The sequence below is a fragment of the Carcharhinus amblyrhynchos genome, chromosome 27 (genome assembly GCF_965287045.1).
Source record: "Carcharhinus amblyrhynchos chromosome 27, sCarAmb.v2.hapA, whole genome shotgun sequence".
Classification (NCBI taxonomy): Eukaryota; Metazoa; Chordata; class Chondrichthyes; order Carcharhiniformes; family Carcharhinidae; genus Carcharhinus; species Carcharhinus amblyrhynchos.
Genome location: NC_137350.1, coordinates 10,374,331 through 10,618,608, shown reverse-complemented (window position 1 = coordinate 10,618,608; position 244,278 = coordinate 10,374,331). Strand labels below are relative to the sequence as shown.

Sequence of the window (244,278 nt, the reverse complement as noted above, 5' to 3'; positions counted from 1 at the left end):
ATTTTGCAATTTTGATGGGAAATATTGTTCATGCCCTGTTGTAGTGATCCAAGTGATCCTTTACATGAAAAGTGAATTGCGAAATTTGGTCACATGAAGCTAAAGTCATCAAATGACTAACACATGAGCAGTCCCACCTGTTCTAATAATACATCACATGAAGTTGAATCCTAATTATTTCCATCCACATCTTTCACCTGACTTCCTTCTCAAGACAATTGCTTGACTTATTTTAAATTGCAGTTTGGAAAGAATGGTTGCAATCATAATATTTTAACTGTCCAGTCGCAATCTACTGGATTTAATTTATTAACTATTTACAACCGTGCTCCATTGACAAAGCAGAGATTCCAAATTTGCCCATAAGAACATAAGAACATAAGAAATAGGAGCAGGAGTAGGCCATCCAGCCCCTCGAGCCTGCCCCGCCATTCAAAAAGATCATGGCTGATCTGTCGTGGCTCAGTTCCACATTCCCGCCCTCTCCCCATAACCCTTAATCCCCTTGCCTATCAAAAACCTATCAACCCGCGTCTTAAAAATATTGAGCAAGGCAGCCTCCACCACTTCAACGGGCAGAGAATTCCAGAGATTCACCACCCTTTGAGTGAAGAAGTTCCTCCTCAACTCCGTTCTAAACCGCCCCCCCCCTTTATCCTGAGGCTGTGCCCTGTAGTCCTACTGTCCTTTCTGAGCGGGAAGAGCCTCTCCACCTCTATCCTATCCATCCCATTCAACATCTTATACGTCTCAATGAGATCTCCCCTCATTCTTCTAAACTCTAACGAGTACAAGCCTAGTTTATTCAACCTCTCCTCATAGTTCAACCCCCTCAACTCCGGTATCAGCCTAGTAAACCTCCTCTGCACTCCCTCCAAGGCCAAAATATCCTTGCGTAAGTGCGGCGACGAAAACTGCACACAGTACTCCAGCTGTGGCCTCACCAGTGCCCTATACAGCTGCAGCAAGACCTCCCTACTTTTATATTCAATCCCCCTCGCTATGAAGGCCAGCATCCCATTCGCCTTCCTGACCACCTGCTGCACCTGCAGGCTGGGTTTTTGCGACTCATGCACAAGGACCCCGAGGTCCCTCTGCACCGTCGCACGCTGCAGTTTTTTGCCACGTAAGTAATAGTCCTTCCTACCATTATTCCTACCAAAGTGGACCACCTCACGCTTGCCAACATTAAATTCCATTTGCCAGTTCCTAGCCCATTCGCCCAGCCTATCTAGATCCTTCTGCAGACTCTCTGCACCCTCTGCACAATTTGCCGTTCCCCCAATCTTGGTGTCATCAGCAAATTTTGACACCATACACTCGGTTCCCTCCTCCAGATCATCTATATAAATGGTGAATAGCTGAGGCCCCAGCGCCGACCCCTGGGGCACTCCACTCGTCACAACCGCCAATCCGAATAGCACCCATTGACTCCCACTCTCTGCCTCCTATTTGACAGCCGATCCTCTATCCACGCTAACACCCTACCCCCAACTCCATGCCCCCTGACCTTCTGCAATAACCTCTTGTGAGGTACCTTGTCAAATGCCTTCTGAAAATCAAGAAAGACCACATCCACTGGCTGTCTTCTATCCACCGCCCTAGACACGCCCTCATAGAACTCCAATAAATTCGTCAGACACGACTTCCCCTTAACGAAACCGTGCTGCGTCTGCTCTACCAAACAATTCTCCTCAAGATGCCTCGCTATTTTCTCCTTGATCACGGATTCTAGCATTTTTCCTACAACAGACGTTAAACTAACCGGCCTATAATTCCCTGCCTTTTGCCTGCCACCCTTCTTAAACAACGGCATAACATTAGCCGTTTTCCAATCTTCTGGCACTTCCCCGGAATCCAGCGACGTTTGGAAAATAATCACCAAGGCATCCACTATCGCCTCCGCCATTTCTTTTAGAACCCTTGGATACATTCCATCGGTCCAGGGGACTTGTCCACAGTCAGTCCCTCCAGTCTGTCAAGCACCGCCTCTCTAGTAACAATAATTTCATTCAGGCCCAGGATGAATATTCATATGTCTGGACTGTCACATTTTTATAACTGTCCTTTTCATTGCAACCTGTGGTTTGTTGCTTATGTTTTTTCACTTCCACTTGTGAAAATGTGTCAGAGTTCATTCTTGTGCCATGCTACAATTATTGTCTTGCTTTAATTTCCCTGTTCCAAGTCCTGTGGTTTGACATATTTATGTGCTTCTGCTCGATAACATGATCTGCAAGTATGGAATCAGCTGTCCTACATGAACCAATACCCCATTTGAATTCCTATGGGATGGGCCACATGTATTTGCTACCCTAAGGTGAACATTCAGCCTGGCACCAACCCCCAGCCCACCCATAATTAACTTTCAAAAATGAATAAATTGGTCCCACTCATACAGAACTGCCAAGAATAGTCAACGTCATGACTGGATGTAATCTGGGGCCTGCCCTCGGTCCCGCTCCACTGCTAATCTTCTGAGTCCCACTGCTCTGTATCTGCAGCACCACCTTCACCTGGGGGCACTGGGATTTGTGCACACCACTCCTGTACGTCTCACAAGGCTCAGACCACATCATGAGACCATCGCCCAGCAACTTGCCTTTCAGAACGCTTGAACTTAAAAGCACTCATTCAAGGTGCTCAGAATAAACTCATATCAATATCATTTCAAAGTTTCAGAATTCAAACTTTTTGCCATGACTGCCACAATCTACACTTTCCACTGCCTCGGAAAAGTAGCCAGCATAATCAAGGACCTCACGGACATACTCTCTTCTACTTTCGTCGATCGAGAAAATGTTTCAGAACATGTACCAACCGACTCAAGAACAGCTTCTTCCCAGCTTCATCAGACTTTTGAACCTTATATTAAACTGAACTTTCTCTACACCCTAGCTTTAAGTGTAACACTACATTCTGCACCCTGTCACTTCCTTCTCCCTGTGCACTTTATGAATGGAATGTTTCGCCTGTATAGTGCCCAAGAAACAATACTTTTCATTGTATCCCAATACATGTGAAAATAAAAAATCAAATCAAACCCCAGATTCTGCTTATCCAGATTTTTCTGTTTTTTAATCCTTGATACAGAGGTCATCCTGTTTGCTTCCTGCTTGACATCCAGCACCCTAGCTCCTCAGCTCATCCCTTGTCTGTTTCAGCCCAATTCAACTGTAATAACTTAATTGAGGCCCCCGATGTGGACCTCTTAGAATGTGAGCTTGTTGATTAAGGCAGTAGTGGCTTGTCCAATCAGGGAGACCTGCATGTGTATTTAACGTGGAGTATCAGGCTTACTGGCACTTTGGGTTTATACTCTGTAAGAAATACCTGTTGCTTACTCTGTAAATCAATCTAAATTTGGTAAAGGAACACTGGCCTCAGAGGAGTTGTTTCATCAACAATATTGTTCTACTCAAACTACAGTTGCACAAACTCTGCAACCAATTCATCACCTTTACTGTCTGTTTCTTGCTCTGAACCATCACCATCTTAGTCCTTATCCCAGTTCCATTACTTCATCTACACCTTTTTCATCTCACATTCAATTTATCCCAAATTATACCATTGGCCTTCCAGTTTGCATCAATAACATTGAGTACTCTGCTGCTACATCCCATTTTGCATTAAGTCTCACTCAGCACTTGCTTACCTCTGTAGGACCCCATTCCTCATTTGAAAATCCTCACTTTGTTTTTGGAGTCCTCCAAGACTCTCTTTACTGTGTTTCTACCCACAACCTTGCTTTGCCAACTCAGTCTCCTTCCTGCTTCCCTCGCTCCTTCTGTCCCTGGATTGTTGATGCAGCATTTAATTGTGCATAATCTGGAATTCCTCTTCTACACCTACACCTGTTTTGCATTTTGCACTCATGCTCAGTTTTGCCACCCAATTAGAAAACACTTCGGTACATTTTGCAATGTTGACGTTGTGTAAGAAATGCAACTTGTTAGAACAAAATAGCACCGTGTTCTTTTTCTGAAGTTCCTTATGGTACTGCAGGACATTGCAGACTCAGCCTTGGAGTGCTGGAAGGATGTGTGATCATCTCGCTATATTTAATTGCCTACTTCAGTCACATTACTGTGGGGAAATGCTGAAGGTTAAAGAGAGACAGAAGGATATGAGTTCACAGCTCGGCAAGCGTGTTTGAAACTTGAGTACCAAATGTAGGCTGCAATCCCAGAGTTGTCTTTCAGATGAGAAGTTAAACCAAGGTGGGTGGAAAATTCCATATGCCACTGTATCAAAGTGGAATGGAAGCTTTTTCTTGGAGTCCTTGCCTGGCACCACTAAAAATGAAACAAATTATTTACCCAGCGTCACAGTGGCATTTGTGATGTCTTGCTGTACATATACTGGCTGCCTTGTTTCCCACATCACAACATACTTCCAATGTAAGTCATTGGTTGCAAAATGCTTTGGGATATCCTGAGATTGTGAAAGGTACTGTGTCAATCCAAGTTCTTTCTTTATGATCTAACAATATCAATGGTCTAAATGAATGGCACATTGTGCAATACTAAAATGTATTTTTTATTAATTCTTGGGATATGGGCATCACTGACAAGGGCAACATTTATTGCCCATTCCAAAATACCCTTGAGAAGATGATGATGAGAATTTGTCTTCTTGAACTGTGGCAGTCTGTGTTCATGATGCTTTTTCTGAACCAGTTGAAACCAACTGTGTGGCAAGCTGCAGAAAAGTCAACTAATATTGCTACAGATTTGTAGCTCTTAGGGGTTTTGGTAGTGTAGTGGTAGTGTCACTGCACTGTTAATACAGAGACCGGGGCTATACTCTGGGCACACAGATTCAAATCCCACCACAGGAGTTGGTGGAATTTGAATTAATAAATCTGGAATCAAAAGCTAGTCTCTGTAATGGTGACATGAAAATCTCATTGATTGTTATAAAAACCCATTTGATTCACTAATGCCCTCTGGGGGAGGAAATCTACCATCCTTGCCCATGTGACTTCATAACCATGAGATGGTCCAGCAAGCCACTTAGTTAAAGGGCAATTAGGGATGGAAAACAAATGTTGATCTTGCCAGAGATGCCCATATGCTGAGCGGGGTGGCACAGTGGTAGGGATGGCATGGTGGCGCAGTGGTTAGCACTGCTGCCTCACAGTGTCAGGGACCTGGGTTCAATTCCGGCCTCAGGTCACTGTCTGTGTGGAGTTTGCACATTCTTTCCATGTCTGCGTGGGTTTCCTCTGGGCATTCCGGTTTCTTCCCACAGTCCAAAGATGTGTGGATTAGGTTGACTGGCCATATTAAATAGCCCCCTTAGTGCTAGTGGATTGGCAGGGTAAATGTGTGCGGTTATGGGATTAGGGCCTGAGTGGGGTTGTAGCTGGTGTGGAATCGACGGGCTGAATGGCCTCCTTCTGCATGAAAGAGATTCTATAATTCTATGGAAAAAGGAAAGAAAATGTCATATGTAGGCCAGACCAGGTAACAAGGACAGATTTCTTACACTCTAGGACATTAGTGGTGCCTTTTTATAGCAATCCAGTAGTGTAATGATCTTTATTAAATATGATCTAAATACTGCAGACCCAGTTCCTAGTCTGATGTTACTTTTGCTCCCTTTGAAATTTAAAAACCCTTGGCAATATTTTGCAACTCGATGGATAAATAAAATTTGGCGTGGTGATAGGTTGGCTGCATATTCATTACAAACATGTTTTGCATTGCTGGCATAGTTCAATTTCACCCCTTGACTCCTACTCGCTGGGCAGGAATCATGTTGTACTTGTTTTCTGGGTTTGTCCATGGCTCACAGTAAAAACCTGAGAACAATTCAATCATACACGTACCAACATCCTGGGGGTTCCCATTGACTACAAACTAAACTGGACCAGCCATATAGAGACTGTGGCTACAACAGCAGATCCGAAGCTGGAGATTCTGCAGAGAGTAACACGCTTCCTGACTCACCAAAGCTTGTCCAAAATCTATCTACAAGGCACAAGCCAAGATATGTGCAGCTTAAGAAGCTCAACACCATCCTTGAAAAAGGGTGGGGATTCCACTGTCTGGAAGGAAAAGTGAAAATAAAACACTGGGGAAGATTTTTGGATGAGGAAGGCTTTTTGACTGATTTGATCTCGTTCCTCAGATTAAGTGATTCATATTGTTGCTGTTTGTGGAATGGTACTGGCATGCTCACCTACATATTTCTCAAAGCAATTCATTATGTGACAAACTTCAAGCCATTTCAGTTAAATGAGGAAATGCTATATAATTGTTTTAGTTCTCTTTCTTGATCATTCTTTGCCGTACTCTCAGGCTATTTACTTTGTATGCTTTGGCATGGAGTTACATTTTAAGGTTTATTTGTTAGCCACAAGTAAGGCTTGCATTAACACTGCAATGAAGTTACAGTGAAATTCCCCTAGTTGCCATAGTCTGGTGCGTGTTTGGGTCAATGCACCTAACCAGCATGTCTTTCAGAATGTGGGAGGAAACCGGAGCACTTGGAGGAAACCCACGTTAACATGGGGAGAGTGTGCAGACTCCACACAGACAGTGATCCAAGCCAGGAACTGAGCCCGGATCCCTGGCCCTATGGTGCTAATCACTGTGCTACCATGCCATTTGCTATCATTGAGCCTGATAACTCTTACCTCCTTCTGAATATGGTGATGTCAATGCACCCTTTTCTGCCTTGTCTCTCATTTTATTATCAGCTGCAAATATGGATTTTCTCCTTTAATGTCATTAACCTCAACCAAGTCATGAGTTGGAACAGCTTGTTGAAGTTGTCCAAGACATTAGTAAGGCCACATTTGGAATACCCTGTACAGTTCTGGTCACCCTATTATAGAAAGGATATTATTAAACTAGAAAGGGTGCAGAAAAGATTTACTAAGATGCTACCGGGACTTGATGGTTTGAGTTTTAAGGAGAGGCTGGACAGACTGGGACTTTTTCCCTGGCGTATAGGAGGCTTAGGGGTGATCTTATAGAGGTCTATAAAATAATGAGGGGCATAGATAATGTAGATAGTCAACATCTTTTCCCAAAGGTAGGAGAGTCTAAAACTAGAAGGCATAGGTTTAAACTGAGAGGGGGGAGATACAAAAAGGTCCAGAGGAGCAAATTTTTCAGAGGATGTTAAGTGTCTGAAACAAGCTGCCAGAGGCAATAGAGGCAGGTACAATTGTTTCTTTTAAAAAGCCCTTCGACAGTTACATGGGTAAGATGGATATAGAGGGATATGGACAAAATGCAAGCAATTGGGACTAGCCTTGTGATAAAAACTGAGCAGCATGGACAAGTTAGGCCGAAGGGCTTGTTTCCATGCTGTAAACCTTTATGACTGACTCTAAAGACCAATCCTGATGCACTCCAGTTGATGGCTATTCTACCAAACCATTGATCTACCCAGTAACATGTTTCACCTTTAGTTCATGGCTCTGTGGCTTTGACTGTTTGTGAAACAATGTCAAAAGCTTCCTGAAAATTCAGGTATTAAATATTTGCACTTCATGTTGCAATGTCAGCAATATCCTCAAAAGACTTTCTGGATTTGGTTACAATTGCACATTGTTGCCATTGATGACATTAGCAAAGCCTTGAATGCCAAGTCCAGGTTTCTCAATCAACATTTGTTTATTCATTCTTGGATGAATGGGAAAGCACATCGGTAGAATGAACGAATAGTTTGTTACCTTTTCCACTGACTTTGGATGCTAAATTTACAATTGCATTCAATGCACTTGCGCGTCCACTGTAATTACCAAGGGGAACGGTTGTGGCTGAGACAGTTGTTTTATTTTTAAAGGAAATGTGAATAAATATTTAAAGCAGAGAAGATGCAGTGCTTTTCAGAGAACAGAGTGATTGAATTAATCTTAAAATGCACTGGTCAAGTGTTGGCACAACATTATGGGTTCAATGACCTTGCTCTAAAGGGAATGCGAAGAAAGTTTCACTGGACTGGTATCTTGGGATGGAAGGATTGCCAAGGAGACCTGGGGGGGGACAGAATTTTCTCTTCCCACCCACCTAGGGAATCACAGCAGGCGAGGGACAGACCATGAAAAGGTCCATTCACCTTGGGTGAGATTTTCCATTTTTGAGGTGAGCGCAGCTGGAAAATCAAAGAACAAAGAACAACACAACACGGGAAACAGGCCCTTCGGCCCAACGAGCCCGCGTTGCCATTTTAACAATGTGCTTTTCCTCTTCCACCCTTGACCCTTGTCTATGCTTATGGCACCCCCATTGGAAACCAGATAGAGGGGAGAATAATTTAGGGACAATTTGTTACACCAATCAGCCTAAGAGCACATTTTTGGGGTGTGGGAGGAAACTGGAGCACCTGTAGAAAACCCACGCAATCACAAGGAGAATGCACAAACTCCCACAGATACTGGCCCAAATCCATGTATCTGCACAGCAAACAGTGATAGTCACTGAGCTGTCGTGGTGCCCATCTGCTGATCCAGTTTAAGCGTACACTAACAATGCCAAGTACTAGGCTACTCTCAAAACATCCAAGAGCAGCCCACGCAAGACCCACCGTGTGTATGCCCTTTGTTAGACAACAAGGTGGACCGATGCACCTGCCCACTGAATTGGTTAGGATTGTATTTGCTGGAGTTAGGAAAATGAGGGGGGAATCTGATAGAAACCTATAAAGTTCTATCGGGACTAGACAGGGTAGATAGAAGAAGGGTGTTCCCGATGGTGGGGGTGTTTGAGGTCACAGAGTAGATCTTTTAGGACAGAGATGGGGAGAAATGTCTTCACCCAGAGAGAGGTCAGCCCCTGGAATTCACTACCACAGAAAGAAGTTGAAACCAAAACATTGTACACTTTTAAGAAGGAGTTAGAGATAGCACTTGAACTGGAGGAGATCTAACGATGTGGGGGGGAAGACGGGATCAGGCTATTTAGTCGAATGATCAGCCAAGACCATAATGAATGGTGGTGCAGGCTCGAAGGGTGGAATGGTTTCTTCCTCATCTTATTTTCTATGTTCTATGACCTCTTACCTAATAATTTCTTTCCTCGAGTAAAAGCCTACTTGTCCATCATCCTTCTCACTCAACATACTGTTAAATCAACTGCTTGTTAACTTGTGACAGGAATCACTGAGAATTATATTTCACTAATTCTCAGAATTATTTTCCAATGAAAAGACACCACCCAAAATGCTAATCATTCTTTTCACTTTTCACCTGCACAAGAATGTGTAAAGCTATTTTTAAAAATGACAGGCCAGAACTATTGGCCATTCAGCCCGCCTGAACAGTAACGCTAATAGATCGTGTCTGTCAGCACTTTTTGGGAGCCAATTAGAGCAAGCCTGATAGTTCTGCATCTGTTGATAGGCTCAACAAATATAAATAAGCCTATCATCAGCCAATCATAGAATCATAGAATCCCTACCACACAGAAGAAGGCCATTCAGCCCATCAAGTCTGCACTGAGCACAATCCCACTCTGGCTCTATCCCCATAACTCTGTGTATTTACAGTGGCTAGTCCCCATGACCCAAAGGGGCAATTTAGCACGGCCAATCCATCTAATCCGCACATCTTTGGACTGTGGGAGGAAAGCGGAGCACCCGGAGGAAATCCACGCAGACACAGGGAGAATGTGCAAACTCCATACAGACAGAGATCAGGCTCTGATTGGTGGAGTCCCCTTAGAGCGGGAAAACACTGATCCAAAGTTGTTGAGGTGACTGGGAGGTAAAGAGGCAGCAGTCAAGGCAAAGATCTTCTCCTATGTTGTTGCAAAATAGGCAGCAGGTTTCTCGATCTCGATCCAGAGCTGAAGAGGGCAGGCCAAAGTCAGGCAACCTGAGATAGCAATGAGGCGAGCCAGTCATCGCCTAGATGAGCTGTGAGGTGCCAGTCATCGAGGGGAGCAGCAGAGTGACTTAGCCCCCAGCCAGTGCTGAGATAGACTGGGCAGGCTGTGTCCAGGCAGCCAACACTGAGGTGCATTCATCGAGGGGAGCAGGAGCAATTCAGCTCCCAGGGCTGAGGAGGGCTGGGCAGGCTATATCTAGGCAGCCAGCAGCGAGGCAAAGTCATTGAGTGAAGTGAGAGGTGCTGCTCATTGACGGGAGCAATGGGAAGACTCAACACCCAGGCGAGGGCAGGTAAGGCCATAGCAAGCAGCCAGCAGCGAGGGGAGGTCATCAAGGTGAGGTGCGAGCATTGGTCATTGAAGGGAGCACCAGTTAAACTCTTCTGGAGGGTCAATTCATTCCTTTGAATAGGCGAAGGCAGCACTGGTACGATGATTTTGTTTTATTGAACAAAACTTAAAATTAACATTACAGAAGCAGAAAGAAAGAGAAAAGTTGGAGGGGCTGGCTTTTTCACTGCACTGATCTTGAACACACTGAACTCAAAAACAAAGCTGAACTGAAAACACAGAGCTGAAACTACAATGTAAGTCATTCATTGCTGTCTCCAACTTGGAGAATCAGGCCTGGTCAATGTTGTTTATGAATAATGTGGTTTGCTTATGGAAAGCTTGTTTTGCTTGTTTGCCCGCTGAAGTGGTGGAGGCTGCCTCGCTAAATATTTTTAAGACGCGGGTTGATGGGTTTTTGATAAGTCATGATGTATCAAATAAATAGGTTGGACTAAAACCTGGTGTTGTCAGACTTTTTACTGTTTTTGATAAGTGACAGGATTAAGGGTTATGGGGAGAGGGCGTGAATGTGGAACTGAGCCACGACAGATCAGCCATGATCTTATTGAATGGCGGGGCAGGCTCGAAGAGCTAGATGGCCTACTCCTGCTCCTATTTCTTATGTTCTTATACTTTACAGGAATGTGATCAATTTCTAGATAACCCAGCATGCCTTCTGAGTTTTAAAATGTAGTCAAGTTAAAGCTAAATCAGCAAACCCCTGCAGTCTAACATTTAAATGGAATTGCATAGGCAGAAGTATCTGAAAATGAAGCCTTTGCACAGACTGAAGAAAACAGAGCTATGCATACATAGGATTCTGCACCTTCTGAGGTGTAAAAATGCCTCTTGAATCCAATTTTACTATCTACTTCAACAGATACCCATGGTAAATTATTCCACATCATTAATATCCTTTGGGTAAACAATTTAGAAATCTTGCAAGGCTGGAGTCTCCACCCAGTTCAAGGCACCATGCCTGAATGATCTCCAGCTCTTTCTCAGCCGTATATAGGTAGGCTGCACAATTAATAGATGAAGCCTGGAATATACAGCTCACTGTAGTATTGTTGTTTGTTACAAAAATATGTCTGAGGGACAGCAGAGTCCAACGTCTCTGTGCTGGTCATTGTGGGGAGGAGCGTAACATCATGGGGTAAAGGGCCGTGACTTAAGTGGGGTGGGGGGGGGGCAGAAATGAAGGTGAGCACAGGGCCCCATAGAGTGTAAGTCTGCCACTCATCAAACTTTTTTATAATTTCAAAAATATACTTTATTCATATATAATTTGAAAAAAAATTACAGAAGTATTTCCAATCATTACAACAGCAAAAATAGTCATACTTAAATTTTCATTCACATCAAAATTTACAGTGTTCAGTCCAAAATGTTTCATATATTACAATACAATGCCAAATTCTTTATCAAACTATGTACATTCATCAAATTGCACTGTGTGGTGCTTTTATAGAGATACACACAGTTACGCAGTCCCAGGGCTTTTCCCAATTACTTGGCCTACATTGGCTGAAAGGCCTTTTCCCATCATGCCTTTGCGACGGCCACCCCAAGCTTGAGGGCGTCCCTCCGTACATAGTCCTGGACTTTGGAATGTGCCAGTTTGCAACATTCAGTGGGGGGACAATTCGTCACACTGGAAGAGATCAACAGGTTTCTCCTTTTCCGTCAGGGCCTCGAGGACATTACGCACTGACCACTGCCCCATCGCCATGTGGTCAAAGGTGTGTCTCTGAATAAACTTCTCCACGAGGGACAGGTGATGCGGCGCCGCTGATAAAACTGTGAAATGTTGGAAGTTTGCAGGACAATCTCGTTGGGATTTGCTCATTTTTTTAACAGAACGTGCTGAGGGCTGAACAGTCGCTGTTAGTAGGCAACTGGCGCCCTCATTTGGCTGAAAAGGATATCTCCACTTTGGTTGTCAGGATTGATTGGCAGATGAAGATCTCTCTCCAGCCGCACAATTCAAACAATTGTCTCTCAAACGCACTTCTTCAAATTGGCTGCTGAGCACTGGCTGAGGTTGCATCAGTGAAGAGCCAATCACATCTCACACTGTGTAGCTTACGTGAGGTCTCCTAGCTAAAAGCAAGTTGTCGTCAAGCATACACCAGCACTGTCTCCTTTCACTCTGAGAAGTTCTCACCACAGCAGTGATTACAGTTCCATTTATGTCTGAGAGAAGTGTTTACCAGATTTAGTACTCACCAAATACAACTAAAACAGACTTCAACTCAGTGCATTAGTTCAGTTTAATTGCAATTGAAGTAAATGTAGTTCTTTGGTGAGGTGAAATTTTATGACAGATTCATGTGATTCATAATAATGAAACACCAGCCAATAGGTCACATGAGTGGGTTTCATAAGTTTCCACAATGACTTTTAATCATTGTGCAGGCTACCTGCCTTTTGATGCAAAGGGCATGTGACATGCAACATACCAAATCTTCCAAGTTAAGTGGTATTTTTGTAAGTGGGTGACACTGATATAGAAGGTTTTCCCACATACTGAGCCATACAGAGTAGGGGCTGCCAGATCTTGTTGCTTGCTCTAAGTTGTGGGGGTTAGCTGATCTCAGTAGCTGGTGTCTACCATATCTAGCTATCAACTGGCAGTGGGCTGAGGCTCAGATATGAAATTCCTTCCACTCTAATTGATGCCAACTGTCACCCTATCATGAATGATCACTGATCATGAATGGTGGTGAGCAGTATTTTATAGAATCATTGAATCCTACAGTGCAGAAGGAGGCCATTTGGCCCACCGAGTTTGCACCAACCACAACCCAGCCCCTATCCCCACAATCCCATGCATTTACCACAGCTAGTCCCCCTGACTCCATATGTGTTCTCTCAATGGTCAATAAAAATGCCAGGCCAGTTGGTGGCACCCAAGTCCCATAAACATATTTTTTTAAATTGTAGAATTGCAACCCAACAAGCAGTTAATGCCCTTCCGAGCAAAGTGAGAGGGTATAAAATTAGCAAATAAAATAAAAGTGCAGCAACTAATTTCATTGCAGTTGCATTTAAGCAATGTTGAACAGTGTCAAATCATACAGTATTGTCCATATCATTCACTGCTAAAGCAAAGCAGAGTACTGCACATTACAGACTTGGCAATTTGTACAGTTGCTGGTTTATGATGCTTAGTTATCAGGTTACAAGGCCAATTTTCTTATTCATTTGGTTGTGATGCCACCAGGAATGGATCTCTCAGGGCAGGAGTCTGTGGGCAATGGTCTGACTGGCACAGCCACAGTCACAATTTGAGCTGTTCTCTATATTCCACTTGTGGAGCAAATGGGCACCTTCAAGTGGTTGAGGGTTGTCCAGATTTTCTGCGGTCATTTGAAACTTGGGACCTCACCACTCTGTTAGCAGGTGGATGGTGGAGTTTGCAACCCCAGGCAGTAGCTACATGGAGTTTCACCCTTATCTTGAGCTTGGCTGTCGTGTTCTGGATGACCTGCCGCCAGGTCAATGTAGGGTCAGGAGTGATGCCGAGGTATTTGTGCTTTGGGTCATGGGTGAATGGTTGGCCACAGAACTGGAAGAAGTCCCTCTCTGGCCTTCAAGTTCACATGGAAAGCTGAAATGGCAGGCTTGGCAACATAGAAACATAGAAAAACTACAGCACAAACAGGCCCTTTGGCCCACAAGTTGCGTCGAACCTGTCCCTGCCTACTAGGCATACCTATAACCCTCTATCTTACTAAGTTCCATGTACTTACCCAAAAGTCTCTTAAAAGACCCTATTGAATTCGCCTCCACCACCACCGACGGCAGCCGATTCCACTCACACACCACCCTCTGAGTGAAAAACTTACCCCTGACATCTCCTCTGTACCTACCCCCCAGCACCCTAAACTTGTGTCCTCTTGCAGCAACCATTTCAGTCCTGGGGAAAAAGCTTCCGAGAATCCACTCGATCAATACCTCTCATCATCTTATACACCTCTATCAGGACGTTTGGTCAAAGTCTGCAGTTTCTGAAGACGGCTTCCAGAGAACGTAGGTCTTTAGTGAATCTTTTCTCAACATCCTGGAGTTCTTTCGTCTGGAAGGCCAGACCCTATTCATCAGCATCTGTGAAAACCCGTGACTTTATGGGAGGGTATATATGTCACTGGTGTATATGTTGAAGAAAGCCAGTGTGAGGATTGATTCCTATGGGAGTGCAGTGTGGGTTATACTTGGAGGCTGATCTTGGAGTTTGATTAGTTGTCAGGTTTTCACACAGCAGCTGACTTTGGGGAGTTTTAGCAGCATGCCTCGTGGCGTGCCGCAGGGATCGGTGCTGGGGCCTCAACTATTTACCATATATATAGATGATCTAGAGGAGGGGGCTGAGTGTAGGGTAACAAAGTTTGCTGACGACACAAAGATGAGTGGAAAAGCAAATTGCATGGAAGGCGCGGAAAATCTGCAGAGAGATTTGGATAGGCTGAGTGAGTGGGCGATGGAGTATAACGTTGGCAAGTGTGAGGTTATCCGCTTTGGAAGAAATAATAGTAGGATGGAATATTATTTAAATGGTGAAAAGTTGCAGCATGCTACGGTGCAGAGGGACCTGGGGGTCCTTGTGCACGAATCGCAAAAACTCAGTCTGCAGGTGCAGCAGGTGATCAAGAAGGCGAATGGGATGTTGGCCTTTATAGTGAGGGGGATAGAATATAAAAGCAAGGAGGTCTTGCTGTAACTGTACAGGGTATTGTTGAGGCCGCAGCTGGAGTACTGTGTGCAGTTTTGGTCTCTTTATTTGTGAAAGGATATATTGGCCTTGGAGGGAGTACAGAGAAGGTTCACCAGACTGATACCGGAGATGAGGGGTTAGCTTATGAGGAGAGATTGAGTAGATTGGGCCTGTACTCATTGGAGTTTAGAAGGCTGAGGAGGGATCTTATAGAGACTTACAAGATAATGAAGGGGCTAGATAGGGTAGAGGTAGTAGAGAGATTCTTTCCACTTAGAAAGGAAACCAGAACTAGAGGGCACAGCCTCAAAATAAGGGGGGGGGGGGAGCAGTTTAGAACAGAGTTGAGGAAGAACTTTTTTCTCTCAGAGGGTGGTGAATCTCTGGAATTCTCTGCCCATTGAAGTAGTGGAGGCTACCTCGTTGAATATGTTTAAGTCACGGGTAGATAGATGTCTGATAGATAAGGGAATTAAGGGTTTTGGGGAGCAGGTGGGAAAGTGGAACTGATCCACTTCAGATCAGCCATGATCTTATTGAATGGCAGAGCAGGCTCAAAGGGCTAGATGGCCTACTCCTGCTCCTACTTCTTATGCTCTTATGCCTGTGTTCCATACTGTGACACCGCCCCAGGATAAGTAAACAAGGGTGGTTCCTCCCTTCAGGCTTTCTGGAAATTATCCTCGTGTGAGGTCAGTGTCAGAGGCTGCTCAGAACAGATGCGGCCTGTGTGAAAACCTGCCTGTTGCGGGGGTGAGGGAAGGGCTGGGGGTGTTCATTACTGCTTCCACAGGGGGTCTCAGTCCGGTTAGCAGATGTTCCAGGACCTTGATCTCCATCTCAGAATCTGCACCTTCGCTATGCAGAGGGGCTAAAGCGGAGGCAGCTTCAAGCTGAGGGCTGGCATTGGCAGTAGTTACCTCCATAACCAATGGCCCAGGTGGCTCGGACATGGACTCCCTGGCCCTGAGATGGTCTACGTTCTTCTTCAGGGTTTTGCCCTGAACTTTGACCTTGTAAGTGCGTGGAGTGTGGTGCCTAGAGGATTTTCACAGTAACTCCATTGCAGTGATAATGTAAGCCTACTTGTGACACTAAGTAAAGTTGAAACTGTGTGCGTTTGCATATTCTCCCCGTATCTGCGTGGGTTTCCTCCCGGTACTTTGGTTTCTTCCCACAATCTAAAGATGTGCAGGTTAGGTGGATTAGCGAGGCTAAGTTGTCTTTTAGTGACCCAAGGTGTCTCAAGGTGACTCGGTTAGGGGGATTAATGAGGTAAATATGTGCGGTTATGGGGATAGGATCTGGATAAGATGATCTATCAGAGAGTCAGTAAAGACTCAATGGGCCGAATGGCCTCCTTCTGCACTTGTGGGGATCTATAATTCTAGTCTTGCATCTGCTTCCTTGAATTTACTTTCTTTGTCCGTTAAGAAATTCTCAACAGGCTCACCTAGTTCCTGCCTCAAGCTTGGAAACTCATTTTGATGCATCTGATGGTTTGACCTTGGCTGGAGATGTGCGCTGGTTTTTTTCTAAAATATTTTCTGTATTTTTATTGTCATTGCCACTCGGCTCCCAGCTATTGAACAAATGTAACTATTTCTTTCCTGCCCACACAAGGATGTAGCTGACCCTTTCCTCCTCACTAGTGCCTTTTAGAAAGTCACTGAATGCCAGTGTGAGCTTCTCAAGTTCCTCGATGATGTTATCAACCTTTTAAAGGATACAAAAGTGTCCAGAGGGGGAACTTTTTCACGCAGAGGGGTGGTGATGTCTGGAACGAGCTGCCAGAGGTAGTAGTAGAGACGGGTACAATTTTATCTTTTAAAAAGCATTTAAATAGTTACATGGATACCATGGGTATAGAGGGATAGGGGCCAAATGCGGGCAATTGGGATTAGCTTAGAGGTTTTAAAAAAGGGCAGCATGGGTGACTTGGGCTGAAGGGCTTGTTTCCATGCTGTAAATCTCTATGACTCTAATTTATCACAAGCTGTAGCTATGCATTCATTGCTGTGGAGCTGGCCTTTTCATTTTTACATGACTCACTCACTGCCTCTCCCTCATTCGGGGTCCATTTGGAATGAATTTTTTTTTCAATCTGATTCAATCTAGTTACTCACAGACATCGGCTGTCACCGAGTTACGCCTTTTAGTTCCCAGAAATTCGAAATAACTGCACCTTAAGCTCAAAGTGCTGCAGCTTCATCATTTGGGGCAGCACAGTGGTTAGCACTGCTGCCTCACAGCGCTAGGGACCTGGGTTCAATTCCAGCCTCGGGTGACTGTCTGTTTGCGGAGTTTGCACATTCTTCCCAAGGTTTCCTTGTGCTCAATAGGGGGTTTGGCCACGGTGAATTGTACAGGATTACGAGGATAGGGCAAAGGAGAGAGGGCCTGGCTAAGAGAGTTGGTGTGAACTGGATGGGCCAAATGGCCTCCGTCTGCACTGTAGGGATTCTGTGAGTGTATTTCTTACAGCTCTACATGCAGCTGACAAACGGAAACATGATTGTTTAGCACCTGACTACAATACAGTAGTAAATGTGGCACTCTGGATATCCATCGACAGAACAATTAGTTCCTAGCTATTCATAAATAATTTCACCCTAGACAACTGTACAGACAAGAGGCCCTGGAGCTTGTTTGTTTAAGGTGGTGTTCAGTGTGTTCCTACTTCAAGCTGCAGCTTGTTGATAAGGGCTGTACATTGAATGAGGTGGGAATTGTGCTTTTGCAGTGAGCTCCTGGTGAATGTGGAAACTAATTCTGGTCAGAGATGAAAACAGTGTTAAAACTACAGAACTAATCATTTTATAATCATAAAACTTGCACTGAAATGACAGTCTAGTAATATCACGATAATTTGAAAAATTACAAAATGAAAGCATTAATCTGCACAGAATTAAATGTCAGTTTCTTTTCTGTCCGCCTCAGTATTTGTTTAAACTCTTCTTTTTCACCCACTTTCTCTCCCCTCCCACTCCCACCCAGTCTAAAAGCATCAGCCCCTTCCTTGGACTGACTTTAAATGCAATCCATAAAATCCCAACAGTGCAGAAGGAGGCCATTCGGCCCATCGCATCTGCACTGACTCTCTGAAAGGGTATCTTTCCCAGTCTCACTGCTCCCCCCCACAACTCTATCCCCGTAACCCCAAACAGCTACCATGGCTAATCCACCTAACTTGCACGCCTTTGGACACTAAGCTTCCGATTCTCCCAAAAACGTTCTAATTTCTGAATTGGCAGGAAAAATGGTGTAATTCACAATTGTTTTTTCAATGGGAGTCCAGACTAGAATCTCCCACACTCTGTGCAATGCAGAGGTCACAACTGTGAATATCATTAAAAGCTTGGGGCGGGCGGGGCCTATTCACACCAGATGTGCAGTGGCCCTGAACTGCCGGACTGCAGTTTGCTAGCCAGCACTCGGGGCACCCCCACAGTCCAATTGCTGGCCAATCACGGTCCGCACAAGTATTCCCGGGCCAGCTCCGACCCCCATCCCCCGCCCGTCCCGGAACACGGTAATCTCCAGCCCCCCCCCACCCACCCAGCAGTGACAACCCCCCCGGAAGACCCCTCCCTACTGCCCCCTCCCTCCCCCCTCCCCCCGGGAGGCAGGCCCACCCCTGGCAAACACCCCCCCATCCACCTTGTCCCGATGGCTGGCCTCCCTCCAGCTCTGAGCAACCCTATCTGCAAAGTGGCAGCAGGACCCCAACCTCCACCATTCACCCCATAGGCCCTGCCCACAATAGGCCCTGCCCCATTGGCAATGCCTTCCTGGCCCCACCCCTAGGCCCTGGTCTCTTGGCACTGCCCATTGCCTGGTGGGCATTTCCAAGGTGCCCCCCCGGGCATGGGTACTTTGCCCCTTGGGCATTGCCAGGGGGCAGAGGCTGGCACTACCAGAGTGCCCATGTCCAGGGGGCACGAAACCCCCTCTGCCTGCCCCTCTGGGGAGCCCCGATTGCTGCCTTCACTCAAGCAGGATCTCCCACTAGTTCCCAGAAAGTGGGGAGCTACTCTGAATCCCGCCAGAGTGAAAAATTCCTGGCAGGGTGAGAGGTGCTATTGGACCTGATAATGACTTTTAAAATAGATTTTAAAAAGATTTAAATCACTTACCTGGTCATTCCGCTGGTTTCCAGCATGGTCCCGACTGCGCCTGTTCTTTGGCTATGGGAGACACGCATGTGTCAGGACCACATGTGTGAATCCCGTGAAATGGCCAACACGTGCATCTCCCCATGCGACACGCAAAAAATGTTCACGTCGGGATGGGAGAATCAGACCTTAAGTGACAACTTAGCATGGCCTATCCACTAAGCTGCATATCTTTGGACTGTGGGAGGAAACAAGAGAACCCAAAGGAAACCCACACAGATACAGCGTCAATGTGCAAACTCCACACAGTCACCCAAGGTCAGAATCGAACCTGGGTCCCTGGTGCTGTGAGGCGGCAATGCTAACCATTGTGCCAACATACATGTGAGATGAAATCCTCTCCTAGGTAGGAGACATATAGGGGACTAGGTGAAGACACGTGGCTGCTGTATTGCCGCACAATTGCTCTTATTAATAAATCCTTTTGTGTTTCTAATGAAGTCTGTGAAAATGCATCATTACATCTAGCAATGAGGATAAAATTATTGTGACACTGCCTTTGGCCCAACACCTGTGAGTATTCTGTTTTAATTGAAGTCTGAGAAAAAGTGCTTACCTGGATGCCTCTCTTTGGGCAAATAGGCCCATTTGAGATGCTGAGATCTTGCCAGGCCCTGAGAAATGTAGAATCAGAAACGCTGGACAGTTCCAAGTTATGTGGAGCGTGGCAGGAGCCCGGGGTCGGAACCCACAAGAAAAGTAACCGAAATGCAGAAGCGTTCTTCCACTTACATTGTAGATGAGGAGGCGAGACGTTCCAGGTGGCTCAACGCATTTGCAAAGTTAAGAGATAGAAGCAGTGCAAACCTGAATTGGCCAATACAGTCAAAAATATGGAGAGAAAAAAAAACAGGAGAACATAAGAACATAAGAAATAGGAGCAGGAGTAGGCCATCTAGCCCTTTGAGCCTGCCCTGCCATTCAATAACACCATGGCTGATCTGAAGTGGATCAGTTCCACTTTCCCACTTTTTTCTCATAACCCTTAATTCCCTTGTCTATCAAAAACCTATCTACCTGTGACTTAAATATATTCAACAAGGTAGCCTCCACCTCTTCAATGGGCAGAGAATTCCAGAGATTCACCACCCTTTGAGTGAAGAAGTTCCTCCTCAACTCCGTTCTAAACTGCAGCCCCCCCCAACCCCCGCCACCCCCCACCCCCGCTGCCTTATTTTGAGGCTGTGCCCTCTAGTTCTAGTTTCCTTTCTAAATGGAAAGAATCTCTCTACCTCTACCCTATCTAGCCCCTTCAATATCTTGTAAGTCTCTATAAGATCCCCCCTCAGCCTTCTAAACTCCAACGAGTACAGGCCCAGTCTATTTCATCTCTCCTCATAAGCTAACCCTCTCATCTCCGGTATCAGCCTGGTGAACCTTCTCTGCACTCCCTCCAAGGCCAATATATCCTTTCGCAAATAAGGGGACCAAAACAGCACACAGTACTCCAGTTGCGGCCTCACCGGTGCCTTGTACAGTTGCATAGCCCTGTGAACGCAGAGCGGTGGCTTTAAGTTAAAAAAATATAGAATTTAAGTTAAAAGAAAATGAGTAGCTGCAAAGGTATTTTTCATAAAAGAGAATACGGAAAGTAGTGCTTTAAGTAAAAGCAATGCCCCGAGCGAGCTGCAGTGAGGTCTCCTGAAGCACAGGAAAATCAAGAAGCTGAAACTGCGACACTCCTTATGTTGGAACAGAGCCTGCAGGGGGTTCTGCCGCAGCAATCGCTGCACTAATGGTCTTCAAGTTCTGAAGATTTTAAAATAACTTAGCAAGTTTTAAAATATAACCATGGCCCCACATGAACCTCACCGGGTGTCCAAGTGAAGTTGACAAAAAAAGGCACATCAAAGACAAACAAACGCAGGAAAAAAACCGAACTCTCCAAATGGAGAAAAAAAAATCCAGAGATCACTGAAAGAGTTTTCCTTTAGTAAAAGGAGAAGTTTTAACAGTTAAAAAGAGAGGATTGCCAACACTCCAAAAGAGCAGGAAAAATACAGAGAGAAAGCTGGCAGCTAAGTAAAGACAGTGACAGTCTTAAAGGGCAATGCATTTAATGTGGCAATGCATTTAAAGTGACAACCACAAGAAGGAACAGATGACTGTGGAGAGGAAAATTGGAAAATACACCAGATAGGGGGCAACTCTCAAAAAAGGTCCATAAGCAATGAAGGCCTGAAGGAAGAGGCAGCAGGAGACTTCAAAGGTGGGAACAAAGACCTCCAACAGGAAGCAACAAAGATTTCAAGGAAGAGATGATGAAAGACCTCAAAGGCAACAAAGCTACAAAAAGGAGGAAATAGAAGGCCCTAGATAGTGGGCAAAAAGATCTCAGAAGGGCAATGAAAGACCCCACATGGCAAGTAATGAAAAACCCCAGAAGGATAACAATGAAAGACCCAGAAAGAGGGCAAAAGGAAACTTTAGAGAGGAGGCAATAGAAGACCATGGAAGGTGGAAAAAGAAGATCCCAGAAGGGGGCCAGTGAAAAACCCCATTTGGATGGCAATGAAAGACCCCACATGGAGGCCACGAAAGACCGCACATTGAGGGCAATGAAAACCCCATTTGGACGGCAATGAAAGACCCCACATGGAGGGAAATTAAAGACCCACTTAGAGGGTAATGAAAAACCCCAAAAGGAATGCAATGAAAGGTCAACAACAGAATTGCAGAATGGAAACAAGTTAATATTTCATCAGAGTCAGATCTGACCAACAGTGAAACCAGAAGAGTTCGATTGAAGTTAAGACAAGTAGAAATGAAGATTCCATTTGTGAAATGTATATGTTTAAAAGAACATGATGGATTCCCCTCAGAAGAAATGCAGAAATTAATGACTTCAAAAGAAACTAGGAACTATTGAACATAAATAGGAGTCAGCAAAAAGATTTAAAGCACTGGTGAAGATACTAAAACTAAAAAGATGAAATGACAGACAGCAAACTGTTTGAAAAGTTGCAAACGTTTACAAAATGAAGTTAAGAAGAGGGAGAATGAGACATTGGATAATAAGCTGAACCCTGTGAAAAAGCAACGAGAAAATAAGACGAGTCCAGTGAATAATTGGATGGGAGAATAAGAGCTTGGAGAAGGAGGATTAGCAATGAGATAGTAACTGAAGAGGTAAAAATATTGAAATTGACAGCAGAATCAGCAATTCAGAGAAAGAAACTGTGAGAACAAGATTGCTGAAGTGGTCATGCAAATGTAAAAGCACAAGGAGCAATATGATGTAAAAGCACGAGAAACAATATGATAAAATGGTCGATGAATAAAATGCTGAACTGAAATACTGGAAAGAGAAGAAACGTAATCACATGCTAAGTACCAGAAGTAGAGTGACAATAAGAGAAAGCAATATTAAGTACATTATACAACATGGTGTCATAGTGTGAAAGTTCAGGAGTGGATCAAGTTGGATCCCTAGAATTATTGTTTGGAAGGTGGGAAAAAGAAAACCCCAGAAGGAGGGTAATGAGAGACCCCACGTAGAGGGCAATGAAAGACTTGGACTCCTGTTGCACCAAGTGGACATGGAGGGACAGATCACTCACAAACATATGGATCACTTGAGGAGTTGAGAGAAGCTCCAGCAGTCAGTGTTGCCATCAAGAAATGTTTTGAACCCGTAAACACCAAACAACCTGATTGACTTGCTATAGACAAAACTGATGTCTCCATGGAAGCAAGTAGTGATGGTTTGCCTGTGTTAGAGGAGATACCCATTATTGCAATTCCTGGTAATGTTGATCTTCTGAAAGCATCTCAGGCTACAAAATTACATTGCTCTACAAGAAAGAGAAAAACCCCTCAAAGACACAATTTATAATTGTCTGATACATATAATATCTAGTTAAGATTTAGAACTTAGTTATTGAAGATTGTATGAAGGAATTAAAGGGGAAAGGATGTGGTGATTTGAGGTAATTGTCCTTTTAAGGATAACACAGTAGTCTAAAGGGTCACCTGGCTTCGGCAACCAACTAGGATACAGAATTGGTAGTCACCCGGGGGTTGGAATCCTGTCCCACTTGGGAGTCATGTAGGGGACTAGGTCAACCATGTGGCTGCTGTATTGCTGTACAGTTCTTCTTACTGATAAATCCTTTTGTGCTTTGAATAAAAGTGCATAATTACAGGCTTTTACTTCTCACAGCATTCCTAGCCTCTTCTATGGTGCTTGCTGTTGTCAGACTATGACTTGTCTTTCTCTCTGTTTCTGGACTACTGCTACACAATCCCTTGCTCCTACAATCAGAGACCCTTTTGACAATCTGTGATCTTTTTCTAGAGCCGTGATCACTTCTCAGCCCACTTTCAGAACTCACACTGGCCCCACTGGTGTATATGTTACTCTGGTGCCAACTTTGGGTAGTTGTCCTTTGGGATGTACAGCTTTATTTACCCTTACCACTTGATCAATGTTCAGTCAGCAGTTTATCTGCTGTTATATGTTCCCTGTAATTGTCCAACATATGTATCTGTGAAGTACATGATGCCTCTTCACTTTCTACTACCTGTTCAGATTCTGTAAATATATAATCAGTGACAGTTAGCCTCAAGGAATATGCTCTAATAGTTTGATCACTGTGTTGTAAAATTACTGTTTTTCTATCTTACCTTACCTGGGCCTCTCTACTTTTTCTGCCGATCTCCATTTTAATATATCATGTCCTGTGGATTAAAACCTATTTCTGATGGCCTTATGCAGTGCAATAAGGCTTGCTGAATTTTCTCTGAAACTTTTGTCCTGATAACTGCCCTTCTCCCTGCATGCGGGGCATTTAAGTGCTCAGGAAGAAAAAGAACTAATCGTCGTTCCTTTCATATTACTAAAGGTATTTTTGGATTTCTCCTGTAAACTACTTAATAGGGACTGTAACTACCATCCCCTCCCACCACCACCCCACCCCCCCCCCCCCCCACCCCACCCCCCTCCCCATCCAACCATTTGAAAGGAATTGCTTTTATGGACTCCCCGTATCAGGGCAGATGTCAGTAGAACTTCTATATTCCTTAAGCTTAATTCAGTCTTTACTGTTTAGCAAATCCAGGTTATACTTTAGCCAATCTAACCCATGTACTGTGGATGTGCAGCCACTGGCTAACACAGCACAATTTAATGAATCCACAGCTAGAACACCCATTACTGAGTACAGTTTCTGGTGATCAGTGCGGTTCATTCTGCCAGATCAGCCATCATCATCGCTCCTTCTGAATCTTCCATGTCATGTGTCATTTCAAAAACCATGTTATTTCATTTTGGATAATTCATCACACAATGACCTTACTGACTCACATCCGAAACATCTGTTGCGTAGTCTATGGTAATTCTTGGGGTTCAATCTCCTGTTATTGTTACCCAATTTCCATCATTTGTGGAGCTACCACAAGGATCTCTATCCTCCATCCTTTCGTTTGTGGATCTTACTTCATATTGATGCAAGTGTTGTACATCTGAATGGCCTTGAAATGCTGCCAGCATTGAATCCTCCATCTGTTGTGCCATTGCTGAAGGTCCCACTAGTATCATGAAAGTGGCTGGAAATGATTTTCTCCAGAATTCTTTTTAATCTTCCAGACATCTGTTCCAAAAACATACTGCCTTCCGAGAATCTATCTTCAATCAAGACCAGAAGTCTACCCGTATTCAATACTTTAACAGTCAAACAATTTGAAAGCAAACATTGAATTAGGGATCTCCAAATAGAATTTCCGCAAACTTATATATCAACCAGTTAAATTCTATTTATGGAATAGATGTCCATCTTCCAAATTTATCAAAGTCCTCATATGCATTTAACATATCAACTTCCTGAAATATTCTGTCTATAAATTTTATGAGACTATCTAAACCTTTCTCGCGTTCAAATGATGAGCCTTTAAATACTTTTCACTTTGTCTCTCCCCTTTACCTTCACTCCATTTTTAAATTTAATTTTGTTTCATCTCATTCAACCATTTTATCATCCCTCTTTCTCACTTGTATTTTTCCACTTACCATTCCAACTCTCCTTCTTGCCCGCCAACCCCTCCCCCCCCCCCCCCCCCCACCCCGCTTCAGGGCAACTGCCACATTGCTCAGGCAGTCCTTTAACTATCTGTACCTCTGTTCTGCCATTCACGCATTCTGATCCCTTAATGGATATTTTTAGCACCTCCTCTGCCTTCTGTATCCTCATTTACATTCCCTTTGTCCCATTGAACTCCACCTTCATTGTATAAATCTCAGCTGATTCTCTTTGTTCTCAGCTCTGATGAAGGGTCATCTGGACTCGAAATGTTGGCTCTATTCTCTCCCCACAGACGCTGCCAGACCAGCTGAAATTTTCCACCATTTTCTGTTTTTGTTTCAGATTCCAGCATAAGCAATATTTTGCTTTTAGCTTGCGCTTTATCTTGCCTCTATTGGGAAGCAGACATGCCAAGGCCACCTGTGTCCATACATCTACTTCCATCTTCCATTGGGCATAAGGTACATCTTCACCCAACAATAGTGGAAAATCAAACCGTGAATCTTTACATACTTGGGCAGGGGTTTTCTATCCACCGGTGCCCCAAGACCAGAAATTCCCACCCGTAATCAATGATCATTAAATGGACCACCGAATTTTCTGTCCCACTCGCAACGATTCCCTCAGTGGGAAGAATGAGAAACTTCCAGCCTTGGTTTCAGCCATTCTTCTCCTGAATGATTCCAATTACAACCTCCTGTATGAAAAAGTATCCTACTTTCCAATCTTCACATTAGAACCGAAGGTTCCTGGCCACCAGTGTTAACAGAATCCAGTTGGTAAGGTCAAAACCAAGACATACAGCTTTTTCTTACTCAGAGTCTAATGAGTTTGATCAGTCTCAACGCTCCTCATACATACCCAATGTCCCATCTGTCCCTATTTGTATGCACTTAAATATTTAATTCAAAAATGCCCTTCGCTCCCATGCATATTTATCATACTATTAACACAACGGACCACATCTGTTTTTCTTTTCATATCTCTCTTTCCCTCCTTCCTATACTTTTGCTCTTTCAGAGAAAAAAGTACTGTAGAAAAATGGAGATAAGTTAGCAGATCAATGTTGATCTTATCGAATAGCAGAGGGACTCGAGGGGCTGCTTTTGCTCCTATTTCTTATGTTCTCATGTTCCATTTCTCACTTTGATGGCTGAATGAGGGTGTATAGCTATGGCTGTTCCTCTTGTCTTCTGTAAATGAAAGCTGATAGAAAGCAACAGGGTGCATTCGAGGCAGCACTGTTCTAACATTCAATTTTCACTTTTTGATTGCCAAACCTCTAACACTTGAGGAAATCTATCACCAAGCTTCAAACTGGGTGGCACTGTGGCACAATGGTTAGGACTGCTGCCTCACAGAATCTGGAACCTGGGTTCGATTCCAGCCTCGGGTGATCGTCTGTGTAGAGTTTGCACATTCTCCCCATGTCTACATGGGTTTCTTCCAGATGCTCCAGATGCAAGGATGTACAAGTTAGGTGCACTGGCCATGCTAAATTGCCCCTTAGTGTCCCAAGATGTGTAGGTTAGGAGGATTAGAGGATAACTATGTGGTGTTACGGGAATGGGCCTGGGTGGGATGCTCTGTCAGACAGCCAATGCAGACTCGATGAGCCAAATGGCCTCCTTTTGCATTGTAGCAATTATATGATTCTATAAAATTCTCTAAAACAAGTTATTGCACCATTTATTCTAGCAGAGTTTCTATTCAACCTTTTCACCATTGGGATATGTCCCACTTACCTAAGCCCAAATAAATTAAGCATAGGTTAACAATAACCAAAGCAAAGGTTCCTGCAACAAAGTAGGCAGGAAATGCCAAAATATAATATATGAAAATAGTAGTTTGTGGTGCATTGTAACACTTCCCAGAGTCTCACCATCTAAGGATATCCTGCTCACTAGGACACTGCCCTTCAGCAATGTCTCGAGACAGGAGAATGAATTCCAGCATCCAGCGACAAATCTGCCCCTCGGGTCCAGCCAGTGACCTTATCTGGCTGTTCAATCGGGCTGGCTGGAGCACTGACAAGATTCCATCAGCACTCAATTCAACATTTTGCCACCATGCACAAACATCTTGGAATCTAATGCACCATGAGATTAGCTTGGGGGATTTGATGGCCTAGTGGTATTATCGCAAGATTATTAGCTCAGAAGCTCAGCTGATATTCTGGGGACCCAGGTTCAAAGTCTGCCACGTCAGATGGAATTTGAATTCAATGAAAAAAATCTGGAATTAAGAATCTACTGGTGACCATTGTTGATTGTCTGAAAAACCCATCTGGTTCACCAATATCCTTTAGGGAAGGAAATCTGCCATCTTTACCTGGTCTGGCCTACCTATGACTCCAGAGCCACAGCAATGTGGTTGACTCTCAGCTGGCCTCCGAAGACAATTAGGAATGGGCAATAAATGCTGGCCAGACAGCGATGCCCATGTCCCAGAAAAGAATATTTAAAAATTGCCTAGAAACAACGAGCTATAACAAACATAGAAACTAGAAGCAGGTGTAGGCCATTTGGCCCTTTGGGGCTGTTCCGCCATTCATTTTGATCATGGCTCATCACTGAATTCAATATTCTGATCCCCCCACCCCCAGCTTCCTCCCATATCCCTTAATTCCTTTAGCCAATACCTAATTTCTTCTTGAAATTGTCAGATGTTTGATTCTGAGCTGGACAGTTGGATTTTTATCCAGTAATTTATAAAATTTAAACCTGACAATGATACTCAAAATATGGAAGTAATTGTTTCTGTTCCTTGGACATTGGTTGTTAAAAGTTTCACTTCATTTTGATGCTGGACTGAGAGATACTAAACATGACCCTAGCCTGTTGTTAGAACTCTATCCCTGTTTTTTAAATGTTCTGGTGCTTAAATACAGCACCAGCCAGGGCCACTGTCTGTGTGGAGTCTGCACATTCTCCCCATGTCTGCATGGGCTTCCTCCGGGTGCTCCGGTTCTTTCCCACAGTCCGAAAGACATGCTGGTTAGGTGTATTAGCCATGCTAAATTCTCCCTCAGTGTACCTGAATAAATGCCGGACTGTGGTGACTAAGGGATTTTCTCAGTAACTTAATTGCAGTGTTAATGTAAGTCTACTTGTAACACTGGTAAATAAACTTTAAACTTACTATGACTGGAAACTTGCCCCTCGGGGCTGCTCTGCCATTCGTGGGAATATTTGCCGCCGGGGATGATCATTCAGCCTGGAATGGCCCTGCCTTCTATTCTAGGAGATGTCAGAGGATGAGACATCGCACAAAAAGCCAGTTGCAATATGTGAGAGGGTTTTCAGAGGACACAAGTCTTGGGAACGTGGGGAGCAAATTAATGTGGTGATTCACTGCCTCCACATTGGGAACTCAGACTCGCTGCTGTGCAGACGCAACAGAGCAATGAGTGAGCTGCGAGATGAAAATTTGTTGTTTAGTTTCCAGTCATAGTAAGTTTAAAGTTTATTTACTATAGTGTTACAAATAGATTTACGTTAACATTGCAACTAAGTTACTGCGAAAATTCCTTAGTCACCAGAGTCTGGCACTTGTTCGGGTACACTGAGGGAGAATTTAGCATGGCCAATACACCTAACCAGCATGTCTTTTGGACTGTGGGAGAGAACCGGAGGACCCGGAGGATACCCACTCAGAGAAAACCCATGTGGATGCAGGGAGAACATGCAAACTCCACACAAACAGTGACCCAAGCCAGGAATCGAATCCGGGTCTCTGGCACTGTGAGGCAGCGATGCTAACCACTGTGCTATCCTGCTGCCCGATTAATGGAAATAATGTGGGGGCATTTGCCATAATTCTTGGAAGCAAATCACTGACCTGGTCAGAAATGAATTAATTCAAATCCTTTGTTTGCCCCCATTACATTCAGACCAACACTTGCTGCTTGTGCCTCTCCCTCAATGAAATCCCACCAGTGAAATGCTAAAATCCCAATCAGAATCCTCCTGGCATCTGATTTGGGTCAAGAAGGTTTGGATCTGATTGGACAGCGCTGTGTCGGTTTTAATGCCACCTTGTGGCAATGCCTCATGACAATGGGAATTTGGAGGTTCTTTCCTCTTGTTTATTGGTAATAAATTATGGTTTCAGTTCCCATTTTTTTGAAAGCTGGCAGTATCTTGCTGCTGTCCCACCAACCCCCTCCCCCCAACTACCTGAAGCCCTTTCCCCTCCAAGTCTTGCTGCCGCAGGTGAGTGTTTAGTTTCTTCCAGGAACGTCTACTCTGAAGATGCACTGCTCTTCTCTCTGACAGAATTTCCGTTTGCCTCTTTTGCCCTGTCCCCCTTTATTGCTTCCATTTCCCCCTTGCTGTTTGACAATGTGTTTACTAAAACTCACTTTCACAGTCACACTGCCTTCCTCAGCGGCTGTCTCCATGTTTGCTCCCAGGAGTGCCTAGTTTGCCTAGTGATAGCATCAACCTGGAACCAGCTTACCTTCACTGTCTCAACTGTCCACTGACAGGATAATGAGAATGGCGGGTGGGATTAATTGTCCATTTCAGATATCAACGTGGAATCATAGAATCATCGAATTCCTACAGTGCAGAAAATAGCCATTCAGCCCATTGAATATACATTGACATCAATCTCATGCAGGTTCTATCCCCTGTTCATCACTTGACACGAAGGGGCAATTTTGCATGGCCAATCAACCTAACCTGCACATCATCGTGGCACAGTGGTTAGCTCTGCTACCTCACAACACCTCGGTTTGATTCCTGGCTTGAGTCACTGTCTGCATGCAATCTGCACATTCTCCCCATGTCTGCGTGGGTTTCCTCTGGGCGCTCCAGTTTCCTCTCACAGTCCAATAGACCTGCTGGTTAGGTGCATTGACGATGATAAATTCTCCCTCAGTGTATCTGAACAGGCGCCGGAGTGTGGCGACTAGGGAACTTCATTGCAAAGCTAATGTAAGCCTACCTGCGACACTAATAAATACACGATAAACTTTTGGACTGTGGCAGGAAACTGGAGCACTTGGAGGAAACCCATCCAGACACAGGAAGAATGTGCAAACTCCCTGAAGTGAGGACTCAAGGCTGGATTTGAAATTGGGCCCCTGGGTCCCTGGTGCTTTGAGGCAGCAGTACTAACCATTGTGCCACTGTACTGCCCAGTAGGAGGGTCATTATTTCTAAGGGAGATTTAAATAAAGAGATTGCCCTACATTCTAGCGCTGGTCCTCTGTTCGGCTGTCTTTGAACCTGAATTGGGCAACAGTTAAATCCAGGCCAATGCTTTGAGTATCTGGCTGCAAAATGGAGAGTGGTCAACATTCACATCCTCCAGTGAACAGCACACAGCCAGCTGGTCTTATCCAGCTGAATCTCCAGTCTCCAGGAAGAGTTGTTAATGAAAAGACTAATTATAACTTCAACATCCATCGCAGTGAGTGCCTGTAATTTGCACCCACTCCTATATCCTGGTTTCCCTGCGGTGAATCAGTTAGAGGGAGCAGGATCTGCATTATTCCTTGAAACAATCCTCCCCATAAAACAATTATTAATTCATCTCATAACTAGTAATTAAATTTAATTAATACCAATCAACATCTAACCTTTACTTGAAAGCTCAAATATCTGTAACTATAAATTAACTTGGAATTTACTATATTGACTATTACTTTACTTCTAACTTGTTATTTACTTAACTTATAGAGTCATAGTGATAAAGATATACTGGACAGAAACAGGCTCTTCGGCCCAACTCGTCCATGCTGGCCAGGTTTCCTAAACTGAACTAGTCCCATTTGCCTGCGTTTGGCCCCTATCCCTCTAAACCTTTCCCTATCCATGTACCTGTCCAAGTGTCTTCTAAATGTTGTCATTGTACCCACCTCTACCACCTCCTCTGGCAGCTCATTCCATATACACACCCCCACTGTGTGAAAAAGTTACCCCTCAGGTCCCTCTTAAATTTTTCACCTCTCACCTTAAACCTATACTCTTTAGTTTTGAACATCCCATACCTGGGAAAATAACTCTGGCTATCCACCTTATCTATACCCAACATGTTTTTATAGACACCCATGAGGTTGACACAGTGGCACAGTGGTTAGCACTGCTGCCTCACAGTCCCTGGGACCCGGGTTCGATTCCTGGCCCAGGGCACTTTCTGTGTGGAGTCAGTATGTTCTCCCCGTGGGTTTCCTCGAGGTGCTCTGGTTTCCTCTGAAAGATGTGCTGGGTGGGCTAAATTCTCTCTCAGTTTACCTGAACAGGTGCCGGAGTGTGGTGACTAGGGGATTTTCACAATAACTTCATTGCCGTGTTAATGTAAGCCTACTTGCCTAGAAGAATGAGGGAGATTTGATAGAGGTGTGTAAAATTATGATGGGTATAGATAAAGTGAATGCAAGCAGGCTTTTTCCACTGAGGCTAGAGGAGAAAAAAACTAGAGGGCATGGGTTAAGGGTATAGGGGGAAAAGTTTAAAGGGAATATTGGGGGGGGTCTTCACACAGAGAGTGGTGGGAGTGTTGAATGAGCTGCCAGATGAAGTGGTAAATGTGGGGTCATTTTTAACATTTAAGAAAATCTTGGACAGGAACATGGATGAAAGGGGTGTGGAGGGATATGGTCCAGGAACAGGTCAGTGGGACTAAGCAGAAAAATGGTTCGGCACAGCCAAGAAGGGCCAAAAGGCCTGTTTGTGCTGTAATGTTCTATGGTTCTATGGTCACCTCTCATCCTCTACGTTCCAGAGAAAAATGTCCTCGCCTCTCTTTATAATTCAAATCTTCCCGTCCCGGTGACATCCTTTTAAATCTTTTCTGCATCCTTTCCAGTTTAAAAACATCCTTCCTACAGCAAACATGTAATCAATTACAGTTAATTATGCTTATTGTAAACATGACTGTTTTATATTATTGAAATACTTTTATAATAAAAACAAAACTGATTTTTTTCACTGCTAATCTTAAAATTAATTTTCCAGTTTGCAGAATTGCAGATAGACTCCCCCCTGCCACCCCCCCGCTGTCAGAATGAGACTGAAACTCAGCGACTGAGGAAGTTTGAGATTCAATTTCAACAGGAAGCCAGAGACGAACAGCAAAGGAGAGAGAGAGCGAGAGAGCGGCTGAGAACAAGTTCTGACCCGCAGACAGAAAGCGAGGCGAGAGAGAGAGAGGGAGAGGCAGGTACGTGGGTCGGCTGGGACATGCCATTAAAGACCATCGCCCAGTCAAGACACCACACAGACCTGACACCCCACCCCGCTGGGAGGTTCTATCAACATTCAAGGGCACTCCGACCAGAAACATTCCCCAGGGAGAAGAATATGCAGGAATTCCAGCCACGTTCAGATGAACCTGTTTGGTGGACTGAAGCGTTTGAGCGCAGCCCTCTCTGAAAGGTGTAGATTCATCCCCAAAGCAGCAGCTTCAGGTAAAAAACACGTTTGTTTTCTTTGGATCGAAGGTTAATTACTTACAATTCGCCGGACCTTTTTTACACAAGATTGTTTTGTATTTAAGACTCACTGGAGAAGCAATCGTTTTAGTTTTTTTTAAAAAAAGTTTGAAAATAATGAATGCATTATGTTTGTAATCTCGGGGTGACGTTCACTGTTTAGACCGCGGATTCAAATACAAAAGGTTTGAAAGTGCTTGAGGAAGCGTTTCCGCACTGCACTGTGATGGATTGATATATAAATTTACTGTAAATAGGGCAGTGTTGGAAGTTAGGTTCCAGGAGTGTAGTTGAATTCAAAACAAGCCGATAGCGCTGCTTAATCAGGTCACCCAGAAATGGCTAGTGTAGGTTAAAGATGGTTACAAATGAGCATTATATTTCAATACTTTAGCTTACTGCATAATTTATATACCAAAAAATAGCATTTTTAAAACAAAAGAAATACAACGATTTTTGTGCATTTTTTTATCTTTCCAATCCATGCATGAATTGCTCTGGGGTAATTTTACTGCAATATCTTGTTACCAATTCACGGTACGAGTATCGACAATAATCAAATCTTCGGTGCGAACGCCTTAACACGTCATGAACATGCATTGTACTGAAGGTTGCCGTCTCCACACTGACTGACAGTTCATGTTTGCATAAAGTGTAAAACTAAAAGCAATACGATCCAATTTAAGGGTTCAAGTGCTGATTGAAGAATCAACATCACGTTTGGGCGTGACATCTATCCTCAGCGCCAGTCACACAGGTTGCAAGTCTATTCAGAGGTTTGGAGCAGTTAAGAACGCCATCCATCCAAGTAGGCACATTTTCCTATCGGCAGGAGAGATTGTCACTCCACTCCCATCACATTTCTTCAGCCGGTTTAATGTCACTCAGTAGTGCCATCTGATCCAGGAATTAAATTTCTTTAAACCGTATTTCTACCGAATAGTGTAGCCTGTATAGACAGAATAGTTACATCTCCAGATTTTAAAAATTAACTTTAGTTGCTAATTTGGCACAGTACTGCTGCCTCACAGCTCCAAGGACTGGGTTTGATTCCCGACAGTGCAAAGTCTGCATGTTCTCCCCGTATCTGCGTGGGTCGCCTCTGGGTGCTCAGGTTTCCTTCCACAGTCTGAAAGACGTGCTGGTTAGGTGCATTGGCCATACTAAATTGTCCCTCAGTGTCCCCGAACAAGCATCAGAATGTGGGGACTAGGGGATTTTCACAGTAACTTCATCGCAGTTACAGTGACTGTAACACTACATTCTGCACTCTCTCCTTTCCTTCTCTATGAATGGTATGCTTTATCTGCATAGTACGCAAGAAACAATACTTTTCACTGTACATTAATACATGTGACAATAATAAATCAATTCAAATCAGTGTTAATGTAAGCCTACTTATAACACTAATAAATAAACTTGAATTTGAATATACTGTGAAGGGGAAGTTAAATGTAGCAGTGATGAGATCTGAAAAGGTGATGATTCTAATACAACCTGATATCTGCTCAAAATCTGATGAAATTTACTTTTTGTCTCTATTCAAATAGCTGCATTGTCTAGTATGAAATGTGCAGTCTTTATATTGTTTATTTAAAGTTTATTTATCAGTCATAAGTAGGCTTACATTCACACTGCACTGAAATTACTGTGAAAATCCCCTAGTCGCCACACTCTGGTGCCTGTTCAGGTACACTGAGGGAGAATTTAGTATGACCAATGCACCTAACCAGCACGCCTGTGGACTGTGGGAGGAAGTCAGAGCACCCAGAGGGAACCCATGCAGACACAGGGAGAATGTGCAAACTCCACACTGACAGCGACCCAAGCCGGGAATCGAACCCGGATCCCTGGCGCTGTTAAAGAAGCAGTACTAACCACTGTGCTGCCCTGCTAGTATATCTTAAGCAATGTTAGAGTGGTGACTGCCTCATAATATTATATCAACCCTTCAAGTCTATGTTTTGTGAGGCAATGCTTTTTTTAACCCATTATGTAAAAAGGGAAGTAACTATTGCCAGATTAGAGTGAGTCACAACACTTGATAAATAAAAACACCATTCAGTCTAGCACTAAATCTTATAGAAGATATTCAATTTCCGGACTATGTAACTGATAGCAGGAGTGAAGTTCAGGGTGGCTTTAGGAAGTGGGGTGGAGAGGAAACCAATCAGATACTTCCTGCTGGAATTATGTATGGAGGAGGATTGGATTTGGCTGTGATGGCCTCTGTGATCCAATAGACAATCACCTCTTTGGGCTCACAGATGAATAATTAGCATTTGGGTGAGGTACAGGAATGTTGTTGCAATCAAAGCCCATGAATCAACATTGACTGAAGAGGAAAAGAGAACACTGGAAACAAACACTTTAAATTCAAATGTATTGCAGCAATGCTGTTGAAATCCAGTTATCATTGATGCAAATTAAAAAGCCTGATTGCTAAGATAGAACATAGAAAAACTACAGCACAAACAGGCCCTTCAGCCCACAAGTTGCGCCGGTCATATCTCTACCTACTAGGCTTACCTACAACCCTCAATCCTTTTAAGTCCCATGTACTCATCCAGAAGTCTCTTAAAAGACCCTATTGAATTTGCCTCCACCACCACCGACAGCAGCCGATTCCACTCACCCACCACCCTCTGAGTGAAAAACTTACTCCTGACATCTCCGACACCAATATACCTAACAGAACAGGGTTATGGAAGTGAGAATACACCTTCCACGAAAAAGCTTGCCATCTTGAAACACTTCCTAGATTTTGTCATTTAAACCAACTTGTAGCTTGACCAAAAGCCCTTTGTTCTATTCAATGTGGCACAGGTGACACAGTGGTTAGCACTGCTGCCTCACAGTGCCAGGGACCCGGGTTCGATTGCTGGTCTCGGATGACTGTTAGCACTTCCTGTGTCTGTGTGGGTTTCGTCCGGGTACTCCGGTTTCCTCCCACAATCCAAAGTGTAAGTTAGGTGGATTGGCCATGCTAAATTACCCCTTTGTGTCCCAATATGTTTAGGGGGAATTAGAGGGGTAAATGAGTGGGGTTGCGGGGGGTGCGCTGGGTAAAATGGTCTATTGGAGAGTTGGTGCAGACTTGATGGGCCAGATGGCCTCTTTCTGGACTGCAGGGACTCTATGATCTACTCAATGCTTCCACAGAATATCTGCAATCTATGTAATAGCTTGACGGTCAATTCTAGATACGTATTTCCAATCTCAACGTTTCACAATCATTAGTCAGTCCTTGGTTTGTTGTGCTTTGTGGATGATATTTTCTGTGGTTCCTGCAATTTAAGCAAATTATGCATCATTGGATATTTGACCTTCTTGATCTTGTTTGTGATTGTAAAATATTTGACTTTTTGCATATAATATTTCTTCTGTGGTTTGATCCCCATTAGCAAGATGTAAAAGCGTGTTCTAATTGTGATAGATACTGTGGTTTAAAAAGGATCATAGCTCTATCACATTTGTTTGTGGATTATTCTTGCATGGTGGCACAGTGGTTGGCAGTGTTGCCTCTCAGCGCCAGGGACCCGGGTTCAATTTTGGCTTCGGGTCACTGTCTATATGGAGATTGCACATTTTCCCCATGTCTGCATAGGTTTCCACCAGGTGCTCCAGTTTCCTCCCGGAGTCCAAAAGATATGCAGATTAGGTTGATTGGCCATGCTAAATTGTCCCTTAGTGTGAGAGGGATTAGGAAGGTAAATCCTATATTAGGATGGCACAGTGTTATCATTGTTGCTTCACAGCGCCAGGGACCCAGGCTTGGTTCCAGCCTTAGTCACTGTCTTTATGGAGTTTGCACTTTTTCCCCGTGTCTGTGTAGGTTTCCTCAGGGTGCTCCAGGCACTCCCACAGTCCAAAGATGTGCGGGTTCAGTTGATTGACCATGCTAAATTGCCTCGAGTGTCAGGAGGATTAGGAGATTAAATGTGTGGAAATAGGGCCTGGGTGGTTGGTACAGACTCAATGGGCCAAATGGTCTTCTCCTGCACAGTAGGGATTCTTTGATAATTTTATGTTAAAAATGTATAGAGCCTCTTAGACTGCATTAAGCCACCTGCATCAAAATAGAATAGAAAATCAATATGAGATTTTATGTGAAAATTAAATATTAAAGATGTTTTGGTACTCTTCAAAATCATATTGCAAGAAGCAATGACTTAAGACACACTTTTCCTGCTTCTCATAATATTTCTCTTGAAATTGTGAATGCTACTGAAAATCTAATCAGTAAAATCAGCTGATAACCCCAAAGCAGCTTATTAAATGGCAGTCATTAACTACAAGTGCTTCAGTAATATTCCCAGCAGTATCCCAGTCAGACTGGTATCCATGGAGATGCTTTAAAGTTACTTTTCCCTGATGACGTACATAGGAACAGGCCCTGAGCCCAGCCCTGTTATTCATTTAGCCTGGGGATATCAAACTCAAATGATCCAAAGGGCCAAATTTCTTCTTATGAAAGTAGTGATGGGCCAGCCCAGCACTTTTTTTTAAATTCATTCGTGGGATGTAAGTGTCGCTGGCAGGGCACTGCATTTATTGCACGTACCCAACTGCCCTTCATTGCAGAGGGCATTTGAAAATCAACCACATTGCTGTGGATCTGGATGTTGCATGTAGGCCAGACCAGGTAAGGATGGCAGATTTCCTTCCCTAAAGAACTTTACTGAGCCAGATGGGTTTTCATGGTTTCATGGACAACGGTTTCATGGTCATCATTAGAGTTTTAATTCCAGATTTATTCTGTGGAGGGATTCGAAACTGGGTCCCCAGAGCATTTCCCTTTGTCTCTAGATTACTAGTCCAGTGATAGTACTACCAAGTCACTGCCTCCCCGATTGTTTTACAAGGCAGGTATCATTAAAAATGTATGTGCCGAGATCCAGACATTCCAGTTATAAGGACTGAAATCTTCCAGCTATTCTTGCCAGTGAGATAATCCAGTCCTGCTGATGATGACCCTGTACCTGCAGCGGATATTGAGAATAACGGGAAAACCCATTGAGAGTACTGAGACCAGAAGATCTCACTAGCCAATGACAGGATGCCTCCTCTGTCCCAAGGCAAACCACAGAGGGGTTGGCGGGAGTGAGGGGATTTAGAAAATTCCACCCAAAAACTTGAGTGCACGCTCTACAATAGCAAATAAAATTAATGGAAAGATTAATAAAAGAGAATAGATAATACATTTTCTCTTCGTAGGCATGGTTAAGTACATTTTTATAATACAAGTAATTCTGCAGCTATCTGCATATGCACAATGCACTTATTGAATAAAGTAATTTATTAGTCACAAGTAAGGCTTACATTAACACTGCAAAAAAATTATTGTGTATTCCCCACAGTCCAGTACCTGTCTGAGTCAATGCATCTAACCAGCACATCTTTCAGGATGTAAGAGGAAACCAGAGCACTCGGAGGAAACCCACGCAGACATGGGGAGAATATGCAGAGTCCACACAGACAGTGGCCCAAGCCAGGAATTGAACCCAGGTCTCTGGCGCTGTGAAACAGCAGTGCTAACCACTGTGCCACCGTGCCACCCGCTATTGCCAGTTGTCTGAATTGCACATGTGAGAGAAGGGTAGCAATTTCAAAGCTTCTTGTGCGCCTGTGCACAAATCCAAAAGAAGTTCCATCCTCTGCCTTTAGCAGGTTTGACAAATTTACTTTGGGGCTGCCACTAACTGCTTGGAACTCCTTGCCAATTTCAAAATCACTTTTGTCTTCTGTTCTATCAGGTCTGGATCAACTCATAACAGTGAGTGGGAAAACCTGTAACAAAGGAAAAATGTTAGCCCTTTGAGACAAATATCCCATCATTTTAAGAAGAGCGAGCTGCTGTGATCTCGAAAGTGCAGTTGAATTATTTTTGGACATAATTTGTTTGGGTATCATTTCTGGTTTTCTGTTCTCTTTGGACCCTTCTATATATACTCAGGATGTGAACCTGAAACCTCCCTAATTTGAAGATACAGTGATGGGGATTTTGTATCGAAGCATTGGTGAATGTGTATAAGATCAGTATTAAAAAAAATTGAAATTGCTGGCGATACACAGCGCATCTGGCCGCATTTGAGGAGAGAGAAATAAAAGCTAATGTCTCAGATCAGAGTTCTGATTATAGATCACTAACTTGAAACATTATCTTTAATTCCACTTTTCACAGATTCAACCTGCACTGCAATAGGTTTTTGCAGCTTCTTCTGCTTTTATTTCCAATTTTGAGCATTTAGCAAATAGTTTTTATTTGGCAAATGTGAGGTCAGTGTCTCGGGCAGGGCTTAGGATCATAGAATCCCGACAGAAGGAGGTCATTCAGTCCATCGAACCTGCACTGACAACAATCCCTCCCAGGCCCTATCCCCCCCAACCCCATGTATTTACCCTGCTAGTCCCCCTGACACTAAGGGGCAATTTAGCATGGCCAATCAACTAACCTGCACATCTTTGGATATGTTTAGAATACTCCATTGATGTTAACTTTCATCTTTTCTCTATGTCCCTGAGGTGTTGCTAAGACATGTTTCATGGACATTCGTAACCATATCGTACTTGGTCCAAGTAAAGATTCTTTAAGTGTGTTGGCAGACTGTTCAACCATGTGGGTCACCACAGCTGGGCGTAGTGTAGTCCTCACTTAAAATTCACATATTTGTGCTCTCCAGCAGGATCACTGGATAACAGTCAGAAGTGGTAAGTTATTCTCCTTGCTAGCAGTGCTGAGGCCAGTTCCAGCATCTGTTTATCCCAGAGCAGCCACCTCAGCAGTGACAGGAGATCAAAGCTGAGACGTGGCGTGATTTGTCCCTCAGTGAATGCCCTCACTCCTTCCAATCTCTCTGACCCCTACAACCTTGCCAGAATGTTACTTACCTCCATCACTGGCCCCTTATGCATCCTTCATTTTGTTGACAGCCATGCCTTTAGCTATTTAGGTCCAAATGCTGAAATTCCTTCGCAAAACTACTCCACCTCTCTTGTCTTCTTTTCTGTTAAAAAGAATATGGAACATAGGATCAGGAATAGGCCATTTGGCCCCTCGAGCCTCCTCCGCTATTCAGTAGGAACATGGCTGATCACTTACTAAATTGCCATTGCCCCAAGCTATCCCCATAGTCCTTAATGTCATTGGTATCTAGCTAGGAATCTATTGATCTTTTTCTTGAACATTCTGAGCCTCTGGGATAGAGAATTCCAAAGATTTGCTAAGTTCTGAGTGGAGATATTCAGCCTCATTTCTGTTCTAAATGATCCTTATTCAGAGATTGTGGGCAAAATTCTCCCCAAAAATGGCAAGTCTCATGAAGGTGAGAATAATGGAGTGATCCGTGCCAGTCCCTTGGGTGCACGCTGCACCCCAATCCTCCCACACTCAGTCACTTTTTGTTGGTGATTTGGGAGTTTTGTACCAGTACTAGGATGGGTTCAGCCTAAACATGCCAGGCTTCAGGATGCTCAGGCACTGATCCGCAAGGGTGGCCTGATCTCACAGTGCACAGGGAGACCCTCTCTCTAACCCCGTGGATATCAGCTCTTCCCCACCCTTCTATCAGCAGCATGACCCCTCCCCCACCACCCCCCCCTTCTGATACAGGTCGCCGGCAATGGGATCTTCCTGATGGGTCCTCCAATATCAGCCCATAGTCGTCATAGTCTCCATATAGGCCCCACTCCCTGGGCACTGCTTCTAGCATACTGGTGTTGCCCAACTGGCAGCACTGGACTGTCCTCTGGCCATTGCCAGGCAGTGACAGTGTCTCAGGTGAGCCCGCAAGATGGACACTGTGTGATGGCACCACCCGGCCATGCCCCCCAACACTCACAGGCTTTAGTGGCCTTCTAGCCCCCCTGGTATGACCATCTTGACAGGTCTTTGCTAGTGGAGACAAGTAGTGATTCTTGCTGTTATCGCGCCATGCTCGAAGGCTGGCAAATTCTGTGTACTGGGCTTCAAATGGGCTCTACATATTTAAATACTAGTTTAAATATGCCAATTGGCGTATTTCTGGATATGAGCTGGTTTGTACCATTAGGAAGGGGCCAGGATACTCGCAAACTATTTGGCGCCAGGCGCAAAACAATTTTTAGGTCCACACACTATTCTCTGGGACTGGCGTGGCACAGTGGCACAGTGGTTAGCACTGTTGCCTCACAGCGTCAGGGACCCAGGTTCAACTCCAGCCTCAGGTCTCTGTCTGTGTGGAGTTTGCATCCAGGTTCAACTCCAGCCTCAGGTCTCTGTCTGTGTGGAGTTTACACATTCTCCCCGTGTCTGCGTGGGTTTCCTCCGGGTGCTCCAGTTTCCTCCCACACTGCAAAAGGTATGCAGGTTAGGTTAATTGGCCATGCTAAATTGACTCTGGTGTCAGGGGGATTGGCAGGGTAAATAGGTGGCATGACAGGAATAGGCCCTGTGTGGGATTGGACTCGATGAGCCGAATGACCTCCTTCTACACTGTAGGGATTCAATTCTTTGATTTTCACAGTAATTTCATTACAGTGTTAATGTACGCCTACTTGTGACACTAATAAATAAACTTGTAAACTTAAACTTAATGGCATGGTGTGGTTGGAGAATTGACTATGTCCCTGGTTTTGCCTACCAAACCGCCACCCCCCCCCCACACACCCCTCCACCCCCACAATTGGCATTCATCCTGTTGAGTCCCTGAAGAATGTTGCAAGTTTTGAAAGTTTCTATGACTTACCTCTTTGGCCAAGCTTCTGGGTATCTGTCTGAAATCTCCATGTGTGGCTCAGTGTAACATTTCCATTTGGTAACCCGAAACGCCTTGGAATGTTTCACGGGAAAACAATATTTCTCTGCAAGTTGTTGTTGTTGAGTCATGCACACATCTAATGAATCACTCGGAGTGGTGGGGGGGGGAGGTGGATCTCGATTTGTTATATCATTCATTGGTGTTAGGCTGAGTGACGGAGCTGGGATGGGAAGGGAAGGAGAACACGAAGGAGCCAAGGGCGTTCACAGCCGATGAGATGTGCTGTCAGTTGATGTGGCTGGAACACGGGCCAGCAACAAGTGGAGCAATGAAGCAATTGAAACAAGTATCTAAATATTTGGGACTGACATGGATCAGCTTTGGTTGCTGTTTAACTTCTATGAGTTGAACTGTTGTTGCCAATGATTCAGTTTGAAAGGTGATGAGGTAATGCAGAACTGTGCTGTATTCAAACAAGGCTCCAACGATAACCAGCTTGGACTGCATGTCGTGCAGTGTAGAATCGTAGAGGTGTATGGCATGAAAGTAGGCCCTTTGGCCCAACTTGTTCATACCGCCCAATTTTATGACTAAGCTCATCCATTCACAGGGCAAAGCATCAAGGTAAAGCGATGGTTACTTCCATAGCCTGGGGCAAATATTTTAGCCCAATTAATGGTGTTTTCTTTTTCAGTCTGTGCAACTTGTCTGTTCATGAATGATTAATCAACGGGCTATCACAGGAAAGGAATTCCTGTGGGGCTGCTTGCAATCATATATATTTTTACAATGCAGGGTAAATTCGGGTCAGTCTCAATCGCTGAGCCAAGGCAGGCGGGTGGAGTTTAGATCCAGGTGAACCATAACCTCACTGAATAGGAGGACAGGCTTGATGGGCTGAATGGCTGGCTCTTTTGGTGGGAGTTTCCGCTTCCGCCTTCTGCAGCACCGGAAATTCCCACCCGAAGTCAGAGGGCCTTTTGCTCATCCGTCAGATTTTCTGTCCTACCTGTAACGATCCCCGCAATAGGTAGGATTGGAAAATTTAGGCCGGAAATTCTCATCTTCCTTTTTAAAGGGCGCTTGTGCTAAACCCATTACAACACAGGGCAATGACGATGAAACAAAACACAACCCCAGCCCAATGAAAATGTCTTCATTATTTTGCGGAGAGGAATTTCACCACAGCAGATTGAATACAAGCAGAATGTAGCAACATTTTGTTTCTGATGAGATTAGGCAACGGTTTCCACCTTTTACTAATTTTAGTGTTAAAAACTAGATTTGCGTATCGAGGTATCGAGTGAGTTTTGGTAGCTTTAATATGTTCTTAATGGATCGTGGGATGGCACAGTGGCACAGTGCCTCAGAGTGCCAGGGACCCGGGTTCAATTCCAGCCTCGGATCACTGTCTATGTGGAGTTTGCACATTCTCCCCATGTCTGCATGGGTTTCTTCATGGTGCTCTGGTTTCTCCCACACTCCAAAGATGTGCAGGTTTAGGTGGATTGGCCAGGCTAAATTGCCCCTTAGTGTCCAAAGACATGTAGAGGGATTAGTGGGGTAAATATGTGAGGTTACTGGGAATAGGTCTAGGTGGGATTTTCCCTTAGTGTCAGGGGGATTACTTGGAGTTACAGGGACAGGGCTTGGATGGGATTGTTGATGGTGCAGACTCGATGGGTTAAATGGCCTCCTTCTATACTGTAGGGATTCTATGATCATGGTGGAGAGGTGAACACTTATTTCTGTTTCTTCGGTCAGTTTTCACTGTTCTTTGCCTCTCCTGAAGGTGTTGATTTCTACCCAGTCCATAGTTTCACAGGCACCAGGCATTTTCTGTTTTTTTGGCCTGCTGATTGATCTTTGGGGGGGATTTTCCCATTGGGAAACATAGCGGGTGGGGGGTTTGCAGTGGGGGAGGTAATGAGGGCGGGCCACGTAAAGCTCCATTGACCTCGGGTGGGATTTTCCGGTTTTGGGGTGAGAGTGGCCGGAAAACCCCGCCCATTGTGTCTGAACCCGAACCATGAGTGTTGGCAGGTAACTCAACCATGGGGAGGTTCACCATTATACCTAATCCCATCTGTTAGTTCAGAATGGGTACTGTGGGGCCAGAATTCTGGGCCCAAAACACTATGGAGGCTTCAAATACTTCATTCACCATTATTATCATTTTCCTTCAAGTTTTTCTTTTCCCTAATGAAGTTGTAATTGCCCCAATATACTGTTCTCCAATTCCCACTCCTTTGTTCACTTGGTGACAGAATGAGCCTCTATCCTGGCTGCCCCACCAGCTTTGGACACTCTGTTCACCCACAAGAGGCCATTGATGCAAGTCTCACAACTGGACCATCTTTTCGTGCATGTTTTGCTGGATCAATGTCAGCTTTTTTACTCATCTTTTCCTGAGACTAAAGGGCAATTTAGCATGGCCAATTTAGCATGGGAGTGTAGGAGGAAACAGGAGGAAACCCATGCAGACATGGGGTGAACGTCACACAGACAGTGACCCACTGGAATCGAAGCTGGGTCCCTGGCGCTGTGAGGCAGCAGTACTAACCCACTGTGCCACCGTGCCACTGAGATTGAACCTGGGTCCCTGGCGCTGCTATTTTATTTCCCTTTGGGAGCCACCATTTATTTTTCAGGATAGAGTTGACAGCGGGAAACAGTGCCTGTACTCTCCTGATTGGAAGCATTTTTTTCAAACTGGGGGATTTTCCAGATTAGGCAGCAATTCTAAATGCTAACATCTAAGTTTGAACATTGTGTATAAACTTTGAGGGCATCTCAGTGTCCAAAGTTGCCCACTTCCACTATTGAACGGTTGTCTGCGCCGGCACCAAATAAGCTCAGAGATCCTGTCCCACTTTGTCACTTCCACTTTTCAAAGTTCCTCCTCTTGGCCTCCTCAGTCTGACACCGTCAAACTCATCCGTAAATAATTCTGTCACTTGTGTTGCATTGTGTGGAAATTTGAGCTCACCTCAATGCTCCTCTGGCTCCCCGCTCTCGATGTGTTTGTGTCAAAACCCTCATTGCCATTTACAGATTTGCTCACAGGCATTTTCCATCTCACATCTGCAGTCTTCTCAATATCTCAGGTGGTGCACTCAACTCTTCGAGGTCAGAGTGATGTACTCCCCATTCTCTTCGCTGTATTTCAATGCCAACACCTCTGTTATCATGGCCTTTTGGGATTCTCTCCCTAAATTTCTCTAGCGTGCAGCATCATCCTGTACCTTCAAAACCCGCAAAGCCTACACCTTTACTCCATGAATGAATAGTTGCATGGATGACACTTTGCAACCAATATGCTTCTTTCAAAGTCTAATCACTGCTGTGTAGCAGCTAATTTGCACACAGCAAGATCCCACAAAGACATTAATGGCCGGATCATCATTTTTAAGACTGGGTTTGAAGATAAATGTTGGCCAGGATTTGGCTTTTTTTAAAAATAGCAAATGTGGGGTTTTACACATCTGCCAGAGAGCAGATAAGCTCCCAGTTTAATGCCTCATGCGAAAACCATGCACTTGGTTACCTCCTTGAAACCTTCTTCTGATCTTGCGCTGCTTCTTATTTAACCATAGGTGATCTGTTTACATTTAAGATATAAATGTAATGCAGTACTATTATAAGGAAGTGTAAGTTTCACATTCCTAGCACCAACAATGTTAGTCTAAAGAAACCAGTCCCATTGTGCAGAAGATTAAATATATCTTAATTTCTTCCTTTTTTTAAAGAAGTGAAATCATGCTTGTTTCCTTCATCTGCTACTTCATCTGAAGCTAGAGAGGGTTAGCGATGTAGTTTTTTTTAACTATTTCTTGGTGTATATCCAACATTTTAATAGTTTGAAACAGCCTTGATTACTCCACACAAACTTTCAGTGCTCTTGTTAAGTCAACTGCCCATCCAACCCTTGGGGCAGCCTGGTGGTACAGTGGCACAGCGGTTAGCACTGATGCCTCACAATGCTAGGGACCTGGGTTTGATTCCCAGGTGGGGGTCACTGTCTACACAGAGTCTGCACATTTCCCCATGTCTGCGTGGGTTTCCTGCAGGTGCTCCGGTTTCCTCCCACAGTCCAAAAGATGTGCTGGTTAGGTGCATTGGCCATGCTAAATTCTCCCTCAGTGTGCCCGAACAGGTGCCAGAATGTGGCGACTGGAGGATTTTCACAGTAACTTTATTAATGTAAGAATATTTGTAACATTGATAGATAAACTTAAATTTGGGATGATGGCAATGGATATGGAACAAAACAGATCTCTCCACCTGCACTGTGTCAATATGATGGATTTGGAGTGGGAATGCTGTGTTCTGTTGCGTCAGGTTTTGTGGTTTGGAAATCTTTAGATGCTTTTCTGTTCTTCACGAATTGAGTATTTCCCTGTTGCATACAAATTGCAGCTATTTTAGTCTTTATTAATACCAGTCTGCTGCCCAAGGCAGGATGTCATCAGCTGATGACATGAGACAGATTTGGAGAGGCAGTTTGTACTCTCTTATAACCTGATGTCATGGTCTAGTGTGATTGTTGGGGCTTACATCCTTACAGTGAAATTTATCATGCCCCGAATGCGCCGTTAGATTAGTGACATGTACTAAGATGGAGAAAGGAAGAAGTAGCTCTCTTCCAGGTAGGCTGTCTAACAAAAAATGGAAATAATTAGAATATCAATTATAATCTTAGAAATTATTTGTTGCACTTTTTCAGGAATCCTATGGAAGTAGCTTTGGAAATGTGAGTAAAAACTGCAAAATGCAAAACCAAACAGAAGATACGAATTGTGGTTGACAGCATAGTTGTGTAAATGCTGGAGCTCCACAATTACCTTTGAGGATGGCACAGTGGCACAGTTAGCACAGCTGTCTAACAGCACCAGGGACCTGCGTTCAGGTATGGCCTTGGATGACTGTGCGGAGTTTACACTTACTCCCTGCATCTGCTTGGGTTTCTTGCGGGTGCTCTGTTTCCCTCTCCCAGTCCAAAGATGAGTAGGTTAGATGGATTAGCTAAGGTAAATGTATGGGGCTACGGGGACAGGGTGGAGGAAGGGACCTAAGTAAGATGCTTTGTCAGAGAATGAGTGCAGTCTTGATGGGCCAAACGACCTCCTTCTACACTGTAGGGATTCTATGAAGAGAGTTACTCTCCTCCGTTGTTTGTCTTGAAAAGTGTACATGTGTAGACATTGGGATGGGAATAGGGATGCTTGTGCAATTGTTATGCTGGAACATCCTAGTCAAGATCTTGCTAGAGACACAACTAACCCTATCCCAGGACTTGAACTCAAAAACCAAGGCAGGTGCTCCAGTGCTGAGGGAGTCCTACCTTTAAGATGTGATGTTAAACCAAAGCCCTATCTGACTGCTAGTTGTAAAGGATCTCATGGCATGATTTGGAAGAGGAGCAGAGGAGTTTTTCCCAGTGATCTGGTCAATATTTATTCCTCAATCAACAGCACAAAAGCAGATGATCTGGTTGTTATCATTTCTGGGAGCTTGCTGTGCATAAATTGGCAGATGTATTTCCAAATTACAGTAACAGCTACAGTTGAAAAGTATTGCAGCGGCTATAAGGCACATTGAGACATTCAGTTGTTGTGAGAGACACTATATATATCAAAGGTTTCTTTCACTATTAAGAAGATAAAGAGGCCTTTCAATCCATTAGGTAAAGGGATTAAGCACTTGAGGGGATTTATATGTTTTGAATGGGCTTTCATGAATGAGTTTTTTTTTCAGTATAGTAAGTGCTATGACGAGGTCCTGTGGCACAGTGATAGTGACCCTGCCTCCATGCCAGGAGCTCCTGGTTCAAGTCACTCTGAGACCTAATGACCCAAGAAAGGTACAAAGGGAGGCTTGCCTCAGTTCTCCGGGATTTTGTCCCAGCTGTTTTAAGTTTTAGGCAGGGACCATCGAGTCTGCAGTGTTTCTATCTGATTGAAAACTGGGCCTATCAATGAGGCTCTCCCTAGGAGGGGACCTGTTGTTGAGATCAAACACAGTCCTCTGGGGTCCCTGGGTTCTGTTAGACCTCCTCAGTAGATCAAAGGTTAAATTCCCATCTTTATGTCAGAGAACTGTATGGGACTTCTTTCTCTGGAGCATTGGAGACTTGGGATGATCTTATAGAAGTCTATAAAATAATGAGGGGCATAGATAAATCAGTATCTTCTCCCAAAGGTAGGGGAGTCTAAAACTAGAGGGCATAGGTTTAAGGAGGAGGGGAGGGACACAAAAGGACACAGAGGGTGGTGAGTGTCCAGAACAAGCTGCCAGAGATAGTAGTCAAGGCGAGTACAATTTGGTCCTTTTAAAAAGCCTTTAGACAGTTCCATGGGTAAGATTGGTATAGAGGGATATGGAACAAATGCAGGCAATTGGGACTTGCTTAGTAGTTAAAAAAGGGGCGAACAAGTTGGGCTGAAGGGCCTGTTTCCATGCTGTAAACCTCTGTGATTCTATGATGCGAACTAGCTCCTGAATGCTCAAAAATGGCAAACATCTGTAATCTGTGCATTGGGTAACCACAGGTTAATTTGTTTTGAGTACAATAATGGTAGGTGGTTCATTGGACTAATCTGGAGACAGAGTAATGCTCTGGGGATAAAGGCAAATTACTGCAGCTGCTGGAATCTGAAACATCCTGGGTGAGATCTTCCAGCCACACTTGTCCCAAGGCCAGGAAATCCCACCCGGGGTCAACGCAACTTTGCATGGTCCGTGTCCCGCCCGCGACAATTCCCGTGGTGGGCGGGACAGGAAAATTCTGGAGCCTGACACAAAACATTGGCTCTATTCTCTCTCCAGAAATGCTGTCAGATCTACTGAAATTTTACAGCATTTTCTGTTTTTGTAATGCTCTGGTGGGGACCTGGATTCGAATCCCACCGCAGCAAATGGTGAAATTTGAATTCAGTAGAAGTCTCGAATTAATGATGATCATGAAACCATTGCCGGTTGTCATAGAAACCCATCTTCCTTCGGGGAAGGAAATCTGCCTTCCTTACAGAGTGGATAGTCAGAAGCTTTTTCCAAGGGTGGAAGAGTCAATTACTCAGGGGCGTAGGTTTAAGGTACGAGGGACAAGTTTTAAAAGAGATTTACGAGGCAGATTTTTTACACAGAGAGTGGTGGGTGTCTGGAACTCATTGCCGGGGGAGGTAGTGGAAACAGATACGGTAGTGACTTTTAAGGGGCATCTTGACAAGTACATGAATGAGATGGGAATAGAGGGATATGGTCCCCGGAAGGGTAGGGGGTTTTAGTTAAATTGGCCGAAGGGCCTGTTCCTGTGCTGTAATTTTCTTTGTTCTTTTACTCGAGTTAGCCTACACGCGACTCCAGACACACAGCAATGTGGTTGTCACTTACAATGTCCTCAAATGGCCTAGCAAGTGGTTCAGTTCAAGGGCAATTAGGAATGGGCTAAAAATAGTACCCCAACTAGCAATGCCCACGCCCACTGACATTAAAAAAAAGTTATATTTTGGTTGATAATTTGTAAGATTACTTCATGTAAAAATAGTGAGTTGAATGCTTGTTTCACGCTAGCTGCCAATGCTTTTATGATGAAGCAACAGAGGAAGATTGTTGGGTAGTTTCTGGTCAGAAGTAGGTGTTATGTTTCCTGATTCTGGATTGTGAAAATAAATAATTGAAGAGTGGGAGGAAGCTACGTTTATCTCATTTCTGAACACAGTGTGTTTGCTTTTGAGGGGTGACGTAACTCATAAAAATTTATCATTGTTTTTTTGAGGACCCAACTGACAGTGTCGTTTGCAAGTCAAATCTCGTAATCTCACAGATTAACATATCTGTGTTCATACTCCAGCAATTGCCACTTCAGAGTTTTAGAATCCATACAGTTGCTAGTTAGGGAGGTGTGGTAGCACAGTGGTTAGCACTGCTGTCTCACAGAGCCAGGGGCCTGGGTTCCCGGCTTGGGTCACTGTCTGTGTGGAGTCTGCACATTCTCCTTGACTCTCCATGGGTTTCCTCTGGTTTCCTCCCACAGTCTGAAAAATGTGCTGGTTAGGTGGATTGGTTGTGCTAAATTTTCTCTCAGTGTACATGAACAGGCGCCAGAGTGTGAAGACTTGGGGATTTTCACAGTACCTTCATCGCAGTGTTAATGTAAGCCTACTTAAGACACTAATACATAAACTTGATTTTACCTCTGAAATTTAAACTCTCTCTGCTGCTTAATTAAAAGTACAGTTTCCTTCAGAAAGAGCAAATGAAAGAAAGAACTTGAATTTATATGGGGTCTGTATCCTCGGGATGTCCCGATGTGCTTTACAGACAAGTAAGTCATATTAAAGTGGTTTCATAATTATATCTAAATGGCGAGAGATTGCAGGGTTCTGAAATTAAGAGGGATCTGGGCACCAGAGTGCATGAATCACAAAAGACTCATGTGGAGGTACAGCAAATAATTATGAAAACTAATAGAATGTTATTTGATTATTGTGAGGGGAATTGTAAAAATGCTCATTCACCAATTTAGGAAAACACAACTCCTTTATTTACAGGTTCAAACCATACAGAGGCTTACAACCTTGTGGCTGCAATCAGCTCCTGCGATGTCTCTGAGCACAGAAGCCAGTGCTTATCAGGGTGATTCTCCCCCCACCCTGCTCCCCGAATGGTTCCTTGGTCATTTGACACTTATTTTGAAGATTGATCCTTAAAGGGACAATCACTGCAGGAATCAATTACAACAATAGGAAAGGTGAGCTTCACTTTTACAGGAAAATGGTGAAACCACATCAGGAGTACTGTGTGCGGCATTGGTCTCCTTATTTAAGGAAAGATGTAAATGCGATAGAAGCAGTCCAGAGAAGGATTGCTGGACTAATATCAACAATGGGTGGCTATCGTATGAGGAAAGTGTGGAGAGGTTAGGCTTGTATCTGTTGGAGTTTAAAGGAGTAAGAGGTGATTTGACTGAAACGTGTAAGATCCTTAGAGATCTTGACAGTGTGAATGTGGAGAGGATGTTTTGCCTCTTGAGGGTGAATCCAGAACTCGGGATTACAATTTGAAATAAGCGGTGGCTCGTTGAAGACATGTTTGAGGAGGATTTTTTTCTCACAAAGGGTGGCGAGTCTCTGGAACGCTCCTCCTCAAAAGTCTGTCGAGCAGGATCGCTGAAGGCTGAGTGAGATAGATTCCTGATTAACTAGGCATGAAAGATTATTGGGAATAAGCGAGAATGTGGTCACAATCAGGCCAGCCACGGTCTCACTGAATGGTAGAGCAGGCTCAAAGGGTTGATTGGCCCAATTCTGTTCCTAACTTGTATGTTTGTCTGAAATACCAACAGCCAAAATGTGCCCAGCAAGATCCCACAGCTAGCAATAATTTTTGTTCATGGTTTTAGCAAGATTGCTAATTAAAACACAATAAGTAAAGAATATTTCCAACAGTTGGGTGGAATGGATTGTTAGCTTGGCTCAGTTGCTAGCATTGTAACCTCTGTACAGCACAATCCTGCGCAAGTATCACACTGTTGCTGGAACTGCCTTCAACTGAGACATTAAACTGAGTCAACTTGCTTTATGGTTCAGCTGAATGTTAAAAATCTCATGGTATCAGTCAAACAAGATTGAGCTGTTCTCACAGTGACTGTGAACAGTTTTGGTCCCCATATCTGAGGAAAGATGAACTGACATTGGAGGCAATCCACAGAAGGTTCACTAGGTTGATCTCAGGTACGGAGGGATCTTCTTATGAGGGGAGGTAGAGGAGGGTTGGGCCTGCACTCAGTGGAATTTAGAAGAATGAGAGGTGACATTATTGAGAGATATAGGATGTTTTCTCTTATTTCATTCATGGGATGTGGGCATTGCTGGCTGGGCCAGTATTTGTTGCCCATCCCTAATTGCCCTTGACCTGAGTGGTTGGCTAGGCCGTTTCAGAGGGCAGTTGACAATCAAACACATTGCTGTGGCTCTGGAGTCACAAGTAGGCCACACCAGGTAAGGACAGCAGATTTCCTTCCCTAAAGGATATTAGCGAACCAGATGCGTTTTTCTGACAATTGACAATGGTTTCATGGTCATCATTCTCAGGGTCTTGACAGGGTAGATGCTGAGAGGTTGTTTCCCCTTGTGAGAGAGTCCAGGACCAGAGGGTAGAATCTCAGAGTAAGGGGGTCGTGCATGTAAGACACAGATGAGGAGGAATTTCTTCTCTCAGGCGATAGTGAATATGTGGAATTCTTTACTGCAGACAGTCGTAAAGGCTGGGTCATTAAGAATGTTCAAGGCTGAGGTAGACAGATTGTTAATCGGTAAGGAAATCAAGACTTATGACAATAAGGCAGGAAAGTAGAGTTGAGGAGTATCATATAACATCAGTCATGATCTCCTTGAATGGCAGAGTAGACTTGATGGGCCGAATGGCCTATTCTGTTCCCATGTCTAATGGTCTCATGGTCTTATGGATCTAACCCACTTTCTTAATTGCTCATTTACCCCATTGCTGTCTATGGGGTCTGGTTGTTACTCTTACCAGTGTAATAACCACTTCAGAGTGAACTATCAATTATTAAACTTGTCAGTGTTTCTTTAATGTGGCTGTTTGCTAAGCAAGTGCAAATCCTTTACTTGGTGATGGTGGTGATGGGGACGGAGCAGTGCATGAGAACAACAAGACTGTTATACGTGACTAGATTTCCGTGATTCCAACAGGTAGCCATTCCAAGTCAACTCCCCTGTTTCACTGTGGTTACCTCTGGGTCGCCGACACAGTCAATCAGACATTTGGGGACAACTGACCTGCCTAGAGGGGAGGTGATGGCCTAGTGGTATTATCGCTAGACTAATAATCCAGAAACTCTGGGTACCTGGGTTCGAACCCCGCCACGGCAGGTGGTAGAATTTGAATTCAATAAAAAATATTTGGAATTAAGAATCTACTGATGACCGTGAAACCATTGTTGATTGTTGGAAAAATCCATCTGGTTCATTAATGTCCTTTAGGGAAGGAAATCTGCCATCCTTATCTGGTCTGGCTTGACTTGAGAGCACAGCAATGTAGTAGCTTCTCAACTGTTCTTGAAGAGCAACTAGGGATGGGCAGTAAATGCTGGTTAGCCGGCGACACCAGTGTCCCACAAATGAATAAAAGGAGTAAATCAGATTGTTCATAGACCTCCACACTTGAGAATTTAAGTGGCATTGATCCCATCCTTACCCATTGTTAATTGATACAGAAATCCATATGACCAGGATACATGGATACATTGCCAATATTCCAGACTTCCCAGAGTTGAATCCTTACATTTATACACCAGAAAGCATAGCTGTATGTGAGTATTAGAATGCTGGACAGCACCTTAATATAAACTCTCCAATGAGTTAATGAAGATCCTTGTGGTTCAAATGCAAACAGTGCTGCTGAACTAAAGTGCAATTTTGCTTCTGTGGTTGGTTTTGGACTGTTTACTCCCATAACACTGATGGTGAGTGGCCACATTGGAATGAATAAATCTGCCTGAAACCTTTAGAGCAGTACACAAGAGTGGGATAATTAGCCTACTCCACATAGAAATTAGGAGCTGGAGTAGGCCATTCAGCCCTTTGAGCTTAAATACATTCAGTGTGTCGATGTCCACAGCCTTCTATGGTAGAGAATTCCACAGGTTCACCACCCTTTGAGTGAAGACACCTCTCCGCATCTCAGTCGAAATGGAATGGCTTGGCGTGGCCACCATCATGTGGCTCATTCCTACTGCAGCCAATGCTTCCAGCTTTGGGACTGTGGACTCCACAAGGACAAATTTTATACAACTGCGCTGCCAACATGTGTTACCGCAAAACCACTGAGGTAAGCAATAAATATCAGTAGAGAACAGATTCCCCTGTTACTGTAGGCATTAAGATTATGAGGCCTTGTGTTAAAGAAAGACTTACATTTATATGGTGCTCTTCACAACCACTGTACGTCTCCAAGCACTTGACAGCCAAGTAAATACTAGAAGTGTAGTTAGTATTGTGATGTAGGAAATGTTGCAGCAAATTTGCACACAGCAAGATCCCACAAACAGTAATGTGTTAAACGGCCAGATAATCTGTTTTTTGGCAACGATGATTGAGGGATAAATGTTGGGCAGGACACCAGGGGTAACTCCCTTGTCCTTCATTGAAATAGTGCCATGGGATTGTTTATATCTAACAGGCAGTTGGGGCCTTAATGGCACTTATAAGATCTCTCAGTACTGCGCTGGAGCATCAACCTTGGTTTTTGTGCTCAAGTTCTGCTCTTCCATGAAATAGTGGCGTATTTCCCTGGGTGGGCAGTTGGGGCCTTGGATAAACATCTTGGGCAGGATTTTCCACCCAGCCCATCACAAAAGGTGGCCTGCCATTGGCCAGCAGTGGGATCTTCTGGTTGCACGATTGTCCCTAAGAATGCACCCCTTGCTCCTAGGGAAATTAGAAGATCCCACCAGCGTGAATGACCAGAAAATGCCTGGCCTTGTCTGAAAGACTGCACCGGCAATAGCGGAATGTTCCCTCAGTGCTACACTAAAGTGCGTTTGTGCTCAAGTGGTCCTTGAATGTAAAGGTTAGACTGAGTGACATCAAACTCAGGTCTCCACAGCAGTAGCTGAATTTCTGGATTAATAATCTAGCAATAATAGGCCATCACCTCCCCGTTCATTGATTTTTCTCAATCATGGAATCTTGCAATTCAGGAGAATCCATTTAGCCACTAAGAGACATCTGAGCCATTGCTGACACCTTCACATTTCACTGTAAATAGAGCCAAGATTGTTAGGTGCAATGGCACATTTTAAAATCGATCTTCTCTTCTACAATGGTGACTGACTGCAAGAGAATAAAGGACAACACCCATATGCGTTTTGGATGACTTCCCAAAGCGATCAGTGAATTGCTTTCTGAAAGGTAGTCACTGTTGTCAAGTAGAAAGGTTGTTGAGAGTTTATTTTGCACAAATATTGCCCGCGTCGATTTGCATACTGAAATACGGCTTTATACGATTGCTAATCACGTGGAAATAAGGGTGCATGTCTACCCAGAGCAAGCAGAGGAAGACCTGCTGCACAGATGAACAATAAAAGTAGGTCAGGCATGTATCATTATAACAAAACTTTAGCAACATAAGGCCTCCTGCAACCTTCAGCAAACCACATTTCGCTGCACCACCCTCTGTCACAGACCACATCATTCTTGAGGGTTTTGAGTCCTGAGAGTTGAAAAACAATGCACTGCAACAACTCCATCCTGACAGTGCTCGTCCCTTGTCAGAATATTGCAGAGAAACTGAATTCGCCCAACATGATTGCACCTGTAATGGACTAAATAGCTACTTCTCCTAGGAGACAAGACCCTGATTATTACTTTACAGGAGCGCACTTCTTTTTTTTTAACAGAGATCGATGATGCAACTTCACATTCCTTCCCTTGGAGAAGAGTGTTTTGCAATGGAAGGATTTGCAGGCTGATTAATAGCCTGATTAATAGCCACGGCATGACCATCTTTACACAAGCCCATTGAGTGGGTAGTCCAAATAGTGGGAAGGATCTTTAATAAGATGGGCTTGGGGACAGGCACTCACACCCATATATAAATATGCCTCGTTAGTAAATGCCAAATCCGTATTCAGAACAGGACTTATTGGCAGTATCTGGGTATGAATTCTACCAATGTGGTTGCACCTTTTGATCCAATTAAGAAAAGCATGATACTAAAACACTTTAAGCATTCACCTACAAGCCAAACTGGGTTTCAAACCTTACTCAAGTCTTTATTATTAGGTCAAAATACTGGAACTCTCCAACAGCACAGTGGATCTACGGACACCAAATGGGCTGCTGTGATTCAAGAGGGTGGCTTGCCACCACCTTCTTAAGGGCAATTAAGTGTTGACAATAAACATTGGTGTTGCCCAACTCACCACATCCATATCACAAAAAAAAATTAAACGTCATAGCTGATAAAGTTCAGGTCAGACTACAGCTTATATTTTTTTAATGTAATTCTTGAGCCAAGCAGCGGATATTTATTGGTTCTGAGGAACAACTGTTTTATACATAGCATTGTTTCATTCAGTTTTAGACCTGTGATTGGGTTTCCCCATCTTCTGATTCAATCAAGAGTTTATCCACTTAACAGGTCGAGTCAAAAGGAACTGTGAAGTTTTACAGTGGCCGATAAGGTCAGAATTGGAATGTGACATTCCAATTTTAATTTGACTCCAGTTTTAATTTGTGATAAAGGGCCTGGGGGAGTTAGTAATCAAACAGACACCTACAACATCCCGTGTTCTGCCTTCCCGAGGCATTTTACCTGATGTGACCACACCCGAGGGAAACAAGTTGGAGAGTTCACTGGTTACCAAGGAGTTATGGTCTGGATTATACTGCCTCGACAGATGATAGAAGCAGATTGTAATGATAACTTTCAAACAGGAATGATATGTATGTACCCGTGTTACACATGTACACAGATGTACATATTGGAAAGGACTGTGAAGAAAGAGTCAGGAAGTAGGGCTAATCAGATAGCTCTGAGAAAGAGCCTGAACAGGCACAGTGGTTAACCACGTTGCCCTGAGTTTCAAGATTCCATGATTGAGAAAAATCGATGAATGGGGAGGCGATGGCCTATTATCTCTAGATTATTAATCCAGAGACTCAGCTAATACTCTGGAGACCTGGGTTCGAATCCCACTACAGCAGGTAGTAGAATTTGAATTCAATAAAAAATATCTGGAATTAAGAATCTGTTGATGACCATGAAAACATTGTCAATTGTCAGAAAAATCCATCTGGTTTATTAATGTCCTTTAGGGAAGGAAATCTGCCATCCTTACCTAGTCTGGCCTACATGTGACTCCAGAGCAATGTGGTTGACTCTCAACTGCCCTTCAAGAGAACTAGGGATGGGCAATAAATGTTGGGAAGCCAGTGATGCCCATGTCCCACGAATGAATAAAAGAAGAAAAAGAGTAGATCAGATTTTATGGGCGGCACAGTGGCACAGTGGATAGCACTGCTGCCTCACAGCGCCAGGGACCCGGGTTCAATTCCTGGCTTCGGTCACTGTCCATGTGGAGTTTGCACATTCTCCCCGTGTCTCCGTGGGTTTCCTCCAGGTGCTCTGGCTTCCTCCCACACTCCAAAGATGTGCAGGTTAGGTGCATTGGCCGAGCTAAACTTCCCCTTAGTGTCAGGGGGATTAGCAGGGTAATTCTATGGGGTTACAGGGGATAGGGCCTGAGTGGGTGTCGGGAGAGGCTAAATGGCCTCCTGCAGGGATTCTAGGTTCTTTGAACATTTCTTCGGCCACATCTAAATGCTGTGAATCAAGCTTCCACTAAATTATGTGAGGCTTCTGGACTGAGTTAGGCTCAACTATAGAGATGTTTGCTGGGAAAATATGTTTAGGGATAAGTCATACTGGATTATCGCACTGCATTGAGAAGGTATATAGCAGCGTTGGGCAATCTGCAGCCCGGAGGTCATGTGTAGCCAATCTGAGTTCTGAGTGTGGCCCACTAGCCATTTTGTCGACCTTTGCTCTTGCGTAGTGTTGTTACATTCTGCGGATTTCCATCCATGTGGTTCCTTTTCCTACCGATAAGTGTGAAGTGATACGGACGTAAAGCAAGGGCAAGTGTAGTGAAGTGCATGCTGATTGCTCACAACACCGACTGTGCACTCCCTCCGCATCCAAGGCATAAATATTCCTTTTGCTTTTATCATTTAAAGTTGATAACAGTTCTATTGAGATAGAGCAATTAAGCATTTTCTGTAACACGTTATGAAATGTGTAGTAAATGTGTTTAGTCTTATCCATGGGGGTCACAATTAGTGAAGAACCCTCAGTGAAATGAAGGAAGGGTGGGAGGGGGGCACTCATGCCCCCCGCTCACCAGCTTGGGTTACTCCATCACTGGAAGCTAAGAGAGGTGGCTGGGAGGGAAGGGGACAAATGGGAAGAAGCATCTTCAAGAGTTACTTCAGTGCAGCCTTCATCATCCAGACCCTATGATTTACACTTGCTCCCATCTGTGGCAAAGATACCCATTGTAGAATTGGACTCACTCAGCAACGTGGCAAAATAACCAACCCATTTTGTTGCTTAAACGGTGCTCTTTTGATACAGACAGTTACAGAAACAGAAACAACGCAAGCTGTCGGTATCACTGACACCAGATTTCATATTACTTTTTAGAATTCAGTGACCTGGAACTTAAGCCACCCTCAGGATTATACAGTTTCCTGAGAAAATGGGGCAAGAGAGGAGGCAAGCTGTGGGTCAATGCTTTGTTCCACCTTCTTTCAACAAGGATTAGCACAATGCAAGCACAAGCCAGTTAATAAAACTGAAGGGGAAATCTCTCTTGTTAGTAAAAGTATGCATGGAAAGTTCTTTAATATTCAACATAAGTTAAAGAATTTGAATTATTATCCACGGCTTTTTGAACAAGAGATAATTTTAAATGTAGCAGTAGCTCACAAAACCACACAGTGAAGATGAATGCTGCAGTAGATTTTGCACCTGGTGTGGTCAGTATTTCTGCTCGAGGTGTTTATTGAACTGACATGCATCAGCGAGCCCATGTTCAGTGTAACCTGTGCTATGGTTTTTCCAGTGATGTAAGTGGTAATAATTTACACCATTCTGTGCAGTACGGAGACTGTAATGTGAATCTCGCCAGCAGTGGGGCGGGGAGCATAGGGACCCAGCTCGCCGGAAAGCCAGCTGCAGACTATTCGGGACACCAGTGTACCCAGTATACTGGGAGATGTGTTACCCTCCCCCCCTCCCCCCACCATGGACATCATCCTCTCCCTCCATCGATTGCTGCCACCCCCACAAAGCCTACCCACCTCCCCCCACCCCGCTCTCCCCCAACTGATTGCTGTCCCGTTGTGTGCCTCATTGTTCTAGCTTGCTTTGGCTTGCCTTGCCTGGAGATAGAGGGAGCTGGAGAGTCATGTGCGGTTAACTGTGGTGGCCCTTTAGCTGGCCTTTCCTTCCTTTTGAGGGGATCTCAACAAAATGCAGACCTTCACTCTTTCAGAGCTTTTTAATCCATGTTGCAAGGGGTGCAGAGCACAGCCTATCAATGATTTTCTGTTTGATGCAATGTCTTTTTGTCAGAGCTCCAACAACTCTTTCTTCAGTTTCAAATGAACGGGAAATAGCTGTTGTGCTTGGCCGGGTTTCATTTAAATTAGTGGTATGTTAGTTATTCCTAGATATTCACCACTGTCAGATTTGTTCAGTTATAGAATTTCACTTTTACACTGAAGAATAGATTTGTAATGTGTTATAAAAGCAAATTACTGTGGCTGCTGGAATCGGAAACCAAAAGAGAAAATGCTGGAAAATCTCAGCAGGTCTGGCAGCATCTGTTAAGGAGAGAGAAGAGCTGACGTTTCGAGGCTGTTTTTGACAAAGGGTCGTCTGGACTTGAAATGTCAGCTCTTTTCTCTCCTTACAGATCTGCTGAGATTTTCCAGCATTTCTCTTTTGTAATGTGTGATGATGGTCACGGGGCCCTACTCGAGTACGAGCTCCTTGATTAGGTGGGTAGAGACTCATCCAATGGGAAGGAGCGGCGAGGGGATTAAATCCAGCTGGCTTTACTCAGGCCAGTAGTCGATAGCCTCAGGGTTGATCTGTACCCTGTAGCTGCTGAGTGGCACTTTGAGCGCATTGTAAATAAAATGTGATGGTGGCACAAGATTGGTAAGATTACATAATGGTTACAAAAAAATTGTGAATGTAGTGATAATCTGTGGTTGGCAAAGTGAGATTAATTTGTTCAGTTATGAACTGTAAGCATATAGCCACTTATTGGATGAAACCTCATAACCGGAAAAACATATTAACATATTTAAATGAAGCTTCCCTCGCCGCTATTTTGTAGCAGGCACCTAGTAGCAGAAAAAGGTACTTAGTACAAAGCTGACTATGAAGTTATTAAATTGTCATAAAAATCAAACGAGTTCATTAATGTCCTTTCAGTGAATGATATCAGCCAGTCTTATCCAGTTAATCTGTATGTGACTTCAGGCCAACAACATTATGGTTGATTTTTAACTGCCTTCTAGTAACCCAATCAATCGTACCAAATGATTTCTAAAAGATATAATGAGAATAAAACTGGACAGACTGTCCAACATCAATTTAGGCATCAGATTTCAACCTGGCAAAGCCTTTTTCAGGAATACCTGGAGATTTCATAGAATCATAGAACAGTGCAGAAAGAGGCTCTTCAGCCCATCGAGTCTGCACTGAACACAATCCCACCCAGGCCCTACCCCCTATCATACCCAATAATCCCTCTAACCTATGCATCCCTGGACACTAAGGGGCAATTTCTTAGCATGGCTAATCAACCTAACCCGCACATCTTTGGACTGTGGGAGGAAACCGGAGTACCCGGAGGAAATTCACGCAGACACAAGGAGAATGTGCAAACTCCACACAGACAGTGATCCAAGCCAGGAATCGAACCCAGGACCCTGGTGCTGTGAAGCAGCAGTGCTAACCACTGTGCTACCATGCCAAATTTGTGCCAAACTTGGATAGATGATCCAGATCATATGCCAGAATTATGCCACCTCCCCTCCGCACCCCCCCCAACCCCCAAAGGGTCATAAAATCCCACCCGAGGCCAATGGAGAATGCTGTTCTGTGAGTCTCGCTCGACCCGGTATTTGGGCGGGTGAGGTGGTAAAATTCCAGCCAAAATCTCTGAACCATACCTTACAGTCAATGCCCAAGACTTATCCATCACCATCTCTCGATACGTCCTGCCCTAGTGGCAAAACAGACCCTCCAGAGGTGGTGGCACAGTGGTGACAGTTAGAAGAGAAAGGTCTTAGAAGTGCTCAACCCTGACTTCAGACCGCACAAAAGGCCAGATTTTCAGAGCGTTATGGGACTTGGATCCAGAAATCCCAACCCAATTTTGATAGGTCCCATTTTTTGCAGATAAGTGAAATGACTCACAAAGACAGGAAATTTGAACTCAGCAAGGCCTTTTGAACTCAGCGCTGAGTTCATACAAACCCTGTTTTTGTTGTACTGAGGAACTTAACCTACAGTGTGGGAGGGGATTTTTAGAATAGATATAAATGCTCGTAAATGGTAAATACAGCTGTAGAACTGTCAAGCAGTGAAGTTATTTAAATTCGCAGCCCTTTAAAATTAATACAACATCCTGTCTATTTTAGTGAGAGTTGAAAAATATCTGTTCTAGTAGTTATAATAGCTGGTTGGTGACATTAGCCGAAGGGCTATCATTATATCACTATTAATCTTGATTGCTTTCCGCAACCTACAATTATTATAACAGGGGCTCCTAAATTTCATAGCTCAAAGAGGCTATTAAAGGATTAACAACCATCTAGCAGTGGGGTCATGAACGCAAGTATGTTTGTCTTTATAAGAGATTTAAGTACCTGAGGGCTTATAGTTTTGAATGGGCTTTGCTGAATATGTGTGTCCTTTTAATATAGTAAAGGCTATAATAGATAGGGCCTTTGTTTTATTTTTTCTTGGCATGGCTCCTGAAGTCATGGTGGATTATGGCTCAGTTGGGATGGAGAGTGTAGGGGATTGGTGGGTGGTTCGTTATGTGTTGGCATAGGTGCGGGCTTTGTGTCTTATGAGTTGGCATTCAGTTGACCTGTCAACATGAATGTGGGCGGAGAGATGATGGGGTCTGAAGGATGAGGGCTGGAGGGCTCAAATTCCAGGAATGAACTGTGGCAAAGTACCATAGAACGGAGCTGGGTCTTTTAAATGGCCACCTTGGCGCTTGGCAGCTCCTGTAGTTGTCCCTGATCTGTGTCCCAGGATGGCAGGCTGACTTCATCCTCCATTCCCTGAACTCGGTGCAAAAATTGGGTCAGGTGAGGCACATTTTCTGGAGATGGGTGCGGTGAGTCAGTAAATTTCTCGACTCATACTGCCCACTTTATGGTAAAACTCTGGCTCAAAGCCTATTGGCGTCAGGTCAAACATAGGCAAGAAAACCTTCTGCTGATTACCAATTACAGTCCTCCTTCAGCCAATGAATCCATACATACTCTATCCATACTCCACACTGAACACCATTGGGTGGCATGGTGGTGCAGTGGTTAGCACTGCTGCCTCACAGTGCCAGTGACCCGGTTTCAATTTCTGGCCTGGGTCACAGTCTGTGCAGAGTCTGCACGTTCTCCCGTGTCTGTGCGGATTTCCTCCGGGTGCTCCAGTTTCTTCCCATAGTCTGAACACATACTGGTTAGGTGCATTGGTCCTGCTAAATTCTCCCTCCATGTAACCGAACAGGCAACCAGGAGATTTTCACAGTAACTTCTTTGCGGTGTTAATCTAAGCCTGCTTGTGACACTAATAAATAAACTTTAAACTTATACTTAAATTTGGAAGAAGAACAAAGGATAGTAAGACCTCAGAATGTACTCAGATTGTGAGCTTGAGTGTCCATCACCATGACCGGTTTGACAGCAGTGTTACTGGTCTAGCAGGTCGAGTTCTGAAGGATGTATCTGGCAGAATAGGCTTGTAGCTGGGGGGCAGATTGGAGAGGATGAGGTATTTCCATTGCATCAACACGACGGAAGTATCTACTTGACCTCAACCTCTCTAATCTGCCACAGATGCTTCTGCCCATGAAAGAATTGGTGGCATCAAGTATGCCACAGTCTCTGTGGAGACAAAGACCCACCTCCATCTTGTTGTGTAGCACAACCAATGAGCTAGATTTAGAACAGATCTGGCCGCTCAAATTGGGCATATATAAGGTGCTGTGGGCCAATATCAGAATTGGGTTTCATTACAATGTGTAATGTTGTGACCCAGCATATTCCTCATTCTGACATTACCATCAAGTCAGGGGATGGTTCAGTGAGATCTATAAAAAAGTCTGCCACAAGCAGTACCAGCTGTTGAGGTGCCAACTTGGTGAAGATATAATCGATCGTTGCAGACACAATAAGCAGTGGAAACAACATGTTTGTTAAGCAACCCACAGACAGCAGATCAAATCAAAGCTCTAATCACATTCGTTCGTGAGTAGTGGGTTCAAGGGCTTAATCAGGAGCCCAATATTGCTATATTCTTTCACCTACCAAGACACACCCAACTATTTCTGAAGATCCCCACAAACCTATATGGGGAATAGACTGGTAACCTGCCTTCTCAGCCTCTAGGATCAACAGACATGAGATAGCAGAGAATAGAATAGAACTTTCTTCTTTGGTGATCATTTGCTAATGAGTATGATTGTCCACCTATAACATGGGGGGTGGCACGGTGGCATAGTGATTCACACTGCTGCCTCACAGTGCCAGGTGCCTAGGTTCAATTCCCGGCTTGGATTGCTGTGTGTGTGGAGTTTGCACGTTCTCCCCATGTCAGCGTTGGTTTCCTCTGGGTGCTCCAGTGTCCTCCCACAGTCCAAAGATGTGCTGGTTGGGTGGATTGGCCATGCTAAATTGCTGCTTAGTGTCAGGGGGACTAGCTAGGGTAAGTGCATGGGGTTATGGGGATAGGGCCTGGGTGGGATTGTAGTCAGTGCAGACTTGATGGGCTGAATGGCCTCCTTCTGCACTGTAGGATTCTAGTCTGTGGATTCTAAGAAACTCCATGTTACTGGTCATAAGTTCTATGGGTCCTCGTGTAGCTTATGAGCCCAATCCAATAACTGTATCTTTGACCACACACTTCGCAGGTGTCCTGGGTGGTGGGTTCGATCCTTGGACTCTAATTCATTGGGATTCCTTTCTCAGGCTCCTTTTCCAGGCCTCCTCTTGCTGTTGGGTGTCCTCAAAGTATTTGGTCCCGTCAATCAGGAGGTTCCTTCAAGTAGGTCTCTCCTGAACAAGGGTGTTCCAGGCGTTGATGTCTATGGTACATGTTTTGAGGTAAGATTTCAGGGTGTCTTTGAAGCCTTTATTCTAAGTGGAAATTTGCCTTTGGCTTCACCATCAGTACAACATAGATCATAGAATCCCTACAGTGTATTCGACCCATTGAACCTGCACCGACAACAATCCCACCCAGTCCCTGTAATCCCAGCTATTTACTTTGCTAGTCTTCCTGGCACTAAGGGGCAATTTAGCATGGCCAACCAACCTAACCTGCACGTCCATTCACTTAATTGATTAATATTGCTATAATTTTTATACTTCCACTGCACAGTTTGCAATACCCCAGAGAATGAATGTTTAAGGTTGTGAATGGGAGTGCTGATCCAACAGATGGCTTTGTTTGGCCATATAATCAAGTTTGCACTGACTCTCCGGCAGAGTATCTGACCCAAAATGTATTGAGATGTGGAGCTGTGCCATCCGCTGTATGAGTACCTCCTGGAACCATGTGACTTCAGGCTGGCACAGAAGCCGGGACAGTAATGGCCAATCAGGGCTGAAACGTTTCTTTGTTGTGGGTTGACCTATTCATTGCATGTTGCTGTGGAATAACACTGAAGACAAACTTTTCCTGTAGCTATCAGCACCCACCAAAGAGGAGTTTGAGTGCTGGGCTGCATGTCTGTTGTCTGCACTCTTGTTCCTGCATCCACATTGTCCTGTGCTGTCACACTCTACATAATGCATCTTCATTCCCGACTTATTCAGCCTTGATGAAGTTCGGTGGAGTTGCCAAGTCCTTTAGTGCTTTCAAAAAGCTTTCTGAAGTACTGCTGTGTGCTTATTACAAACTGCTCCTCTTTAATCAACCCATCCTATCAAACATGTCTTACGCAAATAGACCTTTTTTTAACTTCATTCATGGGGCATGGGCACTGCTGGTAAAGTGGGCATGTATTGTCCATCCCAAAGTGCTCTTGAAAAGGTCATAGAATCCCAAAAGTGCAGAAGGAGACCATTTGGCCCATCGAGTCTGTGACAGAGTATCTTACGAAAACTCTCTCCCCTGCCCTATCCCTGTAACTGCACACACTTAACTTGGCTAATTCATCTAACCTATATAGCTTGGGACACGAGGGAGCAATTTAGCATGACCAATCCACCAAATCTTTGCACTCTCGGAGGACACCAGAGCATCTGAAGGGAACCCATGCAGATATGGGGAGAATGTACAAATTCCACACAGTCACCCAAGGCTGGAATTGAACCCAGATCCCTGATGCTGTGAGACAGCAGTGCTAATCACTGTTTTTTCACATTGGAGGTGGGAATTGTGGTTGGGGGGTTGGGTGGATGGGGGCTGGGGGAGCGCTACGGGGAGAGGTTGAGAACTAACACCACCATTACGATCCCACCTTAGTTGCTGGGCTGCCAGGCAGTGCAATGTTGTGATCCTAGGGCCTTAGTTGGGTCCACCACTTATCCTGGCGGAGCTCAGGCAGGAATCAGAGGCAGACCCATTCAGAAAAAATAGGTTAAAAAGACCAGGCCTCCATTCTACTCCTATGTGAGAGCAGGGGAATTCTGCATAGAGAGACTTTGAATTGAAACTTGTGTTTAAATATCCTGTTATTGGGCCTTCCAGACTGTCCCAAATCACTGCACAACCCACTGTCAATTTAAATATTATTTTGATTTTCGAAATGTGTCTTGATAGCGAGTGGCCCACTTTCTTCACTGTTTGATAAGTCCCTTTTCTTCGAATACCGTCTCACGTCCCCAATCTGCCAGTATGACCTCCATCCTGAGCAGCAACTGAACTCAACCGCAATTATACATCAGTCGAATTCTCAGCTGTCCTGTGCTTCTGTTAGAGCCAACCTTTATAACAACACAGCATTAGGGCAGCATTGTCACTGCGTCCATATATTTTTAATAAAATATTACAATGATTATTGGTGCACATTTAAAATAGAATCCTATAATTGAATCATAGGATGATAGAACATTACAGTGCAGAAGGAGGCCATTCAGCCCATCGAGTCTGCACTAGGTCCAATCCCTGTAACCCCACATATCTAACCTGCTAATCTAATCCCCTGACACCAGGGTCAATTTTGTACGGCCAATCATCCTAACCTGCACACCTTTGGACTGTGGGAGGAAACCGAGCACCCTATGGAAATGCACGCAGACATGGGGAAAAAGTGCAAACTCCACACAGACAGTGACCCGAGGCCAGAATTTAACCCGAGTCCCTGGCGCTGTGAGGCAGCAGTACTAACCACTGTGCCACCGTGCTGCCTGCAATAGAATTCCTACAGAGCAGAAGGAGGCCATTTGGCCCATTGAGTCTACACCAATTCTCCAATAGAGTATCTTACTCAGGCCCTATAACCCCATGTGTTCACCCTGCGAATCCCCCTAGCCTACACATCTTTGGACACTAATTTAAAAAGACCACTGCCTCTAACTGTACATCTTTGTGACTGTGGGAGGAAAAAGGAGCACCCAGAGGAAACCCACACAGATATGGAGAGAATGTGCAGACTCCACACAGACAGTCACCCGAGACTGGAATGGAACCTGGGCACCTGGCGCTGTGAGGCAACAGTGCTAACCACTGTGCCACTGTTCTGCCTGAGTTTTCATTCAGATCCATTCTGTGGAGAATTTGGACACATTAACACCATTTTGCCAGAAGCATTGCTGGTGTTTCATGGCAATCGTATTTACCATGATATCAGCCTATTCTGGACCCAATTTTCCCTTACAGTTTGGTATCATGATGATTTTGCAATTGAAGACAGATGTTAAATTAATTTGCAGCTTTCTCAAATCCTCTTTTGTAAATGGGGCAAGTAGTTTTCTGCTCCTGTTTAATATTAGAAGAAGCATTCAAGTGATTAAATGTGCCCTGTAACTACAACTGGGTTAAGTCCTTTAAACTTTTAAGACCATTTTCACTTAACATTTCACACTGTGTCTCCCTTCATCCGGTGCTTCCTGGGGGCTCCTGAAGTCTGGCCACTTCAATCAGATTTACTTGGGGCAGGTTCTCAATGAGATGACAATGATGTTAAGTGAGTCATTAACAGACATGGGTCTGCTTTCTGCCTGCGCTCTTTCCCATGTTGCACTGGCCACCCTATTAATGAAAGGATATTATTAAACTAGAAAGAACAGAGAAAAGATTTATTAGAATGATACTGGGGACTTGATGGTTTGATTTATAAGGAGAGGCTGGATAGACTGAGACATTTTTCCCTGGAGGGTAGGAGGCTGAGGGGTGATCTTATCGAGGTCTATAAAATAATGAGGGACTTGGATCAGCTAGATAGTCAACATCTTTTCCCAAAGATAGGGGTGTCTAAAACTAGGGGGTGTGGGTTTAAGTTGAGAGAGGGGAGAGATACAAAGGGTCTAGAGGGGCAATTTTTTCTCACAGATGGTGGTGAGTGTCTGGAACGAGATGCCAGCGGCATTTGTCTTTTAAAAAGCACTTAGACAGATACATGGGTAAGATAGGTATGGAGAGATATGGGCCAAATGCGGGCAATTGGGACTAGCTCAGTGGTTAAAAAAAATGGCATGGACAAGTTGGGCTGAAGGGCCTGTTTCCATGCTGTAAATCTCTATGGCATTAAATGATGCTGTGCTTAAACGGAGGCGTGATTTCCAGCAGTCCTATTCAGCAGTAACTTTTTTCTCTGCCATCCCAATTCTGGACTGCAAAACCCATCCCCACGACACCAGAATTTCAGCCCGAATCTCTGGAGGGGAGGCAGTAGCATAGTGGGATTCCACTGGACTAGTAATCTCGAGACCCACGGTTCACTAATGCCGTTTAGGGAAGAAAATCTGCCCTCCTTACCTGGCCTGGCCTACATGTAACTCCAGTGTCACAGCAGCCTGGTTGACTTTTAAAAGTTCTCACTGATGGGCAATAAATACTGGCCCAGCCAGCAACACCCACGTTGCATGAACAAATACATTTTTAAAAATTACTAGTCCAGTAACATAACCACCATCCCAGAAAAAGAATCAATCTTGGCCATTCTGAGTTATAATTATGCAAAATAGGTTATAAGATATAATTGAGCAGCAGCAATCCAGACTGATTGTAAATTAGTATTAAACCAAAAGAAAAGCGATTTACATTTATTTATAAAAATCAATCCCGTTCTAGTTTGCTGCTGAAAAGTAATGGGGCCAGAGGATGCTGCTCAGAATGTCTTTTAGCATTTCACTTATTTTGTTCGTATGTTATTCCTGTGCTTAGCTGAGTCTTTGGATATCTTCAACACAAAACTCACTGTGACCCCCTTATTGAGTGTAACTCCTACGTAAATGGAATGAACGACTACACGTCTTTTTAAAACAAAGACGTGTAGACCTGATGCAAGGACACGGCAATATCACAAAAAAATCTCAGAACCCTCAACAACAGAGAAACTGAAAGTAGAAGCTGAACTTAGCAAGAGGAGGTGGGTGGGGTGAAAGAATATAAATAAACTATGTCACCATTTTGACACTGATGGATAACTTGGTGGCATTCATTCAGTTCTACTGGGTCAGGATAATATCAATGGTCCAGATAGCAACGGAGCCTTCTCATGGGGTTACATTGTTGCTCTGTGTGAAGAGCTAGGTCAAATGGAAGAAAATCTGCACTAGTTTATGGTATTATGCTTAATTCATTCATGCTATCCTTCTTGATGGGGAGTTTGGTGCATGGATGGGATGTCTGAATCATGTAAGCTTCCAGAGAAGGGCTGTAGCTTGAACTATTTCTCTTAATTGCTTCTCAGTAAATTATCTAAATGATTAATTTGTATCTTGATCCGCCACGTCCGTGTGATAATCATGTGACTACTGTGCTCCAAGTTGACATGCACTCATACAGCACAGAAGGAGGCTACTTCATTCTCTTTGAGGAGTACATTAATTAGTCTGTCCCGAACTGTGCTCCATTTCAGAGGGCTTTTTTTAAAAATTCGTATGTGGGACACGGGCGTCACTGTCTAGCCAGCATTTATTGCCCATCCCTAGTTGTCCTTGACAAGGTGGTAGTGAGCTGCCTTCTTGAATCGCTGCAGTCCATGTTCTGTGGGTTAATCCACAATGTAGATAGGGAGAGAACTCTAGGATTTTGACGCAGTGACTGCGAGGGAACGGCGATATATTTCCAAGTCAGGATGGTGAGTGGCTTGGTGGGGAACTTGCAGGTGGTGGTGTTTCCATGTATCTGCTGCCCTTGTCCTTGTAGATGGAAGTGGTCGTGCGTTTGGAAGGTGCTGTCTAAGGATCTTTGGCGAATTGCTGCAGTGCATCTTGTAGGTAGCACACATTGCTACTACTGAGCGTTGGTGGTGGAGGGAGTGGATGTTTGTAGATGTGGTGCCAATCAAGTGGGGCTGCTTTGTCCTGGATAGTGTCAAGCTTCTTGAGTGTTGTTGCAATTGCACTCTTCCAAGCAAGAGGGGTGTATTCCATCACACTCCTGGTTTGTGTCTTGTAGATAATGGATAGGCTTTGGGGAGTCAGGAGGTGAGTTACTCACTGCAATATTCCCAGCCATTGACCTGCGCTTGTAGTCACTATGTTTATGTGGCGGGTCCAGTTGTGTTTCTGGTCAATGACAACCCAAGGATGTTGGCAGTGGGGGACTCAGTGTTGGTAACACCAATGTCAAGGAATGGTGGTAGAGAATCTCTTATTCGTGATGGTCATTGCCTTGCATTTGTATGGTACGAATATTATTTGAGAGATAACCGCACTGCCGTCGTTCTGGAGTCTCATATAGGCCAGATCAGGTAATCGTCATAGAAATCATAGAAACCCTACTGCGCAGAAAGAGTCCATTTGGCCCATTGTGTCTGTACCAGCCACAATCCCACCCAGGCCCAAACCACATATCCCTACATATTTAACCACTAATCCCTCTAACCTATGCATCTCAGGACAGTAAGGGTCAATTTTTTAGCACAGCCAATCAACCTAACCTGCGTATCTTTGGACTCTGGGAGGAAACAGGAGCACCCGGAGGAAACCCACGCAGACATGAGGAGAATGCACAAACTCCAAGCCGGGAATCGAACCCAGGTTCCTGGAGCTGTGAAGCAGCAATGCTAACCACTGTGCTACTGTGCTGCCCTTAGGTAAGGACAGACAGATTTCCTTCCCTAATGGACATTTGTGAACCTGATGAGTTCTTACGACAATCAGCGCTGGTTTCATGGTCATCTTTAGACTTTCAATTTCAGATTTTTACTGAATTCAAATTTCATCATTTGTTGTGGTGGGATTTGAACCCAGGTCCCAGATCTTGCTCTGGGCCTCTGGCTTACTAGTCCAGTGACAACATTACATGACTGTTGCCACCCCATAGTTGCCACCCTGAAATGTTTTTCCTATTGTTGTGAAACCATGCTTTATATCAAAATAAGGTTTTTGGATTTATTGGCTGGAAACGCCCAATTATTTTTTAAAAAGTCTAATGCCATATTCCACTGTTTTGGAATAATAGTCAAAGTTGGCTGCACATTTGCATCATTGTACCTTCTACATTCCTTAGCCAGCAAAGAACAAAGAACAAAGAAAAATACAGCGGAGGAACGGGCCCTTTGAGCCTCTAAGCCTGCACCGATCATGATGCCTGCTTCAACTAAAACTGTATGCATTTACAGAGCCTGTATCCTTCCATTCCCATCCTATTCATGTATTTGTCTAATTGCCCCTTAAATGCCACCATCGTACCTTCTCCCACCATCTCCCTGGGCAGCGTGTCCTAGACATTCACCATCCTCTGTGTAAAAAGTTTGCGTCGCACATCTCCTTGAAGCTTTTCCCCGCGCACCTTAAACCTAAGTTCCCTAGTACTTGACTTTTCTACCCTGTCCATGCCACTCATAATCTTGTAAACCTCTGTCAGGTCACCCCTCAATCTCCATCTTGGAACAATTGAGACAAGGAGAAGGCAATCTCCTCTCTTAGTGCCCAGCCAATCACTTGGATACTCAACTACGTGGAGACCAAACATTAGACATAATCAATTGGACACTGGGACCCTGATTGAATGAGGAACTTCCAGTCATAAAATAATCAAATTGCAATTGGAATACACTGGGCATGACCTTATTTGGATCATTGGGCAGTTGGTGAAGGAAGGTCACATGACAAGCCAAACCTTTGACTATTACTGCAGGATTAGACTAGCAACTGAGACACTGAAGGAATAGGACTTTGAGTGGGTCCTTTCTCTCTTGCAAGTTTTTGAACCTTCTCTGCTGATTTTGACGATCAAAAAGCCACAGACGGAAACTTTGAAAAGATCTCAACCCAGAGCTGGTGTCTCCAGAAGAGCAGATAAATCATCTGTTGACAACTTTGAACTATTTTGATGCCAAAAGTGGCATCAAAGCAGGACTACCAAATTCAGCCTGAAGTCCGCCAAGTCATTGGCCTTCAAGAGCTGTATATCCCTTTAATTTGGATGGAATCTAAATAATTTAATTTATCTTCCCCACTCTGTAATCCATTTGTGTTTGTATGTACATGAAAGTCAGATCATTTTTAAAAATTAGTTTATTAGTAGACTGGGTTAATTACAATGGACAGGCAGCAGGGTGGCTGCCTCAAAGCAATAGGGACCTAGGTTTGATTCCCGGCTAGGTCACTGCCTGTGCGGAATCTGCACATTCTCCCCATGTCTGTGTGTGTTTCCTCTGGGTGCTGTGGTGTCCTCCGGTTGCTGGTTAGATGCATTGGCCATACTAGATTCTCCCTCAGTGTACCTGAACAGGTGACTAGGGGATTTTCACAGTAACTTCATTGCAGTGTTAATGCAAGCCTATTTATGACACGAATAAATACATTTTAAAACTTATCTCATGATAAAAAAAAAATTCATGACTGATCCTGTTTTTTATGGTCACAGCATCTGAATGGTTAAACACTCACAGAATTGGCAAGTATATCCTTTTGACACAAATGTCCTGTTGCAGTCCAGTGAGCAGATGGAAAAGAGGAAAGCATTTATCCCTCCTTACCTGATTATAATTCAGAGTAAGGACTGATCCTTACCCAACATGTTATGTCTCCAAGTTGTGTTTTGAAAGTTACTGTTGCATCTGATTTCACCACTCTTTCAGGAAGTGCATTTCTGATGAGAACAGTTGTGTAAAAAAAAAGCATCTTCCGATCTCACCTAGAATCATAGAATTTTACAGCACAAAAACAGGCCATTCAACCCATCATATCCCTACTGGCCAACTTCTAATTCCATTTTCCAGCTTTTATCAATTCCCTTTTAAAGGCGTTCTTAAACCTGGAAAAATGCACCAAAATCGGGTTAATAAATTGATAGGAATGAAATAGGCAGCAGAGTATGGCAGACAATTAAAAGCAAATTTGCAAACATTACCTCATTAAAGTTGAGTAGTTTTGTGCAATTGTTACAAATATGTATATATGTCTGGCAAAGTGTGAGTGGTGGTGATACATCTTTAATTGTCATTTGTGTAGGAATTCCATTTATGCGTGTGGTGAGCTAATTTACAGAGATTTCTGAAAGGTGACAGTTTGTTCCTAAACTGGCAATTGCTGGCATGACAAAATGGGTGGGATTCTCCGACTACACTGGTGTCAAAACCGGAGAATCCCTCCTGCGTTCAATGGACCTTTGCACGGTCTGACCCCCCACCTCCCCCCACCCACTACAATCCCTGTGGCGGGCGGGACGGGGGAATTCCGGCTAACGTACAAATTGCAAGCTGTTTTCCACCCATTCATTTTAGTTGTAACGAGTGGAAGCTTGCAAACTACATGCTCACCCTTTACCAATCTGTACATTCTGTCAGCACAAATCCCAGTTCAGTGCACTGGACCACAGAATCTTGCTATATGGTTAACTATATGGTTTAAAGATGAAATTACAAGCAAGAGCCTCGCCTAATGTAAGAGTAATTATACTGAGGGATATAATCATACGCAAGTTCAATGCATTCATATAAATGGAGAAATGTATTAATACCGCCAGTAAAGACTTGGATTTATATAGTGTCTTTTATGGCCTCAGGACACTCCAAAGTGCTTTTTTCGGTACATTTCACAATGTAGGGCTTTGTGATTTTACCGGCCGTTCACAACCAACCAAATCTCCAGTCACTGTAGTGGGATGGGAAAATCTCACACAGACCTCACTCCTTATGGCCCCTCAACTCCCAGCCTTCACCCCCTCCCAACACACTCGCATGCGCCATCTACACCACTCGTAGCCCCTACCAATCCCCTATTGTCCCCCAAACCCAATACCAAGGCATTTCCCTTGAAACAACTCTTATGGCCCCTCTGTCCCCATGCCAATATGCCCCCCACAGCTAACTCCAATGCCCCTCAATCCTCCTAAGTATAGCACTTTCATGCCTATTTGCCTATTATGCACGGTTTAGAACTGATTAACCCTATAATGACAATTCTGCCTCCTCTTCCTTGTAGCATGCCCTGAGAGGATGTTGGTGACCATGGACCTGCCTCTGGCAATATGACTGACCAGGAAATTTTCCTATTCTTATCCTGATGAATGGCAGATGGATTTTAATTTAGATAAATGCAAGGTGATGCATTTTGGTAGATCGAACTAGGGCAGGACTTACTCAATTAATGGTAGGACATTGGGGAGAGTTACAGAACAAAGAGATCTAGGGGTACAGGTTCATAGCTCCTTGAAAGTGGAGTCACAGATGGACAGAGTGGTGAAGAAGGCATTCTGCATTCTGGGTTTCATTAGTCAGAACATTGAATACAGGAGTTGGGACGTCTTGTTGAAGTTGTACAAGACATTGGGAAGACCACACTTGGAATACCATATACAGTTCTGTCGCCCTATTATAGAAAGGATATTATTAAACTAGAAAGAATGCAGAAAAGATTTACTAGGATGCTACCGGGGCTTGATGGTTTGAGTTGTAAGAAGAGGTTGGATAGACTGGGTCTTTTTTCTCTGGAGCGTTGAAGGCTGAGGAGTGATCTTATAGAGGTCTATAAAATAATGAAGGACAGAGATCAGCTAGATAGTCAACATCTTTTCCCAAAGGGGGAGTCTAAAACTAGGGGGCATAGTTTTAAGGTGAGAGGGGAGATACAAAAGGGTCCAGAGGGGCAATTTTTTCACACAGAGGGTGGTGAGTGTCTGGAACAAGCTACCAGAGATAGTAGTAGAGGCGGATATAGTTTTGTCTTCTAAAAAGTGTTTGGGCAGTTACATGGATAAGAAGGGTACAGAGGGATGTGGTCCAAATGCGGGCAATTAGGACTAGCTTAGGGGTTTAAATAAAAGGGCAGCATGGACAAGTTGGGCCAAAGTGCCTGTTTCCATGCTGTTAACCTCTATGACTCTATGACTCAAAGGTATTGGAAGGATTTACAGGTTGATAATCAACCTGTTTGTCCAAATTATGAACACACATTCCATGACTATCAAGTCCTGAAGTGGGATTTGAACCTAAAACTTCTGGCTAATAGTGGGGGTGATAATCACTGCACCACAGGACGTCCCATATATTGACAGTAAGATGTATAAAAAGGTTTTAAAGAAGATATTCATTGATAACTTTTCACTTTCTTAAAGAAAACTCATTTTGCTACAGTCTAATCAAAGTGTCAATCATCCAGACACATTGCTAGCTGAAACTGCAAGCACTTGAAACCACTTTGTCCTGTGGAAAAAACGTTGTGAGATTGACAGCACATATCAGACAGCCAGAGGTCACAGAGTCATAAAGCAATGCAGAAAAGACCCTTCGGCCCATTGAGTCTTCACCGACAATACCTACTACTAAACATGTGCTAATCCCATTTTCATGCATTCGTATCCTTGAATGTTATAATTTCTCAATTGTTCATTCAATTATTTTTAATGGTTGTAAGGTTTCTGGCTTCCACTCCCTTCCCAGGTTGTGCGTTCCAGATTCCCACCACCCTCTGAGTGAAAATGTTCTTCTCAAATCCCTTCTGAATCTTCTGCCACTCACCTTAGTTTTATGCCCCTTCATAATTGACCCCATAACCAAGGAGAAGAGCTGTGCTTTACTCACTCTGTCCATACTTTTCATAATCTTATACACCTCAATCATGTCCCCCTCAGCCTTCTCTGCTATAAAGAAAACAACCCAAGCCTAGCTTGTCTTTCCTTAAAGTTCCACTGCAGGCAACATCCTGATGAACCTCCTCTGTTTCCCCTCTAATGCTATCATATCCTTCCTACAGTGAAGTGACCAGAATGCCACATAGTACTCCAGGCCTAATCAGTGCTCTGTACAACTCCAACATTACCTCCTTGCTCTTGAACTCTGTGCTACAACTGATGAAAGCACGTGTCCCATATGCCTTCTTAACTATCCTATTCATGTACTCTGCCAACTTCAGGGATCTACGAATAATTACGCCAAGATCCCTCTGTTTCTCTGAGCTTCCCAGTGTTCTGCCATTCATTAAATACTCCTTTGTCTTGTTTTTTCCTTCCAAAGTGTATCACCTCACACTTAACAGGGTTAAATACCATCTGCCATTGCTCTGCCCATCTGACCAACCCATGTAGCCCTACAATTAACCTCTTCACTATTAACCACCCTACCAATCTTGTTGTCATATGTAAACTTGCTTAACATTCTCCCCACATTGCCTTCTATATCACTTAAGTATATAGCAAACAGTAAGGGCTCCAGTTCTGATCCTTGTGGCACACTATTGGAGACTGGCCTCCACAATATAGAGGCGCCAGCATTGGACTGGGGTAAACACAGTGAGAAGTCTCACAACACCAGGTTTAAGTCCAACTAGTTTATTTGATAGTAATCCCACAGGCTTTCAGAAACGGTGTTCCTTCATCAAATGTGTGGAAGGTTCTGATCAGAGAATGGCCCCCAGCCATTCAACCAGCCTTCTACCACAACCCTTTGTGTCCTATTACTAAACCAGTTTATAAATCTTCTTGCCAAGTTTCCCTGAATTCAATCAGTCTCCCATGTGAGACCTTGTCAAAAGCTTTGCTAAAATCCATATAAACTACATCTACTGCACTTTCCTCATCCACTCACTTGACCGCTTTTACGAAAAGTTCTAACCAATTAGTAAGTAATGACCTCCCTCTGACAAAGCCATGCCGACTATCCCTAATTAACCCATGCCTTTCCAAAAGGATATTAATTCTCTCCATCAGAATTTTCTCCAATAGTTTCCTTACCACTGACATGAGACTCACTGGTCTATAATTTCCTGGTCTATCTCTATCACCCTTCTTGAAAAATGGAACCATGTTAACCTCCTCCAGCCCTTGGGCATGTCCCCCGTGGAAAGAGAGGAATTAAAATTTTGTGACGGGGCCCCTGCAATTTCTTGCTTCACCTCAACAATCTAGTCTAGTCTCATCAATTGTCTAGTGGATTCCTGTGCTCTCAGCCAAGACTCATTATGTATGCTTGGCTGAAATCCCAGAAGTCTATTAGCGTGCTAAAACACTTGAGTCCTGGGGGAAACGTTGCTTGATTGAATCAAATTAAGTAGATGGTAATTTCAGAGCAAACAAATGTAAATTAATGAATTTAAATCAAATATTAGAAAAACTGTTACTGAAAGATTAAACATTATTTGGAAGAGAGGTGTGCGAATGCACAGGCTTCAGTGGTGGGGGTAATAAAGGAATGAGGTTCAGTGGGACGATTAAGATGAAAAAGCAATAGACTTCAATGTGATAATTAGGATATTAGGAAAAAGCTTCAGTGGGAGAAGTAAGCTCTTTATAAGTGATGGGTTTCAATGAGAGAATGAGATAGCTAGAGGGATGGATTTGGTGGGAAATTGAGATGTTTGGTATGATCTTTCATAGAATCATGGAATCCTACAGTATAGAAGAAGGCCATTTGGCCCATCAAAGCTGCACTGACCACAATCCCATCCAGGCCCTATCCCCGCAACCCCACGCATTTACCCTAGCTAGTCCTGCTGACACCCAGGGCAATTTATCATGGCCAATCTACCTAACCCGCACATTTTTGGACATTGTGAGGAAACCGGCGCACCTGGAGGAAACGCAAGCAGACACGGGGAGAATGTGCGAACTCCACACAGCCAATGACCCAAGCCGGGAATTGAACCTGGTGCCATGAGGCAGCAGTGCTAACCACTGTGCCACCATGCTGTCCTTTATTGGGAGATTTGCAGTTCTGGAAGATTGAGCTTCTTGACCTTTCTTTATATGCAAAATGTGCAGCTGATACAACATTAACTTTTGGACATTAGCAGTAATGTTAGGTATTGATACTGCTCAAAGATTTTCACAGCGATATTTCCTGTTTGTGGGTTGAACTACCTGCCAGCATACACTAACTTGTCAGTCTAATGTAATCAGACTGATGGCAGAGATAAAGTGTGCATCAGAATCTGAGACATTCATATTGTTGTACGTACATTGACTTAAGTCTATGTTACTTCCCATCTCTGTTTTTCTCATATGTTGTTACTGTTACGGATACATTACAATTGCTATTAAGCAGCGCTGATGTGAGCTGCATTTTGAATATTCACCACATTTTCTATCCAATATTCTGCTGAAGGGGCAGATTTGATCAGGGGAGACTATATTTGAGCCCATATATTTTTCCACCTTTAGGGTGTTACTTGTTGCTTCTTTGGTGCTCAATGAATCCAGTAAAGATTCTAAAGTGAATTTCAGGAACTTTTAATTGATTTGATTTGATTTATTATTGTCACATGTATTAGTATACAATGAAAAGTATTGCCTCTTGCAGACTATACAGACAAAGCATACCGTTCATAGAGAAGGAAATGAGAGAGTACAGAATGTAGTGTTACAGTCGTAGCTAGGATGTAGAGAAATACACTCATATTGGTGTAAGTGTGTTGACTTAAGCCTATGTTACTCCCCACCTCTGTTTTTCTCATGTTGTTACTATTATGGATACATTACAATTGCTTAATGCAAGGTAGGTCCATTCGAAAGTCTGATGGCAGCAGGGAAGAAGCTGCTGTTGAGTTGGTTGGCATGTGATCTCAGACTTTTGTATCTTTTTCCTGATGGAAGAAGGTGGAAGAGGGTATGTCCAGAGTCCTTAATTATGCTGGCTGCTTTGTCAAGGCAGCGGGAAGTGTAGACAGAGTCAATGGATGAGAGGCTGGTTTGTGTGATGGCGTACTCATAGTCCAAAATCATATTAACTGGGATAACGAATAGAATAGAGTCCCTATAGTACCGAAGGAGGCTGTTCGGCCCATCGAGCCTGCACCGACAACAATCCCAGCCAGGTCCTATCCCTGTAACCCCATGTATTAACCCTGTTATTTCCCCTGACACAAAGGGGCAACTTATCACAGCCAATCAACCTAACCTGCACATCTTTGGAGTATGGTAGGAAACCGGAGCATCCGGAGGAAACCCATGCAGACATGGGGAGTATGTGCAAACTCCACATGGACAGTCACTCGAGACCAGAATTGAATCCAGGTCCCTGACGCAGTGAGGCAGCAGTGCTAACCACTGTGCTACCGAGCTGCACATAATGCAAGTTGGGAATCCCAATATCCCACTACTCATTTCCTAAAAATTCCTTCATTCAATGGGCACAATCAAAATTTCCCAAGGTGTGTTCTAAATAGTAGAGATGCCATTTCTGAAGCAACACTTAGCTTTAAGTTAATGATAGTATAAATCAAACTTGATACTGTTATGTTTTGGGACTGTCTTTAATTTAGGATAAAATGAAAGGGATCATGCAGCCTGTTCTGAAATCTGCCTAATAATGTGGCTATTAAAGATAAAAGGGGTGCCTGAGTTATTTTGTTGGCAAGAAGGTGTAAAGTGTTCACACTTGGAGACAATGGCAGCAGCAGCTGTATTTACAGTGCTTTAGTGACAGGAATTAGGTCAAATTAGAACAAATTAGGTCAGAAACTCCAAGGTATATTCTGAAGCTAGCCTAGACCCCAACTTTATTTCATAGAATCATTGAAACCCTTCAGTACAGAAAGAGGCTATTCAGCCCATCGTGTCTGCACCAACCACAATCCCACCCAGGCCCTATCCTCATATCCCTACATATTTTGCCCACTATTCCCTCTAACCTGTTTGATTCGGCAAGCATAAGGTGTTTTGCTCCAGGTGTGATTCTATTGACCGACTAGGTAGCTTTTGTTAAAACAAACTGTCTTTAAGAACACAGTTAGAATGTAACAAAGTTAATTAACATAATATACCAATTGAAATACTTAACTGTGACAAAGTAGAATTCTTAACCGCCATCTGTCTCTATAGTTCCAATTTAAGCAATATGCCCATACACTCAGCTTCAGAACCAATTCGCACCAAAAAGAGATATGCTCATGTGGATGCTAGATTTCCAGCCTTTTAACCCCCCTGGACAGATACAGAAAGACACCTGCCTTTGGACTCCCATACAGCAATTTCCAGAGAAAGATCTACCTTCAAGCAGTAGAACTTTGGAGAAAAAGACTGTTTTCTGACAGATCCCTGTCTCCCAATCCAGAGAGAGAAAGAGACAGACAGAGAGCTCTTCCTTCTCTCCACAACCCCCTAACAGCAACTAAGCTGGGGGCCTAGCCCTGCCCAATCACATGACTTTTCTACTCAAAATCAGAATCAAGCCCCACTCTGAAAAAACCCAGGGGAAGTACTAAAATAACCACCTTGCATTAGTCTAGATTCAACAAACGTTTCAGCAATTAAGATCAATTATGATGCAGCAGTGACAACATGGGCTGCCAGGTACAGATAAAGTGAAACCAAAAATCAAACAAACTGCTAAAACAAATCTTGCACAAGAAACATGACCCAAATACATTTGGTAAAGGCAAAGTATCGTTACATTAGGCTGTGAGTCTCCAAAGTCTCAGGAAGCTGTTAAAAATATCAGGTTGTAAGATTTGGGCTTTAAACTGGCCATTTATTTTAGATATATGAGAGGTTTGGTGTTTTAAGAATACATAATCATCATTTCTACCCACATACAAGGCCCATGTGATTCACATTGCCAGGGAGATGGACTTAGGGAGGGAAAGGATTTCTATGACATTCCTGGAAGAGCACAGACGCTGAAGGTCTGCCAGGATCTGGGAGAGAGGAGGCAGCTAGAGGTTGAAACGTTCAGGAATGCATGTGGAGGCTCATGTTCAGATTGAAAACGTTAATAATGTGAGGTTCTAAATTGAGGTTGGAAGATTTGCCTAGCTTGTGATAGAGGAAGAACCACCAGGAAAAACTCTCCTCATGAAAGATGGCTCTAAGATTAAAAAGTTATATTGGTAATGAAAAAGAATGGAAATATAACCTTGGGGACCTTCACTATAGATTGGGTGTAGGGAAATTGAACGATTACTTAGATATCCCCATGAAGTGAGTTTTTCAGTTGTATTAAAAGTAAATGGGGTAAGATTTGCTCTATAGTTCTAGTTATTTGTACATGGACAACAACTGGATCCTCCCCCTCCCACTCCAAATTTTATTTATCTTTGTAGCCGACAAAAATAGTGTTTAGTCAATATTGCTGTTAATCCATTTTTTTGCAGTAAAAGTCTAAGACATGAAATCTCACCATGTTATATTTCTAGCTGTCAACTGGAGCTTTGAATTTCTGTGAGGTTCATAAGAAATTGGAGATATTGTATGTGTAGAAACTGGAACAAACCACTGAACAAATACAATCCATAATTCAGATACTACATTGATCATCTCTACATTTTAATTGTGCCCAGCCCGCTTCTGATTACTCAATGTTGTTATCCATTAAACAAATTGAATTAGCTGCTAATTTCAATCAAGTGACTCTGAATCAAGAGAAAGCTATGTTTTGATTCTGTACCCTTCAGAGTCCCTGTCTTAGCTCCTCTAGAATTTAACACATCTTACTCCTCACACTTTAAATAAAAAAATCTAAAATAGAAAACAATTAAAATCAGTTCCAATTCTCTGATTTTTCTTTTGAAGTTGGCGACTGCTGGAGGCCATTTCTTTATAAGGGAGAATGACCTAATTGAATTCCTCCCTTGTGATCGCTTGTAAAGACTGTTTTTAAAATTTAAAATTAATCTGAAAAGCTTTTTAGACTCTAAAGCAGAAATGACAACATTTATGAATGAGCCTGCTCCCGCACAGACCGCACAATTGCGTGCCTTGCTGCATGACTGAAACTTATAGTTATGAGGTGGGCATCGTGGACACCACATAACAATTGTCAGGCAAGAGTGTTCCCTTCCAGTCGAGGAACACTTCAGCTGTCTAGAACATCCAGCCTTCGAGATACACAACAATGCAGAATCGCTGAGCAGAAGCTGAAAGCCAAATTCCACACACATGAGGACAGCCTCAACCGGGATCTTGCATTAATGTCACACCACGTGTAACCCCCATCATACCGCCTGGATTTGCAAAATCCTACGAGCTGTCCTGGCTTGAGACAATTCACACCTCTTTAACCTGTGATTATCTCTCCTGCCACGCACACTGTTTGTACCTGTAAAGACTTGTATTCCAACCATACTTCACGTTCCAATCTGTAATTATCTTGCAATTCTGTCTTTGTCTATATATGCCATGTTTATGAACTAACCTCCTGATCAAGGAACAGTGCTCCGAATGCCTGTGATTCCAAATAAACCTGTTGAATTTTATCCTGGTGTTGTGAGACATCTTACTTGTGGTAGTGATAGGGGATAGCGTGGTAAGGGCAATAGATACTATTCTCTGCAAACACGACTGGGAACTCCATAGGTTTTGTTGCCTGCTCAGTGCCAGGGTTAAAGACATCTCCTCAGGGCTGGATATGAACTTGGAGTGGGAGGGGTAGGATCCAGTTGTTACTGTCCGTGTAGAAATGAACACAGTAGTTCGAACTAGAACCTGATGTTGTGCTCAGAGAGTTTAAGGAGTTACGACCCAGTTTAAAACACAGAACATCAAAGGTAACGATCTCTGGATTGTTACCTGAGTCAAGTGCCAATTGGCATTGGCTCAAGGCTCAGTGGAATAACTTCCTGTTTTCTGAAGACTTGTGCCAATGTCCCATTAATTGAAACCACTTCTTCTGCAATAAATAGGTAAATTTAATAGCTGCAGAATATAGCAGGATTGCTTCGGTCTAATTTTGAACGCTTCTGTTTTTTTCAATTTCTCTAAAGACAAGTATCTTTGAGTTTTCCACTCGTGTTAATTTTGTTTAGAAACAATTGATTGGAGGAACGGGCTTGGTTTATTCATCCCAATGGCTGCATTTGTGCCATGATATTGTGAGATGACGCAGGCTTTGAAAGCGGAGTCTTGGGAATTCAAAGATTTTTCCAAACTGCCTCTCAAATTGTTCGAGTTAAATCTCCGCATCGCCGGCTGAAAATTGTGGACTCGATGAGTTTATCAGGCCAGAACTTATTAGCCCAACATCAGAACAAAGCCATGCCTTTGCCAGAATAAGTTACAAGTGCAAAACAGACGGAGACATCCTGTCCCTGGTAAAGGGCGGAGCATTTTGTAATTTTTGGAAGAGGAACTTGAAAACAAAGCTTGCAAGTGGAGAGTTTGTCCTCACGCTGTGGCAGCTACTTTTTTCCATGTTCTGTCAGTGCTATGGGTGGTATAATAACTCCAGGAGTCAGCTATAAAAGAATTCTGCATAACTGCACAAAAAAGTGAAGCCAAACCACAAGCCTGTGGTGAACACAAACAGGTCCCAAATGGGACAATACATCAATGGACCCACTCAGGGGCCTGCTTTTTTAAGGGCTCAGTATATGAGCTCTACCTGTTTAGATAATCGCCAGTCATGAGGGACCTGTATTCTACCAGTCCTACAGGGAGTGATACTCCATGCAACTGCCCAATAAGTGGCACAGTGGTTAGCATGGCTGCTTCACAGTGCCAGGGACCTGGGCTCGATTCCTGGCTTGGATCACTATCTGTGGGGAGTTTACACATTCTTCCCGTGCCTGCATAGATTTCCTCCAGGTGCTCCAGTTTCCTCCCACAGTCCGAAAGACGTGCTGGTTAGGTGCATGCTAAATTTTTCCATCAGACACTGGACTAAGGGATTTTTCACAATAACTTCACTGCAGCGTTAATGCAAGCCTACTTGTGACACTAATAAATAAACTTTAAACTAAACTTAAAGTCCTGGGGGTTATCACAGGTAATATTATCTGGCTTTCCTTTCACCCGTTCAGTTTTGAACCCAAGATTTCATAATTCCTGAGAGCTGGCACCATGAAAACACAAAATGTAAACCTGTGTTCCTCAAGTTCTTCAGCACACCCAAAAAAAGGTGAAAGGCCATCCTCTCTGACTCTTGATGTAACTGAATCCTCTTCCTGGCAATTAATAATCTATAAGAGCAAAATACTACGGATGATGGAAATCTGAAATAAACAATCAAAAGCGCTGGAGATACTCAGCAGGTCTGGCAGCATCCGTGAGAGAGAGATACAAAGTTAGTCCTCAAGTTGAGTATGACTCTCCATCACAACGACAGCTTTCAACTTTTGCTCACAATAACAGCTTTTAAACAGGAAAACCTTGTAGAATGTGAGAGACATAAGCATTTTTTTTTGCAGAAGTGAATGCTAACCGTTGTGAAACTGAAACATCAGCACAGACTCCAGAACGTTGTTCCTTTTTTTCTGAAAAGTAAACTTGAGAAAGCTAGGTGGAAGGCCAAATCTCACAAAGCAGGATATATCATTAAGGTGAAAATGAGCGGTAATTAAAATGATAAATTTAGGGTTTTAATGTCTGCATATTGTACACTGCAGAAGGATGGGGAGGCTTTGGAAAGGATACAGAAAAAAATTTACCAGCATGCTGCCTGGTATGGAGGGCATTAGCTATGAGGAGAGGTTGGAGAAACTTGGTTTGTTCTCACTGGAACCATGGAGGTTGAGGGGTGACCTGATAGAAGTCTACAAGATTATGAGGGGCATGGACAGAGTGGATAGTCAGAAGTTTTTTCCCAGGGTGGAAGAGTCAGTTACTAGGGGGCATAGATTTAAGGTGCGAGGGGCAATGTCTAAAGGAGATGTAGGAGGCAAGTTTTTTATGCAGGGGGTGGTGAGTGACTGGAACTCGCTGCCAGGAGAGGTAGTGGGAGCAGATACGATAGTGACTTTTAAGGGGCGTCTTAACAAATCCATGAATAGAATGGGAATAGAGGGATATGGTCCCCAGAAGGGTAAGGGATTTTAGTTCAGTTGTGCAGCATGTTTGATGTGGGCTTGGAGGGCCGAAGGGCCTGTTCCTGTGCTGTAATTTTCTTTGCTCTTTAAGAAAGGGAGATCTGAACAGAGTCAACTCTATAGAGTTGGCAAAGACAAAGATGAGGGCTTTAATTTTTTAAAGTTTATTCATTAGTCTCACACGCAGTCTTACATCAACGCTACAGTGAAGTTACTGTGAAAATCCCCTAGTTGCCACACTGGCTGTTTCGGTACACTGAGAGAGAATTTCGCACTGCCAATGCACCTAACCAGCACGCCTTTCAGACTGTGGGGGAAACTGGGGCACCCGGAGGAAAACCACACAGACATGGGGAGAATGTGCAGACTTGGCAAGTGACCCAAGCCTGGAATCTAACCCAGGTCCCATGCACTGCCAGGCAGCAGTGCTAGCCATCGTCCCACCCTGCTGCCTACTAGCAGAGGGGCTGAGCTGGGGGGGAAAATAGCTTAAGTTATGGAAGAGGAGTCTTGATGGAAAAAATATGGGTCAGCTCAGTGTAGATAAGGACAATCTGGTCCAACCAAGAAAGGCTGAGGATGGGAATGGAACCAACAGCGATACTAAGGGCGGGATTTTCTGGCCTCACTCGTCCTGAAACCATAAAATCCCACCCGAGCTCAACAGACGTTCCTGTGGTTAATTGCAGCCAATCAACTCAGAGAGCATGAAAATAAATGTTAGATTCTAAAGAAATCAAGGGATATGGGGATATGATCTGTAGAATCATAGAATCCCTACAGTACAGAAGGAGGCCATTCAGCCCATCAAGCCAGCACTGACAACAATCCCATCCTGTCCTCATAGCCCCATGTATTTACCATGCTAAGCTTTTGACATTAAGGAGCAATTTAGCCTGGCCAGCCAACCTAACCCGTACCTCTAGTTAAATAGAGTAGACTCGAGGGACCAAATGCCCTACTCCTGCCCCTATGTCCTTCCTATTACCAGTGTGGAGTCTCATTCCTTCAGTTGAGTTGTTGGAGACTTATAAAACATGCAGTTCAAATTTGTGCTTATCTTTTCCTTTTCTTTATTCTCTCTCCTCTGTCTTATTCCAATCTTCCTTTCCATTTTTTCTTTCTTTCCTCTCCAGATTTAATATTGAATTCACCCCCTCTTTGCATTCCAGAATTGACATTGGATTCACCCTCTCTAACTTACACTTATGGCTCAGTCTTTGCACTGTATATTTCTTAATCCTACAATCTGATTGGTTATTGAGATGCACGGTAACATTGTTTATTCTGGTCCTCGATACCCTGTATCTCTCAGTGTGCCTTTATCAGCTCACACACACCATTCTAGATTTGTAAAACCCTAAACACACAGGACCAAGTCAACCAGCAGATGCTGTTAGACGGCCTTTTATCGTAAATTGTAGCCCACTATGGATCTAGGTGGCAGTAGTCACAGGTATTTGACATGATATTACTCCTTTTCTAATTAAAGTCTTATATTCCAGTAGGAGGGAGTCTTGAATCCTGACAATATTGCAACGTCCTCAGATATTAGTTTTCCTGAAGTTTTTTGTGATGACTTCAGATGAGGCTGGTCTGCTGGAGCATGAATTTCCTGACTGAATTCTCCCATGCTCCTGATCTACAGACACCTGGTTCCAGGAGGATGGATGCAGGGAAGGAGAAGGACCTCCTCGTGAACCTGTTCCTGGGCCTAGCAACGTGTTCCATCTACAGGTCCAGGCAGCGGGCGATCAAGCGGGTCACCCAAACTGACTGCCCCTCTATGCGGCTTTATTTGTGGCTAGCTGTCCCTGGAAAGGGAGCATGCGGGTGTCCAAAGGCACCGTTGATGCCTTCCGTGCCCATTGGGCACCGCAGGAACGGGGCGTATTATCGACCCCCTTAATCACATTTTAATTTGATGTTTTAAGTTTCCTTTCTGCTTTGTCTTTTGGTTCCTCTCCTTTTAGGGAGCTGTCTCTTTTAATTGTCCCTGAGTTAATTTGATTTTGTTTATTTGGTTGGACATCAAAAGATGTCCCTGATTGGACCATCAATTAGGATGCAATCAGGGAGCCTCGTGTTTCCTATTTAAAGCAGGTGTGTCAGTCTCCCTGCCTCCAGTCACAGGGAGCTTAACTGAGAGCACTGGGTTATAAAGTATGTTGTGTAAATAAAGGAATGTTGGTGATGGGACCTTTAGCTCTGTGAAATTATTACATCATATTTACATGCTGTCATGAAATACAAAATATAATTCTGACAGAAGGAAATTTAGTGGAATTATTGTTTTATCAGAGAGCTGCCCTTGTATATGTAACTGGAACAGTGGCTGTAGTTGGGTCATATTTCTCATGCTGCTCACTTGACTTAGAGCACATTGAGTCCTCTTCTTCCCAGCTAAGTGGCATGTGCTCACTCGATCTGGCTCTGAGTCATGCTGATTCACGGGTCCATCTGCCAAATTGTTAACTGGTGCTACTGGGACCAGCTATAGAGGAGATTGTAAACCACAAATAAAAAGACGAACAAAAATCAGGCAATTTCTTGATGGCAATTGCTATTCAGTGACCCTTACTAGAAAGAGACTGTGTGCGATGAGGGTGTGTTTTTATTTATTTGTTCGTGGGATGTGGGTGTTGCTGGCTAGGCCATCATTTATTGCCCATCCCTAATTGCCTTTGGGAAGATGGTGGTGAGCTACCTTTTGCAAAGCATATGTTAGGTACACCCACAGTGCTGTTAGCGAGAGTTCTAAGATTTTGACCCAAGACAGTGATATAGTTCCAAGTTAGGATGGTGTTATTTGGAGGGGAACTTGTGGGTTGTGGTGTTCCCATGCATCTGCTATCCATGTCCATCTATGTGGTAGAGGTTTGGGAGTTACTGTTGAAGAAGCCTTTGTGAGTTGTTGCAGCGCATCTTTTGATGATACACGCTGATGCTGTTGTGTGCCGGTGATGGAGGAAACGATTGTTTAGGGTGGTGGATGGAGTGCCGATGTGTGGATGTGCGCACTTGTACCTGTGTGCATTGAGGCCATTTTGAGGATAGGATTGAGTTTGGCTATTATGCTGTCCGTGGTTGAATAACTTGTTGGCATCATTCACCCAGACATGAAGGAAGGCTGCACGGGTATGTTACTGGTGATGAACAGCCATGGGACTATAATCAACATCAAGATTTGTTGAAAAAAGGCTGTTGTGTTTATGGCATGAGATACTTACTGATATTCCTTTCTTTTGCAGAAATGAGATGATGTTCCTGAAATGAATCTCGCTGAAAGCGCCGATACTGGGTTGGAGATGTCTGCAGTCAAAGGAAATGAGTTGGTTCAAGTTGAATTTGACTATGAGTACACAAGGGATGGGAAAGTCATCTCTATTAAGCAAAATGAGCAATATGTTCTGGTCTCGAGAACCAATGATAACTGGTGGTACGTGAAAAGCTTTGACCAATCCAAACCATTCTATGTGCCAGCACAATATGTGAGACAATTGTCTTCAGACGGGGCTGTGTCTCCTGCGGTGCAGTCCCTGAATGGATCTGACTCTTCCGAAAACCAAAATAAAGGAAATGTGACCAACACAGCAAGGGTATCGAAAAAGCAATTTGAGAAAAATCACAATGAACGACAAGAGCAGGATCTCCCAAGTTCAGATCTGATCCAGGAGATTAAGAACCAGGCAAACGCAAGTCCTACTGAAGACAAAGACCCTTCTTTAAATCTCCTTGGTGATAATAGCCCTCCCAAAGTGCATGGTTCAGTAAATACTTTGCAGAATTTCAATGTGGCACCACATTTGCTGCCATGTTACAGTGAAGTGCACAGAACTCTTGTAAAGAATAAAGAATCCGACAATCAAAAGTCCACCTCAGCCAAAGACTCCTCCATCAGGGTTCGCTCCAAGCAGCTGGCCAACCCTACCCAAAGATTTAGTCTAGCAGGAAAGCTCAGTACAATCCAACTACCTTCACAAAGCCTCAATCCCAACCCAAAGCACAATGTGGGAAAGGACGTCATCCCATTGGAAGAGTTCATTCAGCCCCGAAGTGCCAGCTTCAGCCATGTGATCAACTCCAAAAAACATTCTCCTCCAGGGATTGGTACTGTGATATCAGAATGTTCAAAAACCGTGGAGAGAAAGGACTCTTCAAGCTCCAAGTCTTCGCCACAAAAACCAGACTGTGATTCTGAAAATGTTTACGAATCAATACCGGACTTTCCGAAGCCAAAGTCGAAAAAACAGAAAGGAAAGGCCTATGGTTCACCAAAGGTTAGTACGTTTGTAGCTTCAGGACCGATATGTGTGTGTGGATTTATTTACTTGTGGGACCTTGCCTGTCAGTTTGTGGAGGAGATTAGTCTTTCATTCATAACCCTTTCCCTTCGCAATATTTTTTCTTTCCAGTCCTTTTTTTTCAGTTTTGTCTGCCTTTCGTTTCCCTGATAAGTTTTAATTTTATTTGTCAGTTTGTTCCCTGTTTCTGTGCTCTGATCCCCAGTCTTGTCTCTCCTGGCAATCAATGCCACAGAGATTTGCTTTGACTTTGAGCTTCAGACGATATTAGTTGGTTACTTTGCATTTGTTGAAAATTCCCAATCGGACTGTCTTACTTGAGTACGTTGTAGAATTTGAAGACCTTTATTTTATCACCGCACACAGACTGCTCAATGCGTGGAATTAATTCAAGATGCAGCAAAGGTTCACCTGTGAGAAAAGAGATGCTGCATTGAGTGTGGCTTTAGGATCTCGCTAAAAAAGATGATTTAAGATGGGGCGAATCACCTTCTCGTTCGTTGTTGTCTCGGAGTCTAAGTCATAGAGCAATATAGAAACAGAAACAGGCCCTTCAGCCCAACCGGTCAATGCCAACCATGTTGCCCTCCCAGCGTTCGGCCCATATTCCTCTAATCCCTTCCCATCCTTATACTTACCCAATTGCTCCTTAAATATTGCCATTGTACTTATCTCAGCCACTTCCTCTGGCAGCTCATTCCATTTACACACCACTCTGTGTGAAGAAGTTGCCCCTTGGGTACCTTTTTTAAAGCTTTCCCCTCTCACCTTAAATATATGCCCTCTGGTTTTAAATTTGCCTGCCCTGGGAAAAAGACTATGTACTTTCATCCTATCTATGCTCCTCAGAATTTTTTACACCTCAATAGGATTACCGCTCATTCTCTTATGCTCCAAGGATTAAAGCCCTAGCCTGGCCAGTCTTTCCCTATAACTCAGGCCCGCTTGTCCTGACGACACCCTCGTAAATCTCCTTTGCACTCTTGCCAGTTTATCAATGTCTTTCCTAGGACAGGGTGACCAAAACTGAACATAATACTCAAATCTTGTGATTTTGGAAAACAAAATCCAGTTTAAAATTGAACCATTGACAAAGGGTTAATAATTGTGGATACTTAACATACATTTTTAGAACTACTTCAAGGTGACTCATCTATTTAGGACTTGCGTGGGACACATCTGGGGCACAATGTGAGACGCATATACTTATCTGCCTCTTTGGAATGGATACCAAACATCTGTCGTCTTGATTGAGATAGATAGACATATTCCTGTCAAACTGAGACTGGTACACAGGTAGCTGTTCACGTACAGCTACCTATCAGGGACAGGTGAGAAAAGTGTTGATTGTTTCTGTCTGCAAGATGTGTTATCTTCAGTAAAGCCGATAAGAACCAGGTGAGGCCACAATGCAAAACCACTTCAAGCAGCTGTGGAATTGCCTCGAGACAGCTTTCTGTCAGAAGTTTCCATGGTTGCACAGGGTTCACAAGGGAAAGGGTTGTATAAGCTTATTGAAGTAGCAGGTTCAGTAGGCAAAATGACCCTTTCTCTTTCTATGGGGCGGTATTTTCTGGTCGTGCCTAGTAATCCAGAGAGCCAGGGTAATCTCTGGGAATCCAAGTTCAAATCCCACCATGGCAGATAGTGAATTTGCAATTTAATAAAAATCTGGAAAAAAAAAGTCTAATGAATCATAGAATCCTTAGAGCAGAAGGAGGCCATCTGACCTGCATTAACAACAATCCCACCCAGGCCCTCTGCCCACAACCCCCCACTCTCTAATCCCCCTGACGTTAAAGGGGAATTTAATATGTCAATCCACCTAATCCACACATCTTTGGATTGTGGGAGGAAAGCAAAGCACCCAGAGGAAACCTACGCTGACACAGGGAGAACGTGCAAACAGACAGCTACCCAAGCTGGGAATTGAACCTGGGTCCATGGCACCATGAAGCAGCAATGCTAACCACTGTGCCACCATGCTGCCCAAAAAACCTAATGATGACCATGAAACCATTGTCAATTGTTGCAAAAACCCATCTGGCTCAGTAATGCCCTTTAGGGAAGGAAATTGTCCTTACCTGGCTACATGTGGCTCCAGATCCATTGCAATGTGATTGGAGCTAAAATATCCTCAGGGATGGCAATCAATGCTGACTTCCCCAGCGATGCCCACAACCCTTGAACCAATCTTTATTAAAAAAAGATCCTGTCCTGCCCGCAATGATTCCCACGATGGACGGCACTGGAAAATTTACCCCATGTATCTTTTAAAATCTGCTTTTGTGTTCATCCAGTGACAGGGGGACAACAGCACAACAAAAGTCAGGGAAGCTGTTTTTGACTGAATCAGTGGCAACACATCTCCTGTAGAGTGTAGACTCTAATTCTCATCTTCAAGAAGATTGGTCCTGCAGAGGATGTAGTGCAGATTAATCCGAATGACAGTTGGGGGCTGTGGGGGAGGTTAATTATGAAGACAGGGTTGCTTCATGTTCAAAGGGTTGAGAGATGATTTGGTTGATGGCATGGATTAAAAAAAGGAATTCTTTCCTCTGTGGGTAGGATTGCCAACTCTCCAGGATTGGTCTGGAATCTGCAGGAATTGAAGATCTATCTCTAGCTCGCTGCTCTGTGCCATCCTGGACAAAAATCATTGAGCCATTGAAAAAATGCTAGGTTTACAAAACAATGTCTTTGAACATTTTTCCCTACCACAGGGCGGCACGGTAGCACAGTGGTTAGCACTGCTGCTTCACAGTTCCAGGGACCTGGGTTCGATTCCTGGCTCAGGTCACTGTCTGTGTGGAGTTTGCACATTCTCCTCGTGTCTGCGTGGGTTTCCTCCGGGTGCTCTGGTTTCCTCCCACAGTCCAAAGGTGTGCAGGTTAGGTTGATTGGCCATGCTAAAATTGCCTCTTAGTGTCCCTAGATGGTTAGGTTAGAGGGATTAGCAGGTAATAATGTGTAGGGATATGGGGGTAAGGCCTGTGTATTGTGGTCATTGCAGACTTGATGGGCCGAAGGGCCTCTTTCTGCATTGTAGGGTTCTGTGATTCACCTAAAAATATTTAAAATAAGGGAAAGAACGATGTTTGGCTAACAGTCAAGCATCATCCAATTAGGTAATGGGTTGTTTTGCTTTCCAATTTGTTCAAGAAGTCACAAGGATAGATGTGTTGGCCAACTAATGGCTGGCATGTGAAGCTGAGTCATGTAAGGAATCATCCAGGAGTACATTGAATTACAGCTCGCAACCCACTGAGTGGAACTTGGCACTCTTCTCTAATGAATCATAGAATTCCTAGTGCAGAAGGAGGCCATTTGGCCATTGAGCCTGCACTGACAACAATCCCACCCCAGGCCCCCTCACTGCAACCCCACACATGCATCCCTCTAATCCTTCTGACATTAAGGGGGGATTTAACATGGCCAATCCACCTAACCTACACATCTTTGGATTGAGGGAGGAAAGCGGAGCATCCAGAGGAAATCTACGCTGACACAGGGAGAACGTGCAAACTCCGCACAGACAGCCACCCAAGCCGAGAATCGAACCTGGGTCCATGGTGCTGTGAAGCAGCAGTGCTAACCACTGTGCCACCGTGCTGCCCAAAAATCTAATGATGACCATCAAACCATTGTCGCAAAAACCCATCTGGCTCACTAATGTCCTTTAGGAAAGGAAATTGTCCTTACCTGGCCTGGTCTACATGCGGCTCCAGATCCACAGCAATGTGGCTGAAGCTAAAATACCCTCAGGGATGGCAGTGGTTTCATGATCATCATTAGAGGTGAGAAAACTGGCATGTAGCTCTCCAGTTGCACAGCCGAGTTTTCTCTTCAAATTCTTCAGCATAGAAGATCTGGAGATGTGTTTTTTGCTGTCACGCTGGCAGGGTGGGGCCTAAGGGCACCCCGAATACTCCCCACCCCCATAGATATGGGGACCTCCCCTCCTCCACGAGCTCTGGGGCAACTCCCCACCCACACGAATAAGGGGAACCACTTCCCATGGAGAAGAGAAACACCCCTCGCCCCCACAACAACTGGGCAATCCTACCCCCAAACATAAGGGGATCCCTCACAATGGACCTCCCCAGAGGGCCTGCCCCAGACGCTGTCTTCAGGCACTGCCAAGGTGGCATTGTCAGTATGGGGTCAGTACCAGGCCATGTCTCTCTCCTCCAGGGGCTGTGCTCTGATGGGTTTCCTTTGAAAAACCCGAACTTGTCAATCTGTTGTAAACCTCGCTGACGCGACGTCACACTGACGAGAGGGGTGTTATTTATTGGGAGGTGCCGGGAGGAGAACATACAGTGGGGAAACCTTTAAGTGTATCGTAATTTATTGAAATTAATTTAAGTCAGGTTCCCAGAGGAATCTCATCGCCCCACTGGCAAGGGGCTGCATGAATCTCAATGAGATCCCGTGTTCTCGCAAGACTTTCCGCCGTGTTGCCATTTTCACTGGCATTGCATAGCAGTAGAAAAGTGTCCGCTCTGTGTGAGGGGACTGAGTAGACACTGTTCAAATCTGTGGATGCTGGGGGTCAATTGGAGCTTTTGAAACCACCATTGATAGATTTCTGTTAGCTGGAGGTGGCAAGGAACATGAAATTTGATGGGTAAAAGGTAGGGAGGTGCAATTAAGATGGAGTGGTTTCACTCACTTCCTAATGATGTCACTTACTCCAGCCCCAGAACTCTGAAAACTTTGGATGGGATTCTCCAGACCCCCCGCACTCTGATTTCCGGTGGTGGAGGCGACTCACCATTGGCCCTCCGATGGGATCTTCAGGTCCTGCTGATGCCTACAGCGTTTTGCATGGCTGTCCCGTCCTGCCACCTGCTGCAGCAGGGGCCGCCTTCGGTGGGCCTGGAAGATCCCGCCAGCGGGGAAGAGCCAGGAAATCTCGCCCTCCATATTTCTGTAACTCTAACCCCTTGTGCAACCCACTTCCATCAGTCCATGATGGGCAGCTGGGATTTCCAGTGTCTTGGTTGTAAGCCCTGGAGTTGTCATGAAACCTCACCACCTTTCTCATCTCAATTCAGACATTGCTTAGAACCTAATTCTTTGACCAAGTTTTTTTGGTCATCTATCCTAATGTCTCCTTCTTTAGCTCTGTCCCAGTTTCAATCTATTTATGATTCTGTGAAGTTTGATACAAATTCTTTACTACTGAGAGGTGTCATCAAGAATTCACTTCACAGGTCGGTGTCAGGGAACAGTCTTATTCACTCCATACTCTAATCTATGACTGCCCCCTTTAGACAGTTCTTGGGCAGATCACCCCACACCCAGGCTCATCTGCCTCATTCCCTTAAAGGGGCTATGCCCTCACATTTGGAACCATGAAGGTGCTTTATAAGCACAAGATTTTGTTGTGATCATATTGGCATCTACATGCACACTCCATGTAGCCCTGGGTACCTTTTGAATGTTAATTAATACAGAGCTCCTAGGGCTATTGGTTAGAGACACACAGTAGCCAAGCAATCATGGTCAGTCTGTGTGTGAGTGCTGTATGCTCTAAACTGCCTGGAAACATGCCTGGGGGTCTGGAATTAAACACGAAGGGCTGGATTTTCACAGAATCTGGAGACTCCATAGCTCTAAAAATGGCAATTGAGATTGGATTCTGGGATTCCTGATGCCCCCAATTTTTAGCAGCACCGTGTAGGGCTTCAGGCTAGTGTGGGTTATGAACCTGCACCCTGATTTGGCTCACTCCACTGTGGGAGTCTTCAAGCCCTTGGCAATTATCATGGAGCTTTTTGGGAGCCAAGGTCTATGGCCTCTGAGGTGACGTGAACTGCATGAGGGAACTATTTGAAAGATGTGTTCAATGCTTTTTTTCCTCATACCTTCATGCTAACCTGTGCCCTTCTACCCACTTCCCATGGCTGCTCATAACCCCCATGCCAAACTATGACTCTCAATTATCCCCCCCTCCCCCTGCCACCATGGCTGTTCCTACCCACCATGCTAAGTTATGCACTTCTGCCCAGCCACCCCATTGGCCTCACATAACCTCCAGGCCAACCTATGGCACTTCCATGCCCATTCACCCATTCATGCTTAATTCATAAAAATTCCCTTTATTAAAACCCAATAAAACTGTCAATTACCTAAGTTATTTAAAATATCAATTGCAGAAACTTCAACCACTTGGAAGCTCTTTTTCCTGTGTAAATAAATTTCTATGGTTAGAAATCATAGAAACCCTACGGTACAGAAAGAGGCCATGTGGCCCATCGAGTCTGCACTGACCACAATCCCACCCAGGTCCTACCCCCATATCCATACACATTTATCCACAATCCCAGGACACCAAGGGGCAATTTTAGCATGGCCAATCAACCTAACCCGCACATCTTTAGACTGTTGGAGGAATCCGAAGCACCCGGAGGAAACCCATGCAGACAAGAGGAGAATGTGCAAACTCCACATAGACAGTGACCCAAGCCAGGAATTGAACCCAGGTCCCTGGTGCTGTGAAGCAGCAGTCCAAACCACTGTGCTACCGTGTCGTTTGGTTCATAAAGAAGAACTGTTAATTGAGCAGTGTTCTCCAAGGGTATAGCTGTTTCAACAGAGTAATGGAGGACTGGGCTTTCAGCCAAGAATGCATAACATGGCTTGGACTGAATCTACATTGGGTGATTGGGTATGGATGTACCATAGATTGGCGTGGAGGTTATGTGAGGCCATGGGAGTGGGTGGAGGGCCATAACTTGATATGGAAGGTATGACAGGGTCATGGGGGTAGGTGTGAGGAACATAACTTGACATGGAAGAAGCGAAGGGTCATGGAGATAGGCGCAAGGGGCATAACTTCCCTTGGAGGATATGGGGGCCAGTACATGGGTGGGAAGCATGGGTGGGAAGCATGGGGTGGCATGGATGGGCATGGGGAGTGTGAGTGGGGAATGAGGGCTCAGGGCTAGAGGGCTATTTTTGTTTTATAGATTTTATTGTAACTATGATCAAGCTGCAAGGTGGGTTTTTTAAACAGCCTACCTCAGCACCCGGCAATCCTTGTGGCAGCCCCTGAGCTCTTACCAAGAGGAGTAGGCGTAATTCCAACATGCACTTGTGCCTCCGAAATGAAAAGGCCATCTTTCCAGGCACTTTCTCCCAAGATGGACAGGTGGAGCAAGGAAATCTCCCAACTCCCGCTACCCACCTTGAAGATGAAAATCCAGCCGAGGGATTTAAATGTGCATTTAGGCAATTCTTTCCAAAAAATCGAGCAGAAATATGAAAGTTTTTTCATATAAGGGATGACACGGTTAGCACTGCTGCCTCACAGCACCAGGGACCCAGGTTTCATTCCCGGCCTGGGGTGACCATCTGTGTGGAGTTTACTAGTATTCCATGTGTCTGCGTGGGTTTCCTCTGAGTGCTCCAGTTTCCTCCCACAGTCTGAAGATGTAACAGTTTGATGGATTGGCCATGCTAAAATGCCTTAGTGTTCCAAGATGTGTAGGTAAGAGGGATTGGTGGGGTAAATACATGGGGTTACGGGGATAGGGTCTGGTGGAATTCTTGTGGGTGTGGCCTGGATGGGTCAAATGGCCTCCTCCTACACTGTAAGGATTCTATGACAATTCTTATGTTTTTGCACCTGCCTTATTTTAAGTTACACCAGAACAGGTGGTATTTATTGATGGAAAGTAATGAATTGTTGGCGTACCGTCTCCAGACTTAACTGCACAAGTTTTTCCATTTCCACATCACCTGCCCAATATTTTAAATAAACATAGGAATACTTTAATGGAAGAAACAATAAAAACTGGGAAAAAAAACTGAACTGGTCCAAACTGGTCTTGTATACCTTCAAATGGAACACTGGTGAAAGCTGGGAATAAGAATATTGGCCTGAATTGTTTTTTTCCCTACTGGGCTATTTAACCTTCAGCCTTGGCTCACTGGTAGTACACTTACCTTAGAGCACAGTGTTTGCAGGTTCAAGTCCCAAGCTTGAACATAAAATCTAAACTGATGCTTTAGTGGGGCACTGAAGAAATCTTGTATTGTTGGAGGTCCTGCCTTTTGATAGGAGGTGGTACAATGGTTAGCACTGCTGCATCACAGTACAAGGGACCCAGGTTCAATTCCCAGCTTGGGTCACTGCCTGTGCAGAGTTTGCACATTCTCCCTGTGTCTGCGTGGATTTCCTCCCACAGTCCAAAGATGTGCGGTTTAGGTGGATTGGCCAGGCTAAATTGCCCCCTAGTGTAGCAGTGTAAATATATTAGATTACAGGGATAAAGCCTGGGTGAGATTGTTGTCGCTGCAGGCTCAGTGATTCTATAAGTTTAACTCCAGAATGTTAAGCACATAATCCAGGCTGACATTTGAGTGCAGACTGGGGGATGCTGCCCTGTCAATGCCTGTCTTTCAGATGAGATGTTAACTCGAGGGCTTGTCTCACCTCATAGGGAAATGTTAAAAAAAAGTCTTTCGTCAAGAAATAGCAGGCCAGATCACCTCAGTGCCCCATTGTTCAACTGCTGTCACTTTGTATTTTTTTTAACAAGTTTTCAGGTAATATGGTAGATATTCTTATAAATTCAGTGTTAATAGTCCATCATCTTAGTGAACCTGTGTCCCTATAATCTGGAGTGAACTCTTACAATGAGGATGTTATAAAGTTTGTTTTGTAACATGCACTGGCTACTGTCATCAGACAGGTAGCACGGTGGCGCCATGGTTAGCGCTCCTGCGCACAGTGCCAGGACCCAGGTTCAGTTTGGTTCCCAACCTGGGTCGTTGTCTGTGTGGAGTTTGCACGTTCTCTCCGTGTCTGCGTGGGTTTCCTCCGGGTGCTCCGGTTTCCTCCTACAGTCCAAAGGTGTGCTGGTTAGGGTGCATTGGCCATGCTAAATTCTCCCTCAGTGTTACCTGAACAGGCGCCAGAGTGGGATGACTGGGGGATTTTCACAGTAACTTCATTGTAGTGTTAATGTAGGCCTACTTATGAAACTAATAAATAAACTTTAAATTGAGTCCCCGACTGCTCACTTAAGTGGACATAAAGTCCTATGTCACTAATTCGAAGAAGAGCAAGAGAGCTCTCCCTGCTGTCCAAGCTAGTATTCATCCATCATCCAGCGTCACCAACTGTCACAGGATTGTATTTCCAATAATGCAACTACACTTTGTTGACTGTAAGAGGCGCCATCTCAATGCCATTCAAAAGAAGGACATCATTCTCAAAAGGACCTGGAAGTGCAGTTTGAGTTGCTCCACTAGGGGATGCCATTGTGTGAGGTAGAGATCCTCCTGAGGCAGTGAGGCCTCTCCTGGTGAGTGAGGCCTTCCCTGTGGCTGCTGTTTAAACAGCAAGTGGGCCTTGGCCTGTGGTTTCCACTGAAAATTAGATTATACTCACAATGCCAAAACTCAAGAATAAGTCTCAAAATCTTCACAGACTAAAAGATAGAGCTTGACTAAAGCATCACAACCCTTGACCTTTGAGGTTGGGAGTCTTGCAGACACCTGTTTTCCATAGGTATTTTAAGCACTTATGTAAGGTCTTCCCTTCTGGTGTTTTTTCCATTTGTAAAGATATCTTTGCAAGGTCATTTCAGAGATGGGCCAAGCAATGGCAAATAGATTTTAATATAAACAAGTGCGAGGTTATCCATTTCGGATTTTGAAAAAAGGACAGGTCAGGGTATTTTTTTTAGAAGTTAAATTCGGTGGATGTCCAATGAGACTTGAGGGTTTCAGCTGCATAACTGCTTAAAATGCCATGAATAGGTGCATAAAATAGTCAAGATGGCCAAAGGAATGCATCCTATACACCAGAAAGGGGCTGGAGTATACGCTGGTAGAGGTTATGGTGTAGTTCATAGATCATAGAATCTTACAATGAAGAGGGAGGCTATTTGGCCCATTAAGTCTGTACCGACCACCATTCCACCCAGGACCTCTCCTCATAACCCCATGTATTTACCCTAGCTAATTCCCCCTGACACTAAGGGGCAATTTAGCATTGTCAATGCACTTAACTCGTACATCTTTGGACTGTGGGAGGAAACCGCAGTGCCTGGAGGAAACCCACATGGGGCAAATGTGCAGACTCCACACAGACAATGGCCCAAGCCAGGAATTGAACCCAGCAGTGCCATCATGCCGGCCAGTTGTAGCAAACCTTATTTCGACCCCACTTAGAATACTGTGAGCTGGTATGGGCAGCACACCTTCGGAGAGCTGTTTTGGCCTTGGAGGGAGTTGATCACAGGTTTACAAGAATGCTACCTAAACTTCAGGGGTTAAGTTACGAGGAGAGAGAGGCCATTATTCTCTCGAATTCAGAAGGTTGAGGGGTGATTGCATAGAAATCTACAAAATATTTACAGGGAAGGACAAGATGGATGAGAATAAACTCCTTGCACTAGTTAGAGGCTCGAGAACCAGGGCCCTTAACCTTAAAATTAGGGTAGGATAATGGGCCTGGATAAGATGCTCTGTCAGTGAAGATTCGATGGGCCGAATGGCCACCTCCTGCATTGTAGAGATTCTACGGTTCACACTCCAGGAGGGTTTTACTGCCAATGGGATGCTAACATGTTGAACAGAGCTCTAATTTCACTGGGAAGAGTCAACAGGACTACAGGTGTGCAGTGAAAGGATTGTCAGATGTGTCTGATTAATGAGTGCACATTCTTTTTGTGTTTCTGGATTTCGCTCATCCATTATCAGGTTGTCTCCAAAGTAAACACCAAGGAAAAACAGCCTTGTTTGGTTTTCAAAGTGCCACATACATCCTTGTACTGAAAGCTTATTCACTGAGTCAGAGATCCATGCCCTCGGAGAATCGTGCCCTGGAAAATTCCCAAAACGGGCTGTCAGTCAGGAATTTCAGACTTCTGTGAATGATCAAAGTAAGGAATTTGGCAGAAAGCAACTCTTCCATTGCATTAAAAAAAGACTTTGTAAACCAATGATTGGGTGGAATGGTGCCACACCTCAGAAACTGGGAAAGGCAAGTTCATTGCCTGAGTTCCTAGAATCATTGAACAGGGTTTTTGAGAATTCATTTAGAGGATGTAGGTGTAGCCAGCACTTATTTTACATTTTACACGACAACGCAGAATCGCGGAGCAGAAACTGATAGCCAAGTTCCGCACACATGAGGACAGCCTCAACCGGGATCTTGGGTTCATGTCACACTATCTGTAACCCCTACGACTTGTATGGGCTTGCAAAATCTCACCATCTGTCTTGTCTGGAGACAATACACGTCCGTTTAACCTGTGCTTAACCCTCTCTCCACTCACATTGTTTGTACCTTTTAAGACTTGATTACCTGTAAAGACTCGCATTCCAACCATTATTTTGTAAATTGAGTTTGTGTCTGTATATGCCCTGCTTGTGAACAGAACTCCTCACTCACATGATGAAGGAGCGAGACTCTGAAAGCTTGTGCTGCCAAATTAAAGTCCTGCTGGACTTTAATCTGGCGCTATGAGACTTCTTACAGCATTTATTGACCATCCCTAACTGCCTGACGGCAGCTGAGAGTCAATCAAATTGCTGTGTCTCTGGAGTCACACGTAGGCCAGACCAGGTAAGGATGGCAGATTTCCTTCCCTCAAGGACATGAGTGAACCGATGGGTTATTGGGCTTATGCTGGCACTGACAGTTCTCCAGATAGAGCTATGCTATTAGTCTCAATAGTCCATCACTCAGGTTGAATTCACCCTCAAATCTGAAGGATATTATGAAAATGTTAGCTGATCTTGCACTGCAGCAGCTGGGATGCTACAGCTAACCTCCCTTGGGGAGTAATGACACTTTCTTGCTTCTTACTGAGTAATGCTAAAAATGACCACTGGGTTGATTAGGCTGAGGGTGAGATGGCATTGCTTTGGCCATCACCAATAATCTCCCATAGTTGAATAGACTGTCACAGTCTCATCTTGCACACGAACAACAGCTGGTTGGGTGAGACATGGGACGCACTGCCTCTGGAACCACGTATGGGGCATCAGGACAGAAAAAAATTAGCTCCTAATTTTCATGTTCAGATTTTTCAAATTGGATGGTCGTGACCTGTAGATGGTTCATGAGATGTTGGAAAAGGGTCGCCAGGTAAAATCTCGCTGCCCGACAAACTGATCCAATTTGAAAAGAAAAAAATGGGGGATGTTCTATGACCCTGTTTAAAAAAAATCACAGGATTTTCTGTGATCCTGTTTTTCTTAAAAAAAAATGGGATTTTCACTGTGCAGAGTCTGCACATTCTCCCCATGTCTGCGTGGGTTTCTCTCACACTCCAAAGATGTGTGGGTTGGCCGCGCTAAATTGCCCTTTAGTGTCAGGGGGACTAGTTAAGGTAAATACATGGGGTTATGGGGATAGGGCCTGGGTGGGATTGTAGTCGATGCAGACTCAATGGGCTGAATGGCCTCCTCCTGATATGTAGGATTCTGTGATTCTTCTGTTTAAAAATAAAATGCAGGATGTTGTGTGATCCTGTTTTTAAAAAAAAAGTTGGATTTTCTGTGATCCTCTTCCAAACAAATGTGGGATATTCTATTTATAGTGCTCATTTTGTAGAAAGTGCTATGACAATGAGAACCTCTCAGAGGATGACAGCCAACCTAAGGACTTTTGACGTGGAGGAAAAGCTTAGTATCACCTGATACAATTCAAGTTGCATGCATTTTATGAAAGGAAACGATGATAAGAATTTGGAGAGAGGTGTACTTTTAAATGTACAGTAAATCCCATTTAAATTGCAACTGTGGCAGCAATACCAAAGCTTGGCTGGTCAGGGAATCTGCCCGAGTATCCAATTTTTCACTGTGAAGGCAAGTTATAACTTCAGAATTTGACGAGTATCGTCATTACCTCACAATCCAACTCATTATTTCCCTTGTGCGCATAAAAATAATTTGCTGTTGAAACAATTTCAAAATGAGATGCGGTCTGAAAAGCGTTGAGATGTTTTGATTAAATTATAGCTGTATGCAAGGAAGAATAATTGACACATTAACCACAGGCTTCAATGGATACGGCAACATGTAGCTACTGATGTGACATATTCCTTCTACCAGGGAGCTTCACTGATGGACTGAAAATATATAGGGATGATTGGCAACTGCCCAACTAAGTTTCCACCGAAAAGCAGCACCTTGAGGCGGTGAGCTCTGCATTCCAAAGATGCATCTTAAACGGGGAATCTGTCACAAATAAACAGCACTGAACTTTCTGTGGATGGCAGGTGCATAGTAAATGAGCACACTGTCTGACTTCAGACGCTTATTTTGACTGTATACGTCGACGAGAGAAATTTGCAAAATACTGACGGCAGCTTCCTTTGGATCGGAATATAGTTCGGATAAATTGGAAAATGAATCTGGAACAGACCCCCCCCCCCCCGATGTTTAATATACTATATAATGCTAGTATGAGGTGGACAGATCGTATTTCGTTGCACGTCCTATGTGATGTGTGTCTCGAGCGACCCTCATTTGGTAAAAGTGGGTCATTGGAAATTAAGTTTGTGAAACATTGATATAATGGATACTAGCTAAATCGCTATGGATGTGGCATAGAAGGTATGGGGATAGTTTGGGGGGCATGGAAATAGCATGGTAGTTGGTGGGGAATGAGAACTAAAGGGCCGACTAGCTTTTTGTACAAATGGCCTGAGTCTCAGAGGAACAAGACTCTCTTCTAATCCGGCTGTTCAGCACTCACCCACCCCTGTAGCCACCTTCAGTAAATGCCTGGCCCTGTGTTCTCTGGTTCTTGTCCCTCCAGCCAGGGTAAACAACTTTGCAGCATTTACCCTGTCAAGCCCTTGAAAAATGTTATGCGTGGCACAGTGGTTAACACTGCTGCTTCACAGTGCCAAAGACCCGTGTTCAATTTCGACCTTGGGTCACAGTCTGCGTGGAGTTTGCACGTTCTCTCCATGTTTGCGTAGGTTTCCTCTGGGTGCTCTGGTTTCCTCCCATACTCCAAAGATGTACAGGTTAGGTTGATTGGCCATACCTTAGTCAGAGATATTAGCAGGGTAAATACATGGGGTTACGTGGATAGGGCCTGGGTGGGTCAGTGCAGATTCAATGGGCCAAGTGACTTTGTTCTGCACTGTAGAGATTCAATGATTCAAGAGATTCCCCCTCATTCTCCTAAATTCCAGAGAATATTGGGCCATTTTCCTCAACATCTTCTCCCAGCAGAATCCTCTTAGTCCAGGAATAAATCAAATGAACCTTTACTGCATTGCCAGATGAATCCTGTTTGGTGTTGTGATGATTGTCAGTGTCCCTAAGAGCAGTCACAGGGTTAAACTCTGCTGGTGTTGCGTTACAGTACATGGACTGGCCAAGCACATTTTGAGACCAACGAGAGTTCCTTGTGAGATTTCACTCGCCCTATTTCTCGTGAAATGTTTACGTCATGTTTTATCATGAAGGAGCAGTCAAGGTGTCGTTAATATCCCCGTAGGAACGGGGTGAGGCAGCGGGCTAGAGATTGGTCTCGGACCAAGGACTGTCATTCAGTCTCCAGTTCCACTTGACATGAAGCCTCAGTTCCCAGTTGCCATGCTGGTTGCAGCGAATTGAAGCCATTGCTTAGCGGTCTCACAGAATGAGCTTGTGGGTAATGTGGCTATCACACTTGTGTATTGGAAATGTTAGAACTCAGATGTACTGCTGGACCAAAGTGGAGGCTTTATTCTGCACCTCACTGTGGCAGACCTCAACTGCCCTGAGATGATTGACACACCCAGAGAATTTGGGCTGAGATACTGTGTAACTAAGTAAAGGATGGTGGAAGCAACTCTCACATTGATGGAAAGGCAAAAATTGTGTGGCTGGGGAGTTAGAGCAAGGGAGAATGCCCAATTGTATACAGTTCTTTGAGCAAGAAGGTCAAAGCAAGATTGGCTGAATAGCCCAATTCTCTAATTCCATTCATCCTTTTTAAGCACAATGGGCTGAATCTTACGATATTTTAGCAAAATGGGTGGCACGGTAGCACGGTGGTTAGCACTGCTGCTTCACAGCTCCAGGAACCTGGGTTCGATTCCCGGCTCGGGCCACTGTCTGTATGGAGTTTGCACATTCCCCTCGTGTCTGCATGGGTTTCCTCCGGGTGCTCCGGTTTCCTCCCACAGTCCAAAGATGTGTGGGTTAGGTTGATTGGCCATGCTAAAATTGCCCCTTAGTGTCTTGGGATGTGTAGGTTATAGGGATTAGCGGGTAAATGTATAGGGATATGGGGGTAGGGCCTGGGTGGGATTGTGGTTGGTGTAGACTCGATGGGCCGAAGGGCCTGTTTCTGCACTGTAGGGTTCTATGTTCTATGTCAGATCTGGTGAGAAAACTGACGTGGAACTGTCCAGCTCCACTGGCCAATTTTCTCTCCGGGATCTTGTCTCTATAACTGCAAAAAAAAATAAAGTGGGCAGGGTTTGCGCCATCACTGTGGTAAAGTGGGGATTCAGAGCTGGGAACTGGTTCTACTGAAGTTGGTGCCAACCTGTGCCAGGGTGCACTGCCATGGCACTGCTTGGTTGTGTCCCTCCCCGCCCCCCAGGGGCTATACTGACCTTTGTGCCACAGAGGGAACTTCCTGTCAGGTTCATGACTGGGTGAATCTGTTGTCAACCTTGCCCACGTGTATGGGAATCTCATAAGGCGGTGGGGGGGGGGCCTGGTAAGGGGGTGTTTAGTTACATTTAAAGCTTCTGAAATGTGTTATGGCCATCAACCCTAATTACATCGCTGGCGAGGCGGGACAAAAATCGGACATTGCAATCTCACCGGTGATTCTTGCAATTTCTGGGTTCCGCCAGATCTTGGGTCCCCACCAGCTATCTCACAGATGGCTCAAGGTCCCAGCAGATATTTCAGCTCCAGCTACAACAGTGACCTGGGGAGGCAATGACATAGTGGTGTTGTTTCTTGAGGCATGCTTTGGAAACATTCCTGGCATTCACCCTGTGAATGGTGCAAAGTATTTTTTATTGACTTCTTCAAGAGCCACAGTAAAGCAATTATATCGATGTGTTTTGATCTGGGCTGTGTGCGCACGTGTTTCTCTTATTACTGTGTCTGAAACACAGGAATGTAACTGACCAATTCAAACAATTTAGATTGTGTGTTGCCTGAGCAACCAGCAGTAAGCTTGTTGTGTTGCGGTGCTTTTTACTTCAGGGGTATAGTATCTGAAGAAGTTGTTACTTGGGGCAACACCTGGTTTACACAACAACAGGAGCCAGCGACTCAGATAATCAGCCCAATCAGTTCAGTTGCATTGTGGCTATCTGCATCTCAGTTCCATTTATTTACAAGTGTACACACCCTACTCTGAACAAACACCAGCGTACAGCAATAATATTAAAGCAACATTGCAAAACCCAAAAGCAGAACCTTTATGACTTGATTCAAAGAATTCTCACACAGGGTGACAGTGGTTAGCGCTGCTGCCTCACAGTGCCAGGGACCTGGGTTCGGTTTCCTCCCACAGTCTGTAAAATGTGCTGGTTAAGTGCGTTGGTCGTACTAAAGTCTCCCCCAGTGTACCCGAACAGGCGCCGGAGTATGGCAACTCGGGGATTTTCACAGTGACTTCGTTGCAGTGTTAATGTAAAATACTGGTGGCACTAATGGAAAAAAAAATACAAAAAAAACTTTGAGGGAGATTAATTTAAACAGCCCTGATTTTTCCTCTCACCACCCATCTGTAAACAGGAAGGTGTTCCGATTTTGATTTCCCTCTTTACAAATGGTGGCATATTTCCCAACCTCTCAGTTGTGGATCCAGTTTCTATTAACAACTCCACAGCAAGTTTGAGATTGGATAAATTGGTTGAATCACACTCACTCAAACCTGAGGGGAGGGTGGTTTTGCAATGCAGTCTCTATTTTCACTTACACAATAAAAAGAGGGCAATTGAGAAAGAAAGGAAAATAATAACACAAGATTAAGAATTATTGTTTCACATGAGTCCGGAGTCTAGAATCCATGTCTAGTAGCGTAATCTTTCACAGAGTTGGCAGGTTGAAGACTGATGCTGGATAATTCATAAGATGACTTTCACAGTGCAATGAGCATGTAGAGAGAACCAGTCTTGTAGGCACTGGTACAGAATTTCGAGCGTGGAAGGGAAACAGGCATTTAAATCTGGAATGAGCTTTGGTTGGGAGCTGTTGCTTTCTCAATGGAAAATGGCAGTCTGCTTTGTAGCTCCACAAAGCAATTTTACCAATTCCACAAGCTTGATCTGGGAAGGATGGGGGAGGGGCTGGTCATGTAACTTCACCCTCTCCACTTTGGATTGGACAAAGAATGTATATCTCTTAGCCTGGATTTTTCAGCTGGTTAATGTCTCCACCAATAGTAATGTCAAAAGAAGTTTCAGGCTCCCTTGTCTTGTCAGGCTGGCTGTCCAGGCCTGGCCTTTGAACAGTAAGTAGTCTCTCAACGCAGGTTAAAGTCCAACAAGTTTATTTGGTGGCACGAGAGCTTTCGGAGCGCCGTTCCTTCATTAGGTGAGTGAAGAGTCCTATTCACAAACAGGACAAATATAAACACAAACTCAGTTACAAGATAATGGTTGGAATGCGAGTCTGAACAGGTAATCAAGTATTTACAGACAATGAGAGTGGAGGGAGGGTTAAGCACAAGTTAAAGAGGTTTGGATTGTCTCCAGCCAGGACAGTTAGTCAGATTTTGCAAGCCCAGGCAAGTCATTAGGGTTACAGATAGTGTGGCATGAACCCAAAATCCTGGTTGAGGCCGTCCTTGTGCGTGCAGAACTTGGCCATCAGTTTCAGCTCATTGATTCTGTATGGTCGTGTGTCATGAAGGCCGCCTTGGAGAATGCTTACCTGAAGATCAGAGGCCAAATGGCCATGACTGCTGACGTGTTGCCCGACAGGAAGGGAACACGCCTGTCCAATGGTTGTTGAGCAGACTTTAACCTGGTGTTGTGAGACTGTTTACTGCGTCTACCCCCCAGTCCAACACTGGCAGGTCCACATCATAGTCTTTAAAATGTAAATGGACTTTGTATAATTCCCTTGGGTTTGATCTGTGTAGTTACAGGGATCATTAGCATCTCTACAGAAATAATGAGATCTTGGCAGTCAAATTATGCACAGCAAGATCCCAGAAACTGCAATGGGATGTTGAACATATAATCTGGTCTTGTGCTGTTTGTTAAGGGATGAGTATTGACCGGAATATCAGAGAGAGCTTCCCCATTCTTCTTCAAAATAGTTCCATAGGATTTTTTACATCTATCTGTGAGAGCAAACAAAAATAAAACCAGAAAGTGCTGGAAATACTCAGCATCTGTGGAGAAGTAAATAGAAGAGTTAGCCGGAATTTTACCGGGCGCGTTTGCCTGAGGCTCGTAAGATTGCACCTGATGCCAATGCCATTCTGTGAGCCTCGTCAACCCCAAAATCGGTGTGCCAGTTAAATCAGGGCCTTAATATTTCGAGTTGAAAATAGCTTTCCTTCAGAATTGAGCAGGGCTTCAGTTTAACATCTTGTGCCATCACCAACAGTGTGGCTTCCCGTCCACTGGAGTGTCAGCCTAGATTTCTATGCTCAGGTCTCTGGTGAGGGACTGATGAAGCCATAATCCGTTACCGTGGCCAATCAAACTAACCTGCACATCTTTGGAGTGTGGGAAGAAACCAGAGCACCCAGAGGAAACCCACGCAGACACAGGGAGAATGTGCAGGCTCTACACAGTGACAGTGACCAGAGGCCGAATTGAACCTGGGTCTCTGGTCCTGTGAGGCAGCAGTATTAACCACTGTGCTGCCGGTTGCAGATCTTCTGGCAGCTAGTCAGGCCTATCCTTGACTGGCAGATTTTACCACATTGAGTTCAGATGAAGATATATTCACTGCTGGGGGGAAGTTGAATCCAAACTTCTCATTTTCTCTTGCATGCTGGCTCTTCGGTGAGTCTCAAAGACGTCCCAGTGTGGCATTTCCAGGCATTACGAGCTAGTTTGTGCAATCTCTAACTTAACCCTTGAAGTCCAGGTATTATTCCAGTAAATCAATGCTGCACTCATACCAAGGCCTTATATCCTTGCTAATTGGTGGTGGGTCAATTGTTACTTTTAAAATTGAGGATGAAAATAATTTGCAACTAACAAAAATTGAAGGAATAGGGAGTAAAGGCAATTTAAATGGAGTTAGGTGTGGTGCCCAGAACTGTTCACTGTATATCCAAGTGTTCTAAGGGCTTTGTGTAACTCTAGAATGACCCACTTGCATTCTATTCCTTTAGATATAAAGGTCAGCATTCCATTGGCCTTTCTGCTTACATTCTGTATCTGTTCATGGCATTTGACGACCTGTATATCTGTATATAACTACATGTTGTTATGTAGGCAGTTTTGTTGTTTCTCTTCCCTTACTCAGTGGCACACTAAGGCGCTTTTATCCATTTCCATAGCTAGTAATTCCAGCAACAGATCACTAGTCTGTCACCAGAGGCTTATCGATTGAGCATTTTGCATCAAAAAATGGCTGACCAGGAATCTTTTCCACTCTTTTCTCTTGCCTCTGTGAACTTTGCTGCGCACGTATCCATGGACAGTATCAGCCCTCCGCAACCCTTCCCACATAGTCACTTTCCAATCGTGAACTGGGACAGAGAGTGTTAGGAGGCTGTTTCACCTTGAGGTCACCACAGTTGGGGAATGACAGAAGGGCTACCACTGGCTGATATACCTCTCTCCAGCCAAGGAATGCCTGATGCCATCTACAGTGGGGTAGCACAGTGGTTAGCACTGCTGCCTCGCAGCACCAGGGACCCGGGTTCAATTCTGGCCTCAGATCACTGTCTGTGTGGAGTTTGCACATTCTCCCTGTGTCTGTGTGGGTTTCCTCCAGGTGCTCCAGTTTCCTCCCACAGTCCAAAGATGAGCGGGTTAGGTTGTTTGGCCATGCTAAATTGATCCTAGTGTCAGGGGGACTAACAGGATAAAAATGTGGGATTATGGAAATACAGCCTGGGTGGGATTGTGGTCGGTGAACATTCGATGGGCTGAATGGCCCCCTTCTACACTGTAGAATTCTATGATACAGTGCCTTAACTACTGCCGTTCCAATTCTCTTTCCACACCTAGTGGTGCACCAAGACAAATCTTTGTTTCCGTAACTAGTTATTCCTGGAACAAGTCGCTAGTGACTGGTCCGTCACCTAAATTACTGCCAAGGCTCAGTTTAATTAAAGGCAAAATACTGCGGATGCTGGAATCTGAAATAAAATCAGAAAATGCTGGAAAATCTCAGCAGGACTGATATAGCATCTGTTTGAAATGTTGGCTCTATTCTGTCTCCACAGATGCTGTAAAAAGTCTGACAACACCAGGTTTTAGTTGTCGATATGCGCAATCTTCTTGGAGATCCTCTCCACTTGGATCCGGCAGTTTGCGGTGTCGATAGTAGTCATGATGTGGGTATGCCGGTGTTGGACTGGCGTAAACACAGTAAAAAGTTATCGACACTGCAAACTGCCGGATCCAAGTGGAGAGGATCTCCAAGAAGATTGCGCGTATCGACAACTAAAACCTGGTGTTGTCAGACTTTTTACTGTGTTTACGCCAGTCCAACGCCGGCATACCCACATCATGTCCACAGATGCTGTCAGACCTGCTGAGATTTTCCAGCATTTTGAGTTTAATTAGCTGCACATGGATCAAGGACTGAGCCTGAGGCCTACTGGTATTATGGACTCCTGTCACACTGGCCTCTTCCTTTACACTTTTCCCTGCAGGGGAGATGGTAGGCAATTGTATGAAGTCTGACTCAAGGTCTTCATAGCTTCCCAATGCAGAAGGAGGCCATTTGGCCCATCGGACCTGCATTGACCACAACCCCACCCAGACCCTTTTCCAATAACCCACTGCATTTACCCTAGCTGGTCACTAAGGGGTAATTTAGCATGGCCAATCCATCTAACCCGCACATCATGTGTGTACAATTAGGTAATGTGGAGTATAAGGAACTTAAATCTGTCAGAAACAAGTATATTTATGTTTCTTAGCAACCAATGACACACATAATGAGTAAAGGATATCTGGGATGTATGGGATAGGAAAATAATTCTTAGATGAGTGAATACCTCCAAGCGAAACAGGCTTGGGTGGTGCCTGGCAATACACGATCACTATGTGTGCACTGCATTCCTGAACTGCTTATGGTGCCAGCGAGGCTTGGAAACATCTAGCTGTATCTGTGCTGTCAGTTCAGGGTGTGTACTGTCACACCCCAGAGCACAACCTCCCTCCCGAGCAGCCTGCAGTATTTCGCCAGAGGTCATGGTCAAAGCCAGCATCTCCAGCCTGACACAACTTTACGGAAGAGGCACGGGATGTGTCACCACAGGGTGCAGCTGAGAAAGTGTTACGTCTGCTGCAGTCCACGGGCGGAGTTTAACAGCCCCTCCTACTGTCAGGATTTTATCAATGGACTTTTGAACGGTTAGCTGCATTCTCCCACCCCCTCCCTGCCACAGCAGGGCTGCCCTATGGGTCAAGTCCAGGTTCGGTAATGTACCATTGAAATAAGCATTTTAAACGTCCTAAATTTAGGGTCCTTGAATATTGACATACGAAGTATTAGATAATGAATATTTAACATGTCCCTGTCTAGCCTCATTTTTGCCTTTGTTTTAAAATAGGTTAGTACATCAATGAGAGAATGTAAGCATTTTAAGTTGCAGTACCTAGCATTTGAACACTAATGCTCACAGTCTAATTTTAACATACCAGCAAAATGCGAAATAAAGGAGTTAAAATAGAATACATACTGAAAAACAGAACGATGCATTAAAGAGTCAAAACCCGAGTGAAGGGCCAAAGGTGCTGGCCTGGGTCTCATGGGACAAAACGCCTCATTTGTATAAAATGGGCAATGATTAGGCTGACAACCAATAATGTGGCAATGCAGTGAGCAGGAGAGGGATTGTACCCCGGGGGCAAGTGAGGGGGATTGTGTCTCGGGTGGGGGGGGGGGGGGGAGGAAGTGAGGGGATTGTGTCCCGGGTTGGGGGGGGGGGGGAGGTAGGAAGTGAGGGGATTGTGTCCCGGGGTGGGGGGTGGGGTTACAGAGAGGGGGATTGAGCCCCGATGTTGGGGGGGGGGGGAGTTGCAGAGAGGGGGATTGTGCCCCGAGGTTGGGGGTGGGGGGGGGGTTGCAGAGAGGGGGATTGTGCCCTGAGGTTGGGGGGGGGGGAGTTGCAGAGAGGGGCATTGTGCCCCGGGGTTGGGGGTGGGGGGGGGAGTTGCAGAGAGGGGGATTGTGCCCCGAGGTTGGTGGGGGGGGAGGGGGGGGGTTGCACAGAGGGGGATTGTGCCCCGAGGTTGGGGGTGGGGGGGGGTTGCAGAGAGGGGGATTGTGCCCCGAGGTTGGTGGGGGGGGAGGGGGGGGGTTGCAGAGAGGGGGATTGTGCCCCGAGGTTGGTGGGGGGGGGGGGTTGCAGAGAGGGGGATTGTGCCCCGGGGTTGGGGGGGGGGGGGTTGCAGAGAGGGGGATTGTGCCCCGGGGTTGGGAGTGAGGGGGATTGTGCCTGGAGAAATATTCCCGGGAAGTGAGGGATAAAAATTATTTACCTTTTTGTTGTTGAGGACGAAGGGACTGCAATGTCCATCATATTGAGAAATATCTGTGAAACACTAGCTTGGGATAGTTGATCGTATTTTAGATCTACCCTCCTGCTGCTTGATCACATTTGCATTAAATCGCATGAGGACAAACTTGTTGCCAAATGAACTGATCGATTAGGAGGGAAATCTTGCAGGTTGTTTATTGCTCCTTACTCCTTCCTCCATGAAGAAATCAAAATGAATTACATGGTCACATTTAACCATCTTTGACGCTGATTCTCATTTCCTTACCATTAAACTAATCCATTAAAAGCAACAAGTGCACCACTTAATGAATCCCATTCATTTCAGTCACATTGCATTTTTAAAACAGTTACATGAGCTGCATTCATTCATACAAATCACACGCGTGTCAAAGAATGTAGACAGCGTGGTGAGTAACCCCAGCAGGGGGGTTAACAATAGAGGAAGATCACTGTAGCTCATAACCTGGTTATTGTTGTTATTTGTGAACATGAGTGTAATCAATGGGAAATGAAGGGCAATATTTATCCTCACTAATTGACTCCAAAAACCAAGGGGAATTAGTTTTGTAGACCAGTTTGCCTTGATACCCAACGCACACATACAAATGTCAAACCCACAGACTGCAGATAAATACCAACTCTATGATAAAGTAAACTGCCCTCAGATGTATGGTCCTTTTCTATTGTCCCATCTATCTGATCTCTACTATGTAAAAACCGCAGCTACTTTTATGCTGAATGTAAAGTGTTAGTAACAGAGGGGACAACAGCAAATGCCGCCTTTTTCAATGAGTTCATAGAACCCTACAGTGCAGAAAGAGGCCCTTCGGCCCATTGAGTCTGCACTGACCACAATCCCACCCAGGCCCTACCCCCATATCCCTACATGTTATACCCACTAAGCCCTCTAACCTACATATCCCTGGACACTAAGGCACAATTTCTTAGCATGGCCATTCAACCTAACCCGCACATCTTTGGACTGTGGGAGGAAACTGGAGTACCCAGAGGAAACCCAAGCAGACACAAGGAGAATGTGCAAACTCCACACAGACAGTGGCCCAAGCCGGGAATCGAACCCAGGACCCTGGGTTTGAGTTATACATGTGTTCATTGTGTCTGCTCCATGGTCTAAGGCGTGGAACCAATGTCCCTGAATATGAGCAAATGCCATCTCTGCTTTCCTAGTGAAGAGTGACCTGTCCAAAATAGGCTTCCAATCTGTTGTGAGGGGTGGCAGTGGTTACACTGCTTCCTCACAGCGCCAGGGACCTGGGTTCAATTCCGGCCTTGGATGACTGTCTGGTCGGAGTTTGCACATTCCCCCTGCATCTGCATGGGTTTCCTTCGGGTGCTCCAGCTTCTTCCCACTGTCCAAAGATGTGCAGGTTAGGTGGATTGGCCATGGTGAGTGTGTGAGGTTACAGGGATAGGATGGGGGAGGTGGATATGGATAAGATGCTCTGTTTGGAGAGTCAGTGCAGTCTTAATGAGCTGAATGGCCTCCTTCTGCACTGCAGGGATTCTATGGTTCTAGGGTGATGGAAAAAATGAGCAGCATTCCTTGATACTTGAGAATAAGAACTTATTAACCAGTGAGAGCACACTTCAGATGTTCTCTGGGGCTCGGACCACAGAAACAAGGTGCTGATCGCTACATTTAAGAACATAGGTCCCACGGAATATGGAAAGACAAAGCAACTCAAGTTTACGCCTTTCGTTATCCGTGCCAGATCATCCACCATTGTCTCCGCCCAACCTGTTTAATCACTCCAGAGAAAGTTCTCTGTTGCTTCTTAATCCCTGAAGATACTTTTCAAAATATTCATCCATCCTCAAGTACTTTGCATCGTCTGCCAGTCTCCATTCACAAAAATCCAAGGTTTTTCAATCCCAGCACTAAAGAGTCAATTGTATCTGACAGAAAATACAATCATTTTAATCCTATATTTAACCGTCACAAGTTTAGACCTTTATCCTGAGAGAAAGTGAGTTGACTTGAGTTATCCTGGGCTTTATAGGCATGGAATACATAGACAAGGAATCACTAGTGAACAATTATTAAACACTTGCTTGGCCTCAACTGGAGCATAGTGTCCAATTCTGGGCACCATATGTAAGGAAGGATATGAAGCTTCAGCGCAGAAACAATTTACAGGAATGGTTCCCAGGGTAAGGCACTTGAGGACAGATTGGAGATGTGAATGATTCTCCTTGGAATTCGAGAGGAAATTTGGTGTTTGAATTTCATAAAGGGTCAAGACAGAGTGGATAGAGAAGAACCATTCCATCTGGCAGAGAATCATTGGACACGGAATTCAGAGGATTGGCAAAAGAACCAAAGGCAGCAGGAGGAATAACTTATTTCACAATGAATGGCTAGGGACTGAATGATACTGCCTAAGAGTGTGATAGAGACAGATCCCATCCTGATTTTCAAAAGCACCTTTTGAAATAAATGGAATTGCAGAGCCAAATGGCTGGGGTCTGGGACTGGCTGTTGAAGTGGGCTGGTGCACACTTGACAGGGTGAATGGCATCCTTCTGTCCTGTAACCAGTTAATGATTGTATGAAATCAGATTCCCATTCACCAGAAACTGAACTGAACTAGCCACATAAATACTGTATGGCTATAAGAGCTGGTCAAAGGCTTGGAATCATGTGGTGAATAACTCACCTTCTCGCTCTCCAAAGCCTGTCCACCATCTACAAGGCACAGGTCAGGAGTGTGATGGAATACTCCCCGCTTGTCTTAATGAGTGCAGCTCCAACGAGAAGCTTGACACCATCCAGGTCAAAACAGGCCCATTCAATCAACACCCCTTCCACTAACGTAAGCATTGACTGCCTCTCCCACTGAGACACTGTGGCAGCAGTGTGCACCATATACAAGACGCACTGCAACAATTCACCAAACCTCCTTCAACAGCACATTGTAAATCCATGACTTGAACCAGCTAGGTGGTGGCTGATGGGCACTCCATTCTGTTGCAACTCCCCCGTGGAACTGATTGGAGTGCCCTATCAGTTCTCTAATTGCCACTGAACCCCCCCCCCCGACTTTGGACTGACAAAATCCTCCTTTTTACACCGTTAAATTTCTGCTGCTGATGGGTAATGATCACTTTTGTGAGTCAGAGATAATTTGAGATGCGTAATGAGAAAATGAACATTGTGTCACAACAAATGTGCCTGTCAGTAACTCAATGGAAAGTTCACAGGAAACAGCTTTACTTGGATGCTTCCTAGTTCTGCTTAATGTCTGGATCTCTGGAGAGCAGCAGGATATCCTCCTCTGTTAGTGAACCTTTTTAAAAAGAAAATGCACTGGGTTAATAAGATTTTCAGTCGGGCTTTCTAACCACCACTTGAAGTAGAAGTTAATAAAATGAAAGGTAACTTCTCATTTCATTACTTTTCCAGAACTTGCATGCATAAAAGAAAATAATGTACAAAATATATTGTGCTTTATTGGTAATGATTTGAAATAGGCTTACAGTGGAGGTTGCTCTCTCTTCATTTCAATGAAAGTGATAATCTAGAGAATTGCTATTCTTCTTATTTAAGGTTTATCTACTCAGGTGGTTGAACTGATAAAGCTGAGGTGGTGGCATAGTGGTATTGTCACTGGGCTAGTAATCCAGAGATCAGGATGACCCTCTGGGGAACCAGGTTCAAATACCACCATCGCAGATGGTAGAATTTGTATTCAATAAAAAATATGGAATTCAAAGTCTTACGGGCGACTACAGAACCATTGTTGATGATCTTGTTGGCTAATGCCCTTTAGGGAAGGAAATCTGCTGCCCTTATCTGGTCTGGCCTACCTCTGACTCTGGACCCACAGCAGTGTGGGTTGGCTCTTAACTACCCTCTGAAATGGTTCATACTCTTTGAAAGTGGAGTCTCAGATGGACAGGATGGTGAATAAGGTATTCAGCATGCTTGGTTTCATTGGTCAGAACATGAGTTGGCATGTCTTGTTGAAGTTGTACAAGACATTAAGGCCACATTTGGAATACTGTGTACATTCTGATCACCCGATTAGAGAGAGGATATTACTAAATTAGAAAGAGTGCAGAAAAGATTAACTGGGATGCTACCGGGACTTGATGGTTTGAATTATAAGGAGAGGCTGGATAGACTAGGCCTTTTTTCCCTTGGAGCATTGGAGGCTTGGGGTTGATCTTGGAGGTCTATAAAATACTGAGGGGCATAGATAAGGTAGATAGTCAACATCTTTTCCCAAAGGTAGGAAAGTCTAAAATTAGAGGGCATAGGCTTAAGGTGAGAGGGGAGAGATTCAAAAGGGTCCAGAGGGGAAATTCTTTCACATACTGAAAGAATTGCCTTATGAGAATAGGTTGAGGGAGCTAGGTCTTTTCTCCTTGGAGAGACGAAGGATGAGAGGCGACCTGACAAAGGTTTATAAGATAGGGTGGATTCTCAGAGGCTATTTCTCAGGGCTGAAATGGTCGCTACAAGAGGACACAGGTTTAAGGTGCTGGAGATAGGTACAGAGGAGATGTCAGGGGTAAGTTTTTCACTCAGAGGGTGGTGAATGAGTGGAATCGGCTGCTGTTGGTGGTAGTGGAGGTGAATTTGTTGGGGTCTTTTAAGGGACTTCTGGATGAGTACGTGGGATTCAATAGGATTGAGGGTTATAGATAGGCCTGGTTGGTAGGGATATGATCGGCGCAACTTGTGGGCCGAAGGGCCTGTTGTGCTGTTGTGTTCTATGTTCTATGTTCACTGGGTGATGAGTGTCTGGAATGAGCTGCCAGAGGCAGTAGTAGAAGCGGGTATGATTTTGTCTTTTAAAAAGCATTTAGACAGTTACATGGGTATGATGGGTATCGAAGGATATGGGCCAATGTGGGCAATTGGGACTAGCTTAGTGATTAAAAACTAGGTGTCATGGACAGCTTGGGTAGAAGGACCTGTTTCCAGGCTATAAATCTCTGACTCTCAGCGTAATTTCATGGGCAACAAATGCTGACCTTTCAAACAATGCTAACATCCCATGAAAGAATGAAAAAGGCAAATTTTACACACAGTCACATTGTGTTATCACCAGCCTAGCAGTTGAGTGTTATCTTTACTAGTTTCATATTAACTTCTTAATCCAACACAGATCACCCAGCAAATTCATCTCCAAATAATCAAAAAGGAGAGCAGCCTACACAGCTTACCACTGTTATCATTCTGCCCTCACCTGAACACAAGCTGATTTCAGATAGGAGATTATGAGGGTAATCTCACTGAGCTATTTGAGATGATGAAAGAATTTGATGGATATAATTTCTGAAGGTGTAGAGGGTCCAGAACAAGGGGGTAGCATAATCTTTCAAAATAAAGCCAGGCTGTTTAGTGTGGTATCAGAAAGCACTGTTTTACACAAAGGATATTGGAAATTGAGAGTTTTTTTTTCCCCAACGATGGTTTGAGTCTAGGTTTAAACAGAGATTGGTAGATTTTCATTTGGCAGGGGTATTAATTATTATGGAATCAAGGCAGATAGGTGTTCAGATGTAAATGAGCCATGATCTGATGTGCTGGTTTGGTGCATTGGCCGTGCTAAATTCTCCTTCAGTGTACCCGAACACGAGCCGGAGTGTAGCAACTAGGAGATTTTCACAGTAACTTCATTGCAGTGTTAATATGAGCCTATTTGTGACACTAATAACTAAACTTTGTCAATGAAATTGGTATGAGTCAAACCCATAACACAAAATTCTAGTTATATCAAAGTTATCAATCATTCCCAAGCTCAAGATAGCAAATCCCACAGAACTGATTGGATTTGATTTGATTTATTATTGTCACATGTATTGGGACACACTGAAAAATATTGTTTCTTGCGCACTATATAGACAAAACATACTGTTCATAGAGTACACAGCGGAGAAGGAAAGGAGAGGATGCAGGATATAGTGTTACTGTCATAGCCACAGTAGTTACTTCAGATTAACTGAACGTTTCCAAACTTTGGCATGTGATCATGCTGATCAATCAGAATGGACTTTGAATGCACAACAGCGCAAAATCTACTTCTACCTTAGAGTCTTGGGCAAGCCATCCTTTGAACATAAGAACATAAGAGCATAAGAACATAAGAAATAGGAGCAGGAGTAGGCCAACTAGCCCTTCGAGCCTGCCCCGCCATTCAATAAGATCATGGCTGATCTGTCGTGGCTCAGTTCCACATTCCCGCCCTCTCCCCATAACCCTTAATCCCCTCGCTTATCAAAAACCCATCAACCCGCGTCTTTGGTATCCATGTCCCTTGTGAAAGGACCAGGCAAAACCTTTGGCAGCCATGGAGACATACGTGAAGGTGGGCAATGTCATACAATTCATGACAGAACTGACAGGTTATGTCATTGTAACTGCAGGAAGTTCACCGACCGGGGACCCTGAGAAGGCTGGAGACCCTGATAAATGCCAGCTTACCTGTTTCCCTAGACAATACCACAGAAACATTCTGGCATTTTGCATTGCAGCATGAAATCATGTTCATCTAGAGATCTGGGGAGGAAGGGGGGGATCAGGATATTGAATTTGATGATCAGCCATAATCAAAATGAATGGTGGAGCAGGCTCGAAGGGCCGAATGGCCTACTCCTGCTTCTAGTTTCTATGTTTGTCTACCCTGATGGCTTGGCGGACTGTGTCACGCATGTCTAAAACGGCACACTAATCAAAAGATAATTGCAGCATTCTTTTCCGAGGTAACTCTCAATGCAGAGTTGTGTCCTTTTTGCAAGGTCAGGTCATTGTAAGGTGTGGACAAATTGCATAAAAGACTTTTTCACACATTTACTGCTGCACTATGTTTTCATGTGGCATTTGTATCTTGTTTTTAACACAGGCGTATCAGGTTACACAGCGATGCAGTCATGTGGAAATGGGGCCTCCTCAGCTATCATGAAGCTTTGCTCGCCACACATTTGTGGTGCGGGTCCCCTGGGAATCAACTCATTGAGATTTTACTATACACCACACAGTATAAAAGGACATTAATGATCAAACAGCAAAAAATATCATCGCCCACCACTTTTATTTCTTCACTTCAAAGGAACATTGTTGTGTTTAGGGTAAATGGTTAACACTGATGTTAGCGAAAATGAAATTTAATGTTGGCAAGTGTGAGGTGGTCCACTTTGGTAGGAAGAATGGTAGGAAGGACTATTACTTACGTGGCGAAAAACTGCAGCAGGCGACGGTGCAGAGGGACCTCGGGGTCCTTGTGCATGAGTCGCAAAAACCCAGCTTGCAGGTGCAGCAGGTGGTCAGGAAGGCGAATGGGATGCTGGCCTTCATAGCGAGGGGGATTGAATATAAAAGTAGGGAGGTCTTGCTGCAGCTGTATAGGGCATTGGTGAGGCCGCAGCTGGAGTACTGTGTGCAGTTTTGGGCGCCGCACCTGCGCAAGGATATTTTGGCCCTGGAGGGAGTGCAGAGGAGGTTTACTAGGCTGATACCGGAGTTGAGGGGATTGAGCTATGAGGAGAGGCTGAATAAACTAGGCTTGTACTCGCTAGAGTTTAGAAGAATGAGGGGAGATCTCATTGAGACGTATAAGATGATGAATGGGATGGATAGGATAGAGGTGGAGAGACTCTTCCCGCTCAAAAAAGACAGTAGGACTAGGGGGCACAGCCTCAAGATAAAGGGGAGGCGGTTTAGAACGGAGTTGAGGAGGAACTTCTTCACTCAAAGGGTGGTGAATCTCTGGAATTCTCTGCCCGTTGAAGTGGTGGAGGCTGCCTCGCTAAATATTTTTAAGAAGCGGGTTGATGGGTTCTTGATAAGAGAGGGGATTAAGGGTTATGGGGAGAGGGCGGGAAAGTGGAACTGAGCCACAACAGATCAGCCATGATCTTATTGAATGGCGGGGCAGGCTCGAAGGGCTAGATGGCCTACTCCTGCTCCTATTTCTTATGTTCTTATGTTCTTATGATGCTGAATTATACATTCCTCAAATTTATTTTATCATTCATGGGATGTGAGTGCTGCTGGGGAAGGCCAGCAAGTACAGGGTGGCACGGTGGCAGCCTGCTGTCTCACAGTGCCAGGGACCCAGGTTTGATTCCCGGCTCGGGTGACTGTATGTATGCAGGCTGCACATGCTCCCCATGTCTGCATGCGTTTCCTCCGGGTGCTCTGGTTTCCTCCCACAGTCTGAAAGACATGCTGGTCAGGTGCATTGGCCATGCTAAGTTCTCCCTCAGTGCACCCAGGCAGGCACCGGAGTGTGACGACTAGGACTTTTCACAGTAACTTCATTGTAGTGTTAATGTAAGACCACTTGTGACACTAATAAAATAAATATAGTGCCAATCCCTAATTACTCTTCAGAAGGCTGTCTGCCTTCTTTAATACAACTGTGTGGCTTGCTGGAGGCAATTCAACTACTTTGACATGGGTCAGGAGTTTGACAGACTGTCTTAAGCATGGTAGATTTCCCTCCTTAAAATGATTGACGTGTTTCTAATCTGGTCATCTCAAGATTAGCATGACTGATATTAGCTTTTGATTCCAGATTTATTTAATTACTTGAATTGGATCAATTAAAGTCTCCAGACGCCATAGGGGAATTCTAACACACATCATTAGTCAGAGAGTTGGACTTTTTGGACCTTCACGGACAATGGTGGTAGTGGCTTAACATTGGCCACCAATGGGATCTTCCAGTCGCAAATGATGTCTAGAGCAATTTGCGTTGCTCGTCTGTTTTGCCACTGGCCATCTCACTGTGGGGGATGGGGGTGTCTCCTTTGGTGGGTCTGGAAAATCCCGCTGGCAGGAAGGGCTGGAAAGTACCCACCCCCCCCAGATTAGAGGAGGGTACTCTGCATGGGATCGAGGGCTGGGAAGGCGATCAGGGAGTGGGTGGGTGCAGTGATCATCAGGGAAGGTGATGTTGAGGGGACGTTGATGTTCGGAGAGGGGGAATGGTTAGGTGTGGATATTGTCTGAGGCTGTGCTGCGGAGGGAGGTTGATCAGGGAGGAAGGGTGGGCGGGTGCGATGATTGGCTGGGGAGGTGTTATGGGGGGAGGTTGATGATTGGGGATGAGATGGGTGGGATGATGTCTGGTGGCTGGGAGGAGCAACACATCTCTTGGTATACTGTGTACACACTGTACACAGGGCACTGGGAGATCAGGGCACCTGTGCAATGGTGAACCTAGAGCTCAGCAACCAGCTTCCCGCCCAGAATAAGCTCTGCCCACTCCTCCTGCTGGCGAGAATCACATCTGAGCTTTTTTTTTTCTAAGTCAATTGCACCAGGGATCTCTCTCAAAAATTTGGTGTGATTCTCTTCTGTTTTCACGCTTGTTCGACGCTTAGAATGTTTTTGGTAAGATCATGCCTTTAGTGTCACACAGAAATAGTTCATTCATTTTATGTTGCCAGCTGAGTCTATTGTTAACATGCAACCCTGGCAGCAGTTTGTACACTGTTCAAAGGCAGCTGCTTGCATGGGTATAGGACGGAGGAAATCTGAATTTCCTGCCTGCTTAAAGACTTTGGATGCTGGATTAATTCAGACTTTCAAGACCAAGAATGATAGATTTTTTAATGAGGTAAAATTATCAAGGGATATGTTGCACAGGTGGATAATTGGGATTTGCCTGCCTTGACTGAGCTGGCTGCAGGGTCTGAGTGACTTACTGACGCTATCAGACATGCAGAGGGCTTGTGGATGAAGTTCCTGCACACCCGTATCAATCACCATGTTTGAACTTGTGCTTGTTCTCACCTGTACCATCGCTGGAAAGGGAAGAGCCCTGGTACACCTTTACAGGATGGCACCTGCTCACTTGCTTGGTCTCCCAGGTATCGCATCTTGATATGATAGTTGAGCAGTGTAATGTTCTATTGAACTGTTGTACTTTAATCAAAAAAGTTGGCACTCAGAAATCCTACAGAACAGAGGGAGGCCATTTAGCCCACCGAGGGTTCACCAACTACCCAACAAAGCACCTGACCCAGGTCCATTCCCCATAAACCAACACATTTACCCCATTGATCCCCTTAACCTACACATCTTGGGACACTAATTTGGCATGGCCAGTCCACTTAACCTCCACACCTGGGAAGTGGGAGGAAACCAGAGCGCCTGAAGGAAACCCATGTGGACATGGAGAGAACATATAAACTCCAAACAGTCACCAAGGCTGGATTTGAATCTGGGCCTCTGGCACTGTGAGGCAGTAATGCTGACCACTGTGCCACCGTGTCACCCAACTGAAAAGACAATGGCGAGGGTCTTGTAATGGTCTTGCCAAGATTGATTGCCTTTGTGCAAGTTGCTTGCACAGCTATCAGTCATAACCAGTTAACTAGTAGGCTATAATCTTCTCATAGGCAAGCAGGGCTGAGTGGCATCCCTGAAAGTATTGAAGCTGTTAACAGGCAGCTAACTTCGGGGCGGTACGATGGCACAATGGTTAGCACTGCTGCCTCACAGTGCAAGGGAGCTGGGTTCGATTCCCGGCAAGGGTCACTGCCTGTGTGGAGTTTGCATGTTCTCCGGGTGTCTGCGTGGGTTTCCTCCGGATTCTCCGGTTTCCTCCCACAGTCCAAAGATGTGCAGGTTAGGTTTATTGGCGATGCTAAATTGACCCTTAGTGTCACGGGATTAGAAGGGTAAATATGTGGGGTTACAGGAATGGGGTCTGAGTGGGATTGTGATCGGTGCAGACTCGATGGACCAAATGGCCTCCTTCTACACTGTAGGGATTCTATGATTCATTCAGTTCTGCATGTGAATGGACTGGACTACAATGTCTACCCATTGAGTGAAAGATCTTGACTGATACTTGGGATGGGTGTCGTTTTCTTACAATGAAAGGATGGACAAGCTGGACCTGTTTCCACTGGAGTTTAGGAGATCGAGAGATGGTATTGTTGAAACATATAAGATCCTGAGGAGATTTGACAGGGTGGATGCTGAAAGGATGTCTCCCCTTGTGGGAGAGACTGGAACTAGGGGACGCAGTTTAAAAATAAGGGGTAAGTCTCCCTTTAAGACAGAGATGAGAAGAATTCTTTTCTCTCAAGAGGGCTGTGAATCTTTGAATCTATCTTCCCCAGGGTCAATGAATATTTTTGAGGTAGAGAGATTCTTGACTAACAAGGGGGTCAAATGTTATTTGGGATGGGTGGAATGTGGAGTCGAGGCCACAATCAGGATCAGCCTTGAGAGGGGCAGGCAAAACTTGAGGGGCTGAGTGGCCTACTCCTGTTTCGAAATGCATGTTCATATGAAGTGCCTGATTCTGAAGTATGGCAGTGTCTCAATCCTTTATCGGATATTATTTCTTGTCCATACCTTGTCTCTTTCTGGCTGGCATTTTCTCTGCTAAAAATGGATCCAGTCACTCAACCAAGACAGATCAGTTGGCTGCAGTGTCCCAGATGTCAACGTTCTCACATGATGTTGATGGCCTATTTCTCATTTTAGAATGCAGACACTGAAACAGTCCCAAATCCACTCATCTTCCTCATATTGTATTAGATATGACAGATAAGACATTCAGCATTTTCCTCTAAGTTATGTTTTGAGTTTATAGCATGCTGTGTGGTGGCTTTACAGGGAAATATCAACGTGGCACACTTCCTCAGTTGCTTGAACCTGTTGTTCCAGAAGATTGTACAGACGGCCCTTGTCATCGTGCAGTTACTTTCCCCTCAGCTGGAACAGAAACTAATTGTGGAGCTTCTTTGAACGAATCAGCAATTTATTGCCTGCTTTTAATCTTTTCATTGTCTGTTTTGCACTCCAAATCACCAAAAAAAATCACTTGGTATTAATTTCAGTTGCTCTGTGTGGGATCTTCCTGTCCACCAACTGGCTGTCACCAAATAACAATGCCTACGCTTCATAAACAATTTACAAATCCATTGGTTCCTGGTGCCCAGGCAAAGAACATCACTGAGATGGATAGAACAGTGATTAGTGTTGCTGCCTCACAGTGCCAGGGATCCGGGTTCAATTCCGGCCTTGGGTGACTTTCTGTGTGGAGTTTGCATGTTCTCCTCATGTCTGCGTGGGTTTCCTCCCACACTCCCAAGATGATTGGGTTAGATGGATTGGCCATGCTAAATTGACCTTTATGTCAGGGTGACTAGCAGTGTAAATACATGGGGTTATGGGGATAGGGCCTGGGTGGGATTGTTGTCGGTATAGGCTTGATGGGCCGAAGGGCTTCCTTCTGCATTGTCAGGATTCTGTGAATCTATGAATGTTCTATGTGATGAAGGGAGTGAGCCAGAAGTTTGGTATATATATTTCGAGGTCCTAAGGTCCGATTTTCAGGAACTCGGGAGGGAGTTTGAAATGTAGGATGTGGAGTGTAATAATCCCTGGAGTACTCATAGTGCTACATACTAGCTGGAGCAGAAAGGGACAGTCGGTGAATGGCTTGAAGTATGGTGCAAGAGAGAAGTTTGGTTTACTAACACCCTCCAGGGGACCCCAAATTCACAACAATATGATTGACTCTTAACTGAAGTGGCTTTGTAATCCATTCAGTTCAAGGACAATTAGCGATGCTCAACAAATGCTGGCCTTGTCAGTGATGGCCACATCCTATGAAAGAATAAAAAATAACTCAAATAGATTTTACCAGCATGGAAATAATAAGTATGTTGAAGGAGCAAAATAGGTCCTGATGAGGATAAAGAGAGTGGTTAATGCTTAATGGGGCAAGGCAACACTGGAATTTTTTTTGTACAGTGAGTGGTAATGACCTGAAACTCACTGGCCCTGAGTGTGGTGCAATGGAAATAATCAATGATTTTGAAAGGCACTGGGGTGGACACCTGTAAACGTGCAGGCTTCGGAAGACAAGGCAGGGGACTGGGAGCGAGTGAACAGCTCTGAGGGGCCAAGCGACCTCCATCAGTGCAGTAAATTCATCACTATAACTCTGTAAAGTGCTTTGGAACATTCTAAAGACATGGGGTGGGATTTTCAGGATGATGAGCCAATGGCACTTGCCATCCTAAGAACGTAGATGCCAACTCCTCTTGAATGCCATTTTACCCTCACTTGAGCGATGATTGGCAGTGTGCGGGACTTCTATCCGCCCTTGGAAGGAAGCCCCACCCACAACAGCTGTCAGCCAATCTGACTGGCCGACAACTCATCAATCTGGCCAGGCATGGTGGTCAGAAGCCATAACAATCTGCCTGGGACTAAGTCCCGGGACCTTGAAATGTTAAATCCGGGGATCCTCAGGACTTAGTAAGGGATTCCCTGGGGGGAGTGGGAGGGGCTGATGGGAGTGGGTTTCCCTCGTGTGAGGGGTGTTGTCCAGGTGCTTGTTGGGTGGGGGTGTGCTGGGGGTATTGTCCCTATGCTTGTGTAGGGTCTGACAGAGCAGGCAGCACCAGCTTCACAGAGATCGGAGTGCCACCTTTTAAAGGGCATCCTGATCTGTGTTGGAAAGAAACATCCCTCCCCATGCTTCCCCATGGACAACGGGGAGCTCCAACTAGCATTGGGCAATGCCCCCTCACCACACAAGCAGGGGGCAACACCCCCCCCACCCCACACACATAAGCCCCAGGGTCTACTCCTCCACCCAATCCCCAATCCCACAACCCCACAAACACCGGGCAACAACCCCCACACACATGAGGAGAACCCCATCAATGGGTCTCCCCAGAAGGCATATCCTAATAGAGCCCTCTGGCACTGCTGGGGCTTTGCCAGGGATAGTGCCAGGGCAATAGCCAGGGATATCCCTCTCCTCACCAGCCTCCCCCCCACAAGAGTATACTTATTTTTGAATCCCTGCACATTCCCTGCAACAGATTTCCGTTTCACAATGGCTGTTGTGAAACCACATTAGCAAGGAGGGAGTTTCCTACCTGGGGAGATCATATGACAGGGAAGCCCTCTAAAAAAACATCTAAATTGATTTAAACATATTCACTGCATCACAGATGAGTGGGGAACCTCAGAATGAGATCTCGCCAGTACATTCTTGGTCCCACCGCCTCGCAGAATTTTCTGTTGATGTCGCCATTTTCGACTACGATGAACGTTGCCTGAAATTCTTTGACCAAGTTTTTGGGCATCAGCCCAAATATCTTCCTTTGTGGCTTGGTGTCGCACTGCGAGTTATCATGCTCTTATGAGGTGCCTCGGGTTGTCTCATTTTGTTGTTTTAAGATCTTCCTTAACATCGACCTTTTTAGTCAAGCATTTGGTCACCCTCTCAGGCAGATTATTCCCTCATGCGGAATCCTCCTGTTCTGCCCACCACGGGAATCATAGCGAGCGGGACACAGATCATGCAAAGGTCCGCTGATCTCGGACAGGATTTTCCAGTTTTGGGGCCAGCGTGGTCAGAAAATCCCACCCCTCATGTCTCCATGAGGCAGGTTGAGGCATTTTAATATGTTGAAGATACTACCTCAACACAAGTTGCTCTTTTCTTTACTGACTGCAACATGGTGGCACAATGATGAACACTGCTGCCTCACAGCACCAGGGGACCCAGGTTCAATTCTGGCCCCGGGTCACTGTCTCTGTGGAGTTTGCACATTCTCCCCACATCTACGTGGCTTTCCTCCAAAGATGTGCGGGTTAGGTTGATTGGCCATGCTAAATTGACACTTAGTGTCAGGGGAATTAGTAAGATAAATATGTAGGATTAGGGGGATAGGGTGTAGGCGGGATTGTGGTCAGTGCAGACTCAATGAGCCAAAGGGCCTCTTTCTGCACTGTAGAGATTTTATGATTCATTCTATGACTGACAAACTAACCTCACTTTGCACTCCAGAGATATCAACATTGCACTTCTTAGACACAATCTGGCAGCTGCTCTGTTGAATTGTTAGAGTTGAACAGTGGCCAAATCTGCAGGCCGCTAGTGCAGACACAGTGTAGGTATTTATGTGTTTACAGGTTAATTAATACCTGTCTGTTGCTATTCCTGTGACAAACACAACCCAACTCTGCTATTTGCAGCAGACAAACAAGTATTGCAGGTCCCAGCCATAGATGTATTCAATTTAGATTTCACCGTGGTACAGGCTTGCTACTGTGTGACTGAGCCCAGAAATAGCTCAGTTAGCTGGACAGGAAAACAGAAATTGCACAATGCACACACATGCTCAGGGCTGATAAATGGCTTGAAGATCCATAGCTGTTCTTTGGGAACTTCTGAGGGCGTATGAAGCGCATTATTGTGGGTATATCCAAATCTAAAACTGTATGTTAACTTGTCAAGGGAGAATACTGTCACAAACAGCCCTCCTATCAGCTTTATAAGAAAAGCCTGCTTAACGCACTGCAAAATCTCACAGCAAAGGGAGGTTACTGGCTCAGTGTCTGGTGGCGGGTGAGTTGGTTCAAGTAGCTGTCTGCCCCCACGGTGTATGTTCTTGTGGTCAAACTTGAAAGAGGAGAATTCACCAGTTTCCAGTGTGTGCACATATTTACTGTTTGGTGTATTCAGAGCCCCTTTATGAACACATTCCCCAACAGAGATTTGATATTCATTCACTAGCTGACAAAATCTGGGGCAGCATTTTAAGATGGAAGTGTGGTGGAGGCAGGTTGAATCGAGGCATTCAAGAGGGCATTGGATGATTACTTGAATCGAAACAATGTGCAGGGGTATGGGGAAAAGACAGGGCAGTAGCACTAAATCATGATGCTCATTTGCAGAGTTAGTGCAGACGTGATGGGCCAAATGGCCTTCCTTGCACTGTAACAATTCTGTGATTCTGAACATTTAATCTTGTCAACCTTATCGTTAGGGTGTCCATCCTGCATTATTTTAATGTACTTAAAACTTGGGATTATCTTAAGCTTCAACATTTACAGTATCATATCTAATCAAGGTCACCTTTTAATTTAAGCAAAATACTGTGGATGCTGGAATTTAAAGTTTATTTACTGGTAGGCTTACATTAATACCGCAATGAAGTTACTGTGGAAATCCCTGAGTTGCCACACTCCGATGCCTGTTCGGGGACACTGCGGGAGAATTTAGCACGGCCAATGCACCTAATCAGCACAAATTTCTGACTGTGGGAGGAAACCAGAGCACCCAGAGGACACAGGTGGATGTCCAGATTCCACACACGTAGCAACTCAAGCTGGGAATTGATCCTGGGTGGCTGGCGCTCTGAGGTAGCAGTGCTAACCACTGTGCCACCCCATTTGAAACAAGAACAGAGAAGCTGGAAAAACTCAGCAGGTCTGGCAGCATCTTGTGTTTTGAGTCCTTAGACTGTCAGAATTGAAAGGAGGAGGATGTGCTTGAGCCCATTCTGTCAAGGGAGAACATAAGAACATAGGAACATAAGAAATAGGAGCAGGAGTAGGCCATCCAGCCCTTCGAGCCTGCCCCGCCATTCAATAAGATCATGGCTGATCTGTCGCTGCTCAGTTCCACTTTCCCGCCCTCTCCCCATAACCCTTAATCCCCTCTCCTATCAAAAACCCATCAACCCGCGTCTTAAAAATACTTAGCGAGGCAGCCTCCACCACTTCAACGGGCAGAGAATTCCAGAGATTCACCACCCTTTGAGTGAAGAAGTTCCTTCTCAACTCCGTTCTAAACCGCCCCCCTTTTATCTTGAGGCTGTGCCCCCTAGTCCTATTGTCTTTTTTGAGCGGGAAGAGTCTTTCCACCTCTATCCTATCCATCCCATTCATCATCTTATACGTCTCAATGAGATCTCCTCTCATTCTTCTAAACTCTAACGAGTACAAGCCCAGTTTATTCAGCCTCTCCTCATAGCTCAACCCCCTCAACTCCGGTATCAGCCTAGTAAACCTCCTCTGCACTCCCTCCAAGGCCAAAATATCTTTGCGCAGGTGCGGCGCCCAAAAATGCACACAGTACTCCAGTTGCGGCCTCACCAATGCCCTATACAGCTGCAGCAAGACCTCCCTACTTCTATATTCAATCCCCTTCACTATGAAGGCCAGCATCCCATTCGCCTTTCTGACCACCTGCTGCACCTGCAAGCTGGGTTTTTGCGACTCATGCACAAGGACCCCGAGGTCCCTCTGCACCGTCGCCTGCTGCAGTTTTTCGCCTCGTAAGTAATAGTCCTTCCTACCATTTTTCCTACCAAAGTGGACCACCTCACACTTGCCAACATTAAATTCCATTTGCCATTTCCTGAAATTGAAAATTTAAATTAAAATTGTGCAAATTGAAGGGAGACAAAGCATTAACTCTGTTTCTCTCTTAATGGATCCTGGCGGACTTGCTGAGATTTTCCAGCATTCTTTCCTTGTTTCGCCTTTTAATTTCTCTTTTTTATTATCGTGTATGATAAAGGTTGTTCACATATCTGAACTACAATTATGAATGTTCAGATGATTCTTTTCTTCCTGATCAAACAACACCAGTGCTTTAGACCATAAGAACTAGGAACAGGAGTAGGCCATTCGGCCCCTCGAGCCTCCTTCACCATTCATGGTCATGGCTGATCCGCCATTCTTCACTTTCCTGCCCTTTCTTCGTTACCCTTGATTCATTTCTGATCAAGAATCTATTTATCTCAGCCATAAATATACACAAGGACTCTGTCGCCATAGCTCCCTGTGGCAATGAGTTCCAAGGACTCACAACTCTCTATAAGAAGAAATTCCTCCTCATGTCAGTCTTAAATTGACGCTCCTTTCTTCTGAGACTATGCCCTCTTGGCCTAGACTCTCCCATAAGCGGAGACTTCTCAGTATTTTCCCTGTCAAGACCCTTAAGAATCCTATATGTTTTGATGAGATCACCTCTCATTCTTCTGAATTCCAATGCTCATTAGATGATCCCTTCATAGAGTCCATATTATCCCTACAATGTAGAAGGAGGCCATTCGGCCCATCAAGTCTGCACCGACCACAATCTCACCCAGACCCTATTCCTGTAACCCCACATTATTACCCTGCTAATCCCCCTGACACTAGGGTCAATTTTAGCACAGCCAATCAACCTAACCCGCACATCTTTGGACTGTGGGAGGAAACACACAGAGACAAGGGGAGAATGTGTAAACTCTACACAGACAGTCACCCAGAATTGAATCTGAGTCCCTGGCACTGTGAGGCAGCAGTGCTGATCACTGTTCCATCATGCTGCCCTAAAATCATAGAATCCCTACAGTACAGAAGGAAGCCATTCAGCCCATCGAATCTACACTGACAAGGGCCGAACAGCCTGCTCCTGTTCCTATTTCTTATTGCCTGAAGCACTGGTGTTATGTGATCAGAAAAAAAATCAACCAAACATCATAATTGTATTTCAAAGATGATAACAAACTTTATCACACACTTGTCCCATATTCTTAAGTGTCATTTGATTTGATTTATTATTGTCACATGTATTAACATGCAGTGAAAAATATTGATCCTTGCACGCTCTACATACAAAGCATACTATTCATAGAGAAGGAAACGAGTGAGTGCAAAATGTAGTGCTCCAGTCGTAGCTAGGTTGTAGAGGAAGATCAGTTTAATATAAGGTAAGTCCATTCAAAAGTCTGACAGCAGTAAGGAAGAAGCTGTTCTTGAGTCAGTTGGTATGCGACCTCAGACTTTTGAATCTTTTTCCCGACGGAAGGGGTGGAAGAGAGAATGTCCGGGGTGTTTGGGGTCCTTAATTATGCTGGCTGCTTTGCCGAGGCAGTGGGGAGTATAGACAAAGTCAATGGATGGGAGGCTGGTTTGCGTGATGGACTGGGCTACGTTCGTGAGCTTTTGTAGTTCCTCGTGGTCTTGGGCAGAGCAAGAGTTATACCAAGTTGTGATACAACCAGAAAGAATGCATTCTATGGTGCATCTGTAAAAGTTGGTGAGAATCGTAGCTGGCATGCCAAATTTTTTTTAGTCTTTTGACAAAGTGGAGGTGTTGATGAGTTTTCTTAACTATAGTGTTGGCATGGGGGGGACCAGGACAGGTTGTTAGTGAACTAGAAACCTAAAAACTTGAAGCTCTTGACCCTTTCTACTTCATCCCGTTGATGTAGACAGGGGCATGTACTCTTTTATGCTTCCTGAAGTCAGTGACAATCTCCTTCGTTTTGTTGACATTGAGGGAGAGATTATTGTCGCCGCACCAATTCCCCAGATTCTCTATCTCATTCCAGTACTCTGTCTCATCGTAATTTAAGGTCTGACCCCATACGATGGTGTCATCAGCAAACTTGAAAATCATGTTGGAGAGGAATTTGGCCACACAGTCATAGGTGTATAAGGACTATAGTAGGGAGCTGAGGACACAGCCTCGTGGGGCACTGGTGTTGAGGATAATCGTGGAGGAGGTGTTGTTGCCTATCCTTACTGATTGTGGTCTGTGGGTTAGGAAGTTCAGAATCCAGTCACAGAGGTAGGAGCCGCGGCCTAGGCCACAGAGTTTAGAGATGAGTTTTGTGGGAATAATGGTGTTGAAGGGTGAGCTGTAGTGAGTAATAGGAGTCTGATGTAAGTGTCCTTGTTATCTAGGTGTTCCAGGGTTGAGTGCAGGGCCAGGGAGGTGGCGTCTACTGTGGACCTGTTGTGGCAGTAGGCAAACTGTAGTGGATCCAGGGGGCGTCCGGGAGGCTGGAATTGATTTGTGCCATGACTATATAACGATGGATGTCAGAGCCACTAGCTGATAGTCATTAAGGCATGCTGCTTGGCTTTTCTTAGGTACCAGGATGATGTCGTCATCTTGAAGCAGATAGGGACCTCAGATTGGTGTAAAGAGAGGTTGAAGATTGTCAGTGACCACCAGCTGATCCGCACAGGATCTGAATGCTGATCCGGGTACCCCATCTGGGCCAATCACTTTCCATGGGTTGACCTTTGAGAAAGCTGCTCTGTCATGTTATAATATTTCAAGTGCTCCTCCAAATATTTTTTTAAAAGTTTGTAAGGTTTCCGGCCTCCACTAACTTTCCAGGCAGTGCATTTCCAGATTCCCAACAACAATTCCACCCAGGCCCTATCCCCATAACCCCATGTATTTACCCCCCTGACACTAAGGGGCAATTTAGAATGGCCAATTAACCTAACCCGTACATCTTTTGGACTGTGGGAGGAAACCTGAGCACCCGGCGGAAACCCATGCAGACATGGGGAGAAGGTGCAAACTCCACACAGACAGTGACCCCAGGTCAGAATTCATACAGGTATTTACCCTCAATCCCCCTGACACTAAGGGGGCAATTTAGAATGGCTAATCAACCTAACCCGTACATCTTTTGGAATGTGGGAGGAAACCGAAGCACCCAGTGGAAACCCACACAGATACGGGGAGAATGTGCAAACTCCACACAGACAGTGACTCCAGGTCAGAAGTCATACCGGGAATCGCCCTAGTGAACCTTCTCTGAACTGCCTCCAATGAAATAATATCTTTCCTTAAATAACTGCTCAAAGTACTAAGGGGAAGTGCTCCAATATGTGTTGTCCTGTCTGTCTAGACACAGCTATTTTTCACTGCACAGTTAGTCAGTAATTCATGGAGTCATACAGCCCAGGAAAGGCTCTGTGGCCCATCGTGTCTGCACCAACACAACTACCACTAAAGGTATGCTAATCCCATTTTCCAGCACTTGTCCAATATTCTTAAATGTTACAATATTCCAGGTGCTTATCCAAATTTTTTTTATAAACTGTAAGGCAGTGCATTCCAGATCCCCAAAACCTTCTGGGTGAAAAAATGTTTTTTTTTCCTCAAATCCCCTCTGAATATCCTACCCCTTACTTCAAAGCTATGCCCGCTTGTGATTGACCCCTCAACCAAAGGGAATAACTGCTTCCTACTCACCCTGTCTGTACCCTTCGTAATCTTATACACCTCAATCTTGTGCCCCCTCAGCCTTCCCTGCTCTAGAGAAGACAATCCAAGTCTATCCAATCTCTCCTTACAGCTCAAATGCTCCACCCTAGGCAACATCCTAGTGAACCTCCTCTGCACCCCCTCTAGTGCTGAGTAATCCTGCATTAATCCCTCATTATCATGAGGGATCTAAATAGGAGTGTGTCACCTGCTAAAACCTACAAGTCTGATCCTCCTGTTACCCATAACCATCCACATTTGGAGCTGTGTGTGCCCCCGAGTATAATATAATAGAAATATGTAAGCCTGCAGAGAAGGGAAATGAGTATGAGATACTTCTAATGTAAGGGAAATGGGTGAAAAGGGTTAATGAAGTCCAGGGATGGGAAGATTCATGCGAGATTCATAAAGAATAGGAAATATCTTAAGGAAAACCCTGAACTTTAAACGGAATTGGGTGGGTTTTTCAAGCCTTCCTGTAGTGCGTATTCCTGTGGTGGAAGTGGCTCACTATTGGCCGCTGGCAGGATCTTCCAGTCCCGCCGATGTCTACAGTGTTTTGCATGACTCATTCCCCACAGCTGGGATTCTCCTGTCCCGCTGCTGTGAATGGAGATTTGTTTGAGCGTCAAATTCTCTGTTCTTGCAGGCAGTGGTGGCGGGTTGGACGAGACCAGAGAATTCTGGTCCCCTGTTTGGTGGAATCAGATGTTGTGAGTCTAGACGAGAAGAAAAGAGACCAAAGATTAGGTTTGTTTCAGAAAAAAATGCTGCATTCAGAGAGTGATAAATGTGTTGACTTTACAACAGGTAGAGCAGGAAGGGGATAACAACATTGAAGTTAAAGTTTGAGGCTATATTGGTGAGATGCAATGGGCTGAAAGATCATCTCTTGTCCCACAATTTTCTTAAGAGTCAGAAGCATATTACATAAAAACATCAAATATTGATTTGATTTATTATTGGCACATGTATTAGCATTATAGTGAAAAGTATTGTTTCTTGCGCGCTATACAGACAAAGAATACCGTTCATAGAGTACATAGGGGGGAAGGAAAGGAGAGGGTGCAGAATGTAGTGTTGCAGTCATAGCTGGGGTGCAGAGAAAGATCAGCTTATATATGGTAGGTCCATTGGAGCAGGACGAGGGCCTAGGCCCCTTGAGCCGATCAGTAAAATCAGGACTGAACTCCACTCTCCTGCCTCATCCCCATACTCCTTGATACCCACATTGTTCAAATATCAATTGATCACAACCTTGGGTAGCACAGTTAGCACTACTGTCTCACAGCACCATGGATCCGGGTTCAATTCTGGCCTCGGGTCACTGTCTGTGTGGAGTTTGCATATTCTTCCTGTGTCTGCGTGGGTTTCCTCCGGATGCTCTCACAGTCCAAAGAAGTGCGGTTAGGTGGATTGGCCATGCTAAATTGTCCCTTAGTGTCAGGGGTCCAGTTACAGTAAATGTATGGGGATAGGGCCTGGTGCGATAGTGGTCAGTGCAGACTCGATGGGCCAAATGGCTTCCTTCTGTACTGTAGGATTCTATATTCTCTTGTTTGCGCACCTGCAGGCCTCTTGTTAAAGAATTGCAAAGATTCATGGCAATCTAAATAAAGATGGGTGGAATTTTATAGCCCTGTTGAGGCAGAATGGAAGACAGAAATTGCAGTGAGCCATTTAAATGTGGTTTGGCAGGGGGGGGGGCGGTGGCATTAATGATTGTGGAGGTTGAGAGTGCACAACACCTGGGAGGGCGGGAGATAGAGTGCCTGGGTGGGTGGGGAGGTTGGTAGAAGTGGTGGAATGCACTGATACTTTTGGTGGGAGGCTGGTGCTTGTGGGAGATTTGAGAGGTGATGCTGATTGGGAAGGGGTGCAGTGTCATCCCGACACCGGTGGGAGGGCATCCTCCATGTCTGTGGGGAATTTATTTTTAGCTCCTTTAAAGATAGCTCCCCGGTTGCTGTGCTGCTGGCCTTGCTGGCTCCATTAGGCCCCGGCCTAGTGACAGTGCAAACCACTGAGTGCCAGAAAATCTGGAGTGAAAACACGGTTGTGTATCTGGAGGGATTTCAGTCAGAACCTGACACTCTGCCAAATTTTGGGAAAATTTTGCCCTGTCATCTTGTACAGTTAATTATTTTCAGTACCCTTTCCCGCCCTCCTGTATTAGTATTCATTTCCTTCCGATTTTTCTTCCCATCCCGTGTCCTATTGGCCTTGTACTTAAACCTGAATGCTTTACCCTGTTACTATATATATGTATATTCCTGGCCCTCTCCCCAGATTTTAAGATTGTCCTTCCTCCTGAATTATTGATTGTGAAATGTTTCCCTACCACTCTATTTCCATGACAACTTTGGTGCTCACTGTTTCACTTTGAATAAACTTTGTACAGCACTCTGACCTTCATTGATAGTCAGCTGCGGCTTAGCTGGCAGCAATCTCTCCTCTGAATCAGAGGTTTTGGCTTTTAGTTCCTCTCCAGAGATTGAAGCTCGAGTGTGTTACTCCAGTGGGGAGCACTTCACTGTGGGAGGTAAAGTCTCCTGGATGAGACTTTAAACTGAGGCTCAGACAATTGCAAAGAGCGGGGAGTTCTCCCTGGCATTCTGGCCAATGTTATCCTTCATCATAAAAACAAATTGTCTGGTCATTATTAAATTGGTGTTTGAGGGAGATTTCTTGTGTAAATTGGCCACTATATATACTACAGGTCAGTGACCGTTATGTGTTTTGCGGATCTACTGAGGTTGTGACAGGTGCTATATAAACACAGCCTTTCTTTTTTCTCCTTTTTCCCCATTTGAAACTTTCATGCATAAAATCGTGGCTCTGAGGCAAGAAGAAAGGTTAGGCTGGAATCAAACATTTTGAAAACTTATTATTATTTATTTGTGACACAGGTAGGCTTACATTAACACTGCGGTGCAGCTACTGTGACAATCCCCTGGTCGCCACACTCTGGCACCCGTTCGAGTACACCGAGGAATGTAACATGGCCTATGCACCTAACCAGCATGTTTTTGGGCTGTGGGCGGAAACCCACGCAGACACGGGGAGAACATGCAGACTCTGCACAGACAGTGACTCAAGCCAGGAATCTAACCCATGTTCCTGGGACTGTGAGGCAGCCATGCGAACCACTATGAGACCGCGTCCCTCTTAACTTACAGATGATAGAATTTATTATTGGTTTTAATTATCGTAGTGATCACTGTCATTGTTATTTTTATACTAATAACGCAGTTTTAGTTTTGAATTATTGCCTCCCCAAATTACTGTTTGAGCGCATCGGTGTAATGATGTATGCTACAGACTTTGTTAGGATCACAAAGGGTATTTATTAACAAGGAAACACTGTACAGAGACCGGCAGCCTCCCTAGCTGCCCTAGTCCCTACATGTCTACTACATGACTTCTGTTGCCTTCTGTTTAAGAGAGAGCTCCACCCCCAGCGGTAATTACCCCACTCTGTCCTAATTGGTTTCTCTTCTGCTGTGTTGCCCTCAAAGGGTCAAACACCACATCCCTCCCCCATTAAGTCTTTAATACAATCTTCAGTAACCAAGTTACTCAAACCCATACTTTAACGAAACCAGTTGGACAATTAGAAATTGAGTCTTCAAGGGGTTTTTCTATTTCATGTAGAATGATGAATTCTGTAGTCTGAGATCCTGGATCGACATTAACAAGAATTGAAAATAATGGCAACCTCTTCTGGCACAGACATTTCATTAATATTCCACAGAGACATCAGTTATGTCTGTAACAGGTGGATCAGGTACTTTGGTGCTTACAGATTCAAAGTGTTGTTCTTGATGGCAACACTGATGAGATCTTGAAGCTTATGTGTCCAAATATATAAACTTTGTACAGTACTCTGACCTTCATTGATAGTCAGCTGTGGCTTAGCTGGCGGTCGTCTCTCTGAATCAGAGGTTTTGGCTTCTAGTTCCTCTCCAGAAGTTGAAGCTCGAGTGTGTTACTCCAGTGGGGAGCACTTCACTGTGGGAGGTGAAGTCTCCTGGACGAGATTTTAAACTGAGGCTCAGACAATCGCAAAGAGCGATTTAACTATGGGCTTTAACTATGTACAGCTCCAAATATACTCTTGCATGGAACTGCTCCATACATGCTTTCCCCTTGGTGTGGCTATTTCAGAAATCTTGTTCTGGCGTGTAATCTCACTTTCTTTCTCTGTCTGAATTGTTGATTTTGATGTCAATTTCAATGCTTTTATCTTTTCAGTTAATTCCTCATTGTCAGGCTTCCTTCTTCAAGCTCGTCTCCTCCCGATTCAATTCTTCATTAGACTTGTTCTTATTTTCTGGTTGCTTTTTCAGCTTATTTCTCCATTGTCTCATTAAGTTCTCCTTAACTTAATTTTGTCAATTTTTGCAACTTATTTTGAAGTTTGCAGTCAGTCATTTCACCATGTTGTTTTAATGTTTTCTCCAGAGCTTTAATTGTTTTATTTCTCTTTATGTTCGACAGTTCCAACATTTTTTAAGTCTTTACTTTGTGTTTCTTACAAGGTGAATCCATCATGTTCTTACTGGGCAGTACACTTTTCACACATGGAATCTTCATTTCTACTTAGCTTAATTTCAACTAAACCCTTTTTGGCTTCATTCACGGTTGTGTCTGTCGCAGATAAAGTGTTGACTTGTTTTCGTTTTACAATTCTCTCATTGTCCTTCATTTCGTCCTTTACTGTCCTTTTGTGCACGCCTGCTGGGGTCTCTCTTCATTGCCCACCTGGGATCTTTCAGTGACCCCCTTTTGAGGGCTTCCATTGCCTGTTCCCTGAAATCTTAATTTTCTCCTCCTGAGTTCTGGCATTGCCTCTTCCTTATTGCATCCATTGAGGTCTTCCATTGTTTATGGACCGTTTTTTGAGAGTTGCCCTCTATTTGGGGTCTTCTCCAATTTTCCTGTTCATTGAGTTACCTGCTTTTTCTAGTTGTTGCTTTAAATGCTTTGCCACATTTAATGCATTAGTGATTTAGTCATATTCTTTCACCCCCGACACCACCCCCCCCCACCCCCCAACAATCCTCTCCCCCAGCCACAGGCTAGTGTTGCACAGATGCAGTTGCCTTCCCTTTGCAGATGTATTTACAACAAACAAATCAATGCAGGTACAGAGTATCTCACTCAGCCTGTTTCTATATTTTTTACTCATAAAGCTGCAGCATTGCTTCCTAGCGCCAGCAGTTTCTCTTTACACTTTTGAACGTGTACTACAGCAATTCTTTCCCTCCTATTCCAGTTCTTTTTCCCTAAATTTGAAACCGCAGCTTTTCTAGCTGCCAGTTCCCTGGAGAATTTCTTCTTCACTCAAAACACCGCTTTCTATCTTCTCTTCTCTCTTTGGGTGGCACAGTGGTTAGCACTATTGCCTCACAGCACCAGGGCCCGGGTTCGATTCCCAGCTTGGATCACTGTCTATGTGGAGTTTGCACCTTCTCCCCATTTCTGCATGGGTTTCCTCCAGGTGCTCCAGTTTCTTCCCACAGTCCAAAAATGTGCGGGTTAGGTGGATTGGCCATGCTAAATTGCCTCTTAGTGTCAGGGGGACTAGCTAGGGTAAATGCATGGGATTATGAGGATGGGGCCTAGGTGGAATTGTGGTTGGTGCCGACTCGATGGGCCGAGTAGCCTTCTTCTGTACTGTAGGATTCTATGATACTTTGCAATAACTCTTTGTATTTCCTCAACCCAAGTTCTGTTTTCTTTTAATTCTTGCTTCTGAGGCCTATTTCCTCCCACTTTTTTCCATGCACTTCCTAACCTTTGACTGTACTGGCCAATTCAGTAAGTGTAGGAAGGAAAACAATAAAATGATTAATTTGGTGAAGCCTAGAATTAAATTGCTCCCTTTGAAATCTGGTTTAATATCAATAACATTTAGTTATTGACTTATATTAATATTTGTGTTATATTGATGGATTAATCCATCCATCAATGGTCCTGATGACAGGTCATTGAGCTGAAACATTGAGTAAATCTTCTCGCAGTTCCAACGTCAGGATCGTTTCCCGGTCCCAACCCTGCTGGTGTCTGATCTTAGTGAGGCCACCTCCGCATTTTCTGTCCAAATAGAGGAGGCCTAATCAGACGACTCGCAGAACCAGATGGCTGGCAGGTTCACTGAGTGGTTGGGCGTGGCTGGCTCTGAAGGAGGAATGTGGGGGTGCCTCAAGGTGGTGGTGCTCTGGCACGTCTGCAGAATATGTAAAGGGAAGGAAGGCCAATAGTTGTTCGAGCCTCATTAGGGCCTGTCCACCACCCAGAAAGTCCTGGAAAGCCCCCTCTTATTGAACAACATTGGGCAACACGGCAGCTCAGTGATTATCACCGTTTGCTGTGCAGATACATGGATTTGGGCCAGTGTCTGCGGGAGTTTGCACATTCTCCCCGTGCTTGCGTGGGTTTTCTCCAGGTGCTCCAGTTTCCTCCCACACCCCAAAAAACATGCTCTTAGGCTGATTGGTGTCAACAAATTGTCCCTAAATTAGTCTTCCCTCAATCTTCCCCATTGGACGTAGACAAAGGCCATAGGTAGAAGAGGGCACTCACAATGTTAAAATGGCGGCGCGGGCTCGTTGGGCCGAAGGGCCTGTTTTCCGTGCTGTGTTGTTCTTTGCTCTTAACATTGTGGGTGTACTTACACCACATATGAGCATAAGAACTAGAAGCAGGAGAAGGCCCTCTGGCCTCTCAAGTCTGTTTCACCATTCAATATTGCATGGCTGATCTTTTCGTGGACTCAGTTCCGCTGCTCACCATAAACCTTAATCCCTTTCCTGCTGAAAAATCTATTTATCTTTGCCTTAAAAGCATTCAATGTGGTAGCCTCAACTGCTTCACTGGGCAGGGAATTCTTCAACATGCGTACAAATGTACAAATTAGGAGCAGGAGTAGTCCATTTGGCCCCTCGAGCCTGCACTGCCGTTCAATAAGATTGTGGCTGATCTGATTGTAACCTCAACCCCACATTCCTGCCTACCTTGGATAGCCTTTCGACCTCTTGTTAGTCAGGAATCTATCTAGCTCGGCCTTAAAAAATATTCATAGACTCTGCTTCCTTTGGAGGAAGAGACAGAGACTATCCCCTCCGAGAGAAAATATTTCTCCTCGTCTCCCTCTTAAATGAGCGACCTCTTATTTTTAAACAGTCCGAGATTCTCTGACAAGAGGAAACATCCTCTCCCACAGGAGCAGTTCAAGAAGGCACCTCGTCACCAATTCCCAAGGGCAATTAGGGATGGGCAGTAAATTCTGTCCTTACCAATAATAATGATGTGGATGTGCCGGTGTTGGACTGGGGTAAACACAGTAAAAAGTCTGACAACACCCGGTTTTAGTCCAACCAATTTATTTGACAGTAAACTCACAAGCTTTCGAGGGGACTCCCTCTTCGTCAGGTGAATGGAGAGTTATGCTCTGTCCGAGGCCAGAACTCTCCATTCACCTGACGAAGAGGGAGTCCCCTCGAAAGCTTGTGAGTTTACTATCAAATAAATCGGTTGGACTAAAACCTGGTGTTGTCAGACTTTTTACTTACCAATAATACCCATATTTCAGGAATGAATAATAAAGAAAGATGAGTAATGACTTAAAATTCTCATGCAATAAATCATCAACTCTCCATACACCTGGTAACAGGATAGACCTGTTGTATCTGTGGGTCGTAAGTTCTACTGCCAGGACAGCTGGCTCCTCTTGTGACCTCAATACTCAATATATTGTGATGGTTCAGCATTCCTTTGTAGTTTACACAAAACAGACTTATGATACAAGCGTACTGATGCTTTTGAAAAAATTGTGACAATCACTACACAGTGACACACCCACTGTCGTTCTGTTTAACTTTAATCCCTGGCATGGTATCAGGTTTGGAAAAACCCACGCTGTCTGATGCCATCCAGTTCTGGACTGTTGGCTAGGGTGGGTGTGGCTTCAGCGATTCCAGAAAGAATTGCACTTATACAGTTCCTTTCATGATCTTAGGACATTTCGAAACACATTACAGCTAAACCAGTGCTGTTCAAGTTCAGTCATTGCTGGGATGCAGGAAGTGCAAGGTCCCACAAACAGCAATGAGTTAATGACTAAGTAATCAGTGCCAGTGCTGTTGGTTTAGCAATAAATATTGGCAGGACGCTGGGGAAAACTCACCTGCTCTTCATTGAGAGAATGGCTAGAATTGCAAAATTTCCAGGATTGTGCATGCGAACGTACAAATTAAGAGAAGTGGGCCACTCGACCCCTCAATCCTGCTCTGCCATTTAATAAGATTACGAATGTTCTGCCTTCTCCGCATTCCCACCTACCCCTATAACCTTTCTCTCCTCATCAAGAATCTGTGGATTGGACATGCTAAATTGCCCCTTGGTGCCAGTGGGACTAGCTAGGGTAAATGTATGGGGATAGAGCCTGGGGGGGGGGGGGGGGGGGGGGTGTAGTCGGTGCAGACTTGATGGGCTGAATGGCCTCCTTCTGTACTGCAGGATTCTATGTTTCTACACTGCTGCCTTGAAAATATTCAAAGCTGCTGCTTCCACTGTCTTTTGAGCTGGAGAGTTTGAAAGACTCACGAACATTTCTCCTAATTTCTCTCTTATGTGGGTGAGTCCATACTTTTTAAATCTAGTTTTAGACAGCCCCAGGAGAGGGAGCGTCCTTTCTACATTCAACTTGTCAAGTCCCCTCAGGATCTTACATGAGCCAGAGTTTACAAGAATTATTCTGCTGGACATTTTGTGCAAGAGATCCATTTTCTTTGAACTCTTGTTTATTTGTTATAAAGAATGTGGGCACAAGGTTGTTTGACTGGGAAATCCCTCTGATCATTGATGCCTTAAGGCTTGTTTAGTTCTGGCTTTGTGTAACTGTGACCAATGCTGATTTAAAAAAAAATCAAAGATGCACAGACGTCAAATGACCTCACGTTCAATATAATTCCGAATTGATCAAACATTTCTTCGTTGGATTCTGAGTGCATTGAAGGACTTCTTAAAGTCTCCCAGACCCCAGAGTGTGTAATTTCGTGTTGTCACCGCTTTAACAAATGACTAGACTTCTCCCATTTCAGGTGTGGACAGTGTTGTACCTGTGTTGCAGGTTCTGCAGTCATGGAAGGGGCGGGAATTGAACCAGCTATGCTGTGCACTCACAAATCAGGGGAGGCAGTCAAATGAGATTGTTTGTGTAATCCTCTTAAACGCCAGGCATTTAGCTGGAAGCAGTCCAGGAGCTTAAAGCACCTGCTTCTCACGGGCAAAGCACACGGGATTTGTAGCATAAACCCCAGCCGTATTAGCTGAAGCAGTGAAGTTGCCTTCAATCATCGCAGGTCTCAGGAGTTGGTAAGGATTTATTTTCCTTTCTTTCTGTTCTGTTTTCCTGGGTTATTGACTGGTTGCCTTTCAGGGGAAAGGCGTCTGTGTGCACGGGGAGCTGGAGGAATCCGGGTGTGGTGCACTCTACTGCTGATAGTTTGTGTAAAACTTTTGTAGTTCTCCACTGTTTAGGACTTGAGAGATTTTTGGGCAGGTTCATTTCTCCATCGCAGTTGTTGAGCTAAAACTGTTTCTTTTCCTGCCTGTGATGTGCTGGGCAAAGGAGCAGGCATTTTTAACAAGAACATCCTCGTTTTAAGAAGCAGTTATGGATCATACACTTCTTCTCAATCTAGCAGCTTTTGGGCGACCAGTACAAGACAGGCAGAGTTAATGAGTCAAAAACAAAATCACTAAACGTCAACCTTTACAGTTAAACATTAGTAGCTTTGAGTCTTCTCAAAGGCCCCCGTGATGGTCAGGGAGAGGCTGCTCAACTTATCAAAAAGCCACATGAAAGCTACCTGTGTTTGACTCACTCTGAAACCCCATAATCCGGAATAAAACTGGTAAAGCTAGTGTAAATGGGTGGCACAGTGGTTAGCTCTGCTGCCTCACTGCGCCAGGGAACCGAGTTCGTCTTGTCAGTGTGGAGTCAACACGTTCTCCCCCTGTCTGTGTGCGTTTCCTCCATGTGCTCCAGTTTCCTCCCACAGTCCAAAAGACGTGCTGGTTAGATGCATTGGCCATGCTAAATTCTCCCTCATTGTACCCGAACAGGCACAGAAGTGTGGCAACTAGGGGATTTTTACAGTAACTTCATTGCAGTGTTAATGTAAGCCTACTTGTGACATTAATAAATAAACTTTATAATAAATGTATGTCATGTACAATACGCTGCTGTTTTCAAAGTGTCACTATGTTCTGGGAAGGTTACATTACAGGGACTGAGTGTTTATTTGATAGTTCCAGTTACTGTGGTTGATTATGTGTCTCTATTTTGTCATCTCCACTCCCTGTTTCTTCCTGAATGTATTGATTTATCTCTTGGTGCTGGTTTCATCTTCCATGTGTGAATGACGGTGTTTAAATTTAATTCTTGGAATGTGGGCATAATTAACACTCATCGATAGTTGCCCTCGTCATTTGTTTGCCAGACCAGTTCAGAAGACGGGTAGAAGTCAACCACATTATTGTGGGCCTGGAGTCGCATGTAGGCCAGGAATGATAAGGACAGCAGGTTATCCTCCCTAAAGGACATTGCTGAACCAGTTTTTCTTTTCAAAACAAAGATTTTGCAGTTTCATCAATTTCAGTCATTTTTACTGATCACAACTCATAAATTGCATTCAGCGCTGAAAAATACCATTTGGGGAGGTGATGGCCTAGTGATATTATTGCTACACTACTAATCCATCTATTAATGTTCTGGAGACCTAGGTTCAAATCCCACCACGGCAAATGGTGGAATTTGAATTCAATTAAGAAAGTATCTGAAATCCAGAATCTACTGATGACCACGAAATCATTGTCGATTGTTGGAAAAACTCATCTGGTTCACTAATGTCCTTTGGGGAAGGAAATCTGCCGTCCTTACCCGGTCTGGCCCACATGTGAATCCAGAGCTACTGCAATGTGGTTGATTCTCAACTGTCCTTGAGCAACTAGGGATTGGAAATAAATGCTGGCCAGCCAGAGATGCCCATGTCCAACGAATTGATAAAAAAATAATTAGTCCAATAGTGTTAACCATTTTATACTGTTCTGTCAGGCCATTAAAGAGCAGGAGGGTATCCTATCTGAATTAATGCTGTTCTCACTTTGCGAAGATTGAGCAGTGACTGGGTGAGATGCCTTCTGCACTATGTGCAGCAGTCACAAGCACACACTTTGTAAAACACATTTCTGATATACCCTACATGTAACTCAGAGTAGAACTGTGCTACATCTTACAAAAAGTGTTCTTGACTGTGGGAGTGGTACATTATTCAAGATGCTGTGTCTTGGGAGTTAAATTGAGCGCTCTGTCTTCCCAAGTGGATGTGTATGATCCTGTGGTTGGAGATACAGTAGTTTTATTGTTGCATACGAGGCTGGGCGAGAAGGAGTGAGATAGTTGCTGACCCAGTGTGGCAAGCATTAGCTACCTGAATAAGAAGGGCCAATTCTTAAAACAAAATGTACAGATTGCCGTATCTTAAAACCCACAGTGCAGCGACTGGAGAACCAGGGAGAGAATTTCTTTTACAAAAATGTGTCAATGATACTTTCTCACAAGTGTAATGTTAAAAAAAATTGAAAAGAAGGAAGATATTCAATGACCATCAATATGAATTTGATTAAGGTCAGAAGCCACGAGTCCTTAATAAGCCTGATGGTGGAATGGGTGCTCCAGTTTCCTCCCACAAAGATGTGCGGGTTAGGTTGATTGGTCATGCTAAATTGACCCTTAGTGTCCTGAGATGTGTAGGCAGAGGGATGAGTGGGTAAAGTACACAGGGATGAGGGGGTAGGGCCCTGGATGGGATTGTGGTCAGTACAGACTCGATGGGCCGAATGGCTTCTTTCTGTACTGTAGGGTTTCTATGATGATTCTTTGATTCTGAAGCTGTAGGTTACAGAGCCCAAGCTTTATGGAAATAAAATTGGAACAAAGCTTTTAAAAGGCTTGTGAATATGTAGGAATGAAGAAATGCAAATCATTATGGAAGGAATGTTAATTCCATATTCAAATAATTAACATACGTTAACTTGATGACAGCAATTCCCATTGATGCCTTCGCTCCTGCTGGATTGTTCTTCAACACCGTACTTTGAGTTACGTGGGAATTGTGACATGGAAACTCCTATTGGTATTTAAATTAGCTGATCTAATACAGGGAGGCTACAGCCTGGTGGTGTTATCGCTAGACTATTAATCCAGAAACTCAGCTAATATTCTGGGGAACCGGGTTTGACTCCTGCCGCGGCAGACAGTGGAATTTGAATTCAATAAAAAATACCTGGGATTAAAAATCTACAAACCATTTGTAGATAAAATCCATCTGGTTCACCATTATCTTTTCAGGGAAGGAAATCTGCCATCCTTATCTGGCCTGGCCCACATGTGACTCCAGAGCCACAGCAATGTGGTTGACTCTCAATTGTCGTCAGTCTACAAGGGATGGGCAATAAGTGCTGGCCAGTCAGCGAAGCCCACATCCCACAAATGAATATAAAAAACATCATCCCCAAACACCCCCCCCTTGTAGATATTGAAGAGGCTTCAGTAGTGCAGGAGAATTGATGTCTCTTGCCTGGCTGCCAGAGTCTGCACTGGAAGAGCCTCTCTGCTGGTTTAACCATTCAACTTGTAACTCACTTTACCGACCTGTCCCTGTTCAATACTCCTCACCCAAATCAAATCATTGGGTGGTACAGTAGCACAGTGGTTAGCACTGCTGCTTCACAGCTCCAGGGACCTGGGTTCAATTCCTGGCTCGGGTCACTATCTGTGTGGAGTTTGCACATTCTCCTCGTGTCTGCGTGGGTTTCCTCCCACAGTCCAAAAATGTGCAGGTTAGGTTGATTGACCATGCTAAAATTGCCCCTTAGTATCCTGGGATGCTTAGGTTAGAGGGATTAGCAGGTAAAATATGTAGGGATATGGGAGCAGGGCCTGGGTGGGATTGTGGTCGGTGCAGACTTGATGGGCCAAAGGGCTTCCTTCTGCACAATAGGTTCTATGGTCTAAGATCTTATCAATTCCATTGCTGAAGATTGCATCATCCACAGGCCTGATTTCCACTCCTTTCTGTGGGAAGAAATGCTTTGTAATTTCATTCCTAAATGCTTTAATTTTAAGATGTTGGCCGGAATTTTATGAACCCGCCTGCCACAGGAATCGGAGCAGCTGAATGGGCGGACCATGGAAATGTTGTGGGACAGTAAGGCTGTAAAATCCCCCCCGTCCTCTTGACCTTGATTTCCCCCCACCAGGTAATAGTATCCTTCCTCCCCCAGCAGAATTGTGATCCCATCTTTTCACAGGTCAGTAGTTTGACGTGATTAGTTTACAATAATGTAAGTACAGGAGACAGCGCCCAAGCTCTCTGTGAATACAGAAGAGTGTAATCCTGTTTTAAAAAAAAGTGTTGGCTTACACACTTCTCCAATTACTAAGATGTAACTTTATAACTGCTCTGCGGAAAGATAGAAATAACTTCAATTTTATAGCATCATTCAGGATCTCGGGACATTCCAAGATCTTTTCAACAGATGTGTTTACGGAACAGAAGGAGACCATTTGGCCCATTGAGTCTATGCTGGCTCCTCGCAGGGCAATCCAGTCAGTCCCACTGCTCAAGCCCTGTAACCCTGCAAGATTATTTCCTTCAAATCCCCATCCAATTTTCTTTTGAAATCATTAGTTGTTTCCACTTCCGCCAGTCACATGGGCAGGGGTTCCACTTCATTACTACTTGCTGCTTAGAAAAATTCTTCCTCACGCCATTTCTTGTCCTGAATCTAAAAACTTTTCCTGATCCTTGAACCATCAGTTAATGGGAAGTATTTTTCCCTGTTCACCATATCTAAGCCTGTCATAATTCTGTAAACTTCTAATAAATCTCACTTAACTCTACCTTGCCTCTAGGGAGAGCAAACCGGTCTTTCTAATCTAAGCTTGCAACTAAAACCCTCCCAAACCCTTGGAACCATTCTGGTAATTCTCCCCTGCACCTTCTTAAGAGCCTTTGCATCTTTCCTAAATGGCAGTGACCAGAACTGGGAGCAACACTCTAAAGTTTGTAAGGTCAGGCAGAACTTGTCTGCTTTTGTACTCAATGCTGCTATTTGTGAAGACTAGGATCACATCTGTTCTGCTAGCTCTCTTTCAATATGTCTGGCCATCTTCAAAGCTCATGCACATGCACCCCCAGCCAAGTTCTTTTGTTGCTGCACACTCTTTAGAATTGTGCCAGTAAGTCTATATTTCTTCTCTCTATCCATTTTGCCACAATGCATCAACTTATACTTCTCAGTATTGAATTCCATCTGTCACTTGTCTGCCCATTCTTTTAGCCTATTTATGTCCCATTGCAAGTGACTCTTATCGTACTTGCATTTTTTTTTCCACTCCTCCAAGTTTGGTATCATCTGCAAATTTTGAAATTTGACGCCATTCCCAGATCCAGGTCATTTATGTATAGCAAGTAAAAAAGGCAATGTTCTGAGCCTTGGGGAGGACCCTAACACCCTCCAGACAGAATAAACAAACTATTGACCACCACTCGTTACTTACTGACATTACACCAATTATTTATCCAGTTGGATACTGACTCTGCTTTTCCTAAAGCCACAATTTTGCTTGTGATACTCTGTCAGACACTCCCTTAAAATCCATGTAAGCAACATCCGCAGCATTCCCTTCATTAACCTTCTCTGTTACTTCCTCAAAAGGAAAATCAATTTGATTAACCAAACAAGATCTGACTTTTTCCTGCTGGGTCCCGTTAATTAACTTCAACTTCCTTTTTTTTTGCCTGATTATGAATGCCAGCCTCCAACCCATCACTGATCTTAGACAAACCAGCCTGTAGTTGTTAGGGCAGTCCTTTCACTTCTCATCCACAAAGAAAGGTTTCACATTTGCCATTCTCCAATCCTCTGACACTTTCCCTTTTTTTGGGCACACTTGAAAGATTCAGGCACGCTCTTCCACAGTCTCCACCTCTGCAGGAAGTAAGGCATTTAGACCAAGTGACTTGTATAGAATCCTACAGTGTAGGAGGAGGCTATTTGGCCCATCGAGTCTGCAACAACCACAATCCACCCCCAACCCTTATCACTGCAACTGCATGCATTTACTTGAGCTAGTCCCCCTGACACTAAGGGGCAATTTACCATGGCCAATCAACCTAAACTCTCACATCTTTGCACTGTGCAAGGAAACTGGAAGTACCTGGAGGAAATGCATGCAGACATGGGGAGAATGTGCAAACTCCACACAGTCACCTGAGGCTGGAATTGAACCCTAGTCTCTGGTGCTGTGAGGCAGCTATGCTAATTACTATGCTGATCTGTCACATCTATCATCAGACAACCAACCCTCCCAGAACCTGTTCCTTTTCTATTTCACACTATCTGTTGCTTCCCTAATCACCATTTCTATTGACATTTATTTCCGATTCCTGTTCCTCAATAAACCTCAATAAAAAGTGCTTATTAAATATTCTAGCCTTGCCCTGTGTCTTTCTCCCTCGTCATCCAGGGATCCCTGCTTTTGACTCCCTCATCTTTCACCTTTTATTAATGATCACTTTCTCAAGGGTAATTAGGGATAGACAATAAATGCTGGCACAGCCATTGACCCTGAATCTCGTGAAAGAATAAATAAAATGTACCTACCATGTGCTGAAGCATCTTTTTGTTAATGGTTACTCATTGTTGGGTTACAGTTTTTTTTCATAAGTATCTGCTCCCGATTTACTCCAGCTAGATCCCTTTTCATTGCATTGAGATCAGCCATCTATCAATTTAGAAGTTGTGCCTTACTGCTCCCCATTACAAATTTAAATGTTGTGATATAATGATCACTCTTACCCAAATGTTCCCCCTCAAATATTTAGCTTGAATTTTCCCACGATGTGGTGCCTCTCCAACATGGTGAAAAAGGTGGAAGTGGCTGGAAATCCTAAGCTGCAGCCCACAAAGAAGGAACTTCTTATTTTCACCAAGGTGGAAATGGTTTGCACAGGCGCAGTTCACAGAGCTAGCTGGCAATTTTAATTACCTGCTGTCTCCACTTAATACTCCCTGGAGTGTGCATATTAGACCAAGTAAGAGCAAGTGGATTCATTCGGATAGCCAGGTGTCCCATTCACAGATGTAAGGTATCCCTTTGGATTTTTTTTCCCTGAAGGGAGGCAAGGAGCCCTTTTGGGGAGGTCAGAAGCCCTTTGGAACTATTAAAAGTTGACATAAAAAGTGCATAAACTCATTGCTGTCAAACTCATTGGAACTGTAAACAGATGTGTCAAAATCAACTATCAGCACTGACAGAAGCAGATTCAGAGTCCTGTCAAGAGGCCTTGTTAAGTCTGACTGACAAAGGGAGCTGTCAATGCATTGTAAAGTCCTGCTCTTTAAATTTTTGAAAAAAATATCTGGAGTGTTTAAGGTGAACACTGCTTGCTGTTGGCATAGGGCCATATGTTGGCACGGGAGGTTTGGGTGATTATGGAAGTGGGTACAGTGAATAAGTTGGCATGGAGGATATGGGGGTGGGGAGAGGGCGTCAGGTGGCATGGATGGGGCCTGAGGCACAAGCTGGAGGCATGTTTCTTGGTTCATTAGTTGTTTTTAGGACTTTGACAAAGTGCCAGAGCACAAAATGAGACCTTCCACCCTACCCACCTCCACACCTGGTAGACTTGGGTCTCGTTCTGGGGCTTGTGGATCCAACTGTCATTTCATCCTGGCTGTCCCAACATCCCACCCCCCCCAGAACAAACATTCCAACTTCCGAGTCACATTTTCCCAGGACAGGTGTGGAAAGCTGGAAAATATCCCTACCCTGCACTTGCAAATTGGGCAGGGGGTGGGGGAGACTGTGTGTGTGTGAAGATCCAGGCCTAGTCCACAAAGGCCATCTTATTTCCTGGCATCTGGCCCACCAGTGCTTCGTTTTTTTTTGTTGGGCCAGGAACACACTGATCAAGGAAGTTCTCCTGAAAACCAATTCAATGATTCCTCCCCCTTCTTACCCAACCAGTCTTTGGGTGATTAAAATGTCCCAGCATCATGTTCTGCACATCAGAAATCCCTTTGCAGATTTGTTGCTTGCCCCCCACGTTCTGGAGGCCTGTGGAATAGCTCGAGGAGTATGATCTCACCTGCTTGCTTCTAAGCTCCAAGTAAGTTATCCTTTCCCCCTCAAAAACATGCGTCACTTTATCCCCTAATCAGTACTGCCACCCCACTCTCTCTTTTTCTGAACACTTCAGTGTGGACGATATGGCAGTTTAATTAAGCACAGCTCTTGTGAAAACGCCACAGAGGCAAAGGAAGGGTTAATGCCCGTTTGTCATAATCTCTTTTTTATCTCAAAGTACGCAGGATTGAAATACAGCTTGTTTCAGATAATTGTGTCGAAGTGCAGTACAAAGAGAGGTTAGTTCCACTTCAGCAGACATCGATTGTGTCACAAACTGAGTGGATTTTTAAAAAAAAATTTAAAGGTGCATTATTCTGAGGATTTCTGTTGTACAACAGAAATTCTTGGCCATAGGGACATAAATGGAGATTGCTTTTATGGTAGTGGGACCTGAACTCTAAACCTGAATGTAGGTACCTTTTCTTCTTGGCAGAAGCCTTGATAATCCATCTGCCTTAACAACGCACGTGTTTATCTCCAGAAATGTGGCCAAACCTACGTGAGTTCATCCAACACTTCCTGTTTTTATTTCATAACTCTTCTTCTCCCTGAAATTTGCTTCCCTCTTTTCTGGAAGTCCCTGCAGTTGACTTTGTAGGAATCCCTGCTCTGTCTCACAAATGCCCACTCTGGATAATAAATATTGGTCGGTTATTTGACCATAGGTTGCATCACAGCCTCGCCCATTCTGAAATTCACCAACCACCACTTTCCAGGAGTTGCTTATGGAATCCCTACAGTGCAGAAAAGAAGGCCATTCGACCCATCGAGGCTGCATCGACAATAAACCCACCCAGGCCCTATCCCCATCACCCATGTATTTACCCTGCTAACCCCCTGACATTAGGGGGGCAATTTAGTATGGCCAATCAAACTAACCCACATATCTTTGGACTGTGGGAGGAAAGTGGAGCAGTAGGAGGAAACCCAGGCAGACATGGGGAGAACATACCAACTCCACACAGTCAACCAAGGCCGGAATCGAACCCGGGTCCCTGGTGCTGTGAGGCAGCAGTGGTAACTACTGTCCCATCGCACCACCCTTGTTACTGAACAAGATGTAGGTGAAAGAATGGCCTATTTTATCCCTGTTTGTATGAGGGCTATTGAGAGCAACAATTACATCCTAATCGCTATTTAGCTGACTAAGCACACAATGAGGATTGAACTTGTGACTTTGTGATTTGTCTAGTTGTGGTCTACATGCTGCATTTACTGACTGGGTGATTGGACAGGGGGCAGTATTGGTGAATAAAATAGACTTTTTTTTTGCTTCATCACAAATTAAAGAAAGAACTTGCAATTATATACCCTGGCAAGCCCCCTTCTCATTAAAAAAAACCTTAATGATCTCAGGAAGCCCCAAAACACTTTCCCACCAACCAAGGGTAAGGAGTCCAAAGCTAGGGGGCATAGGTTTGAGGGGAAAGGGGCCTGAGGGGCAACTTTTTCTCACAGAGGGTGGTGCATATCTGGAAGGAGCTGCCAGAGGAGGTGGTAGAGGTGGGTACAATTACAACATTTAAAAGACATTTGGATAGGTACATGGATGGGGAAGGTTTAGAGGGATATGGGCCAAATGTAGGCAAATAGGACTAGTCTAATTCAGGAAACCTGGTTGGCATGCACAAGATGTTTTCATGCCGTACATTTCTATGACGCTAGGACTGAATTTTACCACCCCGCCCAATCTGAGCGGGTGAGGGGTGAGCAATGGAAAGATCTGTTCAACCCGGGTTTCAGGACGAGCGAGGCTGTATAATCCCGCCCTTTGGTTCTAAATATTTCTGAAGCGGAGTCACTGTATTGGAACGTAGGAAACACAGCCTCCAATATGCAACAGCATACTGACGTTGTGGGCAAACCGCAGTAAGATAATAGCCCGGTAATTTGTTTTTGGTGGTGTATGAGGAAGAAATATTGACCAGGACACCTGGGGAAACTCCCCAGCTATTCATGGAATCTTTTACACCCTCCTGAGAGGGTTTGTTGTCTTTCCCAAAGGCCAACACTTCTGACGGTGCAGCACTCCCAAATCCTACAGTCGCGTCACCAGCTAGATTTTGTACTTTGCTATCGCGAGTGGGGGCTTAAATTTCATAACCTTTAGAGCCAAAAGTAGGAGTGCTGCCCACTGACTCACAGTTGACGCCATTCAAACCTACACCTTTTAGCAAAGCAAATCTGCTGGAGGAGAATGGAAAGTACAGAGCACTGGGTGCACCAAACCCTGTGTGTTTAAGGAGTTTACCTATGCCCTACTCTGCATGCGTTTTAGCATTTGACTTCCTAATAAAGTCCCTCAGCAAATACGTTTTACTCTTGTTTACTGTTGCCTAATTTAACCATTTTGCTTCACTTTGCCGACGAACCCCTAATCTTTGTAGCTTAAACAAATGAGTGTCGATGCTGGGACAGAAATGCAAAAAGCGCTGAAGGGACATCGCGTCTCCCCTCGGAAACCTGACCTGATTGTTATGGTCACACCACAATTGCAAAGCATGCTCTCCAGCCCTTGTTGTACTTGATGCTAAAACTGGCAACCAAAAGGCCTGATTCTCGATAGGTGAATTTAAAATGAGAACCAGAGTAGGCTATCCCAACAGCCTGCTCCACGTTTTTATTCTATCATAAACTTACCAGTGCCTCAGCCGCGTTTACCCACCTTTGATCGATATCCCGTAGTCATTCTAACATCGAGTACACTTCAAAAGTACTTTATTGACTGTAAAGAGATTACCTGCTGATCCCAGTCATAAATACCTAATTGATGCAGCAAACACTATCTTTTGGAAGAGTCTTCCAGGTTCGCACTCACGCTTTGTCTGTGAAAAGACCATTTACAAAGATGTCACTACTAAAGTTGTTCTAATTTTATGATTTGTATCCTCGTTTTCTGGACCTCCTCCACCCTGGCAAGTCCCCTTCTCATTAAAACAAAAACCTTAAAGACCTCCTAAACACAAAGGATTTTATCTTAATTCTTGAGGCCCTGATAGCATTCAGGTGGACCTATGTTGTATCCAATCCAGTCCAATAAAAAGCTTGGCATTTAGATAGCACCTTTTACATCCACAGGGTATCCCAATGTGCTTTACAACTAATGAAGTCATTTTGAAGTATAGTTGCTGTTGTAATGCAGGAAACATGGTCAGCAATGTGTGCAGAGCAAGCACCCACAAACAACAGTGTGATAACAACCTGGTGATCTATAATAGGGATGCTGATAATCATTGGATGGGGCACCTGAAATAACTTTTTTCAGAAACCGGTGTCCCTTCACCAGATTCCCTTTATTTAAAAACTTATTTCCGCTCCTAAGAGTGTTGCAGCTACGAAGACAGAATCTGCAGTGTCAGTAGACCTGACATTCCTCATTATATACGCAGGTCAGACTCCCTGATTGGAGTGACGATTGCCTGTCCAATCAGAAAGCTCATCTAACAGGCCCATCTCATGGACCTCGTTGAGGTCATTACAGCACCCGTATAACTCCCCCACTCTTTGTCAAAATAGTGTTACGATATCATTTAACTGAGGGCAGGAAATCTGGAAAATCTCAGCTTCTGTGGAGGGAGAACCAGAGTTAACGTTTGGAGTCTTGGGAACCTGGAAACATTAACTCCCATTTCTCTATAGATGCTGCAGAATGTTTCCAGTTTTATATTTCCTATTTCTGCTGTCCGCACTATTTTATCTCGGTTTGATGTCTCCCCTTCCAAATCTGGAGCCTCTGATTTTTATGCTGCTGAAGGAGGGACTTTGACCCCACTTCCTCCTGACTGAAAGATGAGAATACAACCAACTCCCCGATGTCCCACTCTAAAACCCAAGGCGATAAGAAATGTAACACTTAAGTGAGTGAACTATTTGTCGTCAGTTTTATTTGAGACCTGACATTAAAAAAATTGGTCACGATCTCACCTAACTCCCATTGATTAGGGTGGCACAGTGGTTAGCACTGTTGCCTCCGTATCAGGGACCTGTGTTCAATTCGGCCATGGGTGACTGTGTGGAGTTTGCGTGTTCTCCCCATGCCTGCGTGGGTTCCCTCTGGGTGCTCTGCTTTCCTCCCACAATCCAAAGATGTGCAGGTTAGGTAGATTGGCTGTGCTAAATTGCTGGTGTCCCAAGATGTGTTGGTTAGCGGGATTAGACATGGCAAATGTGGGGATAACACAGTACGAAGTCTCTCAGCACCAGGTTAAAGTCCAACCAATTTATTTGAAAGTAAACTCACAAGCTTTTGGGGTTTGCCCCTTCCTCAGGTGAATGGAGAGTTCTGGCCTCAGACAGAGCATATAACAGCACAGACAGTTTACAGATTACTGATTAGAATGCGAGTCTTTACAACTAACCTGCTATTCAAGTCTTAAAGATGCAGACAGTGTGAGTGGAAAGAGCATTTGGCATAGGTTAAAGAGATGTGTATTGTCTCCAGACAGTACAGCAAGTGAGGTTTTGCAAACCCAGGCAAGTCATGGGGGTTACAGATAGTGCAACATGAACCCAAGGTCCCGGTTGAGACCGTCCTCGTGTGCGGAACTTGGCTATCAGTCTCTGCTCAGCGACTCTGTGCTGTCTGTCGTGAGGCCGCCTTGGAGAACGCTTACCCGAAGATCAGAGGCCGAATGCCCAAATGTGGGGATTACAGGGATAGCGCAGGAGAGAGGACCTGGGTAAGATGTTCTGATAGAGTGTCAGTGCAGACTTGATGGGCTGAATGGCCTCTTCTGCCTTTTAGAAATTCTACAATTCCATCAAAATCTTAGAATTCACTCGAGGGAAGAGTTTTCTGGCCTCCCTGTGATCTATTTCGCAATAGTGGAGGCAGCCCACGATTGGCCGGAGGCGGGATCCTCCAGTCCTGTTACTATCAAGTAGTTTTCCTGTTGTTTGCACCCTCTGACACCAGGGAACGCTCAGCAGGGGGGTCACTTTCAACGGGACCAGGAGATACCACTGGTGGGAACAGCTGGAAAATTTTAGCCATTGTATCACACATAGTTATACCATTATTACCATGTAGCCATGCTATGTGGATTTCTAAACAACTTGCTTTAAAGTTATGCCATTATCAGAGTGAAGCATCACAAGGTGTTTAAGAAGAATGTCACTAAATACATTTTCACGCACGGCCACAGAAAGGCATGTTCGAACATGTAGCAAAAACTTGGTGTAGACGATAAGTCTAAAGAATTCTTTTTCATAATTCAGTTATGGAACATGGGCATTCCTGAATAGGCTAACATTTACTGCCCACCCCTAATTGCCCTTGAGAAGGTGCTGGTCTTATTTAACCGCTGGGTGTAAGTACACCCACAGTGCTGTTAGGAGGGGGAGTTCCAGGATCATGTCCCAACCACAGTGAAAGAACAGCAATGTATTTCTAAGTCAGGATGATGAGTGACTTAAAGGAGCTGGAGAGGTTGAGAGGTTCTGGGAGGTATTCCAGCCATTTGGACCTAAGCTGAATGTACACTGGCAATCATAGAGAGGGCGGCATGGTAGCACAGTGGTTAGCACTGCTACTTCACAGCTCCAGGGTCCTGGGTTCGATTCCCGGCTCGGGTCACTGTCTGTGTGGAGTTTGCACATTCCCCTCATGTCTGCATGGGTTTCCTCCGGGTGCTCCGGTTCCCTCCCACAGTCCAAAGATGTGCAGGGTTAGGTTGATTGGCCATGCTAAGAAATTGCTCCTTAGTGTCCAGGGATGTGTAGGTTAGAGAGATTAGTGGGTATAATATGTAGGGATATGGGGGTAGGGCCTAGGTGGGATTGTGTTTGGTGCAGACTCGATGGGCCGAAGGGCCTCTTTCTGCACTGTAGGGTTCTATGATTCTATGCAAATCAAGGGTACACAAGGGGCCAGAATTGGAGGCGTGGAGTGTCTTTAAGGAGTTATCGGGCCAGAGAAGAACATAAGAACATAAGAAATAGGAGCAGGAGTAGGCCATCTAGCCCTTCGAGCCTGCCCCGCCATTCAATAAGATCATGGCTGATCTGTCGTGGCTCAGTTCCACCTTCCCGCCCTCTCCCCATAACCCTTAATCCCCTCTCTTATCAAAAACCCATCAACCCGCGTCTTAAAAATATTTAGCGAGGCAGCCTCCACCACTTCAACGGGCAGAGAATTCCAGAGGTTCACCACCCTTTGAGTGAAGAAGTTCCTCCTCAACTCCGTTCTAAACCACCCCCCCCTTTATCTTGAGGCTGTGCCCCCTAGTCCTACTGTCTTTTTTGAGCGGGAAGAGTCTCTCCACCTCTATCCTATCCATCCCATTCATCATCTTATACGTCTCGATGAGATCTCCCCTCATTCTTCTAAACTCCAACGAGTACAAGCCTAGTTTATTCAGCCTCTCCTCATAGCTCAACCCCCTCAACTCCGGTATCAGCCTAGTAAACCTCCTCTGCACTCCCTCCAAGGCCAAAATATCTTTGCGCAGGTGCGGCGCCCAAAACTGCACACAGTACTCCAGCTGCAGCCTCACCAATGCCCTATACAGCTGCAGCAAGACCTCCCTACTTTTATATTCAATCCCCCTCGCTATGAAGGCCAGCATCCCATTCGCCTTCCTGACCACCTGCTGCACCTGCAAGCTGGGTTTTTGCGACTCATGCACAAGGACCCCGAGGTCCCTCTGCACCGTCGCCTGCTGCAGTTACAGGGTTACAGCAAAGCACACGGTTGTTGCTTCCACAGGAACCACCATGCACTCGAAGCTGTGGCGGGGATAGTATTTTGCATGAAGATTCCAAGTATGTCATTTGGTACCTGTATGTTTTTTGTGTGGCTCACAATACCTTTCCAAGGTGCCACATCCTAACAATGTCATTTCTGCACTATGTCCTGGGTTTGCACGCTGAGTAGAAATGCCAGAAGTTTTCCAGTCGGACAGTGAATTGTACAGTCTGATTCTCACTGATTTTGAGTCCCAGATCAGCATCATCCATGTATTGCGCATCAGTGCTAAATGGATTGAAAGAAATAAACCAGCATTTAATGGCCAATTTGTAGCTTCTTCAATGATGAGAGACTGAGTAAATTTTGCCTATTTTCTCTGGAGTTTAGAAGAATGAGAGGCGATTCCAGTAAATATACAAAATCTTGACAGGACTTGATAGGATGGACACTGAGAGGTTCTTCCCGCTGGCTAGGGAAACTAGAACATGCTGGCACACGTCCCAGAGAAGGAGCTGAGGTGAAGAGAAACCTTTTCACTCAAAGAGTGGGAAGTTTCTGGTTATGCTTGCCCCAAAACCAGAAAATTCTGCCCCAGGTCAACGGACCTTTGCCTCATCTGTCCCTCGCCGATTATGATTCCCATGGTGGGAAGGAGGGAAAACTACCCCCCAAAGTGTTCTGAATCTTTGGAATTCTCTACCCCAGAGGATGCTCCATTGTTGAAAATATTTAAGGCTGGGATAGGGAGATTATTGGTCTCATGGGGGATAGGGAGATTATTGGTCTCATGGGGGATAGGGAGATTATTGGTCTCATGGGGGATATAGGGAGTGGGCAGGAAAGTGGAGTTGGACCCAAAATCAGTCATTGTCATATTGAATGGCAGAACAGGCTCAGTGGGCTGAATGGTATACTGCTGCACCGATCTCTTGTGTTTTATAACCACAGGCTTGGGCTGTGGTTGGGTAGAGAGGTTATCAGAGCAGTAGGTGGTTTTTAACTACTCATGTAAGCACCAGGGATGGCATCAGGTATCTGTGTGCATTAACCCCAGGATGTCTGTAACCCTTGTAGAGTCAGGAAGGAACTAAGTCAAATCAACTCGTGTTGCTGAGTGACCCACGTGATGAGTGGTTAAGACTGAAGTGTGTTTCAGATAAACACTTCATTTACAACACTTGTTGCAGGAGAAACTGATTACAACACGGTGACCCAGTGGTTAGCACTGCTGCCTCACCGCACCAGGGTTCAGTTCCTGGCTTGGGTCGATCTCTGTGCAGAGTCTGCATGTTCTCCCCGTGTCTGTGTGAGTTTCCTCCGGGTGCTCTGGTTTCCTCCCACAGCCTGAAAGATGTGCTGGTTAAGTATATTGGCCATGCTAAATGCTCCCTCAGTGTACCTGAACAGGCGCCGGAGTGTGGCTACAAGGGGATTTTCACAGTAACTTCATTGCAGTGATAATGTAAGCCTACTTGTGACACTAATAAATAAACTTCAAACTTTAAATCTGTAGCAACTGTGTCTTGAATTTTCAGGACAGCACAAGCTCGGTCCCTGCCATCTGTAGAGTTTGTGGGGACCCTGGCAGCCCCTTTGCCATTTTGCAGTCTAACCAGCATTGGTTGGCGTAAGGCCACCCCCACCCCTTACTGCCTTGGAGAGTGGCTGGTCAATCAGCAACAACGCTGCAGTGGCCAGGAGAGGCACTGCAGGGAGCTTCCTGGCACAGAGTCCTGAGAACCGGAGGACAAGGACAGTGGTAGGGAGCCGAAGGCGGGGAGCGTAGGGAAGGTCTAAGAGGTCACAGGATGAGCGACCGGAATCTCGGGATAGGCTGGGGGCAGGAAGGGAGGTTCAGAGATCATTTGATCTTAAGGGGCGTATACACCTTCTCCCCACCCCCACCCCACCAACCAAAGAATTGAGGCTGGATGGGAAGGGGTCCAAAAGTGGCCAATAATTAGGCACAGTGGCCTTAATTGCGACAAGGGCAAGGTTCCCATCCAAGGCCTTGGCTACCTCAGCATAAAATTGCTGCAAGGCCAGGATAGGTAGTGGCCCAGAGGGTCCATGCAATTTCATGTGCTCCTGCCCAATTCTGCCTCAGAACCTGCCATGGGGCAGCGGGGAGGGTAGTGTAAAGTAGTGTCCGGTGGCATCCTATAAACCAGAGGAAAAAAACAGCAGGTCACTAACAAGTTCCTTGTGACAAACACCATCTGTTGATTGGCACACTGCGCGAGTGGTCCTGGCTGAAGAAGTCCAGGACAAACCCGGGCCACTATCCAGCCAGCTTCCACCACTAAAAACCCCCGTACGCATTTGCAGGGAGACACGAGCACTGCTGCACATCACCGAGAAGTGTCCCCACTACAGACTACGTAGTGGACTAAACAGGTTAAACTGAGCAAATTTGCATTACTTAATAAAATAAACCATGCATCATGACGTCAAGAATGCATAGGCTCGATCCAGCGAGGGTGGGGTGCGAGTTGGACAGCTAAAGAAGCCTTTATGGTCTACAGAATATCCATCCAGAAAAGTGAGCTGGTCGTTCCTTCCGAGACAAAACGGAAAACTCAAGGATTCATTTTAAGAAAGGAAATTGATCAGCGAAGCCTCTCTGCTCTTTGGGTGGCAGCTTTGAAAGTGTTTGGCTCAGCAAGCTACACGAGGAAGAGGTGTGAAAATAATATCTGGTGTCAGTAAACATGGGCGGATGTGACCCTGCTGCTAACTGTTCGTAAACACAAGAACGAGCTCCGAAAACCTGCAGGCTCTTGACCCTTCTGATGTGCCATTTATAAATACATCCTCTGCACACACAGATGCATTGTATGTGGTAGCTGAGTGATGATGCATCCAAAAAGCAGAGGCTGCACCAAATTAGTCGCAAAGTGTTCCGTTCCTTTTTTTGTCCCTGACCGTGCGTTAACACGATAAACTCAGAAAGCTTCAGACTTAAGCGTGCTCCACCGCCTCCCCCACTTCTTGACAGCAGAAAAGTTCCGTTTTGCTGTTTATGTCTTGATCTGAGATCTAACCAGGAAATGACGCCTCGCTCAGATGCGGTAGTTAACCTCCTTTTATAGTGTTGCAAAGGGCGCCACGACGTGAGGTGTTTACAGCCTAAGAATTGGGCCCCCCGTTGATATGACCCAAGTTATTTCCACGGTGTACCAAGGTTCTAGGAACATGGACTGCCACCTGCCTCCTGGGGCCTATTCGCAGGTAAGCAAACCTCACACGTCAACGGGGCACGACTGGTGCTAGGTTGCCCTTGTGAATTGTGAAAGCTTGCAACTGAAAACAGACAGTGACCACCGCGCTGCTTTACGGGCTGCTGCTTCCCTTTTCTCCTCCCTGAGCTTCCTGTACAACTGTGCAGGAGGTAAATATTCTTCGGTAATTTGGAAATGTCATGAGCCAATTATTGCAGTGATGGTTTGCAAACAGAAACTCTTTATAGACACAGCCCAGAGTGAGTCCTGCAGATCTAGAATAGGGATGGAATGAGCAGCATCTATTGTCAATTATGCTTTGGGTGCTGAAACTTGGTGTGCTTATGAATTAGAAGCATCTACGTGCAAAATGCCTCAGGAGTGAGTGTAATGGAGTAGGCCCACCATAATTGGTTTCTTCTGTACTCGGGGAGACTATTGATCTATGGGCTATTAGACTGGTCACTGCGCCGTGATTCTCCTGTTTTGTACACATTAATAACAGTAACCCTCGGCCTTTTGGCTAAAATCAAGTGTCAGATCCAGCCCAAGATGGGGCGCAATGCCATATCTCATCAGCTTGGATCTTGTTTGTCTCTCTTGTGGAGGCCATGAATTGGATTTTGTTGTTTGGAGCAAGCAAGGAATGGAGTTTCTCCACTCCAGTCTGAGCATTGGCTTAAGGATGGAGTAAAACATTTAAAAAAAAACAATAATCAAAGGTAAAAGGAAAGACTCGCATTTCCATAGCACCTGACATTAACATTTTACAACCATTGAGGTGCTTCTGAAGTGTAGTCACTGCTGTAATATGGGAAATGATGTGGAGATGCCAGCATTGGACTGAGGTAAACACAGTAAGAAGTCTGGCAACGCCAGGTTTAAGTCCAACCAATTTATTTGATAGTAAACTCACAAGCTTTCAGGGTTTTGCCCTTTGTCAGGTGAATGGAGAGTTCTCAGAATCAAATAAATTGGTTGGACTTAAACCTGGTGTTGCCAGACTTCCTACTGTGTAACGTGGGAAACACAGCATCCAAGGTGCACATGGAAGCTCCCACAAACAGCAATGTGATAACAACGAGATAATCTGTTCTGTGAGAATACTCCCCAGCTCTTCTTCCAAATAGTGTAAGGGATCTTTCATATCCACTTGTGAGAGCAGGCTGGGCCTCGTTGTATCTGAAAGATGATGCCACTGTCAGTGTAGCACTCTCTCTCTACTGCTCTGGAGTTTATATGGATTTCAGCAAAGCCTTTGACAAGGCCTCACATGGGAGACTTGTAAAGAAGGCAAATGCACATGCAGTTAAGGGTAATTTGATAAAGTGGATTCAAAATTGGCTCAGTTGTAGGAGACAGAAGGCTGTTTAGTGACTGGAAGCCAGTGTCCAGTGGTGTACCACAGGGATCTGTGTTGAATTCACTATTATTCTTTATTTATTAAACTAAATAGAGGATATGGGGGGTAGGATTAGTAAACTTGCAGATGGTGCAAATATTGGCCAGGTTGTTAACAATGAAGTATAGACAAAATGATCAAATGGGCAGATAAGTGGCAGATGGAATTTAATCCTGAAAAGTGTGAGGTGATGCATTTTGGAAGCAGGAATTTGACAAGGAAGTAGTCAATGAATGGCATGACATTCGAAAACTCTGAGAGCAAAGTGTGTTTGTTCATAGATCTCTGAAGGCGAAAGGGCGTGTTAGCGTGGTGAAATCCAAGGCGTGGATTACAAACGCAGGGAGGTCACGTTGGAGTTGTATAGAACTTCAGTGAGGCCACAGCTGAAGTACTGTGCGCAGTTCAGGTCGCCTCATTATAGGAAGGATGTGATTGCACTGGAGGGGGTGCGGAGGAGATTCACCAGGATGCTGCCTGGGATGGAATATTTAAGTTACAAAGAGAGATTGGGTTGTTTTCATTAGATCAGAGAAGACTGAGGGGCGACCTGATTGAGGTATACAAGATTGAGGGGCATGGACAGAGTGGATAGGGAGCAGCTGTTCCCCTTAGTTGAAGGCCAGTCATGAGGGGACACAAGTTCAAGGTGAGGGGCAGGAGATTTAGGGAGGGGAGGTGAGGAGAAACCTTTTTACCCAGAGGGTGGTGACGGTCTGGAATGCGCTGCCTAGGAGGGTGGTGGAGGCTGGTTGCCTCACAAAAAACCTGGATGAGAACTTGGCACGTCATAAGGTTCAAAGCTATGGGAAATGTGCTGGTAAATGAGATTATGTGGGTAGGTCAGGTATTTCTCACGTGTTGATGCTGATGTGATGGGCCGAAGGGCCTCTTCTTCACTGTGATTCTTTGATAAATTGGCTTTGGGAGCAGAGTGAAAGAAAAATAAAATGTGAATTACCATTGGAAATACGTGCATGAGAAAGGAGGGAATTGACTCTGAAGGTTTTGAAATTCAACCTCTTTCAGATTCCCAGCAGCTGGCCAATGGGTAGTCACTGGGTGGGATTTTCCATTCTCCCTGCTGCACGTATTTCGCAGTGGTGGAGGTGATTGCCATTAGCCAATGGCGGGATCTTCTGGTCCCACTACTGTCAGCGAGGTTTCCAGTTTTATGAACCCTCCCCTGCAGGGAAACCCGTGGTGGGGTTTTGCCATCGGCAGGACTGGAAGATCATGCCAGCTGGAAAATTCCTCACTTTATTTATGCTGATTCACAAGAGTCTGTGGTGTCCATACAGGCGCACTGCGGTGGGAAATTGAAACTGTGCATCTTCCAGCTGCTGGACGTGGCACTGAAAATAGAAACCCCCAACTCCAGGAAATTCCTGGCCGATCCATGTGGGATGATTTGGGAATCTTTGGGCAGCATTTTCCAATTTCGACAGCGGCAAGCATCATCGCAGGCGGGACTTACATAGAAACATAGAAAATAGAAACAGAAGGCCATTCAGCCCTTCGAGCCTGCTCCAACCGTTCATTATGATCATGGTTGACCATCAAATTCAATATCCTGATCCCTGCTTCCACCTGTATCCCTTAATCCCTTTAGCCCATAGAGTTGCATCTAATATCTCCTTGAAATAATGCAACGTTTTGGTCTCAGCTACATTCTGTGGTAGTGAATTCTAGACATTCACCACCCTCTGGATGAAGAAATTTCTCAGTTCTGTAAGGTTTACCCATTATCCCCCAGCTACGACCCCCAGTTCTAGACTCACCCACCATCGGGAACGTTCTTTCTGCACCTACCCTGTCTAATGCTTTAGAATTTTATAAGTTCCTGTGAGATCCCTTCTAAACTCCAATGAATATAATCCTAACTGATTTAGTCTCTCCTCATATGACAGACCTGCCATCCCAGGAATCAGCTTGGCAAACCTTTGCTGTATGCCCTCTATAGCAAGGACATCCTTTCTCAGCTAAGAGCATTAAAACTGCACACAGTACTCCAGGTGGGGCCTCACCAATGTCCTATACAATTGCAGCAAAACTTCCCTATTCTGATGCCTATACTTTTGATCACTCTCTAAATTTTCCTGTCCCGCCCGTAATGTTGCCCACTGCTAGGGGAACCAGAAATCCTGTCCTTAATTGCAGATTCGGTGGATACAAGTGGGGCAGTGGAGGTTGTTGAGAGTTCAGCTGACACTTTCCTGTCTCACCACAGTACGTTTACAGAAAGGACCAGGTGAATCATGAAGGAAAGTGTTTAGTTGGGTTTTTGCTACCCAACGTGTGTACTGTTTAGATACCATTAGTAAGAAGTCTCACAACACCAGGTTAAAGTCCAACAGGTTTATTCGGCAGCACTAGCTTTCGGAGTCTCAAGCTCCTTCATCAGACGACTCACCTGTTAAATCACCAAATAAATCTGTTGGACTTTAACCTGGTGTTGCGAGACTTCTTACCGTGCTTACTCCAGTCCAACACCAGCATCTCCACATCATAGGTACTATTAAGCAGCCTTGTAGAAGTTACCAAGACGTTTTGGTTAACATTATTGTATTTTGTGCACATTTGTAGCAGAGGATACAGATGTGGAGAGGAATCCTTTGATATTGTTATTTAGCTCTAATGAAGCTTAGAATAGAACAGAATAGAATCCCTACAGGGCAGCAGGAGGCCATTTGGCCAATTTAATCTGCCCACCCAGACCCCAAATATTTACTATGCAAATCTCCCAGTCACTAAGGGGCAATTTAGCATGACCAATCTACCTAACCTGCGCATCTTTGGGAAGAAACTGGAGCACCCGGAAGAAACCCACGCAGACACAGAGAGAATGTGCAACCTCTGTACAGACAGTGAGCCGAGGCCAGAATTTAACCAGGTCCCTGGTGCAATGAGGAGGCGATGGTCTAGTGATCGTTATCGCTGGACTGTCAAACCAGGAATTCAGCTAATGTTCTGGGTACCTGGGTTCGAATCCCAGCGCAGCAGATGATGACCAAGAATCTGCTGATGACCATGAAACCATTGTCGATTGTCGGAAAAAGCCATCTAGTTCACTAATGTCCTTTAGGGAAGGAAATCTGCCTTCCTTACCTGGTCTGGCCTACATGTGACTCCAGAATCACAGCAGTGTCTCAACTGCCCTCCAAGGGAAACTAGAGATGGGTAATAAATGCTGGCCAACAAGCGATGCCCATGTCCCACAAATTAATTAAAAAAGTGCCTTCTTACATCACTGGTGGGCAATATTATATCTAGTCCCAGGGTAGCCCTTAGTGTACTGGTTCCTTCTATACCCCACCCCCAAGTTTTATCCCTTGGACATAGACTGACAATAGTTTGCTTACAGTTTGATTCAAATCTTATTGTTGTAAGGTCTGTGTATTTAACTTTGACGTTGCAACTATAACTACTCTGTAAGGCTAAGTTCATGATTAACATTACAACAATGCAGCATGCATTAACAGAATCCAATCCTTAATGTTAAGTAGGATCCTTCTACTATTGAAAGGGGAGACAGTGCTGTTGTAGTATCACAGTAAGGAAACTGATGGAGGGGTGGGCTGGATGGACCGATTATCTACTGTAGAAAACATTGTTCTGACTAAAACATGGGATACTGACTGTGCAGTGTGGGCAAAGCAAAAAAAAAACCCTTCCTGTAGGATATCTCGAGAACTTTGATGAAAGCCCAGTATTTTGATTGAGATACATTGAGGTTAGCTATCTCGAGTTGTACCAAATTACCACACTGCCTCATGTCAGGGTACATTATGCAATGGACACTACTTTTAGGTATATTATCAGGGAGTTGGGGGTTCTTGCACAGAGATAGTCAAATCACACTACGAGGCTTCTGATTACTACCACAGAACTGCCTAAAAAGGTCAAACCCTTCAAACCCTTATCTGTGTGGGATTTCTGGTTTACTGGGGTGAGTGGGTCAGGGGATTCGTTTAGAACTTGTGTTCTTCATAGTCTGCATTAACTTAAGGAAATTAGGCATGCCCTCTATGACTCTCACCAACTTTTACAGATGTACCATAGAAAGCATTCTTTCCAGATGTATCACAACTTGGTATGACTCCTGCTCTGTCCAAGACCACAAAAAAACTACAAAGGATCGTGAAGCCCAGACCATCACGCAAAACAGCCTCCCATCCATTGACTCTGTCTTCACTTCCCACTGCTTCGGAAAAGCAGCTAGTATAATCAAGGACCTCATGCACCCCGGAAATTCTCTCTTCCACCTTCTTGGGTCAGGAAAAAAGACACAGAAGTCTAAGATCACATACCAACCGACTCAAGAACAGCTCCTTCCCTGCTGTCGTCAGACTTTTGAATGGACCTGCCTCACATTAAGTTGATCTTTCTCTACACCCTAGCAATGACTGTAACACTACATTCTGCACTCTCTCTCTCCTTTCCTTCTCTATGAACGGTATGCTTTGTCTATACACTGCACAAGAAACAATACTTTATACTAATACAACACTTTATACAACACCTGTATACTAATGCATGTGACAATAAATCAAATCAAAGCAATAACTTTGGCCTGCTAGAATGGACAGGGGAAATTAGATTTAGAAAGCTCGATCAGTGACAGGAAGCTATTGTGTTTAGAATTATGCACAGCTGCATGGATACCACAGGCCAAGAAGCTGCTTTCTGTGGTGTAGCCATTCTAATGTCATTTAAAGGATGTTACAGTGGCTGTGTGTAAGGTCAGTGATCTCAATAGACTGCTTGTTGGTTTGCCAACAAAAAACATGTTTTGGACATCTTCAAAGATGTCCAAAAGTTAGTCTCCTCCCGTTGTACAACTCAGAACCCCCACCTTCCAACACTGCCTTTTGTGACTTTGCCTCCTTGGGCATCAACTCTTCCTTTCCCACCATTGGTGGCTGTGAATTCAGCTTCTTGGGGCCCGTTGTTTCTCCAAACCCCCTTATAAAAACCCACCTACCGGCGATCCTTATTTCAGTTCCCTCTTAGCGAAGCCCTTTAAAGTTAAGGTTTACTCATTGGTCACAAGTAAAGTTTACATTAACACTGTAATGAAGCTACTGTGAAAATCCCCATTTGCTAAGTGTGCTTTTGAAGTACAAGTTGCTGTTTTACCAGAATTATTGCCTCTCGGCTATATTCCGATTGTTCCCTGTCCGACATCCCCAATGGATTTCTGGCTTTCTCCCAGCGCTCAAAGTGCTGATCGCAGTTCTAGTTAATATCTCATGTCACAGTCCATCTTCTATGACGCTGCTTTTTAATGCTTCCACTCCCATCTGTGAAATTTGGACATTGTCTCCCCCACATGATTTATCTTTCCATGTCTGATCAGTCAACTCTGGTGTAGCCCAGATTCCTGCCTTCTCCTCCTCCTTTCCCTTTTTAGGTTCTTCCCTTGACACCATCATGTAGAGAGGGGGGTAAACTTCTATCCATCTAATGATACACAATCCTTCTTTCCAAACTCCTCCATTGGCCCCTGGATCATTTGTTCTCTCCAATTGCCTGATCAACGTGAAGTCTTAGAAGTGCCATAATTTCCTCCAACTAAACTTGGCAAAACCAAAACTGGTTATCCCTGCTCTCACCAAGCTCTTTTGGGTCCCCATTGACTTAAAGATGATTGTTCTTAACTTCAAATCCTTCCTTCACCCCTTCCCCTCACTATTGTAACTATCATTCTCACTAAGTGCCCCCCACATTGTACGGTCACAAGCTACCCAAATAAAATTTGCTGCAATTATTAGTTATTCTTCACTAGCCTTCTGATCAAAGTCAAAATCCACAACAGTTTCTTGCTCGATGGCCTCTCTCAAATGCTCCAACCCACGGTTCCACAGAATGATGAGATGCAAGTCTGCAACTATGATTTCCCCACATAATGAACCTTGGGAACTTACTGTGCAGAGATCCAAGAGCTCTTCACCATAATGTGGAAAGCACTGGTCCTGATAAACCATTACGTCATTGCTGTGACCCAGAAATGTGGTTTACAATCATTGTTTGGCAGAGAACACCAAAATCATTAGCTAGATATCCACCAGGGATTCGATAATGTACCTCCCCATGTACGTCAGCAATACCATGTTGAAGAAGGGGATGGACATTTATATGGGAGACCTTTCAGAAATAGCTGACGACTTTAGCATTGTGCTTATTGTAACTATAATGAAAAGGTACCGAAGGCTGAAGTGGAAGTTTGTGGCTCGTTTTTAAAGGCTGTCTTTGATTGAAGGATTTGGGTGGAGGCATCCAGAGAATTGAAAGGAGGTTAAAAAGAAGATATTTGACTGAAATAAATATTCAGATTCTCATGGGCAAAATGTAGAGAGGAAGTGAGATGGCTGGGTGCACATGGGAGGATGCTTCTGAAGCTTGTCTCCTGGAGGGAGGTGGCATTGTCACTCGTTCCCTTAAGACTGCAGATGAGAACCAGAAAGAGTTCAATGAACCGATTGTGGCGGGGAAGGGCTCGCTACTCTGGGAATTCATAGAGTGAGAAGGGACGTACTTAGACACAGCCTCTGTCATGATCTGAACCTGGAAAAGCTCCGAGTGGAGACACAGCAAGTCTGCTGAGGGTGGTGAGCAAAAAGTAAGGCATATATTCAAATGGCTGGCTCGCTTTATTCTGAGCATTGTTGGGTTGTACCACTTTCTCATGTGCTTTTTGTTGTCATTCTATCATAATCAGCAGTAAATATGATGTGGATGATAACTGTGGCGTGAGATTAGAATGTGTTTGAGTAGGTCTGACAAAATGAAAGTGGTGAGAATGAAACTGCAGGAGTTTCATACGTGAGTATCCCTGGTGTTTGATGCTGTACTGCCTGAGCTGTATGTTTCTGGTAATATCCCATAAAGAATGCATTTACCACTTAACTTCAAAAGATAATCAGGGGCTTTTCTGTGATTGAATGTGAAAATGTACATACTAGTCTTCCTGGAGATTTGACTTTTGACCAGAATGTGTTTGTTCTGTTCCGATATAGGGTTATTTTTGGTGATTACACATTTTAAATGTAGGAACACATTCAGCTCTTTGTTAATCTCTGCACCATGTGAAGTTGTTAGAAATAATGGGAAAACTTGCCTTTCTCATCCTTAAGACATCGCGAAGCAATTTTCAAACAGTTAAGTACTTTCTGTGGTATTGTCAAGTTGTTATATAAGGAAATGTGATGGCTTATTTGCATCGAGCAATCTCCCGTAAACAGCAGAGATATATGATCAGACAAGCTGTCTTTCAGTGACATTGGGTTTTGGAATAAATGTTAGCCAGGGCAAGTTTGAATCATGTCATGGGATCATTCGCATCCTTTCAGGTAATAGATACATTGGCCGCAATCTTACCATCGTTTGCACCGATGGGATTTCCCCATCCCGCTGCAATGAACGGAGATTTGGCTGGCTGCTAAATTCTCCAATCTCACTGCAGCGGGAGCTTGGCGTGAATGACAGGTAAGATTGTGCCCATTAGCTAAATGCTCATGTGTTTGGATTTGACTTTATTTGCATCATTTGTTTGGTTAAAAAAATTGATGCAACACCTACACTAAAAATATTCTTACTTCCCCATCCCAGACTTTACCTACATCCCAGATAGGTGTCTCCTAGCCCTTCACTGCATTGGCCCTCTCTTCATTCCCCAACTACGGGCAGGGGCAAATTACACATCATTCACATACCAACATGTCAGCGTCTTCATTCCTTCTGTCAATTCACCTTAGCCAGGGCTAATACCTGCGTGTCTCACTTTAACTGAAGCAGTTAATTCATTAACTCCAAGCCCAATGCGAGTTCTATCCATCGGGAACTTATTTTCGAATAAAAATAAAATTTCAGTGACCCACTTATGTAAAGACATCATTACGCTACCAGAACATTAATCAGTTATGGTAGCTCAGTATCTAAATGCTCACATTTTATGACATGATAGCACAAACAGGCTATCAGTTTACTAGTGTTAGAACTGTAACTCAGTGATCCATTTATATCATACACCTGCTTTCATTGGAATCAATTGTGAAATGTGATCCAATCTTTCTAATATAGCCAGTGGGGTGCAATCAAAGACTTGTGTGAATGTATTAGTGTAGAGTGTGCAAAATAACAAGAGCTTTCATTTATGTAGCACCTCCATGGTGGCACAGTGGTCAGCACTACTGCCTCACAGTGCCAGGGACTCGGGTTCAATTCCCAGCTTGGGTGCCTGTCTACGTGGAGTTTACGTATTCTCCCTGTGTCTGCATGGATTTCCTCCGGGTGCTGTGGTTTCCTCCCACAGTCCGAATGACATACAGGTTAGATGCATTGGCCGTGCACCTAAACATAGCAGAACACCACAAAGAGCATTAACAGCTGGAACGTTGTCCCCGGTGCAAAGAATGAAACAGATAAGCGGATGCTTGGTCAGAGGGGAGGTTTAAATAAAGTTTTGAAGATAGGAAAGGTTTGAGGAGCTAATTCCAGAACTTAGGGCCTGTATAGCTGGAGGCCGTAGAATTCCTCACTTCCCCAAATCTTCTATTCCTCCTATAATTTTACAAGCTTCTAAAACCTGAGCTTGGTTTTCATGAATCTACTTTGGAATTTGTCTCGATTCCTAATCTGCATTATAGGCCCTCACTTCTAGATCTTAATTTTGGTAATAAAAAACATCACAATGGTTAAAGAACAAGACAATGTGCATACATATTCTATAGTTATTTTATGAACAGTCTCTTTATCAAGTCTGCCGATGTTTTAATTGGGACAAACAGCTTGTACTCTGTGCCACATTGGCACATAGTGTGGCAATCCTGTGCCACCTCATACCAGCTGCTGCTCTTCAATAACAGGCTCTAGGTACCTGTGTAAATCACCTTGATATGACACTAAACTATTGGTCTGACTTATCAAATGGCATAAATAACTCTCTTGTTTTACAAAATACTAAACAATCAAAGGGATAAGTATTGGGTATATGTTAGTTCCCACATTGGTTAAAATTAATGCAGTGCTACTCACACAGGCACAGATTATATAGCCGTAAAGGTACTAAAATGATCTGTGTATCATTGATTATTTAAGCATCTGAATGTCACCTATCTCAGTCTGTGATTTTTGATATGCAAGACTTCTATTTTTAATGGACTTGTCAGAAGCATATTTCCTTTTGAATTGTACAAAAGTTCAGTGTTGGTTGATTGCAATGGAACATTGTTCGCTTCCTCTTGTGCCTATGACTAAGGTAAATTTTCTTCCTTTATCACATGTGTTTCACACATTTCAACTGATGATTCAAGTGTATTTTTACACCCACTCAGCTGAGGGACTTCAGTGTCCTTTGTTATTTAGGTGTTGTAAGTAAGCGACAGCACGGGAGAGAGGCAGAGAAAACCTCTACTGATGTCCATTCCCCAGCTAGCTATGCTTGCTAATCTTTGCTGCAGTTGTTCACTGGCATGTAACTGTGCTGATGTGGGTATGCGGCGTTGGACTGGCGTAAACACAGTAAAAAGTCTGACAACACCAGGTTTTAGTCCAACCTATTTATTTGATAATATACTCACAAGCTTTCGGGGTTAGTCCCTTCGTCAGGTGAATGGCCAGAACTCTCCATTCACCTGACGAAGGGACTAACCCCGAAAGCTTGTGAGTATATTATCAAATAAATAGGTTGGACTAAAACCTGGTGTTGTCAGACTTTTTACTGTAACTGTGCTGCCAGGGAAAGAACCTGGTTTGAGTAGTTTTAAATGTAAGGAACTGAGCCAATATTAACACAACTGTTTCGTTAGAAAGTCACTAGCCCCAAAATTATTGAAGCATATTGGGAATAAGAAATGCCTTTCATGACCTCACAATCTCCCAAAGCAGTTTACAACCAATGACGTACTTTTGAAGTAGGGAATAAGGCAGTCAACGTAACACAGCAATAATGACCAGATACTGTGTTTTAAGGGAATTGGTTGAGGATTAAGTATCGGGCAGAACACATTCCCTCATTCAAAGTAGCATCACTGAATCTTTTACATGTGATTGGGAGGGCAGATGGAACCTCAGTTTAATGGCTCATCTGAAAGCGACACCAGTTCTTCAACAGTGCAGTGGAGTGCCAGCCTGGATTATGCACCCAACTCTCTGGAGTGGGACTTGAACTCGTAACATTCTGACTCTGAGATGAGAGTGCTGCAACTGAACTAAAGATGTGGTTACAGGTTGTGCTAAGACACTGTGCATTTTGAGTACATATTTTGATCAATTTGGTGTACACTATTCTCCTTTAACATGGAGCGGCAAACAGCCCAATTATCACTGTGTTCAAGCGATGTGACCTGTTATCAGAGCCTGCTGTGTACTACCAATTATGATATTAAAGTTGAAGGCAGCAGAGAAAAGAATAATGCGTCTTCTGTGCGTCTCAGGGTTTACTGTCCTGTAAGAGAGTGAAGCCCATTTGCTTTATGCTTATTTTGGTACAGACAGCACTCTGTGTGTTTAGATAGGCAATCAGTTCAGCAATGAACAGATCAAAGTATGTCAAAATAAATGTTACTTCAGGAAGCTAACCAGCTAAATCTAGTCTGTGTTGAGTTATCTGATCTCAGTTTGAACAGTGGTTGTTTTCTAAGAACTCATCACAGTGGCTTCAGATAGATAGAAGAAAAAAGTGCTTGTGGATCAATAGCTAGTGATCCTTCCTGAAAAATCGAAGGGAACAAACTCAAGCTTGACTGTGACACTTGAACCAAACAATGTGAAAATCTTACGGAGTCTGCTGGTCACACTTTCTGCCAGCATTTTAGGATTAAACTAAATAAAGCTTGCCTTTCCCAAGGAAAGCCTATAATTTCTCAGTAAGTAGCACGTTGCAAAACTTAAACAAGATTGTTACTGTTAAATTGTAATTCCATCTAACTCCCGATGGGTTCAGCTGATTATTCAGCATGAATTTTCACCCTTCACTGAAGTAAATTAACATTTTGTGTCCAGTTGGTTCACTATTAGTGTTCAAAAGGTCTGTTGCGGGTGTAACATAGGAAAAGTGGCAGGCAATGTATGCAGAATAAAGTTCCACAGACAGCAATGAGATGAATTTAAAGTTTATTTATAGACACTGCAGTGAAGTTTCTGTGAAAATCCTGTGGTTGCCACACTCTGGCGCTTGTCTGAGTACACTACGGGAGAATTTAGCATGCTCAATGCACCTTACCAGCACGTGTTGTTGGACTGTGGGAGGAAACTGGAGCACCTGGAGGAAACCCATGCAGACACGGGGAGAACATGTACACTTCGCACAGACAGTGACTCAAGTCAGGAATCAACCCCGGGTCCCTGGCATTGTGAGGTAGCACTGCTGATCACTGTGCCACCAGGCCAGCAGAAAAATGGCCAGATGTTGTTTGAGGATAAAAATTGGCCAGAATGTAGAGAGAAACTACCCTGTTTTTTTTTTAAAAGAATAGTGCCATGGATTTTTTTTTAACATAAGGAGATGAAAAGAACCTCAGTGTAATACTTCCTCCACAAGACTCCACAACAATACAGCACTCCCTCTTTCACACACTGGCATGTTCAGTGCGACTGGAACTTACCAGATGCTAAGTCAGAGATGACTGCTACTACTGAAGCATGGTTGACAGCTGGTGGAGTGTGGTCAAGCCAATGGTGTATAGACAGTTATAAAATAAAGTTCTCTCTTCTCTGTGCTAAATATACCTTAACCACAACAGCATTTTATTGTGGCGTGAACCTTAAACCACCTTATATTAACATTGCCAAGGTGCCTCTAAATGTAATGTGTGAAAAGGGCACGGTAAATTCTAACACAGGAATTTACCTTTGCAAGGCTTCTACTCAACAGTCAGTGAGCAAACTTTGCCAATAGATATTGTGTATGAACTAACCTTCAATGAAACTAATTGCTCTTGGTCCTTTGTGCCAATTTGCTCAAGTGGAGGGGAACAAAAGTAAAACCACATCAACTTTGCCGGTGGAATTGTTGGAATGTTTAGTTCAAACAGCAAAGTGTCAAGGGGGTGGTTTTTGAGGTTCAAAAAGTGGGAGTATACCCTGTACTGTTAAATGTGAACATGTAGATCATTCCCAGCTATTGTTACCATGATGAGAATTGAGAGAGTTTATTTTATATCCAATTACAATGAGTGGTTGAAAGAAAAGAAAATCTGCACTCAAGAATCTTCTGGCTAATTTCTACGTGTGATGTGAATGATCGCTTAGCCAGCGCCATGTGTTTGATACGTGTAATATTGCTTAATGATTGAACCAGATGCTGGTAAGTGGTATTGTGCTGTGGAACGTGATGCAGCTGGGATCAGGCTGAGTTTGAGATATCGTATTATTTTAGGGGTTTTTAGATCATGCAAGAGATAGGAGGAGGCAATGGCCAAGTGGTATTATTGCTAGACTATTAATCCAGAAACTCAGCTAATGTTCTGGAGATCACAGGTTCAAATCCCATCATGGCTGATGGTGGAATTTAAATTCAATAAAATATATCTGGAATTAAGAATCTACTGATGACCATGAACGTAGAACATAGAAAAACTATAGCACAAATAGGCCTTTCGGCCCGCAAGTTGCGCCAATCATATCTCTACCTACTAGGCTTACCTATAACCCTCAATCCTATTAATTCCCATGTACTCATCCAGAAGTCTCTTAAAAAACCCTATTGAATTTGCCTCCACCACCACCAACAGCAGCCAATTCCACGCACTCACCACCCTCTAAGTGAAAACCTTACCCCTGACATCTCCTCTGTACCCACTCCCCAGTGCCCTAAACCTGTGTCCTCTTGTGGCAGCCATTTTAGCCCTGGGGAAAAAGCCTCTGAGAATCCACCTGATCAATACCTCTCAACATCTTATACACCTCTATCAGGTCACCTCTCATCCTTTGTCTCTCCAAGGAGAAAAGACCGAGCTCTCGCAACCTAACCTCATAAGGCATGCCACCCAATCCAGGCAACATCCTTGTAAATCTCCTGAAATGAAACCATTGTTGATTGTCAGAGAAACCCATCTGGCTCGTTAATGGCCTTTAGGGAAAGAAATCTGCCGTCCTTACCTGGTCTGGCCTACATGTGACTCCAGACCCACAGCAATGCGATTGATACTCAACTGCTGTCCAAGGGCAACTAGGGGTGGACCATAAATGCTGACCAGCCAGTGATATCTATGGTCAATGAATGAATAAAATAAAAGATGGTGGCATAATGCACTTGCAATCCAGAAGCCCAGGCTCTGGGGTCATGGGTTCAAATCCCACCAAGGCAGCTATAGTGGGATTTAAATTCAATGAATTAATCTGTAAATGTAACTACTTTGTGCGATAATGACCCTGAAACTATTATCTAATTAATGAATGTTCTTTAGGAAAGAAAATCTCGGACCTACAAATGACTCCAAACCTTCAACAATGCAGTTGACTTTTAACTATTTGATACAATACAATCCCTACAGTGCAGAAGGAGGCCATTCAGCCCATCAAGCCTGCACCAACAACAATCCCACCCAGGCCCCATCCCCGTATATTTACCCTGCTCTCAGTTCAAGGGCAATTAGGGATGGGCAACGTATGCTGGCTTTGCCATCAACGCCTACATCCCAAGAAAAAAAATCCTATTGTTCCCACTATGTGTACAAACCTGATCAGATTGCGTGCTGAAATTGGTCATTTTTTCAACTGAAAAATGGACACAACATTGCTTAAATTCACACCGCTGTATTTTTGAGATTCTGTATGAAGAGTACTTAAATCCCACAAAATTTGTTTCTGTTTTCAGTCTTGGAGAATTGTTTCGGTATGAGTGTCTTTCGTGCATGACTTAACGTCTGGAACCTTTTGTCCAGTTACTTTTGACCCTGATGCCATGAGTCCTTCTGCAGTAGCAGCCTCACCTCTGGCTTAGAAGGTTATAAGTTCAAATCCCACTGCGAAAGCTTAAGTATAAAATGTAAGCTCATCAGCTGGTTCTGAAATGCTATTAAATGAAACATTAAACTGAGGCCTTGTTTACCTCTCCTGCATAATCCGCACGCAGCCTCTATTATGAAGGAGAGCAAAGCCGTCCTTCCCAATATCCTAGTCAGTATTCATTCCTCATTTTGTCTCTGAAAAAAAAAATGAGGTCATTATCACACACTGCTGGTTACGTGAGCTTTCTATATGCAAATTGGCTGCTGTGTTTCCAACATTATAACAGAGGTTATGGGTGGGATTTTCTGGTTGTGCTCCCCTCAAAAACTGAAAATCCCACCCAAGGTCAACGGACCATTTCATGATCCGTGTCTCTCCCGTGGCGGGCAGGATGGGAAAATTCCACTCTAATGAGTGGGATTTTTCATCGCCTCCGCGACATGTTTTGTGGTGGCAGCTGTGGCCTGCCGTTGGCTCTGTGGGGCAAACTTCTAGTCCCGCAGCTGTCAATGGGTTTTCCCATTGTTCACACCCTCTGCTGCCATCGAACCCATGGTGGGGAAGGGGGGAGTGGTCACCGTCGGGACTGGAAGGTCCCATCTGTGGGAAAGGCTGAAATTTTCTGGCCAATGTTCAGAGATACTTAATAGGCTGTAAAATGTCTGTGGGGCTTCCTGAATCCATGAAAAGTCCTATAGAAGGCCATTTCTTCACATCATTGTGCCAACTGGAGCATCCTTCTGACTAGCCTGAAGCTGCTGGAAACTCCAGCACCTGACAGTCTTCTAAGCCATCTCATCCTCAGAGGAAACAGCTGTCTTCTGCTCTCATGTTAAGGGAGCTGGTATAAGAATGTTAAAGGAAATATTGTCCTCGTCTACATTGGTTCCGGTGTTAAACACACCCTCCACAATCGCCTCCCCGCTAAAGGATGGCTCCGTTTCGCTGTTGTGGGGGCCTGCTTTCACTGGGTTAACAAGCCTTCAGATACATGCTAATGCTCGCGATGTCTTAATACTTTGCCACCATTTGAAGTAATTGCCCTTTGTTACTATGACCTATATACGTGGGAGAGGTCAGAGGCAACTCAGAACCAATGTGGGTTATCCCTGAGTTAACAGGAAACCACAGTTTTTGCCATGGGATCAGGGAGACGTATTTTAAGTTTGCTGATGCATGGTTAATGATGTGTGAAGCATGGAATACGGTAGATAATACTTAACCTCATAACAGGAAACAGGTGGCAGTTTTAAATAAGAACGTTTCAGACTAGAAAGTGGTTTCCAGTGGGAGACTCACTTGAGAATCATATTCTTGAAAATCATATTTTAGAATGCCTGTAAGAATGCTGTTTTAATAAATTCAAAGCTTGAAAGAGAAAAGCTAGAGAAATATTGAGAATGAATACAATCAGGTTAAGAGCTGTAAGTAGTTGGATCAGTTTAAAGGTTTGATGAATAAATTGTGTGGAACGTTGTGTGTGCTGATAAAGTGGGCGCTGATCAAAGAAAGGATCCAGGAGTTGTTGCCTCCATCTCACACAGGGTGGCACAGTGGTTAGCACTGCTGCCTCACAGCGCCAGGGACCGGGGTTCGATTCCCGGCTTGGGCCACTGTCTGTATGGAGTATGCACGTTCTCCCCATGTCTGCGAGGGTTTCCTGTGGGTGCTCTGGTTTCCAGTCCGAAAGACGTGCCAGTTTAGGTGCATTGGCTATGCTAAGTTCTCTCTCAGTGTACCCAAACAGGTGCCAGAGTGTGGTGACTAGGGGATTTCCACAGTAACTTCATTGCAATGTCAGTGTAGCCCTACTGGTAACACGAATAAATAAATTTTATAAACCTTATTTTAAAAAAAAAGCTTTTGGGGTGATTCTCCCAGTCAGCGCAGCGAGCCGGGAGACATAAGCAGAGGCTGTTTAGTGGGTTTCCCGCTGGACCATGCGCCTCTGTCCGCCGGACTTCCAGCACTGTCCACTCCAGACCAGAATTCTGGACAGAAGTGTCCGCCCCCACCAGGATTGTTTCACTCCAGTGGGGTTTACAACAGCTCCCCACTAACAGGGAGCTGGCCACCCGACTGTGCGGGATTGAATGGATGGAGCCATGGAGGGCCTCCTGAGAGGTCAGTGATAAGGGGAGGGTGGTGTCTCTGGTTGAGGGGGGGGGGGGGGGGCGGGGGTGCAGGGAGATCAGGTCTGCGGGGGCGGAGGGAGATCAGGGTGGTGAGCTTGGGGGCTGGCCTGGACACTTTCAGGAGACCAGTACTCAGAGGGGCAGCGATGTAGGGTCACAGGACTGCCTGGTGAGCGAGCTGGCCATGAACAAGAGGCCGGTAGTGTGGGCTACTGTACATGCACCGATCTCTGCTATGACGGATCAGTGCGTGTGTAGTGGTCAACTTAGTGCTATGCTGCCGGCCTCACCGTCCACAGATTTTTAACAAGATTCACGCTCGGACATTCTGTGATGCACAGTGCTGGAGATTCACATTGAAAATCCAGTCGGAAAAACAGTGGGATTTACTCCCGTTTTTACACTAATTCAGCAATTCGAATTTTTTGGGGAGAATTCCATCCTTTTATCTACAAAAGGCAGTTTAGCTCTTTAATGAATGACATTGGCCCTGATACAAACCTAAAGAAATTGTTCAGATCTCTCTAAAGAACACCGTGTGATCCTGGTCACCTAACCACAGGACTTTTTGCCCTTGAGAGAATGCGGAGACCAGCAACAAAAGTACCTGTGGGCATGAGTAGGTAGGTAGGAAGGAAGGATTCAGGAAGCTGAACCGGTATTGTTTGTTTGCAAAGTGGTTTCTAGGCAACCGAAGTTACAAAGCCTTCAATAAATTCTGACTCGGGCAACATTTGACATTTTATGCTTTGAGGGAATGGTTAACAAATGTTGACATCTACTTGTCAGCCATTGAGTATATTTAAGGTAGAGGTTGATGGATGTTTGAGTAACGGTAATGTAACCTGCTGTGTGGATGTTGTAGATAAATGACATCTAAGTGTCCGATTAGCCATAATCATATTGAATGGCAGAGCTGGCTCAATGGGCTGAATGGCCGGCCTGCTGTTGTTCCTGTGTTCCTACACCCTTATGAGGAACTAGCCAGTGACTGGAAAGTTTAAACTAGTTCACTGTAGGGAAATAGCACGACTTGCCTATGCACAGTGACGGCAGGTGAAAGATTTTACCACATTGCAAACGTAAAAAATCTGAAAACATACAGGTATTTTAGCCCCTGTGGCCTCCATAAAAATTGATATGAGAGCAGTTGAGTTGAAAACAGATTGAGCGACTGGTTTTGCTTTGCGGAATAGCTCCGCTCAGTCTGCGTGCGTTACTCTGACCTTCCTGTCATTTGTCATTTCAATTCATCATCTTGCTCGTATTTCCGTCCTTGGCCTGCTTCACTGTTCCGGCGAAGCACTGTGTAAGCTTGAGGAACATAGAAGCAGGAGTAGGCCGTTTGAGCCTGCTCTGCCATTCATTTTTGACCGTGACGTGGAGATGCCGTCATTGGACTGGCGTAAACACCGTCAGAAGTCTCTCAACACCAGGTTAAAGTCCAACAGGTTTACTTGTAGCAAACGCCACTAGCTTTCGGAACCGGCTGTTCTTTTGTCAGGTGGACGGGAGTTCTTTTTGTTTCTGTTTTTTGCGTGCCCCCTCATCATCTGTCAGCCCTGTGATAGCTGCGTGGGCGATAATACGCATCCCTCAACTTTTCATTCATTCACGGGACACGGGCACCACTGGCTGGCCACCATTTATTGCCCATCCCTTGGAGGGCAGATGCTGTGGCTCTGGAGTCACGTGTAGGCCAGACTAGGTAAGAACTCCCACCCACCTGACGAAGGAACAGCCAGTTCCGAAAGCTAGTGGTGTTTGCTACAAATAAACCTGTTGGACTTTAGCCTGATGTTGTGAGACTTCTAACTGCATTCATTCCTTTAGCCCCAAGAGCTATAACTGATTTCTTCTTGAACACACAATGTTTGGGCCTCAACTACTTTCTGTGGTAGTGAATTCCACACCTTCACTGCCCTCTGGGTGAAGAAATTTCCTCTCGCCTCATTTCTAAAACAACACCTCATCTTCCGATTCAGCACCCTCTGAAACTGCATTCAAATCTGCTGAATCTTTATTTAGGCGCGACAACTAAGTGGGATATTAGGTTGTAAAGGGTTAACACATTTGCCTGAAATACCTCTTTGGAATTTTAGTAGAAGCACTAACACAGTAAATAGGTTAATACGTGCATTGACAAGGAAGCTTAAAATAACTGCCAGACGACTAGGAAAGCTTTGTACACAGACTGGCCATGTGCTTGGCATTTTGCAAAATAGCTGCTTATAATGGGAAGAGAGAAAGCAATTGCTTTGTGTGGCGTTTTGCTTAGAATTACATCAAATCCATAGCTCAGAAATAGGCCATTCAGCCCAACTGGTCTATGCTAGCCTTTTTTTTTTGTTTTCTGCGAGCTCCTCATCTGTCAGCCCTGTGATAGTTGCATGGGCGATATTATGCATCCCTCAACTTTTCTTTCCATTCATTCATGGGAGATGGGCGCCACTGGCTGGCCACCATTTGCTACCCTTGGAGGACAATTGCTGTGGCTCTGGAGTCACATGTAGGCCAGACCAAGTAAGGACGGCAGATTTCCTTCCCTAAAGGGCATTAATGAACTTGATCGTTTTTCCGACAATAGATGATCATCAGTAGATTCTTAATTCCAAATTTTTTTTATTGAATTCAAATCCTACCATCAGCCATCGCAGGATTCGAACCCGGACCCCCAGAACATTAGCTGACTTTCTGGATTAATAGTCAAGCGATAATACCACGAGGCCATCACCTCCCTTAGCATTGCTTCAGCAGGTAAAAGGCTCCATCTCCACATTAAGATGCTTTTACAGTACAAGAATATGACTGACTGTGAGAAGGAAAATGTTTAAACAGTGCCTTTCACAAGCCATGTGATAAAAGATCTAATGGATTTGAATGACGTTTCAGAGAAGTCGTCACGTGAGCTGAAAGAATTCACCAGTGTTGATTCTAAAGATGGAAACCATGATAACAGTCTGGACTCTACAGGACTTCTATACATTCTAACTCCAGTGGGCAGACACACTCAAGGAAGCAGCAATTATGGTGTTGCTAGGAAACTTGACTCCTAAACAAAGGCTTTGTCATGGAATGAGAATGGTAGTTAGGAAGCTGCTTTCTTTGATGATGTGTGGAAATTGTAACAGACAAGTCTCAAGGAAATAGTGTTTAATTCCTCAAATAATATTGAACCTGGCACACTAAGTAGTCTCACAACGCCAGGTTAAAGTCTGACAGGTTTATTTGATACCACGAGCTTTTGCAGTGTTGCCCCTTCATCAGGTGAAGGGACAATGTTCCAAAAGCTTGTGCTACCAAACAAACCCGTTGGACTTGAGCCTGGTGTTGTGAAACTACTTACTGTGCCTACCTCAGTCTGACGCCAGCAACTCCACATCATCAACATTGAACCTGTCAGATGTAAAATGGCCCCTTTAACCCAGGACACAGGATTTCTAGTTAGACTTTTATATTCTATCATTAAGATCAAGTTACAAGGCCAGATGCTTGACCAATTTTGCATTTACAAATTGTTTTTGCCCTCAGACAGCCCTATCTAGCCTTTCCGGCGAGAGGCATTGATTCTATAAAAGTCTTTTAACCATTGTGCTACTGTGGGTGGCACATTGGTTAGCACTGCTGCCTCACAGTACCATGGACGTGGGTTTGATTCTGGCCTCAGGTCATTGTCTGTCTGAGTTTGCACATTCTCCCCATGTTGGTGCGGGTTTCCTCTAGATGCTCCAGTTTCCTCCCACAGTCTGAAGATGTGAGGGGTGAGGTTGATTGGCCAGGCTAAATTAACCCTAGTGTCGGGGGATTTGCAGGGTAAATAAGAAGGGTTACGGGAATAGGGGCTGGGTGGGATTGTGGTTGGTGCAGCCTTGATAGGCTGAATGGCCTCCTTCTGCAGTGTGGGGATTCTATGATTCTTTGATGAAATTCTGTTGTAATAAAGATACTGGTCAAAATCCTCCATCCTGATTTGTGGTTGGCATTTTCAGGTGTTGCTAAATGGAGTTTTGGCTGGTGCGCCAAATTTTCCATTGCTGCTAGCCACGGTCAACAGCAGAGAATGCACTTCTCAACCACAAATATTTTGCATGTCTCCGCTAGTTTACCAAGTACGGCTTGGTGAAATGTTTTATATCTGAACCAGCTTAATTGCCTTTCAGTGCATTTTAACATGTCTTTGCCAACATAATAAATTGAATCCTTGTTGGTTGAGAGGTTCTACCTGTTTCGCATGGACAAAGTAACAACTTGATGCATTGGTTTAGGACCTAATGAATCTGTTAGTGGGCTGACACCCTCACTCCCAGCACAAAAGTCAGAAGTGAGCTCCCCTCAGCTTGGCTGCCTCACTTCACAGCCATTCAACAGCCACTGAGCCATTGATTAGTTTAAGGTGTGACTCCCCCCATTGCCCCACCCTATCCTCACTTTGGGAGGAAGACCTCCCACCCAACCCTCTGAGACCTGCTGTCTGGTTCCAACAGTGCCACTGGCAGCGGTGGTCAATGCTGGGATTGCAGTGAGTCCCAGAGGGAAGTGTGCTGTGACGGAGCCAGACTTCAAGGCAAGCCTGGAGGGTGTCGCCAGGGTCAAGCTGGCGGACTGGGGTGAGGAGGATGTGGGGGTTGGGGGAATACATTGGGAGGGGACTTCCAATTGGCGCACAAGGCTTAGAACTATTTGGCGCCCACCACCCCTACCATAGGTAAGGTCACTTCAACATCAGGAGGAAATTGTTAACTGACCTCTAGTTGAGCCATGAGTGAGCTAGCTGCCTGATGCCACTCCCACCACTGGTAAAATTGTATCGGGGATGGGCAGGTAGGCACTGGGAATGGCACCATTGGCATGTTGCCCTATTTTACTGCTCCCTCTCACCTCCCCCATCTCTGCTGTACTGTCCTTGAGAAGGGCTATAAAATTGAGGAGTAGTTACGAGGAAGTTCTCTCTATTCAATTGAAGTGGTTTTGCAATCTGGGAAAATCATTGGCAAGAAGGTTTCAGCTTTAATCTTCTTTAATGCAGTTGACATCCTGGGTCATTGGTAAGAGCACCCAGGGAGTTGGGAGCTGCTGTGGCCTCAGTGGGAATTGGTTGGCATTTTGAGAGAGTCTGTAATGTTTCACGTCCAGAATCTGGGTTAAACTGCACCAGGTATGAATGGGATGAGTCTCACTTCTGTCTTGCTGCAATGTGACAGAAGGTTGGAAAATTTGAGGCCTAGGGAATATGAGCCCAAAGCTGGGCACTAATTGGCAGCCTCGAGGCTAGAGATTGGCTAAGACTGGGACTGAAATGTACAGTGGTACAAGAGATGGGGCTGGGGGCTTGAGAAAAGTCAGAGCTGCTAACTATGTTGTAAAGATAGCGTAAGTTGTATTTTAAGCTCTTCAAAGTGAAGGGAGAGGGTTTGACTTATGCACTGACATGATTTTCTTTTAAGCAGTCAGTCAATGTATATTTCATGGGTCAGAGTTCTCCTCTCATTCCATCAAACTGCTGATTTTATTGTTAAACAATTTAATTGGTTTAAGTCAGTGGTGCAGCCATGTATGTGACACCCTTTTCCACCTTGCTCTCCTTTATGATACTCAGTACCAAAGTGGGTGATCTTACCAGCTTGTCCCAATGCTCAATCGGCACGGTGAGCCTGTAAGATCGGGCGAAAAGTGCACTGGGAGATCGGGATCCCTGTACAATGGCGCCCTGGTAAGAATAGGCTCTGCTCCCTCCCTCTACTGGCGAGAATTGTATCTGTGTTTTTTGTTTCACTGAAATGTCGTATAATTGTAACACGGATCTCACCCAAAAAAAATTAGCACAAATTTCTGTTGTTTTCATGCACTTAGAATTTTTTTGGTGAGATCTCTCCATATGTTTTTGACCTAGCTTTTGGTCACACCTCCTTCACTAGCTCAGTGTTTTAAATCAGTCTATGCTTGTGAAGAATGTTTTACTGAGTTAAATCTGCTCTAAAATGCAAAATGACATTGACGAAGAAACTCCACTCCTTGTTCCCATCGGAGTATCACATTTCGGCAATGAAACGATTGACAAGTAATATCCTATTACCTTGTTGGCTGTTCCCACCCAACCCTAAGTTATTCATAATGATCATACATTATTCCGTGCTGAAGTGCCACATTGGGCTTCCCAGGCTAATTGGCACCAAAATAATTACTGTGATCAGATATTAGTGAGCCAAGGTGTTGCCCAACAGTTGACAAGTTACAGCTCAAAGTTCTGCATCTTGCTGAACTAGAAAGACACATGATGGGAGTTTGATTCACTTAATTTGCATTGATGTTCTAATAAATCTAACTGGTCGCTAAGCCCATTGGTTTTTTTTTTGGTGTTCATTTGTGGGACATGAGTGTCGCTGGCTGGCCAGCATTTATTGCCCATCCCTAGTTGCCCAAGGGCAGTTGAGAGTCAACCGCATTAGTGTGGCTCCGGAGTCACAGACCCAGTAAGGACGGCAGATTTCTTTCCCTAAAGGACATTAGTGAACCAGATAGGTTTTTTCCCGACAATCAATAATAGTTTCATAGTTATCAGTAGATTCTAAATTCCAGATATTATTTATTGAGTTCAAATTCCGCGATCTGCCGTGGCGGGATTGGAACCTGGGTCCCCAGAACATTAGCTGAGTTTCTGGATTGTTGTTACATATATAGATAATACCATTAGGCCATTGCCTCCCCTAAATTGTGGGGCCTTGCTCTATGCAAAGTGACAGCTATGTTCGGTTAAATAGAAAAGTGATACCACTTCAAAATAATTTGTACATAATGCATTGGGGAACATTTCCTAGAACCGCTGTAATGTATTCTACAAATGCCGATCCTTCAAGATAGTACTTTTGCCTAAATTAATCTGAAAGTAAAGAAATTCATTCATTCTGGACATATTTGGACTCCAATGTATGAGAATTGGGCGTCAGCGAGTCAGTTGGACTGCTTTTGCTTAATCATCTGGATATAGTGATAGAAGATGCTTTGATAACTCCCTTGCTTCATTACAGGATTAGATAGATATTCAACTGTCGGAGGTTGAACCTGGTCCTGCCCAGTTGCCCATACATTTGCACTTCCTCAGCAGAGATTGCTAGATAAGGGTTACTTTGGGTTGCTAACTGGCCGGTTTGGTGTTAAGTAGCTTCATGTTAATGATTCCACCTCACTATTTCAAAATAGCAAAATCCTCCTGATGCTCTTAATCAACTTCCTTCCCTTCACACACCAATAAAAGCCAGTCCTTCATCTTGTTGGCAACTGTGGGATCTTGCTGTGCATAAATGTTAACTGATTTAGTTGGTTTAGGTTAACAGTGCAGCCATGTATGTGACATCCTCGTCCACTTTCCACTTTGCTCTCCTTTATGACATTGAGTAAAATCTACGGGGTCGATCTAACCAGCTCGTCCCACTGGTGGCACAGTGGTTAGCACTGTTGCCTCACAGCGCCAAGGACCCGGGTTCAATTCCGGCCTGTCTGTGTGGAGTTTGCACTTTTTCTCCATGTCTGTGTGGGTTTCCTCTGGGTGCACCAGTTTCAGAGAGAAATCTCAAGACCAGCTTAAAGTCCAACCGTTGTAGGTTGACCTGAGTGGGTTCGTGATCTGTAGTCCTTTCGGTATCTTGTCTGCTTTCTTGCATCTTTGTAGAAACTTGATGTCTGTGTCAATATGCGCAATATTCTTGGAGATCCTCTCCACTTGGAACTGGCAGTTTGCTGTATCGATGGTAGTCATGATGTGGAGATGCTGGCATTGGACTGGGGTAAAACAGAAAGAAATCTCGCAACACCAGCTTAAAGTCCAACTTAAAGCTGGTCTTGTGAGATTTCTTTCTGTTTTACTCCAGTCCAACGCCAGCATCTCCACATCATGCGCCAGTTTCCGCAGCCCAATGATATGCGGTTAGGCTAATTTGGTGTGACAAATTGACCCTAGTGTTAGGAGGATTAGCAGAGCAAATACATGGGGTTATGGGACTAGGAGCTGGGTAGGAATGTGGTTGGTAGAGACTCGATGGGCCAAATGGCCTCCTTCTGTACAATAGGGATTCTAAGATTCTATTCTGTGAAAATGACTGCTGCATTTATTCATGTAATATTCATTCCAAAGTGATTGTTAGTGCACTCTGAGGAACTAGGACAGGAGGAGTTTGTCTCTCGAACCTATTGCAACATTTGTTGAAATATAGCTGATCTGTGAGTTAACTCCATATGACTGCATTTACCCCACATTCCTTTGGATAACAAAAAACTTTCAATCTCAAATTTAAAATTTGCTTTTGATCAAGTGTTGATTGCTGCTTGCGGAAGTGAGCTCCACCCCTTAAATGTATAAGTGTTTCCTAATATAGTTGCTGAAAGATTGGACTCTTAATTTGTAAACAAATGACTTCCTATTTCTGTACTCACCAGCCAGCAGACATAGATTCTCCCTTTCTCCTCTGTTTCCCTACATATCCTGAAACATTTGATTAAATCACCTCCCAAGTCCTGCTGGCCCCTGGTTAGTGATCATCCGTTTAGCACAAGGCTTGGAGTTTTCCCAAAATGCTCTCCAATGCTGCTTGGATTGTTAAAGGGGGAATTCTCCTGCTTTTGAGAATTACAAAGGCACAAGAAAAAGAACAATATTCTAATTTAAAAGTGTTTAAATTTGTGAATTTGGTTTCTTTTTCCCGTTGTGAGGTTTGGATGACTATTTTCAATTGGTTTTATTGTCACGTGTTGGGATGCAGTGAAAAGTACTGTTTCTTGCATTATACAGATAAAACATACCGTTCATAGAGTACATAGAGGAGAAGGAAAGGAGAGGGTTTAGAATACGGTGCTATAGTTACAGATAGTGTGAAGAGAAAGATCAGCTTGATGTGTGATAGGACCATTCAAAAGTCTGATGGCAGCAGGGAAGAAGCTGTTCTTGAGTGCGTTGGTACGTGTTTTCTGTACCTTTTTCACGATGTGAGAAAGTGGAAGAGAGAATCTCTGGAGTGCATGGGGTTCTTAATTATGTAGGCTGCTTTCCTGAGGCAGTGGAAAGTGTAAATGGAATCATTGGGTGGGAGGTTGGTTTGCATGATCCGTTTCCCTACGTATCTTGAAACATTTGATTACATCACCTCCCAAGTCCTGCTGGCCTCTGGTTAATGATCATCCCTCATGGGCTATGTTCATGCTCTTGGGCAGAGCAGGAGCCATATCAAGCTCTGATGAAACAGGAAAGGATGCTTTCTATGGTGCATTTGTAAAAATTGGTGAGAATCGTAGTGGACATGCCAAATTCCTTAGTCTGCTGAGAAAGTAGAGGCTAACTCTTTTAACTCCAGTATTAGGAGAAAGGGAGAGCAATTATTAATGCTTAAAAGAAACAAGGGATCTGCTGCAGGATTCATTTCATGCTGCCCTGCTGCGCAAACTACTTAATTTGAGCTGTCCCAACATCGGTGGTGAATGAACAGAACAGGTGACTCAAAGATTGCATGGAAAAGATTGCTAGTTCTCATTGCTGCGCAGTCCTAAATGGGTATGAAACAACGTGGTTCTGCCCCAATAAAAAGGACAAAAGAGTTGAAAACTCCTGATTTTATTCCAAGCTCATTGCCATCATTCCATATGGTAACACCAAGCTTCACTTGAATAGCTGATGACAATGCTATAAGGATATGAACCGTGTGATCTCTTTTTGTGCTTAATGTATTTCCATATATTCCTGTATATGCTGATTACATGGAAGTGTTAATGGTTGGTTCCAAAACCCCTCTTCTGGCCTTGTTTGGATGTATAAATATTACTCGTTCCTGCCGATTACATTTGTCTTGCCCCATTTCCATGTGTTTTGGACTTGCATCTCGTCAGGCAATTTTTTTTTTAGATGAGTCACAAATGAGTGTGAAGGCAAACATTATGCAAGTGGAGAAGGCCATTGTCAGGGTGCCCTGGCCAACATTCCTCCCTCACCCTGCAGCACATAACACACATCACGTCATCATTACAAGGATGTTGCCTGGATTGGGTGGCATGCCTTATGAGGATAGGTTGAGGGAGCTAGGTCTTTTCTCCCTGAAGAGACAAAGGTTGAGAGGTGACCTGAGATTTATAAGATGTTGAGAGGTATAGATAGGGTGGATTCTCAGAGGCTATTTCCCAGGGCTGAAATGGTCGCTACGAGAGGACACAGGTTTAAGGTGCTGGGGAGCAGGTACAGAGGAGATGTGAGGGGTAAGTTTTTCACTCAGAGGTGGTGAGTGAGTGGAATCGGCTGCCATTAGTGGTGGTGGAGACGAATTCGTTGAGGTCTTTTAAGAGACTTCTGGGTGAGTACATGGGATTTAATGGGATTGAGAGTTATAGATAGGCCTGGTAGGTTGGGATATGATTGGCGCAACTTGTGGGCCGAAGGGCCTGTTTGTGCTGTAGTGTTCTATGTTCCATCATCCATTCATTGGTTGTTTGTGGAATCTGGTGGATTGTCTGTTGTCATAACAGGTGCGAGTATTTTTTCAAAAGTGAGCCACAGGCTATAAAATGCTTTGTGATGCTTTGAGGACCCCAGAGGTCAACCCAGGCTTGTTATTTTTAAATTAAATTATAACATTTGTATCGCTCATATCAATCACACGTGTGGGCTTTAGCCAAAGGTTTACTCTGTCAGTTGTGATGCGTTTCGGGACCTCCTGAAGTGACGGAAGATAATGTGGAAATACATAGAATCCATAAAATAGAATCCATAGAGTCCCGACAATGCAGAATGAGGCCATTCAGCCCATCGAGTCTGCACCAACAACATTTCCACCCCAGCCCTATCCTTGCAATCCCATGTAATCCCCCTGACATTAAGGGGCAATGTTACCCCAACCTGTTCCCCTTAACCCCAAGTATTTACCCACAAACTCCCTAACCTACACATCTTGGGACACTAAGAGGCAATTTAGCACGGCCAATGCACCTAACTTGCACATCTTTGGAGTGTGGGAGGAAACCGGAGCACCCGGAGGAAACAGACACGAGGAGAACGTGCAAACTCCACACAGACGGTCACTGAAATCAAACCCAGGTCCCTGGCGCTGTGAGGCAGCAGCACTAACCACTGTGCCACTCCTTACAAGTTGTTCCTCTTTGTCTCTAAATAGATTTAGCCGAGTCTCATTTTGTTTTATTTGTTTATGTTTTTGAAGGAACTTAAAGGACAATCGGAGGTGGTGTATCAGAACATCACAGAGCTGAGGCAGGAGCTCGCAGTCGAACCGGCAAGTCTAGACGCAAACTCGACCAGTCAGCTGGAAGAATGGGAAACGCACACTGATCAGGCAACTGGGCAACCCTTCTACTACAACACTGTGACTGGAGAGACAACCTGGGACTCTCCGTTTGATAATCCAGACAGCAAGGAGCCGCAGACCCCACATTCCTGCACTTCCAGCACGGGCGGCCGCTTTGTGGAATGGGAATCGCATCTTGATGAAATTAGTGGCCAGCCCTATTACTACAACCCTGTAACTGGGGAGACGACGTGGGAGCCACCGGATCAACAGGAGGAAGGGACGACAGACTGGATGGATAATCAGAGGGTACGTGACCATCCCTGTTTCGCTACGGGGCTCATTTCTATGCATCACCAATTTGTGCCTCTGGCATCACGTTTTCACCCAGTGGGAGCACAGGATTGAGAATTTGGCTTCAAAGGTCAGCAGGATCCACGGCATTTTTCTCCTATTTGTTTTAATGGCTGGCAAATACTGTGCGTCCCACTGAAATTGTCGATCAGACAATCTGTCTGTGTGCTGGACAAAGCCATACGCTGAGAAGGCAGATTGGTAAGATAGATTGGTGCCTGCTTTGATGGACTGGGGGATGGGACAAACACCCGGGAGTTGGATATTGGTAAATGTGATGACAGCGTGAAACTATTCAATAAAAACAGGAACTGTGACCTCCAAACCCATTCTAGCTGACAGGCCTCACCTTTTCACACAGCAACCCCAACTGCACACCATCCCAACAAATGCCTTTACTCCTTATCTATCTATTAAATCTACCAGTTTCGACTTGAATTACTTTTATATGAGCAAGTTCGCTGCCAACTTACTTCATAAATCCACGGCCCTGTAACTTAAAAGGAAAGATTCCATCTGACTTAACCGCATAGCTTCCTGACTCATCCCATTTTAAGTTGAGTCTTTCGTTGCATTTGCTTGGATGGAGTTGGTGGATTCTTGTCATGATTTTGTGGTTTGGTGAGGGAACCTCTCTGAATAGCCCATGGATGGGATTCTGTGCCATTGCATCCCCCCCTGCCACCCCCACCCAACCGGACAACATGTTTTGCGATGGCAGACACAGCCTGTCATTTGCCAGCGGTGAAATCCCATTGCTGTTAGTGGGTTTTCCCATTGTTTGCACCCCCGATGGTCGAAACAGCCAGAAAATGCCACCCTGTCTATTTGCATTGTTCATCCACCATTCTCTCTTCCTGTTAAAAGGAGCAATTTCCTAACTAATCAAAATGCTTCTTCCATCTTAATGCCCAAATCCTAAAGTAAACCGCTCAATCCCATTTTCTTGCTCAGTGTAGTAATGGCTCAGGCAATGGAATTGATTTGTGCTGCGTAGTGAGATTTAGCTTTGCAATTCACATCAAGATTTAAATATCTCATTCATTCGGAAAATTTAACATTGGTGACCCTCAAACCATCAGGAAATTGAGGCAATTTGTCTCTCTTTGAGGTGGGCACTGGAATATAAAAAGGTTGTGTGACTTTGATATTTGTCCAAAAATTTGACCCATTAATGAGGGTGGCACGGTAGCACAGTGGTTAGCACTGCTGCTTCACAGTTCCAGGGACCTGGGTTCAATTCCGGTTTGGGCCACTGTCTGTGTGGAGTTTGCACATTCTCCTTGTGTCTGTGTGGGTTTCCTCCCACAGTCCAAAGATGTGCGGGTTAGGTTGATTGCCCTTAGTGTTCTGAGGTGCTTAGGTTAGAGGGATTAGTGGGTAAATATGTAGGGATATAGAGGTAGGGCCTGGGTGGGATCGTGGTCGGTGCAGACGCGATGGGCCGAATGGCCTCTTTCTGTACTGCAGGGTTTTTATGACAGGAAATGAATCCCAAGTGAGGGTCAAAGTGTATTAAAGAAATGAAAGAAAGCTTTGGCTAGCTTTAGTAAGTAGGGCTGAAACATTGGCCTCCCTTCACCTTCAGTGTGCACCATGACTGCACTAACCACAGGAGAGGCTGCAGCAGCTCACCAAGGTTTCCTCATCAGTACCTCTCAAACTCACTGCCTCCATTGCCTAAAAGGACAGGGGCAGCAGGTGCTTGGGAGCACCATTACCTCCAGGTAATGACGCGGACAAACATTGCCATTCTTACTTTTTTCACTGTGTCAAATTCCTGGAACCCCCCCCTCCCACCCCCACCATCTAATAGCATCGTGGTAGGAACATCGCTGTGGATTGTAACCGTTTAAGCAAAGTCATCACCACATCTCCAGCAAACACAATAATTGCTGGCCGAAATTGAATCCCACAGTGCAGAAGGAGGCCATTTGGCCCATTGAGTTTGCACCAAAGACACTCCCACCCAGGCTCCATCCCCATAACCCCATGCATTTACTCTAGCTAGTTCCCCCTGACACTAAGGGGCATTTTATCATGGCTAGTCCACATACCCCACACCTCTTTGAACCGTGGGAGGAAATTGGAGCACCGAGAGGAAACCCATGCAGACATGGGAGAATGTATAAACTCAACACACTCAGTGACCTAAGGCAGGAATGGAACCTGGGTCCGTGGCACTGTGAGACAGCAGTGCTAACCATTGTGTCACCACACCTTGCTGGCAACACCCACATTCAGAACTAATGTTTTCAAAATAATGTTTTATATAACCTCTATGCCCCAAAATGCCTCACAACCAATAGGAAACATTGCATGCAGCAGAATTGGCTAGAGTTTGAGAGACTGTTGTCATATCTGTTGATGCCACACGGTTGTCGAAGGACCATGTATATTGGGTTAGTTGTCCTATTGGTGATCATACACAGCAAGTACTTTCCAACACACAGACAGAGACTTATCCATCAATATGAAAGGCCAAACCCAAAATCTGACGCTTTCAAAAGCAAAGGGCCAGAATAGTTGTTAATTAATAAATGTGTTTAAATCTCAGATTTTTGACCAATAAGGGGATTAAGGGTTATGGGGAGCAGGCGGGTAAGTGGAACTGAACCACTATCAGATCAGCCATGATCTTATTGAATGGTGGGGCAGGCTCGAGGGGCTAGATGGCCTACTCCTGCTCCTATTTCTTACGTTCTTATTTTGTCTGAAGTCTACTACACATCGACCTAATGAACTCTGTTTTAACATACTGGAAACAGATGGAACACAACATTGATGATGTTTTATAAAGGATTATGACTATTGGTGACCTGTCATAAAATTATCTAAATACTAGCACCTGATTCTGGTTTCCAACTACCACTCAACAGATTCAAAAGAAAATTCAGTCTCACTTAATACTAAATATTCAAGACGAAGGCCCTTTATTTTTTCAAGGGTATTGAGATCAAAAGAAATGTCGACCTCTCCAGCAACACCCTTACCCCCAAGAACGAACAAAGTGATTACGCCACCAATGAGATAGATTTGCGCTTACCACATGCATGAACTACTGATGGGCGATAGGAAAAGATCCTCCAAAATCACAGCGCCCAAAAAAATACCAACCAGCGTCACCCTAGAACACAAATCAAGTTTGATTTATTGCTTAGGCTAAGTTAGGTGATCTTGGCTCTGGAAGAGTGGGAGAGGAATAGAAAACCATCTTCCTGATTGTGGCACTTGCGTGGGGCGTATGTGCGTTGTCTGTGACTCTTCTGCGATGGAGCTGTCAAACAATCCTTTATCGGCTTCAGTGTGAACGATGCCAGCGTGAGCAACGTGAATGATGCCAAGATATTTGGCCACTGCAGGATGATATGCATGGAGGATATATGCATATATCCATATTTAGAGATATGCATATCTAGTCAGTACGTCTAGAATAATATCCCAACAAGGTGGTACTGTCTTCAGAAGAGAGCAGAAAATGTATGTTTACTAATCCTTTATAGATCGATTATAAACAGGGATTTGAACAGGAAATGTATGCACAGCCAGCACCATTAACCAATCCAGTCACAAGAACCACCATTTCCATGTGTAACATTCAAGGTGAGATTCTCTGGCCTTCCAGCTGCTTGTTTCCTGCCGGATAGAAGCGGCGTGTTATTTGCTAGCAACGGGATTTCCTGGCCCTGCCTCAATAGGAATTCCCACTGGCGTCGCCCCATGTGTTGGGAATTCTGTGGATGGGGGTGTGCTACTGGCTGGAGCAGAGACTCCCACTGGTGTGAACGGCCAGAGAATTCTGGCCTTGATCATTTCAGACTATGGCTGTTTCTCTAACCGTCAGTAAGCAGGTATTTTATGCAGCAGGAAATGGGTTTGGATGGTGAAAGTTCACCCCTTGGTATTTTTCTTTCAGCCTCCTACTCCAGAAGAGGATTACCCGGAATTCATCGAGGGCAGTCCAACGGGATATTTGGGGCATGGGCAGCAGTCCTCGCCTTGGCCGCAGGATGACCACAGTGAACCCCAGTCACCAATGGACTCACCATTGTACCAACCCATAGGTCCGCATACTCCCCCAGGCTGGTCCTACGAGAAGGACCAAGATGGACAGCTGCTTTACATCAGTGATGTTACCCAAGAAAAAGTAAGAATCATTTTCCTGTGCCTGTGTGGCTGCAGTGTTTCACATACCAAATGAAATTGGTCACTTTCCATTCTGAAGATTTTATTCCCCAGAGAGTAAGGCACAGAACTGACACCCTGGGAGACTAGCACAGCAACACTCATATTCCTTCCTTTGCTATCTTAATTAACCTATTTAAAATAAATGTACTCTGCACATCTACAAAGCCAGAGAAATCCAAAATCATTGTGTTCAGGGATGCTATCAACTTCAAACACTGTCTCTTAGCCAGCGTGAATGATCAAAGGCTCACATCAGTTACTCAACCGTTTGAGTTTTTTTAATTTATTTATGGGACACGGGCATCGCTGTCTGGCCAGCATCTACTGTGAGTATATTATCAAATAAATAGGTTGGACTAAAACCTGGTGTTGTCAGACTTTTTACTGTGTTTACGCCAGTCCAACGCCGGCATACCCACATCAGCATTTATTGCCCATCCCTAGCTGCCCAAGGGTAGTTGAGAGTCAACCACATTGCTGTGGCTCTGGAGTGACATGTAGGCCAGACCGGGTAAGCACAGCAGATTTCTTTCCCTCAAGGACATTAGTAAACCAAATGGGTTTGTCCGACAATTGGTAATGGTTTCATGGTCATCAGAAGATTCTTAATTCCAGTTTTTTTTATTGAATTCAAGTTCCACTATCTGCTGTGGCAGGATTCAAAGTAAGAAGTCTCACAACGCCAGGTTAAAGTCCAACAGGTTTATTTGGTAGCAAATGCCACTAGCTTTCGGGGCTCTGCCCCTTCGTCAGGTGAGTGGGGAGTTCTGATCACAAACAGAGAATATAAAGCACACACTCAGTTTACAGAATACTGATTTGTAAACTGAGTGTGTGCCTTTATACGCCCTGTTTGTGATCAAAACTCCCCACTCACCTGACGAACGGGCAGAGCCCTGAAAGCTAGTGGTGTTTGCTACCAAGTAAACCCATTGGACTTTAACCTGGTGTTGTGAGATTTTTTTTACTCTGTTTACCCCAATCCAATGCCGGCATCTCCACAGCAGGATTCGAACCCAGGTTCCCAGAACATTGGTTGCGTTTCTGGATTAATAGACAAGTGATAATATCATTGGGCATCTCCTGTGCCGACCTTCCTTGGTTGTTACATTGACTGATTGTCCAGATTCTTCCTCCACTGTAGAAAACTCCTATGCAATTTCCCAGTAATCTACTGTAGATAATTTTTCAATAAGCTTTTAGTAATGAGGCCAGATTGTTGAGTTTCTTGAGAGACTGGCTTTGTATGTAGAGATTCGAATATAAAAGTTTCCAATTTTATGCCTCGTGTCGTATCAGCAGCTTGAGGCTCTGATGTAGAAATACACATTTGTAAAAGGTACCTTTGTGCTAATGGACCATTAGCTGCAGAGAACAAATTTTCCCCCCCAATTTAAATGTTAGCAGAGTACCAAAAGGCTAGCTTGCTCCTGGCCGACCTCATCATCGAATGGTGACAGCACGGAGAGAAGCCATTTGGCCCATTGCTTTTGTGCTAGCTCTCTGCCAGCTCACCTGAACTGATTCCACTTCCCTGATCTTTCCTCACGGGTTCGCAAGTGTATTTTCTTCAGGTGCTCCTCTGATTTCCTTTTGAAAACAATAACTGGATCTGCCTCCACCACAGTCTCAGGCAGTGCATTTCCAGATCCCAACCACTCACCGTGTGAAGAACATTGCTCCTTGACTCGCCAACTTTAAGGGCATTCAAATGGTTATTGGATAGGCATGTGGGTAATATTGGAATAGTTTAGGTTAGAGGGTCATTAGATTGGTTCCACTGGTTGGTGCAACATTGAGGGCCGAAGGGCCTGTACTGCGTTGTAATGTCCTATATTCTATCTATGTTGTCTTGCTATTCGTTCTTTTGCCAAGGAACTTTCATTTGATCTCCTTCAGTGCTCAACCCCTCAGCCAATGGGAACCATTCCGATATACTCTGCCCAGACCTCTCTTGAATTTGAACACTTCAATCAAATCTCATTTCAACTCATTTCATTTCATTACTTCTGTGAGGGCAGCAATCCCAGCTTCTCCAATCTATCCAGGAAATTGAAGGCCCACATCCCTGGAATCATTCTTTTAAGTAATTTCTAATACCTTAACTACCTCTGTAAAGTGTAGTGTTCAGAATTGAGCACAATATTCCATCTGAGACTAGGTCAGTGTTTTATAAAGGTCCATTATTGCTTGCTGTGTACTCCGTGCCTCTATTTATGAAGCCCAGAATGTCTCATGCCTTTTCTGCCTCCTTTTGTAATCTGCTGCCTCCACCAGTTTGTGCACAATTATCCTCCAGATCTCTCTGCTCCACACCCTCTTTTAAAATTGGCTGTAAATCAAAGACTGATGAATGAATCACAATGCTTATTGTAGAATCTCTACAGAAGGAGGCTGTTCGACCCATCGAGTCTATATCGACTCTGCGACAGAGCATCATACCCAGACCCTATCCCCGTAACCCCATGCATTTACCCCATTAATCCCTCTAACCTACACATCTTGGGCCACAAAGAGGCAATTTAGCAAGGCCAATCCACCTAACCAGCTCGTCTTTCAGACTGTGGGAGGAAACCCACGCAGACACGGGGAGAATGTGCAGACTCCACAGAGAGAGTGACCCAAGGTCGGAACCGAACCCAGGTCCCTGGAGCTGTGAGGCAGCTGTGCTAACCACTGCATGTGGAGCGTATTGACTTAAAAGTACGCAGAACCAGTGGTATAACTTTGTGCAGCCATTGGGCGCCACGGTAGCACAGTGGTTAGCACTGCTGCTTCACAGCTCCAGGGACTTGGGTTCAATTCCCAGCTCAGGTCACTGTCTGTGTAGAGTTTGCACGTTCTCCTCGTGTCTGCGTGGGTTTCCTCTGTGTGCTCTGGATTCCTCCCACAGTCCAAGGATGTGCAGGTTAGGTGGATTGGCCATGATAAAATGCCCCTTAGTGTCCTAAGATGTGTAGGTTAGAGGGATTAGCAGATAAAATATGTAGGGATATGGGGGTAGGGCCTGGGTGGGATTGTGGTCGGTGCAGACTCGATGGGCCAAAGGGCCTCTTTCTTCACTGTAGGGTATCAATCTATCTGTCTATTGCAGAGCAAGATGTCAGATTGGACTCGAACTGCAGCATTTAAAATCTCCGAGGAGCTGCTCAGTGGCTCCGTTCACTTTTCCGTTTCAATTCAGGTTCATGGAATTTGTGCTTTTGGTTTCATAGTAATTCAAACAAAGGCTTTAGCGGTTAATTCTCCGGCAGGATTGCTACATTGATTACTCTGAAAGTGATACTGTGTGACCTCGATTTTGTGTTGTATTTACTCTCAGTGGATAAGGCACATCGATGCCAGTGGCAAGTTCTATTACTATAACCCAGAAGGAGACAAATCCGAGTGGGAACTTCCACAGGTAAGGAATCGGACTAAAATCTTGGAATTTGATTTAATACAGCTGACCTTAAAGGGACAGGATGCTTTTTATGATCACTTATCAAAAAATTAAACCCCTCAAATCACCCCTTTCAGACAAGAATAAATCAAAGCACTTCACAGCCGATTAATTAGTGTTGATGTAGTCATCGTTCTGTAGGCTAACAATGTGAAAAATATAATAGAGCACTACTGTGTATTTATTTGAAGTTTATTTATTAGTGTCACAAGTAGGCTTATGTTAACACCGCAATGAAGTTACTGTGAAAATTTCCTAGCCCCACCGCTCTGGCGGTTGTTTGGGTGTATTGAGGGAAAATTTAGCATTGCCAATGCACCCTAACCAGCACGTCTTTCGGACTGTGGGAGGAAACCGGAGCACCCGGCGGAAACCTATGCAGATATGGGGAGAACATGCAGACTCTGCACTGACAGTGACCCATGCCGGGAATCGAACCCTGGACCTGGCGCTGTGAGGCAGCAGTGTTAACCACTGTGCTGCCCCTATGTGCTCAGTGGTTGCATTAATGCAGTTGAGTCAGAATGTGTAGGGTTCAAATTCGGAAAATCCCTGGCCTGGGTGTGGCGAGAACTGTTACTTTATTGAAAGGTTAGGTGGATCGGCCATGGTAAACGTGTGGGGATAGGGCAGGCGAGAAGGGCCTGGGTAAGATGCTCTGTCAGAGAGTCGGCACAGGCTCGATGGGCCAAATGGTCACCTCCTGTGCTGTCGGGATTCTATCAGAGCACTTTGAAAGGTCACTGAGATTATAAATAAATTGGCCAGAATTTTGGGTGGAGGTATTGGCCCCCCTCCCCTTACCCACCCTCCCCTTACCTCCCCTCCCGTCCCCTTACCCTCCCACCGGCTGAAAATTCAGAGGCAAGGTGTTCCCTGCATTAATCATCCAGTTAAGGGTCTCAGTTGGTCCAAGTGCAGAAAGACTACCCTACACTTCCCTGCTACCAGTAAAATACTACAAATGGGAGGGGGAGGGGGTAGTGGTAGGTAACAGTGCTTCCGCCCCCTCCCTCCACCCACCCCAGCCATGCCAGCCTACTCCTGAGAGGGACATAAAATTCTCGCCCATGAGTTTATATTAAAGTTTGTGACCTTGTTTGACTGGTGCCTCATATTCGCCAGTGTGATCTGTTTCTTTCCTTGCCAGTGAGAACGCTCCCCAGAATCCAGTCACATTGCTGGCTGGATTTCTCCGAGCAGGTTTGCGGACTGCACTCGACCAGAGGATCTTACAGTCCTGGCAATGGTTTTCACCGCGCTATGAGATTGGGATGGATTGATGTGAGGAATGACCTGGATAGTTTCCAGTCTTTCACCATGCAGTCATAGGGCGGCACAATGCTTGGCACTGCTGCCTCTCAGCATCAGGGACCTGGGTATAATTCCTGGCTTGGGTCGCTGTCTGTGTGGAGTTTGTACATTCTACTCATGTCTGCATGGGTTCCCTCCGGGTGCTCTAGTTTCCTCCCACACTCCTAAAGATGTGCAGGTTAGGTGAATTGACCGTGCTAAATTGCCCCTTACTGGCAGGGGGACTAGCTAGGGTAAATAGATGGGGTTATGAGGGTAGGGCCTGGGTGGGATTGTGGTCAGAGCAGACTCGATGGGCTGAATGGCCTCTTTCTGCACTGTAGGATTCTATGATTCAGTCCAAGAGATTGGAATTGGATCATCCAGGCCTGGCGACCAGATTTCCTGGGGTTTGGAATTACATCTGATCAGTGCTGATTATCTCTCACTCAGTAAAAGCACTGAAGGTTACTTTAGATTGAAACTATTTCAATATTTTGGTGTCACTGATTTGATCCAATCCTCCCAGGCACTGCTTCCTCTCTGTGCCGGATTCTGTGTCTCGTGTCAGTCTCTCTATAACCATTGTTACTTTTTGGGAACTATTAATGTGTTGTGGTTTTCTCCCTCAGTTGTTCTGGCTTCAAGTTTATTTTGAATGGTATGAAAGTATCTCCCATTCTCTAACCCCTCCTCTTGCCAAGGCAGTGGTGCACTATTGGAGTGCCGTTCCAAAGGTGCTACTCACTCTCCAGCACATCCGCTCAAATCTTGCTGCCGTTCACGCCGGCGGGATCTAATGGCTCAGCTGGTGGTGCACCCCTTTCCCAGTGACGAGGGGTGCGTTCAATGGGAAATCCCTTTGTCAATGGTGGGACCATAAGATCCTACCACCAGCGAGTGATGCACCACGTCCCACCACTGCCAACACACTGCAGAGGAAAATCCTGTCCACCATCTATTTGTGAACTTAGACAATAAAGCCCAATTTACCCACCCTCCCCATTGCCCAATCTTCCATGTGTTGATGTTAACTAGTTACAATAAACCAGACACTTGCGGGAAGTAGGTGGAGTTCTTCTTTGAAGATTCTAATTGGATTGTAACGGGGACATTGGGATCTGACTATGTAGAGTCAGAGGGAGTGGGGGGGCAGTGACAGTTTCATGCTGGAAGGAGGAAGTCAAAGCCCAGATGGATAAGTTGATAGATGAATCCTCCCACTCAGAAAGGATAGCAGGACTAGAGGGCACAGCCTCAAAATAAGGGGGCGGGGTGGGTGCAGTTTAGATCAGAGTTGTGGAGGAACTTCTCCACTCAAAGAGTGGTGAGTCTCTGGAATTCTCTGCCCGTTGAAGTGGTGGAGGCTACCTCGCTAAATATATTTAAGTCACGGGTAGATAGGTTTCTGATAGACAGGGGAATTAAGGGTTATGGGCAGAAAGCAGGGAAGTGGAACTGATCCACTTCAGATCAGCCATGATCTTATTGAATGGTGGGGCAGGCTCGAAGGGCTAGATGACCTACTCCTGCTCCTATTTCTTATGTTCTTATGAATCCAATCTTCCTTGAGAGCCAGAAGAAGCAAAGATCTTGTTCTGGGCCTTACAAGGAAACCTTGGCCCTCACTGCTACTGGGTAAACCAGGTTGTGTGTCTCAGCTCCCTGGTTGCAATTCCTGCCACAAAATTCTCCCTCCCATTCACAAGTCAGCTAGTGGAATTGGCTGTGTTCAGCTGGGATTGTGGGAAAATAGATGAAATTGAGGCCTGACCGTTGAGAATCTTGGCCCTATTCCCGTAACCCTGAGTATTTACCCTGCTAGTCCCCCAACACTATCAATTTAACCTGCACATCTTTGGACTGTGGGAGGAAACCCGTGCAGACATGGGGAGAACATGCAGACTCCACACAGACAGTTATCCGAGGCCGGAATTGAAGCCGGGTCCCTGGCACTGTGAGGCAGCAGTGCTAATCATTGTGCCACTTGGCTGCCCCACTGGCTCACTTCAGCATTCATATCCATTGTCCATCACCTCATTGTATCCTGTAGCTGGAGACCCAACTTTTCCTGCTATGTGAGGAAGTTCTATCTGTACCCGTGGAGAAATGAGCATTTTCGATCTACTCAGACCCTATTGATGTATAAAATGTACAACTCTTGGGCTATTTGCCCCTGTTTCTGTGAGAGGAATAATTGATGTTTTCACCCCTCCTCCAGTATGGAACTCCCTCCAATCGACTCAATGCAGGAAATGGATTAGACCAAGAAGGAAATTTTGTTTTCTCAAACTGGCGCCATGGCCACATGCTGAAATCGATGCCATCCTTGCGCTTGGATGTCGAGGAGAAGGTGAGTAAGAGTGATGAATTCCTATGTGGAGCTTTGCAAATCCTTAGCCTTAAGAACCCTTATAGATAGGGGCTGGGTGGCATCGCTAGGTTAGATGCTGACCTTTTGCCTCTGGCTCCTGGGTTTGGATCCGGACTCATGGAAGTCTCCTTTGTTCACTAGCGTTAAGGGTTCTATGTGGATTTAGTCCAGTCAGGCAACTGCACATGGAGCCCACTGGCCGCTGGTAGGGATTGATCACTACCCACCTTCATGCAATTGCATCCAAAGGTCCCAAGTAACTGAACATATGTGGGACGGGGAGTGGGTTAAGCTTTGAGCTGATGTCTAGTTATTGAAAATCTTGGCCCAGCAGGTGTGCTTACCATTTTTAACTTAGTAAGCGTGTTTTGTATTGGAGTCAAACTGGAAGAAAGGTGAATGATTGGAGCTAGGATGTAATATTCCCTTTGAACTTGGTACATTTGACTTTGGATTAGACAAGTTACCAATTACCCAGAGTGATTATTCATTCAACAATGAGCATAAATACACTGGTTTGCTAAAATATCTTGACTGGATCCCTTATTAACACAAGAATAAGCCAAATGTGTGTGTGTGTGTGTGTGTGTGGGATCATAGAGCATTTTATGCAAGATAAGATCACAAGAAATTGCGGCAAGATGAGGCCATTTGGCCCATCGAGCTTGCGCCACCAATCAGTAAGATGATAGCCGAACTTAACTCCACTTTCCCGAGAACGCCTGCCATTAACTCGCTGGTTGATCAGTAATCTGTCAAACTCAACCTTGAATATGATCAACCCTGCCTCCATTGCTCTCTGGGGAAGAAAATTCCAAAGACTAAGAGAAGAAATTCATCCTCATTGCCGTCTTAAATGGGAGACCCCAAGTGCCCCCCTGGTTTGAGATTCCACCATAAAAAGAAACAGTCCAAAGATGTGCAAGTTAGGTTGATTGGCATGCCAAAATTGTCCCTTAGTGTCCAGGGATGTGTAGGTTAGAGGGATTAGTGGGTATAATATGTAGGGATATGGCGGTAGGGCCTGGGTGGGATTGTGTTTGGTGCAGACTCGATGGGCCGAAGGGCCTCTTTCTGTACTGTAGTGTTCTATGATTCTATATCTTCCAGCATCCACACTGTCAAAACCCCTCTTGTATCATATATGTTTCAGTCAGGTCACCTCTCATTCTGAACTCGAATGAGTAACGGCATATTCCTAAGAGCAGAAGTTAGATGAACTAGCCTGTAATTTCCTGCTTTCCGCGCTCTCCTTCCTTGACGAGTAACTTTCCAGAATCCAGGAAATTCTGAAGGATTACAAACAATGCATCCACTTGCAGTACACTCATCTAAGGTGCTAGCAGGCTATCAGATTCAGGGGACCGGTCAGCCTTTCGGGTGGAATTATACAGGCCCTCCCGCTGGCGGGGTTTTCCTGACCCGCCAAAGTCCTTTGAATGTTTTGTATCATTTTCCCCCACTGCGAGAGGGCCATAAGATTCCTCTCTTAGTCCCATTAGCTTTCCTAGTGTTTTTTTCCCTCGTGGTAGTGATTGTTTTAAGTTGGAGCTGTACAAAACGCTCGTTAGGCCACAGTTCGAGTACTAGTCGCCACACTACAGGAGGGATGTGATTCCACCACAAAGGGTGCGGAGGAGATTCACCAGGATGTTGCCTGGGCTGGAATGCTTCAGCTATGAAGAGTGGCTAGAAAGGCTGAGATTGTTTTTCCCAAGAGCGGAAATGGCTGAGGGGTGACCTGATTGAGGTATACAAAATTATGAGGGACATGGATAAGTTAGATCGGATAAAACTTCTATTTTTAGCAGAGGGGTCGGCAACCAGGAAATTTAGAGGAGATTTGAGGAAAATCTTTTTCACCCAGAGGGTGATGGGAATATGCAACTCACGGCCTGAAAGTGTGGTAGAGGAAGCATTTAGATGAGCATTTGGAATGCCGTAGCATTGTAACGTTACGCAGCAAGTGCCGGAAAATGAGATTAGGATAGCTGTGTGTTTGATGACCAGCATAGACACGATGGGCCAAAGGGCCTCTTTTTGTGCTGTAAAACTCTATGACTATGACTCAGTTTCTCCCCCCTTTTTGCCTCTTGATTTTCTACTCTTGCAATACTCTTTCTGTCCTCTGCTGTGAAGACTGATACAAAATATTTCTTCAAAGTCTCTGCCATTTCCTTGATTACTGAGAAATTTTATGGCCCTCTCGCAGTGGGGGAGAATGATAAAAAAATGCGGTGGCTGTTCAAAAGACTTTGGCGGGTCAGGAAAATCCCGCCAGCGGGAAGGGCTGTATAATTCCGCCCGAAAAGCTGACCGGTCCCCTGAATCTGATGGCCTGCTTTTAATTGTCCAGCCCCTCTTTCTGGGCAAAGTTATTCTTTTCCTTTTTATATACTTACCTATGCCTTTACAGTCTGGCTTTATATTTCCTGCTAATTTTCTCCATGCTCCAGTTTCTCCCCCTCGATTATTATTTTTTTTTTCAGTCAGCCTATGCTGGTTTCTAAAAGTTTCCCAATCTTCTGGGCTGCCACTAACCCCTGCGGTATTGTACCTCTCTCCTTTTTCAATTTGATGCCATCCTCAGCTCGCTCCGTGAGTCATGGGTGGCGTAACGTGGACAGTCTGGCCTTTTACTGACACGTTCTTGGAAAAGGACGCAAATAGTTACCCTCTGACTCAATTAGGGAGGAGGTTTGAGTTCTGCTTTTAATTCCTGTCACTAGTTCCTGAGTAAAGTTGTGGTTTGTGCTCCTTCGTGAACGGTGAAAAAATTCCGTGGTTTGACACCCGTTTTGTCACATCGCATTTCACGTTGGGAATTGGCCAGTGCCGCAAGTCATGGGCCAGTTGCGGCCACGTTTCAAATAAACATGTCAGTCTGGTCGGTTCTCTTCACACTGCCTCATCCTTACTCTACCTCAACAATGCAGCAGGCACATGTACTGTGTCAGCTGTACCAGTGAGATCACCATGTTCGCCAGGTATTCTGACTTGCGGACTGCCTTCCACAGGGAGCTGGGTCAAAGCTGGCCAAAATCTCTTCAAGTCCCTTCTAATTATCAAGCAGAAGACACTTTTTGCGTTGTTCTGGCAGCGGTTACCAGGCCTTCCCTTCGAGAGGACGCAGCAACGTGGAGAGGATTAACTGGCATTAAAACAGCTTGGACCCCACCACTTTCATCCACAGAGAACTTCGAGAACCTACCCCCAACTCAGCACATGGCTCAACAATACCCATTCTGGATATGAATCAAACGTCTCCAACTTCTTAACTCTGATCAAACCTTGCAGGAAAGCTTGGGCATTGAGGTGGGCGTTAATTGCGGCCTGGCAGGAAACCCACCCATGCACTTTCCCATGCATCAGAGCAATGGTTAGAAGGTGGTGGGGATCCCACCCACTGCCCCCCCTGCCTAACAAAATGCTCCCCCCGCCCCACCAGCAAACACACACAATGGGAGAAGAGCCCATTGAATGGAATAAATGGGACCACTTAAAGGCCTCATCCTGGCACTGCTGCTGGTATTCACCCAGTGGCAAGTTTGGGGCTCACCATGCAGGAACCCCCTTTTTTTTTAAAGCAAACCTCAACAGACCTGCTTGTGGGCTTCTATTGGGGGTTCCTTTATTCATACTCACTCGGTGCCTGATGAGGGAGCTGGCATCGGGAAGGGGATCCCGCTGAGGGCTACTCTGCACCCCCGTCCTTGCTGCAGACCACCCAAAATCCACTCTGTGACTCCCCTCCCACTATCACTCATCTGTGCCTGTATCCCTCAATGATCCTCAGGTGGGTACAGAACTGGCATCAACCACCACCTCCCCAGTGGTGCTGCCAAGCATTGACCTCAGATTAACCAGCACCCCTGGGAAACGGGTACTTGTGCAGCCGGGATCCTTGATCCTGGGGAATGCCCTCCACTGTCCAGTTAAGTACAGAATTCTCAGGGGATCAAGATTTATAACATCGTCAATAGTGGATAAATGAATAGGCTTCTAGGGCACATAAGGAAAGCAGTCTTGGAGGCTCTGACCATAGTTTTTCCAATCCTTTCCAACCACAGGTGTGATGTGGAGGATTGGAAGTATGCTAAACCATTGAATAGAACCATAGAATCCCTACAGTGCAGAAAGAGGCCATTCAGCCCTTTGAACCTGCAGTGGTAACCTAGGTCCTATCCCCTTAACCCTATGTATTTACCCTGCTAATTAAAAAAGTAAGGAAGGAATGAAACAAGTGACTTTAATCCAGTCAGCCCAGCATCTTTGGGCAGGTAGATTCTTGGAGAAATTTCCTAGAGGCAGTATTCAACGTCATTTAGAAAGGCACAGCTCAGTCAGTGTGGATTTGTTAAGGAAGGTTCAGGTTTACTTAACCTGACTGACTCTCCTTGTTGCCTCCACAAAATAAACATTGAGGCTAGTACATTTAATGAGGATTTTCACAAAGCTTTTGACCGGGTCATGTAGTGTAGACTGGTTAGAAAAGACAAAACCTAAGGGATCTGAGGGCAAGTGACAAATAGCTCAGTAGCAGGAAACAAAGGGTAATGGTTGCTACGTATCTCTTGTGACTAGAAGACACAATGAGGTTTGGCAGAGTTCAGTACTAGGTCCCCTATTTCTTATGACATATATCAATGATTTTTCACTTCAATGTAGGGAGCACAATTAAGAAGTTTGCAGTTGAGACAAAAGTTGACCTTGTGGTTCATCATGATAAAGAAAGTTGAAGGTCAGGTGGGCAGGAAAGTGGCAAATGGAATTCATTCTGGGAAGTTTGAGGTGATGGATTTGAGAAAGGTGAACAAGGAATGCACACAGTAAGGATGGTGAGAAGTGTAAAGGATCAGATGCTGCTTGGAGCGCATGTTCACAGGTCCCTAAAGGTAGCAGGACAGGTAGACCCTGCTTCCCGCTGCCTCAAAAAAGCAGCCGGCGTAATTAAGGACCCCCCAGACATACTCTCTTCCACCTTCTTCCGTCAGGAAAACGATACAAAGTCTGAGGTCACGTACCAACCAACTCAAGAACAGCTTCTTTGGTGCTGCCAGACTTTTGAATAGACCTAGCTTACATTAAGTTGATCTTTCTCTAGCTATGACTGTAACACTACATTCTGCACTCTATCCTATCCTTCTCTATGAATGGTATGCTTTGTCTGTAGAGTGTGCAACAAACAATCCTTTTCATTGTACATGTGACAATAGTAAATCAAATCAAATCAGAAGGACAATGGGAAGACATACAGAACACTTTGTTTAATCGGCTGAGGCATAGAATATAACTGTAGGTTAGATTGGAGCTATATAAAACACAAGTCGGGCCACAGCTAAAAAAACGCCATGTGGTTCTGGTCAGCACATCACAGGAAGGATGTGATCGTGCTTGAAGAGGGGACAGAGGAGATTTAGAAGGATGTTACCAGGACTGGAGAACTTCAGCTATGACTTCTGTTTGTATGGGCTGGGATTGATTTATGTGACACAGAGGAGGCTGGGAGGAGGATTAATTGAGATGTTCTTGAGGAGGTGAGATAGACTGACTATCTATCTCAGATAGGACTGGTCTTTTCCTCTTAGCAGAGTAATCAGTAATCAGAGGCCTGGATTTAATGTATGGACAGAAAGATTAGAGGAAGTTGAGAAAAGATGTTTCTGTTTGAGGGTGAAGAGAGTCTGCAACTCGCTGCCTGAAAGGGTGGTCGCCGTGGAAATATCCCTCCATTTTGAAAGAGTATTTGGATCTAAACTGGAAAATGGGATGGGGCTGGCCCAGTCTTTGGCCAGCACAAATACGTGGGAAGAATGGCCTCCTTTGGTGTATGAAATTTTCTGCTTCAAACAACAGGTGGCATGGTAGCACAGTGGTGAGCACACCCACCTCACAGCACCCAGGGATTCAGGTTCAATTCGCCCCTTGGTTGGCTCTCTGAGTGGAGTTTTCACGTTCTCCCCGTGTCTACATGGGTTTCCTCTGGATGCTCTGGTTTCCTCCCACACTCTAAAGATGTGCTGGTTACGTGGATTAGCCATGCGTGGAGTTATGGGGACAGAATACAGGCATGGGCCTGGCGATTTGTTTTGGAGAGTAGGTGTAGAGATGATGGGCTGAATGGTTTATTTCCAAAGTAGGGATTCTCCGGTTCTAACAACTTAGGGCAGATTCTTTGGTTTGTACTCTTTTACAAAATGCTGGATTAATGAATTTACTTTGATTGCTTTGATGCACTCAAGATCTCAACCATTTAATAACAACAATTTGCATTTATTTGGCAATTTTAAAGCAGTAAATCATCTCAAGGAACATAATCAGGCAAAAAAATTACACCAAGTCAAAGAAAGAGACATTGGGCCCAATTGTGAAAGTGGGTGGATTTGGATGTGCTAAAATGAGGTCCGTTAGGCATAACGACCAAAAGTGAGGTCAAAGAGATGAGTGTAAGCACTGTGTTAAGGGAGCAGAGGGAGGTGTAAAGAATTCTAGATCTTGGGGTTTGAGACACCTAAAACCTAGCTGCCAATACTGGGTTGAAGGAAAGGGAGGGTTGATGCCAGAATCCTCCACTGAGCTGCCAAGAAGCCAGTGACCCTGGGGCTCAAACACAGCCATTATATGAACTAGTTACCGATCTGAATTGGGTCCTGAATATTAGTAACTATTTCTGAACATGTCACAGAACATTATTTTTGTCCTGTGTTTGGAAAGAGAACTTCAACAATAAATGATTTTAAAATGCATAAAAGTGTCTTGGGACATTTGAGCAAGATGTGAACTTGTCTACGGGGAATCCAATCATGGATTATCCAGTTAAAGGTAGATTCGAATTGTAACTCAAATAAGGACATAAAAATGGTGTGCTGAAATTCAAATGGTGCACACTGTTGAATACAGTGACTAGGTGACCTGTACTGTGGGCTGTAAGACAAAATACAGTCGATAAGGAGTAAGGCAGCATGGTGGCATAGTGATTAGTACTGCTGCCTTACAGCACCAGGGACCCGGGTTCGATTTCCGGTTGGGTCACTGTCTGTGTGGAGTTTGCACATTCTCCCCATGTCTGCGTGAGTTTCCTCCGGGTGCTCCGGTTTCCTCCCACAGTCCAAAGATGTGCGGATTAGGTGGATTGGCCATGCTGAATTGCCCCTTAGTGCCAGGGGGACTAGCTAAGGTAAATGCATGGGGTTATGGGGATGGAGCATGGGTGGGATTGTAGTTGGTGCAGAGTTGATGGGCCAAATGGCCTCCCTCTGCACTGTAGGATTCCATGAACATATTATTTTCTCAAATGTGCCAGGGATTCTGCAATGATATAATATGTCCATTGTGGATGGAAAGTCTAGCCAATGCACAACTGGGTCAATGCCTTCTGATTTATTTTGTGTGTGTGTGTGTGTGATACATTCCAGGGCGTTTCAATACAACTGTTGCCCATCATCCTCCTAGTGGGTTTCTGACAGGAATTGAAAAAATCTACTTAAGTGAATGAAAATATCCTCAAAAATGACAGGAATAAGGCGGCAACACATTACATTCCATTTGGTTCCTGACATTCCCACTACATTAAATCCTGGACACCTCTCAAAAAAAAATCAGTTTTCCAAGCTGTTAACTCGAGATTTCAATAGTGGACCATAATTACAAATATAAGCATTCTCACATTTTTTAATGAAAGAAGTTTTGGTATATTCCAGTTGGTGAAGGCTGTTGCTGTAGTCCATCCTTACACAGTCTTAGATTTATCTACGGAGTGAAATATTACAAGCATGTACTTTCTAACTCAATCATAAAGTAGAGTTCATTTATTAGTGTCACAAGTAGACTTACATTAACGCTGCAATGAAGTTACTGTGAAAATCCTCTAGTCTCCACACTCTGCCACCTGTTTATTTAGCTTGGCCAATGCACCTAACCAGCACGGTTTTTCAGACTGTGGGAGGAAACTGGAGTATCCGGAAGAAACCCATGCAGACACTAGGAGAAGGTGCAGACTCTGCAAAGACAGTGACCCAAGCTAGGAATCGAACCTGAGTCTCTGACGCTGTGCGACAGCAGTGCTAATCACTCTGTCACCCTAACCATCCAAAGTCTCAGTGAGTGTCTCTGTACATGTGCTAAAGTGAAACCCCAGTTGTTGTATACAATTAAACACAACTGACTCATAATCAGCTATCGTTCCTACATGCCCTCAGGATTTGACTAAAGTCTGTAACTTTTGGGGCTCCCTCCCATGCCCTGTTTCAGGATTCCTGTAATCAGATGTGAATTTCCCCCGTGATAGGAATATGAGCAACTGATGGGTTTTGATGCAAATTAATTTCTGTTCTGTTTCTTTAAGGCGTCGCTTGCTAAACACAGACGAAATGCGTCTGATTACAGTGCCGAGCGCGCACGTGGATATCGTGTTGATATTCTGCTCCCACACGTTAGTGTTTCCTGTTTGTGAGCGAGGCCATCTCATTCTTCACCCCGATGCACTTTAACACTAATCCCATTACCTGCTAGGCAGCCGTACGCCCATCAAAGCGTGCTTTTTATGCATGATATTTTCACAGGGATCCTGTCTGCTGGTGACATCTTTTTCACATCTCTGAATTTTTTGCTATATGGTTCTTTTCTAAGTGCGACCTCCACTTTGTATCTTTTCAAGCCATTCATGCCTGGGATTACCTGTTGTTATGCAGGCTCTGACCATCTATTGACGGGATACTTAGTAGCTTGAGGAACATTGCTGTGGGACATATGGAGCTTTCACTCATCCCTTGCTTGTAGCTATTTTCTCCACACCAGAGCTAACCGCCATGGAGTTTGATGCAGCCTGGGTCTGGACCTTTCGGGTTGCTTTCCTTTCCTCCTGCATTTCAGCGTGTACTCATTTCGCTTCTCTTATTTCGTTTAGTCTCAGTCCCTGGACAAAGCTGGAATTCTGAACAAAGCCAAAGTAGCGGATAACGGCAAGCGCATCAGGTAAGAGGTCTTTCTGAGGTCACTCGAAAGCTGCTCGGGGAGGGGCTCTGTGGCCGCTGCAGCAGCTCTGGAGAAAAACTTGTGGCTAAAGTCACAGATGTTCAGGTGGCTTTTAAGATAAGCGTGCAGCTATTAAAGCAATGTGATGGACTGTTTCCTTCCTGAGTCTTCTATTCTCAGATGCCTCGCTGTTATTCATGCCAACTGAAGATAAAAGCAAGCTCTTTAAAACAAGTTTCCTTTCAGTTCTGGTGATGTAACACTGGGTGTATCAGTTGGACCATTCAATAAGATCATGGCTGATTCTCCCATACCATTTTTTTTTGATTCATACTTTATTCTGACACCTAGTTAAGTGAAAGTGGCAGAATTTTTTTAACCTTTAATATTTAGTGGTGTTTTTGACTTTTACATTTGTAACTTTCCCACAGATTGTGAACAACATGCCCTTTCATATCACAGGGCTGAACTGCATGCTAAGAATCCTTTGAAGCTATGGTGTTTCAAGTATAGAATAAGTTACTCCAAGGCTTTATTGCTGTTCGTCAGGAATCTATTCCTGTACTGGGCATTCTGCTTTATGTCTGACACGCAGGACTTTGCTTCCGTCACTGAGTGGCTTTACCCCACCCAGGATTTTGCACTCATTAGTTAGAGCTCCGGCCCCACTGTTCATTTGCCCCTGTTGCTCAGAGTTAGTCCCCACACAAAGGGCTTCATTCTCATCATCAGACTTCTGGCGCGATCTTATCACCTGCCGTTCATGCCACGCTCCCTCTGCAGCCAAGGCAGAGAAGCTGGCGCCCAGCCAAATCTCTGTTCACTGCAGCGGGGTGGGAAAATCCCATTGGTGTGAACGGCCGTAACATTCTGGCCTTTGGCTGGGATTTTCCGATCCTGTCGCAATGGATGCGTTGAGCCAGCTGAAAACCCTGTCCTGCAAAGGCAGGGTGTGGGCCGAGGTGAGGTGGGAGGAGGCCGTGAGGTTTACAGCCCATGAGGAGAGTGTGCTGCCAGTCAGAAAGGCCTTTCAATTGAGGTACAACCCCTGCTCCCCCCGCACAACACTTCTTGTTGGAGATCGAGGATCCCCCCCACACCTCAATCATCATACACCCACCAGACTGCAAAATGAGTCTTAAGTAGGAAAAGAACTGAAAGTGGCCTTAATAGAAGCAAGGGTACATAAGAACACAAGGAACATAAGAACCTAAGAACTGGAAGCAGGAGTAGGCCATCTGGCACCTTGAGCCTGCTCCGCCATTCAATAAGATCATGGCTGATCTTTTGTGGACTCGGCTCCACTTATCCACCCGCTCACCATGGATTCCTATGGAACGGTCCCTAACCAGCACCGCAACTCTCCATCTTGGCTGTTCAATCTCTTCCTTAATTAAAGATGTAAGACAGTGGGAAACAGTGTGCCTCCGTATTGAAGTGCCCTCACTCTTCCTTACCTCCCATTGCAGCCTCCTGCTCTTCTAGCTAGATTGGCCCACCAACGTCCTTAATTGGACGGCAGACCTGTCTCCAGGCCAATTAAGAAGGTGTCCCTGTGAAAGCCACAGTGAGAGACAGTTTTCCCATGGAAATCTGGCATCCAGAATTATTCCGCACGGCTGTTTCCTGCACCAGGAGTGACAGTCCAGCCCATCAGTGCACAGCAACATTCTACACGTCAGCATCCCCACACACAACTGGCACAACAGGAAATGTATATTGATCATTTTAATTAGCAAAGGGACAGAAAGCCTGGTTTTAATATAGGGAAATTTATGTCCGCTGTAAATCAGAATACTGACCTTTGTGTCTATGTTGCTGAAGTATCCTTTTTGTTTCCAAACCCTGTGGTAGGAATGTTTAACCATAAAACCCGTCCCTGAATCCACATTGCTACTGTGCAATATTTTATTGCTGAACTTTGATTCATGCAATATATAACAAACAAAGAGCTTATAGTAAATTGCTGCTGTTCCTCAGTTGGACAATGCTGTTATTCAGAGTGAATTTCAAGCTCAAAAGTACCTGGTTTCTCTCCATTCAAGGTGTTAAAACACAATATTCCCACCAGCAAGTACTTTCCATTCTGTGTAATCAGAATATTTCTATTTTGTAATTCCTGCCAATTTGAATGCTGGTAATTAAATGGTTTGCCTAAAGCCACCTTTGATATCACCAACATCACATCTTTAGCTGCACCCTATCCACGCTGATTAACACATTCCAACTCTCAAGTTTATCAGTGTTGCGTTATAACTACAATGAAATTACTGTGAAAATCCCCTTGTTGCCACACTCCAGCACCTGTTCGGAATCATTGAGGGAGAATTTAGCTTGGCCAATGCACCCAACCAGCAAGTCTTTCAGACTGTGAGAGAAAACCCACACATACATGGGGACAACATGCGAACTCCACACAGTGACCCAAGCCAGGAATCGAACCCAGATCCCTGGCGCTGAGTTTTGGTGAACCAGTCAATTGCACTAAGTTACAGTCACCTGAAAGGTTGATTTTTTTTTCCAATTTTGCGAAAGCTTTAGCACACACGGGCAAATTCTCCAGGGACCCATCCTTTCCCATTGTACACTCATCGCCTCAAAGGTGAGGATAACCCTAAACATCCTTCTCCAGGAAGGAGCAGGGAATTGGAATTCCAGTAAAACGTTGCAATGCAAAACCAGCAACTGGTGCAGGCTGAGCTAAAACATCAATCATATAACAGTCATAGATGAAAGGTTCGCTGCCAAGCTCTCAAGTCGGTATGTCTGTAGGTAGGGGGCAGGAGTTGAGGGAAATTCCTTTCTTAGCTCTGTGTTGATGTTTTCCCTTGGGAGTGGGCCTGGCATCCAGAAATATTTCCTGCTCCTGTTTCCTGTTCCAGGAGGGACGTAACATCAAAACAAAGAAAGTTGCAAACATAGACGTCGTAGGCCATTCGGCCCTTCATACAATCATGGCTGATCCTCTACCTCAATGCCTGACTCCTACACACTCTACATCCGCCTTTATAGTCTAGAAATCTATTCCTTCTGAATTGTATTCAGAAACTTGACTTCCAGAGCCTTTTGAGGTAGAGAATTCTACAGATTCGCCACCCTCTGAGTGAAGAGGTTCCTCCTCAGTCCAAAACGGCCTATCCCTGGGACTGTGACTCCTTGTTCAGCCACAGGAAACAACATCCCTGCGTCCAGTCTCTCCAGCCCTGTCAGACTTTTATGCATTTTGGTTAGATCCCCTCTCGTTCTTCTAAATTCCCGTGAATGCAGGCCCAGCCCACCCAATCTTTCCTCACGTGACATCTCTAATTTCCTGTTTAATGCCATTCCCCGGCTTATCACTACAGTTCGGAGGCCGGTCGGTAACTCCCACTAATGCCTTCCGCCTCTTGTTGCTTCTTTGCTCCACCCAGACTGATTCCACAGATTTTCTGAGCCAACATCCTCTCTCACTGTTGTACTGATCCCATCTTTAATTAACAATGCTCATTTTCCTTGTCCTTTCTAAGCATTGAGTACTGTTGGATAGTCGGTTCCTAGCCTTGGCCCTCCTTTGGCTACGTCTCTGTAAATATAATCATATTGTACCCATTTATATCAATTTGTGCTGTTAGTTCGTCTACTTTGTTGTGAATTCTGCAGGCATTCAGATACACTAGCTTTAGACTTGTCTTTTTAACATTTTTACAGTTTTTTTGTGCTCTAGCCCTATTTGCTGCTGTCCCTTGTCTCCTCAGCCTCCCACTTTTGCTTTCTACTTTTCTGTCTTTCATTTCTTTCTTCTATTGCCTTTCCCCACTCAGCTTTCCATCCCCCTGTCACTCTAGTTTAAACCCTCCCCAACAGCACAAGCAAATACCTGCAAATCATCCAACTTGTACACAGCCCATCTTCCCCAGAATCAGTCTCAGTGTCTCAGCAAAACAAATCTCTCTCCCTCCTACACCATCTCTCCAGCCACACATTCATCCGGTTTGTTCTCCTATTCCTGCACTCGCTAGCACTGGAACTAATCTTGAGATTAATACCGTTTGAGATCCCGCTTTTTAACTGCTTTCTTAGCTCCCTATATTGTGCTTTCAGGACCTCATCCCTCTTCTTACCTACATCATTGGTACTGATATGGACCACAGCCTCAGGTTGTTCGCCCTCCTGCTTCAGGATCGCCTGCTCAGTGACCCTTGACCTTGGCAACATACCATCCCCAGCTGCAGCCACGGAAATACCTATCTGTTCCTCTTACAATCGAATCTCCTATCACAATGGCTGTCCCACTCTTTCTCTCTCTCGCTCTCTGCGTGGACCTAGCTGTCGCTGCGTTCCCCGGAAAAACCATCTTCCCCAACAGTCTTCAAAACCTGCTAGAGAGGGAGATGGACCCAGGGGACTTTGGCAGTGCTTGCCTAGGGTTTTACTGGGTCTGGCAGTCAATCACTGCTTTTCTGCCTGTGCACTCTGACTGCGGTGTGGCCACCTCCATTGTAAGTGCTATCCATGGTGATCTCATCCTTCCACACGCTCCATAGAGACTCCAGTTGCAGATCCAACTCCCAAATGCTGATTTTGAGTAGCTGCAGCTGGAGACACGTCCTGCACACATGGTCACAGGACATGTTCCTGACTTCCCACATCGCACAAGAGGAGCATTCCACACAGCTGGACTGCCCTGCCATGTCTTGCCCTTCAAATACTCCCTTGACTTTTACTTCCTGTAGTTTAGGGTTTATTAAGGGCAGCCCAGCCTTGTGGAATGCTCCTCTTGTGCGATGTGGGAAGTCAGGGAAATTCTGGGGAAAGGTGACCGAACTCACTCGGTGACCGAACTCACTCAGGGGAGGGGCAGCACAGTGGTTAGCACTGCTGCCTCACAGCGCCGGGGATCTGTGTTCAATCCTTGGCTTGGGTCACTGTCTGTGTGGAATTTGCATGTTCTCCTTATGTCTGCGCTTCCTCCAGGAGCTCTGGTTTCCTCCCACAGTCCGAAAGACATTTTGGTTAGGTGCATTGGCCACGCTAAATTCTCCCTCAGTGTACCTGCCCAGGTGCCGGAATGTGGCAACTAGGGGATTTTCACAGTAACTTCATTGCATCGTTAATGTAAGCCTATTTGTGACAACAATAAATAAACTTTGCAGTCCCAAACCAGCACTCCCCTGAATTCATAACATTCATAATATACGGGTCAAAGGAAATCTCACCTCAAGGGTCTTGTGTGTTCACCTGCTCCTGGTCAGAATTGTACTTTGGATTTCTACTGTGCGCTCAGACATATCACCGCGCTATATTGATCTTTATATTTTATTACAGGAAAAACTGGGCATCTTCGTGGACTGTGCTGCAAGGTGGAATTCTGACGTTTTACAAAGATCCAAAGAATCAGTCTGCAGGCAGCTTGGTAACAAATCAGGGATATTCCTGAACAGTAATCTTTGCTGGGGATAGTAGCGAGGAGGTGGGAATGGGTTCTCCAGCCTTGTCCACGTGGGCCTAATCCCATTATGGCTGGAGACCCTTGCGAAAGGGGCCACAATGTGATATGTGACGGGAAGATCATGGCAGAACTCTCCAGCCTCCCAGCAGTGTGTTTCTTGGTGGCGTGCTGTCTGCTGGCAGCGGGATTCTCTGATCCCATTGCTGTCAATGGGATTTCCCATTGTCATCCATTGCGGATCCCAGGGGAAGGGGTGCGCTGTCAGTGGGACTAGAGAATCCCACCGGCGTGAATGGCCAGAGAAATCCCCCTCCCCTCCCCTCCTCATTTTGAGATTCTCCCGGCCCCAGACCTTGTGTGGGCGGGGAGGGAGGGTGGGGGGTGGGGGGAGAGGAGGCATTTGATGTTAAAATGATGAGGGTAACATCCTTTCCCTCTGAGGCCTAAACCCTGTTTAGTTTCAGGCTTTCAACCCCACCTACTCCCCCCACACCACCGCCCCCCCCCCGCCCCCCCAACACACCAACGTCACTCCACCCCCCTCCACCCCCTCCCGCCTTCCCAACCCAAGTAAGATAGAACCATGCTAAAATTCACATCCTCTCTCAGAAATGCAATGCACCATCCAGCAGAGAGGTTAATTCCATCGCAGAGAAACAGTTGATAGGACGGCAGAAGATGGAAGTTCAGCCTTTTTCTTATCCAATGTTTTCTTTGCCTAGAAACAAGCAACTGGCCAATTCACACCTGAATATACGGTCGAACTGAAGGGAGCAAATATCGGCTGGGCAACAAAGGACAAGTCCAGCAAAAAGAATGTGTTGGAGGTGAGGGAGGTGCACTTTTCATTTAATGAGGGGTGGGGGGGAAGAAATGATCCTCAGTTTTCTCTGAATCATTTGCCCAACAAATAGGTAAATGAAAAGGAAGAGATTGAAATGGATTTTTCTTTTTGTCTGTCAACCTGGAGGCAAACTACTTTGTCTAACACTGCCAACCTTTATCCACTTTTCAGACTATGTCTAACACGTCATGGGTTCAGTTCTTGGGTATACTTCTAAAATTTCACCCTCAGTGGAAGAATTAACTAGTTTCAATCCAATCTCTCTTCCAAAATAAAAAAAGACAGTAACTTCATATCCTTCAGTCTAAGCTCAAATGGTCTCTCTCGCTCCTGACTCCCTTTTAGATAGTTACACGGGTATGATAGGAAGAGAAGGATATGGGCCAAATGTGGGCAATTGGGATTAGCTTTGGGGTTTCAAAAAAAAAAGGATGGCATGCACAAGTTGGGCCGAAGGGCCTGTTTCATGCTGTAAACCTTTATGACTCTATGACTCAGTGAAGGTCTGATGAAGTTTGAAAATCTGTTTGCTTGGGTTGAATTTTGCATCCCCTCCCCTGCCTGATGTGAGGTGGGGCAAGGTGGCGGGTGTAAAGTTGGGCATCATATCAATGGTGCTATGCCTAGTCCATGGGTATTGGCCCACCTTGCTGGCAATCAGCAGAATAGGCAGACTTTACCAATTTTTTTTGACCAAGTGTCATCCCAGGTGGAAAAAGCAAAGGATAGCGCTCCCCCCACCCCTCCGAACCCAACAATGGAAATTTCCTCCCCCACCACACAACCACAGAATTCCCCCAACCCCCACCATGGCTATTCTGCATTTGGGGGAATTTCCATCCCCAAAAATGGGAATGGAAACTGCCCCCCCGCCCCCCATGGCTGACCGTCTCAGACACCGAAATGTGTGTCAAATTCTTTCCTGGATAAATTGGGTGGTCTCAAACTCCCTGCCAGTCTCCATTAAAAGGAAAGCAGGTTAGCGATGTGGCTGCAACACTTTGACATTGCCTTTGGTCTCTCTGGGTGCTTTGCCTGAAGGGATTGTAGGATAAGTGAGTCCACTCTCATATTTCTTTATTCTGGTCTCCCCTGGACATGAAATGCAAAATCTTGACATATATCGGAACCAAGATACCTCCTGCAGAAATATAAATAGAACCAGCTGATTAATTTAAGCCACGTGCTTGAAGGATGAAAGACATGATTGCCCCAGTTTTCTGTACCATGGCTTCTTTCCCTATTTGGAAGGTTCTAGAAACAGCTTTCATGGATACCCAGTGTCTAAAGTAGCTGACCACTCTGTGTGTGTGTGTGTGTGTGTGTGTGTGTGTGTGTATGTGTGTGAGGATGGTTTTCTGACTGTTCAGTTCGGCGGGGAATGATTTACAGCTGAACCCAATGATAGATGGGTGGCGCAGTGGTTGGCATTCCTGCCTCACAGCAGCAGGGACCCAGGTTTGATTCCGACCTTGGTCAAACTTGGTGTGGAGTTTGCACATTCTCCCTGTGTCTGCGTGGGTTTCCTCCGGTGCCCTGGTTTTCTACTCCAAAGGTGTGCAGATTAGGTGCATTGGCCATGCTGAAATTGATCTGAGTGTCTGGGGGGCTGGCAGAGTAATTGTGTGGGGTTATGGAAATAGGGCATCAGTGGGATTTAAGGGCTGTATAAACTCGATAGCCTCCTTCTCTACTGTAGGGATTCTGAGAGAATTTCCAGTGATCATGTGTGGGAACCCCCATGAGTTTTCCCCTTCTGTATCAGTGTGTTCAACCCAAAGTGATGCCTGTATTGTCTCCAGACTGGTTTCCGGCTTCATACACTCAGGATAGTAACAGTGTCTATGTTTGTTTTCAGTTGAAAACTCGAAGAGGCTCGGAGTATCTCATACAGTACGATACAGAGTCTGTCATTGGGGATTGGTACAAGATGATCAATGAGAGTATCCATCATCAGGTATGTGACTAAAACTGAAGCAAGATATATATCTAATGGATGGCTGCAGAAGGAAGGGGGCAGAATTAAGCCACACGGTGGGAATATTCACCAGAAGTACCATTTGTCTCGAAATCAAAGGAAAATATCCTTTTAAACTCTTCCACAGCTCCACTAAAAACTTTTGCCGCAATCAGGCGAGATTTTCTGGGCGTTCCTGTTGACAGGATTCTCCGGCCTTGCTGACAGCAACCCCCTCGCCGTAGGAACCTTGGTGGCAAAGGGTGCGATGAATGGGAAACTTCATTGGCAGTTCCAGTCCTGCTGCCAGCTAGTCAATGGCAAGCCATCTCTGCCACGGCAAAACATGCCACGTGGGGGGTGGGCACAGACGAAATACCACCTGATGTGCATTGACTTGTTCAGAAATATATTTCGTCTCTTTCCCTCCTGGGGCCCTGCCAGTTAAGGCCCCCCTCCTTCCTCTCAACTGCTATACGATGCAGGCTAGAGGAAGGGTGCTTGTGTATTTTGACACTTTCTTGATGGATGGTTGGTCTTGGGACTAATCCCCAAAGACTCTCTTTGCATTCTCAATGCAAAGTCCCCGGTGATTGACCTCTTAAAGGGGAAGCAAGTCTTTCCTGTCTACCTTATCTAGGGTCGTCATAATTTAGCCTCTGCTTTTCTAAGGTAAGCAACCCTCGCACGTCCAATCTCTCCTCGTAACTGCAATTTTCAAGCCCTGGCAACATTCTTGTAAATCTCCCCTGCACTCCTTCCAGAGCAATTATGTCCTTCCTGTAATGTTGGGACTTGAACTGTACACACAATTCCAGCTGTGGCCTAATCAGCATTTTATACAGTTTCATTATTACATTCCTGCTTTTATATTTAATACCTCGTCCGATAAAGTAAACCCATATGCCACCTTGCCCACCTGTCCTGCCACATTCAGGGGCATATGGGCATGCACTCCAGAGTCTCTCACTTCCTCAAACCCTCTCGACATCTTCCTGTTTATTAAACACTCCTTTGCTTTGTTTGCCCTTCCCAACCACTTTTCCGGATTGAATTCCATTTGCTATTTCTCTGCCCACTCAGTCAAACCATTGATAATTCCTGAAGCTGACAGCTCTCCTCTTCATTATCAACTACACGGCCAAGTGTTGTGTCATCTGCAAATTTCCCAATCGTGCCACCCACATTTAAGTCTAAATCATTAACATATGCAACAAACCAAATTTTTGGGGGCGGCACGATGGCACAGATATGAGCACTTCTGCCTGGATTCAGTTCTGGCTTCAGGCCACTGTCAGTGTGGAGGTTGCACTTTCTTGTCGTGTGTGCGTGGGTCTCCTTCACGTGCTCCAGTTTCTTCCCACACTTCAAAGATGTGCAGATTAGGTTGATTGACCATGCTAGATTGACCCTAGCATCAGGGGGATTAGTAGGGTAAATGTGTGGGGTTACGGGAATAGGGCCTGGGTGGGATTGTGGTTGGTACAGACTCAATGGGCTGAATGGCCTCCTTCTGTACTGTAAGGGTTCTATGATTCTATGAAACAGCAAGGATCCCAAACTAAGCCCTGTGGAACACTACTGGAAACTGTCTTTCATTCACAAAAACATCCATTGACTATTGCCCTTCGTTTCCTGTCACTGAGCCAGTTTTGGATCCAATGCGACCCTTCCTCCATCTTTCATGAAATCTCACTTTTCTGACCAGTCAGCCATGTGGAACCTGTCAAGTGCCTTACTGAAACCCATGCAGATAATATGCACTGCACTACGCTCATCAACGCTCCTTGTTACTGCCTCAAGTTAGTAAGACACAATCTTCCCATAACAAATCATGCTGACTATCCCTGATGCCCTACTAAGTGACAGCTGATCCTGTCTCTCAGAATTGTTTCCAATAATATACCTACCATCGAAGTCACACTGACAAGCTAATAATTTTCAGGCCTATCCTTCTCACCATTTATAAATAATGGTACAATGTTTGCAGACCTCCAGTACTCTGAGATCTCATCTATATCTGGTACAGATTGAGAAATGATCCTCAGAGCATCTACTTCCCCCGTGTCTTTCTTCAACAGTTTTGTACACAATCCATCTGGTCCTGGTGGTTTATCCACCTTCAAGAATGTCAGTCTCTCCAGTACTTCACTATGCTTGTTGCATCTAATATTTCACACTCCGCCCTATAACTAAACTTATGCATCATCCCTCTCAGTGAAGAGAGGCAAAGTACATATTGAGAACCCTACGCCATTATCTGAAATAACCCACAAGTTACATGTACATCTCTGATAAACCCAAATTTTTCTTTAGTTATTCTCTTGCTCTTAATGTATTGGTTAAACAGCAGAGGGTTTTCTTTGATTTTAACGTGACAACAGTTTTTCATATCCTCTCTTTACTTTCCTAATATCCATTTTTACTTCACCCCTGTGCTTTCTATCAAGCCTTCAGTGACCGTGGTAAACTTTCTTTTTCTGCTTTATTTTGGCCTGTGTGCATCAGAATAACCTGGGGGCTCTAGATTTGTCTGTATCACCCTCTTTCTTTATGGGGACGTGCTTACACTGTGCTTGTAGAGCGTCTCCCTTGAGTGTCTCCTACTGCTTTCACTCAGTTTTCCTTTCTGTATCCAATCTATTCTCGCCAGCTTTGCAAAATTTGTCTCTCCCCCCCCCCCCCCCCAGCACTCTTTTTGAATTTTACTCCTGTTCTAGCTTTGTCCTTTTCCATAATTATACTAAATCTAACTATATTATGGCCACTATCTCCAACATAATCTCCCGTTGGTACTTCATTCACTTGTACACCTTCGGATCCCAAGGCTAGATCTAGAATTGCACTCTGTAATGTGTCTAATATTTCACATTCCTCTTTAACTAAAATGTCTGCATCATCCCTTGCCTTAGTGAAATCAGTCAAAGTAGACAAAGAACAACTTCCCAGCTGCAGGAATGTTGTCAGTTTTATTTGTTACCACTTATTTGTCTATTACCATGTACATGGCAAGCATCTAGCGGTTTGTAGAATGCTGCAGGTGGTTTGTAGAATGCAACAATGGATGCAACTGCGGCAGAACATGTCCTTATCCGACATCCTCCCGGTTACAATTTTCCGTGACGTCCTGCGGTGGCTGAATGAAGCTACTCCATAATTATTCACAAGGAGTGGCAATGACTCAATGATTTTCTCTTCTGATTTCTATTAAAGTCGGACACAATCAGCGCAGATGAAGTTGATGCTGTTTCAGACTTAGCTGGGCCTGAGAAGTCTAACTCCAAAGACAGGGATGAGAAGAAAAATCGCAGTAAGTCTCTGGAGTTTGTAGAGTTTTATTCGTTTACCAATAGCCATGGTGGAACGGCAGACCAATTCCCGATTCTCATATCACAGAATTAAACTGAATAGCCTCAAAACCAGCTTCCAGTCCCGCGCGTGGCTGGATCCCTATCCCTTTGCCCTCCACTATTTCCTCGCAATGTTGGGAAGATTGCTTCACCCTGTCAGTGCCGATGAAAATCGGCAGCTGTTTTGGGAATGGAGTACACTCTGCTTCTCTCCTGGGAATTTGACAGTCTGAAGTGTGGCAAGTGCATATCTACTCTTGACTTGTCCATTTTTTTTCACGATGTGCCACCAATTCCCATTCCCAATAATTTTCTCAAGGGGGCATAACATTTCCACTTCTATGATTTATTTAAAAAATTATTTCTTCATGGGGTGAGTGTCAGTGGCAAGACCAGCATTCATTGCCCATTCCAAACTGCTCTAGAGAAGGTGGTGGTGAACCACCTACTTGAACTTCCTAAAAATTAATTCATGGGATGTGGGCATCACTGGCTGGGCCAATATTTAATGCCCGTCCCTTGAACTGAGTAGCTTGCTCAGCCATTTCAGAAGGCATTTAAGAGTCAACCACATTGCTGTGGCTTTGGAGTCACATGAAGCGCAAACACAGTAAGGATGGCAGATTTCCCTCTCTAAGTGATGTTAGTGAACCACATGGGTTTTTACAAAATTGACAATGGTTATCATTAAACTTTTAATTCCAGATTCTTATTGAATTCAAATTTCACCTTCTGCCATGGTGGGATTCGAACCCAGGTCCCTCTCTGGATTATTCATCCAGTAACATACCACTGCACCACCTCCTCTCCTGCTGTAGTCTATGAGATGCATGCACCCTTAATGGCATTGTTAGGGAGGAAGTTCCAGGATCTTGATCCAACAAGTTCCAGTCATGAGTCATTTAGAGATTGTCACATCACAGGGTCAGCCTGGATGAAGAAGACCCTTCAGACCATTTGTTCTCAGCTCCCCACAATGCTAATCCTTCCATCTTTTCACATTGTCCAGGATCTACCCGTCCCAGCTGCTATTCTTATCCAAAACTTTCTAAAACGCTCTCCTTTCTGAATCATGAATGTTATGGTGGAATTAAAAGGGATGGACACAAAATGGTTACCTGGGAAGGGACATTAAGAGGCACTGGTTTTAGGCACAGACAGTTGCACAAAAGGTTAAAACCTGCGGTATCTGAATTGCTACAGGAAGCTGGTCAGAGCTTGAGGCACTCTAGATAAGAACAGACCCAGAACAATGAGTCTGATGACAAGGTCAGCCACAGATAGGGACATAAATGTAACAAGATCAGCCACTGAATGTATAGATCGAAACCAGTCATTGATAGTGGACATAACTGCATAAATGTATCCATCCTATGAACAATGATAGTTAACTGTCCATGTCTGTACCTGCCTGCTTGTAACTTTGTGTTAGCTGTCGATGTCCATATCTGTCTATACGATTTGTAACAATGTGTTAACATCCAATGTCCATACTGCCTATTGTCTAAAAGGTATAAAAATGATTAACTACCATTATGTAGATGAGAAGGTAGCTGCCAAGTACTGTGGAGTGCCAGTGCTTTCTCCCAAAGCTTTGTCTGAAATAAAACTGTATTGAAACCACCAAGTCTGACTCCAAAGTGGTAAATTTCCCACAACAATGAGGTTTGGAGTTTAAATCTAGAGGGTTGCGCACAAACTCGAGGTGACACTGCAATGCAGTACTGAGGGAATGCTGCACTGTCAACAGCACCATGTTTTGTATGAGATGTGAAAAGCAAGTCCCTGTCTTCCTTCTCAGATCGATATCCCAGGTCAATGGGGTGGCACGGTGGCACAGTGGTTAGTACTGCTGCCTCATAGTGCCAGGGGCCTGAGCTCACTTCCTAGCTCGGGTCACTGTCTGTGCAGACTCTGCACATTCTCCCTGTGTCTCCGTGGGTTTCCTCTGGGTGCTCTGGTTTCCTCCCACAATCTGAAAGATGTGCAGGGTAGGTGCATTGGCCATGCTAAATTCTCCCTCAGTGTACCCGAACAGGTGCCGGAGTGTGGTGACTAGGGGATTTTCACAGTAACTTCACTGCAGTGTTAATGTAAGCCTACTTGTGACAATAATAAATAAGCTTAAAACTTTAAATATTTGATGGAGAGCAAGGCAGTTCTGGCCAATGCTTATTCCTCTAGCAACCTTACTAAAAACAAATGACCTGATCAATGTTTGTGGGATCTTTCTCTGTGTATTTTGACTGTCATTTTTCCCTAGTTTGCAACAGGAACTGCACTTTAAAAATATCTCATTCCCACGGAATTCCTGGACCAAACTTTAAATACTGGAAATTTGGAACAGAAGCAGTGGTTTAATGAGGAGCGAGCGTTCCCTTTGTGCGTGTGGCCTGTATATCTCAGTGTACAATCCTATTGCACCGCTGTGCACACCTATTATTTCCCAGTGTACAAGGCCTCTGCAGTACTTCTCAGTGACTGACTGGCTGTGCATGCACAGAGCTGACTGGAAGAACTGGCCAGGGTGGGGCGCTATAACTGGAGGGCAGAGATTTAAGTATTAATAAAAGCCCTCAAGGGAAGAGATGACTGAGACCAAATGGTGTAAAATCAATGTAGATTCAATAATGACTTTGAAAATACTGGAGGGAGAAAATTTGCAGCGATAGTTCCTTAAAGGAGCTGACATAGGCATGATGGACCAAATGGCCTCCTATGTTGTATGCTTTAGTGAATAAAATGCAGGCCTGCACATCCACCTTGAAGCATTATGTTAATGGCCCGCTCCTTGATGTTGCAAAGATGAGTGCAGTTCTCTGCCCTTGATACTGTGCAATGCTTGGAACCCTACCGTACTAGAGGTGATGTCAGCATTAACTCTTCCTTTTCCTCTCTTTACTTCAGGTGTTCCCAGGAATCCCGTGACCAACACTACTGAAAGCGCAGACCACAAGAAAGCAAAGTCCAAATTAAAAAAATTCCTCCTCCGGAGACCGACCCTGCAGAGTGTGAGGGAAAAGGGTTATATCCAAGGTAAGGGAGGCAGCGTGAGACAGCACTGTGGCAATTGAAGGGCACTGGGCATTCCACAGACCACAAATCCCTGACGGCCATCTTGTTTTAGGCAGAGCGCTAAGAAAAGCAGCAAGTTAATTTGAGACTTCAAAACTGGCGTAATCATTGACCACCAAACTGCCATTTTTTGCCCCCAGCCTTATTGACTTGTCTTCACTCTGTCACCACATTGCTGTGTGAGGGGATAGGCATTTGTTTTCTGGACAGGAAAAGCCCAAAACCAATCAGATGGCAAGGTTTCACAGTCCTGCCTGAACACTAATTAACCACTGTGCTGTAGTGAGTTAGCGACCAACATTTGATATCCTGTCACAAAGAGGTGAACAGAAAACGTCAGAATATGCACAGTCGTAAGAACTGCAGAAAGCAAAACGAGTAAATGTTTATAAATGTTTGGCATACCTCATAGTCTCCCAGTAAATCTATCGCTTTTTGTTATAAGTTCCAACATGTCTTTGTCCACCTCATAACGTCACAGGAATTAAAAACATAACAGGAGAACAGCGGGCCCATCATAACTGTTCCATCAAGGTCTGTGTTCCCATGGAAACACTAGAAAAGGGAGCAAAGCATACTGGGGAAGATATCTTTTGGTACTGGAAATATCAAATGGCAGTCATGGAAACATAAGAGCGGAAGAAGTGGTAGCTGGAGTAGGCCGTTTGGCCCCTTCACATCTTTTGGACACTATGGGGCAATTTTATCATGGCAAATCCACCTAACGTGCACATCTTTGGGTTGTGGTGAGAACCAGGGGAAACCCATGCAGACACAAGGAGAATGTGCAAGGTCATGGCTGATCGTCTATATCAACGCCACCTCCTTCCATTATCCCCACGTCCCTTAATTCCCTTCATACCCGAAATCTCATCCACCTCTGTCCTGAATATACTCAGTGACACAGCCCTCTGGGGTAGAGAATTCCAAACACAATCCTTGGATCTTCATCTCAGTCCCAGTTGCTGACTCACCCCCGTGTTAAACAACACCACACGCAAGCTCTTGCCTCAGGCACCTTGGCAAGCATCCTCCTCGTTTTGAGGGATTGCTGGAGAGACAGTGGGAATTGCTGACATTGGCAGAGTTTTTTTTGGGTGAATTTTATAGGGGGACACATTCCTCACCACCCATCCCTAACACCCGAGACCCACCCTACCCCAGTTTAAAAGTGGGTTAGCACTAAATTTGGCTGCCTTGCAGCAATAATGGGGTTACGGCGGCTTAATGAGGTAAGAGTGGGACTTCTGCCCCTCGAGGACAGGAGGTCCCACCTCAAAATCTGCGAGCCATTCTGATTGGGCAGGAACTCTGTAGCTGAATCAAGCAATGGCTGTTGGGATGACACAGTAAGAAGCCTCACGACACCACGTTAAAGTCCAACAGATTTATTTGGCAGCAAAAGCCACAAGCTTTCGGAGCGCTGGCTGCCCCTTCATCAGGGGATGACACACTGTCCCCAGAAAGGAACAGGGATAGTGGACTTTGTTGGGCATTTTCATCAGGGAGGGAATTGGAGAGCCCAGCAAAAGGATGGGGGTGGCAGGAGGCACACAGAGGGGTACCAGTGGGCATAGAGGAACCCCCTCCCCCATCCACCCCAGTTCCTTCACTCCTTTACACCAGCGGTGAAACATGTTCCAGCCCTCCCCTCCTCCAATCAGAGGCTCCCTCTCTCCCAAACTTGCTCCTCCTCTAGAGACAGTAACTGTGATTGGAGGAGCAGCGAGGGCGGTAGATTTGAGGTCCGGACAGAGCACGGTTGAGAGATGTAAATGAAAACACAAGTGGACAGATTGGAATTATCCTGTCCCGCCTGCCACAGGAATCATAGCGGGTGGGGGGAAGTGGGGGTGGGGTCCATTGACTTCGGGTAGGGTTTTCCAATTTTAGGCCGAGTGCGGCTGGAAAATCCCAGTCATAGACTTTGGCGCACCAGGCACAACTTCAAAATTTGCTGATGAATAAACAAAGAACAGCACAGGAAACAGGCCCTTCGGCCCTACAAACCCGTGCCGCCCATTTTAACACACTCAGTGAGTGCCTTATTCAAGTCTTGTGTCGCTTGTCAACGTTTTTGTCTACCTCTAGTAGAACTCCACAATAAGAGGGGTGGAAATTTAGGGAATTGTATGTATGCCACATTAAGGGAGATCCAATTAATGTGGAAGTGTTGTGGACTATGAGAAGGATGGAGTAGAACTTCAAAACGACATAGAAAAGTTGATAAATGGAGAGACTATGACTGTGGTTGCCCACTTTTGAGCTGTTAGATCCTTTCAAAATCTACCCTCATTTAGTACGGTGCCACACAGCCCGCTGTAGAGTATCCTCAATGTGAAGATGGGACTTTGTCTTCACAAGGCTGTACTGTGGTCAACCTGAACAGTCCTATCATAGTCAGATACACCTGTAGTAGGCAGACTGATGGGCCTGAGGTCAGGTATGCTTTTCGTTGGTTGCCTCACCACCTCCTGCAGACCCAGTCTCGCAGTTATGCCCTTTAGAACCCAGCCAGCTTGGTCACTCCTCGTGATGAGCATTGAAATTCCCCCACCCAGAGTACATTCTGTCACCCTCAGTGTTGGTAAGGAGGACTCCGCAAGCTCGACCAGGCTGGTTTTGCCATTGTCTTTCCTGGTGCCTTGATGCTGGTGGTCCTTCTGGCTTCATTCCTTCTGAACTTAGTAGCAACTTGGTACAAGTGACTGGCTAGTTGGGCTATTTCAGAGGGCAGTTAAGTTTCACCTGGAGGCCAGACCAGGTAAGGATGGCAGATTTCCTTCTTGGAAGGACATTACAACAATTGTTTCCATTTTTTGGCGTTCTTATTCTGTTAATTGAATTTAATTTAAGATTTGAGAGATTTGAACCTGTGTTTACCTGAACCTCTGGATTCCTAATGCACTGTAAGAAGTCTCAACACCAGGTTAAAGTCCAACTAGTTTATTAGCTAGTAATCCCACAAGCTTTTGGAAACGCCGTTCCTTCGTCAGGTGTGTGGAAGGTTCTCTACATCATTCCTGATGCACTGACATTACGTCACCGTCTCCCCTCACATTAGTGTCTAGACGCTGTTGGTTTCTGTCTTATATTAGTGCATGCACGTACGGTAGCATACAGCCCCCCCTCTATGTTAATACAATCAGTGTGTTGCTATGTTTGTATTATGAATGTTAATGTAATCAGATATACCAGCTGGAATATTTTGCCCATTCACACCCCACTGCTGCTGCAAGCGATGATGAACAGTTTGTGCTCAGGGAAATCTACGTCGGGACAAGTGAATCCCACCGGTGTGACTGACCAGAACATTCTGACCTTTGCTTTGAATTTAAATTAACTTTGCAAGTACTGTACATTCTTTATATTAAGGTAACTGTAGTGTCATTTGAATAAATCAGCCTTATTAATGTGATTTGGCACATGTGCATGTAACTGTATACACTTTGTGAAATAATGTACCATGGGTACTGTGTAGAGTTTCCAGCACACTCTCTGGCCCTGCCTTAATCACTCAGATCATTCACTTCTCCAGTTTCCATGGCGTTAGCCCAGTAAGGCCGTCAGAGATTGTTTAATGGTCAGAGGCTCAGCAATGTTCAATTTGTGTTTTGCAGATCAAGTATTTGGCTGCAGTTTGGAGGATCTGTGCCGGCGGGAGAACACCACAGTGCCTCAGTTTGTCATGAAGTGCATTCAGGCTGTGGAGAAACGAGGTAATGTCACCTACCAGTGTGAGGCATGTGTCTCAGCCATTACTCCTGATTGCTGTCAGTGGGACAGCGCTGGGTGATAATGGGTGGTTTGGTGGCACAGTTATCAGCATTGCTGCCTCACAGCGCCAGGGATCTGTGTTCAATTCTGGCTTTGGGTGACTGTGTGGAGTCTGCACATTCTCCCCATGTCTGAGTGGGTTTCCTCCAGGTGCTCCAGTTTCCACCCACAGTCTAAAGATGTGCAGTTCAGGTGGGTTGGCCACACTAAATTGAAAATTAAACAGGCCCCTTAGGGCCTGATTTTACCATTTTCATTCTGTGCGCGGAATCTGGTCACCTCCCCTTAGCACTTTGCCTGAAAAAAAAATCGTGGGTCCCATTTGCGCTGTGGGTGGGATTTAGCACGCCCGAGACGGTCGGAACCCTGAACTGTGCATGCGCAGTTAGAAAAACAATTGGAAAAATGCGCCCATGTCAGATTGCTCCCGGGAGCAAAAAGCAGGTGCGATGGCCCCACAGACATCGCTGTCCTTCTCATCCACCCCCCTCACTACTACCAGACCGATCATGATCCCCTGCCACCCGCGCCCCCCCCCCCCCCCCCCCCCCCCACACACACACACACACACACACACACACACACACACACACACACACACACAGTGAGTGATCGGGCCTCCCTCCGTCCATCAGAGAATGATCAGGCCTCACTCCTCCATCCCCAGCGCCCGATTCAGGCTTTTATTCAGCAGGTCCATTTCGGCGCGGTTCTGGGTTGGCGAACGTGGTGGTAAAGGGGGAAATGCTGATAAAGTTGGGCGGGCAGTTCATTAATTCAGTTTAAATGCATGTAAATCACCATTGCGCCCGTTTCGGGCACTAATTGAATCGCAGCCATTCCTGGGTCTCGGTGAAGTGGCCATCTGCGCAGGCGCGGGTCGCGTTAATGGCCTCACACCCGACTTTACCACGTTTTCGAGTCTGAAAACGGGCGCGATGCAATGGTAAAATAGGGCTCTTGGTGTCCCAAGATGTGTAGTTTAGGAGGATTAGTGAGGTAAATGTGTGCGGTTATTGGGGAAGGGTGGAGGGGACACCCTGGATTGGGTGCTGTTTTGGAGAGTCAGTGCAGACTCGATGGGTCGAATGGCCTTTTTCTGCACTGTAGGGATTTTATAGATTCTTCAGCTCCACGAGTCCATTTTGCATGTTGGTCTCACAGAATAATAATCACTCACAAGAAAAAAAATCTCATCTTTCTCTTCCAGTGGCAAGCTTTTTGCTGTCTTCCACTCTCAAAATCTTTTCTAACTCTCCAGCTTGTTCTAAGTGACTCTCTCTCTTTCTATCTCTATCTGCTTGTCTTGCATTCTTTCCATCTCCAAACGAATCTCTTTGTGTCAGCTCAGTACCAGTTCTCATTCTTCCCCCCCCCCTTCTTTCTGTGAGTCCCTCCTTCCTGTTGCCCACACTCTCCTCTGCGTCTTACCCACACTATCCACAGCTGCGGAGCTGATTTCACTGCTATTCGAATGCAACAGCAGAGGAACCTGAAGCACTTGGCTGGGGGGAAGGGATCAGAGAGGCGGGAAAAGCTAGCGTTGCCGCTTTGGGCTGGTTGATCGGATGGGGCTGTGACCAAAGCAATGATGTCATACCAGGAACCTAGTGAAAGAGATCAAGGAAGTGAGCCTTTGAAAGGAAGTGCTGGGCCAGATATTGATTTAGGAATGATTGTGTCAGTATAGAGTAGGAAACTCAGGGGGGCAGACAGGAAAATAGAAACTACGTTCAATCCAGTCAAATGATGAAGCAGGCTTAAAGGGCCAAATGGCCTACTCCTGCTTTGATGTTCTATGTTATACCCAGAGAGTGATTGGAAGGTGAAACTTGGTGCCACAAGAATAAATCGATTGATGTATTTAAGGTTTCTGCTAAATAAACACAAGAGGGAGGAGGGAAGAGAGGGTGCGTTGAGGGATAGGTTGAGATGAAGGTGGCTGGGAGGAGCCTCTGGGAACATAGATACCAGCAGAGACTAATTGGACTGAATGGCCTGTTTATGTGCTGTACAATCTATGTGATTAGTGCAGTTTATATTTCTGGCGCCTATTTTGAATTTGGTATTGAACAGGATATTGTCATTCTTTGGTATACTTTTGTAAGCCCTGCTGGCCTATTGTCACCAGGATTCTCTGAAAGCTAACATATAAAGACTTCTCAATGACCTCCTTGTTTCTCCTGTTAGGTTTGGACATTGATGGCTTGTACCGTGTGAGTGGCAATCTGGCGATCATACAGAAACTGCGTTTCAAAGTTAATCATGGTGAGAGTCCATCGTGTATTGAAGAGATTGTTCAAAACTATATCAACATCTTGTCGTTATATTACCACCTTTAACAGAGTGAAAACTCCCCCTGCTTCCCAGGACTTTTTTAGTTTATTTATTGGTGTTACAAGTAGGCTTACGTTAACACTGCAATGAAGTTACTGTGGAAAACTCCCAATCGCCACACTGAGGGAGAATTTAGCATGGTCAATGCACCTAACCAGCAGGTCTTCCAGAATGTGGGAGGAAACTGGAGCACCCAGGCAGAACCCACTCAGACACGGGGAGATCGTGCAGACTCCACTCACTAGACAGTGTTCCAAGCCAGGAATCGAACCCGGGTCCCTGGCGCTGTGAGGCAGCAGTGTTAACCACTGTGCTGCCCCAGGCCCAATTTGATAGCACAAGATGGCATTAGGAAGGGCGAGCAAAAGCTTGAGCTGATTGTTAATGTTTAAGGAGCTTCAAGAAGAAAGAAGAGGCTTTTGAAATGGAATTCTAGAGCTGATGGAGCTGAAACAACTCAATAAGGCCTGGCCATCAGTAATAAAATGAAGGAATCAAGCATGCATAAGAGGCCAGAATTGAAGGAACACAGAGTTGTATTGCTGGAGAATGTTGCAGATAGGCAGAGGCATGGCTGGTATTTAGAGATGAGTATTGTAAATTTGAGGAATTGCGGTGTGAATGTCAACGTAAGTCCGAGACCACAGAGGTGATGGGGGAGCAGGACTTGGTATACACTACGGTACAGGCAGCAACATTTTTCTGTTTCAGTATCTGGCTCGCCCTCATTCCAGGGTAATTGTTGAACAGAAGTGACCTCCCTTTTCAAAACATACTTTCAAATCGTTATTTTAGCTTCGAGTTGTGCTGGGTAGGACACGGAAGACTGACATTCACAGTCAAGTGAGGTCTTGTTGTGCTTGAATTTTGATTCCTGTTACATTTCTAAACGAGGCAACCTGGCAAAGTTTGATACATCCAAGCAACGCAGTGGGATGTTATGCTGCCGTTCAGCCCATTTGATTCATGGGTTGAGCTAAAATACTTCCAAATTTGATAGCACTGCCCACCGGGCCTTGGATAAGAGTCCACGAGAAATAATTTTAACAATTCGTTTTATGTGAAGCTTGCATTGTATGGCGCAAACATTATTATTGAAAGCAAGCTTGGACGCCAGAAAGCAGGTGATGTAACGGTTCTGGACAGAATTCACAGAATCCCTACAGTACAGTACACCATTTTAAAGGACTTCTGAGATTTTTAAATGTTTGTTCATGGAATGTGGGCGTCCCCAGCTAGGCCAGCATTTGCTGCCCTTCCCTAATTTGCCCCTGAGAAAGTGGTGGTGAGCTGCCTTGAACCGCAGCATGTCCTACCCTAAGTATGTATGCATGACTCAATTTTATTCCAATTTTCTGCACATCCGGCAGGACTGCTGGCTAGCACTGGAATATTAGTCTGTCACCCCAGGTGGTCATTGAATACAGGAGTTGGGAGATCTTGTTAAAGTTGTACAAGACATTGGGCAGCACTTGGAATACTGTGTGCAATTCTGGTCACCCTATTACAGAAAGGATATTATTAAACTAGAAAGAGTGCAGAAAAGATTTACTAGGATGCTACCGGGACTTGATGGATTGAGTTATAAGGAGAGGCTGAACAGACTGGGACTGTTTTTTTTTCCTGGAGCATAGGAGGGGTGACCTTATAGAGGTTTATATAATAATGAGGGGCATAGACAAGATAGATGGTCAATATCTTTTCCCAAAGTTATGGGAATCTAAAACTAGAGGGCTTAGGTTTAAGGTGAGAGGGGAGAGATACAAAAGTGTGCAGAGGGGCAATTTTTTTCACACAGAGGGTGGTGGGCGTCAAACTTTGGCAAGATGGTTGGAAGGCTACCATCTGGGGCATCCCTGCTGAGTCCAGCCTTCTCCTCATCCCACATCCACACGTTCCAGTGTTGTGTTACCCGATAACAATTGAGAATGAAAACACAATAGAGGACGCAGTAGAAGCAGATACAATAGCAACGTTTAAGAGGCATCTCAACAGATCAATGAATAGGCCAGGAATAGAGGGATATGGACTGCATAAAGCCAAAAGGCCTTGGTTTAGGAAGGTGCCATGTGTCGGTGCAGGCTTGGCGGGTAGTGGGACCTGTTCCTGTGCTGCACTGTTCTTTGTTCAATATGGCACGATTGCTGAGATCAACCAGCTTAGCAATTACTCAGCACCATGCGGGATATGACCATAGCGACACCCCAGGTGGCCTGCGTACCCTGAGTAAACAGCAACAAATGAGTGTTCAGAGAGCTAACTGATAAGGTTGAGAGGATTGAGCCTTTATGTTAGTGGTGGCTCAATTGAAGCTGAACTTGTTCATTCTTTCCTTCTCCCTTTCCCCTCTGCGCAGATGAAAATGTGAACCTGGAGGAAGGCCCATGGGATGATGTCCACGTGATCACCGGGGCCCTGAAACTCTTCTTCCGGGAGCTGCCTGAGCCATTGTTTCCATTCAGCCATTTTGAGAACTTCATCGCCGCAATAAGTAAGCGAAATGTTTATATTCAGGGTAACACTATCCTTTATGATGCCCCAGTTGCTGTTTCTACGATCTGCTGATGGATTATTTATATTGGCCAATAACTGTGATATCGCCCACAACTAATTAATGGTTCTAAGTATTTTTTATATATATATTTGTAAAACTGATTGGTGCCAAAGTTGGGAGAAAGGTTCCAGAATCTTATTCAAAAGAACCATCTAATTGTAACTATATCATGACAGTTGACATTTAGTTGGAAAGCCTGAGAAAACATTGACACGAGAAGCATGATTTGTGGATAAAAAAAAGTATTATGCTGCACAAGATTTTTAGTAATACATACATTTTACACTCAAAACACAAAATGGCTGGTTTCCATGGAGCTATTTGTGGACTGGAGAACCATTAATCCCTACAGTACTGAAAGAGGCCTCTTGGCCCGACAGGTCTGCACCGACACTCCTAAAGAGCAACCTGCCCAGGCCCTCCCCTCCAACCTACCCCCCTAACTCCACGTATGGCCAATCAATCTAATCTGCCTATCTTTGGACTGTGGGAGGAAACCGAAGCACCCAAAGGAAACCCACACAGAGAACATGCAGACTCCGCACAGACAATGACCCAAGCCGGGAATCGAACCCGGGTTCACTTGCACTCTGAGACAGTGGTGTTAGCCACTGTGCCACCATCGAGACTGAGAGGGATAAAATATTAAAGGTCAACGGGAACCTATTGATTCTAAATAACGACAAAGCACTTTACACCATGAAAGTGGTTTGAATAATTACAGTAATACTTCCTTATACTTGTGCTCCAACCTCCTTACAGTAAAAGCTAACATCCTCGCTACTGAAATCCACATGAACACCAATACTGACACCTCTTTTATTTAAATATTCTGCTTTCCTATGCTTTCTGCCAAATGGGGTAATTTCACATTTATCACATTATTCTCTAGCTGCATGTTGTTGGGTGGTACCTTGCACCCACGGTCTTTGGGCATGAGATCACCACCGAGGGTTCAAGATCTGTCAAAGCCCAGAAATCTCGCCGGCAAGATCCACGATTTCCAATTTTCGCCACTCCCTCGCCAGTGATGTAATCAGGTTCATGCTTACAATGGGCCTGGATAGTTGGTGGTTTGTCTTTGACTGGTGAGGATGCAATGGGCCAAGGGTCCTTTTACTTAGAATCCCTACAGGGCAGGAGGAGATCATTTAGTCCATCAAAGCTGCATCGATAACAATCTCACCTAGGCCCTATCCCCGTAACCCCATGTATTTACCTATTAATTCCCCTGACCCTAAGAGGCAATTTCACATGGCCAGTCAGCCTAACAAATCTTCTTTTAAAAAAAGCTTTAACTTATTATTGAAAAGGATAGGGTTAAAAACATAACCAGCAGCCTATATCAATAGACCACAATCCAATAAAACATTGCAAGAAGGTTTGCATTGTCATGGAGGTAGGAGAGGAAAAGAAAATGCACGATGTTGTTGATCTGCATGGCATTGTATGAACTTTGGAGCAGAGATGGAGGCCATTCAGCCTCACTGGCCTGGTCTCCAAGTGCCTGTACTTTTCCCAGCATGCTTTTCAGCTCAAACAGAAAATACTAGGCACGTCAGGCCGTATCCGCGGAGCGAGAAACGGAGTTAACGACTGGGAATTTCTAGCTGGCCCTGAGAACCGAATTTCCCACCCGAGGTCAATAGACCTGTAAGCGGTTCCGTCAAATTTTCCAGCCCCCCCCCCCATGACGATTCCTGCAGCTGGTGGGACCGGCAAACCTACCCCAACATTTGGTGCCGATGACCTTCTGCGTGTCCCGTTGTGTAAAATAAACTAATCCCATCCGCTCGCTGGGCTGAGTTTTACTGGGGTGGGGAAGAGGTGTTATACTGACTACGCCTGCTCTCCTCCTTCCACCCCCACCCTCCATCCCTCATTAATTATTATGTAAATGGTGGATGGGCTGCCTATTTTGATGCCCACCTGCCCACTGTTTTATGGGTCGGGGGTGGACACGAAGACAGTGGGCCAGGCACCTGTCTTGTTGCATGAAACACTCTCGTCTGTCTCTGGGAGGGGGCATAAAGCCCAGCTTCTTATGTTCCTTTGGTGGTAGCCACCTATAAACTGGGTTGAAAGTGGCAGGTGGTCCTGTTTTACAGCCTTGTGACATGTACGTCAGAAAACTCTGACTGCGCCCGCGGCTGGGATTCTCCGGTCCCGCTGCAGTGAATGAAGTTTTGGCTGAGTGCCAAATTCCCAGTTCTCACTGGCAGTGGGGTGAACAGAATCACAGAATGCCGCCCATTTTGTGCCCACTGTTTAAATATACGCACGATCATTTGAATTTATGTTATGCGTTTGCAGGGCCTGGAAGTAAGTCATCAATCGTGGAATTCTTACAGTACAGAAGGAGGCCATTTGGCCCATCTGCACTGACAATAATCCCACCCAGGCCCTATCCCCGTAACCCCACATACTTATCCCACTAATCCCTCTAACCTACGCACCCAGGGGCACTAAGGGGCAATTTAGCATGGCCAACCAACCTAACCTGTACATCTTTGGAGTGTGGGAGGAAACCGGAGTACCCATGGGAAACCCACACAGACATGGGGAGAATGTGCAAACTCCACACAGACAGTGACCCAAGGCAGGAATCAAATCCTGGGTCCCTGGAGCTTGAGGCAGTGGTGCTAACCACTGTATGACCGAACCGTCTATCAACCCTAAGTGGTCGTGGCAACAGGAAACGTAACTCTGGCAAATATGGAGACAAAGTCTATTTGTTATCAAGAACTGGATTGCGTGTCCTGCCTCCGTTTACAAACGTTTCTTTTTTGTTAACAGAAATGGGAGATCCTGGTCAACGGTTGACATATATTCAAGATTTAATCCATTCACTCCCTACGGCCAACCATGATACCATGCAAGTTCTCTTCAAACATCTGTGCAAGTGAGTACCTGTCTTCATTCTGGATAAAACGCATTGTGTGAAAGCCCAAAAAACAACCAGAGTCGTGTTACACTGTTTACAGGTTTCTGTTACTCAAGGTTTTTGTGTCCTTTATTTGTCTTTGCTGGTGTAGCAGTTTAACATAACTGCAACTGTGACAGATGTCTCCAGAAAATGGACCCTTGCAAGACACTGTGGGCAATATTTACAGCAGAAAGGCTTTATTTGGACTGACAAACTCAAAGTAGTCATAGAGTCATAGAGGTTTATATCAGGGAAACAGGCCCTTCGGCCCAACTTGTCCATGCTGCCCTTTTTTTTAAACCCCTAAACTAATCCCAATTGTCCGCATTTGGCCCATATCCCTCTGTACCCATCGTACCCATGTAATTATCTAAATGCTTTTTTAAAAAATAAAATTGTACCCGCCTCTACTACTACCTCTGCTTGTTCCAGACACTCACCACCCTCTGTGTGAAAGAATTGCCCCTCTGGACACTTTTGTATCTTTCCCCTCTCACCTTAAACCTATGATCTCTAGTTTTAGATTCCCCTACCTTCGGGAAAAGATATTGACCTTGTCTATGTCCCTCATTATTTTATAGACCTCTATAAGGTCACCCCTCAGCCTCCTACGCTCCAGAGAAAAAAAGTCCCAGTCTATTCAGCCTCTCCTTATAACTCAATCCATCAAGTCCTTGTGGCATCCTAGTAAATCTTCTCTGCACTCTTTCTAGTTTAATAATATCCTTTCTATAATAGGGTGACCAGAATTGTACACAGTATTCCAAGTGTGGCCCAATGTCTTGTACAACTTCAACAAGATCTTCCAACTCCAGTATTCAATGTTCTGACTGATGAAACCAAGCATTGGATTCGTGAACAGCTCCATGAGGACTAGCCAAGGGGCACAATAGTTTATTGAAGCGGTTATTCTTGGGGCTGGTTCATGGTGAATCTAAGCACCACCCCCCCTCCACTCTTTCCCCCTATTTTGTCCCTCCTTTTCTTACCTTTTCTTCCTCCTTTCTTTCTCCTTTTTCCCCTTTTTCTCAATTTTATCTCTCTATCATCCATCTCCCACCCCTTCCTCCCACATCTTTATCTGTCACAGTTTACCCTCTGATTTCAGCTTCTCTGCTGTTTGGCCATTCACATCCTTTTATTCTCTCTATGGACTGCCATTAGCAGCCTTTCCCCTTGTTTTTGTGGCTCTGTCACATCTTTTATTCCCTCACACTACAGTACAAATATCTCCCACTTTCTGTGGCTTGTAGCTTTGACAAAGGATCATCTGGACTCGAAACGTCAGCTGTTTTCTCTCCTTACAGATGCTGCCAGACCTGCTGAGATTTTCCAGCGTTTTCTCTTTTGGTTTCAGATTCCAGCATCTGCAATAATTTGCTTTTCTTAAGCACAATTTATAAGTTGCAATCAAATGATAAAGACATTAAGGGAAACGTAGCTTTCAGAAATTATAATGATCTCTTTTGCTCTGTTCCAGTGTGATAGATGATCGCAACCCGAACCGGATGAGTTCCCAAAGTATGGCGATTGTGTTTGGCCCCACCCTGCTGAAACCTGAGACGGAGATAGGGAACATCGCGGTCCACATGGTCTACCAGAACCAGATTGTAGAGTTCATCCTTAACCAGTACCAGCACCTTTTCAACGAAAGCCGGGAGTTGGCGGTTCACAGATGAGCAACGGAGTGGGGCAGTGCAGCCCCACACAGTGACTGGCTTGTATGTGTGTATGTGTGTGTGTGTGCGCACGAGTGCTTACATAGACTAATAAGGAGCTAGAGGTGTCTGCACGCAATGGACCTACCCAAACACGGTCTTATGTAAAAAAAAAAAGAGGGAACGCTGTTCTTCAGAACATGGTCTGACTTCAAGACAATCAGAGATGAAGCATGATTCAAAGTGGGTCTTTGTGGACAGTATATAGGTCTCTGAGGCTCTGTATGAACAAGCCTCTTCTTCTACTGGACAATTCCGTTTTGCCTCCATGCCTGTGTTTTTTGTTTAAGTATCCGGAAGTCCTTGAATCTAGATCCAGGAAAAGATACCATGCTTATTTCAACTTCCTCCTGGAAGTAATCTTTGCAGGATATATCTGACTGCAGCTTTCACTCTGCGGTTCCTGGAGGACCTTTGGACTTTTGCCCACCAGGAGTATTTTGCGATGGATCAGACACTGCACTTTAAAGTGTGCTTCTCTCTCTGTCATTTGAAGCTATTTTTCTCATGAGATCTGACACCAGTAACAGGAGCAGGATCCAGCCACCAACACCCCCTCCCCCCTTCCATCCCACCCCAAAGCATTGCCTTTTCATGTTTTGCTGTTTCTATTTATTGATATCGTATTTAATTTTTAAGAGAGAAGCATTGAAATGGGGAAAGCACTGTGGGTTATTAGGACACGTGGGCAGCTGAAGCCTGTGGGAGAAAGGAGTGGCGGAAATGATTTTCCTGGACTGGTGAGTCAGATAGACAAGCAAGCAAAGGATTGCACTGTTCAAAGTGACCTTCGATCTTGCAGAAGGATGATGGTGCAGTTTACTCCAGCACTTCAAACCAAACCAAATAAACTATTTCATTCAAAGAATATTTCTAGCCAAGGGTACAAATATTCAATTGGGAGTTGGCGCTGTGAAGTGGGAGGCTAGAGGGGTTAGAACAGAGACTGAGAGTTATAAATCATAGACTCCCTACAGTGCAGAAGGACGCCATTTGGCCCATCGAGTCTGCACCGACCACAATCCCACCCTAGTCCTACCCCCACAACCCCATGCGTTTACCCAAGCTAGTCCCCCTGATGCTAAGGGGTAATTTAGTATCACCGTCCACCTAACTTGCATGTCTTTGGGAGGAAACCAGAGCACTGGGAGGAAACCCACGCAGACACGGGGAGATTGTGCAAACTGCGCACAGACAGTGACCCAAGCTGAGAATTGAACCCAGCTCCCTGGTGCTGTGAGGCAGCCGTGCTGACCACTGTGCCGCCATGCCGAATGGTTGACCTATTTTCTGCCCTGTTCATCAGTTAATTCTTGATATGGGAATTTCCATGGACGTCACCCCCCCATACTGGCGGGAAACCCACGAGAAGGGTTGCACTGCCGGCGGGACTGGAGAATCCCGCTGGTGTGAGTGGCCGGCACATTCCAGCCTTTATTTTCTCCAAACTAGATAAAGGGCCCCAAGATAAGAGCAAAATCTTGTGGATGCTGGAATCTGAAACAAAAACAGAAGATGTTGGAAAATCTGATCGGACCTGACAGCATCTGAGGAGAGAAAACAGAATCAATGTTTCGAGTCTGGATGAGCTCTGACAAATGGTCATCCAGGCTAGTAACGCTGGCTCTATTCTCTCTCCACAGGTGCTGTCAGACCTGCTGAGATTTTTCATCATTTTTGGTTAGATAAAGGGCCCATTTTCTGGAAGTGTAAGAGAATGAGATAAAGTGGCTGTGGTCAGATGATGCCAAATTTGGATTTTAAAGTTACATGTTGTCGGAAGTGGAAGAATGAGGAGTTAAAAAGTTAAGGAATTCGAGCTTTCCGATCTTCCTAAATTCATAATCTCGGTGGGAGCCCATTTTTGAAATAATGCCACTTGGAAAGGAAGTCCGACATTAGGGTTGTTGATTAGATGTAATTTTCTTATTTGTGCTTAGCTGATGACCAGCCACACTCACCAATCAGGGAAACAGAGAATGCTGTGTCTCGAATTCCCGTCCAATAGAGCAAAACTAGCAAGGAGTATTGCTAATGCCTAATGTTGGACGGGAGTGGTGACTGGATACAGTGAGTGATCACACTGCTATAGGAAGGATGTTATTAAACTGGAAAGAATGCAAAAAAAAAAGGATTTAAAATATTTTACTGGGACTGGAAGGTTTGAATTATAAGGAGAGGTTGGATAAGCTGGGAGTTTTTTCCCTGGAGCGTAAGGAGGATGAGGAATGACCTTATAGAGGTTTATAAAATCATGAGGGGCATCAGTAAGGTGAATAGCCAAGGTCCTTTCCCCAGTGTAGAGGAGTCCAAAATTAGAGGGCATAGGTTTAAGGTGAGAGGGGAAAGGTTTAAAAGGTGCGTGAGGGGCAACTTTCTCACACAGAGGGTGATGTGTATCTGGAATGAGCTGCCAGAGGAGGTGGTAGAGGCGGGTACGATTGTAACATTTAAAAGGCATTTGGATGGGCACATGGATAGGGAAAGGTTTAGAGGAATATGGGCCAAACGTAGGCAAATGGGACTCGTTCAGTTTAGGAAAGTTGGTCAGCATGGATAAGTTGGGCCGAAGGGCCTGTTTCCATGCTGTATATCTCAAAGACTCCATGACTCTATATGGCCAGTAGGGGTCAGCATTGTTGTAGGATTCAATCTTAAGTCTGTGAATCATCCAAAAAGTCGACTTACGGAGACAATCTCAGAAAAGTCACAAAGAGAAGCAGGCCAATTAGAATGAACACAAGGAAGCAACGTGGAGAAGAATGGGAGTATTTGGGAAAGGACACAGAAAGAAATGCGGAGAAGGCTGCAGTGATGTGATAAAGGTATGTAGAGAGTTTGGGTGATGTGTGAAGACAAGTTGTTTACAGAAGAAGAAGGATCAGTAAGTAGAGGGCACAAATTTCGGATAATTGTCATAAAAATCAGGGAAGAAGTGAAATGCGTTTTGTTTTAATGCAGCAGTTTGTGACCTAGAGAAGGTGGTGGAATCAGACTCAATACTAACTTTCAAAAGTGAAATTATATATTTTCTAAATACTCAAAAGTGCTAAATTTAGGGAAAGAATAGGATAGTGAGGTTAATTGGATAGCTCTTTCAAAGAGCCAGCATGGATATAATGGGCTGAATGGCCTTTTTCAGTGCTGCAAGATTTTACAACTCCTTGTAGTTAGAGTTAAGGCCTTTGATTCATAGTTGGAACTGGTTGTGGCAGGGATGTGACATATTGTGGGCAGATGGAACATGTGTGGTATAACCTGTAGCCAGCATCTGAGTAGAGCAGCAGGATGCTGGCATCACCAACAGAAGTCATGATGTGGGTATGCCGGCGTTGGACTGGCGTAAACACAGTAAAAAGTCTGACAACACCAGGTTTTAATCCAACCGATTTATTTGATAGTAAACGCACAAGCTTTCGGGGTTAGTCCCTTCGTCAGGTGAATGGAGAGTTCTGGCCTCAGACAGAGCATATAAAGCACTTCAGGTCTTGAACAGCAGGTTAGGTGTAAGGATTCGCATTCTAATCAGTAATCTCTAAACAGTCTGTGCTTTATATGCTCTGTCTGAGGCCAGAACTCTGCATTCACCTGACGAAGGGACTAACCCCGAAAGCTTGTGCGTTTACTATCAAATAAATCGGTTGGATTAAAACCTGGTGTTGTCAGACTTTTTACTGTGTTTACGCCAGTCCAACGCCGGCATACCCACATCATGATCACCAACAGAGCCAGAGCTTAGAAATAAAAGCAAAATACTGCGGATGCAGGTGATCTGAAATAAAGACAAAGTGTTGGAAAAACTCAGCAGGTCTGGCAGCATCTGTAGAGAGAGAGAGAGATGGGGTTAACATTTCCAGTCCAATATGGCACTCTTCTTCAAAACACAGTTCCGAAGAACCATCAAATTGGACTTGAAAAGTTAACTCCACAGATGGTGCCAGACTTGCTGAGTTTATCCAGCATTTTCTGTTTTGACTGTCAGTATTTCTTAGTCCTGCCCACAGAGTGAGTGGCTGTGCTGTCCAGAGAAGTGCAAAGTGTAAGATTCGCACAGAGGGGTTAAAGGGAAAAAGTGGGGAACTTTGGGGATCTAACTAACCCCAGCCACCAAGATCCTCTCCCGATACCATTCAGTTCTCTGGAAATCAATATTGACAGAGTCAGTGGAGGTAATTATAGTCGCTCCCCTCCTCTCTCTGTCTCAGACAGTATCTGGAGTGCATTGCTAAAGGGCAGAAGTAGATCACAACATTGAGTGGCGAGTAATTTACTGACACTGGAACCTTAAGACACCTGATTGATCCAAAATGATCCCTTTGCCAACTCCGGGCCAAATATAATCCCCTGACCCATTTTTAATCTTGCGACTGCCTGGTTGCGTTTGGTTTTCTAGGAAATCTTGAGAGAATAACTGTTATGAAAATGTGTTGATAACATGGAGCCATGGAGGGGACCAGGAGTTTGTGTGACAGCACCCACAATTTAAATTAAATTAATTGGATGAAAATATATTCTATTATGGGTGAAAATATTGGTGTACATTCTTGATGAGTATTTATAGGATGTTACTTGGTGCTAAGAGCACACATTTATAATACCTACGTTGCAAGGTGTATCAGATATTTCCTAATAGTTTTCCCCCCTCACTCTCTTTCCCATATCTTATAATTTCAGTTAGAAGGCAGCTCTTATACAACAATCAATCTGTGGACGCAGCATGCGGGAGTCACTGAGCTCGCACTCACTGCAGCTGTGTGGACAGATGTTACCATGCAGGCATAAAGTTGTCAGTCTTTGATTTTAAACAGAGCATTTGACTTGAGGTAGAGTGCCCATTAGACATTGCATGAACCCCACACAGTGTGGGAATATGGACCAAGAGCCTGTTTGGCAACAATCACTCTAGTCGGATCCAAAGTAAGAACTTCTCCCCTTCCCCGGGCTCTAAGTTGTACTGCCCCTTTCATCTTCAACCCTTTCCAAACCAATTCTGTTCATCCGGAAGTGGTAACATATGAGGCCTTAAGCAACACAGTCTGCCTGCAGAATATCCTGTATCTCTTCCTCCATTCTGTACGAGACTATGTTTGTACTGTGCGGAGAGCAGTGAGCATATGACTAAGCCTGGCTTGGGATGCAAGGAAAGGCAAAGGTTGAAGACTTGTGAAACAGCATTTCTCAAAAAAGAGCTTTTTTTAAAAAAAATAAAACTGGCTAAGATTACTCCACTTAAAGGGTTCTTACTGGTGTGAAATAAAATCCATCAGGAAATTCAAGCTTATTTTTAAAGCCTTATCCACATAATATAAAGTTATTCTATGATTATCTTTAACCCGTATTCTGTGCTATTTTGCGCACATTGTTTAATAGATTCATTGGGCAGTAATTCTTGTGTTTGCCGTTTTAGAATCATGGAATCCCTGCAGTACAGAAAGAGGCCATTCGGCCCATTGAGACTGCACCAAACACAATCCCACCCAGGCCCTATCCCCCATAACTCCGTGCATTTATCCTCGTTAGTCCCCCTGACACTAAGGGGCAATTTTAGCAATTCCAGTCCACATCTTTGGATTGTGAGAGGAAACCGGAGCATCTGGAGGAAACCCACGCAGACATGGGGAGAATGTACAAACTCCACACAGACAGTGAGCCAAGCTGGGAATCGATCCTTGGTGCTGTGGGACAGCAGTGCTTGCCAGTGTGCCGCCCCAGAGTTTAACAGAGTTGTTAAGCCAGTGTGTTGAACTTGCACACAACACTAGTCTGGATTAAGAAGGAACTGCCTTGTTATTGAGGCAAAGTAAACAATAGCATTTAATACAGATAGCACAGAAGCTCACTCCCAAATCCTGTAAAATTCAAAGATATCTTTTCATTGTTCTGCAGATTGCTTCCAAATCATGACTACGGATCATCTTTATTTATTGACCGCTCTTGTTACATTTAAGCACAACTTTCTGGAAAAATTGTAAATAGCTTAAAAAAAAGCTCAAGTCATTTCAGGTGAAACCAAATTACTGTTCTGGGCTTGTTATTTTAAGAAAAGAGTAATTCTGTTGGACTTGTTCAGACATTAGTTCTTGCCTCAGCTGCTCTAGATATTGGCAACCTCAGTTCTTAAAGAGTGTGTTGGTGTTAAACCTTTAACTGGTGTGCTGGTCACTTGATATTTCAAACTTGAAATCCCATTGTCTTAATCTATTGAATGTAAAGACCGCTGTGAAACATCTAATGTGATAAATATTCAGCGTTAGTGAGGGGAGGAATTGGTGATGGTGTTTCTTATGTTCCCTGCGAGGCCATTGTGCAGACCTGAGCAGGTTGGCAAGTAACCCAGGTTTAATCCCTGGTGTCTCTCACAATGTGCTGCACATATTATCATTGGACTCAGTATCTCTGAGCTGGGGAAGGGGGAGAAAACAACGACTGAGATTCCCACCCCAGATTAGTGTCCATTGACCCTGCCCATTTGAACATTAAGGTGAGGACATTGATGGGGCTCAATTGAAAAATACCTTACACAGTTGAGTAACCTTGACCATGTTCAATGCAATGGCTTCCTTGGGCGATGGATCCCTACCACAGGAGAAAGAGAATGGAAACTGGGAAAATGTACAATTGAGAGCTCCAGTGCTGCACTAAATGGCTGATTTTTGCATACAGGCAATCAGCAGTCATGTGTACTCTGTCTAAAGGCATGTCCTTGGTTCATTGTTTGCTGATGCTTCATCCTGAACCATTTTCTTGGAGGTTTTTGTCAGTGTTGGTTGGCCTTCCACTCAGGAGAAGGGCAAACGGGTAGGACGCAAGTCTGTCTCAGCTGGAATGGGAACTGAATCCACACTGTTGATAATAAGCTGCAGCATTCTTAAGCCATCTAGTCAATGGAGCTAAGCATCCAGTTGGCTGTCCATATTGGAAAAGAGTGGGCCACATGGCCATTATATATGGTACCACTGGAAGGCACTCCATGCAGTTGGATATCTAAGCTCATAAATGTACAATGTCAGCAACCTCTGACCCTGACTTGAGCATCTATTCCACCCATTCTCTCACCTCGCTGATATTGTCCATCTGCTATCTCTCCCCTGGCCGTCCATTTGTACAGTCCTCATCATTCCATCCACACCTCAGGGATTCACGTCCCAAATGGTCTCCTTGTTGCTCTAGATTGAGCGCAAGATCTTTCAAGTCGCATCCACCCCTCCCCACCCCCTCCAGCCATTCCCCCCATCCCCTCAACCTCACTCAACCTGTGAGGGGGGAACCTCTCCGAAAACCACTCCATTTCTTTGACTTGGAAGAGTGTCCTGTAGACCCGTCACCAATAGACTGGGATGTTCCTCGATCATCTCAATCCTCTGGAACCACTCCAACTTTCCTCACTCCTCAGACCCTCCGGCAAGACAATCGTTTGATAATTGTGCCTTCAGTCTCCCCCATAGCAAATTCTTTTCCTTTCTAGTTTGTGACTACCCCACCTCCCTGAACCTTGTTGTCACCTCATTCCCTTGCTAACCTTGACTTCTGCCTCTTCTCAAGTGAAATGAGATGTCACCTTGCCCTCTTAGCTTGTTAGTTCCCTCTGTGTAAAGTGCAAGAGACTCCTCTGTCTGTATAAATAGAAGTGCTTGTAATATATTTATATATAAGTAAGATTCAGGTCAGGAATTACAGCTTTGCCTCACCTTTCTCTCTCTATCTTGCCTCTCTGGTGTCTCATTGCTGTTACATGCAAGTTGATTAAATGAACGATGGAATTATTGGAGCTTTCTTGCACAGGTGAACAAAAGATGTACATGAATGTTTTTCTGTAATAAATTGAAATATTGTCAAACTATTGAATGTTTTGGAATTTGCTTTAATGTTAATTCATTGCTTTTGTCTTGCCAACCAAATTGTTTGGGGAGGTAGTTGAGGGGAAGAAGGACTTGCATTTAAATAGCACCTTTCACAATTGGATTAACCCAAAAATGCTTCAAAGCTGAGGAATTAACTTTTGATGTAGTCACTGTTACGAAATGCAACGGCCCCAAGCTCTGACAATGTGATCACAAGAAGATGATCTGCTGATGCTACATTAGGGATAAATATTGGCGAGGACATAGGGGAGAACTCCCCTCACTTCATTGAGTTGTTACTATGGGAACTTTTTTATCATCCTGAGAAAACAGATGGAAGCCTCGGTTTAACATCTCACCTGGAAGACAACACCTCTGGCAGCGCTGCACTGGTAATGGTAATGTTACGCTTAATTGTGTTCAAGACATTGGAATTGAACTCACAACCTTCTGCCTTAGGAATAAGATTGATTCAGAATACAGGATATTGGGCAGCCTTTATTACTTCACCCAAGTGCGAGATCCTTCACATAAAATCTTAAGTCCACTAAATGTTTGTCTGCTCTACAATCTTGATGGGGATTGGAAATCACGTGAACTTGAACCCAGCTTTGCCACAATACCCACACGAGCACCCCAAAGTGAGTCAAGCGGAACAGCTAAGTCCTGGTCCTCTTCCCTCATCCAGGACACTGAGGCCAATGCCAAGTCCCTTACCAGTCACCTGGCTCAAGT

The 244,278-nt window shown here is 44.7% G+C and overlaps 1 protein-coding gene across 2 annotated transcripts; it reads left to right on the top strand.

The window, feature by feature from the left end:
• Positions 1-32,247: 32,247 nt before the first annotated feature.
• On the top strand, positions 32,248-237,252 carry LOC145359080 (rho GTPase-activating protein 27-like). 2 transcript variants are annotated; one of them, XM_080213463.1, is made up of 18 exons: positions 32,248-32,507; positions 86,658-87,686; positions 187,029-187,421; positions 191,383-191,613; positions 194,977-195,057; positions 198,611-198,742; positions 207,108-207,194; positions 207,669-207,736; positions 213,041-213,128; positions 213,887-213,991; positions 215,867-215,965; positions 219,179-219,275; positions 222,223-222,351; positions 226,011-226,109; positions 228,358-228,435; positions 230,861-230,995; positions 233,855-233,960; positions 235,465-237,252. In XM_080213463.1, the coding sequence occupies exons 2-18, from the start codon at positions 86,679-86,681 to the stop codon at positions 235,661-235,663; spliced, it is 3,135 nt and encodes a 1,044-aa protein (XP_080069589.1). In that variant the 5' UTR covers positions 32,248-32,507; positions 86,658-86,678; the 3' UTR covers positions 235,664-237,252. The 2 variants fall into 2 exon arrangements, with proteins under 2 accessions (XP_080069589.1, XP_080069590.1); XM_080213464.1 differs by lacking the exon at positions 207,108-207,194.
• Positions 237,253-244,278: the final 7,026 nt, after the last annotated feature.

Coding starts and splice junctions, on each gene's coding strand:
- LOC145359080 (XM_080213463.1), top strand. CDS start 86,679: ATGAATCTCGCTGAAAGCGCCGATACTGGGTTGGAGATGTCTGCAGTC. Junction 198,743..207,107: donor GCTTGGATGTCGAGGAGAAG/GTGAGTAAGAGT, acceptor TGTTTCTTTAAG/GCGTCGCTTGCTAAACACAG. Junction 207,737..213,040: donor GATAACGGCAAGCGCATCAG/GTAAGAGGTCTT, acceptor ATTTTATTACAG/GAAAAACTGGGCATCTTCGT.